Raw genomic sequence first — 288,358 nt, 5'->3', positions numbered from 1 at the left:
TTTCACCGACAGAGTGATTCATCTTCTCATTATATAACCTTTGAAGGAAAACCAAAACCGATCGATGGGCGTGACGTCAGAAGTGTGCTAAAAACCTATTTTCCGCACGGGTAGCGCACACGCACATACGTGCGTGTGTGTGTGTGTGCGTGTGCGTGCGCGTGTGTGTGTGTGTGTGTGTGTGTGTGTGTGTGTGTGTGTGTGAATGCCCCCCTTTAGCACAACAGAACCGTACTCGTGCTGATATCTGGGGCACTCAGCCTTCAGGACACATGGGCAGGAAGTACTGTGCCATGTTGTGGCCTCAGGCCACTGCCTGCAATATGTTGTCAGTGTGTTGCTAGACTGCTACCATACATGTGATCAGTCCTATCAATCACCCTCACCGCCATACTGTCTTGAAGGCACATTAGAGGTGTCATTGGGTTAAAATGGCCGATGTAAACTGAGAGCATAAGGTAAACTAACTATAAACTATTTATTTTAAAGAGATAAATCAATGTGTTTTCATTTTTAATCTATACAAACGTTTGTGTATTTATTTGACCTGTATCTAATTTGATCAACATTACTAAATTTAAACAAACAGAAGCCCTGAGAGGTTTTCCTTTACATAGATTTGTGTATGTGTTTAATGCATTTTCGACATACATTTTGACTAATCATTTATAACAGAGGAGGTATATCACATGCTTGTAATATATATATTTAGTACCCATGACCTGCTATGGGCCTTTTATGGAGTACCTACCCATAAGCAGTACATGTTTTGTTTATATATGGGTATTTTAGCTTGTATACCATAATCTTCTCTGTACCTTTTATGTATGGAATATAGTATGTGCCTTGATATAATACCATTAATGATTGATATACATATATATAAATAATTTGGAGCTGGAAACATAACACAGCATTAAAATCCTTCTAACGAAGCGACTTGGTGTGCAGATCTATATATTTCTTTGATCCAGCACCCATCCTGTTGGTCACTGGCATGCATGTGCGTTTCTTTTTTACCGTTTCTCATTTTGTCCGAAAGAGGCTAAAGTGCACCCCAACCCAATGTTCTAAATGAAACAAAACAGTTTTCCACCTGTCCTTAAGTCATAAAGACAGTGGAGAAAACAACTTATATCACAATTGTTTTCTCAAAGCTAAACAAGTCAGGGCTTAGAAATGAGAAAGTCCACTTCTAAAATCATAATATTTTAACTTCAAAGACTTGCCAAATATTACCTAAGGCCTTTTTCACTTGAATACAACACTTGAATAGAACAGAAGCATAGTTAGCAACACCTGTGCTTTTACTACTTGACGACTCAAAACGTCTGCATATCGCAGAAACTGAAGCTGCTAAATGGAATCCAGCCATTATTCATTTCACTATTTACATATGTGCTTTTCCTGCTGTGACCTGTCAGAATGTCTTCCATGAAAAAAGTAAAAAAATCCCAAAATAAGAACAACACATGGTACAAAAAAACATACAAGCTCTAAGTGATGAACCTAAAGAGAATTATCTCTGATTAAATCTGCTGAGTTAAGTGTCCAGTCCACACCCTTAAGCCATGATCACACTACGAGACCTTCAAGTGTGCAGACTGCTGCACTGTTCACACTACACAGCCTGCTGTCTTGTAATCGGGAGTCTTAACGTTTTCACATATAAAAAAAAAAAAACACACCAGTGAGCCACACTCTTGCACTGGGTGACATGTTTCATCATTACCATGAACACACACACACACTGCAGTGTATCTGCAGTGTATTTGATGAGAATCAGAAACTGTTCATTGCTAGAATCAATACATTTTATCCAAAATATATTGTCCTACTGTATGGGGTCAGATCAGTCTCAATAATTGCAAATGCAAACAGAAAGACTCACAAATGCACACAGAAAGATTCACAAATGCGCACAGAACAATTCACAAATATATTCGATTTACAAATGCACGCAGAACAATTCACAAATACATTCCAATGCACAAATAAATAAATTACGATTTTGTGGATTTGTATGTATTTATTTGTGGATCGCACTGCATTTATTTGTAAATCGCTTCACATTTATTTGTGGATTTATGAGACTCATCTCACGTCGCTGGATTCGCAAATGCGTTTTTTTCAACATAGACCTATCTGTAGCCAATCAGATATCAGCCTCATTTTCAACCAATCACATGAGCGCAGCTCCCCCCTCCCCTCCCCACGAGACTGGCAGCTTTGTTGAATCAGGAAATAAATATTGTAGACGTCTGTGTTCACCCAGAGCTCTACGATAACTCATATCAGTAGAGACCGGACAGCAAATATTTGTAAATCCTTCTGTGTGCATTTGTAAATCGAATATATTTGTGAATTGTTCTGTGCGCATTTGTGAATCTTTCTGTTTGCATTTGCAATTATTGAGACTGATCTGACCCCATACTACTGGTCCAAATACTCACACTAAATGTGAATTAATTTGCTGCTAACAATAGTTCCCAAAAAGTACAGCTGTTTTAACCACAGTCCAAATGAGCTTTCAGAACCTTTCCACACCGGCGAGAATAAATAATAAAAATAAACACTTTTATGAAGTTTCTGATTTAAAGATAACTTAAACTGTCCCCAAATGACGAGAAATAGTAAAAGAAAATAACACCCATAATATTATCTGGCACCTTCTGTCCACAATGAGCACACAACTTTCTATTTAGAGTGTGAAAGCTGCCTTTTGGTCATGCTTTCACTATTGAGGTGTATGGTAAACTACTGTTAGCAGGAGTGCTTGTCTTTTAAGTGTCCAAACACAGAAGTATTCTAGGTGTCAGCTTTACAGTGCTGAATGTGGTTGAATTCAATGTGAGTGGCAACGATCATTATGATTGAAAAATAAGTGAAACTTCTTCCTGTGTTCCATTGTCCTGCTGCGATGTGCCTCTCAACACTGAACCCTTATTTGTGCCAGACTCTTCAGTACCTTACTGCCGGCTGGTGTGTTCCGTAGGAACTGAAGTTTATAAACTTCTTCTGTTTCACAGATTTTAGGACCCCACAACATGTAAACGGAGTGAGAGAGAGAAGAGTGAGACTGACCTGTGGTCTGATCCTCATAATGTCTTCATGGCAGAGATCCACTTCCTGTATTCTCTCACTGTACTCTGATCTGTGTCAACTGTTCTTCTGCTCTGTTGTTACTAATAGATTCTGGGCCAATATAATCATGCCAGTCCAATAGGGGATAATGCTCTCTCTCTCTCTCTCTCTCTCTCTCTCTCTCTCTCTCTCTCTCGCTCTCTCTCTCTGCATGAACAAAAACATGTTGTTGTCAAAGTATTTTAAAGAATATCCCACATATTAACAGAGGTGCCATGTGCATGTTATACTGATACAGTGTATGAGCTTACCTGCACACACACACACTAATGTTTAGAATAAACAGCTGACAGAAATCAGTACATTATACAGCCTAATCCTTCATATGCTCATTAATTATGAAAACAAAATGATGTTGTGAATATCGGATTATCAGGTGTCATTTTAATGTTACAGTAAACTGTGTTGTGTACAGTGAAACTATCAGTGGTGACTGTGTGTTCATGGGTTTGATACCAGCAGCATTCATATTTCACCAATATTCCCGTTGACATGCAGCCGTGCATATTCTGATCAACCCCATGGCAGGAGACACTTGTGCCATTTAGCTTCTTTGTATCAAAATAGTTTTATTTCAAAGTTTTCCACCAGCAGAGGACTTGTTGGACCGTGTGAACACAGCCTCCCTCTTTCACTCCTTTACTGCACCTTCCTGAAAAGGTCAGCGTTGTGATTTTTGCGTAAATCCCAAAACCAGTTGAATTTTCAAAGAATACAACATCAGCCGCCACTTTTCCACCAAGCATGCTAACTATGCTAGCGAACAGTCAACGCAAGAACGGGCGGCTACTGCTCAGAGGTTGGCAGCCAATTTAAAGACTCAGCAAGATATTTTTCTCCGACAAACTGCTATTCAAGAGTCAAGCACCAAGGCAAGTTATTTGCTAGCATACAAATTAGCAAAGGCCAGCAAGCCTTTCTCCGAAGGGGAGTTTTTGAAAGAATGCATGGTAGAGACAGCAGGTCTCTTGTGTCCAGAGAGCAAAAACAAATTTGAAAATCTGAGTTTATCACGCAGGACAGTGACTCGCCGTGTAGAACTAATTGACGAAGACTTAGCCAGCGAGTTAAACAAAAAAGCTGAGTCATTTAAGTTATATTCGATAGCACTGGACGAAAGTAACGACGTAAAAGACACCGCTCAGCTCTTAATTTTTATCAGAGGGATTAATGACAATTTTGAGATAACGGAGGAATTTTTGACCATGGAATCTCTGAAGGGGACAACACGAGGAGAGGACTTGTATGACAAGGTGGCTGGTGTCATTGAGAGGCTGAATGCTTAAGTTTGGGCAAAGTATGTCGACGAGTGTGGGAGTTCAAATGGGAGATTAGCTCATTTTTGGAGTTAATCGGGAAAGCTGACGATTTTCCCGAGCTGAGCGACACAGATTGGCTTTGTGAGTTTGCTTTTGCTGTGGACATATTGACACACATGAATGAGCTGAACGTGAAGCTACAAGGGAAAGATCAATTTGTGCACGAAATGTACACAAATGTGAGAGCCTTCAAAGCCAAGTTGACTTTCTTCTCAAGACAAATTTCAGACAAATCATTCGCTCATTTCTCCAACCTAGCGACACTGAAAGAGGAAAAATTGACAAGTCACTTCAGCTGGTGTCATGTCCCCTGTCACAAGACTATGAAACAGCGCCGCAGGAGTTGCAATTGGAACTGATTGATCTTCAATGTGACTCCGTCTTAAATGAGAAGTTCAACTCCCTTAAACTGGATGAGTTCTATGCTTCACTAAGCGAGGCCAAGTCTCCAAACATCAGGATGATGGCACAGAGGATGCTGGTGTTGTTTGGTTCTACCTACGTGTGTGAGTAGACGTTCAGCGTGATGAACATCAACAAATCACGTCACAGATCCCAGTTAACCGATGAACACCTCGGATCTGTCCTGAGAATTGCCACAACCAAACTGACACCAAACTTTGATACACTGGCAAAAAAGGGTGACCAACAACACTGTTCCCACTGAATTAAAGGTAAGTATTCTTTACTTTTTAGTTAATGGCTTTTACTTGTAATTTATATTAGTTAACACAAACACTCTCCATCCATCTACTACTGGCCTGGCCCGTCTGTTAAATTTTAAAACTCAATGTGGCCCCTGAGCCCAAAAGTTTGCCCACCCCTGGGCTAGCTGGTCTGTGAAACAGGAAAAACAGGAAAGTGTCGTTAAAACCCCTATTGAGACTCATATTATGAATGTGTTGTGTACGTCCAAAGAATGCTCCAAAAGCCCAAATAAAACCGGCATATCCCACGTTTTAATCTGAAAGTTATCCATTGGGAATAAGGCCTAATTCAGAATATGCAAACGCAATATGTTTACATGAGCCGTATCCAATTGGGATATTGTCATATTTGGAATAAAAGTGGAAAATTACCCGACCCCCAGCTGCTAATCTGTGGCCGGAGACACTGGAGGGGAACCAAAGACTGTCTACAACTGTTTGCTCACTTTTACTTTTACTGACGGTGAGTTTGGCTAACTGACGGTGTGTTTTGGTGTTTGGTTAACAGAACTACACTGTGTGATGGAAGATTTCTATGTTAATCGGGAGAAGAGAGTTTTGTTCACAAATCAATAATAGGGTCTTCAAAAGATTCAAAGTTGTCTTTGTCTGTTTATTCACTTGTAAGAGGGAAGGAAAACCAACAGCTACTTGTTCAGTAGTCTGTGGAAAATACTTCAACAAAATACAACATTCAGCATCCTTTTATACCTACAGAGGTTACGCCCCAAAGCCCCAGGAAGTATCCAGTCTGGTCTTATCTGGTTCATGCAGACACGCTCAACTGTGAGTCGGTTGTGGTTTCCATGTTCCTGTTTTAATTAAAACCTCCTGCCTACTAGAGCCCCCTCCTAAGGGGGCTCTCTGTACCGTCTATATTAGACCATTGAACAAATACTCATTACGAAACGAATATAATGATGAAACTTGAAACCACGTGAAACTTCAGAACCTTGGTTAAAATATGAATGCCATTTGTACATACTCCAAACACAACTCACTCACCAACTATTAGAATTACTACAATACCATATTCATATTTCGCCAGGAGTGTGCACACTCGGCACATTTCAGGACCTAGCAATCGAAGCTAGATGCTAACAAAGAAACCGAGATAGCACAAAGCACGCCAACTACACACTGATTACAGACATATCCGTAACATTTCCCTCAGTCAGACTATGACTGAGATATTAGAGAGGTATTTTGAGCGAGGGAGATGGGAGGAATCAACTCCCTGCTGCTGGAGCATATGCATCAAAATTTACGGAGACTTGCTGATTTTTACTGGCCAACAGTGCTGTCCATCATTCTCATGTAGGTAACTCAATTGTATAGAACACCATTAGTAATATACAAGTGAAATATGTAGTTTAGTACATGAGAAAATTCAAATGGCACACATGGTGCCAAAATGTACCCAAATGCACATTTTGGAAATCTCGCCTAAACTCTGTACTAAAACCTCTCTCATGTTGTTGTGCTTCACTTTATCAAAGTCAAACTTTGCATAGAGACTGTTCACATATTGTGCTATGATTTGGGAGTGTTTTTAGGCTTGGACCTGCATCATTTCAAAGAAATATCAATAAAAGTGCTTTTTATTTCAGGCGAACCTGAAACTTTTCAATTTGAGCTGTGTGCCATCTTCATTTACTCTTAACCAGTAACATATATACTGATATTTATAAATCTGAACAAATCTCACAAGTGTTCACTTTAATTATAACATAAAAATTATTCAAATAGACCTTGTGGTTGTAAAGATACACTCTTTTTAGTATGGGTATACAATTTTCGAGCAGAGGCCTAAAAATAGGGCTAGGGTTGAAGAGGTAGACTGCCCTTCTGAGAAACTGTTCCTGTTTCAAACTACCCTTCCGAGAAACAGAGTATTGGAACATGTCTTGATAGTAAAAACCGGTCTTCATGTGCTGACCTCTGTGTCTTGCAGGCCCTGTTTTTACTTCTCTATTATACTGAGATGTCACACTATGTTAATTAAAAACCTTCCGTGATGCTAATACATATTTTTACCATTACATTCCACTCTTTTGAATATAAAATAATCACACAATATTGCAAAAATATTTTACAAGGACATTTCAATAACATCAGAAGTATTACTCCACAATATTGTTTCATGGTGATGTTGTGGTAAAAATAGCCAACCAGTTTGTATGGAATTCACCCGAGCAAATGGTTTGTGTGATCAGTTTTGCTTACGTTGGCACCGTATGGTTTCCACAAAACTGTCAGACACTGTTTTACCACTCTTTTGTTTCTACGTGTGTGTACAGCTATATGTGTATTTTTGAGTTTTTGTCCCTCGATGGTAAAGGACAGTTGCTTGTTGCACCCGCGTTGGTGACCGTTGTCACTTCCTTGATAGGCAGTTGGTAACACATAACGTGTCCGCGTCTGTCTGTTACATGAGTCTCTTTATTTTATGTCTGCGTCAGGGGTGTGTGGGAAACTGGTGTTTCTGCGCGAGCTGGAACCTTTTTTGCAGTGGGTTGCGTGGATCCAAGTTGCTCTTTCAGCCACCTTCACAGCCATGTGGGTGATGAGCAGTATCTGGAATGGACCTTGCCACCGCTTAGCTTTCCAGCTCTTTCTCCTGAAGTCCTTCACCACCACGAAGTCACCAGGCTGCAGTTTGTGAAACGGGCCCGTGGCTTCCTTTGGAAGTGCAGCTGCAACCTGTTTCCTTATGTCAGACAGAGTAGAGTTGTATACAATAACGAGCAGAGTCAGCGGTGCATAACCCACTCTATCCCGAGAAGCTCTATTCTGTGGCTGTCACTGCACGGAGGCACTGCGGTAGGCCTGCAGCGACAGGGTCAAGTTTAGCGGAGAAATATGCTACCAGACGTAATTTGTCACCATGAGATTGTAAAAGAACAGACATCATACAACCTGAACGTTCGTCAACTGTTTGAGTGAAAGGTTTGGTCGGATCTGGTAAACCTAGTGTGGGAGGAGTTTGCGACGCACATTTCATTTTGTCAAATGCCTGAGAGGCCACCGAAGTCCAGTGTAAGTTGTCATGCGCGGTGAGGTTCTTACCGTGAATAATTTCGGACAGAGGTTGTTCAAGTTGAGAGTAATTTGGAATGAACGAGCGACAATAGGAACACATTCCTAAGAATGACATCATTTGTTTTTTAGTGCGTGGTTTTAGGAGTGTCACCATGGAGGATGCGTAATGACCAAGAAAATGTACATTTTGAGTTACAAACTGTAGTTTGGACAGGCTGGCCTTTTGGCCCTCTGCTGCCAAATGTGTTAATAATTTCAATGTATCTTTTTGACATTGGTTTTGTGTTGGAGCTGCAATAAGGAGATCGTCAACATATTGCAAAAGTGCAGACCCTGGAGACAGAGTTAGGCTCTCTAAACTTTCTCTGAGTGAGTCATTATAGATAGTAGGAGATTCAGTGTAGCCTTGGCACAGACGAGTGAAAGTGTATGGCTTACCATTGAAGTTGAAAGCAAACCAAAACTGGCTGTCTTTGTCCACAGGGACACTGAAAAAAGCATTTGAGAGGTCAACCACAGAAGACCATCTAGCAGTAGGAGGAACCTGTCCTAAGATAGTCTAAGGGTTAGGAACTCTGAGGAGACAAAAGGGCCCAAGTCTCTCCACTGAGCCGTTGCAGATTTGGACAGCGAGATGTGTGAATAAGAGTGGTCCACCTGGAACAGGAGTTGCTGGGAAGGAGACGAGACAGAAATGGCAGACTTGTGATATGACCAAAAAAGTGTGGTACATACAATCTGATCACTTAAATCTTGATATAAGTCATCCTCAAATCAGTCATCAGGACCATGTGAAACATGCGCTGTATAGTGCAAATGAGCTAGACGCATGCGCTGTGCTTGTGCCTGCACTCGAGTCTGTCAAACATGTCATTTGTCGTGCTTGATCCATTGGAATTCTCCATTGATATACAAACAGTGGGTTGGTCAGAGTAGCTGTCATCATTAGCTCAATTGTACGTCGTCTAACCTCTTTAAGACCTGTAGGAGTGGAGATCAAACAAATGCCGAAAGAGCACATAAGATCCCTCCCAATCAGATTAATTGGACAGAAAGATGATAATAAAAATTACTCAGTAGAGTCAGTGTGCACACCTGTCATAGGAACAGTACATTTCTCAATTACAGTTAAACCCGATGCCCCTTGAGAATACACATATCTGCCTCTCATATTCTGATTTGGAAAATATTTCTGTTGAATCACAGAATGAGTAGCCCCCGAGTCTACAAGAAAAGATTAATTTTTACCGTTTACACAGACTGTGGTGGTAGGCATTTCTTTAAATGAGTTGTCAGAGAATTCTGCATAAGTATGTGTGTTGCGCTCTGTTGCTGTTCTAAATGAGCGATGATATCAGTGAGTGCTGTCTGTTGCACTTGTGTGGATGTGAATGTTCGTGCGGTTAGTGCGGAAAAGCATTTCTTCATTGTAGACGGCGGTGTGTGTGTTTTTCACTTCCCTTTTCACGATGTTTCACAGGGCGAGTGACTGTCTCCCCCTCACATGCACCGCCTGCTCCATCCCCATCGCGTCAATCAGATTGAGTGTGCAGTCATCGGTCCGGTCTCTAGCTTGGTCTCTTTCCCATCCACCCTCTGTGGGCCCCTTTGTGGACAACTTCTGGAACAGTGTCCTTGTTGACCACAGTGGAAACAAACATCGAATCTGCCACGTTGGTCAGAGCGTGGTTGAAAGTTACTTTGTCCCCGCCCTTGTGGTTGTCCTTGATGCATGGACAGTTGAGTCGTGGTCCCAGTCAACATTTGACATTTTGTGATCGTTGACCAGCAGGTGTTGGATGCGTGACTAGTGAGTGGGACCCATGTGATGCATCAGCAGGCGTCTCCAATGCCTGCACACAGAGCCGTGAAGAAGTTTCTGTAGAGAGAGAAAAAATAAAAGGTTGGGGGGTGTCATCGGAGAGCTGTTGCCGTCTGGCAGGCCGCCCCATGCCCCTTGCAGAGTGGGTGTCTGTGGTTGTTGTTGTTGTTGGGTGAAGGGTTTGTGCTGCCTCGTAGTGGTGTTTGCAGCGGTGCTTGCAACGGCTGTTGCTGTTGTGGGGGAGCCGTCGGTGGCGGTGGTGGGTGGTTCTGTTGTTGAACCAGGACCGCGGCTGGAGCTGCTGCGGTTGCTCGGTATGATGGCGGTGGGCATGTGCTGAGGAGAGAGCCGCCAGCGCCTGGTAGACTCTGATACAAAGAGGAAGAGTGTATATCAGTTTTCTCTGAAACTTCTTTCTTTACACGTCATTTGTTTTTGTAATTGCTTCCTTTTCCTACATTCACATTCCTTTTCCCATTGAACCAAACATTTCTGTTTTTTCTCTATTTTTTCTCTAAGTTTTGCAAGTTGTGTCTTACTAAAAGAGACATTTTCTGGAAAACCAAACTTCTTTGTCCACATGGATAATAATGCAACAGAATCATTTCCATATTTCTGTCTCATAACGTACATTATGTGTCCAGAGGGACCATCGTCTTTACATTTATCATGTGTGCCACCCATCTTTCAGGCGTGGTAAGTACTTATGTTATATAAAATACAGTCGTCACTGTAAGTCTTAGATTTCTTTTACTGGAAAAATCGGCGTTATCCACCAATATTACTGAGGTCAAGGGCGTAAGAAATACGATCTTGAAAGTAAATTTAATTTGAGTTCAAGCGTTAATTTGTATTCTCATTCCTGTCTTCCTTTAGTAAAAACTCATAATAATGTTATAAATAGAAATATGTTTTTACTTTGTAATGACCTTAATCAAAATAAAACCCATAAAAGTAGAAAAAGACAAATTATCATACCGGAAGACCAAATTATTAAACACTGTTTCTTTAGTTTTTCAGTTTGCCGTATTATGTTATGCAATTCTGGAGTTACGTCTGATAAATTTACTCCTAAGAATTCAACTTTTAAATTTCAACTTCTTACCCGATGTGTAGAAATTATTTCTTTGTCTGGATCAATGTGAAGTCAATCAGTTCTCCTTCGGACGCCAGTCCCCTCTCTCTTTGTCTGACGAAGTATGGGGCAGTATCACTTTTTGGTGGATCCATGATGACCAACGCCCCAATTGTTGTAGTGAAGCAGCAGATTGACCTTGCATTGCTGCTGAGGTTGCAGCGCCTATTCTAAATGAATGGCCGAGCAGGAAGTCTCCATTACCTGCCTCTTTTAATTAATCATACATTACTCATAGGATATTGAATAATTTTAACCAAAAGAGGTCAGCAGTGACCTGAGCATTAGCAATGTGATGGATCTGATGCTACTTTGATATACGATGTACATGACGTCACTTATTAGAATACAATATTGTGAGCAATTACAGAAGCAATGAAAATGTAACAAATAGGCTATGACAAAACAAGAATACGAATCTGAACCTCTGTAAAATAGAATGATATGGCGCTATTTACCAGATATAACTATATAACACCCTTACAGATATGGTTGATATGATACCACATATCAGAACACAATTAATATGGCAATTAGTAGAATGATGAGTTTGGAACAATTGCACAATACACCTCAAGTAGTTATTAGCAAAACATGTAAATGGCAAAATAGATGAATATGTAGTAATATAATACCTGAATATGAAGAATTAGCTTAATATGTGAATATTAGTGATGAGGAGAATTATATATTAATCAGATTTTAGGAGTTATTTTTGACTGGATTTAACGGATAAGAGAAACCAGTGAGCAGCAAAATAGCCATGAGCCAACACACCACCACCAGTTATATGCATGTATCGAGAACGTGAGCAGGAATGCTTATGGAATACTTTAGATGCTTAACGATGCAATGACAGCAAAGCAGCCAATAAAATGAAAGTAGTAGCAGTAGTAAAACACCAGTTAAAACATGACTTACGAGGGATTTGAGGCGCACTTAAAGTATGGGCAGAGCCTGAACAATCAATTTTTCTATACTTATTGTATAGAGCAGGTCGAGACAGAACTCTACAGGGACCTACGTGAGATTCCCCCACGATGCTGCAATGAATGCAATTACACTTACCAAATCACCCAATGCTGCTAATGTAACAATTGTGATTTCACTAACGGATGCCCATTGCTGCTGCTGCAACGAATGTGATTCCGCTAACAGATGCTTGATGCTGCAACTTATGTGATCCCGCTACCGGATCCCGATGCTGCAACGTATGTAATTCCGCTGATCATCACGTGCTGCTCCATGAATGTGATACCACATGACAGAATGAAGTTACCAGCCTTTGAGGTCATGAAGACTATGATGCAATGACTGGGGTTATGATAGGTAAAAATGCAATACATGTAAACAACCTTAATTACCCAGGAATCTCATGCTGAGATTAAACCACTTTTGCAGTGGGATCTAGCCAAAGCAGCGACGAACAGCCAATATAGCATATGGCAACTGTATGAGGACACATTAGACCATGATGCAGTGTATGAGGTCGCGTAAGACAGCGATACATTGACCCACTTACCAGTATAGATGGATGAGAGGAATTGGCAGCAAGCTATGCATAGTAGTTATTTAGAAGAACGCTATGAATAACGAATGAATAAGTAGAATACATACATTTGATTTGAGGTAAGACTCAGCCTTGGTGCATGGGGTGCCCTACCATGTGAGCTATCTGGGCGCCCCAGCTTTTATATAATTTAATTTATTTTGTGATCCTCCTATACACCTAAAAAGATTTGTGACTGAATCTTTTGTGAGCCTATGCTGAGACGGATCTGACCACAGACAGACATCCAGACCGATGCAGACAACCACCGGCAAAGTACTAAAGATCGCTTCTGTGCTAGTTCTGCTACCTGATTGTAATGTTGAGGTCAGTTATGACCAGAAAAACCTGTTATCCAAGAGGGCAATGAGCAGCGACGTAGCTGTGAAGCCAACACTCCACCACCAGTTATATGTATAGAATCTAAGCAAAGCAAATTGACAGAGCGAGTACTTTCACTACCATTTGAAAGGTTGCGATGTGGCAGCAAACTGCGGGATGCTATCGCATGAATCGTGAAGAGGAATGCACGCCTTAGGAACAGAGGGTTAAATACGTCCTAACTGCATGTGTCTCCAAGATCCCTGCTTAAAATGAGCCATATAAATACCGTAGTAAAGGTAGGTTAATTGAGGCCCGCCACTATTACCGAATTTACGGTAATAGTTTTTCCGTTGAACAGGGGACGCCACGAAAAATGAAGCATTGTTACGGTTTGGCTTGAAGTGAATGAAATGCGGAGCACATGAAGCTGCAGCCACGAGGAGCCGGCGCTGAGGGACGCCGGTATGAGTTTAGGGATTTTCGGCCCTGTGGCGTGCATGGATCGGTTGCTGGATTTAGCCGGGGAATGCGTGATGCTGAACAGGTTGTTACCGGCACAGGGTGACCTGAGTAACAGGTGAGATTCCCGGCAGGGAAACGAGAGGAGGAAGATGCTTTCTCTGCTGAGAAACTGGACGTCGGTTTGCTCCCAAAAAGCGAGACTGGAAAAGTAATCTTGGACGTTTTCCGAGCTGATGGAGCGCGCGCGTGCGTAACAGCAACCTGAACGTCATGGAGGGTTGCGTAACAGCGGCATGAACGTACTGAAGGTAGGGAGACAATCATATTTAAAGAAAGACAGCAGCAAGATGATAGGCTAACGATGTAATAGTGTCATTGTGCTATTGGATAGAGAGACCAGCTGATCTAGACAGCTGATATCATGATTGACAGCCCTGAACCATAACAGCAAGGAAATAATGTGTGCATGCATGAGGAGTGATTGGCAGATGTATAGAAAATAAACTACGGGCTTAGGCATGCAAGAGTATAGTCTTCCTATCTGATCTTATGCTAGAGCTTCATAGGCGAGCATGTGACGATGTGAAACTAAATTTAAGGAAGCTGGAAAAGCTTAGTCGGAGTAGTAAGAGTTCAAATTGAAAGATATGGAAGAAATTATGAAATTTTTTGCATTTTTCTTGGTGTAGATTTATTTTTTCTTACCTAGCTTTGTTTTTTTAACACTCAATGGCTGAAGGAGGAGGAGAAACGGATTTGTGAGTTGGGATTTAACCATGGGATTAAACTCTTTCTCAACAAAGAAAGGAGGATGGAGTTTGTCTTTAAGTGAACAGCATTTGGTAAGTCAACTGCGTTTATTTTTACATCCGCAGTAGCTTTAATATGCTTGTTTATATATTATTATTTGTATAACTTGTTTTTCTGAAGATGGATTTTTGTTTGGTTTTATATGTGATAGGAACTATTGTTACGTCCAATGTTGCACTGGGGACATATTTAGCCGGTGCCAGTGTTGCCAACTTGGCGACTTTCTCATTAATCTGGCGACTTTCTGAACCCTCTGGTGTTTTGACTCTGACGTGAAAGCACGTACCATTCTACACTGTCGTGAACGAGCAGCGGGAGCTGCCGTGAGCCGCTGCAAAGCACTCACAGGCGGACAGTCTAACAGCAGCCTCGTGCAGCAGTCCCAGCTGCAGTCAGAGCAGAGAGGAGATGCACTCTCGGCGTATTCATATATCTGCACTCTGCAGTTAGTGTATTTATAGGTATTGAGCTTCATTTTTACACAAAACAAATAATAACCGTAGCTGTGTTTCAGCTGCAGGACAGCAGTGAAGGCTCAGGTATGAAATGCATGGCCCGCCACTGCCCTTTTTTCTCCTACGTAATATTTAAAAAATCAGGCACATCCCGTCTCAAAGGGATGCAGAGAAATTAGTTCATGCATTTGTTACCTCTAGACTAGATTACTGCAATTCCTTATTATCAGGCTACTCTAATACGTCTCTTAAATCTCTCCAGCTGATTCAGAATGCTGCAGCATGTGTACTAACAAAAACTAAGAAAATAGATCATATTACTGCTGTATTAGCTTCTCTGCACTGGCTCCCTGTAAAATAGAATTTAAAATCCTTTTACTTACCTACAAAGCCCGAACTGGTCAGGCACCATCATATCTTAAAGAGCTTATAGTACCATATTACCCTACTAGAGAGCTGCGCTCACTAAATTCAGGGCGACTTGTGGTTCCTAGAGTCTTAAAAAGTAGGATGGGAGCCGGAGCCTTCAGTTATCAAGCTCCTCTTTTGTGGAACAAGCTTCCCGTTTCAGTCCGGGGGGCAGACACACTCACCACATTTAAGATTAGGCTTAAGGCTTTCCTTTTTGATAGGGTTTAAAGTTAGGGCTGGCTCAGGTTTGCTGGTATAGGCTTAGAATACCAGGGACTTCCTAGGATACACTGAGCTCCTCTCTCCTTTTCTTCATCTCTTTCTGTATGAATTGATGTCCCATTAATGCTCATTACAACTTTGCTTCTTCCCCGGAGTCTTTGTGCTTTCTTGCCTCACAGATTCTATGGATCGTAGTTTTATCTGGACCCTGGTCCTTCCACACGCCATGGCCCTGCTGACACCTACTACCATTTTTATTATTAACATTATTAACCCTATTACCGATACCATTAATATACATTACTGACTTTGTTTCTACCCCGGAGTCTTTGTGCTTTCTCGCCTCACAGGTTCTATGGATCGTAGTTTTATCTGGACCCTGGTCCTTCCTCCTGCCATGGCCCTGCTGACTCCCACTGCTAATATCACTTTTATTATTACTCACATTACTATTTTATATTACCGATACCATTAATGCACACTACTGACTTTGCTTCTTCACCATAGTCTCTGTGCTTTCTCACCTCGCAGGTTTCCGTGGATCCTGGTTCTACCAGAACCATGGTCTTGCCTCCTGCCGTATACATTGAATGTGTTGTTACTCTGTTATGTTGTTCATTCTGTACACATGACATCTATTGCACTTCTGTCCATCCTGGGAGAGGGATCCCTCCTCTGTTGCTCTCCCATAGGTCTCTCCCTATTTTCTCCCCATTAAAGGTTTTTTGGGGGAGTTTTTCCTGTTTCGATGTGAGGGTTCCGCGACAGAGGATGTCACATGTGTACAGATTGTAAAGCCCTCTGAGGCAAATTTGTAATTTGTGATTTTGGGCTATACAAAATTGAATTGAATTGAATATAAAAGATAAATATTAATATTAATGGTGCAAGAAACTATGATAAAAATAATTCTACATTAATATAACGTATTAATAATGTATTAATGTCTGGAATATTACTAATACGCTTGACTTCACAGCTTCTACCAGAAACCTGCAGGTGTCTCCTCCACCAGCAGATTGTGGCAGACTGCTTACTTTTTACTTTCTGATAAATTATTTCATAAGGATTATTTATTGGTTAAAAGTGCATTAATAAACAGCCTTGAGTTTCTCAATTTCATATAAGCCATCAGTTAAAGCCTGTCATTCAACCAGAATAATCTTTTTTTCTGGCTGGTTTCATTAAAGATTCTGGATCTCTGGAGAAAGAACAATCAGTCCGGTCAGAAGAAAAAACTGCTTTTTTAGAACTTGTTTTTTTAGCAGCGCTTCTGCTCAGACTGGCTTTAGCAGCCCGCATCAACTATTGAGGTAGGGTTTCTCCAGTCGCGGCTATGTTTAACTCTCCCGGCCCTAAGATGGCTCCTCTTCAGCTGGCTGAATCCAGCCCAACCTACCCACTTCAAATGTAGAGGGCCACAGAGGCCACAGGGGCTTCCTCCAAGAGGGCTAAGTCTGGCATGCTGTCTTCTAGAGCAGATCTGCTGACTGCTGAGCTAGCTCAGATGAGGTCGCTTCTCCCGACCCTCCATCCTAGTGCAGGGAAGGCAGATGTATCAAATCCATTGTGGCTGAGCTGGGTCTCAGAGGCAGCGTCAGCCAATCTCTTTACTGAGTACAGTGAAGAGCGGCCCTCCCATGCTACTGAGCATGTCTACTGTTCCTCAGCTCATAGTTCTACAGTCAACAGCTCCATGGGTTTGGATGTAGTTGGATATACAGCAGCCGGAACCTCCACCTGCTAGTGCCTTCTTCAGGCGCAGTCCCACCCCCACCACCTTTACTGTTCCTCCCTCCGATGAATATCTGAGGGAGTTGCATGCATGCTGGAGGGACACCAAAGCTCTCTCCCGTCTTACATCAGATGGCCGAACCCTGGTGGCCATGCAGGATGCGGCAAAATTCGGCCTAGGCTGTATGCCAGCCATTAAGCTGACTATAGCTTCCCTCAGAGTTTCCCCTGAAGAGACTCTGAGGCCTGATGCCAGGTGCCCTTGACCCCAATGTCGGGTCACAGATGACCTGCTTTCCAGGGCTTACGACACAGCCGCACGCATGGGCCGCATCTGGCGTTTGCGCTCATGTTGAGGGAACTTGGGCGTCTGCTGTTCACCCTTGTTCAGACTTGCCGCTAGGTTTGGCTGCCGCAGTCACCCTTGTCGGAGTCATGAAGGAGAACCCCCCATAATGTCCCAGTGTAACCCGGGGAGCTGTTCGGTTCAGCTACTCTACGATCGCTTCAGCAGACTGTTCAAGCTAATCAGACCAGGCAGCAGTTCTCCTGTCTTCACAGGGACATGCCCCCCACCCCACATGCCCCCCCTAGGGGTCCTATGTCGGCCCCCCGAGGCCACTTTCAGCCCCCAGCTCACCCTAGTAGTTGCCATTGGCCTCAGCGCCCCACTGAGAGGCTGATCCGCTACCAACGCGACCCTAACCGCATGCCCTCCAGACAACCTTCTAACTTGGGGAATAACAGTCGCCCCCCTCCCCAAAATTGTCAATATTTGTGTTTTTGAAATATGGAATGCACCCAGTGATATGTGTATATGTATGTGTATATATGCTGATTAAAGATATAAATGTATGACATACAATTTAGCCAGTCCTCAAATAGATTCAGCTTGGGGCCAAATCTGTATTGTCCCGAGCTGCGCATACTCGTCGGGACTAGTCTCTACAGGCGAGCGCCAGCGGGAGCACTACTCCTCCAAGACCCGTTTGAGAGGAGAACTTTGGTGGACAAACTGCAGGTGAATTAGCTGATCCCAGATCAGCCTGACCTCACAATCAGACAGCAGACTAGCGGGAAAGGGAAGCAGTATATGCGAAGCTTCTCTAGTAGCTGGTACACCAGAAAGTTTTGGCTAGCTGGAAGCAGTCAAGCTAATGTCTTATTTAGCTTTTTAAAACAACGGGGACAGATCCAGCACGGACAGTTAGGGAGTGAGGGATGAGTAAGTAAGGAAACACGAGAACACCAGGTCACATATGAGAACTCTGTCAAGATAGCCATATTAGGCAAAGTGAACATCTTCTACATAGTTGTCCTCAGTCTCATTTGCTTAACTTCGTCATTGAGGCATCAACATTTAATTGAGGCATGTAAATTAACAGTGAAAACTCATCATAGCTTAATTTAACAACATTATTCCTAATTACACTTCATGTTTACTTCTCCTGATCTTTACCTCCCTATTGGTTTCCCCAACAAACAATGTCCATAGGGGCATCTCAATAAATAAAATTGTTACGGTCGGTTTGTTTCTGCACCCAAACGCAGACACAGAGACGGCGGAGTAGGTGTGAAAAAAGGGTTTTTATTTGGGTTGTCTTTGGAGCCGATGGAACATGCAGGTGGAGCAGCGAGGCCGGGTGAGCGGCGACGTGGCACGGAAATCGCTGAGGCAGAGGGAAAACACAAGTTAGTTTGCAAAGTCGAAAAAAGGTTAACTTAAGAGATTAAGCTCAAAAGGGGCCGAGGTTGTAGCTACCACTGAGCTGAAGAAACAATCTGGCGATGAGACTGCAGGAAGCCGGGGTATTTGAGCTGACGGTGATGAAGGTCTGATTGTTGGCAGGTGAGGAGATGAGCCCAGGTGCCGGATGATTGCAGCCGCACTCAAGCCACACATACACACACACACACACAGACAGAGAACAGAGGGGAGACGAGCTGAGGTCACAGCGGAGCCGTGACACATGTTCTATTAAGATACTGTAATGGTTAAATATGTATTAAGTATAATAATGGTCAAATATATTTTAGTATCTTGGGATGTTTTGAAAGATGTTGTTCTACTGATGGGAAAGTACAGAGATACAGGAAAAGATCACTGCAGTCCTACAGAGGTATTTAATTAGTTCATGAAACCAATGTCCTATCTTCCAAGGTTGTTCATATGCACACACGAGAAGATGATGAAAGGAAACATTGTTTCTGACCTCTGTATGAAACTGACTCCCAGTTGAACGCACCTGTGAGACTCCAAATAATGAGCAGAACAAATCAACCCGTGTCCAAAAACCTATACTCCCTTTTCCCCCTTCCTTTCATGTAACTAAAGGCGTGATTTCTAGTATGCATAAAATATGATGTGCCTTGTACTTCGTTGACAGTGGTTTGCACAGTTCACTGAGATACGTGTCTGTGTGTCCGCTCTCCTGCTTGCAAGCATTAAATTGACTCTTACTACTTTGAGCATTCATCAGACTCTGTTTATTTAATCAACTCTTATCCCGCATCTACATAGAAATATTCCACAACAACTTGGTGTCAGAAGTGGGATACGCTGACCGTCCGCCAGGCTCCAGGAGACCGTCCGGAGAATGGCCGTTCCGGGATCTAACAAACAGTTGATCTCGTCTCATACCTCTTTAGACCAGAGAGAGAGAACCGGCGCATCCGAGGAGACCTGGTTGACGTCACGCGTATCCAACGAAAAAAGAATTAATTCCTACAAAGATCGGGTAAGACGTTTTTAATTCCAGTACAACAGTAAAAAGTAAATACGTAAGACGTATAATACGGGACAGATGAATGCTCAGGTAGTGTGTCTTATTTGGGGTGTAAAATTGTGTTATTTTATCATACGGTTATTTCTGTATTTCTGAAGCATCGTCTCTCACATTTCGTACGATAGGATTGTGGTAAACACGATGACATATTTTGACTCAAAAGAGACACTTTTGAGATCGTGACACACATCGCTGGACTACTAATAGGTTTGAAGTGAGAATCGTTAATTACATATTTATCCTAATACGTGAGTCTGACACTTGTTTGGACAAGAGCCGTGATAAAGTAATTATACAACGTGAACTTTGAATAAGGTTTTTGCAACGTTTTTCCTTCTGATAATGAAACTACGCCTTACGGTCAGAGATGGGCAAAAATACATCAAAATGTATTTTGATACAAAATACAAAATACCCCCAAATAAATTTATTACAACAAAATACAAAATACAAAATACTGGTGCCAGAAAATGTAACAAAATACATGTATTTTGTATTTAAAATATAGGAGATACTTTTTTCTGGATTTTCTGTTTTCTCACAATTTGGTATAGCAGAGCATTCAGGTTTGGGCTATAATGTACACAAAGCTCTGGTGAACCGCACAAAAAGGAAGAACAGTCACGGAATGTCAGTGTAACTAAGCAAAGCTATTACAAGACAACAACTTGATTGATTATGTATATATATATTTGTATTAATGGGACTTAACAGCCCATAAACTTTGGCGTTGTATCAACAAGAAAATATTCATCACATATGACATACAAGCTCCCAATCTCCCTCTTCTTAAATGATTCTTGCAGTCCCTTCAAAATCATTGCTACTAACAGCCCGTCACTCAATGTCTCACCTGCGTTTCTCAATGCTGTGATGGTGGTCTCTGCGCGTATAACATACTCCGTCACACTCTCACTGCTCGACTTTTGAAGCAAAGTCAGTTCTGTATACACACTAATTACGTGTGGCTTCCCTTTGCCAGCATAATAGTCTCTCAGAATCGTCAGTACTTTCCGCCCATCGTCTGCCGCTTCTCTCATTACTAGCGACAAACTTTTATCATCCAGAAACTGGATTAGCTCTGCGTATGCTTTGTCATTTTTCATCCTCGGTGGGCTCATTTAAAATAGTATCCTTTAGCCCTTGCAACCGAAGATGGCCCAAAAATTTCGTCTCCCACAGTTCATAATTTCGCCTACTCATGGTGCTAGCATAGTATGCGAACTCTCACTGGACACGCGGTACGTTGCGACTTTTCTCTCGGTGGTACTTCGCTGGATAATTTTCTCTGGGTGACCCTGGGTAGCTCTGGATAACTCTGGGCCCATAACCTGTTAGCAGATGTAGATTGTACAGCGATGCTGGCGTGTATACCCAGTGCTAACCCGAATGTAATTACGGAGGAATAAAACAACGTGGGGCATCACTTCTGTTCAGTGGAACTCTTTTTTCAAAGTAAAACTTTATTGACTCATGTCACCTTCAGCACCTCTTATTGGCTGTTCTCTTTGTCCATCACACAGTATCTGAATAAACTCTATAAAGCCTGCATATGACAATACAAATAGATAACATATAATTGAGAACACATTTCTACGTGCAATGCCTACCCTGTGAACATTGGTTCCAGTGGTGGCTGGTCAATAGGGGGCCATGGGGCCTGACCCCACCTTGAGCCCCAAAAAAAAAGAAGAAAAGAAAATCCTGTGCTTTTATTTTGAAGGGGATTTTGTATGCAGCCTGTCTGCTCATCATCTCCGCTTGTGTGCACGGCTCAAAACGCGCAGCTAGTGGGGCTGGCCCCACCGAGGCGGGTCTATGAAGCAGTTTAGCCAATTGCTGATTAAAGATAGAAATGAGTGACATACAATTTACCCAATCAGCGTCCTCAAATAGATTCAGAGTGGGGCCAAAATGATTTGGCCCCAAGCTGCGCGTTCTCGTCAGGAGAAGTCTCCACAGGCGAGCGCGAGCGCTACTCCCCCAAGACCCGTTTGAGAGGAGAAGTTTTAGGAGAAACTACAGGCCAAAGAGCTGACCCCAGATAAGCCTGACCTCACAATCAGACAGCAGACTAGCGGGAAAAGGAAGCAGTACATGAAGCTTCTCTACTAGCTGTACCAGACAGGTTTGGCTAGCTGGATGCAGTCATGCTAATAACTTAAAACAACGGGAACAGATCCAGCACGGACAGTTACGGGAGTGCGGGATGAGGAGGTAAGGAAACATGAAAAAACCAGGTTTGGGAGTGAGGGATGAGGAGGTAAGGAAACATGAGAACACCAGGGCACACATGAGAACTCTGTCAAGCTACATATTAGGCAAAGTGAACATCTTTTCTTCTACATAGTTGTCCTCAGTCTCATCTGCTTAACTTGGTCATGGAGGCATCAATATTTAATTGAGATGGTAAATTAACAGTGAAAACTCATCATAGCGTATATCTATATATGCATTTTATATTAAAATATATATATATATATATATATATATATATATATATATATATATATATATATATATATATATATATATATATATATATATATTGAATTGCCTGTGAGGGTGACAAAAATAAGATGTTATTTACTGCTTTTTTTCGTGTTGGAATAAATGTTAAATATTTAACTGCAAAGTAGTAATGCGTGTTTGATACCTTAATTTGTTTGCATTAAACCATACTGGGATTTTCCACCAGCCAAAACATGTCCAAAACGTTTTTGCCAAATCCATGCAGCATAGCTAAATTGCAGCTAGCTGGCTAACCTTAGCTTGCTTGCTCGCTAACGTTGTAGCTAGAAAAATATGAATTACTTCACAAGCTAAAAAAGTCATAGTTTAGCTTTAGCATGTCGAATAAAGTAATAAATAAGTCACAGTATAGCATATTGAATAAAGTCATAGTAGGCCTATATTATGTCAAAAAAAGTCATAGTAGTAAAATGTAAATTGGGTAATAGAAAGACTATTATTATTGGTCTTAATAACTATTAACCACCAAATACTTCAGTTCAAAACAGTTTTAATGTCTTAAATCCATCAACTGACTAATTCCCAAACTCAGGAGCAGGTGAGATTGGATGTTGCTATAGTTACCATCAAGTACACGGGATGCAATATATTAGCATTTGAATATGAATTTGCAAACATAGACAGCTTAACAATGTTAAAAGGAGAATTTGTTGAGTTACTTGCAACAGCTTAAACTTTTGTTCTGACGTGTGACTCTGCAAAGCAATAGACACATTTTATTTGTAATATACAGTGTTATTTCATTACTGCTAACTGGTCATAATGTGTGGAGTTTTGTGAAAACTGTGCCATGGAAAACATAGTGAACGCTGGACTAGCAAATAGTGAATTCATAAAAGAAGACATTATCTGCCCTTGAGAATAGAATAGAATGCTGGATGGAACACGCACTGTTCTCTGACTCGAATAAATTAGAATGTTGACGTGTCATCTTATGTATGAAGCCAGGTTAATATGCAAATTAAACTCAGTATCTTCCAAAACTTTACAGAGGACAGCCGGACAGCTCTGAGGCTCTGAGGTAGGCCGTGGGAAAACAACTGCTCATAATTTATAGTACAGTTTTATTTTATTTGACTGTGGTCAGACTTCCTGGGGGGGCTCCCTGTTGACGTGAAGGTCTATCATCCGGCTAGTTGGCTGAGGCTTTTCAACCTATTACAGTCGGGTGTTGCCCTTTCATGTAAGCAGATTCATGCTCACTGTGTTGAGCTGTTTGGAGAGTGTCCTGCAGTATATGTTAACAACTACATTCTGGATAGTAGCCCATGGCTTCTCGGAACCAAAGGTGACGGTGAGCGTTCGAACTGTGGGGAAGACTCGGTAGCGCTCTGCCAACTGCAGTTGTAGAAATGTTGTATAGTATGGAAAAAAAACAACTCCACAGAGGACAGCTGGATTCAGACTCAGTCGCGCTCTTGAGTCCTGCCAATGATAGGTCACTGTGTGGCTTACTTCGCTGGGTGGGGCAAGCCGCAGGCTGCCGTCAGCAGAGTGTAAAGATGGTCGGCCAGTTTTCAGTGCTACCTGGGGGCAGGAAGTCTTTGTGCCAGTCTGCCTCAGAGCTCACTTCAAGCTTCCCGTGGGTCTGATGTAGGATGCTGTGGTAAGATACTTGCACCAAACTCCTGTCGTGTAAACCAGTAGCATATCTGACCTGTAACTTTGGATTCAGAATAGACTTTGACTGCTACCACTTTTTGTTATTTGGCTCAGGATGTTTGGTGCCACCAGACTGATTTTAGGATTACCAAATCCCTCCTTGAATATCAAATTGTTCACATTGATTATTAACTTAGTAGAATAAAAAAGAGCTTAGCTTACAGGAGAGAAAGGGAAATGTAGACATCTTTATTTAAAAAATATAGTGAAATTAAATGTATTATAGTCGTCATTATATACATATGAAATTCAAGCTCTGCATTTAACCAATCCCTAGCATATTGGGAGCAGTGGGCTGGGTTTAGTGTCTTGCTCAGGTATACTTCGGCACAGGACATGTAGCAGCCAAGGATGAAACCGCCGCCCTCGCGGTTACCGGACGACCCCCTCTACCCAATGAGCCACGGTATTTATAATCACACAGTTGTAGAAATGTTGTATAGTATGGAAAAAAAACAACTCCACAGAGGACAGCTGGATAGCTCTGAGGTAGGCCGCAGCATATTTTCAGAACTACCCCCAGGTAGTAGCTGGCTTCTCGGAGCCAATGCTGACGGTGAGTGTTTGAACTGGGGGGAAGACTCAGTCGCGCTCTTGAGTCCTGCCAATGATAGGTCACTGTGTGGCTTACTTCGCTGGGTGGGGCAAGCCGCAGGCTGCCGTCAGCAGAGTGTAAAGATGGTCGGCCAGTTTTCAGTGCTACCTGGGGGCAGGAAGTCTTTGTGCCAGTCTGCCTCAGAGCTCACTTCAAGCTTCCCGTGGGTCTGATGTAGGATGCTGTGGTAAGATACTTGCACCAAACACCTGTCGTGTAAACCAGTAGCATAACTGACCTGTAACTTTGGATTCAGAATAGACTTTGACTGCTACCACTTTTTGTTATTTGGCTCAGGATGTTTGGTGCCACCAGACTGATTTTAGGATTACCAAATCCCTCCTTGAATATCAAATTGTTCACATTGATTATTAACTTAGTAGAATAAAAAAGAGCTTAGCTTACAGGAGAGAAAGGGAAATGTAGACATCTTTATTTAAAAAATATAGTGAAATTAAATGTATTATAGTCGTCATTATATACATATGAAATTCAAGCTCTGCATTTAACCAATCCCTAGCATATTGGGAGCAGTGGGCTGGGTTTAGTGTCTTGCTCAGGTATACTTCGGCACAGGACATGTAGCAGCCAAGGATGAAACCGCCGCCCTTGCGGTTACCGGACGACCCCCTCTACCCAATGAGCCACGGTATTTATAATCACACAGTTGTAGAAATGTTGTATAGTATGGAAAAAAAACAACTCCACAGAGGACAGCTGGATAGCTCTGAGGTAGGCCGCAGCATATTTTCAGAACTACCCCCAGGTAGTAGCTGGCTTCTCGGAGCCAATGCTGACGGTGAGTGTTTGAACTGGGGGGGAGACTCAGTCGCGCTCTTGAGTCCTGCCAATGATAGGTCACTGTGTGGCTTACTTCGCTGGGTGGGGCAAGCCGCAGGCTGCCGTCAGCAGAGTGTAAAGATGGTCGGCCAGTTTTCAGTGCTACCTGGGGGCAGGAAGTCTTTGTGCCAGTCTGCCTCAGAGCTCACTTCAAGCTTCCCGTGGGTCTGATGTAGGATGCTGTGGTAAGATACTTGCACCAAACACCTGTCGTGTAAACCAGTAGCATATCTGACCTGTAACTTTGGATTCAGAATAGACTTTGACTGCTACCACTTTTTGTTATTTGGCTCAGGATGTTTGGTGCCACCAGACTGATTTTAGGATTACCAAATCCCTCCTTGAATATCAAATTGTTCACATTGATTATTAACTTAGTAGAATAAAAAAGAGCTTTGCTTACAGGAGAGAAAGGGAAATGTAGACATCTTTATTTAAAAAATATAGTGAAATTAAATGTATTATAGTCGTCATTATATAAATATGAAATTCAAGCTCTGCATTTAACCAATCCCTAGCATATTGGGAGCAGTGGGCTGGGTTTAGTGTCTTGCTCAGGTATACTTCGGCACAGGACATGTAGCAGCCAAGGATGAAACCGCCGCCCTTGCGGTTACCGGACGACCCCCTCTACCCAATGAGCCACGGTATTTATAATCACACAGTTGTAGAAATGTTGTATAGTATGGAAAAAAAACAACTCCACAGAGGACAGCTGGATAGCTCTGAGGTAGGCCGCAGCATATTTTCAGAACTACCCCCAGGTAGTAGCTGGCTTCTCGGAGCCAATGCTGACGGTGAGTGTTTGAACTGGGGGGGAGACTCAGTCGCGCTCTTGAGTCCTGCCAATGATAGGTCACTGTGTGGCTTACTTCGCTGGGTGGGGCAAGCCGCAGGCTGCCGTCAGCAGAGTGTAAAGATGGTCGGCCAGTTTTCAGTGCTACCTGGGGGCAGGAAGTCTTTGTGCCAGTCTGCCTCAGAGCTCACTTCAAGCTTCCCGTGGGTCTGATGTAGGATGCTGTGGTAAGATACTTGCACCAAACTCCTGTCGTGTAAACCAGTAGCATATCTGACCTGTAACTTTGGATTCAGAATAGACTTTGACTGCTACCACTTTTTGTTATTTGGCTCAGGATGTTTGGTGCCACCAGACTGATTTTAGGATTACCAAATCCCTCCTTGAATATCAAATTGTTCACATTGATTATTAACTTAGTAGAATAAAAAAGAGCTTAGCTTACAGGAGAGAAAGGGAAATGTAGACATCTTTATTTAAAAAATATAGTGAAATTAAATGTATTATAGTCGTCATTATATACATATGAAATTCAAGCTCTGCATTTAACCAATCCCTAGCATATTGGGAGCAGTGGGCTGGGTTTAGTGTCTTGCTCAGGTATACTTCGGCACAGGACATGTAGCAGCCAAGGATGAAACCGCCGCCCTCGCGGTTACCGGACGACCCCCTCTACCCAATGAGCCACGGTATTTATAATCACACAGTTGTAGAAATGTTGTATAGTATGGAAAAAAAACAACTCCACAGAGGACAGCTGGATAGCTCTGAGGTAGGCCGCAGCATATTTTCAGAACTACCCCCAGGTAGTAGCTGGCTTCTCGGAGCCAATGCTGACGGTGAGTGTTTGAACTGGGGGGAAGACTCAGTCGCGCTCTTGAGTCCTGCCAATGATAGGTCACTGTGTGGCTTACTTCGCTGGGTGGGGCAAGCCGCAGGCTGCCGTCAGCAGAGTGTAAAGATGGTCGGCCAGTTTTCAGTGCTACCTGGGGGCAGGAAGTCTTTGTGCCAGTCTGCCTCAGAGCTCACTTCAAGCTTCCCGTGGGTCTGATGTAGGATGCTGTGGTAAGATACTTGCACCAAACATCTGTCGTGTAAACCAGTAGCATAACTGACCTGTAACTTTGGATTCAGAATAGACTTTGACTGCTACCACTTTTTGTTATTTGGCTCAGGATGTTTGGTGCCACCAGACTGATTTTAGGATTACCAAATCCCTCCTTGAATATCAAATTGTTCACATTGATTATTAACTTAGTAGAATAAAAAAGAGCTTTGCTTACAGGAGAGAAAGGGAAATGTAGACATCTTTATTTAAAAAATATAGTGAAATTAAATGTATTATAGTCGTCATTATATACATATGAAATTCAAGCTCTGCATTTAACCAATCCCTAGCATATTGGGAGCAGTGGGCTGGGTTTAGTGTCTTGCTCAGGTATACTTCGGCACAGGACATGTAGCAGCCAAGGATGAAACCGCCGCCCTTGCGGTTACCGGACGACCCCCTCTACCCAATGAGCCACGGTATTTATAATCACACAGTTGTAGAAATGTTGTATAGTATGGAAAAAAAACAACTCCACAGAGGACAGCTGGATAGCTCTGAGGTAGGCCGCAGCATATTTTCAGAACTGCCCCCAGGTAGTAGCTGGCTTCTCGGAGCCAATGCTGACGGTGAGTGTTTGAACTGGGGGGAAGACTCAGTCGCGCTCTTGAGTCCTGCCAATGATAGGTCACTGTGTGGCTTACTTCGCTGGGTGGGGCAAGCCGCAGGCTGCCGTCAGCAGAGTGTAAAGATGGTCGGCCAGTTTTCAGTGCTACCTGGGGGCAGGAAGTCTTTGTGCCAGTCTGCCTCAGAGCTCACTTCAAGCTTCCCGTGGGTCTGATGTAGGATGCTGTGGTAAGATACTTGCACCAAACTCCTGTCGTGTAAACCAGTAGCATATCTGACCTGTAACTTTGGATTCAGAATAGACTTTGACTGCTACCACTTTTTGTTATTTGGCTCAGGATGTTTGGTGCCACCAGACTGATTTTAGGATTACCAAATCCCTCCTTGAATATCAAATTGTTCACATTGATTATTAACTTAGTAGAATAAAAAAGAGCTTAGCTTACAGGAGAGAAAGGGAAATGTAGACATCTTTATTTAAAAAATATAGTGAAATTAAATGTATTATAGTCGTCATTATATACATATGAAATTCAAGCTCTGCATTTAACCAATCCCTAGCATATTGGGAGCAGTGGGCTGGGTTTAGTGTCTTGCTCAGGTATACTTCGGCACAGGACATGTAGCAGCCAAGGATGAAACCGCCGCCCTCGCGGTTACCGGACGACCCCCTCTACCCAATGAGCCACGGTATTTATAATCACACAGTTGTAGAAATGTTGTATAGTATGGAAAAAAAACAACTCCACAGAGGACAGCTGGATAGCTCTGAGGTAGGCCGCAGCATATTTTCAGAACTACCCCCAGGTAGTAGCTGGCTTCTCGGAGCCAATGCTGACGGTGAGTGTTTGAACTGGGGGGAAGACTCAGTCGCGCTCTTGAGTCCTGCCAATGATAGGTCACTGTGTGGCTTACTTCGCTGGGTGGGGCAAGCCGCAGGCTGCCGTCAGCAGAGTGTAAAGATGGTCGGCCAGTTTTCAGTGCTACCTGGGGGCAGGAAGTCTTTGTGCCAGTCTGCCTCAGAGCTCACTTCAAGCTTCCCGTGGGTCTGATGTAGGATGCTGTGGTAAGATACTTGCACCAAACACCTGTCGTGTAAACCAGTAGCATAACTGACCTGTAACTTTGGATTCAGAATAGACTTTGACTGCTACCACTTTTTGTTATTTGGCTCAGGATGTTTGGTGCCACCAGACTGATTTTAGGATTACCAAATCCCTCCTTGAATATCAAATTGTTCACATTGATTATTAACTTAGTAGAATAAAAAAGAGCTTTGCTTACAGGAGAGAAAGGGAAATGTAGACATCTTTATTTAAAAAATATAGTGAAATTAAATGTATTATAGTCGTCATTATATACATATGAAATTCAAGCTCTGCATTTAACCAATCCCTAGCATATTGGGAGCAGTGGGCTGGGTTTAGTGTCTTGCTCAGGTATACTTCGGCACAGGACATGTAGCAGCCAAGGATGAAACCGCCGCCCTTGCGGTTACCGGACGACCCCCTCTACCCAATGAGCCACGGTATTTATAATCACACAGTTGTAGAAATGTTGTATAGTATGGAAAAAAAACAACTCCACAGAGGACAGCTGGATAGCTCTGAGGTAGGCCGCAGCATATTTTCAGAACTGCCCCCAGGTAGTAGCTGGCTTCTCGGAGCCAATGCTGACGGTGAGTGTTTGAACTGGGGGGAAGACTCAGTCGCGCTCTTGAGTCCTGCCAATGATAGGTCACTGTGTGGCTTACTTCGCTGGGTGGGGCAAGCCGCAGGCTGCCGTCAGCAGAGCGTAAAGATGGTCGGCCAGTTTTCAGTGCTACCTGGGGGCAGGAAGTCTTTGTGCCAGTCTGCCTCAGAGCTCACTTCAAGCTTCCCGTGGGTCTGATGTAGGATGCTGTGGTAAGATACTTGCACCAAACTCCTGTCGTGTAAACCAGTAGCATATCTGACCTGTAACTTTGGATTCAGAATAGACTTTGACTGCTACCACTTTTTGTTATTTGGCTCAGGATGTTTGGTGCCACCAGACTGATTTTAGGATTACCAAATCCCTCCTTGAATATCAAATTGTTCACATTGATTATTAACTTAGTAGAATAAAAAAGAGCTTAGCTTACAGGAGAGAAAGGGAAATGTAGACATCTTTATTTAAAAAATATAGTGAAATTAAATGTATTATAGTCGTCATTATATACATATGAAATTCAAGCTCTGCATTTAACCAATCCCTAGCATATTGAGAGCAGTGGGCTGGGTTTAGTGTCTTGCTCAGGTATACTTCGGCACAGGACATGTAGCAGCCAAGGATGAAACCGCCGCCCTCGCGGTTACCGGACGACCCCCTCTACCCAATGAGCCACGGTATTTATAATCACACAGTTGTAGAAATGTTGTATAGTATGGAAAAAAAACAACTCCACAGAGGACAGCTGGATAGCTCTGAGGTAGGCCGCAGCATATTTTCAGAACTGCCCCCAGGTAGTAGCTGGCTTCTCGGAGCCAATGCTGACGGTGAGTGTTTGAACTGGGGGGAAGACTCAGTCGCGCTCTTGAGTCCTGCCAATGATAGGTCACTGTGTGGCTTACTTCGCTGGGTGGGGCAAGCCGCAGGCTGCCGTCAGCAGAGTGTAAAGATGGTCGGCCAGTTTTCAGTGCTACCTGGGGGCAGGAAGTCTTTGTGCCAGTCTGCCTCAGAGCTCACTTCAAGCTTCCCGTGGGTCTGATGTAGGATGCTGTGGTAAGATACTTGCACCAAACTCCTGTCGTGTAAACCAGTAGCATATCTGACCTGTAACTTTGGATTCAGAATAGACTTTGACTGCTACCACTTTTTGTTATTTGGCTCAGGATGTTTGGTGCCACCAGACTGATTTTAGGATTACCAAATCCCTCCTTGAATATCAAAATGTTCACATTGATTATTAACTTAGTAGAATAAAAAAGAGCTTAGCTTACAGGAGAGAAAGGGAAATGTAGACATCTTTATTTAAAAAATATAGTGAAATTAAATGTATTATAGTCGTCATTATATACATATGAAATTCAAGCTCTGCATTTAACCAATCCCTAGCATATTCGGTGCAGTGGGCTGGGTTTAGTGTCTTGCTCAGGTATACTTCGGCACAGGACATGTAGCAGCCAAGGATGAAACCGCCGCCCTTGCGGTTACCGGACGACCCCCTCTACCCAATGAGCCACGGTATTTATAATCACACAGTTGTAGAAATGTTGTATAGTATGGAAAAAAAACAACTCCACAGAGGACAGCTGGATAGCTCTGAGGTAGGCCGCAGCATATTTTCAGAACTGCCCCCAGGTAGTAGCTGGCTTCTCGGAGCCAATGCTGACGGTGAGTGTTTGAACTGGGGGGAAGACTCAGTCGCGCTCTTGAGTCCTGCCAATGATAGGTCACTGTGTGGCTTACTTCGCTGGGTGGGGCAAGCCGCAGGCTGCCGTCAGCAGAGTGTAAAGATGGTCGGCCAGTTTTCAGTGCTACCTAGGGGCAGGAAGTCTTTGTGCCAGTCTGCCTCAGAGCTCACTTCAAGCTTCCCGTGGGTCTGATGTAGGATGCTGTGGTAAGATACTTGCACCAAACTCCTGTCGTGTAAACCAGTAGCATATCTGACCTGTAACTTTGGATTCAGAATAGACTTTGACTGCTACCACTTTTTGTTATTTGGCTCAGGATGTTTGGTGCCACCAGACTGATTTTAGGATTACCAAATCCCTCCTTGAATATCAAATTGTTCACATTGATTATTAACTTAGTAGAATAAAAAAGAGCTTAGATTACAGGAGAGAAAGGGAAATGTAGACATCTTTATTTAAAAAATATAGTGAAATTAAATGTATTATAGTCGTCATTATATACATATGAAATTCAAGCTCTGCATTTAACCAATCCCTAGCATATTGAGAGCAGTGGGCTGGGTTTAGTGTCTTGCTCAGGTATACTTCGGCATAGGACATGTAGCAGCCAAGGATGAAACCGCCGCCCTCGCGGTTACCGGACGACCCCCTCTACCCAATGAGCCACGGTATTTATAATCACACAATTGTAGAAATGTTGTATAGTATGGAAAAAAAACAACTCCACAGAGGACAGCTGGATAGCTCTGAGGTAGGCCGCAGCATATTTTCAGAACTGCCCCCAGGTAGTAGCTGGCTTCTCGGAGCCAATGCTGACGGTGAGTGTTTGAACTGGGGGGAAGACTCAGTCGCGCTCTTGAGTCCTGCCAATGATAGGTCACTGTGTGGCTTACTTCGCTGGGTGGGGCAAGCCGCAGGCTGCCGTCAGCAGAGTGTAAAGATGGTCGGCCAGTTTTCAGTGCTACCTGGCGGCAGGAAGTCTTTGTGCCAGTCTGCCTCAGAGCTCACTTCAAGCTTCCCGTGGGTCTGATGTAGGATGCTGTGGTAAGATACTTGCACCAAACTCCTGTCGTGTAAACCAGTAGCATATCTGACCTGTAACTTTGGATTCAGAATAGACTTTGACTGCTACCACTTTTTGTTATTTGGCTCAGGATGTTTGGTGCCACCAGACTGATTTTAGGATTACCAAATCCCTCCTTGAATATCAAATTGTTCACCATCCATCCATCCATCCATTTTCCTCCGCTTATCCGGGGTCGGGTCGCGGTGGCAGCAGGCCAAGCAGGCTGACCCAGACTTCCCTCTCGCCCGCAACATTTTCCAGCTCATACTGGGGGATCCCGAGGCGTTCCCAGGCCAGCTGGGAGATATAATCCCTCCAGCGTGTTCTGGGTCTTCCCCGGGGTCTCCTCCCAGTTGGACGTGCCCGGAAAACCTCCAGTGGGAGGCGTCCAGGAGGCATCCTAATCAGATGCCCGAACCACCTCAGCTGACTCCTTTCGATGCGAAGGAGTAGCGGCTCGACTCCAAGTTCCCTCCTGATGTCCGAGCTCCTTACCCTATCTTTAAGGCTGAGCCCGGCCACCCTACGGAGGAAACTCATTTTGGCCGCTTGTACCCGCGACCTTGTCCTTTCGGTCACGACCCAGAGTTCGTGACCATAGGTGAGGGTAGGAACGTAGACCGACCAGTAAATTGAGAGCTTTGCCTTCCGGCTCAGCTCTCTCTTCACCAAGACGGTCCGGTGCAGCGCCTGTTTTACTGCTGCAGCCGCACCGATCCGCCTGTCGATCTCCCGCTCCATCTTACCCTCACTCGTGAACAAGACCCCGAGATACTTAAACTCCTTCACTTGAGGTAGGCACTCCGTCCCCACCTGGAGGGAGCAATCCACCGGTTTCCGGCAGAGCACCATGGCCTCGGATTTGGAGGTGCTGACTCTCATCCCCGCCGCTTCACACTCAGCTGCAAACCGCCCCAATGAATGCTGGAGGTCACGATCCGAGGAGGCCAACAGGACCACATCGTCTGCATATAGTAGAGAGGTGATCCCGAGACCCCCGAACCTGACGTTCTCCACCGCCCGGCTGCGCCTAGAAATCCTGTCCATGAAAGTCACGAACAGGACCGGTGACAAAGGGCAGCCCTGGCGGAGGCCAACACCCACCGGGAACGTGTCTGACTTATTGCCGAGAATGCGGACACAGCTCCTACTGCAGTCGTACAGAGACCGGATCGCCCGTTGTAACGGGTCCGGCACCCCATACTCCCGCAGCACCCCCCACAAGAACCCCCGAGGGACCCGGTCGAAAGCCTTCTCCAAGTCCACAAAACACATGTAGACTGGTTGGGCAAACTCCCAGAACCCCTCCAGTAGTCTTGCGAGGGTAAAGAGCTGGTCCACTGTTCCACGGCCGGGACGGAATTCGCACTGCTCCTCTTGAATCCGAGGTTCGACAAACGGTCGGAGCCTCCTTTCCAGCACCCTGGCATAAGCTTTCCCCGGGAGGCTGAGTAGTGTGATACCCCGATAATTCGAGCACACTCTCCGGTCCCCCTTTTTGAAAATGGGAACCACCACCCCGGTCTGCCAGTCCATGGGCACTGATCCCGACCCCCATGCGACACTGAAGAGGCGTGTCAGCCAAGACAGCCCAACAGTGTCCAGCGCCTTCAGCATCTCAGGGCGGATCTCATCCACCCCCGGCGCCTTGCCACCAAGGAGCTTTTTGACTACCTTAGCGACCTCTGCCAGGGATATGGGTGAGCCCCCCAGGTCTTCAGGCGCTGCCTCCTCTGCAGAGGACATGTTGGTCGGGTTTAGGAGTTCCTCAAAGTGTTCTTTCCACCGCCCGACAATATCCCCCGTCCGGGTCAACAGTTCCCCCCCCCTGCTGAGAACAGCCTGGGGTAGGCCCTGCTTTCCCTTCCTGAGGCGTCGGATGGTTTGCCAGAACCTCTTTGAGGCCAACCGAAAGTCCTTCTCCATGGCCTCCCCGAACTCCTCCCATGCCCGAGTTTTAGCACCCGCGACCACCGCAGCTGCAGTCCTTCTGGCCTGCCGGTACCTCTCAGCTGCTTCAGGAGACCCCTGAGCCAAACAGGCCCTGAAGGCCTCCTTCTTCAGCTTGACGGCTTCCCTCACCTCCGGTGTCCACCACCGGGTTCTCGGGTTGCCGCCACGACAGGCACCGATGACCTTCCGGCCACAGCTCCTAGCGGCCGCGTCCACAATAGAGGCTTTGAACATGGTCCATTCGGATTCCATGTTCCCAGCCTCCCTCGGGATGTGTGAGAAGTTCTTCCGGAGGTGGGAGTTAAAGACCTCCCGGACAGGGTCCTCTGCCAGACGTTCCCAGTTCACCCTCACTATACGTTTGGGCTTGCCGGGTCTTTCCAACCGGTTCCCCTGCCATCTGATCCAACTCACCACCAGGTGGTGATCAGTTGACAGCTCTGCTCCTCTCTTCACCCGAGTGTCCAAGACATACGGCCGCAGATCAGATGATACGATTACAAAGTCGATCATTGATCTCCGGCCTAAGGTGTTCTGGTACCAGGTACACTTATGAGCCACCTTATGTTCGAACATGGTGTTCGTTATGGCCAAACCGTGGCTAGCACAGAAGTCCAATAACAAGACACCACTCGGGTTCAGATCGGGCAAGCCGTTCCTCCCAATCACCCCACGCCAGGTTTCTCCGTCATTGCCCACGTGAGCGTTGAAGTCCCCCAGGAGAACTATGGAGTCGGCAGGCGGCGCCCTTTCCAGGACCCCTCCCACCGACTCCAAGAAGGCCGGATACTCCGAACTGCTGTTTGGTGCATAAGCACAAACCACAGTCAGAGCCTTGCTCCCCGCAACCCGTAGGCGCATGGAGGCGACCCTCTCGTTCTCCGGGGAGAACTCCAACACAGCGGCGCTCAGCCGGGGGCTCGTGAGTATCCCCACTCCCGCCCGGCACCTCTCACCTTGGGCAACTCCGGAAAAGGACAAAGTCCAACCCCTCTCCAGGAGCTTGGTTCCAGAGCCAGTGCTGTGTGTGGAGGTGAGTCCAACTATATCTAGCTGGTATCGCTCCACCTCCTGCACCAGCTCTGGCTCGCCCAGGCCTCCGGCCTGACCTGCCGCCCGGTCTGCATTGCACCCGACCCCGATGCTTGTCCCTGCGGGTGGTGGGTCCACAGGGTGGCTGCTCCATGTTGTTTCTTCGGGCTGAGCCCGACCGGGCCCCATGGGCGAAGGCCCGGCCACCAGACGCTCGCCGACGAGCTCCCCTCCTGGGTCTGGCTCCGGGAGGGTGCCCCGGTTTCCCTGGTCCGGGCGAGGTGGCTGAAGTCCGTGGGCTGCTTATCATCAGGGTCGTTTTGAACCGCTCTTAGTCTGGGCTCTCCCCTGAGACCTGTTTGCCTTGGGAGACCCTACCAGGGGCTACTGCCCCGGACAACATAGCTCCCAGGATCACTGAGCCACTCAAACTCCTCCACCACGGTAAGGTGGCGATTCACGGAGGAGCAAATTGTTCACATTGATTATTAACTTAGTAGAATAAAAAAGAGCTTAGCTTACAGGAGAGAAAGGGAAATGTAGACATCTTTATTTAAAAAATATAGTGAAATTAAATTTATTATAGTCGTCATTATTATTATTATTATTATTATTATTATATATATATATATTGAATTGCCTGTGAGGGTGACAAAAATAAGATGTTATTTACTGCTTTTTCTCGTGTTGGAATAATGTTAAATATTTAACTGCAAGGTAGTAATGCGTGTTTGATACCTTAATTTGTTTGCATTAAATCATACTGGGAAGTTTGCTGAAATTGATTGGATGGCCCTACCTAGAACAGACGGCGGAGCAGAGCCTTGAGCCTTGACTGCGAAGCCTTGTGCCTTGACGCTGGAGCCTGAGTGTAGACGGCGAAGCCTTGAGCCTAGACGGCGGCCGCTTGAGCCTTGACGCCGGGAGCTTTGCCTTCATGGCTCCGCCGAGCCTGCTCGGCGGAGCAGCTCCACCAATCCGACAGGTGCCGCCGAGCATCAGGCTCGGTGGAGCGGCACCGCCGATCCGACAGTATCCGCGAGCGTCCGACGAGCGGCTCTGCTGATCCGACAGGTTCTGCCGAGCGTTAGCCTCGGCGGAGCAGCACCGCCGATCCGACAGTCTCCTGAGACTGTCGGCTCGGTGGAGCTTGTCGGCATTGGCGGAGCCTGTCGGCATCGGAGGAGCCTGTCGGCATCGGCGGAGTTTGTCGGATTCGGCGGAGTTTGTTGGCATTGGCAGAGGCCTGTCGGTTCAGTGGAGCTTGTGTGCCAGGCGGAGCTTGTGGCTCGGCGGAGCTTGTCGGCATGCCTGTCGGCCTAGACGGCGGAGCGGAGCCCGTCGAGCCTGTCTGCACTTGACGGTGGAGCGGGGCAGGGTGGGGCGGAGCGAGATGGGGCGGGGCGGAGCCCGTCAGCAGTTGACGGCGGAGCGAGCCTTAACTTGACGGCGAATGGTTTACACATTTGCTGTGTTGTGCTTTTTAGAGTGTATATTGCTCTTCTAATTGTGATATGTAGAAGTGCTTGACGTGTTAAAACCTGGCCACAGCTCACAAATATATATATATATATATATGTAGCCAGGCGAAGTGGGGGTAGGAAGGTTTTTGTACTGTCACTTTAAGAACCGTGAAGCGTGAGCTACGCGAGAGGACTGAGTTCACACGACATGTGTAAATAAAGAGCGGGAATCAGAGGCTGCTGAGGACTGAGCTGATTAGAAATACCTGAACTACGGGTCAGCGTAAGTTACGAATAAATGCAGAATCACCTTGAAATTGGGGTTAACTGTTTGTTGTTAACTGGTGTTAAGTTGTACGCATCTGGTGTTGAGTTGTGTACATCTGCCTCGTTTAGAGGGGAGACGGAAGTTGCCGTCAGTTCCATGGGTGTGGATCAGAGCGCACAGGTCGATTGCTGATGAGGGAGTGAGGGAGTGATAAATTGTGTTCCTGTGTAAATGAATGTTATCTGCATATCTTGGAGAGTTGAACAGCATGGCCCAGATGCCGAGGTTCTTTGTTTCTGTTTGGCAGGAGGAAGCCACTACTGTTGTGTTTTATATGTAGCTATATGTATATCGTAACCTTAAATTCAGTAAAAATCAATGGTTTAGGTTTGCTGTAAATTGTAAAGTGCCTTAAAATCTGACTAATTAACGCTGTACTCTGTGAGTGCAGTCGGGGGGAAATAAAAGACCTGTTATGTAAATACACTTAATCAGAGCGTTATTTGCTAATTAGCGGAGTTGCGAGTTACAGGTTATGAAGGGTTTAAAACTCCAGGCAGGGCGCTCTAGCACTCGCCTGAACAAAGGAATGAGAAAACTGTAACTCTGAAGGACACGCTTGGGCAACTATACACTGATATCAAATCTTGGAGTAAACTGCCAGCTGAGAACAGTACATACCACAGCTTGAGATAGCAAAACGTAGACGTCACACTTTGGAGCCTGTTAGGCTAGGCTTTCACAACATACACACACACTGAAGACGCATCGAAGGAGGATCCCGGACGAGAGCCAGTGTGAGCGGATATGCTCAGTGCTCCAACCAGGCCGTCACTCTGCTAAAATCGATCCTGCCTGCAACTTGACTTTGACCAATAGGCTCCTCTAAGGAGAACCTACAAAACTTACCGCGCTGCCGTGTCCAAGCGCCTTTTCACGTTGCTCTCACTCGGAGAGGAACTGTTAGGACCGTGCACGTTTAACTGCTCGGCTAATATCTCTGTGATAAATAAAACTATTGCTTGAATCTAAGTAAACGCCTCGAACTCAATTCGTTAACTTGTCTACACGACAGACCCACATAAAATCTAAATGTATCTGAGTGTTTGGTCTCATCCTTTTAATTAGGCCACATATATACAGAGGGGACGAGTCAGGGTAGCTACAGGACCCTGGTAAATAACATTCTTGTCTACGGAGAAGAGAACAACCTCATCCTCAACACAGACAAAACCAAAGAAATAATAATAGACTTCAGGAAGAATCCTCCCCCTCTACAGCCTCTTATCATCAAGGGGACCGAGGTGGAGAGGACCGACGGCTACAGATTCTTGGGAATGCAGGTTACTTCGGACCTGAGCTGGACTCCTAACACCACAGCCACAGTAAAGAAAGCCCAGAAAAGGCTTTATTTCATCAGGCTGCTCAGGAAAGCTGGTCTGAGCCGTCGCCCTCTCACCCAGGCCTACAGAGGACTGGTAGAGAGCACCCTCACCACAGGCATCACTGTCTGGTATGGCAACACCACACAGGCAGAGAGGAAGGCTCTGCAAAGAGTCATAAGGACAACAACGGCGAGAATCATAGGGACAACACTTCCTTCCATGGACTCAATGTATGGGCAGCGCTGCCGGAAAAGAGCAGAGGGAATCATCAGAGAGATCACTCCACCCAGCTCACTCTCTGCTCAGACACAAACACTGCACCTATAACTTGAGGCACAGCAGAGCGGACAGCATCATCACTCACAGAACACGTTTTTTCAACAGCTTCTTCCCTGCCACAGTCAGAATGATGGCAAAATAAAAAGGCTGAAACATGTGTAAAACAATAATCCACTTTACTTCACCTCACCTAACATGTGCAATATTATTATCTATGAAAAGGTGCAATATTCTTATGTGTGCAATATCCCCACCATAACCTTCTTCCACCTCTCAAAATGTGCAATATTCCCATAAACAGGTACTCATTCTCCATATTATGTTATTTATTATGTATAGTGTTTTTATACTTGTATATCCTTCTTCTATTTATAAAGTGTTTTTATCCTTACTTTTATCTTCACTATCTTCTAATGTTGACCCAGAGAGCTCTGCACAAATAATTCCAATGTACCTGGACTGTTGGTCTATGTGCAAATGGCAAATAAAGAACCTTGAACCTTGAGATATATATATATATATATATATATATATATATATATATATATTAACAAATATGAGATTTTTAAATAAAAACAGAGTCTCTGTTGCTATGGGGTGAATGATAATGGACACGCCTCAGTAAATGTCATGGAAACGACACCACTACGGCGCTATAAAAGGTCAGCGGACCTCAGATTGTCACTTTGCATCTGAACTTGGAGACTCGGCGGAGCGGAGCTTGTCGGCTCTGCATTTCACGTCATAATTTACAATAATGTAAACATTTCAACATTAAAATAGATGAGCATACTTTACTATACACTAAACAATCGACTCCAGATTTGATACATTATAAAGGAAAATGTTGTTTACTGGTGGTGCATTGTAAATGTTATTTAATCTTGATCATTTTAAATGAACCAAACTAAATCCTGAGGAAAACACAAACTGACCCCTTCACCCCTTAATATACTTAATTTATTAGAAGATTATAATAAATTAACATATCTATACATATCCACCCCAATAACAATCAATAACAATCCAATAACAATAATCTCTGAATATCACTTTAAAATTTTAAAGGTGCACTTGACAGCAACTCATATTTGTGGGATGATAATTTTCAAACATTTTTAAATATAGGAATCAAACATGCATTATAATATTTCCATGGATTCAGTGATTCAACTCTGATCTGACCTGGAAAGCATATTTTGGATGCTGTAAAATACATGTGATGTGCTTTGTATTCATATTTGGGGTGATGTAAACTAAAATCTGGGGAAATGTATATATGGGGAAGAATGTGACCCATACAGGATGTAGTCACATTGTTGTTCACGTATTTATTTCATTTTGACATAAAATTAACTTTGTTATTAATGTTAAGAGGATCAGTGTGGGATCCTGTCATGGGCCCCGTTCCTCGTACGTGGCTAACTGAGTTAGCAGGATCATTTTCAGGATGAGATTACATAAATCAGGCTTTTCGGTTCGTCGAAGCAAGTTTGGCAAAATCACCATAGCAACACATCCATATGCTTGAACCTGCTCCAGTGCAGGCTTGAGCTGGATAAGCTGCCACTCCCCCGGAAAAAAGTGTCAGCTCCCTTCCTCAGAGATCCCATCGAAGAGGAAGCGATATTAGTTAGATTAGCGTTTTATAGGGAGAGAGTTCTTCGAGATCGCCAAGATCCGTTATCACATCATGATGACTTCCTGTACGAGCGCTATCGATTCTGCCGACACGGAATCATTTATTTACAAGAGCCATACATTGAACACCACACGCCGCATATGAAGGCAAATCACTGTCAAAATCCGAGAGCGCAAATGAGATCCATGCGCGCGCGAAAATCAAACAGCCGCGAGCGTATTTTACTTTGACGAGCACTTTTATATCACTCCACGAGCAAAAGTCCGTCTCGCGCGAGCAAAATTCCCTCTTGTGCGAGTGAAAGTCGCTCGTGAAGTTTAAACCTGCTCGCGAAGTTTAAACCTGTTCGCTCGCGAAACTTTAATCTGCTTGCTCGCGAGTCTTTTTCTTGCTCGCTCGTGAAATAGTTTTTCTTTTTGACAGTAAGTGGGCGGACCCAGTCTCACTTGTATCTCTACATATAATTGGTTAAATTCCTCGTCTTTGGATAAACCGGATATCACTCTGACGCAGATGCTAGGTCTGATAGAGGTGGTTTTCAATTCAATTTAATAGCGTTATTAAATACAATAATACAAAATGTGTTAAAGTCAAGTTGCTCAGATTGGTTTAAATTCACTCCATCATTCTATGACAGACAATGTGTGTTTGATAGTCAAACCTCTTGTGACAAACAGCTCAAAGACACTTTTTGATCTTAATTGATTAAAACATGATGATCATATTTAATCATACTGTTGTGTTTACAGAAGTTAAGAGATATAATATGAGCAACAATTTGGACCCGCTCAAGGATCTGGAGCCGAGATTAGGGACCACTATTTGTATATTAACTGTTTGCCCAACTTAAATCACTGACAAGTAATTAGTGGATGAAAAAGTATTCAGATCCTCACTGCAGTAAACGTACTAATAACATACTGATGAAACAATAATCCACTACGAGTAATATACCTGCAATCAAAACCTTAGTCAAGTATGTTATTATCAGCAAAATGTATTTTATGTGCAGAAAGTAAAAGTACCCGTGCAGTAAAATGTACATTATTTGCCCCTGATCTGTAGTGCAATCTGAAAATCTGAAAAGTCAGAGTGATATCCGGTTTATCCAAAGACGAGGTTTGTAACCAATTATATGTAGAGATACAAGGGAGACTGGGTCCGCCCACTTACTGTCAAAAAGAAAAACTACTCGCGAGCGAGCAGGAAAAAGACTCACGAGCGAGCAGGTTTAAACTTCGCGAGCGACTTTCGCTCGCTGAGTGATATAAAAGCGCTCGTCAAAGTAACAGCGCGGCTGTTTGATTTTCGCTCGCGCATGGATCTCATTTGCGCTCTCGGATTTTGACAGTGATTTGCCTTCATATTGACTCACCATTCTGAATAATGTTTTAGTGCTTAGTGTTTACTTGCTCCCGTGTCCTCTTGATGGCTGGGTTGCAACTACATGATGGTTGAAAGCACTCATAATTATATGACAGTATTATTAGTACACCATAGCATATCATTATTGTAGAAAATGATTAAGGTGGACTCATGATAAGAATAGAGAGAATCACACATAATTTATTTTCACTGCTTCAATTGATTGAATTACTGATTATGAATAATACATATACTGATACGCCCATACACAGATTCGCACACGCATATTCAAACTCCTAGTTGTATATGGTAAACTACACATACATGTATATACACATATATATAGTACATGATACATAAGCGCATACAGTACGTATATCCTCATAAGTATATATTAATTCGTATCAGTTAGATACTCTTTGGGCTTGTTTTTATCTACTTATTCTGAAAGAGTTGAGATAATTATTTTCGCTATAGATCTCATTGGATGATGCATTCCATTAAGCCTACTGCCAGCAGGCACATTTAAAGAAATATCATCTGATTGATTGGGGTGATGAGGCACTTAAAATTAACCTATACATTTTCCCAACACTTACGCATTTAACTCCCTCATATGCGTTCATGATCATCTCCTGCTCATCAGCGGACAAAAAAGAGGCTCTTTCTTTGAGTTTATTGGCCGTTGTACTGTTCGAAAATCATGGTTTCTGGTTCGAATTTACGAGATTGTTTGAGCGCGGATCAGCCTTTGAGGACCCGAGATAGCCTGACATCAATCGTCGGGTTAATTTAAGCTGGATGATAGGACATTTGATTGACTTAGTTGAACCACGTACGAGGAACGGGGCCCAAGCCAGAAGGGGGCGATAGCGGAGCAGCTGATGTCACCCACTCTGACCTCCAGCTGTTCTGCTTTAGGCAAACATTTCACACTTAAGTCCTTATAAGCCTCACAAATGTGCCTTCTGATACAAAATTGATAACTTAAAACAGATAGTTAGTCCTTTTGCACGTTTAGGAAATACAACTTAGCTCCAAACACTAAGCGAGCCCTAAAGCTCTCTCATTCATTGTAATGTTATTTAGTTATTTCACATCTGAAAGTCTGTGACACATTCCCCTGCACCTCAGACAACAGTATGTTGGTTGATATATCTTCTCCTAAAGACATCTAACCAACATGTTTCATTACAACGGCTTACTGACACTATACTCATCTCTACATTTCAGGTTCTTTGGACTTTAGTTGGTGTTAATGAAAGAGGACACAGACAAGACTGAACTCAAAATACTTAAAATCAAACAAAGTGTTTATTCATAACAGGAGTATTCTGACGCAGCAGATCAATACGAGCTCGGACCTCATCAAAACTATCTGTGACAGCAAAGAAAAAGGCGCTCCCCAAGGGGGAGTCACAATGATTTATATGTTCTTAAGGGCATTTTGTGATTGGTTGACTATTGGTGGAGGCGGCTCTTGGTTTAAACTTTCTGAGGGCCTCATTGGTGCACAGGACGTCCGTCCCCACCGGCACACGGATAGCCAGCCGCTCCAGCGATGAGTCAGATCAGTGTGTGTGTGTGTGTGTGTTTGAGAGTTCATTCTAAAGCCAAGGTCGCTTAACTACTTCTTAGTCGAAACTGTTATTTTGTACCAGGCAGTGGCAAGACCGGGGAGTACCTGGTTCCTGTTTTGTATTAGATAATGAGGGGGCCCTGCACAGGTGGAATACACTGCCTCACTCTGTGACTTTACACTTAGAGACATATTATGATTACTGCACATAGCATATGGTTTAAGCTTCACTAAATGTGTTTACGAATATATAGCAGTGTTTACAAATATATAGCAGTGTGTGTTTACAAATATATAACATATTTATTTAAGCTTATTCTTAATGTTTACATTGGCCAAGACTAATATTTAAAGGCAGTTTAAGATTTTATTGTCATGAACACTTGTATACTAAAAGAAGAAAAGTTCTAAACAAGTTAACAAAAAGAAACATGTTTAATAAAAATAATTTGATGTAGATTAGTTCAGTAGACACATCATATGTTCTACAATAAGAACATTTCATATCATTATGCCTTCAACACAGAAGCAGATCCACTCTGCTCAGTTTCTGGAGATTCTCCACGTGAAGTTGCTTTGCTTAAATAGCTAGCTACTCGACTGATAAGTTAACTTGCTAAACACTGGCTATGCACTAGCCTAGACAGCATGCTAGCGTCATTAGCATGGTAGCATCGATCGCTAGCTTGATATTATAACCATCACCATGTATATACAATAGGCTATGTAGCCAGACCCAGACATACATTATACATCAAGCTAGTTGACATCTGTCACACTCAGATACAATATTTAACTTGACAGACAATCCGTTGAACTTGAAGATCTGAAGACTGAACTCGTGAACTGTTTTTTGTTTCGTGGAGAAAGTATTTTGAGTATTTTAAATACAAAATTACTCCACTCTAAAGTATTTTGTTACAAATTACGTTAGATTTTGAATCGGCCCTATCAAATACAAATTACAAAATACTCAAAAGTAATTGAAATACGTATTTCAATTACAAGTAATAGAAATACTGCCCATCTCTGCTTACGGTGACGACTGTATTGAATTAAACCACGCCTGAAAAATGGGTGGAAATAACAGTAAATGTGAGGAGCCTGAGGGTCCGTTAGTTGAGACGATGAAGCTGAAATATTGCGAAAATAGTGTGGCATGTTTGGGTTACTGGTCAAGGGATTTTGGGTTCCCTGACAACGGGTCATTCAGTCCCGCTAAATTGAAGATGTTACGGAGTGATTTAAAAAAAAAAAAAGAGAAGGAATTGAAAAGTAAAAAGAATATCAAAGTCACAGAATTAGAAAAAATAGAGAAAAACCAGAAATGTCTGGTTCAATGGGAAAAGGAATGTGAATGTGGAATGACATGATATTAGATCTCGAACACGGACTGGACGAGTTTGTTGACACTAGATACCTTCTGGGCCCAAAGACGAACAGGTAAACAGAACCTTTTTAATAAAATCTGTGTAGTTAGTTTATAGGAAAACTTAGTGAAGGTATCGAGTGGTCAGCATCTCTGAAAGCCTGGGAAAGAGGGAGAGACCGCAGCAAACTGGTAACGTAAGGTGTGAATGAATTGTTTGAAGCTGGGAGCTAAAGGCCTGCTCCAGTGCTTACCTTAAATAAATAGATAAAAGAGATTATTAAGAAAATATCGGGTACAGCCCGAACTAGTTTATATTTGGAATAATTGGTGTAAGTTTGAAGACGTCGGATAAATGTTGTGTGAGGAGAGACAATGGTCTGTGCGTGAAAAAGTGTGAGCAGTGTGAAAAAGTGGTTAAAAGAGGAAACACTGTTTGGAATGTAAGGAATGTGGTACCACAGTGATGAATGACTGCAGAGAATAGAAAAACTTGTTTTCCTCAATGTATCTTGTTTCGGTATTACACTTTTAAACATCCGGTGAGATACTGAAATTTGGAAAATTGACTCTGATAAAAAATGGATTTTGTTTATTTTGGGTTTTGTTTTGTTTTATTTTGTTTGTTTGTTTTTTTTAGTCAAATTGGGATTTAAAAGTGCACTGAATTGGGATATAGAATATTTTTGGTAATATTCATAATAATGTTTTGATAATCAGACAAATAATTGGAAGGATGGATCAAATTGGGGTTCCTTGAAAAGGCAGTTTTTGCCTAAGAAAAATGAGATCAACTTGGAGTGTGCTTGGAGCAGAGAAAAAGGTGAAGCAGATAGAAGTACATTGATGTCCAAGAGGGAAAGAAAGAAATGTAAACCGTTAAAGCAGACTGGAAAGCATAGGTGGAGAGAGACGAATGCAGTGGTGAGACACACACACACACACACACACACACACACACACAGAGAGAGAGACACCATGCTCACAGCAGCAGAAAGGGGGTCACAAACACATACACACACACAGAAATCTAAGAATTGGATTGTCATTTTTTAATTTTATCGCAACATTGTAGCCAACTACAGATTAGTGAAGATGTATTCTAACATTTACCGCTGAACTTTGGGGAGTTTTTGTTTTGTTTGTTCTTTAGTCGAGGTACATGGTCGAGTGAATCCGGATCTGGGGATTCCACTTCGCTGCCGTATGCTCCTCACCCACAAACAACATGAAAGACAAACACCACTCAACATGCCGAGGATGAAGAAGATGAACGAGACTCATTCAAGATCTACAGTGTCAGCCCTGACCGAAGACTTTCTGCCATCCATGAGCCTGGAAAACATCATACAAGAGAATTGTGGGACATGGACAGAGAAGTTTCATCAGCACAGATGCAAGGATGCTCAGCTGATAAGGTATCAGGCCATGAGAGGAAGCTGAAAGACGGGGCGGAGACTTTGAGACTTTGACACACACCAACTGAAGACTTTGGGTGCCATAAAAGTGGCAGCTTGAACATCAAAGAAGAGGCTGCTCATCCTCCATGAACAAGGAGTGGGTGAAAGGATCGACAATCAGCAATCAGACTGGGGAGGGGCGGCAGGCAAGCGGAGTGGACCCCTAGTGATGGTGATGCACGCAATACAACACGGGGTGAGTTAACTTTAGATTCTTAAATGACAAACTCGTACATTTAATACACGCATTAGAAACTAGACAAACACCACTCACATCAGATGTATTCAAATGAAATTGAAGGATTAGTAAAGTTAAAACAAGTCACGTTAACTATTAAGGTATAGATGTTAGGAATGTCACATGCAGGCTGATTCACTTCACTGCACAGCACATATGTTATGTGAACTAGAGGAAGGTTAGAAGAAGTATGACTTAGAGAAGTGGAAAGGTTATGTTATAATGGTTATAATGAGTTTATTGGATGAAAAGTACTGCTGTTTGTCTCTGTTTCTCTGTCTCCCACACAATCTGAGTTGTAAAAGGGGAGATTCAACAAGTGTTCTGTTACGAGGCCCAGGAATGCTGTGAAAAGACATGTCAACAAGTCAGACTCAATACACTGACTTCAAAAGCACAGACAATCTTGACAAACAACAGTAATAAAGATGGAGAGATGCATAACAGATTTGTTTCTCTTGAAAAATTCATATCGTACGGGAAATTAATACCGTTGAACCGGTATACCGCTCAGCACTACTACACTCCTCACTGTCTTCCACGCCGTGTCACATGTGCTAATTGGCCAAGCGCAAATTGGCCAATCGCAGGCTGTGTGAGGTTCAATTAAAGTCTGTAAAACTGATATTCAGACAGAAATGAGCCATGTTTTACAGGTTTATATGTGGCCCAGGCTCTCAAAATGATGCCAAACTGCTGTATTAGATAGATTGAACACTATTAGTGATAAAAGAAGTGAAATATATAGTTATATAGTATATAAAAGTACAATAAAACTCAGAATTGACGTTGGCTGACCTCAGCTGACATGTACACAGGCCTTGATTTCTCAGGCATACTTCACTCTATCAAGCCAATTTGTTTTTTACAGACCCCTAACCTATGACTTGTGAGGGTTGATTTGGGTGTATCTGCATCATTTAAAATTGAGAAAATTAATAAAAGTGCATTTATTTCAGGCGAACCTGAACATTTTCAATTTGACCTGTGTGTGATATTCATCCAGCATTTACCAGGAACATATATGTACACTGATATGTACACATATGAACAAATCTCACAAGTGTTAGTGTTATAATGCCATTGAAATTATTCAATTAGACCTTGTAGTTAGAGAGATAATCCCCATTGAGTATGGGTAAGACATTTTTGAGCAGAGGCCTCAAAATAGGATGAATTTGGAGGATAAAAGTGAATTTGGAGGATTTTTCATCTTTAGGAGGAGACGTTAACTGCACTGACAATGATTCTATAGACAGGAAAAGTTTTGTCTTTCTATTTTTTTTCTCTCTCTCTCTTGCAGGATTACAGGAACAACGGGGGACTCTGCACCACCAGAGCTTCCGAAGAGACGGCCCCCACTCTACGTCTCCATTCCCGCCAGCCGCCGGACACCAACGGTCCCCCATCGCTCGACCAACCTCCTTTCTACAACCCTACTCGTTTCTTCGTGATGGGATTGTGGGAAGGTAGAGATAAAGCAGCTCTGTCAGCAGTACACGCTCAATGTCACACAGGACATTACCAGATCTATGAAGGATCTGGAGTGCAATCGTGAAGCTGCAGAGTTTATCAGAATCCACTGGAAATTGAGATCACATTAAAGATCTCAAGTCAAAAAGTCTGCTCTTACAGACCTGCTGGGCACTAAGGCTCAGGGGCGCTGGTCAGGTCACTCTTCCTGAGTGCAGAGCTGATGGACGCACCTTCCAAGTTCTTCTTTGGCCTGGAGAAGAAGAATGGGGAGAGCAGGTTTATTCATGCTACAGGACAGGAACTCAGAGACACCAAAGAGAGAGCTGTGAGTTTCTACTCTGAACTCTACTGTAGTGAGTACACCAATAACAATGAATTGTTTGATTCCTTCTGTGGAGAGCTGCCCAAAGTCCCAGAGGACGTGAACACCGGGTTGGAGGGTCCTCTGGTGATAGAGGAACTGTACACGGCTCTGCAGGGCATAGAGTATTGATGGGATTCCTGTAGAGTTCTTCAAAGAGTTCTGGAGCGAGATGGCTATAGATCTTTTAACTGTTTTTAATGTGATTTTTAAAGACATGTTGCTGCCTCTCAGTTGCAGGAGAGCAGTAATAACCTTATTACCCAAAAAGGAGGTCTACAAGAGATCAAAAACTGGCATCCTGAGTCCCTTCTCTGTTCGGACTATAACATCTTGTCCAAAGTGCTGGCAAACCGACTGAGAGAGGTGATGGACCAGGTGATCTACCAAGACTAGACCTACTGTGTGCCTGGTAGGTCTATCCTGGACAATGTGTCCTTAATTCTGGATATTTTGGACAAGACGAATGTACAGGTCAGTCTATGATGTGTGTGTTCAGTTGCATACATATGAGTAAACTAAATTACAGTATAGGACATGAAAACTGAACTGCCACAGTTCCAGATCGAATGTGTACATGGACACAAGCTGTAATGACAATCCATTAAAACACAGGTAGACAACTTTTTTTTTTCATTTGAAAGTGCCCCCTGATGACATTTCAGTTATAATTCTCTGGTTCAATGGAATACTTTGTCATTAATATTAGTTTTAAGGTCCTATCTTGTAAAAAGTGAGATTTTCATGTATTTATTATAAAGCACATCTAAATGGTATATAAATACTGTGAAAATTAACATAATGCTTAATCCATGGAGATACATTATGGAACTGAAGAAATGTTTGTTTGGGCAAAAGTTTCAGACTACCAAACTAGAGCAGGTCATCAGTCAGCAAACTCCATTTCCTTATTGTGCTCACAGTTACTATTAGAATGTTTTAACTGGTTACAAACTTCCAGCCAAGAGTCAATTGAGAGGCTGGAGCATAATCTTTGGGATATTTTTGCTTGAAAATGAGAATTGATTATGAATATAGCTGCCATTTAATATTTGTGTCAACTGACTGAATGAATTGACTAATCTTGCTGGTCTACACTAGGCAAAATGTTATACAACATCTTGGCTAGCTGGTAGCTTTGGAAAGAAATGTCTTTATGGTCTTTAATAAATCAGACATTAGAAAATAAGTCAAGGTTACATTTATTGCCTGAAGTGAACAGTGAAGGCTTATTTGAGCCCTGGCTTTTTAAGACATGAAAGTATAACCAGTACATATTCAGGTTCATTACTTTATTTGGTTGCTTACTTTAGATATAAAAAACAATAGCCAGGCTACACACAACAACGTGGTGTAAGTAGAAAAAAACTGTCGAAAAACAAAAATGTTTACAAAGTTTGAATGATATGGTAAAATAAGATAACTACAATCCCAGCATGCACTGGGCAAAAGGCAGGGAAACATCCTGGACAGGTCACCAGTCTAAGATGGTCCATCCAAGAACAATCTTTTCCTCAACCTTTGTGACTCTGAGGCTCCAGAGAAGGAGGATGAGGTGACAGTGAGCCAGCAGAGGCATCAGAGCTGCAGCAAGGCAGTTTCAAGGAGTGAATGTGTCCGAGTGAAGCGTCTCGATGTGTCCTTCCTCTCTGCATGGTGAGAGGTGCCAGCACCTCCCTGCCCGACTTCCAGCACTGCCAGATTCCAGAGGTGTGATTGAAAACAGTGAATGCAGAGAAAAGAACTGCATGAGGAGGGCACTCAGCTTAAAAAATAAACAGAACGCTGGTCTGGTGATCTTGTGTTGTAGATGGACTGTGGGTTCTGGAAGGATCAGACGGTCTTCCTGGCAGTCAGGACTCTAACTATAGAGCCGACTCCTCCCACTGCCAGAGCCTGTGGACGGACACACACGTACACACACACACACGGATGGACACACACACACACACGTCAGGTGGAGTGCCTGATCAAAATATTTCTATTTACAAATTAAGCTCTAAGGCAACAACTGACCATAAAGAGAGTTTTGAGGAAATTGCAATATTTTGAATGACTTCATGCATTGGAAACCAGTTCTCCCATGTTACAATTGAAGGAGTGGTATTAATGAGTGGTATTGTAACCAAAAAGAAAATCAGATTTTCAAAACCTTCCTTATGTGACACAATATGCTATTTAGTTCATCTAAATTAGTTTATATTGTATTATTACCAACTACATACCTTTTCGTGCCACTGCAGCAACACAGCGCTGCTGTTGTCATTTGGGTTCTCAAAGCCTCTGTAGATGTATTTCATCAGCAGGTCGACTCCAGTGTGGTCCAGTGAGCCCACAGCCTTCTCTATATCACTGCTCTTAAAACTGCTCAGCACCTTGACCACCAGCAGTTCTGCTCTCTCCTACACACACACACACACACACACACACACACACACACACACACACACACACACACACACACACACACACACACACACACACACACACACACACACACACACACACACACACACACCACACACACACACACACACACACACACACACACACACACACACACACACACGTTGACTTAGCTTTCCCTCTAGCTGACCATAAATGGACCATCATTTACTAAATGAACATCATGCTGTATTGAAGAAGACTTGAAACTAGAGATTGAGACCATAAACTCATGTTTACAATGTTTACTGAGGTAATAAATCAAGAGAGAAGTAGAGTCATTTTCTCATAGACTTCTATACAACCAGAGGAGTCGCCCCCTGGTGGACATTAGAGAGAATGCAGCTTTAAGGCACTTCAACATTGGCTTCACTTTTCAGAACTGAGGTTGCCGTCTGGGTCTGGAGCAGTAACTTCCTTCAAAGCATTTTTTTTTATTATTGTCAATGTGCCACTTTACAATCTTCCATCAATAGACGAGCCACTGCAACAAACGATTAATACATTTACTGAAAGACCCATTTCCCTCCTCACATACTGTTGCTGAGTGTTCTTCCATTACCTTCATCTCATATACAGCCTTTATACATCATGCTGTAATGTCTGCTGATGCATCTTATGTGACTGGATATTTTGCCATAGATGTGACAGACGCATTTCTCCACATCCCCCAAGTTTTTCTTTAATGGCTACGCCCCAAATCTCTAAACACACCCCTGCTTGTGCAATCACTTTCCATAAAATGATTCATAAATCATTTTGGCACATTAGGATACACCCTTTCCAAACAAAAATAATCTATACATGCAGAAAAAAACAAACATCTGATTAATACTTGAAATAAGTTCACTGTCTTGTACCACTGCCATATCAGGTGACACAGGCTGAAGGTGAAGGATGTCTCCACTAAAAGTGTTTCCTTCAACACAATAGCACTTAGCAAAGAAAACTCTACCTTGGCAGTCTGGTTCTTGGTGTTGATTGGAGGATTCTTCAGCACGGCATGGAGAGCTGCATTCATGTTCCCCTTGCAAAACAACAGTGAAGGACTACACAGTTCCACAGGGCCGATACATGAGTATTACGTATTCAACTAACTGGGCGGCCGTAGCTCAGTGGGTGAGGGGGAACTCTGTTGACCACAAGGATGGTGGTTTCATGTTAAGATCCTTCCTATAACTTAATGCAATATATTTGGATGTATTTTCTGATATGTGTAATGATTAATATGATATGATATCTGAAAGTATGTATTGCCGTTTTCTTTATCTACTTTATGGAATTGTTAACAGTTTGTGGATGTTTGATCAAGCTGGTGTTTTGGATGAACCACACCTGCCATGTTAGAGCCTGCTTTCTGATTGGTGTGCATTTTGTAGAATTATGCGTGCGGCTCCCCTTTTTTCTAATATTTTGACCTGACGGAGATCCAAGTAGTGTCGAAACGTCAATAAAGTTGAGGCATGGAGAGGTGAGCAAGTATAAAATATAAAAACACTAAAGTTATCGATCAACTAATTTACTGACCACGCCCTCCTGTGAACCGACACCCGGAAATGCTACTTTGACTGTTCGTCCACAGAAATGCTCCGCCAACTGCACACGTTATGCCAAATATAATCATATATGTCACCCATGTGTAATATACGAACACAAGTGCAATTTAGACAATTGCAATTATATATATTTAGAAAACATCACAATACACTGCGAAAGTGTAGCGTCACCTTAACTCGTTTAGCCCTCGGCCGTTGTAACAGAACAGTTGTGTTGTGAGCCCTGAGTGTAGTTAACGTCCCTGTTGTTTGCGAAGACGTTCATTTGAAGTTAAAGGATATTGTCTGAGCAGAGCGTCTACTTCTGCGTCGTCCGGACCACCCTGGCTCTCTCCTCCGTCTTCCTCGTCCACAAACTTATTCTCGTCGTATTCATCAACGTCTACCTTTCTAAACCGGTCGGAAACTGTATTCTTAGACATCTTGGAAACGATAGTAGAGACTGTTCAACCTCAAAAAGAGCGTTTTTGACAGCAGACACTAGCAGCTGTACTACACAACCACTAGCTTCTTCTTCTTCTTCTTCTTCTTCTTCTTCTTCTTCTACATAAATGGTGGGTTGCAACCGTTGGTGCATCCCGCCACCTACTGTACTGGATGACTAAACTCATAATAAGTAATAATAACGTTCTTCTTCTTCTTCTTTTACGTTTTATGGCGGATGGTATCCAGTGAAAGGTGTATTACCGCCACCTACTGTATTGGAGTGTGGATCAGAGTAACCCCTTCCAAAAACAAAACAAAACAACAAAGGAGTTCTATCATTTCGGTGACTTAAATTATTTTACTCAATCCTGTTGAGTAAAATAATTTAAAAAATGCAAGATTAATGCATTTTTTAGATTTAGTTCCTCAACTCCCAGCTTCCTCTTCAACCTGTCTTGCTCGAGTGTAAATTTCTGGCAAAGACAAATTATATGATCAACAGATTCGGGTATTTGGCAGTGCTCACATAGTCCTGTTGCAATGTCCCTGGTGATGTAAGTCCTCCTCTTTCTATTGCTCTTTTCAATTCTTCTAAAGTAAATGGGGCATCATTTGGACTATTAGTATTGTCTCTTTGTCCAAGAATATCAGGATTTCTTTAATTTGCCATCATCTCTGCCCTCTACCCATCCGACGCTGCTGTTTCCTCCCCCCTCTTCAACACTGGATACTGCTGCACTCTTCTAATTCCTCTCATGCTTCTAATCATCCCCCAAATCTCTCCCACAGATGTTGATCTTCCAATTCTGCTACACTAATTCTGCCAGCTTTCCCTTTTTGCTTTACGAATGATTCTACGAACCGTTGCTTGTGCTTGTTTGTATTACGTTTTGGAAATTATGTGATCTTCTTAATAATTTAAGAGCTTTGTTCCTTTCTTTCACTGCTCTCCCACACTCATCTGTCCACCAGGGGACCACCTTTCTTTTCATCCTTCCTTTACTTTCATTTTCTTCTAGTAACTCTTCTATTACCTCTCTGTTTGCATCTGTTCTTACTCCACCCCATAACGTGCTATGTGCATTAAAATCTTCACATACCAACACCTTGTTGCCATCTATCCCTTCAATTTGTGCCAATCTATTCGCCTCTAATTTTTTACAAGGATTATAAAAATTAATAACTATGAACTCTCCTTCACTTGTCCAGATCTCCACAGTTATTCTAGCTCAGTTCCTAGCTTTACTTCTCTAAATGAAATGTCTTCCTGGCCCCACAATGGTGGAATGAACTCCCCACTGACGTCAGGACAGCAGTGTCGCTGCCCATCTTTCATCAGGCTGAAAACTCACCTCTTCAAGAAGTGCTACCCTGAGCCTTCCACTCAGCACTTATTGTATTCATATTAGTTCGTTGCACTTATTGTATTCGTTTGTTTCTGCACTGTACATTTGCTCGGGTTTATGCTCTTAGATGCTTGTTTAAAAAAGGAGATGCACTTATGACTTCTGGTGACTAGTAGTTCTCTTGAATACCGATGTTGAATACACTTATTGTAAGTCACTGTGGATAAAAGCGTCTGCTAAATGACTGTAATGTAATGTAATGTAATGTAACGAATGTGGCACATCCTCCTAGACCATCCTCCCTCTCACCCCTAACACACGTGTATCCAACTATTCTGAAGTCCAAATTTGGCCTTAACCATGTTTCCTGTATGCATATGACATCTGGTTTACTAGATACATTTTCAACATATTTTTTTAATTCTTGTCCATTAGCCAACAAACTCCTAGCATTCCATTGCAGTCGGTGAAGCATTGTGTATTAAAACTATCCATACTGATATCATTTCTTACTTCCTTCCACGTTAATCCTCTTATATCTAGGTGGTGAACTGCTGCTTTAACAATTATCTGGATTTTCTCTGTTTTGGATTTGACCTGCATTGTAGCATTTACTACCCCTGCTATGAAAGTGACTAGCTTTTTTAAGTCGATCATTATTTTCCCCTCATTTGACTGGTCTAGGACTGCTGAGGGTTGTTTTACTGCCTTACTTCTTCCATCCGTCCCTCCACTCTGGACGATCCGCCACGATTTTCTTCATGTCATTATGTTTGTCAGAATCATCGTCAGGTTCCTCTGACTGTTTTGTTGTGTAGTTTTCACCATCCAACTTCTCCGACCTCTCTACTACAGTTTTTTTCAATTGCTAACAAGCAGTGTTCAATACTGAAACCACATGTTCAAAACTCTTCACACGTTCAGCGACACACAAGTGTCAACGGACCAAACTGTGAATCATTTTTCATTGCTTTCAGACAAAATGCATTCAATCACCACATTTTTCAAAATTCACAAACACTTTTGTCATTCATACTCCACAAACTGCAAAAAACTATGTATTTGCAGGACATTTTTCATATGCTAACACACTGCTTTCAAAACTGATAAAAGCACATTCAAATCAGAATGATGGCAAATTTCAAACATTTCTGCAGTAGTTATTTTGAAATATAGAAAATGAATGAAAATGAAATAATAATCATTCCAAGCTAATTGCAATTTCAGCTCAAAGCCAACCCAGGTGTCTTGTTTTAGTCTAATTACCGGTAGCTTGGAACTGATTTTGTTTGGAAATATGGATCACAGAAGACAGGTTGGTGGGGAAAGAGGAGTGGTACGAGGGAGAGTGCGTGGAGGACAAAGGAGAGGAAGACCAAGAGCGGTGATATCGGATGAAATAAGGGCCACAATTACTGACCATGTTGTAAACCACGGTCTCACTTTGAGAGAGGCCGGTCTAAGGGTGCAACCTAATCTGCCCCGCTCAACAAATTTTCCGGCAAAACAACAGGTGAGATGATACATATTACAGTACAGTACAATAGGAGGAGTTTTCTCTGCATGGAGGTGGAAGGTTTATGACCACCATCCACATGACCAGATGACTTTACTGGAGGTAATGAATGCGGAGTGTGGAGACATTTCTCCTGAAGACTGCCAGGGTTGGGTTAGACATTCCTAAAGATACTTTCCAAGATGCATTGCTAGAGAAGACATCAGATGTGATGTTGATGAGAACATGTGGCCTAATCCAAGAGAGAGGGAGGACTAGAACCATCACAGAACTTCACAACGAGTGATTAGACTACACGTGTTGTTGACTTTTTCTTTTTTTTGCCCTGGAATTTCAGGATTTTTTTTTTCTTTTGTCACCTATTTTACAGTATTTTCACAAATAAAGTACTATATTAAAAATATATATATATTTCTGATTCATTCTTGTTTCATACGTATGCTTTAGTACATTCAATAAATTAAATATCTGTTATTCTATATTGAAATACTGTTTATGTGAAAATTCATTCTAACTAAATAAAAGTTCATGATTTATGTAATGCTCCCTGTTGCTGGTGTTTTTTAGGTCAGTGTGTTCTGAGTGACATGCATGTTTTCTGAATGAGAATTTGTTGCCAGTGATCGGTGGAACGAGCTTATTTTGAGACGTGTATGAAGTGTTTTGTTGGTCTGAGTGAGTTTTGGAGGTTAGATTAACTGTTTGGCCAAAATGAATCTTGGTAATGCAGACTGTATGAAGAGTTTTGAACACGTGGTTTCAGTATTGAACACTGCTTGTTAGCAATTGAAAAAAACTGTAATGAGATATTGTCCCTGGATAATTTTATATAATTAGGTAAAAAAAGTAATACAAAATGATAGTATTAATAGTTAATTATATATAAATATAAAAAACAAAAAACACACACATTATATTCTACGATACATTCCTTTCTCCTTGAAATATTCCACAACTTCTTTCTGCCTTAAAAATGTTTCCGTGCTCTGTTCCGTGTTCTGTTCTGTGTTCTGTGTTCTGTTGTGTGTACTGTTGTGTGTTCTGTGTGTGTTCTCTGTTCCATTCTGTGTTCCATTCTGTGTTCTATTCTGTGTTCGGTGCTCCATGTTCTGTTCCATGTTCTGTGTTCTATGTTTGTTCTGTGTTCTGTGTGTTCCGTGTTCTATGTGTGTTCCGTGTTCTGTTTGTATTCCATGTTTCGTGATGTGTGTTCTGTTCTGTGTTCTGTTCCGTGTTGTGTGTTGTGTGTTCTGTTGTGTGTTGTGTGTTGTGTGTTGTGTGTTGTGTGTTCTGTTGTGTGTTCTGTTCCATGTTCCGTGTTCTGTTGTGTGTTCTGCTGTGTTTTGTTGTGTGTTGTGTGTGTGTTCTGTGTCTGTTCTGTGTTGTGTGTTCCGTTGCGTGTTCCGTTCCTTGTTCCGTTCTGTGTCCCATGTTTCGTTTTCCGTGTGTGTTCTGTGTTATGTTTGTTCTGTGTGTTCCGTGTGTGTTCCGTGTTCTGCTGTGTGTTGTGTATTCTATTTTCTGTTCTGTGTACTTGTACTTGTACTTGTTTTGTTGTGTCTTCTGTTCCGTGTTGCATTCTGTGTTCCGTTGCGTTTTCAGTTCCTTGTTCCATTCCCTGTTCCGTTCCCTGTTCTGGTCCCTGTTCCATGTTTTGTGTTCCGTTCCATGTTCTGTTCCGTGTTCCGTGTTCCTTGTTCTGTGTTCTGTTCTGTTATCTATTCCATGTTCTGTATTCCTTGTTCTGTGTTCTGTTCTGTTTTCTGTTCCGTGTTTTGTTCTGTGTTCCGTGTTCTGTTGTGTGATTTGTGTTGTATGTTTGTTCCTTGTTCTATGTGTGTTCTGTGTGTTCTGTGATCCGTGTTCTGTGCGTGTTCTGTGTTGTATGTTTGTTCCTTGTTCTGTGTGTGTTGTTTTCTGTTCCATGTTCCGTGTTCTGTTGTGTGTTCTGTTCCGTGTTGTGTGTTCTGTGTCTGTTGTGTGTTCTGTTCCGTGTTGCATTCTGTGTTCCGTTCCGTTTTCAGTTCCTTGTTCCATTCTTTGTTCCGTTCCTTGTCCTGTTCCCTGTTCCATGTTTCGTGTTCCATTCCATGTTCTGTTCCGTGTTCCTTGTTCTGTGTTCTGTTCTCTGTTCCGAATTTTGTTCTGTGTTCCGTGTTCTGTTTTCTGTTCCGTGTTCTATTTTGTGTTCTGTTCCATGTTCTGTGTTCTATTTGTATTCTGTGTTCTGTTTGTGTTCCATGCTCCGTGTTCTGTGTTCTGTATTCTGTGTTCTTTTCCGTGTTCCATTCTGTGTTCCGTTACGTTTTATGTTCCTTGTTCCATTCCTTGTTCCGTGTTCCGTGTTCCATGTTTTGTGTTCTGTGTTCTATGTTTGTTCTGTGTGAGTTTTATGTTCTATGTGTGTTCTATGCTCTGTCTGTGTTCTATTCCATGTTCTGTATTCCTTGTTCTGTGTTCTGTTTTCTGTTCCGTGTTCCGTGTTCTGTTTTGTGTTGTTTGTGTTCTTTGATCCGTGTTCTGTGTGAGTTATGTGTTGTATGTTTGTTCTTTGTTCTGTGCGTGTTCTGTGTTCTATTTTCTGTTCCGTGTTCCGTGTTCTGTTGTGTGTTCTGTTTATGTTCCGTGTTCTGTGTTGTGTGTGCATTTTGTGTGTGTTCTGTGTTCTGTGTTGTGTGTGTGTTCAGTGTTCTTTGTGTGTTGTGCGTTCAGTTTTCTGTTCCGTGGATTTTCCGTGTTCTGTTTTGTGTTCTTTTGTGTGTTCTGTTCTGTGTTCTTTTTCGTGTTCCGTGTTCCGTGTTCGGTTTCGTGATCCATGTTTCGTGTTCCATGTGTGTTCTGTGTTCTGCGTCCTACGTTCTTTTTGTTCAGTGTTCTGTGTGTGTTCCGTGTTCTATGTGTATTCTGTGTTCTGTTTGTGTTCCATGCTCCTTGTTCTGTGTTCTGTATTCTGTGTTCTGTTCCATGTTCTGTTGTGTGTCCTTTGTGTGTTCCGTTCCTTGTTCCATTTCTTGTTCAGTTTTCCATGTTCTTTGCTCTGTTCTGTGTTCTGTTCCGTGTTCTGTTGTGTGTTTTGTTGTGTGGTTTGTTGTTTGTTCTGTGTGTGTTCTGCATTTGTTCTTTGTTGTGTTTGTTCTGTGTTCCGTGTGCTCTCTGTTGTGTGTGTGTTCCATTCCATACCGTGTTCAATGTTTCGTGTTCCGTGTGTTCTGTGTGTTCCGTGTTCTGTTTGTGTTCCATGTTGTGTGTTGTTTGTGTGTTTTGTTTGTGTTCTGTTCTGTTTTCTGTGTTCCGTGTTTTGTTATCTGTTCCGTGTGTTGTTGTGTGTTCTGTTGTGTGTTTTGTTCTGTGTTCTGTGTTCCGTCTTCTGTATGTGTTCTGTTTTCTATGTGTTTTCCGTGTTCTGTTCCGTGTTGTGTATTCTGTTCTGTGTTCTGTTCCGTGTTGTGTGTTGTGTTTTCTTTTCTGTGTTTTGTTCCGTGTTCTGTTCCATGTTCCGTATTCTGTTGTGTGTTCTGTTCCGTGTGTTGTTGTGTGTTCTGTGTCTGTTCTGTGTCTGTTCTGTGTTATGTGTTCCGTTCCTCGTTCCGTTCCGTGTTACGTTCCATGTTACGTTCAGTGTTACGTTCCGTGTTCCATGTTTCGTTTTCTGTGTTCCGTGTTCTGTTGTGTGTTCCGTGTACTCTTTCGTGTTCTGTTGTGTGTTCTGTTCTGTGTTCCGTATTCTGTTTCATGATCTGTTCCGTGTTCCGTTCCGTGTTCCATGTTTCGTGTTCCGTGTTTGTGCTATGTTCTGCGTCCTACGTTCTGTTTGTGTTCCGTATTCTGTGTTGTGTGTGCGTTTTGTATGTGTTGTGTGTGTGTTCAGTGTTTTGCGTGTGATGTGCGTTCAGTTTTCCGTTCCATGTTCCATGTTTCGTGTTCCGTGTGTGTTGTGTTCTGCGTCTTATGTTCTTTTTGTTCAGTGTTCTGTGTGTGTTCCGTGTTCTAAGTGTATTCTGTGTTCTGTTTGTGTTCCATGTTCCGTGTTCTGTGTCCTGTATTTTGTGTTCCGTTCCTTGTTCCGTTACTTGTTCAGTTTTTCATGTTCTTTGCTCTGTTCTGTGTTCTGTTGTGTGTTTTGTTGTGTGTTTTGTTGTTTGTTCTGTGTGTGTTCTGCGTGTTCCATGTGTTCTGTGTTCTGTTTGTGTTCCGTGTTGTGTGTTGTTTGTGTGTTTTGTTGGTGTGTTCTGTTCTGTTTTCTGTGTTCCATGTTTTGTTATCTGTTCCGTGTACTGTTCCATGTTCCATGTACCATGTTCCGTGCTCTGTGCTCTGATCTGTGTTCTGTGTTCTGTTGTGTGTTCTGTTCTGTGTTCTGTGTTCCGTCTTCTGTATGTGTTCTGTTTTCTATGTGTGTTCCGTGTTCTGTTTGTATTCCATGTTCCATGTTCCATGTTCTGTTCCGTGTTGTGTGTTCTTTTCTGTGTTCTGTTCCGTGTACTGTTCCATGTTCCGTATTCTGTTGTGTGTTCTGTTCCGTGTTTTGTTGTGTGTTCTGTGTCTGTTCTGTGTCTGTTCTGTGTTGTGTGGTGCGTTGCATGTTCCGTTCCGTGTTCCGTTCCGTGTTCCATGTTTCGTTTTCTGTGTGTGTTCTGTGTTATGTTTGTTCCATATGTGTTCCGAGTTCTGCTGTGTGTTCTGTGTACTGTTTCGTGTTCTGTTGTGTGTTTTGTTGTGTGTTCTGTTCCTTGTTGCATTCTGTGTTCCGTTGCGTTTTCAGTTCCTTGTTCCATTCCCTGTTCCGTTCCTTGTTCTGTTCCCTGTTCCATGTTTTGTGTTCCGTTCCATGTTCTGTTTCGTGTTCCGTGTTCCGTATTCCTTGTTCTGTGTTCTGTTCTCTGTTCCGTGTTTTGTTCTGTGTTCCGTGTTCTGTTGTGTGTTCTGTGTGTTATGTGATCCGTGTTCTGTGTGTGTTCTGTGTTGTATGTTTGTTCCTTGTATTGTGTGTGTTCTGTTCTGTTTTCTGTTCCGTGTTGTATTCCGTGTTCCGTGTTCCGTGTTCTGTTGTGTTTTGTGTTCTGTGTGTTTTTTGTTCTGTGTGTTCTGCGTGTTGTGTGTTCTGCGTGTTCTGTGATCCGTGTTCTGTGTTGTATGTTTGTTCCTTGTTCTGTGTGTTCTGTGTTGTGTGTTTCGTTCCGTGTTCCATGTTTCGTGTTCCGTGTGTGTTCTGTTTGTTCTGTGTGTTCCGTGTTGTGTGTTCTGTTTGTGTTCCATGTTCTGTGTTGTGTGTGCATTATGTGTGTGTAGTGTGTGTGTTCCGTGTTGTGTGTGTTCAGTGTTCTTTTCGTGTTGTGCGTTCAGTTTTCCGTTCCGTGTTCCGTTCCGTGTGTTTTCCGTGTGTTTTCCATGTTATGTCTTATTCTGTTTTGTGTTCTTTTGTGTGTTCTGTTTTGTGTTCTGTTGTGTGTTCCATGTTTCGTGTTCTGTGTGTGTTCTGCGTCCTACGTTCTGTTTGGCTCCGTGTTCTGTGTTCTTTGTGCGTTTTGTGTGTGTTCTGTATTCTGTGTTTTTTCAGTGTTCTGTGTGAGTTGTGCGTTCAGTTTTCCGTCCCGTGTTCTGTTCCGTGTTCAGTTCTATGTTCCGTTCCATGTTCTGTGTGTTATCCGTGTTTTGTTGTGTTTTCATTTGTGTTCTTTTGTGTGTTCTGTTGTGTTCTGTTCCGTGTTCCGTTTCGTGTTCTGTTGCGAGTTCCGTTCCGTGTTCCATGTTTCGTGTTCCGTGTGTGTTCTGTTTTCTGTGTCCTATGTTCTGTTTTTGTTCAGTGTTCTGTGTGTTTCATGTTCTATGTGTATTCTTTGTTCTGTTTGTGTTCCATGCTCCGTGTTCTTTGTTCTGTATTTTGTGTTCTGTGTGTGTTCCGTGTTGTGTGTGTGTTCATTGTTCCGTGTTCTTTTCCATGTTTTGTGTGTTAATTGTTCTCTGTGTGTTCTGTGTTCCGTGTTGTTCAGTGTTCCATGTTCTGTGTTGTGTTCATTGTTGTGTGTTCCGTGTTCCGTTCCGGTATGTGTTCTGTGTGTGTTCCATGTTCTGTTCTGTATTCTGTTCTGTGTAGTGTTCCATGTTCCATCATCTGTTCCATGTGCTCTTGTGTTCTGTTCTCTGTTCCGTGTTTTGTTGTGTGTTCTGTTTGTGTTGTGTGTTCCGTGTGCTGTGTGTGTTCTGTGTTGTGTGTCTGTTCCGTGTTCCGTGCTCTGTTCCGTGTTCTGTGATTCGTGTTCCGTGTTCTGTTGTGTGTTTTGTTGTGTTTTGTTGTTTATTCTGTGTTGTTTGTTCTGTGTTCTGTGTGTGTTGTGTGTATGTTCCATGTTTCATTCCGTTGCGTGTTCAATGTTTCGTGTTCCGTGTGTTCTGTGTTCCATGTTGTGTGTTCTGTTTTTGTTCCGTGTTGTTTGTGTGTTTTGTTTGTGTTCTGTTTTCCGTGTTTTGTTATCTGTTCCATGTACTGTTCCATGTTCCATGTTCCGTGTTCCGTGCTCTGATCTGTGTTCCGTCTTCTGTTCCGTGTTCTGATGTGTGTTCTGTGTTGTATGTGTGTTCCGTGTTGTGTGTTCTGCATTGTGTGTTGTGTGTGTGTTCCGTGTTGTATGTGTGTTCCGTGTTCTGTGTTGTTCCATGTTGTGTGTGTGTTACGTGTTGTGTGTTTTCTGATGGTGCTGTGGTGATGAATTGAAAATCTGAGCCAAGATATTTGAAAGCTGCTCAAGACAGACCAAAACACTGTAATTGTGTTTTAACTCTCCCTTTGTGTCATAGTCTTTGCTTCATTCTATAAATGAAAGTTAAACATACTGGCAGTTCAAGTTGAAGGTCCTCCTCTTGCTTTTAATGAAGTAGAACCTGATAGCGTCCTCCATATACTTCTGCAATCAAACACAACGATAGATCTGTCTCGTCCACATTGTCTGGTTCCTCTTTCACAGAACTGCAAATAGACGCACGCAGATCGGGAAGTGAACATGAACGGAAGGAAGAGTTTTGGTTTGGACGGCATTACTATCTATCTGTTGTGAGGAAGTGAAATTCTCTGACACTCATCATCACAGAGGGGGAAGTAACGGCAAGTAAAGTAAGCTAAATTTAGCCGGATAACACCTTATTGTATATGTTGGGATCTTCTGAAGGGTCCAATTACTCTTCCATGTACTCAGAGATGGGCAGTATTTCTATTACTTGTAATTGAAATACGTATTTCAATTACTTTTGAGTATTTTGTAATTTGTATTTGATAGGGCCGATTCAAAATCTAACGTAATTTTTAACAAAATACTTTAGAGTGGAGTAATTTTGTATTTAAAATACTCAAAATACTTTCTCCACGAAACAAAAAACAGTTCACGAGTTCAGTCTTCAGATCTTCAAGTTCAACGGATTGTCTGTCAAGTTAAATATTGTATCTGAGTGTGACAGATGTCAACTAGCTTGATGTATAATGTATGTCTGGGTCTGGCTACATAGCCTATTGTATATACATGGTGATGGTTATAATATCAAGCTAGCGATCGATGCTAACATGCGAGCGATTGATGCTAATATGCTAATGACGCTAGCATGCTGTCTAGGCTAGTGCATAGCCAGTGTTTAGCAAGTTAACTTATCAGTCGAGTAGCTAGCTATTTAAGCAAAGCAACTTCACGTGGAGAATCTCCAGAAACTGAGCAGAGTGGATCTGCTTCTGTGTTGAAGGCATAATGATATGAAATGTTCTTATTGTAGAACATATGATGTGTCTACTGAACTAATCTACATCAAATTATTTTTATTAAACATGTTTCTTTTTGTTAACTTGTTTAGAACTTTTCTTCTTTTAGTATACAAGTGTTCATGACAATAAAATCTTAAACTGCCTTTAAATATTAGTCTTGGCCAATGTAAACATTAAGAATAAGCTTAAATAAATATGTTATATATTTGTAAACACACACTGCTATATATTTGTAAACACTGCTATATATTCGTAAACACATTTAGTGAAGCTTAAACCATATGCTATGTGCAGTAATCATAATATGTCTCTAAGTGTAAAGTCACAGAGTGAGGCAGTGTATTCCACCTGCGCAGGGCCCCCTCATTATCTAATACAAAACAGGAACCAGGTACTCCCCGGTCTTGCCACTGCCTGGTACAAAATAACAGTTTCGACTAAGAAGTAGTTAAGCGACCTTGGCTTTAGAATGAACTCTCAAACACACACACACACACACACTGATCTGACTCATCGCTGGAGCGGCTGGCTATCCGTGTGCCGGTGGGGACGGACGTCCTGTGCACCAATGAGGCCCTCAGAAAGTTTAAACCAAGAGCCGCCTCCACCAATAGTCAACCAATCACAAAATGCCCTTAAGAACATATAAATCATTGTGACTCCCCCTTGGGGAGCGCCTTTTTCTTTGCTGTCACAGATAGTTTTGATGAGGTCCGAACTCGTATTGATCTGCTGCGTCAGAATACTCCTGTTATGAATAAACACTTTGTTTGATTTTAAGTATTTTGAGTTCAGTCTTGTCTGTGTCCTCTTTCATTAACACCAACTAAAGTCCAAAGAACCTGAAATGTAGAGATGAGTATAGTGTCAGTAAGCCGTTGTAATGAAACATGTTGGTTAGATGTCTTTAGGAGAAGATATATCAACCAACATACTGTTGTCTGAGGTGCAGGGGAATGTGTCACAGACTTTCAGATGTGAAATAACTAAATAACATTACAATGAATGAGAGAGCTTTAGGGCTCTCTTAGTGTTTGGAGCTAAGTTGTATTTCCTAAACGTGCAAAAGGACTAACTATCTGTTTTAAGTTATCAATTTTGTATCAGAAGGCACATTTGTGAGGCTTATAAGGACTTAAGTGTGAAATGTTTGCCTAAAGCAGAACAGCTGGAGGTCAGAGTGGGTGACATCAGCTGCTCCGCTATCGCCCCCTTCTGGCTTGGGCCCCGTTCCTCGTACGTGGTTCAACTAAGTCAATCAAATGTCTCGGGTCCTCAAAGGCTGATCCGCGCTCAAACAATCTCGTAAATTCGAACCAGAAACCATGATTTTCGAACAGTACAACGGCCAATAAACTCAAAGAAAGAGCCTCTTTTTTGTCCGCTGATGAGCAGGAGATGATCATGAACGCATATGAGGGAGTTAAATGCGTAAGTGTTGGGAAAATGTATAGGTTAATTTTAAGTGCCTCATCACCCCAATCAATCAGATGATATTTCTTTAAGTAGGCTTAATGGAATGTATCATCCAATGAGATCTATAGCGAAAATAATTATCTCAACTCTTTCAGAATAAGTAGATAAAAACAAGCCCAAAGAGTATCTAACTGATACGAATTAATATATACTTATGAGGATATACGTACTGTATGCGCTTATGTATCATGTACTATATATATGTGTATATACATGTATGTGTAGTTTACCATATACAACTAGGAGTTTGAATATGCGTGTGCGAATCTGTGTATGGGCGTATCAGTATATGTATTATTCATAATCAGTAATTCAATCAATTGAAGCAGTGAAAATAAATTATGTGTGATTCTCTCTATTCTTATCATGAGTCCACCTTAATCATTTTCTACAATAATGATATGCTATGGTGTACTAATAATACTGTCATATAATTATGAGTGCTTTCAACCATCATGTAGTTGCAACCCAGCTATCAAGAGGACACGGGAGCGAGTAAAAACTAAGCACTAAAACATTATTCAGAATGGTGAGTCAATATGAAGGCAAATCACTGTCAAAATCCGAGAGCGCAAATGAGATCCATGCGCGAGCGAAAATCAAACAGCCGCGCTGTTACTTTGACGAGCGCTTTTATATCACTCAGCGAGCGAAAGTCGCTCGCGAAGTTTAAACCTGCTCGCTCGTGAGTCTTTTTCCTGCTCGCTCGCGAGTAGTTTTTCTTTTTGACAGTAAGTGGGCGGACCCAGTCTCCCTTGTATCTCTACATATAATTGGTTACAAACCTCGTCTTTGGATAAACCGGATATCACTCTGACTTTTCAGATTTTCAGATTGCACTACAGATCAGGGGCAAATAATGTACATTTTACTGCACGGGTACTTTTACTTTCTGCACATAAAATACATTTTGCTGATAATAACATACTTGACTAAGGTTTTGATTGCAGGTATATTACTCGTAGTGGATTATTGTTTCATCAGTATGTTATTAGTACGTTTACTGCAGTGAGGATCTGAATACTTTTTCATCCACTAATTACTTGTCAGTGATTTAAGTTGGGCAAACAGTTAATATACAAATAGTGGTCCCTAATCTCGGCTCCAGATCCTTGAGCGGGTCCAAATTGTTGCTCATATTATATCTCTTAACTTCTGTAAACACAACAGTATGATTAAATATGATCATCATGTTTTAATCAATTAAGATCAAAAAGTGTCTTTGAGCTGTTTGTCACAAGAGGTTTGACTATCAAACACACATTGTCTGTAATAGAATGATGGAGTGAATTTAAACCAATCTGAGCAACTTGACTTTAACACATTTTGTATTATTGTATTTAATAACGCTATTAAATTGAATTGAAAACCACCTCTATCAGACCTAGCATCTGCGTCAGAGTGATATCCGGTTTATCCAAAGACGAGGAATTTAACCAATTATATGTAGAGATACAAGTGAGACTGGGTCCGCCCACTTACTGTCAAAAAGAAAAACTATTTCACGAGCGAGCAAGAAAAAGACTCGCGAGCAAGCAGATTAAAGTTTCGCGAGCGAACAGGTTTAAACTTCGCGAGCAGGTTTAAACTTCACGAGCGACTTTCACTCGCACAAGAGGGAATTTTGCTCGCGCGAGACGGACTTTTGCTCGTGGAGTGATATAAAAGTGCTCGTCAAAGTAAAATACGCTCGCGGCTGTTTGATTTTCGCGCGCGCATGGATCTCATTTGCGCTCTCGGATTTTGACAGTGATTTGCCTTCATATGCGGCGTGTGGTGTTCAATGTATGGCTCTTGTAAATAAATGATTCCGTGTCGGCAGAATCGATAGCGCTCGTACAGGAAGTCATCATGATGTGATAACGGATCTTGGCGATCTCGAAGAACTCTCTCCCTATAAAACGCTAATCTAACTAATATCGCTTCCTCTTCGATGGGATCTCTGAGGAAGGGAGCTGACACTTTTTTCCGGGGGAGTGGCAGCTTATCCAGCTCAAGCCTGCACTGGAGCAGGTTCAAGCATATGGATGTGTTGCTATGGTGATTTTGCCAAACTTGCTTCGACGAACCGAAAAGCCTGATTTATGTAATCTCATCCTGAAAATGATCCTGCTAACTCAGTTAGCCACGTACGAGGAACGGGGCCCATGACAGGATCCCACACTGATCCTCTTAACATTAATAACAAAGTTAATTTTATGTCAAAATGAAATAAATACGTGAACAACAATGTGACTACATCCTGTATGGGTCACATTCTTCCCCATATATACATTTCCCCAGATTTTAGTTTACATCACCCCAAATATGAATACAAAGCACATCACATGTATTTTACAGCATCCAAAATATGCTTTCCAGGTCAGATCAGAGTTGAATCACTGAATCCATGGAAATATTATAATGCATGTTTGATTCCTATATTTAAAAATGTTTGAAAATTATCATCCCACAAATATGAGTTGCTGTCAAGTGCACCTTTAAAATTTTAAAGTGATATTCAGAGATTAGTGTTATTGGATTGTTATTGATTGTTATTGGGGTGGATATGTATAGATATGTTAATTTATTATAATCTTCTAATAAATTAAGTATATTAAGGGGTGAAGGGGTCAGTTTGTGTTTTCCTCAGGATTTAGTTTGGTTCATTTAAAATGATCAAGATTAAATAACATTTACAATGCACCACCAGTAAACAACATTTTCCTTTATAATGTATCAAATCTGGAGTCGGTTGTTTAGTGTATAGTAAAGTATGCTCATCTATTTTAATGTTGAAATGTTTACATTATTGTAAATTATGACGTGAAATGCAGAGCCGACAAGCTCCGCTCCGCCGAGTCTCCAAGTTCAGATGCAAAGTGACAATCTGAGGTCCGCTGACCTTTTATAGCGCCGTAGTGGTGTCGTTTCCATGACATTTACTGAGGCGTGTCCATTATCATTCACCCCATAGCAACAGAGACTCTGTTTTTATTTAAAAATCTCATATTTGTTAATATATATATATATATATATATATATATATATATATATATATATATATCTCAAGGTTCAAGGTTCTTTATTTGCCATTTGCACATAGACCAACAGTCCAGGTACATTGGAATTATTTGTGCAGAGCTCTCTGGGTCAACATTAGAAGATAGTGAAGATAAAAGTAAGGATAAAAACACTTTATAAATAGAAGAAGGATATACAAGTATAAAAACACTATACATAATAAATAACATAATATGGAGAATGAGTACCTGTGTATGGGAATATTGCACATTTTGAGAGGTGGAAGAAGGTTATGGTGGGGATATTGCACACATAAGAATATTGCACCTTTTCATAGATAATAATATTGCACATGTTAGGTGAGGTGAAGTAAAGTGGATTATTGTTTTACACATGTTTCAGCCTTTTTATTTTGCCATCATTCTGACTGTGGCAGGGAAGAAGCTGTTGAAAAAACGTGTTCTGTGAGTGATGATGCTGTCCGCTCTGCTGTGCCTCAAGTTATAGGTGCAGTGTTTGTGTCTGAGCAGAGAGTGAGCTGGGTGGAGTGATCTCTCTGATGATTCCCTCTGCTCTTTTCCGGCAGCGCTGCCCATACATTGAGTCCATGGAAGGAAGTGTTGTCCCTATGATTCTCGCCGTTGTCTTTATGACTCTTTGCAGAGCCTTCCTCTCTGCCTGTGTGGTGTTGCCATACCAGACAGTGATGCCTGTGGTGAGGGTGCTCTCTACCAGTCCTCTGTAGGCCTGGGTGAGAGGGCGACGGCTCAGACCAGCTTTCCTGAGCAGCCTGATGAAATAAAGCCTTTTCTGGGCTTTCTTTACTGTGGCTGTGGTGTTAGGAGTCCAGCTCAGGTCCGAAGTAACCTGCATTCCCAAGAATCTGTAGCCGTCGGTCCTCTCCACCTCGGTCCCCTTGATGATAAGAGGCTGTAGAGGGGGAGGATTCTTCCTGAAGTCTATTATTATTTCTTTGGTTTTGTCTGTGTTGAGGATGAGGTTGTTCTCTTCTCCGTAGACAAGAATGTTATTTACCAGGGTCCTGTAGCTACCCTGACTCGTCCCCTCTGTATATATGTGGCCTAATTAAAAGGATGAGACCAAACACTCAGATACATTTAGATTTTATGTGGGTCTGTCGTGTAGACAAGTTAACGAATTGAGTTCGAGGCGTTTACTTAGATTCAAGCAATAGTTTTATTTATCACAGAGATATTAGCCGAGCAGTTAAACGTGCACGGTCCTAACAGTTCCTCTCCGAGTGAGAGCAACGTGAAAAGGCGCTTGGACACGGCAGCGCGGTAAGTTTTGTAGGTTCTCCTTAGAGGAGCCATTGGTCAAAGTCAAGTTGCAGGCGGGATCGATTTTAGCAGAGCGACGGCCTGGTTGGAGCACTGAGCATATCCGCTCACACTGGCTCTCGTCCGGGATCCTCCTTCGATGCGTCTTCAGTGTGTGTGTATGTTGTGAAAGCCTAGCCTAACAGGCTCCAAAGTGTGACGTCTACGTTTTGCTATCTCAAGCTGTGGTACGTACTGTTCTCAGCTGGCAGTTTACTCCAAGATTTGATATCAGTGTATAGTTGCCCAAGCGTGTCCTTCAGAGTTACAGTTTTCTCATTCCTTTGTTCAGGCGAGTGCTAGAGCGCCCCGCCTGGAGTTTTAAACCCTTCATAACCTGTAACTCGCAACTCCGCTAATTAGCACATAACGCTCTGATTAAGTGTATTTACATAACAGGTCTTTTATTTCCCCCCGACTGCACTCACAGAGTACAGCGTTAATTAGTCAGATTTTAAGGCACTTTACAATTTACAGCAAACCTAAACCATTGATTTTTACTGAATTTAAGGTTACGATATACATATAGCTACATATAAAACACAACAGTAGTGGCTTCCTCCTGCCAAACAGAAACAAAGAACCTCGGCATCTGGGCCATGCTGTTCAACTCTCCAAGATATGCAGATAACATTCATTTACACAGGAACACAATTTATCACTCCCTCACTCCCTCATCAGCAATCGACCTGTGCGCTCTGATCCACACCCATGGAACTGACGGCAACTTCCGTCTCCCCTCTAAACGAGGCAGATGTACACAACTCAACACCAGATGCGTACAACTTAACACCAGTTAACAACAAACAGTTAACCCCAATTTCAAGGTGATTCTGCATTTATTCGTAACTTACGCTGACCCGTAGTTCAGGTATTTCTAATCAGCTCAGTCCTCAGCAGCCTCTGATTCCCGCTCTTTATTTACACATGTCGCGTGAACTCAGTCCTCTCGCGTAGCTCACGCTTCACGGTTCTTAAAGTGACAGTACAAAAACCTTCCTACCCCCACTTCGTCTGGCTACATATATATATATATATATATATATATATATATTTGTGAGCTGTGGCCAGGTTTTAACACATCAAGCACTTCTACATATCACAATTAGAAGAGCAATATACACTCTAAAAAGCACAACACAGCAAATGTGTAAACCATTCGCCGTCAAGTTAAGGCTCGCTCCGCCGTCAACTGCTGACGGGCTCCGCCCCGCCCCATCTCGCTCCGCCCCACCCTGCCCCGCTCCGCCGTCAAGTGCAGACAGGCTCGACGGGCTCCGCTCCGCCGTCTAGGCCGACAGGCATGCCGACAAGCTCCGCCAAGCCACAAGCTCCCCCTGGCACACAAGCTCCACTGAACCGACAGGCCTCTGCCAATGCCAACAAACTCCGCCGAATCCGACAAACTCCGCCGATGCCGACAGGCTCCTCCGATGCCGACAGGCTCCGCCAATGCCGACAAGCTCCACCGAGCCGACAGTCTCAGGAGACTGTCGGATCGGCGGTGCTGCTCCGCCGAGGCTAACGCTCGGCAGAACCTGTCGGATCAGCAGAGCCGCTCGTCGGACGCTCGCGGATACTGTCGGATCGGCGGTGCCGCTCCACCGAGCCTGATGCTCGGCGGAACCTGTCGGATTGGTGGAGCTGCTCCGCCGAGCAGGCTCGGCGGAGCCATGAAGGCAAAGCTCCCGGCGTCAAGACTCAAGCGGCCGCCGTCTAGGCTCAAGGCTTCGCCTTGGAGCCTACACTCAGGCTCCAGCATCAAGGCACAAGGCTTCGCAGTCAAGGCTCAAGGCTCTGCTCCGCCGTCTGTTCTAGGTAGGGCCATCCAATCAATTTCAGCAAACTTCCCAGTATGATTTAATGCAAACAAATTAAGGTATCAAACACGCATTACTACCTTGCAGTTAAATATTTAACATTATTCCAACACGAGAAAAAGCAGTAAATAACATCTTATTTTTGTCACCCTCACAGGCAATTCAATATATATATATATAATAATAATAATAATAATAATAATAATAATGACGACTATAATACATTTAATTTCACTATATCTTTTAAATAAAGATGTCTACATTTCCCTTTCTCTCCTGTAAGCTAAGCTCTTTTTTATTCTACTAAGTTAATAATCAATGTGAACAATTTGATATTCAAGGAGGGATTTGGTAATCCTAAAATCAGTCTGGTGGCACCAAACATCCTGAGCCAAATAACAAAAAGTGGTAGCAGTCAAAGTCTATTCTGAATCCAAAGTTACAGGTCAGATATGCTACTGGTTTACACGACAGGAGTTTGGTGCAAGTATCTTACCACAGCATCCTACATCAGACCCACGGGAAGCTTGAAGTGAGCTCTGAGGCAGACTGGCACAAAGACTTCCTGCCCCCAGGTAGCACTGAAAACTGGCCGACCATCTTTACACTCTGCTGACGGCAGCCTGCGGCTTGCCCCACCCAGCGAAGTAAGCCACACAGTGACCTATCATTGGCAGGACTCAAGAGCGCGACTGAGTCTTCCCCCCAGTTCAAACACTCACCGTCAGCATTGGCTCCGAGAAGCCAGCTACTATCTGGGAGCAGTTCTGAAAATATGCTGCGGCCTACCTCAGAGCTATCCAGCTGTCCTCTGTGGAGTTGTTTTTATTCCATACTATACAACATTTCTACAACTGTGTGATTATAAATACCGTGGATCATTGGGTAGAGGGGGTCGTCCGGTAACCGCAAGGGCGGCGGTTTCATCCTTGGCTGCTACATGTCCTGTGCCGAAGTATACCTGAGCAAGACACTAAACCCAGCCCACTGCTCCCAATATGCTAGGGATTGGTTAAATGCAGAGCTTGAATTTCATATGTATATAATGACGACTATAATACATTTAATTTCACTATATTTTTTAAATAAAGATGTCTACATTTCCCTTTCTCTCCTGTAAGCTAAGCTCTTTTTTATTCTACTAAGTTAATAATCAATGTGAACAATTTGATATTCAAGGAGGGATTTGGTAATCCTAAAATCAGTCTGGTGGCACCAAACATCCTGAGCCAAATAACAAAAAGTGGTAGCAGTCAAAGTCTATTCTGAATCCAAAGTTACAGGTCAGATATGCTACTGGTTTACACGACAGGAGTTTGGTGCAAGTATCTTACCACAGCATCCTACATCAGACCCACGGGAAGCTTGAAGTGAGCTCTGAGGCAGACTGGCACAAAGACTTCCTGCCGCCAGGTAGCACTGAAAACTGGCCGACCATCTTTACACTCTGCTGACGGCAGCCTGCGGCTTGCCCCACCCAGCGAAGTAAGCCACACAGTGACCTATCATTGGCAGGACTCAAGAGCGCGACTGAGTCTTCCCCCCAGTTCAAACACTCACCGTCAGCATTGGCTCCGAGAAGCCAGCTACTACCTGGGGGCAGTTCTGAAAATATGCTGCGGCCTACCTCAGAGCTATCCAGCTGTCCTCTGTGGAGTTGTTTTTTTTCCATACTATACAACATTTCTACAACTGCAGTTGGCAGAGCGCTACCGAGTCTTCCCCACAGTTCGAACGCTCACCGTCACCTTTGGTTCCGAGAAGCCATGGGCTACTATCCAGAATGTAGTTGTTAACATATACTGCAGGACACTCTCCAAACAGCTCAACACAGTGAGCATGAATCTGCTTACATGAAAGGGCAACACCCGACTGTAATAGGTTGAAAAGCCTCAGCCAACTAGCCGGATGATAGACCTTCACGTCAACAGGGAGCCCCCCAGGAAGTCTGACCACAGTCAAATAAAATAAAACTGTACTATAAATTATGAGCAGTTGTTTTCCCACGGCCTACCTCAGAGCCTCAGAGCCTCAGAGCTGTCCGGCTGTCCTCTGTAAAGTTTTGGAAGATACTGAGTTTAATTTGCATATTAACCTGGCTTCATACATAAGATGACACGTCAACATTCTAATTTATTCGAGTCAGAGAACAGTGCGTGTTCCATCCAGCATTCTATTCTATTCTCAAGGGCAGATAATGTCTTCTTTTATGAATTCACTATTTGCTAGTCCAGCGTTCACTATGTTTTCCATGGCACAGTTTTCACAAAACTCCACACATTATGACCAGTTAGCAGTAATGAAATAACACTGTATATTACAAATAAAATGAAATGATGAGCAGACAGGCTGCATACAAAATCCCCTTCAAAATAAAAGCACAGGATTTTCTTTTCTTCTTTTGTTTTGGGGCTCAAGGTGGGGTCAGGCCCCATGGCCCCCTATTGACCAGCCGCCACTGGAACCAATGTTCACAGGGTAGGCATTGCACATAGAAATGTGTTCTCAATTATATGTTATCTATTTGTATTGTCATATGCAGGCTTTATAGAGTTAATTCAGATACTGTGTGATGGACAAAGAGAACAGCCAATAAGAGGTGCTGAAGGTGACATGAGTCAATAAAGTTTTACTTTGAAAAAAGAGTTCCACTGAACAGAAGTGATGCCCCACGTTGTTTTATTCCTCCGTAATTACATTCGGGTTAGCACTGGGTATAAACGCCAGCATCGCTGTACAATCTACATCTGCTAACAGGTTATGGGCCCAGAGTTATCCAGAGCTACCCAGGGTCACCCAGAGAAAATTATCCAGCGAAGTACCACCGAGAGAAAAGTCGCAACGTACCGCGTGTCCAGTGAGAGTTCGCATACTATGCTAGCACCATGAGTAGGCGAAATTATGAACTGTGGGAGATGAAATTTTTGGGCCATCTTCGGTTGCAAGGGCTAAAGGATACTATTTTAAATGAGCCCACCGAGGATGAAAAATGCCAAAGCATACGCAGAGCTAATCCAGTTTCTGGATGATAAAAGTTTGTCGCTAGTAATGAGAGAAGCGGCAGACGATGGGCGGAAAGTACTGACGATTCTGAGAGACTATTATGCTGGCAAAGGGAAGCCACACGTAATTAGTGTGTATACAGAACTGACTTTGCTTCAAAAGTCGAGCAGTGAGAGTGTGACGGAGTATGTTATACGCGCAGAGACCGCCATCACAGCATTGAGAAACGCAGGTGAGACATTGAGTGACGGGCTGTTAGTAGCAATGATTTTGAAGGGACTGCCAGAATCATTTAAGAAGAGGGAGATTGGGAGCTTGTATGTCATATGTGATGAATATTTTCTTGTTGATACAACGCCAAAGTTTATGGGCTGTTAAGTCCCATTAATACAAATATATATATACATAATCAATCAAGTTGTTGTCTTGTAATAGCTTTGCTTAGTTACACTGACATTCCGTGACTGTTCTTCCTTTTTGTGCGGTTCACCAGAGCTTTGTGTACATTATAGCCCAAACCTGAATGCTCTGCTATACCAAATTGTGAGAAAACAGAAAATCCAGAAAAAAGTATTTCCTATATTTTAAATACAAAATACATGTATTTTGTTACATTTTCTGGCACCAGTATTTTGTATTTTGTTGTAATACATTTATTTGGGGGTATTTTGCATTTTGTATCAAAATACATTTTGATGTATTTTTGCCCATCTCTGCATGTACTATTGCATGAGCTGAATGCAAAGCTAAAGGGATCATAAACAAATCCACAGCTGCCATCAGTACTAACCAGTGGCGGGCCGTCAGGGCCTGCAAAGCCTTCTCTGCTGGCCTAAACAGAATCACAAAGTTATAGCTATTTTATAATTTAATATTTTTTCTTAAATACATTTAATTTTTTCTTATATGTATTATAATTTATACAAATATTTTTCCCATTATCTTATTTTCTCATTGCACAGCTACTATGCTCCTCAGTTGCTCTGCTTCCAGTGCAGCTTGTTTTAAGTAGAGATTTTATCCAATCAGATTTCACCTCTGTGTCTCTAGTAAGAAGAGAGGCCCCAGCCTGCAGACTCACCCAGTGCTGGCATATGCAGTTTAAGTTGAATGGGGACGATATTGTTGATTCAACCAATCAGATCTTTAGTTTGGGATTCATGGCCCCACCAGAGCGGTTTGCAGGCCAAGTTACGTCAGCTCAGAGTCCAGATGCCAGCAAGGTGCAGAGTGTGCTGTGATTGGTCAGTGGGCGGGCACGTGACTATGTGCCCGCGAAACATGATTGCTAGCAGAGCTTTGTAGCAGACAGAGTTCAAGTGGAAATATTTGAAAGACATTTTACCTAGCTTTGTTTTTTTAATATGAAATGGCGGAAGGAGGAGAAACGGATTTAGTGGCGGAGTTACTGGGAACGCTTTTCTCAAGAAGGACATTTCTGAACAAACTGGACAGTAAGAAATTACCCCACAGCTAGCAGCCCTGACCAGCCAGGAAAAGGATTTGTATGCAGCGTCAGAAGCGTTGCACGTGTTATGGCTGTGAATGTGTTTCATTTTAACTGAGCGTCGGTACTTTTGGAGAGACTCGAGTGGATCTACAACTCACAACCGCGGCCCGCCCTTCGCCGGTCCACGGCCGAAGACGACCACCGAACGCGGTCGAAGGCGACCACCGAACTGCGGCGGAAAACGGACAAGCGACCGGCAGCGGATCCGGTTGGACTTCTTACTGGAACTGATGTACTGGGATTAAACTCTTTGTCAGCATAGACAGCATTTGGTAAGTGAACTTCGTTTGTTTACCTCTACTGTTCATTTGTCGTTTTTATGAATAATATTTGAATGGCTCGTGCTCGTGTGGTGGAATGCGTGGATCCGCTGCAGGTCTGCTGGATTGATTTGTTGCTTTGTTGTCATATGAATATATGCGACTGCTCTTGTGAGTTTGTCATTGTGTTACATTGATTTGGACTATATTGTCCGTTAATGACGCAGCGTATAATATGTGCTCGTATTCATGTATCTGCACATTTATTTCATTTGTCAAATGTTGCAGTGTTATGTGAATATGCGGCTTTTACACGAAACAAATAATAACCCGTAGCTGTGACGTCATAATGAGGTTATTAGAAGTGTAGAACAGCACTGAAGGCCCAGGTATAAAATCCACGGCCCGCCACTGGTACTAACAGACCTTTATACTGATTTGTCCTGTTAAAATATATGTACCATGTTCGCGACTTATTGGAGTTCAGAAGGAAGGACTTCAAGCTAGTTCACCTAATCAGCAGAACAAAGCCGCTGAGATGGAGCAGCTCTCATGCAAAGTGACATACCTCCACTATCCCAACTATTACCCCTGGTTGTCCTGTCTCAATACATTTACGTGCACACTATATTCCACTATTATTCCGAATATGACAATATTCCAAATAGGATATGGCTCATGTAAACATTATATTATTTATAAAGACATTTGGTTTATGCGGGTGTTATTTAGGAGCATTGTTTGGACATGTATACAGCTCATTCACAAGATGTGTCTCAATAGTTTTTTTTAACGGCACTTTGTGAGTCCCCTGCTGTATTCATGCCTGTCTATATCTTAAAGGTTTCCAAAAACTTTTGTATTATGTTGCTTTCTACATCTGTTATGTTGTCCAGTCTCAACAAAAAGTTAGGAGGAGATGTGTGACAGTCAAAGCAAGGTGTTAATCCATTCGTGATAGTTACATAGTTGGATGCATGGCAAATACATTTCAACTTGAGCCATATAACTGCTTTCAGTTGGATGAATACATAGCTGTGTGGATTGAGCTGAGGCTGAAGCTGATCTCGGAGGATAGAAGACTGAAATAACAGCAGTATATATATATATATATATATATATATATATATATATATATATATATATATATATATATATATATATATATATATAGCTGAGTTGTGTAATAAGTCTCCTTCAGTATGTAGACACTGCCAAAGGCAACACAAACAACACTTAATGACCCCTCCAGAGGACATTGTGTCTTGGAAGTTATCAGTTATGCAGTTGTTTGTTGTGTGTGAAAATGGCATGTGTCGTGAGAGCTTGTGAAATGTGTTTCACGGTCAGTGTGTGAGAGTTTGAATCCCTGAATTAGACTGTCCAAAACTGGGATGGCAAGACATTTTTTAAGGGGTTTTAAGCTCCGGAGCCCCCAAAAAATGTATGTATATATATGTCTAATGTTTCTTCAATAATCTTTAGGTCTGTTCAAAGTTTTATGAACAAACGGTCTTCATTAGCTGTATTTTCATGGAGGGGAAACTGTGAATAATGTGCATATCAGCAAAATTGTTTTTTCTGCAACTGATTTTACACTTTCAGGAACTCAGACATGTGTTAGATGTGCAAAAGAATGCTTTAATTGGCAAAGCAGAATTAATTCAACAAAGCTTTTTAGTATTCTATTGAACTTATATTGTATAAAAGGTCAACATGCTGTAGTTTGACAGTTTATAGTCTATTGTCCCTTAATGGATACACACAATATAAAAAAAAAACATAAATGCAACAATAAAACTGCTTTAAAATAGCATATAAAACATTATGAAATCACATGCATGCATTTGCTTAACAGAATATAACATACAGATAATACTAATGGTAAGTAATGGTTAACAGTCGTAGTAGGTAATTAGCGTTTCCCATTGTCTTGATTGCAGTTGAGGGACAAAAGAGGAGTGAAGGAGAGAGGTTTACCTGGCTTCCCATTACATAAACACTTGAAAATGTAATTAAGAGTAGCCTGAGGAAGCACTGAAATGCTTCCTGTTTAAGTAAAAATCATGAATTTTCTGCCATCAAGGGGTGATACCATCAGCCGTGCTGAGCCTGGGGAGTGGAGAGGCCGCCTACTGTTTCTCCAGATGACGGTGCAGAGTCGGGAAACCAGCAGGACACACGCTAACACCAGCAGTGCAACTGATCGGACACAAAAGAAGTAAGGATATGAAACAGTGTGTGATTGGGTTAGCCAGCAGAACTTAAATGAACCTCCAAGTTTAAAGATGGATATCAGTTTAGAGAGTACAGGAAGGCAGCACAATATGATTTTTTTTGTAAATATAGTCAGATTATATCTGGAAGTAGCTGTCGAGCTGGCCTCCTTGTAAAATAATCTTGTTTTCTGACATTCTTGATAGAATATGACATTGATACAGTGTGTGTGGATGTGGACTTTATTTGTTTGTGCCCGTCTGTTCTGTTCATAAGTTCACAGTTCTGTTCATCCAGTATTCATATAATGTGAATGTCAGATGAAAAGCAGCCACTTATTTAGCTTGTGAGGCTGTGCTATAAAGATGCGAGTGGGGCTGGTGAAGTCACAGTTGGAGTGATCCAGTGTTAAACTCACCCATAAACACAGAGTTTGGAGTGGGATCAGCTGGGTTGAAATGTTTGAAGACGTTTCCAACCAGAGCCACGATCACAACGGGGTACACGGTCAGGATGTTACGCACCCAACGGTCCAGCACCCAGTTCTCAAGGAGGAACCTGCACACAGACAAAGCAATGCTCAGCCAACTGTACAATATATTGGAGTGCAGTGATGGCTTTACAGTGCCCCCATCGACTTTGCTGATACCTTCTGCACTGAAGCTTCCCTTAGCAGCTGGAGTCTTAAGTAACATTTACACACATTTCACACTAAAGATTCCAAAAATGTCAATATTCAGATCTTTCTGACAATCATAAAAAAGAGAGAATGTGATCATACATTCAGCAGCTGCTATTAATTCAATTCATTAAAGTTAATTTGAGAAACTTAACTGGTTCTGAAACAGTCTCAAATGAATACTGATGCCTCAACATGACCTGCAGAAGTAAATGAGACCAGAAGATTGTCTATTTCTATTTAGTTTTTCTTAATGCTTGTCATCGGTGCCACAGCATCCGATTCCTTCATCTCAGACTCAAGCCGGCCTCTGATAGCAACCAGTCTGCTGCAGACAGACCCAAATCCATCTATGCTGCCACTTTGGACCAGCAGTCCGAGCTCTGGCGGAAGGTGGAGAGCTCCGAGCCCGGCAGCAGCGGATGCTCTCTTAAGGGACTCTGGTGCTCGGAAACTCTACAGCACTTTGTCCACAGTGACCACCAAAATCAACAAAAATTCTTGTAGTCATTTTAAGTGACAGACTCACGATTACAGCAGTGTCAGAACTAAAGCTAATACTCTGATAGTATCACATAGATCACTCTTCTACTTGTTAAATACCTCATCCAATCAAAGCTTACCATCCCACTACCTCTGCAAACAGGATGCATAGAGAAGCTGTTGCTGCTGTGCTCCTGGCCACACCCCACAGGTGGAGAACCAATGAAAAGTTGATCAGAGAAGCGATGGAAGTCCATGTGGTATAGACAGCCAAGCCATTCTGGACCTGAACATATGAACATTTACAAGTACAAAAATGACATCATTCACAGGGGACGGTCTTAAAAAGTTAGACTCATCAGCAATACAGTGAATAAAGAGCACATAATCTACCAGCAGTGTCCACACACACACACACACACTCTGCCATACCAGTATTCTTAGACAGTACAGGTCTTTGCGATGGTATGTCTGTAACCAGAGTCCATAGTAATCTGTGGCAGAGCAACAGAAGAACAAAGCAGTGTAGTTGGCAATTGTCATCAGGATTAATACAACCAGAGCCGCTAGCATCGACCTGCAAGACGGAGAGAGAAAAAGAGAGAGAGAGAGAGAGAGAAAGAGAGAAAGAGAGGGTCAGCAGTGGTTTCATTTCAGAGATAGCAAATCAAATGAATTCTGCCTGGAGTGATTGTTAACTTTTTTATCCTAGGCCTTGATATGCTCAGTCAAATCCTACTATTAGATAAATTGCATTTTTATGAATTCTCCAACAACGTATACCATTGGCTATATAATGATGTTCACAATAATGTGGTGATCACCAACAGAACTATTTTATGGATGATTATGTTTCTTCCTTTTTTATCACCCCCAAATGTATTTGGAACATTGATGATTAACTACATAAATATCAAATGAATTATTAGTTTGCAGTGTGTTTGGCTAACAGCTAACCGAATGGACAGTGTGTTTGGCTAACAGCTATCAGCCAACGAAACTACCGATACACAAACACACACTGCTGTACAGTTTAGTTTCTGTACAGAAGTTTAAATGTAAGTTGTAAAATATTGTTTGTCACGAGAAACCAGTGGAAGGGATTGTCAGGGATTAATGATACATTTCCCTTCATTTATTTAACATTGTATTAATTCCCCCAATTTATTTTCCCTTTTATTAATCTATTTCTTATTAAATGTATTTATTTATTTTCAGTCTTTTGCTTTCTTTCCAATGTAGCAAATTGGGACTAAAATCTACATTTCGTTGTGCAACCCGGTCATACAATGATAAATAACAAACATGAAGAAACATCTACGTAAAAGAAAATATTACAGAAATAAAAAAATTATTTGGGGAAATGAATTAAGGGAATAATACAAAGTGAAAATAATACAGAAATATATAAATACATACATTTAACAATAAATAAATTTAAAAAATGTAAAATGAATAAAAAGAAAACGGGAAAAATTAAATAGAAGAGCAAATAAATGGAGGAATTAACACAAAGGTTAAAAGATAAAGAAGCAAACAAACAGAAATATCACTTTATCAAATAATTAATGCCTACATTAATGGCCTTTTAATTAATTAATTGAGTAATTTATGCAAGTTCCGTCCATGAAACTACCCTTTAAGAAAATAAAATAGCATCTATCAATATCAAATAAAAGTCAATTTTCATCATAAACATACGTGTGATTTACTGTTCTCTAGCCCTACTCCTCTCAGAGGGAGTTCATATTCACAGGCTGATGCTTACTCATGGTTCACCTGCGGCTGTCTAATCCTCCTCGTCGTACTCGCCTACATGTCCTCCTCTCACCCAAATCCACATTACATCCCTTTTTTAATCATTGCTGTTGTTGTATTTTAGTTTTTTTGTGCAAAGTAGAAGTAGCAGACATACTCTCTATCCCACAGCAGCAGCCATATTATGTTCATCACCAAGTTGGACAGCCAGCAAAAATAGAAGGTGTATGGCATCAGACACTGAGCCCAGGATCTATTCACAGAAAGAGAGAGATCAGTTTCATCTGCATTTTGCTCTGACTGAGTCCTATCAGACAGGTTCAATCCACAGGAGGAAATATTTAGTAAGACTATTTGAATGTTATCTTACCCTCTGAATACATATGTAGTGATGTAGATCACCATCAGAGAGAGCCAGGTATAGATAACACCCCAGATTGAGAAGGTCCAGCCAGCTGGAGTGATGTCGGTCTCATAGCGGGCTGACACATTACCTGTTGTAGTATGGAAAGGACCTGGAAAACAACAGAGACACTGAATCACAAGACCATTAACCAGGTCCATCAGTGCTCTCAGGCAGTGTTCCAGTGGGATGGGGTTTAGGTCAGTGCTCTGTGCAGGCAAAGCTGTTGTTTCAAGGATGCAGACACTTACTTGTCTAGAAGTTAGTTAGTTCATTAACTGGAGCTAAGAAACACCGCTTTGACGAGGCCTCTCTTAACATATGAACTGTCTCAATTCAGCAAGAGATTTAGAAAGATTTGTTACAGAGAATGTTTTATTTACCAACTGTATGTACACTTATTGTATTTAGGAGTCTTTAATGTGTTTTGCTGTCATGCTAGTTTTTCCTACATACACATTCAAGGTTTAACACCGAGTAAATTTGAAGTGTTTATCTTCGTGTAGATAGTATAGAATTAGTAGTATTGCAGGATATCCACAGCAAGTTGCAAATATAATCAAAACTTGAACAATTGCTTTGAATGCATAGAATATGTCTATCACTGGTGACCAGCCGGTTTTCAGAGGATCGGCCATGACTGGTGACCGGATCAGTTTCATATTTTTGATTATTTGCAGTATGAATGTTGACGTTGACTGTGAATAAACTGGCTGGGTAGGCACTAGAGTGGGTGATTAAATATAGAAAGCCTTTAATAAATGTGGGCTAGGACAAAACTAAAACAAAAGAAATGCCCCAATATGAGGAAGTCCCATCCATTTGAGATCCTAGAGTTGGATGTTTATTCACATTACAAGCGCCACCGATGAAACGGTGTACACTTCCTGTCACCTAAGTGGGCGTGGTCATGGAATTTGGTGGTCATGGAAGACTTGGAAGACTTGTTTTTCGATCACGTATTAATAAGTGCCTTAAATTACACATATGATGTTTGTCAATTTAAAAGATTATTTTGCACGCCAAGAAAGTTGTTGACGTTAAAATCTTTAAGTAATAAGATTGTGAAAAATGTAATTAGAATGTTACATTAGCGCATGTAACATAGCTATGTTACCTGACTAGCTAGCAAGCCAAGGTAACAGGCAGCCATGTTGGCGTTTGTGACATACACTGTGCAAAGATGTAGTTCACCAAGCGGCTTCACACAAGATGGTACTACAATAAATCTACGACAAACTGCCACTTTCTTGATTTGCAAAAATGTCTTTTAAATTGACAAACGCCATATATCTAATTCATGGCACATTTCAAACATGATAAACAAAATCAGTCCAGCTTGCTGGTTCCACCACGCCTTTGATGCTACACTCCCCGACATCGGGACATTTGACTAATAGACTGAATTTTTTATGTTTCCATCTTCAGTCTGACATTGCCACCACGAAAGATGATTTCTAAGGGGAAGTCAATCAGAACAGCAGCATATGTTTCAAGAGTCGAGCAGAGCGACTTTATAAGAGAAAGTAAAAAAAAAACGCATAACTAGACTAAGATGTTGGGCAATACTGAGAAGGCATGTCATACATGTAATATTAATTTGTTAATCAAGGGAGTCATATCAAATTCAAGACTATTATTCAGCAGCCCAAAGTAAAGATTAACCATGTATTGTAAAGAAGTGGAAGTCAGAGCGTGATTTACGGTTACGGACACAAATGAGGAAGAAAGTCAACTCAAACCTGGTGAAGTGAGCAGATTGAAAGGTCTGGACCGAGGCGAACAGTACATCTCGGTAATAGATGAGCCTATTAGCAACATCTCTCTCCACCTCTCCAATAGTTTAGCCTTTTGCATGCAACAGCCGGCTGAGGAGGTTAGCAGAAGGCTATGCTAAACTATTAGCAATATACTTTCTCCATCCTGGCAACGCTTTGCTGATACTGTAGCCTGCTAGAACCTAAAAGTATGCAACATCTATTCTGGAACCCAACAACACAACAAGATGGACTACATGGATTCAGAACCTGCCACTGGTCTCCTAAAAAGGACTGGGCAGTGGCAAAACCTACATGACACAGAAACAGGAAACTGACTGTCAGTGGGCTGTCTCTGGTGTGCCACAACAAGGCCTCAGGAAGAGCTCTGAAGGAAATCTTACACGGGGTACATCCCAAGTCACATATTTGTCATTTCCTCACTCCTCGATCCTCGCTTGAACAGGAAGTTGTTCTGCGCCGCCATATTGACTCTGAGGAGCGAGGAGCGAGAAGAGAGGAGGGATCTCATAAGTGCAAAGGATATGCACTTATGACTTCTGGTGACTAGTAGTTCTCTTGAATACCGATGTTGAATACACTTATTGTAAGTTGCTTTGGATAAAAGCGTCTGCTAAATAACTGTAATGTAATGTAATGTAATAATCTCTGAGGAGACATGTCACTCATTTATATCTTTAATCAGCAATTGGCTAAACTGCTTCATAGACCCGCCTCGGTGGGGCCAGCCCCACCAGCTGCGCGTTCTCAGAACGTGCACACAAGCGGAGATGATGAGCAGACAGGCTGCATAAAAAATCCCCTTAAAAATAAAAGCACATGATTATTTGTTTTTTTTCTTCTTTTTTTGAACTGGCGCTCAAGGTGGGGCCAGGCCCCATGGCCCCACCTTGACCAGCCGCCACTGAATAAGTGTATCCAGTAAAAGTAAAAGTTGTGAAATGTACCAATAGTCAAATACAGTTATTTTCCTTCCTCCGTTCACGTGAATGAGCTCGAGAAGGAGGCTGGACCGAGGGCATGGAGGCGGTGATGAAGAACATGCCCCCCCCACACAACCCTGATTTTATCCTTGGAACTTTTTTTTTGTGCATTGTGCGTCATTGAGCAACCTTCATAGAAATGAATAGGGCGCCTCCTCCACCGCTGTACCCAGTTATATTAATACATCCGTGCGCCACTCCCTACCCATAGATGTCGATTCAATTTAGATACACAGCTCCGTGCACTAGCATTGAGGTGGACGTGAGAAAGGCCTTCTCGTTTGGTTATTGGGTGAACAGACCGTTACCGCGGTACAGAGAGCAGTTGAAACAAAACGCCAACTCTTGAAAAAAAGTTGTTTTGTTCTGTCGTGTTTTTATATATAGCTATTTAATGGCTACGCAGCAACTAGTTTAACATGCTACGTTCATCTTTACGTTACACAAGCACGCAGACATCATTTTTCATAGTTTTGTGTAACTAACAACGACATAACGAGTTGCCAGCAGTCCCGGGAGTCTCCCTCCCACTAACAGTTTCTTAACCAGTGAAAACACAGTTTAATAAGGCGAGGAGAATATGCCATAAGTTATAACAAATAAAACGTAACTACACACAATTTAACATTACTTTGAACGAGCCAGTGTCGGGAGTATTTCAGGACACCTACCCTGAGCTGTAAAAAACATTCCGGTGTCTGAATAACGTTATTGAACTCACCTCTGCCCGCTCCAGCTAAAGCGTTAACAATTAAAACGGCAACAAAAACCACCGCACACAGGATAACAACCACAATACGTGGCAGGCTGTTGTCCTTCATGTTGGTTCAGCTCGTCTGTGTAGTCCGTCTGTCTGCTGGGTAGCTGTCACTGACCGTCAGGGCGGAGGAACACACGCGCACGTTGGCCCGCTGATGCGTTCACGTGTCGAGCTCTGTGTGAACGCCCGAAGCCTGGGAGCAAACGTTTGTAACATACAAACGAAGTGAGGAGTTCACTGGGAATCAGACTTTTGACTGTGTCCATTTGTGATACGGTAACACTATTAACTGCACATTGGGCTTAAAGGGGCCTTTCTTCATTAGCATATGAGGATTGAGGATTTTGATGCGAGTCGCATTTCATTCAAATATCCACGTTGGTTATTAAAAACATACACTCACCGGCCACTTTATTAGGTACACCTGTTCAATTGCTTGTTAACACAAATAGCTAATCTGCCAATCACATGGCAGCAACTCAATGCATTTAGGCATCTAGACGTGGTAAAGGCGACTTGCTGAAGTTCAAAGAGAGCATCAAAATGGGGAAGAAAGGGGATTTAAATGACTTTGAACGTGGCATGGTTGGTTGTTGGTGCCAGACGATCTTGAGGGTCATAACACCATGAGGAACTGGAGGAATACAGCTCAACAGCATGTGTTTTGTGAACTTCATTACCTTTTTTCTGGCCATGTTGTGAGATCACATTCAAATATATTGGCTATGGTCATTTATTGGCTTCACTTTGAGTAGAATAGATTCAAACAAACAGTCGTTACTTTTTGCATACTTTGTTCTAAAACTATAAACAGCAAAGGCGTACATCACCAATTGACACATAACCCTCAGTTTACACATAAGGGCCTGTGAAATGAGTTGCTGCACACCTCCAGTTTGAGGTTGAAGAAGAAACTATCATAATCATCATATGTGTACATGAAATTTGACCTCTGCATTTAACCCATTTTGGGAGGACACTTTGAAATGTGGAGCCGGGTATCGAACCCCCAACCTTGTGATTTAAGGACTCTTTATCATGTGGAGCCGGGGATTGAACCACCAATAAGCTGGGATCACAATACACACAGAGGGAGAGCGACTTAATTCTCTACTCAGGTAGACATTACTACTCCATGTCTTCACATAGATAGTTTGCTTTCATATCAACGCTCTGCATGTCATAAAGAGCAGCTTTAACAGTTAGCTTGTGTTTTTCTGTTGACTTAAATTGGCACTAGTTTTAGTCAAATATGGGCAAGTTTGAAGCTGCTTTAATTGATTTTTTTGTCTGCTGCCTGGTTAGAAGGTAAGATACAGTTTAAGCTGATGACACCTGCCTGACGAAAGCTAAAATAAGCTGATTATATATTATTCGAATTCTTCATTGCTACCAGCGGCCACTTGTTAATAGTAATTTAATCCATTGTTATACTGATGTGAGCAGCATTAAGCATGTCCATTTTGGAAAACATCTTCATAAACCCACACAGTTGGATGAGAAAGCAGTATGAAACGCACACACACACACTACTGTGGTATATCCCGTTACATGCAGCTGCTGACACACCGACAAACCCTCCAGCATCACTATCCCGAGCTCCACTCTACTGACTCTCCTATACTGACAGAGTTCTGAAGACTAGACAGACCAGCAGAAACATCTGCATCCAGGTAAAACTCATTTAGTTAACCTGACCCCTTTGATCCTATGAACTATACAACCTGCTGTATCTGACATCCTCCATCTGCTCCCTTGACTCTTTGTACACATTTGTTTTATTTTAGGAGAAGTGAAGTGGAAACTTTGACTACAATAATTACAGAGAATATACCTTTAAACTTCAATATTAATTAATTGCTTGTTTGAGTCTGCACATGGGATTTGTTGACTATACTTTAATTAATCATGACCAACAGCCCCAAAACATGTCTCAGCTTTTGGCGATAAAATATAAATTTACTTAAAGATTCATTGCAACCAGCCTCTGATGTGTCATTTTTTATGTGGTTGTCTTTATCAAACGGTACATCCACTAAATCCAAAAGTGACACATGTATGTGTATGTTTGTTAAGAGGCCTTTGGTTGGCAGTCCTGAGTCTCGATGCTGCTGTTTTCATAGTCTTTGTGTACGTCCAGTTGTCCATACAGGCTCTCCAACACAGCCAGTACTCTGCTCTGGACACAATCCACCTGCTCTACCGGACAGTATTCATCCAGACTGGACCTGAAAACACACACGGTAACAAACCCATTTAACCTTCCTTCCTTTACTCCTATACCTTTAACAAGATAGGCTTGAATTCAAATTTGAACTATGCGTGGCTGTATTATTTACCTGGACATAGTAACAAGTGTAGGTTTGGGCACAGCCTTCAGAAACAGCTGTACAGCTGAGATTAGTCTGTCGATCTCCTCATCGGTGCTGATGTGGTGAGGCAGCTCAACGGAGTCACAGGTTAGCCCCGCCTGATGGACCTGAGAGAGAGCAGGAGGGTTGAAGGAGGGGAGAGTGACAAAAAAATCAGGAGGGACGGATGGAAAAAGCGATCGAGAGTCAGGATGAGTGGGAAAACATGGAAGAGGAGAGAAGCTAGGAGATCAGATAAAAAGTGTGAATCAATACACCAGTATGGAACTTGATCTATCATTTTATTTGAGTTATCTATGCCTTTACTTTGAAAGGCACTGTACTATCATTATAATTACAAAATAATTTCTGAATGTTTCATTTACATCACATAGAAAGTTAAATGGCCAACTGTCATTTTGAGTGACCCCTTCCCCCCCAATGTTGCAGTCCTTAAGGTCTTCATCAGGCAAACGGAAAGTATTGTAAAAAACACCCATGATCCTAAATTAATCTATGTACATAAAAATACAGGTGAGTGGGTGTCTTTACTGCGATTTGTTGTCATTTACTGTCGTACTGGTTTCTCTCTTTGATCTCTGCGTTTCACAGAGGGCGGAGCTTAGACATGCACAGAGTAGAGAGACGCCATTCAAACACTCACCAGTCCACTACCTTGTTGCTCTAGCTATTAATATGAAGTGACACATTGAGATACACAGTCATTGACAGCTGATTCACAACTGTAATCGGCCACTTGAGGTTCACATTCCTATCAACAATTCCAGTAACAGTTGTTGTAGCAGTGGCACATACAGTTGTAGTACATATACTTTCTTACCATTTCATAATCAGGGCACAGATTTCTCGACTTCAAACTGGAAACCAGTTGGGCTAATTGAGCCATGCTGAAAACACATGGGAGAAAAAAAAGGAAAGTAATAAAATGTCTAGCACATAGGGAGAGTCAGTACAGGTGTTTTCACTTTGTTAGACGTGTTAGACCCGTTCTCAGGACTGTGAGGGAATGTACAGAATGTACTTGATAACATCTCTCTGACATCCACCATCATTACTACAAGCCCTTTTCACAGAAGGTATTTTGCAACCTGCAGTTCTGAAAATAGAAGCTGACACCGAAGAGGTGTGTTACACTTGCATTCTCTCTAGTGTCCATCAGGGGGCGACTCCTCTGGTTGTATAGAAGTCTATGAGAAAATGACTACTTCTCTCTTGATTATTACCTCAGTAAACATTGTAAACATGAGTTTATGGTCTCAATCTCTAGTTTCAAGTCTTCTTCAATACAGCATGATGTTCATTTAGTAAATGATGGTCCATTTAGAGTCAAACAGACCATAAAGCAGGGGATGCTTTAGGGGCGGGGCTACCTGGTGATTGTCAGGTTGCTACCACTACCAGAGCCATATACAGCATCTCCGCAGTCCTAATATGGTCAGTTCTGTTCACTGGTTGCAAAAAGCCAAGACGGCGAACTCAAACGGCAGTCTACAAACCAATCCTATATACAGTCTACGCTATTTTGACATATAGTAGGACAAGCATGTTTTAGTTGCTTTGTCCCCTTCAGAAACAGGAATGGATGGATTAATTTATTCACTACTTGTCCTAAAACCCGGGAATGAGTTTGCATTTTTGTACTTCCTGAGACTGAAGAAGGGCCATTGTTGTCATTTGGTCCATCTTTGCTTTACCTCCTGACAAGTCAAAATGCTGCTGTGAAAAAGTCCACGGGGAGATTTCTGTTGCTCAATTTCATCAGCTTTGCTCATTGTCTGTGATGTAATGAGGAACTGATGGTTTTTTTTCTGACCTGGAGTATAGAAAACTTTTGCAGTGACACACAGTCCTGATTGAAAGTTTGTGCACACAAGCCAGTGAAAAAACAACGGTTTTCACAGGTTAAGTACATTCCCCTATGATAAGTAACTGAATACAAATGTTGTAATATCAGGAAAGTGTCCCTCTGATGGTTACATTAACATCTGTGATCAGGCAGCATGTTGAGGACTTTACCCAGGGTTGCTGGCCCAGCGTGTAACCGTCTCATCCCCATCATCCTCGAGCAGATCAGCAAATGCTGCTTCCAGGTCTTCTAACTGATGTACACGACGATCCACACACTCATCAAGCTCCTCCTGGACACACACACGTTAATTAGTTACAGAACAAAGCACTAAAACTATACTACAAATTCTTCTGTACTGTCATTGTGGTATGACTCCTTAGATATAAATCTATAAAGAATACAACACTACTATGTGCTCCTAAAGGTAGCGGTATAAGTATAGATGGTGTAAGTTAAGTCAGTCAGGTTGCCAAAACGCACCAGTATGCTACCAGTAAGGTTGCTCTCTATATGGTAGCCTGATGGAACCAGACCAGGGTATTTGTGGACATTGCATCATTTTTTATGTTATAGTCTCCTTTTGATGACACAACCGATGTTGAGAGACCAGCAGGCTCACTCCATTAATAGGTTATGTGTTCGGTCGTGTGTGCATGTGTGCGTCCACGCCTGAGTAAGTGTGCGCCTCTGTCTTTGTCCACTTCAACTGCCATCGGTGTGAGAATGCTTAGATAGTCCCGATGACGAGATGGCACTTTGCATGGTATCAGTGTTAATGGCTGTGAATGGGTGAATAACATGTAGTATAAAAGCGCTTTTGAGTGGTTGGAAGACTAGAAAGGCGCTATACAAGTACAAGTCCATTGATGAAGTGTATTATATGACGACTTTGAGCACATTGCTTGTCTAACTTTACATCGTCGCTTGTTTTTTTTTAGTTTGACGTCGCTGGTTGTATTCGTTCAATAACACAATACAGAAGTGGTCATTGCACACACACCTGGTGGAGTTCTGCAATCTACTGAGTGCACCTTTCTTATTTACTCATGTGTTCAGAGTTATGTGTAATAGTCCTACTGTGTGTGTGTGTGTGTTGGGTTTGGACTGAATATCATCTTTGGTTAAAAAACATGTATAAAACAGTCTGACCTCATCAGCATCAGGGCTGGGTCCTCTGAAGTTGTAGAGCTCCTTTAGGATGTCGTACTCTTCCTTGACACAGACAAGACAGACCGACAACATGGAGCAGAGATCAATTCAAGGTTCCATGTATTGCATTTTAACTACAGAGGGATCTGTGTAGCTGGACATAGTTCTATATGTGCATACACATTTGTTGTGCTTCAGTCTATCACTGGTATGTTTTTTTTAATAGGATAAAAGGGTGAAAGACTGGATCTTTACCTGTGTAAAAAATTTGAATTTGGGGCATAATAAGATTATGCTCATCAGCTTGAATTAAATATAATATATTCTCTTGTAGGAAGCGGGGGCACTGAATCACAATGGGTTTATCAGAGATCAGGTTCTTGGCAATTGATTCACATTGCCACCTCAGAAATAAACCTCTTTTCTAGGTAGACATGAAATGAAATTTCATGACTTGGCATTGTCCATATATGTCCTTGAAGAAGAAAAACACATCCCTGTCATGGTTTTCATTTGGGGGGGGGTTAAACTGTTAGTAGCAATCCATGACAAAATGATATGGTTCTTCTACATAAACTACAAATATGAAAAAAAAAACCAATTCAATTAAATAAACAGTTATATTTGTTGTATCTTTGTCATATAAAGATATCAGGGTAATATGTGTGCTTATGTTTCCCAATGTCAGGTATCTATTTGATCATGTGACATGACATTACATTGCTAGTTTTGGCGGTATCTATCAAATTTCTGCTTCGACAGTTCAGGTTCTTTGCTTACAAATTAACAATTATTACACAAATTTAAATTTCCCATTTGTTGAGTGAATTCAATCATTAAAGGGTGAATTCTATATTTTTTTAACCTGCCTAACTAACCAATTAGGACAACAATTTTTGAAATTGGTACAGTATTGAGCCAGAGAGCTGTAGACAGCAGCCGCTCACGGGCTGAAATGTTATCCTTTCGGGGCAAGCTGGCACTGGTTATACTCTCCTCCAATCACGAGCAGTCGTTCGCCCACTGTACATTTGTATTCGCATAGACGGCCAATCAGGACGTGCCTACCCGCATACGTGCGAACCCCACAGTATACAAGTCAACACACCACATCGTTTTTCTCTTAAGTGAACGGCGATTTGCCCGTCTTCCCAACGCCTCAGCAGGGACTTGAATAGAGCGGTGATGAGCAGAGCGCAGAGGGCTCAATAGAGCAGAGATGACATGTCTATGGCAGGGTGCATCTCGACGGAGAGCGCCGTGTTGCAGAGGCCCCACCATGACGTGACGGTGAGATATTTAGCCCCTTCCCTTGGTCTTGTTGTTTTAAAAAATTACATTTTTCAAGAGCTCAATACTCTACTCTCTCCGGCTTCCCATAACGTCTTGTTGAATTCAACTAAACCGAATATACGTTCCGACTGCCCAGTGTCAAAGCACTCAAACACACACCGGCCATTTCCGCCCGGCTTACATTAGTCATTTGGCAGACGCTTTTATCCAAAGCGACTTACAATTCAGATTCTATCACATTTCTACACCGGGAGCAATTGGGGTTAAGTGTCTTGCTCAAGACACATTGACATGCGAACCGCCGATCCTGATCGAAGGGCGGCCCTGCTATCCACTTAGCCACAGTCACCCATGCTTAAACCTGTTGTCCCCAATCAAGACAGACAGAGGGGGTTTATTCGACATACTTCCTGGTTCCAAAAACGACGTGGGAGTTAAGACCTTTTTATTTTTTAAGTGTCTTGCAGGACAACCCTGCTCTACCACGGCCTTGGTGTTCCTGATAGCTCCTGGTCGCTGTTCGGTGCTGTGGTACGCAGAAGTCACTCAGATGATGGTGGTCCAGAGGGACAATAGGCACACTGCCCATTATGGGTCGTCCTCTATAGGCTTGGCTCCTGAGAAGGACAGGCAGAGGGGGGCTGGTCTGACCATAAAGGTTGTGCTGATTATCCAGGCGGCTATAGCTGGATCCACCAAAGCAGTGGATAGAGGGCTGTCTCATGCCACTGTTAAAGTGCATGCAGCAGCAATTTCTTGCTGCCACAAGGGTCATTGCGGCAGACCTTTCGTTGGCTACCCTCTCATGAAAACTCTTGGTGTTGTCCATTGAGACAGCTTTGCTGCTTGCGCTGACCTCAGCTAAGAGAGTATGTGAACTAACCACCCTGTCGGTGCACCCCAGTTGCTTGTTGCTTCGTGGTGACCGTAGTGGAGCTACTCAATACAAATCCCTACATTGTTCACATGAACATAAGAAGTTCTTTCAGGTCGACGCTTATACAGATGGATGCCTTTTGTCTTCCACCCCAGACAGGGGACAGGAAGACAGTTACATCTGCTTTGTCAAGTTCCTGCATTGGCTTGTTATTTTGAACATCTCTTTGTGTGCTGCAAGCCTAAAAAGACCCTTCCACTGTGGTCTGCGCACACAGCAGTGTCAGCAGCTAATTTATGTTCGCTGGGAGAAGGGGCGATGCCTTGCCTGTTCATACGCTTCTATCTCTTGAACATGTCGGCCTTTTTTTAGGGATTGTGCTCCCTGGGACAACACAAAAAGGTTGGGTGTTGTGTGTGGTGTGCAGGGTGTCCACCGCATATCTGTTTGATCCTTCAAGGGTTAGGTGGGTCTACTCAGTTCAGTTAGGTACTACCTGGGTTGGCTGGGCCCCCTACTTTTCCGCCGTGGTGGCCCAGGTCATAAAGAAGTAGGTTGGCTGTAGCAAACTAACCGTTAGTCGGTCAGGATGTGTGGGGTTGTGTCGATGTTATGTCGCTCCTAAACCGCTCCCTAAAACAGATGTAGGATGTTGAGCATTGAGTGTGCTGCCTCATACACTGTGGTGGGTTCGCAAATCTTTAGGTCGGCACATCCTGTACATTTTCGAACTCGTGCTTGTGATTAGAAAAGAATATCAGCCATGTAATCCAGTAGAAGACTCCCATCTGTGCACTAGGGTTGCAATAATGTAACATTTGTTACTTCAAGGAGTAAAAGTGGTAGGACCAGCAGGGTAAAGTGATCACATCCACGGTAAGGAGCCACTACAGAACTAGAGGTGTATAAGTGGGATATACCTGTGTGTATAATTCCTTGAAGGGATTCTTACACGAGAAGAAATCCAAATCAATGTCCAAGATGTATGGTTCTGTCTCACTAAGAACTGCAGAAATTCTTTTAACAACATAACTGGTGGACCCTTCATTGTCATCATCATCACCCAAGCTTGACATGTTGCTGCTCTCTGCTGGTTGCAGTAAGTCAGTACATCTAGAGACGGGCTCAGAGCAGCTGGCCTCCCCAGCTTTATTGCATTCTGTACGGGGTCTCTTGGCAAACCATCCCTCTGTGTCCTCTTCAGTTTGCTTCCCTGAAATGTCCCACAGAAAAGCAGAAAACAGAGTCAAATGGAAATGTTGTTTTGGTGTTTTTCAATGAAAGCTGAAAACAAAGTTAAATGAGTCAGTTGATTTAATTAATGTTCAACTCAACTAGACTGTGTACTTATGATCTGCATATGATATGGTAAATGCAGCCTGAGCAAATAACCCTGTTAAGAGTGTGCACCCCCCACAGGTGGTAGAGAACAAAAACATTTCTGGTTGGATATCTGAGTAATCCAATTACTAATGCCTCTAACTCTACTAGAGTTAGAGGCATTAGATTAGAGACCCCGACCTGTCAACTTTCCACCTGACTTTAGTGGCTCATTCCACACCTGTAAGTGACCAGTGACTTGGTTGAACAGGATTGACTTTGACCACATTCAGCCGGAGAGGTTTAGAGTTCTCCAACTGCTTCTCCGAAAGATACAGACCATCACTGAGGAAGTAGTTGTCTGTACTTGTCACCCTGCACAGAGAGTAGAGGGCAGAAACACAGAAACAAAGTGAAGTTCATGACAAACCAAAGAAGGAGGACAAGAAAAAAACAATCTGTTCTACTTTTAAAAGTCCTGTACTTCTACTTAGGTGTTTACAATTATTCTGGCTGACAGACCTCAAACCTGGGTGGAGCTGTGTTGGAGCATGGCACAGTCTCGGAAGCAATTTAGGGTGAATTGTCTGAATCGTGATCAAACCGCCGACCTTCCGATTGGAATACGACCCACTCCACCTCAGAGCCACAGCCGCCCAGTTTGTAAATTCCTGCTCTACCTGAGCAGGAATGAAGTCGCTCTCCCTCTATGAGTGCTGTAATTCGAGCTTCTCTGTGCTTTGAGTTTATAACCAGGCCGGCCAAGCGTGCCTTTTAGTGCATGTGAGCGTGCCCAACTGGCTAGCTCATGTCCGCCGCTTTGCAAGGTGCTCATACTGCGATTACAGCTGATAATGCCGTCACGCCTGACGTCGTCGCCGCAGATGTGTAGTGCCCACCCTCCGGTTCCCCCCAGCTGAACACTATTAGCTCAGTCAGCACTTTTGTTATGTTTGCGCTGTTAGCACCATTAGCTACTAGCCGCCGAGTCAGTAGTCACCATGTTGAGAGCCATGTGGGGGGGCAATAGATATGCTCTGAATTTCATATAGAGGACCTTTTATAAAGCAACAGAGGATTTCATACCTGCTGGACCAAACTGCCCCGAGGAGGAGAGGCGAGATGGAAGCTACGCTAGCCCAGCTAGGACCTAAGGCTTGTCCACTACCTAGCCCAGGGGTCGGCAACCTTTACTATCCAAAGAGCCATTTTGCCCTATTTTCCACCAAATAAAATTTGTCTGGAGCCGCAAAAGCTATTTGATGTCAAATTTCTCGCCACATATCAAGCATACAGGTAAGCCAGCATCGTTGGCAGTGAAAGCAAATGAATACGTCCACGCAGAATTAAACTCTCCATTTTCCTCCGTGACTTTTCTTCTTTTGGATTTATCCATCGATAGTTTACCGAGGGTGGAGGTCTGCAAATCATGATCAGTCACCTACAAGGAGAAGCTCTTTAAGTCGTAATATGCAAGTGGCGGATCGCGTAGCGCGGCCGTTTTTGAATCTATTACCATTTTGCTCGACAGGGTTCGAATCCAGGTTGATGCGATCTTTCCATAAATATATGTTCTTCAATGTATTTCTTCATACGTGGCTGTGATGTAGTGCTCACTTATACAATCGTAATCCCCGCAATATATATGAGATGTGGCTTTTAGATCTCCAGCAATATGTTTGTGAATGTGTGACGAATCTGACAACAGAGGCAGAAAACAGCTGCTGCTGTTACGCGAACACAACACACGGAAGGAAACCAGTAGGTTTGAAACCTGTAGGACCGGCACCCACTGCATGCCCAGTGTACGTGAATAGTCACGTGATATTCGTTTTAGTTAGTTTTTGTTTGTTAAAACTCGTATTAAACGTATTAGTGTGGATGTAGCATCAGGGAGCCGCAGCAGACGGGCCGAAGAGCCGCATGTGGCTCCGGAGCCGTGGGTTGCCAACCCCTGACCTACTCCAGGCTTTCTGATGTCCGGTCGCAGAAAAACAAGATGGAAGAAGGCACATTCTGATTTTGGAAGCAAAAGATATAGCTGTTTTATTGTACTTTTATATACATTATATAACTATATATTTCACTTCTTTTATCACTAATAGTGTTCAATCTATCTAATACAGCAGTTTGGCATCATTTTGAGAGCCTGGGCTATATAAAAACCTGTAAAACATGGCTCATTTTCGTCTGAATTTCAGTTTTACGGGATGCAATTGAACCTCATTTCTTACAGATCTGAATCCAGAAAAACATCTAAAAAGGTACGAAGCGTTTCAATATTCATGATCATGGGCTGTGTGATGATCTACGGGAGAATAATTGTAACTTTCTAATGGTTCGAAGTAGAAGAATTTGGAAGCTATGGTTCGATTCAGTGTCTTGTCCTAGTGCTCTTGGATATGCAGTGTGCGTGTGAAAGTGCCGTCGGTCGCGCCTGGGATCGGTAACGGTGAACATTGCTCGCCTTCTCCTGGCGAAAAGTGTGTGTGTGTGTGTGTGCGAGGATCGGGGCGGAACTCCATCATGTGCGATACAGAGAGCAGAGGAATTGTAAGCGAGCGACCATGTAGAGACAGACATGACATGCAGTCGTGAAAATAAATTAAACAAAATTAACTCGACCTTCAAGGGGGGGCGGGCTGCCCCCCTAATATAATGGTTGGGGAAACACTGGATCATATTACTCCTGTATTAGCTTCTCTGCACTGGCTCAGGTTTATAGTTAGGGCTGGCTGAGGGGGACTTCCTAGGATACACTGAGCTCCTCTCTCCTCTTCTTCTGTGTGAATTCATGTCTCATTAATGCTCATTACGAACTTTGCTTCTTCACCGGAGTCTTTGCGCTTTCTCGCCTCACAGGTTTCCATGGATCGTGGTTATACCAGGACCATGGTCGTACCTCCTGCCATGGCATCTATTGCACTTCTGTCCATCCTGGGAGAGGGATCACTCCTCTGTTGCTCTCTCTGAGGTCTCTTCCTCTTTTCTCTCCGTTAAAGGTTTTTTTTGGGGGGAGTTTTTCCTGTACTGGGACAGAGGATGTCGTACGTGTACAGATTGTAAAGCCCTCTGAGGCAAATTTGTGATTTTGGGCTATACAAAATAAATTGAATTGAATTGAATGAAACAAGACTTCTGGCTAACCCAGCAGCGGGAGGTCAATGACTGTCGAGTACTGTGATCCCATCTTTACAGAGACCTGGCTCCATCGTTCATCCCAGATCATGCTGCACTTGACGGGTGGAGTGCAGAACTCCAGTGGGATGAGAGGAGGTGGATTTAAACACAGTCAAAGTTGATGGACCATGTTTTCCTGATGTTGAATTTGTTATGTTAAGATATCGGCCATACTAGCTGTCCAGAGTATTGTTTTTGTTGCCACTGTTTACATTAATTATGATGCAAATTCAAAAGATGCACTAAAGGAATGCGCTACGTTTTTTAGTTATGTCATGTTTTTCTTGTGTTGTAAATGTATGGGGTCAGATCAGTCTCAATAATTGCAAATGCCCACTGACAATAAATGATCCTTGAATCTTTGAAGTGACGCTGGGTCGGTTTAGTGTATGTCCTACCTGATGGTGGTGGTGGATGAGTCTCTTCCTACAGCCATCCTGTGCTCGCCCTCGCTAATCTGCTGGGCCCAGTATGGATGCAGCCACACCACACATGACACATGGCCAGCATAAACCATGGGCATTATCCAGTTTTCTATACTCAACTCACTGAAAAAAATAAAAAAATAAAAACATACAGTGATTGGTGAAGTCCAACACAATGTAACATTTTGCCTTTAAGAACAGCCATCCATCCATTACCTACACCCACATTTCCTGTGAAGGGTACTGGTGCAGTCAGTGTATAACATTTTACACAAATCCTACCAGAATAGACTTCTGGTCTACATGGGAAAATAACGTAAACCTCTTTAAATCCTCTACTTCTTGGCCTGCCTTTCGCTTTACGGCTGCTTAATAACCGTTTGAATTTGATATCACCCTTTGATTAACAAATTAATTTTACATACAGCATATTTTCTCAATATCGCTTCACATTGTAGGCAAGTTCTGTTTCCGGCACGAAGTATGGCAACACATCACCTGTTGAGTAAAATAATGTTAGATTCAGGTGCATATGTTAGATGGGTTATTGCTTAGCGAAATATAAATTACCTATTTTTTAATAAACCAAATATCGGTGTGGTCTTTGTTTGTGAAAAAGTGCAAATGTAGTGTTTGAATATGATGACCTCACATATTTTCATACTCCTTTCTATGAGACTAAATATATACAAGGACAACACGAAGAAAGCTTCTAGACATGAACAAATGATTCACTATTCTGTCAATATAGTATGTTTATAAGTGTATAAACATGTATTTTATAAGCACATTTCTGCACATGCAAGCCAAAGAGAAATGTCTTACTATCCTAAGACAACACATTTCACATCATCATGCTGCTGCTGCTGCTGCTTTTAGTCCATTGAGCTGTTAGTTGCCAATCATTGACAGTCACTTGTCTGTCTCCTATCTTTAAGTCATAAAGATTACATTTGTCACTCAGTCATTGAGATTAATTAGACCCTCCGTTTCAGTGGGATTACTGAAACCACCATGAATTCTTATCTGAATTTTGAAACATTACTTTCCCTCTCCCCCCTCTAAAAATATCAGTCAATTTAAGGATATGATAGCACCGAACTACTTTAGTGAACTAACTCTTTAAAGCTTTCAATCACCCAGCCATGGCCAGCAGTGACCTTGGTCAGAAATGTTAGCTCTATGATGTGCAAACAACATTTTCCAACATCACAGAGGTGATAACATGGCCACATCATGGCTGTGATCACTAGGGAGGCACCGATGGTATAATTCTGTGCCGAAGCAAAGATATGGTTGTTAGCTGCTGCCAACGCCGATGTTTTGGTTGTTGTTACTTTGCTTTTGTTATTTATTCCCCTTTTGTGCCAGGGAAACAAAGACATCATTCGGCATATACACTGACATTCATGGGCAGCAAGGTGAAAATCTGTAAATGTTGATACATTGCTGCATCCCAAAACTTGGATTGTAACCGTGATTGTAACCGTTTGAAACAAAATCCTACCTGAAGAGTTTCTCCTTATCAAACACCGTTTCAGCAGACATGTTGACAGGGATGAGCAGATCAGGATGGGAGTCTAAGTGAATCATCTTGATGTTCTTCAGTGGCAGATGTCTCGATGCAATGGCACGATAAATATGACCCACCACCTAGTGAAAATACAGTCAAATAAGCAATTTTCAGATCCTTGACACATTTGTATGCAATGAGTAAACTGGTATAATATCTAAGCTCTTTGAATGCCATTCATAAATGGACTTTCTAGTCTGTGAAAAACTTCACATAACATGTCATTCACTTTTCAATGTATAACAGCAACAGCAAAAAGGCGTGAAACAAATATGTTTATAATATTTGTTGCATTAGAGATATTTGGGGCCCGAGCATGAACGTGTCAGGGTTGAAAGGTCCCCTACTGTTTTTGTAGAAATTATTCATTTTCTGATCCTCTTTGAGAGGCTAGGGATGCTCCAAAAGTTACACAACTGGCACACGCTTCAGAACTGGTGAAAATAGCAATGTTATGCAGTGGATGGGCTTGGGCGTGGCCAGCAGGCTCCATAGCGCCCAATCACACGCCATGATTGGGGGAAGTTCCTTTGATGAACATATTTAATTTATTTTTGGGAAATTTGGCCTAAAGCAAGTCAGCCATGTTAGATTTTGTCCATTCATTTTCATTTGAGGACTTTAGGATGCACTTTGTACCCATGTTCACACAAGTGATTATTTTTCATGTTATAAAGCACTAGGGGTGGGGGGGGGGAAATCGATACAGCATAGTATCGCGATATTTTGCATGGCGATATTGTATCGATACACGGAAGCCAAGTATCGATCTTTTATTCTATAAACTATAAACGTTTGATTTCTGGTGAAGTCAGAAGAGGTCCCGGGTCAGTATGATTGGTAGGAAGTTGGTCAAAACAAAGAGACATCGGAGAGAAAGAAATCAGAAATGCGACTATTTGCGTGAATCGCGCTGGATGCGCCGGAGAGGGGGCGTGGCTTATCGCCCTGAAAGCTATGTTTTCTCAATGGAGCTCGGATCGATCGGTGCTAGGCTATGCTAACATTGTAGCAGCTCCATCAACACTCAACATAACGTCATCTAGACGTAAATACGGCAGCGTCTTTTCATTGTGTGCACCATATGGCTGCATGTGAAGTGTTTCGCTCACCCGCTCAATCTGGCCTCACAACGGGCGTTAAATCTGCCAACAGCAGCCAGGCTCATGGGGAGAGTGCAGCGCATAACTGGCTCTCTGCCCTCGACGTCCACGCATCGCAAGTTATACCAGTTATATAACTCTTATATCGTACTTATAGAAGTTATAGACACGTTTGCATTCAGTTAAGTTTGTCAAGTGCATGCAACATTTATCACAGTGTTGGTCAGTCTGTTTGCTTGACAATCCCATTTTGCTGCAATAAAAATGATTGAAGTGAGATGAACAGACTGAAAACTTTATCTTATTAGATAAAACATGTTGACAGTTTTCCTTTGGGGACATAATTTGCAGTTGAAAAAAGGTAATAAATTGCAATATATGTTATCGTAATACTCAGCATATCGCAGTATCGTGATAATATCGTATTGTATCGCGGGATCTCTGGCGATTCCCACCCCTATAAAACACGTAAGCTCTATATTTCCCCCCGATCACTTTTAGCCTTTGAATACATTTTTGATGCGTTTGGTAAACTTCACTCACATCACAACCTGTGAACATTGTGAGAACATACAGTGATTGGGCTCATGTATGTTTCGGCTTAGTTAGGACAGTTGGTACACGTATTGCTCTCATGATTTTAGACATATTTCATGTCGGCTCTCATTCCCACCCGGAAGTCGGCCGTTATGAATTTTGTGCTGTTTTCACGTGTTTTAAGCAAACTTCAAACTCCTCTAAGGTTTATCAGATTTGTTTCAGATTTGGTTGGTATAACCCTCCGGCTATTGTGATACTAAATTGCAAAGGAATAGTTGACAATGAGGCATAAACACCTTTAAATCAAGCTCTATTTTTCACTTCTCTACCCACTCAAGACGATATTTACTGTCATCCCGGTAATGGAAATCCACCTCCATCAACTTTTTGTGAGTAAATCGTAAATCGGCCCGTCCCTATGAGTGACAAAATGTTTAAGAGACATTTCATTATGTCGTGGCTGATTGTACTACGTTTGTCCTTCTGCATGTTTTAGTCAGCTGACCAGTCTTTCTATCTTTGCTATAGTAACTGCAGAGCTTGCCATATGGTGATTGGCTAAAGGGAGAGTGGAAGGCTAAGGGGTTTGGTGACAACAACGCTGACACAAGTAGCCTCACGAGCAACTAATATTGACAAATGTAGTAAAGTTAAAAGTGCAATATCTCCTTCTGAGATGTAGAGGACGACAAGATGGAAGGTGGTAATACTCTCAAATACGGACTGTGCTAGAACCTCCAGAGTCCTGTGGGAATCACTGGTTTCTTGAGGCATTTTCCTCCAGCACATGGAGCTGGACACTGACAGCTTTAAGTCAATCACACTCACACTGTTAGGTTTTCTGATATTATGTTTAAAGCCACTGAACTACACTATTTCGTAAGACATTTAGACAGTGTGTCTGCTACTTGAAGCATATACTTAATCTCTCCAGTGTTTTGGCTTTCACTTTGAAAAAAAACTAGGTCCAGTTCTAGTTTTGTCCTACAATATCAAACACACCAGCACATACCCTTCTCATGAATTTTGAAGCCCTTTAGTAAAATAAAGCGGTTAGCGGTTGCTAACAAGTGGCTAAAGGAAACTAGGAAAGGTCATCCCGCTGACTAGTCCACCTTCACAGCCTTGTTGTGTAAACTCCCACTCATGCAACCACTGTTTAATTTGTTTAGAGCCTAAGATTAGCTAACTTTTACTTCTTGCATTCAAAAGTCATTTAAGTGGAAGTAATTTGTGAAGATTATCTTGCCCAACAAAACATGATAGTATCACTATTGCCACAGACTTTATTTTCTGCAATAATCTAGAAGGTGTTTTGTCGAGGGAACTGGTGCAGTTCTAACAAAATATGCCATCCCTGCACCAAACTAAAACAGGTGTAATGGCACCCATTTTGACTTGTTATTGGTTAAACAGAGGTTCAATTATTAACCTTATTATGAAGTATGAAGGGCATGCATGAGAAAAGTAATAGCACACATGTCCGAATAAAGTAACATTTATAGCTAGTTTGAATGAAGTTTCTACATTAAAAAAATCTGGAAGGAGTTAGATGAAGAAAAATGAATAATTTTTTGTAGAACATTTCCCACCAATAAGCTCCGTAAATGTCAGTCAAGCTTCCAGCCTTGCTGATAGCAGGCGAACCGAACAACAACCAGAAACAAACCCCTGCGTTTTATACCTTAATTAAAGCTGCAAGCAGCGATGGTTGCTTGTACTGGCGGAGAGCTGGTTGACATGGCCAGGTGTTTCCGTGACCATCACATACTCGCGCATGAGTTTCTGGAAATTACATATTGCAAATGTTTCCACCACTTCCTGTGTACACTTTGTGGCTCTAGAGAACAGGAGTGGAACATGCATTGTGTTGCTGTGCAAGTGTACATGGTAAATGTTGCCAGTAGGTGGCACTATGACTATGAGTCAACACCAGTGGCGGTTGGCCAATAGAGGGCCATGGGGCGTGGCCCCACCTTGAGCACCCCTCCTTGAGCCACAACAAAAATATATATATATATATATATATATATATACAGTGGGGAAAAAAAGTATTTAGTCAGCAACCAATTGTGCAAGTTCTCCCACTGAGAGACCTGTACTTTTCATCATAGGTGTACCTCAACTATGAGAGACAAAATCTGAAAAAAATCCAGAAAATCACATTGTCTGATTTTTAAAGAATTTATTTGCAAATGATGGTGGAAAATAAGTATTTGGTCAATAACAAAAGTTCATCTCAAAACTTTGTTATATACGCTTTGTTGGCAATGACAGAGGTCAAACGTTTTCTGTAAGTCTTCACAAGGTTTTCACACACTGTTGCTGGTATTTTGGCCCATTCCTCCATGCAGATCTCCTCTAGACCAGTGATGTTTTGGGGCTGGCGCTGGGCAACACAGACTTTCAACTTCCTCCAAAGATTTTCTATGGGGTTGAGATGTGGAGACTGGCTAGGCCACTCCAGGACCTTGAAATGCTTCTTACGAAGCCACTCCTTCGTTGCCCGGGCGGTGTGTTTGGGATCATTGTCATTCTGAAAGACCCAGCCACGTTTCATCTTCAATGCCCTTGCTGATGGAAGGAGGTTTTCACTCAAAATCTCACGATACATGGCCCCGTTCATTCTTTCCTTTACACGGATCAGTCGTCCTGGTCCCTTTGCAGAAAAACAGCCCCAAAGCATGATGTTTCCACCCCCATGCTTCACAGTAGGTATGGTGTTCTTTGGATGCAACTCAGCATTCTTTCTCCTCCAAACACGACTAGTTGAGTTTCTACCAAAAAGTTCTATTTTGGTTCCATCTGACCATATGACATTCTCCCAATCCTCTTCTGGATCATCCAAATGCTCTCTAGCAAACTTCAGACGGGCCTGGACCTGTACTGGCTTGAGCAGGGGGACACGTCTGGCACTGCAGGATTTGAGTCCCTGGCGGCGTAGTGTGTTACTGATGGTAGCCTTTGTTACTTTGGTCCCAGCTCTCTGCAGGTCATTCACTAGGTCCCCCCGTGTGGTTCTGGGATTTTTGCTCACCGTTCTTGTGATCATTTTGACCCCACGGGGTGAGATCTTGCGTGGAGCCCCAGATCGAGGGACATTATCAGTGGTCTTCCATTTTCTAATAATTGCTCCCACAGTTGATTTCTTCACACCAAGCTGCTTACCAATTGCAGATGCAGTCTTCCCAGCCTGGTGCAGGTCTACAATTTTGTTTCTGGTGTCCTTTGACAGCTCTTTGGTCTTGGCCATAGTGGAGTTTGGAGTGTGACTGAGGTTGTGGACAGGTGTCTTTTATACTGATAATGAGTTAAAATAGGTGCCATTAATACAGGTAACGAGTGGAGGACAGAGGAGCCTCTTAAAGAAGAAGTTACAGGTCTGTGAAAGCCAGAAATCTTGTTTGTATATAGGTGACCAAATACTTATTTTCCACCATAATTTGCAAATAAATTCTTTAAAAATCAGACAATGGGATTTTCTGGATTTTCTTTTCTCATTTTGTCTCTCATAGTTGAGGTACACCTATGATGAAAATTACAGGCCTCTCTCATCTTTTTAAGTGGGAGAACTTGCACAATTGGTGGCTGACTAAATACTTTTTTTCCCCACTGTGTATATATATATATATATATATATATATATATGCTTTTCCTGCCCATCCTCTCCGCACGTCCTCTCTACTCGTCTCAGCAGCGCTGGGGCCATTGAGAATTGGCCCAAAGGAGGCGGGTCTATGAAGCAGTTTAGCCAATTGCTGATTAAAGATATAAATGAGTGACATACAATTTAGCCAATCAGCGTCCTCAAACAGATTCAGCTTGGGGCCAAATTTGTTTGGCCCCAAGCTGAATCTATTTCAGAGAGAGCATGAGAGCGTTCTCATCAGGACTAGTCTCTACAGGCGAGCACTACTCCTCCAAGACCCGTTTGAGAGGAGAACATTGGCGGAGATTCTGCAGGCCAAAGAGCTGATCCCAGATCAGCCTGACCTCACAATCAGACAGCAGACTAGCGGCAAAGGGAAGCAGTACAGGCAAAGCTTCTCTACTAGCTGCACCAGACAGGTTTGGCTAGCTGGATGCAGTCATGCTAATAACTTATTTAGCTTTTTAAAACAACGGGGACAGATCCAGCACGGACAGTTAGGGAGTGAGGAATGAGGAGGTAAGGAAACATGAGAACACCAGGGCACACATGGAGAACTCTGTCAAGCTACATATTAGGCAAAGTGAACATCTTTTCTTCTACATAGTTGTCCTCAGTCTCATCTGCTTAACTTGGTCATGGAGGCATCAACATTTAATTGAGATGGTAAATTAACAGTGAAAACTCATCATAGCTTCATTTAACATCAGTATTCATAATTACACTTCATGTTTACTTCTCCTGGTCTTTACCTCCTATAACAAGGTCCATAGGGGCATCTCAATAAATACACATGTTCTATTATATATATATATATATATATATATATATATATATATATATATATATATATATATATATATATATACACACACACACACACACACACAGCTTATACTGAATTCCCTGTGAGGGTGACAAAAATGATGTCCTGACGTGTTTATCAAAGTGTTATTTACTGCTTTTTTCGTGTTGGAATAAATGTTAAATACTTAACTGCAAAGTAGTAATGCGTGTTTGATACTTTACATTTTTTGCATTAAATCATACTGGGATGTTTGCTGGAATTGATAGGATGGCCCCACCTAAAAAATGTTCCACCAGCCGCCACTGGTCAACACGTTTCAGAACATGACTCTTATCAAACATGTAAAGCATGGGGCAGGTTTGACCTGTACAGTCAATTTACCACAGCTTATTGGTTAATGACAGATCATGTTGACCAACATGCCAGGGAAAGGCTGTTCTATGAAACCTCAAACTTTAGAAGAGTTTATCACTAAAGTCTTCAGATTGTACTGAACTCATTCTGAAGTAAATCTCATACATTCTCTAGGAGGCTGCATTGAAGTGCAGCTATGACATTACAAATGAATTCCAGGTTAACTGTCGATATAAAAAAAAAAATTCATAATAATGAGCAGGAATGTGGAAGTATGTCGGTACGTGCTCATGTTGTTAGCTGTTACACAGTCGGTAATAAATCGCGGGACGTTAATCAACTAGCAGAATAGCTAGCTAGGTATGTAGCACACAGGAAGGCATTCTGTTGAAAGTCTCCAGAGACAACGCATATGTAATGAGGCCAGGCTTACATCGTGGTGGTCCTCCACTATCCACACCGGCAGCTCCTTATAGCACCTCTTCAGCGGCACACAGCTCATCATTACCAGACAACAACGCGTGTTTACTCCAGGACGTGATTATTACACGTGACTTTAGCTCATTAACGTCACGTCCTCGCGCCTCCCACTCAAGCACATAGTTTAGTCGCGTGTTTGATTGTAGAACAAGCTGGAGCCATTAAAGACCACCGGAAATAACAGCAAGCACTGTTATTCTGTCCGACTAGAAACAGGAGTCAGGATAAAAACATTTGGTTCCTAGTGTTTGGTAATAAATAGAATAAAAAGCGGGGACATAGAATTGTAAACAGTAGGTATATTAAACGTTCCAGCCTGAGAAGCGTTACACATGAGAAATAGTTGGCTTTCTACACGACTGGGTAAAAACACACCATAGGATACAAATTATAGAAAAGCAGATATGCATATATTCATTAAAATTAGATGTTTGATTTTTGTCTTTTTAGAACTGTTTTTTCTGTATCTGAAGTTATACTTGGTACATGACATACAATGACAACATCAAAATGACTCAGTAAGGAACGTGTAGACTTTATTGTATTGTGTGTGGTCCTTAACCCATGGTGAGTCTTTATAATACAGATGGCAGCGACCATGAAACAAGGCTTTTTATCGATAAAGAGCCTTTATTAATATTTGAGTCATATCACTCTTTTAACAATAGATTGTTTTTAGAGGTGAATTGTGCATACCCAGTAGGAGGAATAAGCTCACTGTGGGGTCAGTTCTGAATTGTGGGGCTTTCTCTTTTCTCGCATATGTAATCCTCCTTGATTCCTTTCCTCGCCTCCTTTTGTAGTATACTGTTTTATATTAACAAACAATTCTCAACTGTAGGCTCATGTTTTAATATAAATGTATAACAAGTAGTGATAAACTATTCAAGGAAACGCTCACATTTTACAGAGAAGTGTAAATGGAGATGTAAACACAGGAGCCGTGCTGGGACAGAAGAGGCGACGGGTCAAAAAAACACAGGACTTTGAAACAGGAGGCCGGTTTGTGTCCCAAAGTCACGTTAGTGTTTTCCCTCCTTGTGTTACACTGATTATGTAGTGATTCTCAGTCCAACCATGATGTTTCTCCTAAACCTAAGTGGTTTTGTCGCCATCGACTATTTCTTTTTTATCCAGCTTGACAATTCCTTCCACTCTTCGTATTACAAATTCAGTTTATATGGTCAAGTTTTTAATCATTTTTAACAGTTGATAGAGTAAGTGACAGGAGTCCATGATCCCACCCAGGATGCTATTAAGTCATTTTTTGCAATTTATTAACCAGACAGCGAGAACATAAGCGCTCTGTGTTCCATGTTGAACACAGGTTTAGGTTCATTGTCCAAACAGAAAGATGCAGTATGGAGGTCCCACACACACAGACAGCTAATCAGACAGTCAGGTACCAAGTGAGACAGGTGGGAAGCTGTGGTTCCAGCTGTTTCACACATGCCTATCTGGGCAGTCCAGTTTGTGGAACTTACCGCTTTCTCTTTCCTAAAGCTAGAACTCTGATGCAGTCCTTCAGTTTGTGGCATCCCTCATGGTGAGTCAGCTACATTCACTTTACATCAATCGGCTTGATTAGCACATTAACAGGGAGAGTAATGATAAAAGAATAGTTTATCTTATCATTACTCACTGCTCAGTCTTTTTAACAGACAACTGAGCAAAATGTATCTGCCAATGAAGACCACGAGATGCCGTTAAAAGCTCCACAAAAAGCTAATATGAACCAAGCGTTAAGATGTCAAATATATTCTCACAAATACCGACTGCACTGTCCTGAATGTAATAGAATACTGTGACGTTCTTAAATGGGCTCCATTTCTTTCTTTATTGTAGTGAAAGATGTATCCATGAATAGGACAATAGTGTGCACTGGTTATGCGGTCACTTGACTGAATATTGACTGAAAACCTGCCCCCTCCAGTGGACTCAAGGATCAAGTAAATCAGTTCCATTGGATCTGCCCTGCCAAATATCAAACGTGTGACATCAATAACTAAAAGGACAATGTTTCCAGCTTTTGATGGAACAATAAATCATATTTCTTGTTACAGCAGTGAGAATCAGCCCCTGGTGTCCACAAGTGTAGACGGGCTGTGATGAGGAGTTCTTCTACACCTGGTATGGGCTGCCAAAGCCAAAACTTCAACACACCCAACAATTCATCCAGTGACTCATGATTAGTGCGTCTGCCTCCGAAGGCCGTTAGCAGCAGCCATGATCGTGCACACAAATTACATCAACTGGCACTCTCTTTGCGTAACAGTAAGGAGATTCATACATGCAAACTTTACTTTTCTCTACATGGCAAAAACGCCTCATGTTTTTCCTCGAACACAAATTGGTGCATCCTCTTGTCCACAACCAGTGAGGCCGGTTAAAAGGAGTCACGTTTGAATCATGCATGTTTTCGTGTAATGGTTGTGGTTTGTCCTGCGTACCAAATGAGATGCAGAGCGCAGGAGAGCGACTGTTCTTCTTCAGCACATCCGCTGGTGGGAGAGAGAGAGAGAGAGAGAGCGAGAGCGAGAGGGGGGATCGGGGCGGAACCGCGGGCCGCCCCCCTAATATAATGGTAGGGGAAACACTGCACTTAATCTCCAGGATCCATATCCTTGTAAAACTGACTGCTCGGTTAGCTACACAGAGACTAAAACAGTATTTAACACCCAGTGAAAGAGAAGTCAGAGCGAGTTTCAAATGTTTTAGGACTCATCCTGCACATAGGGGCGTTTACAAAAATCAATCCAATCATAGGAGACTTGTGGATCGTAGTATGGAGAAAGAAAGGAAGAAGTGTGTGCTTGGATGTAAGTGGGCAAAAACGTTTTCATTTCAAGAACTGAATCTGCAAAGTTTCCCTTCCACCTCCACCTGATCTAACAGGTGATGGAGGTGTGTGTGGCGCTAACAGTCCTCTGTAGCTCCGTACAGGGCTGATCTCACTTTAACACACTTAACCAAACCCTCGCCATGTGTCTGAAATAACAAAAACAAAGTAGCATCATGTATTCTGCGATGAATGAATGAATGTATGTCTGAGCTGCATATGAAGACGTCATTCTTTACATCCAAGGAGTGACGGCACCAGAAGGATCCTGTGACTGTCCCCTTTCACCGGTCAGCCAGCGGTGGCCGCGCAGCAGAGAGCAGGTTTGGGGTGATGGCGACATACTTTAATGGTCTAACTGTCCGTGGTGCTGCAAACATATCTTCCCAACCCAACACACTCCTCTCCATGTTACAAAATACATTTATAAAAGAACAAGCCACAGATATTAGAGGAGTTTGTTTCTACAGGCAACAGATCAAGACAACAGCTACGAGCTTCTACAACACAATTCACTTTTTCCTCAATGAGTCGACTTATTCTGCTGTACACATTTCACACGAACAAAGGAAAGAGCAGCTGGATGGTTAGCGTGTGTTCATGCTGGTAGAGTCAGAGTCAAAAGAGCGACCAGAGCTCTAGTCATGTTACAGTGATTCAGTTACAGACAGAAGCCTTCCCTCAAAAAAACATTGCAGCCATTCAAATGTTCACCATTCTCTAGTTTAATTTGAAAGACGTGTTAAACAAACAAAACAAAAAAAGTTACTTACAATATTATCAAAAAACCTAACAAAAAAGAGAAAGAATATTTGCCAGAGGCAAACTTTGTAGCTTCATAGTACTATGTAGATGCAATTGGATATGCTTGCACTGCCCACAGCTGGTCATAACTTGTCAAGTTGCTCAGTATGAAAGAACAGTTTTTTAACATATGGTTCAACAGGTGTTTTCTCAAAAGGCCCTCCACACTAACAGCACGTCACACTGTGCCAGATGGCTCCAATTAAACGGTCTGATATCAGTTTAGAGGGTCGTCTATGGAAGCAAAGACAATGCACTAATCATTTCACAAGCAACTAAAACCTACTTTAAAAAAATGAATTACAAATTATTATTGAATTTAGAACATAAAATATATACCTCGAAAAAACCTGTCTGAATTTGTATGGTCTGAATTCCCCTCTTGAAAATATCAAGTAGCCAATTTCAAAAACATTTTAGGGTTCACAAATTCAGACAGAAGATTCAAATGCCAAATATTCAAAGCAAATAAAGATTCAGAGCCAAGAGTTCAAGTACATTATGTACATCTAATTGCTTGTGAAATATTATTAACTGAAACCTTCACACTACCAGGAATAATCAGCAGAGCCTGGATCTGTGTGACCGACTTCATTCTGTCAGTCATGTGATCCCACGAAAAACAATTATTGTTTTTAAAATAGCAAAACCTGGATTGACTTGAAGAGGGGAATCTAACCCACATAAATTCAGATCGATGGCTCTCAGAGTCAAAATAGTTCAGGGTTACAAATTCAATTAAACCATGAAGTATTGAGTGGTGATTACATCTCATGGTTTGGTTTCCAGTGAGAAATTCTAATTATTATGGGCATCATTCTTTGCTTCCTTACATTTGAAATGAGCGTCTAGAGTCGACACACGTCCATGTGGTATGTCTACGGGCAGCTGCTGCTGGCTAGTGTATCATGCAGTTTTTGGAGATGCAGTTCCATTTTGACAATGTGGTCCTAAATGTCTGATGCTGTAAAAATGAGACTGAACAGACCCTGGTGTTAGAGAGACTCTACAAATGCCCATTATCGCTCCAGTTTACCTGCTGTATGGATCTGCTACCTTCTACGGAGAGAAAAATAGAAAGAGACACGAAGAAAGATACAGAGAATATAAAACAACATTTTTTTTTCTTTTTACAAGAGTCCTTTTGAGGGTTTAACCAACCCTCTCATCTCCTTCTGACACACATTCCTCTCTTCTCGTTTGTGTGTGTGCAGGTGTAGTCAAGTCCATATGTTAACTTCCTACTGGTATAAGAGTGTGTGTGTATGTGTGTGTGTGTGCGTGCGTGCGTGCGTGCTTTCGTGTGTCTACTTGTGTTCTTTAGTAGGTGCAAAGTAGAGCTCCATGGGTTTGTTCACCTTCCAGTACTTCTCGCTGACCAGCTCCAGGGAGAAGGAACCGTTCAGAACCTGTGGACAGAGTTTAGGAACACACATTTGATCAGAACAAAGGGCAAAGTACTGCAGTAGTACAGACCAATCACGTAGGGTACATAAGTGTAGGTTTTGCAGTATAGATCATGCTCCGTGTGTGTACACTCACAGTGAACTGGTTCCCAGCAGTAGGTATGTAGATGGTGTACTGCTTCTCTGAAGCTGCCTCCACATTTACAGGACTAGCCTCTGCGTTTCTTCTCAGCTCCTCCAGAGCCAGTCGCACAGCCAGGTATTTAGACAGGTGGTCCACTGTGGCGTTACCGGACGTCTTGATGTAGCGAGGGACAAACTCCACACTGAAGACACACACATGAATTCACCCGTGTAAATGAGCAGGCTGGCACAGCTGATGAGTACATTGTAACAGTTCAGATCAGATCACAGTTTGGACTTATTGATTGGATCAGCTGGGAAAAAAGGTATTGATTATTATATAGTTATTATTAAAGATAGTATTACTATCCCCCCCCCAAAAAAATGTAAACCGCCTCGATGTCAGTGTGAACAACCTAAATGTTGTCTAGAGTGGTTTTGGTATGAAATGGACTTGGACAGACGACCACTTCCGCTGAACACTACATGTCATCATCCACTCACATTCATACACTACCATGCAAGGTGCTCGCCCACATTCACGATGGCCCCGCCTTCAGGAGCTATTTGGGTTCAGTGTTCAGGACACCTCAACATGCTGGGGATCCAACCGACTCACTCCACCTCTGAGCTCAGTAAAAGATTGTTTTTTCTAATTGATAAAAAAATCTTTAATTATTATTATTAGTAGTAGTTTTAATGATGTATTATGAGCTGCTTAGAGCTCGTCTTAGGAAGTTAAACAGGTCATAATTCCCTCCCTAATATCTAGTTTGTATTACAATGTAAACATCTCCATCAACTGACTGCTCAAAACTACATTTTACAAGATTACATTTGAACACATCATCATAACATTATAATTTAACTTTGCCCAGTAGTTATTTTTGCTGAATAGAGCATAATACAGCTCATTGGAACGTGTACACACTAGTGGTGTAACGGATCACCCCTCGCGGTTCGGATCACTCGTGAACCGCGGATCAATTGAGTATTTTTTCTCTTTTTGTTTTACAGTTTAATCATCATAGTGTGTAATAAAGCTTTACTGCTGCTGTTCCTTTTCAAGTAACAAGTCCCCGAATATCAATGCAGAGTGTCAGTGAACAGATATAAAGCAGTAGTGTGTTCACGTGAACGGAGCAGGTTAGAAGCATTTAACGGTGAAAGTCATGGCGAGCGGAGGAACTTGAGAAGCCCCCGGCGTCATTTAAGTCGCAAGTTTGGGAGCATTTTGTCTTCCCTGTAACTTATAATGACAGATGAGGGTGGTGGACAAAACCGTTAAGGTATGTAGGCTTTATGTAAAGAGAAAGACGTACGATAATGGCAATACATCGGCATGTCCACACATATGAAGAGCCACCATCCCGCCTGTCAGCGACGGGGGACACTCCGGTGTGGAAAACAAAAGATTTCAAAATCTGGTTAAAATGCTTGAGCCACGCTACGAAATCCACTCACGCACCCACTTCAGTATGAAGCTTGTTCCTCTATGAAAAGGAAAAGACTGACCGCTTTCACCACGGCGGAGTGGAGATGCATAGTCCGGTGCTGTAGACACGCCCCCTCTGTGAGAGTCACACAGACACACACCTGGGGCAGGTGCTGACAGAAGTATCAGAGTGAAGCTAGACAGGCCCAATAGTAACATCCCAGTCACCACAGAAAGGTCCACCCTCTCTCCCCAGGCAATGGAGATCTTTAAGTTCTTTAATTAATAAATGGAAAGCAAAGTTATATTTGTCTCCTCCCCTTTTCTTTGTTGATCCGAAAAATGATCCGAACCGTGACTCAAGAACCGTGATCCGAACCGAACCGTGAGGTTTGTGATCCGTTGCACCCCTAGTACACACACAGTCTATCTTTGCTGAGAGCCGTACCATAAAGTCCTTGTCATGAAGGCCACATGATATACCGTACAAAGCCATGTAGACACACATTTGCACTACAAATAAAAGTACAAACTGTATTGGAAACATTTTCTGTGGAACACGTGTTCCTTGTTTACATAACTCATGGCAACAGCAAATATAAATGCCATGTTTTAGCTGCTTTACTTTTCACCGTACACTTTAAAGGTTATCTCAGCTTTCGGTTTCTTCAGAGATGTATTTTATATGTAACACAAACAAAAGCCATAATGCAAGCTGTACGTGTGCGACGCTACCTGTTGTGACCGTCATCCTTGTCCATCAGGGTAGGGTGTGGCCTGAACACCAGTTCTATTTCGCTGGCACCACCTTCAATCACAGAGTCTCCGCCCCCGTTCTCCGCAGCGTTGTCCATGTCCAAACCGCTGTCATCACTGGTCTTGGTGCGCTTAATGCTCGGACCTGCCTCCTTGGAGAAAAGCACAGCATTGTTACGATGACATAACACACCAGGACAAAGTGTCATCCCATATTCATGTGTGCTTATATTCACATATTTCACACCAATACAACCAATATTTTCACTGGGCACAAATTACAACTGATTTCTGAGGTTTGACACAAAATGCATCCATGACATACACGATTGATAATTGAAACATCATACGTAGCAACATACCTGGTTGCTGTGGACAGAAGCGTTGCTACAATGGGAGGAGTCTCCGTTGTCCTCCGCTCCACTACCGTTCTCCACTGTGTGTCGCTTACCACGCTGCAGTCTGACAGAAACAAAAGCAAACGGCATGTATTAGAGGGACAGCTTTACGTTTGTATTTGCAGTGCTGGTGTGTGTTGAGAGTCCTGTTCACCGTGTCATAGCCTGTATCTTCAGCCCCTCCTCTATGCTGTGTGACAGGGCTTGCTGGTTGTTGTGTTTGCTGATGCGAGCCAAGACTCTCTCTTGGTGGGCTTCGTACTCGTCACGGCTCGGATAAATCTTGCCTGAAATGGGATAAATGAATATAAAAATAGGTTCTGCAATACTTTGACAATTTTTCAGTTCATCTAGATGTTTTGTGTCACGATTAAACATTGTTATGAAAGTGAAGTTAATAAATATGAGTTGGTTGGGTTAAAAACTATTTTTTTAAATAATTTAACCTTTTCATCATGTCCCAACAAAGGGTCTGGTGTGTCTCAAATGAGAAATAGCTGTGGAGGCCCCCAAAGTCTCCACATGTTCAAAGTATCCAAAGAAGGTATTCCTGCGAGGGACTTGGTTTAAAAGCTATCCCATGTCCTACACACATATGTACTGATGTCAATAGTCTTTGTTCTAAAGGTCTATAGTGGATGGTGTCCTATCTGGACTCCGGACTAATATTTTCTAAATTCTTGGGAATTATTACATTTTGAAGGAGCTTTTCTATTTTTTTTTACATGAACCACTTTTGTAGCCTTTACAACCTGCAAACCCACAGACCAATTGCATTCATTGGAAATCATCTCATGTAATACTACTCAGCCAATCTAATAAGCATTGCGACTCGAGTGAGTGACACAGAGCTTTTAATCACAGACTTTCAGATGTTCATTCATCTCATGGGCAGTTCAAAACCAGTATATGTCATCCGTCTCCGGCCCCCCCCCCCGGCAGCTAAGGTCCAGAATCCGTCTTTTACCCAGCTTGGCAACAGTCGCTCTCCCGCGAGTGTGTTGGCTTCTAGTGATTTGACATTCTTGTGATTACTTACTAATCAGTGCATCAAAGTTAGGGTCCGGACGCAGCGACCTCTTGGAGACCAGCTTCTTACGGCAGGTAGGACACTCTTTATTACTAGAAACACAGGGAAGACAGTCAGACATTAGGAAACATTAAACAGTTCCAATGCAACAATGTGGACTATTAATAATGCAACACATTTCAAATGCATTATAATTTCTGTCTTTCTGGTTCTTGAGGGCAGCTGCTGTAATCAAACAACAATATGGATCATCAATGATTGGCAATTAGTATAAGCGGCAAAACAAACGCGACGAGGGATGTCTAAAAATAATATCTGCTCTTTCTTTTCTTCTTTTGTGCTGATCCGATCCGAACCGCGAGCGTTATGATCCGTTGCACCTCTACTTGCAAGACTATGACTAACTGATATACATAAACTCTTCTCTAGCATTGAGTCAGCACCCTTTTTGAGAGTTTAGAGAGCCGCTGTCTATTGAGTGAGTGCATGTCTAGGCTCATGTTGACAGTGGAATACCATGTTATTTGCAACCACATAATGGTTGAAGACAGTTGCTACTTATGAGCCAATATGTGTAAAGGTGAGTAGCCCTGCATCGATTATTTTAAGAATACGTTCACATTTCATTTCAATACTCACAGGCCACTATGTATATTAAAAGAGTTATTATTATTATCGTCTCCACCAGGAGGATCATGCGACTGGTTACTTTTGTGCTTGCATCCACGAGAGAGTGAGTGAGTGAAGGAGGTTGCACCTCTGTGTCTGTCCACCGCTAAGTTTGTATTCCGCTGAAGTAGACTGCATAATATTTTAGTTGTGCAGTTATGGCTGCATGCTCAAGGACGTCTCATGGTTGTGGTGACTCACTTTCCCACAACAACTTGTATTGCCCGTTTTATACTGCCATTTACCACCAGCTGACTCCACACTCACTACTCTTAACCGGTGCCTGGCTGCTAGTGATAACACAGCTGAGTGCATCTCTGAGTCGCCAGCTGCTACTCTGTGCCCACAACGGGGAATAAATAGGTTTGTAGTGTGTCTGGCTAACGGAATTGACGCTGTTTTGGCTGATAGCAATCGGAACTACGGTAGACATGATGCTGCATACTTGCAGCTCACTTTTATTGTTTTGAATGGTGTGGCTAATGGTGGCTAACTGGTAACAGAACTGCCAGTGCACACACTGCTGTATCACGCCACAACTCATGCAATCTATGCTAAGCTGAAACATGGACTGTGTCTACCCCCCTAGAAGGTCTAAGGTCAACCCACCACAGTCTTACAAAATCCTGTGGGAAACAGAGTGCTTCTAATGTGCATTTGGATATGTACTGATTTTAGACAGACATGACGGACATATCCATTAAACAACAATGCGTTCTACTGCATGGTAAAACGTACCCAGATCTTAGAGCTGTGATGATACAATCAGCACAGAAGCGGTGCAGACACTCTTTGGTTGTCATCGTGTTCTTCAACATGTCCAGACAGATAGGACACATCAGTTCGCTGTGCAAGGACCTTGGCGACACTGCAATTTCCAGTCCATCTGTTATAGCCTCCTGTGCCAGTATGGAACAGATCAAAATGAAGGTTAGTACACACAAAGATACATCTATGAGGAATGGTACAAGCTCCGTTGATGATTTTAGGTAAAGGTCCTCAAAATCCTATAACCCTAGCAACCGAAGAGTCATCATTTTAGATGTTTTATTTACAGATAAAGTGATTATTGGTGTGAATCTTTTGGTATCTCAACATTTGATTTAGATTCAAAATCGATTCAGTACATAGAAGTCTCCTAATGTGAACATCTACACCGGTCCACTGTGCACCAATAAAGGCAGTGTGGCAAGTTATGGCATGAAAGCAGAGTAAAGTGTGATTAGGATTAAAGAGTTTTAAATAAAATCAACGGATTGAAATGTAAACACACAAAGGCAAAAGGTGACATTTATTCTGCTAAACTTGCAAAAAAACATGTTACTAAAAAGTTTTAGTATTTCTCAATTCTCAGTGACTTCAAGAATAACAAGATCAAGTTATGCAAAAATAAGAATGTTAAAATAATGAAATGAAATTTCTTATTTCATAAATAAATTGTAAACGAAATAACACTGTAAAACTGGTTCTGGTTCTTTTGTCCGTGCTATCTATCAAAATCTGAAATAAAGTTTCATATTGAAATGTAATTTTTTCCCCATTCATACTTGAATTTAGAATATGAATTGCAAGTCCTAGTGTGAAGGATTACTGTTCATCAGTATCTTGGTTCTTTGATAACATTTTTAACAATTTAACAAATTGATTTTTGGAAGATTTGAATCAATTCATAATCTTGGAAGTATCTCTATTAGTACATACATCTGCATACATGAATAAAACATTTGTTTCCCCACAGAAATACCTTCCTTAGCTATTTGTATGCCAGAAACACATTTCAACATGGTGTGATATTGATGAAGGGGATTTTGAAGAGACACTTCTGTGAATGAAGTGAAATCCTATGAATTGTTACCTGTGGGGTTCTCTGGAGCTCATACAGACTCAGCTCCCAGGTCTTACTGAGGGGCTGAACCCCGTTGGTCTGAACTGTCTGAGTCATCACTGCAGCACTGAAACACACAAAAAAGAAATCACACTTTCTAGCAAATCTAAGATGTAATGATTACCTTTTGTGTTGATTGTATGCAGGGATGCAGCTATAAAACTATTTTTCAGACCAAGTCCAGTTACTTACATGTGAGTAATTGCGGATACAGAGTACATAATAATAATGATAATAATTCATAGTCATTGTTTTTATATAGTCGTATGAACAATATAAACTGAACACAGGTCTGTTGTTGTTGGAAATTGGGCAGATGAGCAGATCTAATTAAGAGGTTACAAATGGTCATTTTAAGGGTGAAGTATTCCTTTAATCATATGGACAGGGGAGATCGTTAGTGCTGTCTTTTCCTGGTTTTAAAGGCGGCATTATAAGGGTGCAACAAATCGGTTCATCATAAAAAAGGATTGGGCTACAGTAAATTACGATCATGATGTGTTCTTGGTGAAAAACTTGAATAAAAACAATAGTTTGAGGGAAATGTTTCACAGCAATATAAAATAAATATCACTGAGGGATTTATGCAATGTTTAACTTCCTAACACTAGCTCTAACCAGCTTATAATACATAAGGAAAGCTACTAATGCCCCCCAAAGCAAATATTTAAAGAAAAATAGAATTAATTATTTCATAATCATTAGAATTGTGTGATTTTATGAAAATAACCACTAAAGATGACTATAACAATTACGTGTGGTGCAGCTGGATCATCTGTTCATCTCTTTATTATACTGCTGGATTTTATGATCTTTGTCAGAGGAGCATAACAGTGTTCATGAAACATTATATATATATATATATATATATATATATATATATATATAAAATTCAACTCACAACTCTGCATAATGTGACAAGAATGCTGTGATGTAATATCTCTATCTCCATCTATATATGATATCATATACACAAAAACACACTCCTGTCCATTTACATGACATGAAATACAGCAAAGTAGTGCTGAATGCAAAGTGATGTTCCTATTGATATAATAATTTGACAGCAGCAGCTGTTTGTACGTGTAAACATGCAAACAATATCATGGTGAAAACTTCATTAAGGACTGCAGTTAGGACCGAGCCTTACGAGGCCTAGACAGACGCTATGTGCCCCTCTCACATGAAGGGCCGGACAGTCGATCACGCTTTTGTCCATCATAAATAACTTAGGAATACAAAAAGGTACAACTGCATTTGTAGAGTCCCGCCATGGTTTGAGATTATTCCGCCTATGTGTCACGCTTGTTTTATGTTGCGGTTGCTGACAAGACTTCCGTCAAGGATACGCCACTATTTCCTCACTTTAAACTCCTCCAGAAGCCTCCTCAAGATGCATTTAAGGGATTAGAAGATCCTCCACGGTGGCAGAGGGAGAACAATGTCCAGGTCACAGAAGGAGAGAGGATGCGAGGAAGGATTGAAAAGAAAAATATATATATGCTGCCGTACTCCCTTTTTTCTTTTTTTATACAAAGACATTACGTGTGCATCCTTGGGCTACTCCTTTAATGCTTTTGATTTACCCTTTTATCACACAATGTCTGTTGTGATTTATAATTAATGACTTTCTTCTCTTTAGAGAGCTAAAACCCTGCAGACAGAATAAAAGAAAGAACTAATAAGAACCCTGCCTTTGAAAATAAAACTGCTCTGCATAAATGGAGCCTGCTGACTGCTTCTCCTTATGTTTGAATTAAGACAGGTCCAGTGTATTCCTATCGAAACACAATAAATGCTACATTTTATTAATAGGCTAAAGGAAATTACTGTGAAATAAATAGAACCCCACAGTTCCACCTCGGTTTGCTTAATTTCTCATCAAGGTTTTTATTTTTAACTGTTAACATTTATCTTTCTCTTTTTAGAGCGGGACTACTTTTCTAATACATTTTAATTCACCTAGATATAAGATCTATATAAAATACTAAGTCTATTGGAACTGCCATGCTTTCATAAACAGGCATTTGTTTATAAATTGTGAAGAAAATGTAAAACTTCATCACCAGAGGAAATGTTGTTGCAGCCAAACGTTTATGAGGGGGTTACTCTGTACCTGAACGCATCATAATGTAACTGAACGGAACCTTTGTTCTCCTGTCAATTTAAACACACACTGGTTGTTTACAATGTAACATCAGAGTTCGGAGACTAGAAAAGCAAAAATGATGTCCTGGTCTCATATTTTACTGAAAACGTTATGTCACACTGTGATGGTTAATGTTAAACTGTGTAATTAATTTGGTTCACGTGCGTGCCAATCCATATGGATCACGGATCGACAGTGGTCTGTGACACGACTAATTGGGTTATGGCATTGGATGACATTATACATTTTTTCTATGTCTACCCCCTATATGGTATTTGCGCTGATTTCTAAAAGTAGCCACAGCAACAGTTGAAAGACACCAGAAAGGGAGTTTTCATATTAAAACAGAGTTTACTTCTATCAGTGGCGGGCCGTCAGGGCCTGCAAAGCCTTCTCTGCTGTCCTAAACAGAATCACAAAGTTAAAGCTATTTTATAATTTTTCTTAAATACACTACATGTATCATAATTTATAAAAATATTTTTTCCATTATCTTATTTTCTCATTGCACAGCTACTGTGTTCCTCAGTTGCTCTGCTTCCAGTGCAGCTTGTATTAAGTAGAGCTTTTATCCAATCAGATTTTACCTCTGTGTCTCTAGGTAAGAAGAGAGGCCCGAGGCCTGCAGACTCACCAGTGCCTCCATGTGCAGGTTAAGTGAATGGGGACGATATTGTTGATTGTCATAGTCTTCAACCAATCAGATCTTTAGTTTGAGATTCTTAGACGCACCAGAGCGGCCTGCAGGCCTACAACTACGTCAGCATTACTGCGGCTCACTTTGCAGGAGTGAGGTGCAGTGTGTGCTGTGATTGGTCAGTGGGCGAGCATGTGACTATTGGAAAACAAAAATTGGCACTTAACTTGCCAGCAGAGCTTAGTTGGAGGATTAAGAGTTCGAATTGAAAGAAATTATAACATTTTTAGGGTTTTGGTGTAGTTTATTTATTTTTTTACCTAGCTTTGTTTTTTTAGCACTCAATGGCTGAATAAGGAGGAGAAACGGATTTAGTGGCGGAGTTACTGACAACGTCTTTCTCAAGAAAGACATTTCAGGAAAAGCTGGACATCATAAGAAATGGTCAGTCAACGCCACAGCTGGCAGCCCTGACTCAGCCAGGAAAAGGATTTGTATGAACGGTATTTCTTGCGGACAGCGTTGGAGAAGCGTTGCACATTTTATGGCTGGGTTTGGAGCTATGCTACGCTAACCTGAGGACACCGTAGCATTTGAAAACTTTTGGAGAGACTCGAGTCGATCTACAACTCAACGAACACTTTCACAGGGAAACAGCTCCACAACTGCGGCCCGACGTGCGGTCTGCGCCGGCCGGTGGGCGCCTTGACGTGCGGTCTGTACTTCTGTACTGTTCATTTGTCTATCGTGTCGTTTTTATGAATAGTATTTGAATGGCTCGTGCTCTTGTGTGGTGGAATGCGTGGATCCGCTGCAAGTTTGCTGGATTGATGTATCATAATGAGGTTAATTAGGAGGTAATTCAACTGTAGTAGGATAGCATAGAAGGCCCAGGTATAAAATGCATGGCCCGCCACTGACTTATATTAAGGATATTTATATCAAATTGAATACTTAGATTTTAAACCACGTACTACAGCTTTAAACAACTCTAAGTGAAATCCCTTTCATTAAATATTCCTTATTACCCAGGACAGATCTTCTTGGGTTCCAATCGCCCCAAGGGTCAGGGTTAGAAAAAATAATTCTCCCAAAACAACCATTAGGACTAGCATCTGTCTTGATTCATCTAAATGCTCAATTCACTTCAGTTGGCAATTCAAAGAATAGTGTTAGCCTTTTTGTCAATGCCACCTGAGACCGTTGGATGGTGCATTGCTTGAATTCCTGACCAAAATATATTCTCAAGCCACCAGGGGTAACCCACAATGAGTGTTGGGCCCGATGGGCTATGTGTTACATGCCCACATAACAGCCTTTAGAAAACCTGATTGTCTAATGTCTAAATCTCCCTCAGATTGCTGTAGTTGTGTGGCCGTGCTACCTAATGTGACAGACAAGAGGTGAGAGTGGGGGGAGTCCATATACATGCTGATATGGAGGAAAACGGATCCCGATACATGCTTAAAATGTATTAAAAAACGGAGACGTGAACCGTATGACGTCTTAACTGCAGCGCGTTAATTATCTGTAACGTTACCGTTACCACAATCAGCAATGCATGTAAACAAACCAACAAACCTAAATGTGTTAGAATAATGGACGCAAACTAGATACATGTTCTCAATGATTGTTAGTAGAAACGTCAACGTTAAAAGTTATTAGCCAGCACATGACCAATACGTTAACACTTGATTCAGTCCATCTTATTGATACTAGCTAATCAGTTGCAGTTAATAGACAGACCCTGCGCACAGATTGCATGTGAAATATATGGGGCACGGCTAATGCTAACTAGCTATAATTGAAGCTAGCTATTCTTCGTTACGATGCCGTTAGAGGCACATAAGCCGAAGACAAAGACTGCACAGGCACAGACACAGTTCAATTATGTCCATTTAAATATTACAGGTAATGATACAAAAAGCTTATAGCTAGTTGAAATATTGCGAGGGAATGGTGAATGTAATTTGTGTCTGTGACAGAGGGGAAAACAACAACAGAGAAGGACCCGACGCACCAATCTCCTGAGGTGAGCTATATGCTCGTTTAACCCGATTTCCCACGTTTAAACAGACGCAAACTTGTACGCTTACCGAATTACAGACTTAAAAAAGATATAGTCTTAGCTTGCTTACAATTGTATTGTTTCTGTACTTACATTTTCACTTGAGGGTACGAGTCGATCCAGCCAGCGCGTTTCGGCGAAGGCAATATGGCGGATGTATAAGAAGCAATGCAGTCTGGGAAATTGAGGCGCTATGCCAACGGGGCCCCGGGGGCCTGAATTAAAGACGAAGAATCACGTTCATTACGTAGGTACAAATTTAACCACGAAAACCCACAAAACAGTTTCAAACAGAGCAGACGGTGCTGGTTGTGTATCCTAGCCTAAATTCTGAAGGGCAAATCATTAAAAGAGAAGAGGGAAGCTGGTTGAGTAGGCTAGTCAACTATCTTTTTTACACGAGTCTCCCTGCCTCACTCTTCTATTTTACATCAGCCTGTGAAAGTCATTGATCGGAGACTTCACTTCTTCATTCATTCCTTCATTCAGTGGGCTACTCACACCGGCCATCTACTGGGATGTAGTGGCATTGTAACCACTAGAGAGCGCTAGAGCTCTGGTTTAGTGATCTAGTGTGGGGCATGCAGATATTCATCACTGGTGTAAGTACTCAGTAGGCTATTGATTTGGAGATTTGCAGGTCAAACGATGTCTAAAATACACAGTGTGGAAGCTGTTTGGAAGTCTGCGTGAAAAAGGCGGGTTTTTTTTCTTTTTTTTTAGGAATTTCCTCCCGGCAATATCATGCCATATTACTCCTGCAGTCTGTAACGCAACTTGGAATGTTCAAAATAACCCCAAAACTCTAAATGAAAGGAACAAGTCAAAACGCTCAAAGTCTACACATCAAATCTGTTAAGCATGAAACCAAAGTGGGGGGTGTAGCGTGCGTGCGCGTGCGTTGGTGTGTGAGCGCGAGCAGGACCAGAAGGCGTAGCTCCACCAGAAGGGGTGGAGGAAGGAGGCAGAGAGAGAGTTTGAGGAGGGGTGAGGAGGTTAGAGCCCGGGACATGAATGAACCATGTTCGGTAACGGAGGCTTAGCTCTCACGGTTTTCTCTTTTCTCCTACTACACATCCCGGTTCTCCCGCTAACGAACAACCGGCCCGTTAAGGTAAATAGCTCGAGGAATAGCTGCTTGTTCTCATCTCAAAGCTGTGTCCATTTGCAAAATGCTTCAAAGTTATTTTATCTGGGTAGTTTGCTCCAGCGGAGAGAAGTTACTCACAAGTGTGTCACTTTGCTTCTGTCCTGCTTATCATCTAGCTTTCACCGTAATAACATCACAGGCTCATTTTAAATCCGGCTAAGATATTAACGCAGCAACGACATTGTGTGAGCTGAAGTCCAGTCCCTGGAGTGGTTCGGGTTTCGTGAAAACATTTAACATAAAGTGTGATTGTGTGTGTGAAGGAAGGCAAACCGTTAACACATGCGGGAACGTAACGGATTGTTGAGTTAAAGCTAGTGGTTGTTTGGATGCATGTTGCATGAAGGCTCGTTAAAGGGCGGTCTGAGACGTGTTTACATGAGACGAGACACACACACACACACACACACACACACACACACACACACACACACACACACACACACACACAGTGAGATGACATCAGCTGTGTACATTATGAATGGTGATTCTTCCTCCAGATCAAATGAACATGACCTGTGTGTGGTTTGTCTGAATAAGCAGACCATAATACCTCGTGGGGGGTTCGATGTTGGGTCTGTGTCTCATACTTCTGTTTGTTGGTTGGTTGTGCAGTTAAAGACAGCCGCTTTGTTGACCTTCACTAAAAAACAACCAACATGCTTCACACACAGTGCTTCACTGTTTGGTTTGCTTTTATCAGAGCTGATCCCCCTTCAAGAGCAGCAGCGATCTTTGTTGTATGACTTGTGGGCAAGTGTAAAGTGTAAATGAATGAACTGTGAGGAGATTGCAGGATAGACACCTCTGCCTTCACATCACATGACTGAATGAGCATTTGTCCGCTCTCTTCACTGTGAGCTTCAACCAGCTGACAGACAAACTCACCGATTGATCTTCTGTCTGACCAAAAGGCCGACAGTGATTATAACTGTTCAGCTCAGTACAGACAGACAGCCTCTCTGGGTGTCTTGGGGTCTCGTGGTTGAAACTCTAAACAGATGCACTACCAAAGGCTGTGCAAACAATTGTTAGCAGACTCTTTTTGTGAGCAGCATTCACAGTTCTTCTTCTGAACCATAAACACTTCTTGGTTTCTATGCACGTGAATGGACTGAAAAATTGAGCCCCGGAGAGGAAATGACACATATTTTTCTGTTTAGCACTGTTTTTATCATTCTGGCCAATGAAAGATAAAAACACACATACTGTGATCAAGAGGGCGGGGTTTCTGGATGTGAGGCTGAGCTGTGTGGATGAAGTTGACGACACATCAAATTGATGACAACAGTCACAAAAAAGTTGGGTAGTGCTCTCATCAACTGGCATGACATCTAAAAGCCTTTGTTGGCAAAGACTTATGAAAGACATTGTCTTTGCATATTGTTACACTCAAACACCATGCACCATAGCAAGTGAGGCAATGCTTTCTATTTAAACGCTTGCATTTATTGTGTTGTTTCCATCTCTGAGTTTGAAATTACAGTTTTCAATGCACCAATATTTCAGATGGAAATCTAATGAAAATGTATCAGCTATTATAAAAAAAGTATAGGTGTAAAGTGCTAAATGAGAATTTTCTATATCAGTTGTAGTGGAGTGATGTCTACTGGAGCAGAGAAGGACGCTGTCCCTCTGTTTGTGTTGTAATCTGAGTTTCTCTGTGCTTTCTAAAAGCGGTCTTGCCGTGCATGCATGTTAGTGCACGTGAGTCTCTGTGTTGAGCACCACTGGCTAGCTGATCTCCTCTCTCTGCACGGCGCTGTTACAGTGGTTACCGCTGATAACGTCGTCCAGACCAACAGACCCTCTGGTTGCCCTCAGCTTCACACTTTTACCATTGTTGCCTTTGTTTTTACTGTGTGTGCTATTAGCACCGTTAGCTTCTGGCTGCCAGCTGAAGCCGTCGCCATGTTGAAAGCCGTGTGGAGGCATTCCCTCTATCATGAATGTGCTCAGAATTTGGAATGTAGCACCTTTTAAACACATTCAAATCAATAATATGGTGACATCCATCCATGAATCATTGTGCAATCTTTAGACCAGGATAAAGGAGGCGTGTGTGGAGCCACAGTCCTCACCATAGCACCATATCAATGTGTTAATTACAGAATAATGACATACTGTGCAGGACATTTTACAGTTGAAAATTAAACATGTCAGGACAAAAATGACACTGTTTCTATATGACCATAAACAGCTATACTGCTAATATTTGCTTATTATATCGACCTTGCTAATATCTACTAGTCTGTACTTCCTACTTTCAATAATTTTGTGATTGAGCTTCGCAACATTGTTGATAGTTGATTCATAAACAATGTTATAAATGGCCATTTCTATGTCGATTTGTACAATAGATGTGAACACAGTGTAGGTCAGCACTGTCACTTATCCCAGCATGGGAAGGAATATGGTACATTACAGGTTGTGTTAGAGGAGCTTCCTTCATCCTAACCCTCGAACCACAGCACCTCACAGAGGTGTTACTGTGCTTCTGGGATTGACCTCCAATCCAACAAACACGTAATGGTCACTGAACTATAAAAATGCAATGCAACCCCCTACCAAAACATGGAAGTGTCTTTTAACTTATAGTAAGCAACTATTACTGTCTATTTTTAGCTCTCTAATCATACAAATATCCCCCCACACACAATATAGAGATGTGTGTGTTTATGTGTTGAATTAGCCAGAGGCTAATCTGACAGTCAGGAGCCTGTGTGGACTTGTTTAGGACCCTGTTGAGACAACACAGTAGACTTGGAGCCTTGGTCTTTTGTGTGTGTGTGTGTGTGTGTGTGTGTGTGTGTGTGTGTGTGTGTGTGTGTGTGTGTGTGTGTGTGTGTGTGTGTGTGTGTGTGTGTGTGTGTGTGTGTGTGTGTGTGTGTGTGTGTGTTTTGTCGGGTTGAGGGATTAAAATATACCACGTTACTGAGACTTTAAGCATATCACATCATTCGGATACATTGCAAACCAAATCTCCTCTTCCAGCTTGACGTTGGGCAGATTTTCCTCAATTTTAGAATTTTATATTAGCTAAAATGTCACACACACTACAGTTACTTTGAAGTATACCTGGATATGCATATGTTTTAAGAACCTATACAATTTTAATACAGATTGTAGTGATGAACCTCTCCTTGATGTTCTCATTTGGCAAGAAACAGATGTTTGACTGATGACATGACGAACCAATTTTTTGGTATCCAGCATTTATACTTGTGGTTTTCAATAGCAGCCATCCAAAAAAGTGAATTAATCGGTGCAAGACTAATTAATGAATCCTTTCATAGAGCATCGGGTAGTTTTCCTAAGACTAACAAACCTGCATAGAGTATTTAAGTTAACGCTAACTTTATGTTTCACACGGGACACTAACACCTGGGTGAAAGTCCGAAAGAAATATGTTTCCTTCCAAACATAATTGATAATGCAGTTTTGTTGTATAGGTGACCAGGCTGCAAATACATAGAGCTGTTCTTTTTAAACCCCAAACACAGACTTTCTCTTCTGCATTAATAATGTGCTAGCTAATAGAACAGCAGATACATGTTGTAGTTGGTTAGGTACGGTTACTTTAGACCAGGGGTGTCAAACCCAAGGCCCGCCACGTCATTTTATGTGGCCCGCGAATCCGGCAGCAAAAAAAAATCATTTTTTTAAAATTAGACTTGATAATAAAAATATCCCCATAGTCAAAATTATTAGATAGAAAGTCGAAGTTATGAGATTCTTTAACACAACAGTCATAGAAGCAGCTCTTTGGCTGGTTACTCTACATTTGACATGTAAATGTATTGTGAGTACATTGAAGACGACTTTAAACGTGGCTTTACAACACATGAAATACTTCACGTGGGATTGTGCAAACGCACCCTTGAAAGGATTTTAAGCTTTGAACAAAGTTATTGTAATAACTTGTTTGATATTTGTCTTTGCTATTTTCTTTAAAGGTTTGATAGAGTAATGTGGGTTTCTTAACCCTAAATTAAAGGGATTTGTTATAATAACAGAAATGTGCTTAAATATATTTTTACATTTATATAACTACATGTACAATATTTTTACACTTGAATAAACAATAATCAAATGCAGAGACAGTTATTTACCAATATGTTAGGAGTAGTTACAGTTACACATTTACAACCGGCCCTTTGAGGACGACCGTGATGCTGATGTGGCCCAGAGTGAAGATGAGTTTGAGACCCCTGCTTTAGACAGTGAACTAAAGGGTCAGTTAAACTAAATGCAAGATTTATTTTCACATTTCTGAGATATCTATATCCACATATATGGACAGATATATGATATCAGCACATCCTCCCTTATACATGTGGGTCACAGGGTACAATGATCCATGTTTATGTGTGTGTGTGTGTGTGTGTGTGTGTGTGTGTGTGTGTGTGTGTGTGTGTGTGGTGTGTGTCTGCCAGGACAGAAGTGAAGGGAGGTTGGAGCAGCACAACATCCGTCTACAATCACACAGCTTTGGAGGTCAGAATGTCAGACAGACAAGCAACAAGGTACTGTAATCACACTCATACCCTGGCACACGTTTAATGTTTCCTTGTCTCACCTTTGACATGTAATGTAAATGTAATTTGTGTTTGACTGTAAAATATAGGAGACTCTTCATCTTTGCAGATAGAGCCAGTTTAACCACACTTTGATATGTCATTCCTCTCCCTAGTGGAAACGATACGCCACACCAGTTTGCTTTTAATGGTTGTTGTATATTTTCTCCCAGGAGGTGTTTCAGTGGTGGGGAGAGTGGTCCAGTTGGTCCTCTTGTTCCAGGAGTTGTGGAGGAGGAGTGAGGAGTCAGGAGAGACACTGTCTGATACAGAGGTGTGTGTGTGCATGTAAAGAGGAGAATGAGTTCTATGTTACTCTTCTCTCTGAATGTTTTGGTTTGTACAATGAGGGGTGCAAGTGCATGTGAACGTGACCAACTAATTTAGCCCCCGTGGCAGCTCAAACCAGGCCCATGTTGGAGGCATTATATTGGGGGGGGGGGGGGGCAACATGTTTTCTTTGTTACTATCTGCCTTTGTCTTTTGTTATTTACTGAGGCTATTAAAAAGGTTCAGCTTTTGTGTGCAATGCCACTACCAAACATATTGTCAGATGTGACCGATGTGGAGTTTGGTCTTTTGCTTTAAATAAAAAGGCCGTCCTGAATCCTATGAAAGCTTGTCGGGACAGCTGCTCCACCTGAGGCTGTGATTTACAGCCATGTTACAACAGCTAAGGTTTGTTGTAAGACATGACGTGGAGCAAAAATCACTGTATCTCTCGGGGCTTACTGCTGTTATTAAACAGTTACTACATATATCTGGCAAGATTTTATGAAATAAACACACAGCTACAACATTTTATTGACAACACATTATCATTTTTTCACCAAACAATATAGTTTTAATCATTTAATTTTTCTTCTGTTGGGGCCAAAACTGTTTGCTCTGTGAATTATGCTCTTTTTGTCTCTGTTAAAATATTAATTGTTGAAGGAAAGAAGAAAAATATGAATATATAGATGACTCTAAACTTTTGAACGGTGTATCTACTACCATCAGTAACTGTTATGCTCACTTTCCGCTCACTTTTGCCAGTTATTTCATTTTTGTTACAGTGTAGAACGCTCAGCACTTAAACAAAAATGAAATCGCTAGAAATGAACAAACGTAGCAGGACAAAGGTCTGCCTCCATCTGTTTGTGTGAATTCCTGGAGAAGCATAGTTTATAAGTTGAACTATTCATTTATACCAGGTTCTGATGATGGCTTTGTAATGCCTTAGGTATTTATACTTTACTGTCATATCAGTCTCAGAAAGACGTCTGTACTGAGAGAAACAGGATCTCTCATGACATGCAAGTAAAGACAGGTAAACGTTACCTCCTTGCCTGAGTCCTTATTAAAGCCTCTCAGACTTGAATGTTTCGTTATCCGTCTCTGTGTGCTCATCAAACACTCATACGGAGGACAGAATAAGAGTGCGGCAGGAATGACTCCTAAAACCTACAAATGAGTTCTCATTTTTGCACCTCTGCTCCCATTTGTAGCCCAATGATAGCTTTTTACTTCTGGCGATTGCATTCACGGTTCCAAAGTCATAAAAGTGGTGTTCATTTGTGATGATTATCTTGCTAAAGATGTGTGCAAATCATAAACTTGTGTTTGCCACAGAGCTTATTTGCTGTAATAATCCAAAATCCAATGGAAAAATCCTATTGGCAACCAGTGTGATGCTAAATGTCAGGGTTAGCCATCAAAATCTGTCGTCCCTGCACCACAGCGTAGCCTACTCCTGACCGTTCTGGTCCAGTTGGATGATCAGATCTGAAAACAGTGAGTGGACCACATAGTCTGTTTAATGGACCCAGCTTTGTTCAACTTCTCTCTCATTCATTTAGGCATGTCTCCTTTGTTTTTTAATCTTACTCCTCTATCTGCTCCATCTCTTCCAAAGACTTATCCATGCTCAGACCATTCTCACAATTCATAACAAAATCTGATATTATAACCAGAAGTGCAACTGCTTCGCATTGAGAAGAACAACGCCCCTTCGCTGTAAAATAATCACAACATATCATGGACTGAAGTCAGCTATTGCTTTTATAAAATGGTCATCAAATATTGCCATATAAAAGTTCCATTTTAAATGTATTAATAAATAATCATGTTAAAATAGGCCCTCTTGTGCTGGCTGCCTGCTGTAGAATGGCAGTTACTATGAAACTTACATTAGCTGCTAGCATATATCTTTTTCATCACGGGCTAACATTTAATTGATTTCATAATTTTGCTCTTTATTTACATTAATGGTATGTTCCCATTTATTGTGCAACACCTGAAAACTGTCCTGTGTCAGTAGGATGACTTTGATAACTGCTTGTGCTTGTGGAGGTGTGTTGCTTGGGGTGGCAACGATGTTACCCCACTTCCTGGGGTCCCTGAGTTTCGGTTGTCAATAGCTCTAGAGAGAGGTGTCATCTTGTGTTAGATCCTGACCCAGCCGGTCACCATGTTAGGAAATGTAAATCATTATCAAGTTACGCTGCATGACATCATTAATATGAAACTGGACTCAACGTACGGTCATTATTTTTGTTTTCACACATCTCTGCCAACTACAGCTATGTGTGTTATAAGAGGCGGTCAAAATGGGGGAAATGGAATAGCAATTTTATGTTAACATGAGCCCTAAAATAGCACTTTACCGTCTCTCCTCAATAAACAGGACCTCAGCCGCACCACTCCACCCACCCCGGTGCAAGTGGGTTTGTTTGGAGCCATTTGGCTTTGTGCTGTCAGGAAAATAGAGCCCAACATTTTAAGAATGAAAGATACAATTTTATGTTAAAAAGAATCAACGACTTGGATATTTGATGAGTCATTCATATCTTGTACACACAGTGTACATGTAAAGACATATAGGAAACAACACAGGGTGGAAGAGTGAGTAGAGACGTGGCCATACACAAAGGAAAGTTAGGTAGTGTTGATAGAATGTGTGTGTTTGTAGCCATCTCGTTACCTTTGACCTCCCCCTGTCAGACTTGCGGAAATGTCTGTCAACTGAGATTAACGCCACTCTGCCCTCACTGTTGGCCTTCTTCCCCCTCCTTCCCCCTACTTTTCCTGTCTTTGTTATTCTCCTTCCCATTTTCGCCCCTTTTAACCCCTTTCTCTCCTCTTCACTTCTTTTTTTCCACACTCTTCTCTTCTTCTACTACCCTAACCCATTCACTTCTTCCTCTTTTTGCCTCTCCTGCTTTTTTCCACTCCTCTTCCTCTCCTGCCCCACACTCATCACCTTTTACCAATTAGACATGACACTCTCACACAGTGACCTCTTGCGCACCTCTTCCTGGAGTCTCTCCTACTTTACCGTCTTAACAGTGTAGGAGGATGGGCTGACGAAAGAGAGACACAGATAGATGGTGGAGGTGTGTGTGTGTGTGTGGGGGGGGGGGGGGGGGGGGGTGCAGTTAATATGGTAATGAAAGACAGAGGCATTAACTCCTGTAGGTCCGTCTCCGCACACACACACACGCACACACAGACAGAATTGGCATAATGTTAAACATAAACTACAGCGTTCTTAGACAGATTTGTCTTGGTACATTTGTTGCAAACACATGTTACGTGTTGCGACATTTTGTAAACGTGTAAAGTTCTGAGACCCTTAAGATGTGTTGCCATCAGCTGGTTTAAAGTGAATTAAGAGGTCCTTTCTATTTTACTGTCAAAAAACACATTTGAGTAGTTGTTGATCAGATGTTTCCTCTGAAGACTTGACTGTACAAACCGCATGTAGTCACACAACCACAATAGAACACGTAATGACATTTGTACTCTGTAATCTGACTTTTAAACTGTGTAAAGTTAGCAGTCCCATGGTACCTCAACTACATTATCATGTTACCTTTCATCATTCATTTGTTAATAAAAGTACTCTAGAGTTAGTTATGTTGGAAGTTTTTATCGAAAGCCACTTAAAATAAGTGCATTCAGCCAAGAATCATGCATGTGCATCAACGTCTTATGCTGAACTGCTTCAACTGATACATTTAGAACTAATAAGACATAGAGAAAGAAACGGCCACTCGTAGTGAGGGAGGAGCTAGCTGGTTGGCAGTAGCACAGCGTAGCGAACCGACTGGGATGTATGGTTTGACCATATCTGGAATGTAGGTAAGTATTTAGAAGGATTTAAACAGCAACAGGAAGTCAGTGCACGGTGCAGTGGAGAGGGGTAATATAGGAGAACTTGGGTATGTTGAAGACCAGCCAGGCTGCTGCATTCTAGATGAGCTGCAGAGGTCGGATGGCACATCCAGGTCCACCAGCCACAAGGATGTTGCAGTAGTCCATGCGTGAGATGACAAGAAGTGACTTATCCTTCTGATGTCTTGGAGAATAAATCTACAGCGAGAATGAGTTGTTGGAGAGATGTTGGCAGAGAAGGACAGCTGGTCATCCACTATCATATCCAGGTTCCTTGCAGTCCAAGGGGACACCACAGACACTGACATCTCAGTGGTGATGGAGATGTCACGGGCGGGAAAGAAGAACAGCTTAGTCGTGTCACGGTTCAGCTTCAGGTAACAGAAACAAAGAAAGACAAACTGACAAAAAGCAAACAAAAGACAGAACTATAAATACACAAGAAACTAATCAGACAACAAGACACAGGTGGGCTGACATGAGGGTAGGCTGAAAGCTGATTGGTGGAAGAAACAAAGGGAACACAGTAAGGTTGACGAAACTAATACAACACAGGTGATACACAGAAAAAAGGAGGGAAAACCACAAAGACAGGAAGTCAAACAAACACAAGAAGCAGGGTACTTCAAAATAAAACAGGAAACGTTTGTGGTTGGTTACATTTCTTCCTGTTCTTTTCTTCACCCTACATTTCCGAACACCCACTGTAGGTGACGATCAGCAACTTAAAATTAGTCACAGAGATGCTAAGTAGGGGAGACTAACCTGCGGATGCGTTGGCAGTAAAGGATTCACGGATCCAGTGACTTTTTTGTGGAGTTTTGTGAGTTTATTTGTGGACAACAAACAAACTTTGGTGGTGGATAACATACAGTCATGAGTGTTCAAACTCGCTTTCTCCTTGGTGTACAAAGGGGATCAACAGCGTCAAACAATGACAATAGTAGTGTAAATAGTGTGAATAGCGTGTAAATAGCGGTCAACAAAAAAAAGACCCCCTCTCTCACCCCCTCTCCTTCCATTCATCAAACTAAACTACGGAACAGCATATATCCCCATTGCTATCCCCAACACCACGTGACTCAATTACCGGAAGTGACATAAAAGGGTGTACAAAATGACACAAGCCATACCTGGCTCCTACACCCACTAAGCCTCAACTGGCAGGCCACAGCTGCGGTGCAGGAATGAGTGGGGACATCCAGCTTTGGATGACGTAAAAGTTAAAGTTTAGGTTAAATGCATCAATCTGGTGCACTTTGATTGCTAAATTAAGAGGTTCGATCTTTGAAGAAGTTTGTTCTCTTGTTAACAATTTAATCATAAACACATTGGTTGTATGGATGTGAATGGTGATGAAACAGCATAAAGTCACACCATCAAAGCATGGTAAACAAAATGGGGTCTGCGTTTCAAGATGGGTCGGGTGGGTTGTCGACATCGCTGCAGACCCTGATGCACTGAGGACCGTGTTTAGTTGAGCTGAGATCTGGGGACTGTGAAGGCCATAGCATATGCTTCACAACATTTTCATGCATATTATTCCCTCGCCAGCTTTTCCTTGCAGCCTGGAGGAACAGCCACTGTTACAGCCTGGTCAGTCAGTGCTGCCCTGCTGCTATGAAATGATCAATGAAACATCACAAAAACGAGACTTTTAAACAGTGACGTGACTGAAAATGTTGTAAAAAAGCTGTGAAATAGTTTCTGCGATGGATTCATTTGAGCTGGAAAGCCTTCTGTCAACCTTACTAGACTCACCCGTCTTGTTAGCAAAGACACAACTGGGGAAATTGTTTTTATTCAGTTCTTGACCAGAAAGTACAAAATATGAAGTAGTATCTGACTTACGTATCATTGCTTACTCTTGCTAGACCAAACCAAGGAGACAAAGGCCATTACCCTCTCTCCGATGTGATACTGGGATGATAGTGTATATATATATATACTGCCTTATTTTATATATCTTGTGTGTTGTCTATGTTATACAGTACATTAAACAGCTTGTGGTATTCTGTATCCTCTCTCTGTCTCAGGCTGTCCACAACCCAGAATGTAAACAGTTCATATTGTGTTGGCTCTCCGAAACAGTACCAGCTCTGTCCAAACCAGGTATGATGCTACATTGATGTTGATACCATAAAAAGGAGTACTCCATTGAGTCCTCAACCATAGAATACAGAGGTAAATGGAAGAAATTAGTAAGAAAAACTAACAAAGTCTTTAAAGGGTGACTTCTGTATTTTTCAACACTCAGCTAAACTTTCTGTAGTCTAAAGCAACAAACTCTGCTTTGCCGGCACTCACGTTTCCACTGTTGTCCTCCAGCAAGCGTCACCTTGCGAGATTTCAGAACATGACTTTTCCTTGAGCAAGACTCTCTCCATAATGTTGTCAGACACTTATAATAATCTCAGCCTCTCAGTGACCAAAATACACATTTTTAATGGACGTAAATGATGGAGCCAGTTTACCCCGATAAGGTTTAATCTGGAGCCTACAGAGCCTTCGCTCAATACTGGACCAATTACAACAATTGTTTGTTTCCTTTTAGTCAGCTGGACACAAAGACATGGGGAAATAGGGTCCAGGTTGAAATATATTAGCCTCCTGCGCACAACGCCCCCAAATTTGGGGGCTCTCTGGCTCAGAGGGGCTAGCATATACTGTCGAAAAAATGTACATATCGAGAGCTAAAAAAATGCATGTATACATGTTATATACCAGATTAAACAGCAACATCTGGGCAACACTATCATGTAAGTCACTTCTTACACACTCCAAACACAACTATACACGACTAATACAAGCAACTAGAAGATGTACCACAATATCACGTATTTGTCGCCACAAGTCTGCGAGCTATGCACTCCACTTCAATTTTCCATCACAAAGCCAACGGCTACACGGCCGAGCAATACATCGCAGAGCTTGAGAATTCGACACAGAATCTAGAGATATCTTCAGAATTTCTCTCCGTGAAACCAGTACAACGCTGTGAGCAAACAAACGCCAGAACAACAAACCACTTATCCAAAAAAAAATCCAAGCAGGACCTTACCTTTACGAAGAATCACGAAAAGACCGGCATAATTATCCGTTTGCCAGCTAAACACTGCTCCTACGTATGTCCTGTGTCTCTCTCCTCTGTTTCCTGGTGAAAGGGGGGTCAACCTAACTTGTGGGACCCAGGGGGAAGGGGTCAGACTTTTGGCGACTTTTGCCAAACTGCTGTATTAGGTTAGATTGAACACTATTAGTGATACAACAAGTGAAATATATAGTTATATAGTATATACAATTAGAATAGAACAGCTGCAACAGCTGGTTCCAAAATGAGAATTTGGCTTGACCTCGCGTGACCCTTCGTACTGAAACCTCTACATCTTTGGCTTGCTTCAATTTATCAAAGACAAATCTTTTTTGTGAGACTACTGACATGTTGAGCTATGATTTGGGAGAGGTTTTAGGCTTTCAGCTGCATTATTTCAAATAAATAATATCAATAAAAATGCTTTTATTTACAGGCGAACCTGAACATTTTCAATTTGAGCTGTGTGCCATCTTCATTTTGTATTAACCAGTAACATATACACTGATATTTACACATATGATCAAATCTCACAAGTGTTTCTGTCATTATAACATCACAATTATTCAAATAGACCTTGTAGTTAGAGATTTACACTCTTTCGTATGGGTATGAAATTTTCGAGCAGAGGCCTACAAATAGGGCTAGAGTTTATTAAGCTGCAGGTATCTTTTTCTGTATGTGTTTGTGTGTTCTGTTGTGTTGTGTTTTTTCAGCCCTGTCCCAGCCCCACTGTGAGCTTCAAACAGCACCAGTGTTCCCAATTCAATTCTAAAGCCTTTGGAAGAAGCTACTACCAGTGGATACCGCTTTACCCTGGTATGATATCAATCTATGGTCTTAGTCTTTCTTCCAGCCTGTCAGGTATCAATCTTGAACACAGTCGAGGCCTCCCTCCATACTCTTCTAGCTATCTCTGCTGGACATTAACATTCACACCGTCTTGAATAAATGAAAGTCAATTGTAAAAAAATCTTCTGATAATCGTTGAGTTTATATGATATTTCAGTCTTACTAAGCCCAGCAGGTGGTCGATGAGTTAAAGCTGCACAAGGCAACATTACATTTGGCCAATCCCAAATGATAACCACATGTAACTCAATTAATATTGTAGACTTCATTGCACAGAAATCCTTTATTATGATGTCACTGAATTAAATATCTTTTGAAATATGTAATTCCCTGTGTAGCTGATTACATCAGCATCTCCAATAAGCCATGTGACCTGCAGTGCACAACCATCAGTGGTGAGAGACAGCTGCTAGTTCCCGCCCACGATGGTACATTCTGCCACGATGCCAAATACCATGGAGTCTGTATAGAGGGAATATGTCAGGTAACCCGACAAGAAAATGACATGTTATTTTTCTGTAATAAATCATTCATGATTTTACTCTCATTCATAGCGAATGTTTCTTGTTGATGAGAAACACTGTCTGTAAGAGTGATCCTCTAAATGTCTCCAGCCTGTAGGTTGTGATGGGGAGCTGTACGGCAGTAAGACGGTAGACAGATGTGGAGTATGTGGAGGCAACGGGACGTCTTGCCAGCGCATCTCTGGATCATACAGGAAGGCACTCACACAGTTAGGTAACACACACACACCAGTAGACAGATGTGAATAGAAGTATTCATTATGAAGCATTATCATTAATGTCTGGTGTTGAATTTGGTTACACTGGCACAACAACACTAAATTCTCTGAATTCACATTCTAATTTCTGTTTCACTGAAAGTCAGCTGCTGTTTTAACTGGGCCCTCAGAAACCTCTCATCAAGTTTTACTGTAATTATTAATTACAGAATATCTTGACATACTGGCGGGATGACAATGTTATAGCTTCATACAGAATTTGACTTTTATATACTGATAACTGGAGTCCATCTTAAAGCATCAGTTAGTTGAAATAGCTTTCATTTTGTCAACGATTTTAGATCTAGTCTCAGTCTTTATTTATTTCATTTTTAGTCTACAAAAACGTGTTAGACATTTAAGTCTTGCCTTAATCAAAGAAAACTATGAACATTTCAGTCTAGTTTTAGTCAAGACCAAGAATGAGTCTTTTAAACTTCAGAAAAACTGGTTTAAATGATTTATTATCCATTTGATTTTAGGCAAAAAGAACTGGATCTAAAAATGATCCACAAAATGACATGTGTGTTTAAGAATGCAGATTGGGGGTCTGCTCTGATGTTATTCCTGAAGCAACATTTGTTTTTGGCCTTCATGTTGTATTAGACTGTGTTCTATTCACAAGTGTTTATAATTATTTGTACTACACAGTCAGAATATGGCCTGGAGCCAATCCAAATTTATGTATCAATTATACTGAGCATGATTTATTATAGACAGCATGTTTAACACTCCAAATTAAAGAAATGTGTCGTTAAACAAGATGTTGATGTACCCAGTTCAGCTTTTAAGTTCAGCCCCTCATATGCAAGCAAGTTGTTATGAAATGCTAGTAAAACATCACATTACACCACCGACATTTGTACTGAAGTTGGTGTAAGTTAAAAAGCAACATTATTAATTCTTATTACCTCCATTTCAGTGTAGTGTGTCATGTTGGTAGTAATCTTCCCAGCAGTATTGTAGCTGCATGGCTTCTCTCTTAACAATACGGTTATTACACACTTCTTCTCAACAAGGCGTTACATTTGAAGAGGGTAGAAAAGGCACAGGAAGAGAAATGTGCAGCCATCCAATGGCAAGGAGATTTGGATTACATGATTGTTTGACAAAAAAACACTTTATGTAATTGATTTAGTCTTGTTTCTCCTCCATAAAAAAGAGATTTTATGATGGTTTGACTTTTAAATTCTGTTTTTGTCACCTCTTTGTGCATCAACATAATTCTATGGACATTTAGTCACAGGTATTACCTTTTTTCTGCCAAAGAGGTTATGTATTCTGTTTCTTTTGTTGATTTGTTTGTCTGTTTGTCAGCAAGATTACGAAAAACCTACTGGCACGATTTCCATGAAACTTGGAGGAAGAAACCTAACCCTAACCCTATTTATTTGCACCCGATTGAGTTGAATATGCATCTAAAAATCTGGATGTTCAATCAGTGCTGATGTGGTCCACTGAAGAAGTAAATCCCCAATGCGTGTTTTATTGACCAATAATGCTGATCTGTCATACTGCAGAGCCATGCCGGCTGTGCCTGTGTGTTCCAGAATGCATTGCGCTGGATTGACGATTTTGTTACTTCTGATAAATAAACAAAACAATATTCTTACACCCAAACAGAACAAATACAACTGTACACCTTCTGTAATTGAGTTTCTCTTTTTCACCAATCTAAGGCTGGCTTAACTGCCTTCAAAAAACACACTTCATTCAAACTGGATAGAAACTAAACTCACCAAAACCATTAATCTGTTAGTCTTTCCACTATTCCAACAATCAGCAACAATCAGTTTGGTCAAAATAAATCTTTAATTTACAGGCTAAGATATGAAAATATGCCGTCTCTACACGCTGTATTTTCCTGCTGTATCTCTCTTCTGCCTGTGGAGCAGCTGCCCTGCTTCAGAGACAGACCAATAAATTAGAAAAATACAAAGACCGCCCCAAAATCATCCTGTCAGTCTCGGTTGTCTTCTCCAGTTTATCCTTCTGAAGATTGTCTCCAGCACACTCAAAAGACCAGGTTTTAAATCCTGTGAGAAGCCTGTTTTCACACTGAACCTTTCTGTTTTATTTCTAAATTATTATTATTTCAGTTTATAGTTGCCAATTGGTTAGGTTAGACAACAAAAATACTTTGTTAGGTTTAGGCAATACAAATACTTGGTTAGACTTAACAAAAATATCCAAAGCCACATATATGTGAGCCCAGGTCTGGTGCATGTTTGGCTACCGACTCCTGGGTGCTCATAGTAAATGTCTCGTCTTCGTCATGGAAAGAAGGTTGTTGGATAATATATTCACAATTGTATTAAATTATAATTATTATATTATAACATAATAATAAAATTGTCACAATATACAAAAAACATATTTTTTTCAGTCTACTGTTGTGGTATCTATCCATATAGATCGTTTTGGTTTTGTCTGTTTTTGACTCCCGGGTCAATACAATTGAGAATACAATCAATGATTATCAAAGCATCTAAAAAAGACAAGTTATATCTTGCTTTAGGAAACACTTTTAATGAAACTTCAAATCTGTGGATTATCGTCACTAACAGGTGATTGTTTTTTTCATGCTTTGACCACCAAAAAACATTTTCCGTCATTGTATTGGGGCCCCAGCCTGAACACACAGTATAAAAGCTAAATTATGGTGAGATACCACGATTAAGTGGAAATGTTGGAAAATACGTTTTTTGTGATTTAGGTGAACTGACCCTGCAGAAGCTGAGGTGGAATTGAGGTTATGCATACTGTTGATCTAAGCTTCCTGGTTGTGTCCCACCAGAAACACGTTTGAGACATTTAAGTCTGTCTTTTGTTTACTTTAGTACACACATTTGTTACACTGTTCCCTGATTATTCTTTCACTACTGACAATGCCTGTGCCTGTGTGTAAAGTAGGTGTTTTTGTCATCAGGCTATGTGTTAATCACCAACATCCCAGCTGGAGCTTCAGACATTCAGATCATAGAAAGACATAAGACTGAGAACATCCTGGGTGAGAACCTACAGCTTCTTTTAGGTCAATAACCTGAGTATGAAATCAACAGATGTAAAGCAAAAAAAGTATCGCTGTAACAGTGGTTCTAGAAAGTTTTTATTATATATATATATATATATATATATATAGGCCTATAGGCTAAACATGGTCTGGACTTATATTTGTACTGACTGCATAGAGATCATTTGGATCTTGTTTGTCTAACGAAACAACAACCAGTAACTATATTGTTAGTACCACTATTTTGAAATTGACTAATCTCTTTAAGGTTATTTTGGGGGTTTTGACCCAGTTTTGAATATTGCTGTCTTAGTCCCTCCCCCTGATGTCTCCTCTCCTATCTAGCCCTGTCAGATGAAGCTGGTCATTTCTTCTTCAACGGAAACACTGTGTTTGACAATCCACAAAACTTCCATGTGGCAGGAACAGTGATTAAATACCGACGCCCAAGCAATGTATTCTCTGATGGGCTGGAGTATATCATTGCCCAGGGACCAACACTTCAGGGCCTGAATGCTATGGTAGTAAACACACACGGGACAAGTATATGTGTGTCTCATTTTGCTACAATAAAATAATGGGTTCAGTTCCAGTATGAAATATTGAACCTGTGATTTTCTCTTTGGACATGAAGTACTACAACCTGAATGGGAAGCTCCCCCACATCACCTACGAATACACGATCCATCGCACATCTCATGACATCACTGCTGCTGAAGACATCACAGCAGGCCCCTCCCATCTTAACCTCACCTATAACGAGGTAAATGAGGATGTCGGAGGGGATCAACTTAGAGCGACCAATGGGACATCTGTCCATCACTACAACAGCCAGCTGGGAGCTGATGACCAATCAGATGTCCAGCTGCAGGAAGAAAAGGAGGAGGAAATCATTTGGGCCATCAGGACACCCAGCCCCCCGCCGCCGGCAGCCATGTTGGTCTACAGGCCGGCGGATGTCACCAGTCATGTATTCAGTCATAACGATGTCGAGCGAGGACCTCCAGTACCGGCTGGCTACCGTGAGTCACAGATTGATCTGTCTTCTACTAATTGACTTTTTTGACTTTAGACTTTAGACTTTTTTGAAAATGATAACACATTTGTACAGAGAAGCTGCCAATAGACAGGGTTTCAGTGGTGATTCTTCTATTAATTAGTCAGCTTTGAAAGCTATGACCATTTTAACTCCATGATTGGAGTTAAAATGGTCATAGCTTTCAAAAGCAATGATGAGATTGTTCTTGTTTCATATATTCAAATGATTGATGATCATATGAAACAGGCTTCTTTGTTTGTTGGAAGCAGAACTGAAGTCCGTCCAACACTTCCAGAGCAAGATATCTTGACTACTGGCTACTACCACAGTTTTGTTGCACCTAGTTTTATACCAATGTACTCGACACAACATAGCAACGGCTGAGCTGGTGGTTAGCAGTTAGCGGTGCTAAAAGTACAAATGGTGCAAACAATGGCAATAGTGCTGACAGAGCAAACAGTGTTAATAGGGGGAGGAGATCGCCATGACGATGCTGTGTGGGGCTCAACAGAGAGACTCACATGCACGGAAATGCACGAGCAGCCGGCCCAGCTATGTACACAAAGCTCAGGGAAGCTCGGGTAACCACACAGAGGGAGACAGACTTCATTCTCTGCTCAGGTAGACATTAGTGCACTATATGATAAGCTATTATTACCAGTATATCATCCTGGCTAATTCATTGGTCCAGCTCTACTACCAATGACAGGAAAGCTGGTGTAACTCGCCATTTGTTGGATTTAGAGAGTTATAAAATGTGCCCCCTCTCATGCTTTCAGAAACAAATCTCTTTTAGTCCAGGCTGTGTCGGTCTGTCGGTGATGTGTGTATCTAGCTATTTGTTTAATTTGTTTTTCTGTTCATTAAGGAAGTTCCTCTAACTCCATTGACGAGCCATCCACTGCTGATGACAACACTCTCCTTGGTAGGAGAGACAAATTAAGCCTCAGACCTCTTTGTGTTGAGTGTTTGAATATCTTGAGCAAAATAAAACATCAAAACATTTCTTTTTTTATGCTATGCTACACAGGGAAATGTCATGACAATGGATATGATATTTCTTTCCAATAATATTTGTAGATATTAAAATAATTATTAGCTGGTGTGAGATGGGCCTCTATATGGCTAATCCTCCACACAAAGGGATTGAATAGGACATAGCCCGACTATCTCTATGATGTTCAGTACCTGTTTCTTGACTTCTGGCCCCTGTGTAAAGACAAGAGGCCATAAAAATCCCATTCAAACAGAGAAAAAATAAGATATCATAGTCTTAACTATATTGCAATAATATCACCAGTACATAACTGTTAATGTCCAAAATATCAGGATGTTTTAAAACCCCTACATTCATTTGTTTCTATCCATTCACAGGTGGTCAGAGTGCCCTGCCAGAAGATGCCCCCTATCTGCTACTGGAGGACCTGCATTACAACCACACACACTCCCTCACAAACACACACTCTGTGGAAAGCACACTCCCTGATCCACATTCACCAGCAGAAACACACATGCAAACGTTGTCTGACACAGACACAGAAACACAGTTGGAAATGCTCACAGTTACTGACACACACTCTGTTACACACACAGACACAGAGACTGGCACACACTCAGACACACACACTGCCATCTTGGTACAGCTGCAACAGGTGCCTGCAGTCCAGGCAGCCAACACAGAGAGGTATGAGGCAACAGCTGTGGAATACAGTACATGCATGAAGGGAACTGTCATGCTATAAGATGGCATTCAGTACACACTTATGCCACATAATAATTTACGGCTTGTTACACTTTCATAATCATGATCATCATTCATTCTCTCTTTGCTTACAGCTTATAATTTACAAGACTTTATATGAATTGAATGGCATTAATGATTCTAAATCTCTCCTGCAGGCCGTGTTGTTTCCCCTCATTTTTAACATTACTGTCTTAACTTTCCTTTTCTCCTGACAGTATCCTAATGATTACCTTACTGGGTTTTTATAAAATGAACCAGAAAACAATCAGGATTAAAAAGAATGTGCCTACCTTTGTCTGTTTCTGTCTCTCTCCAGTAATGACTTTGACGTGGGTCTGGACCCAGACATTAGTCTGGCAGACATGTATCGCTGGAAGGTTTCTGCTTATGCTCCCTGCAGCTCGACGTGTACAACAGGTAAACACATTCACAACATGCACACAACGACACCAATATGATAATTAGTTATCTTTTTTTCTTTTTTGACGACACAGCTTTTGAAAGCTGTTGGCTATAGAAAATATGAGCGTGGCTGGTACTGTGAGGCTCACATTGCATATCAGGACTCCTCAGACAGAGTACCAGACCACAGTTTAATTAAACATTGCTCTAAATCAGTGTGCAGGTAATCACAGCGACACTTCATTTAAGTCTCATTGGTGAAACTGATTACAAGGTTGTTTTTTGTTTGTTTGCTTGTATGTTCCTGTACAATGTCAATGTATCAACATTGACGACATTATACAGGAACATTCTGTATTCTGCATATAGGAACATGCAGGAACAAAATATGATGCATTATTATTGATTGAACTATCCAGCATTATTTTAGAGTTGAAAGCTCCACCTTGAACAGAAAGACTTGTTATGTTGCAGATCCAGATTTTACTCACAGATACAACAAATACAATATGATGCATTATTGTTCATTAAATTATTATAGCATCATTGTTTAATGGAATGTCAGGCTAAAACTCACTTTTATGTAAAACTTACAGTGTAAGAGGTAAAAGGCAGTGTCGGGCCGTCAGGGCCTGCAAAGCCTTCTCTGCTGCCCTAAACAGAATCACAAATACACTACATGTATCATAATTTATAAAAATATTTTTCCCATTATCTTATTTTCTGATTGCACAGCTACTGTGTTCCTCAGTTGCTCTGCTTCCAGTGCAGCTTGTATTAAGTAGAGCTTTTATCCAATCAGATTTCACCTCTGTGTCTCTAGGTAAGAAGCGAGGCCCCAGGCCTGCAGACTCACAAGTGCCTCCATGTTCAGTTTAAGTGAATGGGGACGATATTGTTGATTGGCATAGTCTTCAACCAATCAGATCTTTAGTTTAACATTCTTTGACGGCCAGAGCGGCCTGCAGGCCTACAGCTACGTCAGCATTAGCAGCAGCGCTGCAGTGAGATTCTGATTGGTCAGTGGGCGAGCACGTGACTATTTTGAAACGAAATTTACAGCAGAGGCTTAATCGGAGTAGTAAGACGAGTTCAAATTGAAAGATACATGAAATTATGATATTTTTTGCATTTAGTTTGGTGTAGATTTAAATTTTTTTTACCTAGCTTTGTTTTTTAACACTCAATGGCTGAAACTGAAAGATAAACGGATTTGTGAGTTGGGATTTAACCGCGGGGATTAAACTCTTTGTCAACAAAGAAAGGAGGATGTGATCAGCATTTGGTAAGTCAACTGGTTCGTTTTTTTACATCTAATATCTGAATGGCCCTTGAGTGTGTAGCAGAATGCGTGTTACTGCTGTTGTTTTTCCGTTAAGCTAGTTAGCCTAGCCTCCCGGAACACTTGCGGGGCATCAGCTGTTTTTGTTCCGGTTCAGAGGTCACACAGACCGCTGTCTCCTAGTGAGCGCAGAAAACATTATATTTCCTCAAATTTAAGCTTCTGTATTTTCCAAATGCACTAGTATTATTCAAAAGTATTGTTCGGTTTGTAAGCCTCGTACCAAACGGTTTAATACAAATACGTAACGTTATATAGTTACAGCCCAAGAAACGAATAATAACCCTAGCTGTGGCGCCATCATGTGGTTATAAGGTGGTGTTTCAGCAGTGAAGGCCCAGGTATAAAATGCATGGCTTGCCACTGGTAAAAGGCATTGAACATCACGATCATATGTGTGTAGCACTACAAACATTTGTTTCTTTACTATGTCTAATATAAAAATCAAACAGCTGAGAAAACAAGCGTGTTGGAGGAAATGTGGCCATACAGATTAAAATGATGCACAAATATTTTGGAGTTTCCCCAAAACAGAACCATACTGGGATAGAGTGAATACAGCATTGAATGAGCTAGGACGTAATGTCAACAGATTTTATACCTGGGCAATATAACTAAAGAGCGCTGAAGGAAAATAATGACTTGGTCAAAATCATACTCACAACTGGCAGGATTAAAAGGAAGATGGTTAGATATAGTACAGAAAACATTTGTTATGGAAAAAAATTTAAGTGAAAGAAGATGATTTTAACAATCAAGAAAAAAAAATAATTAGGTTTATAAATGACGACATAGGCACTGTATAATCTCATACGTAAACAAACACTACAGGCAATATCGAGGTCAGCAGAAATGTTTGGGGTGATGACCATAAATGGACGATAAGTCGACATAGTGATTATTGTGACAGGTCTAGCCCGACATCAGCTGCAACATACATGTACATTGTTGATCTTTCTCTGTGCTCTGTGCGCTCTCTGTTAACATTGTGTGTGTGTGTGTGTGTGTGTGTGTGTGTTGCCAGGTATCACCACTAGCTACGCCCTTTGTGTTCGATATGACGGCACTGAAGTCGATGACAGTTACTGTGACTCTCTGACCAGACCTGAGCCCACACATGAGTTCTGCACTGGGAAGGAATGTCCTCCAAGGTACTGCCCTTACTCACTCACTGACTGACTGGTCTGCTGAGCTAAAACCCTGAAGTGGAAGTCTTCAGACTTTGGCACAGTTTCTTTTGCAAATGGCAAAGAAGAAAGAATGAATGTAACAAGAATGTCATACTGGTTAGAAATTCAAAAAGCATTAACAGAAGTAGGAATGACATCTTTTAATGTGACTGAAATGGTTTTAAACACCAACTGTATCTGAAAATGTTATTAAATGTCTGACCATCTTGCTTCCTCCTCAGATGGGAGACCAGTGGTTGGAGTGAGTGCTCTCGAACCTGTGCAGAGGGTGTTCAGTATCGTACTGTGCGCTGCTGGAAGATGCTGTCGCCCGGCCTCGACTCATCTGTCTACGATTCACTTTGTCTGTCACATGATCTTCACAAACCAGCCAATAGAAAGGTCTGCCTTGGCCATAGCTGCGGACCCCAGTGGGAGGTGTCTGAGTGGTCCGAGGTAACACACCAAGCCACGTTGCAATGTTTCTGGAGTGGGTGTGCAATGTTACTGTCAATGTTGATGGCTAGTAGTTTCATTGTACCATCTTGAAGTCTTGAAATCTGCTATTGTTGTTGTCAAAGTGGCAAAAACACAATACCAAGAACTGCCAGCATGCATTCTGTATTGGAATTGAACCCTTAAGACCTACAACTGAAAAAACACAAACAATATCATAGTCATATCCCTGGCACCCATCCATTCATTTTTGAGTCGTTAAGAGAGCTGAATGCAGCCCAAATGTCTCCAGAGACTCTCCTGCTGCTCCTCAAGGATCTAAGGGCTCTTGGCCCAACTAGGACGTTTAATCCTGGTTTTTGCAAGCGGCAACCTGCTGAGAGATGAAGCCAGTGACAAAACAGTTCCTCAAATGGCAAATTGATGCTGGCTCTGAAAGCGAGTCACTCACCATTGACCTCCATAAAGTTAGGCTGTCTCGTCACTGCCAAGATGGCGACTCACTCTGAGCTTCACTTCGCTCACACCTGATTTTTGAGGTGTTAACTAAATGAGGTACCGTGATAAAACACACCAATGCTTGTGTTCATTTTGACATTCCTCACCAAATTGATGAAAATGTCATGGCATGAAAATGATTCAACACTGCATCTACTGTTTTGAATCAGTCTTGCTAGGCCAATGCTGGCATAGAATCAACCGATTGAGACTTATCGACGTCATGAAATTGATATAAAAAATAATGATACCATCATCTAATCAGAAGCCAGCGAATGTCACTGAGCAACTCTTGCTCCACACGGCAACCTGTAACGTGTACTAAAAATCTTGAATTCAAATTGTACAGTTTTTATGCCGTTTTCTGCATTATTGATCTTCTTTGTGTGTACATAATGTATGTGTGTGTGTGTGTGTGTGTGTGTGTGTGTGTGTGTGTGTGTGTGTGTGTGTGTGTGTGTGTGTGTGTGTGTGTGTGTGTGTGTGTGTCAATGTTAGTGCTCGGCCCGTTGTGGCTCTCGGGGTGTCTGCACTCGGGAGGTCCGTTGTTCCATGGAAATGAGACTATGTAACAAGTCTTCTCAGCCAATAGAAAGTCAGGAATGTGAAGGCCCGCCCTGTGACAGAAGATGGACAGTTTCTGACTGGGGACCTGTGAGTTAACGACACTCACTCAGCTTCAGCATGGTGTACATACACGCACGTCAATGAAAGGGTTGCATTTCCAATAAAAAATGTCTGTGCATGTGCCAGTGCTCCGGTGTGTGTGGAGAGGGAAGGATGGTCCGTGCAGTAACCTGTCGATCATCAGGAGGGGTAGTGATGTCAGAAGAACAATGTGACCAGTCGCTGCGCCCGCTGGCCATCTATCCCTGTGGGGACAGAGATTGCGCCCCCCACTGGGTGGAACAGGAATGGCAGCAGGTAAACATTTAAAGAAGCAGTCGTCGGAGCTCTTTGTTAGAGCATATTTTTGGCTGGTGGGGGAAATAGTATTTCTTCGAGACCAGCAAAATCAACGTTCCTTGTTTGTTTGTGTGTTCCAGTGTAATGCTACATGCGGGCGCGGGGTGCGTCACCGTCATGTGGTGTGTGTTGGGCTGGAAGGTGGTGTGTTCAAAGAGTTTCCAGACAGCAGTTGTGACCACACTAACAAACCAGAGACCAGCTCCTCCTGCTTTCAGAGACCCTGCTCCAAATGGTTCACCACATCCTGGTCTCAGGTAACTTTCTGTCTGTCCGTCCGTCTGTCTGTCCGTCTGTATGCCTACTCACTGATGTACAGTACATAACCACAAGGATCTCAATTGTATACATTACTGCACCTTCATAAATATTCTGTGTGTGTACGATGTCAATTAATGAAATCTTGTTTTGAAGGTCCAGCTGTATTTGGACTGAGTGTCTGTAGGTCTGATCATCAATAATATGTAGAGAAAAATGTCCCCTCATGCCCCCTCAGTGCAGTAAGACCTGTGGGAGTGGCGTCCAGGTTCGTGAAGTGAAGTGTTACCAGGGGGAGGAGCTGGTAACCAGGGGCCACAGCTGCAACTCTGCCCTCAGGCCAGAAGCCCGACAGAGCTGTGAAATCCAGAGCTGTCCGACGGAAGCACCAGGTACAAAAACAAACATTTACTGTAGCTGATGCAACGTTTCAGCAAGCTCCATCAGCGGAGGGTAGATAAAACATCAACGTGAGAAAGTGTTCTTTTTTATATTTTCAACATATTTCATACTTTTTTGTGCTTTTTGTGTGTTTATGCAGCAGCAGCCCCAGCAGCGTCAGTAGTAGTGGTAGAAGACTTGTGCCAAGACAAACCAACAGCTAACTGTGCCCTGGTCCTAAAGGTGAAACTGTGTTCCCACTGGTACTACAGAAAGGCCTGCTGCCAGTCCTGTAAGGCACCCAGACCCTGAAGTCATTACTGTAACCTCTCACCTCAACCACTGGTACCAAAGGTCACATTACATTCGTATTGGTGCTACACAAAAGCCTGCTGCTAGCAATGTAAGGCCTTACTACATTCATTTTAACCTTGTAACTCTTCCTCCACTGATGTCAAAGGTCAAGCTGTGGTCACTGGCTTTACCTTCTACCTGTCAATGTTATACCTTTAATCTTGTTCCCTCGCACAGAGATTTTCTTCTGAAAGTAAATCTGTTTTTGTATGTTGTAGTAGTACTATCTCTACCAACGATAACCAATCACGAGGACAGTTCCTGGGGTAAAAACCCACCCACCTCTGTGTCCATCACTGCATGTAACTCCAATTCCATTTTCAAAGTGATGCAACCTAAAGGGAATGTCTGTAGTCTATCCATTCCCTCACTTCTTAAAGGCACAGTATGGATATTTTCAAGTGGGTTCGTATCAGGTACTTTTCCATAGTCAGTGTATTGACTGTAGTACCAGCACGAAGCAAAGCAATGTACTTCTGTGGACGGGGGCAGCAGCAAATGATGTATTTTAGCCACCTAGAAAAATCCATGTCGGTTTAAGTGTATGCTATATTTAGAATATTTCCGCTGGTTTACCTTGCCTTGAGACAACTAAAGAATACATGTTTACAACGGGGACCTGAAGCTGTTAACTTTGCGCTTGCCAAAGCCACCAGACTATTGAAAACTGGAATTACCGCCTTGCAGTCTTATGGCATTTTGCAGTTTACATCCATGTCTATCCAAAATGTCATCACATGAACCTATTTTTATCCCGGGTTTGTGTGAAATTGTCTTAATTTAGCATATGAATTCTTGGGTTATGGCCATAAATGTGTTTTGTGAGGTCGGAGTGACCTTTGGGCTTCAAATTCTAATCAGTGAGTCCTTGAGTCCAGGTGGACGTTTGTGCCAAATTTGAAGAAATTCCCTCCAGGGACAGAAGGACAGACAACCCAAAAACATAAGTCCAAAAGAATCTGAACTATCCCATTAATGTTCCACTGAAGCGAGTTCATCAAAAAGCACATGAAAGCCCGTGGTAGCTTTGATATTACTGTGGCAACGGACTGGACCAGGGACAAAAATGCAGCTGAGCCACTTCAGACCTGGTCCAGAAACAGAGTTACTCCCAACTTCACTGTTGCTCCTTTTTCAACACCGTACCAACAAAGCTTTCTGCTTCTTCATTGTGACCACCTGATCCCTGTCATGGCTCTATTTTGCCTACACCTCCTCACAGAGCTTCCTTTAGGAGCCACACAAATCCTCATGCAACTTCACATCACATCACATATGCAGATGTACTACCTAACATTCTTCAATGTGGAAAAAAGAGCAAAAAATGATACAAATTTCCGATGCTGCTGTAGACAGCTCAACAAGAAACTCAATGAAAGTTCATCACTGGAGATGCTGTCCTTTACATTACATTCATTTAGCAGACGCTTTTATCCAAAGCGACTTACAATTCAGATTTTATCACACCATAGGCACAGCTACAGGAGCAATTTTGGAGTTAAGCGTCTTGCTCAAGGACACATCGACATGCAACTAGTGTAGCCGGGGATCATACCGCCGATCCTCTGGTTGAAGGTCGGCCCTGCTATCCACTTACCCACAGTCGCCTGTCCTGGGAACAGAAGGAAAATACAAACACGACACAACCCACAAAGGAGTGTGGCCAAACTCTCATCTTTCAAGATACGCTGCATACACTTAACTGTTGTTTACCTGTTGTTACTGTAGTCACAGAGCTGCTGTTGTTGTTCTTCTTGCTTACTGTATCTCACATAAAGAATAAAAGATCCACTGTTTTTGACAAGCATCTGTATCTGACTTGTGATTGCTGCTCGTCTTGGTGACAAACACTGGAAACCAAACAAGCTACAGAGGGACGCTTCAGCTGATAATTTAAAGAACATAGAGGGAGACTTTTCAACGACAAAGACCTGAAAACCAAGCAACTCACTGTTGGGGAAAAGCTTAAATTTCAATGGTTGCCAGCTTAACCATGGTAATTCCAGCTGAGGTTGTATGGGAACCAAATAGAGGAGATATAAGGTTCTAAACTCTGAATGAAGGAGCATTAACAGAGGGGAACTGTGGGTAATAATTAAGCTATCATCTGAAACATGACCTGCTTGAATGTGTACATGAGAGTGTCATAATCCACCGCTGAGTTGTCTCGAATACTCTCCTTAACATGCACATTTAACATTGTCATGGTAACAAGAGATGGGATCACAGATAACATCTCTTAGTGCAACCAAATGAGACACATGGCTACACACCAGTTACTCACCTGAACTGGTCTCAACGAGCCACTTTGGATCTCTGGCTTACAGACAGAGATCCAAGAAGACCTGCAGGGGATTTCATCTTGCCGAGATTCAGAGACCATTAAGCCGTCACTATATTGTAGCTGTAAAGGATCTCTGACAAACTTCTTTGTGTCTGCAGGAAAAAAACAGCAACTCCACAGACAAGGTGAGTACCTGGACCAACACTTCACCTGATGTTCAAACGTTCACAGAGAAGGTGATCCAGGTTCTATGTAAGAGACACTGGGCTTATTAAGGGTTAGTGGATCAATGTTTCTACAGATGTTTCTAACAGTTGATAAATGGCAGCTTGCTTTTACCATACGTGTCAACATTTCAATGATGATGAGAATTCACACAAGAGCGTGGTGTTAACTGTACCCACGTTTTTGATAAATGGCAAAGAGGAAAGAAGTTTATTATATAAATTTGAAATAATAATAATGCTATCTGTCAAATTCTCTTTTACCTTTGTTTATTGTGCGTTTAGTCCATGAATTTAGCTCAGGACTGTAGGGAGAGAGAGTGTAACCAAAGCTGTATTTATAAAATGATGTAAGAGATGCTGGATTATTTACACAATATTAGCAATATTATATTTTTAAATATCACCTCTATCAATACCACTTTAGATACAGTTTAATGCGCGCAGTGATACGTGTATTCAGATCAGAATCTCTTCCACTAGTTCTCACATGGAATACATTTATTGCATGTATTGTTGAAAGAAGCGACTGAATTGATATCATTGTAAGTTTTGTATGTTATTAGTAGGCTCAATACATTCTACATGCTATTGGATCATATTCACATTTTGTGTAGTCAAATGTTATTGCACTCAAGTTCATACCAATCAAACCAACACTATCAAAAAAGAAGAAGTCAGATGCTTAACTTTAGTAAAAGTACCTGCACAACATTACAAGTGAAAGTCTTACATTCAAAGTCGTATTGAAGTAAATGTACAGAATTATTAAAGTTACCTGTTCTGAGATCTCATCTTATTATATGTTTAAGGCATCAGTGTGTGTACGTAGCATTTTACTGTTAGCTGCTCAAGGTGGACTCTAGTTTAAACTATTTATATATAATTAGGTAGTTTTGTCCAGTGGTTTCCAACCTAGGGATCGGGCCCCTCCAAAGGGTCACCAGATAAATCTGAGGTTATTGAGATTATTAATGAGAGAAAAAAGAAAATTAAACTTCTGATTCACAAATCGGTTTTCATTTTTGGACTTATCTATAATATTTGCTCTTTTGTGAAATAAAACAAGTTGATATTTGATCTCTCCGGGCCTCACACAGCTATTTAAATGAAATATCTGAGAAGGACCCAGGAAAATGTCTTTTTGGTGGAACTAACAACTCGGACATCTGAAACATGAAACGTCTTTGAACGTTGCATGATAAGAAAAGTTACATGGTTTATTAACAAGTATAACAGGGGAAGGGTGGTGGATGGGTCAAACAAACAGGACTGTAACCCAGGAGACCGCTGTTCATGTCGTGTGAGAAACCAAAAGTTGACACTGACTTTACACTTGTTACATAATGTCGTTTGTTACGTAACACTATTTAATAAAGTCTGCTCAGGGCAGTTGTTAATTTAATGTAGTTATGTTATTATGGTTGTTATCTTACAAATGTATTATTTTAACACAATGGTTTGCAGAAACAGCCAACATTTGTTCTGGCTACTGGGTTGGAAAGGGCTCGAACTGAACCTTTCGGTAATGGATTATCCTCTTTCGTAAGGATCTTCATGGCATGGAAAACCATCTGTATATAAAGAATATATGTAATATACCACTTATTCTAGTTTAGTTTGATAGTTAGAAATATATGTTACTATATCAATGCTTTTTAATTTATTTTATATCTTGAGTCTTGTTAATCAATCTCGTTACTTAAATGAAATATTTCACTTTATCTGTTCGATTTATTTGTTGGAAGTTTGTGCAGCACTTTGACTTATACTGCTATTGTTTATTTCCGAATTTCCGAGTGAAAAGGATATCTTGACACACACAAATGTGATTTGATGAAGCCACTGCTCATTCTGCCTCATACTGTATGTCCCTCATTTCCTTACTGGGACTATTTGCCCGAAGAAGACCTGGTTCATTGAAACATCGGCAACACAATTAACGGGAGCTGTGTGGAATGTGCTCCTTGTGTTGGAATTGTTCTTATTTTTTTTATATCCAGCACCTACAGCACTAGAGTTTGTGGATGTGCATAGACTCTCTGCATATGCTGTAACATTTTGTTAAGGATCACATGGTAAACGGTAGGAAACCGCTGGTTTTGTTAAGGCCGTAGCCACCACTGAGACAAGGACTCAAAAGCACGACTCAAGACCAGGACAGCTCCAGACTGTTACAGAGGTTCAGTACACAGGTAGGCAGTCAGCACAGGCACACAAATCAAAAACAGGTGAGGCACAAGGCAGTCAAGGAAAAGCAGAGACAAATACCAGGTAACCGAGACCACAGGGAAGAAATGCTGGAACATTAGACACGGCCGTACTCAGGCGAACTGGCACAGACAAAGAGGAGCACACAGACTAAATACTCTAGGGAGGAGGCGGAGGAAGAGGAGGGGTAATTGGGAACAGGTGAAGATGATCAGGGCGGGGAAAGGTAATCACACTGGCAGAAAAATGAATGTAACATGAATGTGAAAACAAGGAAAACTTAACTGAGGGAGCTTGTGGAGGAGTTACAGGTTTAGTCTACAACAATGTGGTACTTAAGTCTATGTTATATCATGTAAATATTTCCCTCTGAAATGTACTTGAGTAGTATTGTGAAGTAACATAAAATGGAGATATACTGAAGTACAAGTATCTAACAAGTGTTATATGTTACTTCGTTATCATGAACACACAACATGTAGTTCATTTCAAGTCAATCCCACAGACACAAACACTCAGTACAGCATCAAATATATTCATCTGTGGCTGGTTGTTGAGGCTTAATTTTTGAAGATTTACATCTCCAGTATAGAATGAATTGGACACAGACTTCAGGAAATCAGATAGTATTATTGGATAGGAAATTGTTGGTTTTGGTCTTTCATCGGATTCGCTGACAATATGAAGAATGTAGAATAACGGCAGATTTTCTCTTTAAATATTTCCAAGAGTTACATTCTTACATTTTCATTTTCCGTAAAGCCCTCCATTGAGGCGTCCTCTAGAGTTTCACTTTATCATTTTGTTTCTCATTCATTTTCCTGGTGTCACGTGCAGAACCTCTTGTTCCTCCAAAGTCAGTATTCATTGGCACATTTGTCAAAGACCTTCACCATCTGTTTCTTTTTTTTATAAAAAAAAAAGCTTGGTTGATGTCACATGCATATCAGAAATTGGACTTGCTGGGACATTTATGCTGCCCATGAAGCAAACACATGTTCTCCACCATGTTAAATAAACAGTGCTGTTTCCGATCTGTTTCAGATGCCTCTTCAGGCCACGGCGTTGCTCCTAGCAGCGGTGTGTGTGTGCCGCGTGCAGGAGGGCGTGGCTTTCCCAAACGGATCGGTGGCGTTCTCCTGCGGCAGCATGATGCCCGTACACCCGCCCTACACTCCCTCCTCCAGCAGCCCGCCGGTCACACTGTCTACATCCAGCGCCTCCTACAGGCCTGGTGGAGTCATTACAGGTACACCTTTGCAGCAACGTCGCACTCTAAATTACCAGGAAGTCCATAACAATATCGCAGTGGCGGGCCGTGGATTTTATACCTGGGCCTTCAGTGCTGTTCTACACTTCTAATAACCTCATTATGATGTCACAGCTACGGGTTATTATTTGTTTCGTGTAAAAGCCGCATATTCACATAACACTGCAACATTTGACAAATGAAATAAAATGTTACATGAAGCTCAACACCAACAAAACACGAAATGCAGAGTGCAGATACATGAATACGAGCATGACGGGACGCTGCGTCATTACCGGACAATAGAGTCCAAATCAATGTAACACAATGACAAACTCACAAGAGCAGTCGCATATATTTATATGACAACAAAGCAACAAATCAATCCAGCAGACCTGCAGCGGATCCACGCATTCCACCACACGAGCACGAGCCATTCAAATATTATTCATAAAAACGCCACGATAGACAAATGAACAGGAGGAACAGTAGAGGTAAACAAACTAACTTCACTTACCAAATGTTGTCTATCCTCCTTTCTTTGCTGACAAAGAGTTTAATCCCAGTACATCAGTTCCAGTAAGAAGTCCTTCTCCATTCATCGACGCCAGTGATGACAGTCGAGCCTCCCCAGTTGTATTTCGCCGGTCGTCGTCGGTCTTCCGCCGCCGGTCTTTCGCCGCCGGTGGTCATCTTCGCCGCGCCGTTGTGTTTCCCTGCTAACGTGGTCGTTGAGTTGTAGATCCACTCGAGTCTCTCCAAAAGTACCGACGCTCAGTTAAAATGAAACACATTCACAGCCATAACATGTGCAACGCTTCTCCGACGCTGCATACAAATCCTTTTCCTGGCTGGGTCAGGGCTGCTAGCTGTGGGGTCGTTTCTTACTATGTCCAGTTTGTTCAGAAATGTCCTTCTTGAGAAAAGCGTTCCCAGTAACTCCGCCACTAAATCCATTTCTCCTCCTTCCGCCATTTCATATTAAAAAAACAAAGCTAGGTAAAATGTCTTTCAAATATTTCCACTTGAACTCTGTCTGCTACAACCAAAGCTCTGCTAGCAAGCATTATGTTTCGCATGCACATAGTCACGTGCCCGCCCACTGACCAATCACAGCACACTCTGCACCCTTGCGGCAGAGAGGCATCTGGACTCTGAGCTGCAGTAATGCTGACGTAGTTGTAGGCCTGCAAACCGCTCTGGTGCGTCCATGAATCTCAAACTAAAGATCTGATTGGTTGAAGACTATGTCAATCAACAATATCGTCCCCATTCAACTCAACCTGCACATGGAAGCACTGGGTGAGTCTGCAGGCCTGGGGCCTCTCTTCTTACCTAGAGACACAGAGGTGAAATCTGATTGGATAAAAGCTCTACTTAAAACAAGCTGCACTGGAAGCAGAGCAACTGAGGAGCACAGTAGCTGTGCAATGAGAAAATAAGATAATGGGAAAAATATTTTTATAAATTATAATACATATAAGAAAAAATTAAATGTATTTAAGAAAAAATATTAAATTATAAAATAGCTATAACTTTGTGATTCTGTTTAGGCCAGCAGAGAAGGCTTTGCGGGCCCTGACGGCCCGCCACTGCAATATCGTAATGAATAACTTGCTGTATGTGAAGCCATGTTTTACTCAACATCTTGTGTTTGTTCGTCCTTTCTCTGAACAGTATGTTCTCCTCATGTAGTAGAAGTACAGATTCTAAATGGTTCATAAGTGTGAATGTGTGAGTACTGAAGGCCACGTGCTCCCATTAATGCCCTCATTAAGATACAACTAATGGAAAGAATCTTACTTTACATTTTTATTTCCATGTGGCAATAATTACAATAATAGAAAAAGTCTAATAAAATGCTAACTTTTTGAAGAAATAAATAGACAGGTTTTTTTGTGCTTCTTGAGGATTTTGTGGTATAGGGGCCAGTAACAGTCTGTGGCCTTGCACCATAAAATGTTTTAGTATAAATCTATTATTAGTACAACAGGAAGAAAAAAACATTTTCTGTTTAAAACCATGGAATTAGTTAGTATTACCAGTACTAGTAGTATTTCCACATATTTAGTCTAGATATTTACATATGTACAGTACTTTGAAAACATCTCAGAAATGGGGAAAATTATACTGATATAATTTTTTCACCTAATATATATTGTAATAACATTAATATGCGATAATAACAGCGGTTAATGTTGATATATATTTATTTCTTTTATAAAAATTGTAAATGTGTTATGCATCACTACCTTCACTCAAGAACTCATCAAAGGGTTAAGAGGTCATTGCGGTTGTACAAGTTAAGAAACCATTAGGGGTGTAATGGTTCACAAAATTCCCGGTTCGGTTCAATAAGATACAGTGGTGCCACGGTTCGGTTCGGCACAATGATGGATTCATTTGTGTACAGGAAGCTGCAGCAACTCGTGTTTTGTCTTTAACACATGGGCTGCTGTTGTGCTTCTGTGAAAGAAGGTCACAATCTCTGATCTTTGGAGGAGGCCAGAGATCTGCTGCACTGCCGTTGCTTTCTGAGTGTTACAGTGTTACAGGTCCCAGCATGAATGAGCCTGATAACAGATTCATGCCTGAGAAAAACAGAAAATAATAAGACAGGCAAACATGTGGCTTCTTCATTCAGCATCTTCTCAAGCTATTTTATTTCACACTTCTTCAAGTGAAATCAATCTCCTGTATATGTTTTTCCATTTCTACATTACAAAACACAGGAAAAATACATTAAATTGTCCTAAACAAAATAATCAAAGTTTACACTACTATCATTACATTAACAAGTTACATTACTATGTTTAATCAACATATCTGTTGATAAAACATAGTAATAGCCACTGTGGCGTACGTGGGGAAGACACCATTCCAAATGGCGGCGCTGCTTCACCAGTACAGCGAACAGCTAACAAATGCTAACAAACATTCACAACACTTATATACATATTACAGTCACATTAATTAACATATTTAGTATGAATTGACCTACCAGAACATAAAGAGTTGATTCATTTCATTATAAAGAAAAAGTACAATGTGTAGGAGCCAGATAAAATCAAGGGATGTGATACAGGGCTAATATCAGCTTAGCTAGCACTCGACAGTCAGTCTTAACTCACGTAGCTACCAAACAACTACATTAAAAACACAAAATACATCAAATGTTTAGTACACATTGGTCCCCAATTCATATGTCATCTTTGGTGCACTTTACATGTTACTAACCTGAGAAAAACAGGAAACGCGCACATAGAAGTCTCGGGTCGCGAGGCGGAACCACAGAGCTGCACTGCCACCTACTGGGCATAGATAGAAATACACTTCTAAAGGAAGTTTTATTATGAAATCACATAATCACAGAGATTCGTTCAAATATCATGAATCAAATATTCATCAAATAACAAAAATGTGACTATACATTTTGTGTGCGTCACACTAGATTAATGACATCGGCCTATTTGTATCGTTACAATCAGGTAGCTTTGTGTCTGAAGAACATGGCTCTTCATGTCCATTCAGTAGTGAGGTAATGTGTCGTTACAGTCAGGTAGCTTTATGTAGTCCGTGATGTTCGGCCGTCTGTTGTCAGATGAACAGTGGGGGCTTTGGACATTTGATTCTCTGTTTGGGCTTTTTTTCGGCTGTAAATATAACAATCGCCGTGGTGATTGCTTTAGCCCTGTTTGAATCAGTAGGGAGTAGCTATACGCTACGGGGACAGTTTGTAGCGTGTGTGCTGCTGTTGGTTTTTCTGCTAAGCCAGTTTAGCATAGCGTGCCTCCCAGAACAAACGTGGCTCACCAGAGTAGAATGTTGTTCTTGCGTGGTGGGCGTGTCAGACAGCACGTTGTCTGTGACGTCGGGTGGTTTGCCTTGTTGAGCGCATTATATTTCCCACAATTTAAGCTTCTGCATTTTCAAAATGCAATAGTATTATTCAAATGTATTTCGGTTCGTAATGCGTACCGAACCGTGAGCCTCGTACCGAACAGTTCAATACGAATATGTGTATTTATTGTTACACCCCTAGAAACCATCTTTTTAGGATCATCAAAGTAGAACGAACTCTATATGTTCATTTACAGGACTGTCTCAGAAAATTAGAATATTGTGATAAAGTTCTTTATTTTGTGTAATGCAATTAAAAAAACAAAAATGTCATGCATTCTGGATTCATTACAAATCAACTGAAATATTGCAAGCCTTTTATTCTTTTAATATTGCTGATTATGGCTTACAGCTTAAGAAAACTCAAATGTCCTATCTCTAAATATTAGAATATCATGAAAAAGTATACTAGTAGGGTATTCAACTAATCACTTGAATTGTCTAATTAACTCGAAACACCTGCAAGGGTTTCCTGAGCCTTGAAAAACACTCAGCTTGGTTCAGTAAACTAAATCACACGTATGGGGATTATCACAATATTCTAATTTTCTGAGACAGTCCTGTATGTCTTTTTCTCTGAATTACCTCACTTCTCTTCACTCCTCCTCACCCTCTTGCTTCCCTGAATGTTCCCCCTGTACTCCCCTCTAAATCTCCCTGACCCCACCTTCCATCCCAGAGGTGGTATTGCGTAACAGTTCAGAGGTCAATGGTCATATTTAGTGGACCTTACTTTGACCTCACTCTCACTCTCAGACTCCTCGACCCCTTTCTTCTCTCCTCCATCATCAGATGTCACTGAACATACTTCTGTGCATTTTTATTTTTTAAATTTGAATTAAAAATGTCCCTCTCCGTCTGTCTGCTTGCCAATAACACATGCCTCTCTCATTTACCCATGTTCCCCCTCTCTGCCTCCTGCTGCTCCTCCACTCAATCTGTCTCATATTAAAATGAATCCTCCCTGATTCTCTCCTTGCAGTGACGGTGGAGGTGGTGAAGAACAGCTCCACAGAGTTCCAGGGTTTCCTGTTACAGGCCAGAAGCAGGAAGGGACTCGGTAAAAAAAGAGCTAAAAAAAGTCATTTAGAAGGAAATATGTACTGTCAACACTCAAATGAGCAGTGATGTGATGTTAGCATGTGGATACTGTCAACACTACATACATGGTTGCCATGGTTACCAGGTTAAGGCGTCATGTACCTGTTGGTGTCATTCCTGGAGGAGTTAGTTATTGTGTCCTGGATGCCCCAAGAAAACACTTGTGGCTCATGTTAAAGAGATGAGCAGGAAAAGTCAAAGCTTTGAGAATGTGCCCCTTTAACCCCTTCACTTGCTTATTTTCAGTTTTGACAACCAAAAGCTGATGCCTGGTTGCCAGCCTGGTTGCTAGCCTGGTGACGGCTTTTAAAAGTTAGTGTTAAGCCCTGTAATGTATGACCTAATGTCTTCACTTCCATTCATTGAGCCGCCCCTGAAACTGTTTGGAGGAAAGATCGCCTCCCCCTTTGAAAACCTCGGCTTTGGTTTATAATATTCATCACAACATTGCTCTTGAATGTTTGTAACAGGAAACGATTATTTAGTTGGCTCCTGTCGTCAAGAAATTAGTTTCATTTTCACAAATAGAGTGTTTTTGTAGAGTTACAACAACTGCAAATAGTTTGCATTGTGGAATAAAGGCTCAGACACATCACCAGGGGAACAGCACCAGTGTGGAATGATCTCTTTGTTTCCTTCTTCCAGCTCTGCTCTGGCCTGTGGGGAAGTTCACTAACATCAGCACCACCCTGTTTACTGCATTGCACTGTAACAACATGGAGGTATGTGTGAATATTTATTATTATCTACCAAAAACATTTCTTCACAACTATCTTTCCTTTCTTTTGAATAGCTTACTAAGTTGTTTGGTATCAATGGAGAAGAACATTGGATAATAGTAAATAGGTGGGCTTGTATTTTTATCTTTGTGAGGACCAATATATGTGTGTGTGTTTGTGTGTGTGTGTGTATTCTTTATGCAGAACTCAACTGTCAGTCAAGCGTCAGGAGTCAAGAAGAAGAAAGTACAGCTGACGTGGGAGGCGTCTATCAACAGTAACTATGGAGACATCTACTTCAGGTGGACAACGTTGCACTCATACACATGCCTCCTTGCTGACTGCACTATTTTCTTAACCCAAAGGCCAAACTTCTGAAAGCAAGCGTCTGAAACCTTCATGAAGCTACCATGCAGCTAACAGTGACTCTGGCCGTCTGGTGGTCATTAGTGGTACTGCACCTGAAGCTCTTGCATTGACAAACAGCTTCACATCCGTCACAGCAGAAATGATCCAAATCACCGGACCATGTCTGACTTTGAAACACTTGTTGACCTCCAATACTATTCATTCATTAACCTAATGTTGTATTTGACATGGCAGTGCCACTCTGGTCCAGGACTACACAACATTCTGGGTCCAGCTGAACAGCAGCACTCTGAGACTGGACAGCAGTGTGAACTCTGCAGCTGGAGTGAGTATGACTGACAGTAGTATTTATTTACCCATGTGCTGTGCTGACTGGTTGTGTGCAGAAGCAGCTGACTGACTGACTTTGTCTCTGCTTCATGTCAAACTCTGCTGATGGAACTACACTGCGATGCTGACATGTCTCTCTCTCTCTCTCTGTCTGTCTCTCTCTGTCTGTCTCTCTCTCTCTCTCTCTCTCTCTCTCTCTGTCTCTCTGTCTCTCTCTCCCTCTCTCTCTCTCTCTCTCTGTCTCTCTCTCTCTCTCTAGGTATTTTCCTCCTCAGCTCTGCTCTTCATCAATCTGCTGAGTCTGTCTGCCTACTGCTGACACACACACACACACACACACACACACACACACACACACACACACACACACACACACACACATCAAATAGTGATTGTACAATCAATATGAATAGAAGTGATTGTTATGAAAGTGCAATGCGTGATTCCTGGCCAGCTGCTCTAAAGAATTAGGGATCAAATCTAAATTCAGTCATCAGTTCAAAAGTCGCAATAAAGCTGCTATTATAATTATATAATCTTCATAATAATCAAATAATCCAGGGGTCTCAAACTCATTTTCACTCTGGGCCAAATCAGCATCATGGTCGCCCTCAAAGGGCCGGTTGTAAATATAAGACTGTGTAAATGTAACTACTCCTGACATATTGGTAAAGAACTGCAGTGTTTCCCCTAGGTTTACAGCTTGTGTGTGTGTGTGTGTGTGTGTGTGTGGGGGGGGGGGGGGATCAGCTCGCATCTCCACCACATCCGCTGGTGGGAGTGTGCGCGCGCGCGGATCGGGGCGGAACTTCTCCGTGCGCGATACAGAGAGTAGAGGGTAATTGTAAATTGTATCAAGTCTATCGTTTAACTTTTTTTTTTTTTTTTACTTTTTTGTTGTTGTTCTGCTGGCGGATTCGCGGGCCACATACAATGACGTGGCGGGCCGATTTGGCCCGCGGGCCTTGAGTTTGAGACCCCTGAAATAATCTGTGCTGCGCAATTGAGGGGGGCTGTGTGATCCGTGCACGTTTGTTTATTGGATCCAAAGTAGCAGAAATGAGAAAACGACCCGCAGCTTCATACCGTCCTCAGGAGACCATCCGGCCGGGAGGAGAGCAACTCCAATTCAGATAGCACCGGCGACGGAGAGGACGAGGCGATGGTCTGAGAGGTGTTTATTTAATCCACCATGTTTGTTTATTGGATTAAATTGTACCTCTCAGACTGGACGCTACAGTGACTCACTATCGCCTCTACAGGTACAAGTGATTATACAAGACAGGACGGATGATTAGCATGCTCATTTCAGTAGATGTCTCTGCAACACAAAACATGGACATCTTCATAACGTCACCATTGTAACCTCTTCGCATTCTGTTGATAGTGTTTATGTTTTTGTAACATTCTGGCCAGATCTTACACATTGCATCTTCAAACATTGGACAAGGAGCAGCAACAGACACACAAATGAAAGCTCCACCTACAGTTAGATCACATGACACTAAATAAAAATAAAGCTAGAGTTGCCTTGAAGCCTCAGGTTTTATACTAATATTATTAACTGTGACCAACATATCACTATGATTGTCTTGCTTACTATCTTTTGTTTTGCTGGCAAAATTCCAAATTTGTCTTATGATATAGCTAAAAATAAATCCATTGGCAAAATGAATCCAACTTGATGAAACAAATAGTATTTTTTTAGAAATAAAATGTGTGTGATTGTTAAATACAGTTCAGTTGGCGTAGTTCTTGTCTTCTTGTCTGGTTTTACAGCTTTTCTTGTCTTTTCACCAAAACTAAACAGTCATTTTGTTCTGACCTGTTCACGGGCTAGCACAGAGGAGTTACTTCAGTTTCCTGAGTGCATTTGAACTATTCAGAGTAAAGTTGGTGTGGTCACTGTGCAGACTTTAAACATCTTGAACCAATTAAATAATCCCCACTGCTTTGTGTTCTGACAGTGTGTTTTATGTTGGATTTAAAGCTCAGTTTTAAAGGGTGTATTATAGTGTGAACCTTTCTTAGTCCGGACTTATTATGGTAAGCCCTTTTAACATTTAATCAGTAGAGGTAATAGCAGTGGCGGCTGGTGGAAAATGTTCTAGGTGGGGCCATCCAATCAATTTCAGCAAACACCCCAGTATGATTTAATGTAAACAAATTAAGGTATCAAACACGCATTACTACTTTGCAGTTAAATATTCAACATTTATTCCAACACAAGAAAAAGCAGTAAATAACACTTTGATAAACACGTCAGGACATCTTATTTTAGTCACCCTCACAGGGAATTCAGTATTATATATATCATATAATAATATTCAGTATACTATAAAACACACGCTTATAGATATAAGCTATGATGAGTTTTCACTGTTAATTTACCATCTCAATTAAATGTTGATGCCTCCATGACCAAGTTGTCATGAAACTATGTAGAAGAAAAGATGTTCACTTTGCTTAATATGTAGCTTGACAGAGTTCTCATGTGTGCCCTGGTGTTCTCATGTTTCCTTACCTCCTCATCCCTCACTCCCTAACTGTCCGTGCTGGATCTGTCCCCGGTGTTTTAAAGAGCTAAATAGGTTATTAGCATGACTGCATCCAGCTAGCCAAACCTGTCTGGTGCAGCTAGTAGAGAAGCTTCATGTACTGCTTCCCTTTCCCGCTAGTCTGCTGTCTGATTGTGAGGTCAGGCTGATCTGGGATCAGCTCTTTCACTGTACTTTCTCCTCAAAATCCTCCTCTCAGACGGATCTTGGAGGAGTAGTGCTCGCGCTGGCGCTCACGCTCGCCTGTAGAGACTTCTCCTGACGAGAACGCGCAGCTAGTGTCCTCAAGCGTCCTCAAATAGATTCAGAGTGGGGCCAAATCGTTTTGGCCCCACTCTGAATCTATTTGAGGACGCTGATTGGCTAAATTGTATGTCACTCATTTATATCTTTAATCAGCGATTGGCTAAACTGCTTCATAGACCCGCCTCGGTGGGGCCAGCCCCACCAGCTGCGCGTTCTCAGAACGTGCACACAAGCGGAGATGATGAGCAGACAGGCTGCATAAAAAATCCCCTTCAAAATAAAAGCACATGATTATTTGTTTTTTTTTCTTCTTTTTTTGAAATGGCGCTCAAGGTGGGGCCAGGCCCCATGGCCCCACCTTGACCAGCCGCCACTGGGTAATAGCTTTGTAGATATCAACAATTGCCTTTTGACTAGTATCCATAATGTGATTTTGACTTGTAGCAATTGTAATTCCATATCTCACCAGTGAAAATGTTCATTGTTGATATCAACATTAATTTGTTACTGGTGGAACTGTTACTTGTAAATATGTGTAACTGCATTACAACCTTTACTATTGACTTTTATTCAAATTAAATTACAGTATTACTTACTAAGATATAGATTTAGCCCAATTTGGTGTTACAGAGGAAAATCCTACAAACTTTATGAATCATATCTTATCTTGTGTCATTCTATTTCATCCTAACCAATATTACCATAGTTACCAGCAAGTTAAGATGTTTCTGTATTACAGTCCCAGATTTCTCTAATTCAGTTTTGACATAATGTCAACAGTTCAATCATTACAAGTGGCAATGTTCATTGTAGAAATCTACAGTTGTTCTTATATTACAGATATAAATGGAGTAGTGAACGACGATGGAAAGATGACAAAAACAAAAATGTGATAATGACAACAAGGACAAAATCTTAACTAATAAACTTCTTCCAAAAACTGCTCTCAGGACCCCGAGGTCACCAAGTGCCTGGATAGACTCACAGTAGATAAGACACGTACTGGTTTAAACCTGAGCCTACAGGTCTTTTATGTTCTACGAGCACCTGCATTCCTTAGGAGCACAGAGACACAGAGGTTTGATGCAGAATAACATGTACCTTCATTGATTTCTTATTCTGAGTTAACATATGTTTAATAATAGGAAGAGTGATTCCTTGAATTAAAATCCACATCTGTGATTAAGTTACTCTTCTATTTTAGTCAATTTAAATTGATATAACTTAAATACTCACGAGAGGAGGAAACAGCTTAGTCATGAAACAGTTTATTCAGCATTGCTTTGTTATAGCAACTGTACCACTAAGCAAACAGAGAAGACAACATTACAGAGCACAGACATGTCACAGAGGAAGGGTGTGTACATCCTTTATCCAGTAGATCCTTTAATACGGTTTAATAAAACTAACATACAGTTTCAATTCACAGTGCTTTGTGCTGCTCTACATGCATGGACGGTATTATTGGAGAGACGTGATATCGCTTTGTTAAAATAGTTATCGGACTACTCCCATGAAATTAGCCATCAGACACATGTTGGTTCTCCATTGGCACTGCTGGCCAACAACAAAAGTAAAACCCTAATTGATAACAGGCAACTGCTCTTTATTGTAATACCGTTTTATGAATGCTATCTCTTGGTTTTAGACCAGTGATTTTACATTTCAACAGACATGTTAGTAAAAGCTTCAGAGTCTTGGCAAAGTGGCCGCACAATCCTTCAGTGAATTTGCCCAGAGTGAGGATTCCAGGTGTTATGAGTCCATTCAGGCTCGAGAGTAGATGCTATGTTGTTCTAAAACACAAGGGTTAAAGCAGTGACACTGGACAAACATATCCAAGAGTTAAAATACACACAGTGACCTTTCTTAGCACATTTTAAAACTACTTGCACAGGAATAGTTAGCTCACATTGTGTTTTTGCTCACTATATTTCTCGTTTTTGAGAGAAATGCTGATGACATTACATTACAGTCATTTAGCCGACGCTTTTATCCAAAGCAACTTACAATTCAGATGCTGTCATACTGTACAGCTACGGGAGCAATTTTGGGGTTAAGTATCTTGCTCAAGGACACATCGACATGCAACCAGTGGCGCCGGAGCCGGAGTTTGAACCTCCAACTCTCTGATTGTAAGACGGCCCTGCTTTCCACTCAGCCACAGTCGCCCTGTCATGTAACATCCACAGCTTTAAGACATCTACAGCATGCTTATACAGGAAACTGCTTTAGAAACAAAGACAATGCACAAAGTTGCTGTTTCAACATTAATACACACTTGAATTATATATTATTTAACAACATCATAAGGCCTGAAGGGAAAATGTGGTCAAATAGGTAACAGCTGGAAGACCGTGTGTAGGGTATTTATTCTATGTGTATAAAGGCACCAGGTGGAGGCTTCAGGATGCTTTAGAGTGGGATCCTCCTCTGTTGCTCTCTTTAAGGTCTCTCCCTCTTTTCTCTCCATTAAAAGGTTTTTGGGGGAGTTTTTCCTGTTCTGATGTGAGGGTTCTGGGACAGAGGATGTCGCATGTGTACAGATTGTAAAACCCTCTGAGGCAAATTTGTAATTTGTGATTTTGGGCTATACAAAAATAAATTGAATTGAATTGAATTTATGGAACAGAGCATTCAAACAGCTGACAGAATTGGTACACAGCTTGTCACTGTATAATGAAACAAGTTCCATGGGGACAGGTTGGGCTGTACGAGTCACACAGTGACATGTTTTAAAGGACATGTTTTCATGCTAATTTAAGCACCTGCCATTTTGGGTTAGACTACTGGCCAAGGGTCAAACTGCTTCAGTGTATCATGAGTGACATCATCACATGTGGCAGCATGGTCAGTGGCTCTATGCTTCAAACTACACAACCCAGGACAGGAAACTACTTGGTAAGGTTTAGGCAACAGAACTACTTGAGTGGGTTTGGGTTTAAATAAGTATTTTTGTTATATAGTGAAGTAGGCTACGTTACAATGTGACGTATTTGTAAAATAAAATAATACGTCAACAGTGGTCTCCTGAGTGAATGTCCTGTGTTTACACTGCATTACTTAGTTTCCTCCTCGACTCCCGCCATAACTACGGACACAGAGCGTCACAGTTTGAAGTGTAGGGCCACTGACCAAGTTGCTGTATTTGACAACAAGCTGGATATTCAGGACTAATCACCACAAATGTCTGGGGTCAGTAATTTCATTCATTTGTTCTTGTTGTTTCAAAGTTTCAATATGACAATCATCACATGCTGAAAGGTTTGAAAAACATCTCCCAATTTCCACTTCATGGACAGACGGATTGTTTGTTTGGAGCTTTCGGTGCGTTTGATTAAATATAAGTTTATAATTACTTATAACACACCAGTGGTGGGCCGGCTAGGGCCAGCTAAGCCTTCTCTGCTGGCCTAAACAGAATCACAAAGTTATAGCTATATTATAATTTTTCACAAATACACTACATGTATTATAATTTTTCCCATTAGCTTATTTTCTCATTGCACAGCTCCTGTATTCCTCTGTTGCTCTGCTTCCAGCCTGCAGTGCTGTTTCCAGCACAGCTTGTTTTAAGGAGAGCTGTTATCCAATCAGATTCAGCCCCTATGTCTCTATGTAAGGAGAGAGGCCCGATGCCCTCTAGGTAGACTTTGCAGATTAAAGTATATGGGGACAATATTGTTGATCGTCATAGTCTTCAACCAATCAGATCTTTAGTTTAACATGTTGGGCGTATTCTTTGACGTGACACTGCTACCCAGGTAGCCTGCTAAGTACGTCTGCATTAACGTGCGCCGTGATTGGTCAGGGGGCCAGTCTGACTTTTGTCAAACAGAAAGCTAGCTAGCAGATGTTAGTGTGTAGTAAGAGTTCCGGTTGAAACATATGTAAGGGAAGTTAAGACATTTTTTGCATTTTGCTTGGTGTAGATTCTTTTTTTTTTTTTACCTAGCTGTGTTTTTTAACACTCAATGGCTGATGGAGGAGGAGAAACGGATTTCTCAAGACCAAGAAAAACTGGACATTGTATGAAAGGGTCGGTCAACCCCACAGCTAGCATGGAAAAGGATTTGTACTAACGGTATTTCTGGTTGACAGCTACGGAGAAGCGTTGCACATTTTATGGCTAAGAATGAAGCTTTTGCTGAGACCCGAGTGGATTTACAACTCAACAGACACGTTCGCAAGAGGACCTCTGACTGGAACTGAACTGATGTTCTGAACAACCACGGTATTAAACTCTTTGTTATCAAAGAAAGGAGGATGGACTTTGTCTTTAAGTGAACAGCAGCTGTGGTAAGTGAAGTGCTTTTGTGTTTTTACATCTGCAGTAACGTTACTACTGTTAGATTTTCTATGGTGTTGTTTTTATGATATGGTGAATATTGTTCCCTCTGATGTGAATAACAGTTGAATGGCCCGTGCTCTTCAGTGTGCGGCGGAATACGCGTGTTAGCGCTGCAGAGTTGCTGGATTGATTTGTCATGCTTTGTCGTCACATAAATATATGTGACTAGTTCATGTGAGTTTGTTCTTGTTCTTGTGTTAATTACATTGATTCTGACTTGTCCGTTAATGACGAAGCATCCCGTCATCGCGGGGTTTGCCGTGGTTGTTTTCCCGTTAAGCTAGTTTAGCGTAGCCTCAGCTGTTTTTTGTTTAGATTTCTTTTGTTTCGGGTTCAGAGGTCACAAAGCCCGTCGTCTCCTACGTGAGTGAAGTCCACCGAAAACATTATATTTCCTACAATTTAAGCTTCTGCATTTTTCAAATGCACTAGTATTATTCAAACGTATTGTTCGGTTTGTAAACCTCGTACCGAACGGTTTAATACTAATACGTGTATTATTACACCCCTAGAAACAAATAATAACCGTAGCTGTGGTTATTCAACTGTAGTTGCTGTAACAGATTTTGAACTGAAGGAGTTTTCAGCTCATCTGACCGGCGACAGAATACAGAAGACAAACTGTCCCGTCGTACAAAGATGGACATCCTCAGAAGAACACTATCACCATATCAGCTCAGGAGTTGCTACTAGTTTTAAATGATGGCTCAGCCTGGAAGTATGCTGCATGTATGTCATCATGGAAAGAGTAAAGATGAGATTTCTATATGAGCTAAAACAGGTCATCAGTCCAGGGGATTAAAGGTCAAATTAAATTTGCTTTAAGGGTGCTGAATTCCAAATTCAGAGCATATCTATGATTGAGGGTTTGCCTCCACGCAGCTCTCAACATAGCGAAGCGTAGTTTATGGTTGCCGTAGTGAAGCGGAGCGAGGCGTGTGCGCCAGAAGATGACGTAATAACGGCCTGCACATCAAGTGGTGGTGGCTATTGCTCGTGCATCTCTGAATGTTCGTAACTTGGCGGGCACGATTAGAGACGTGACTCACAAATCATTCCCAGATAAAAGCACTATTCACAAGTCTAAGGATAACACAGAAAAGGCCAGTTTGTTTTAGATGCAATAGAAACAGCAGGTCCGGAAGGTGAGAGCAGAGAATCTCAGGTTACAACACACACTTCATTCTCTGCTCAGGTAGACATCACTCCTCCATATCTTTACATCGTTAATAGCTGTTTGCTGATCTGAATTTGGAATTTAGCACCGTGAACCTGCATAAATTCCCAAATGTGGAGACCTGGTGGTTCACAGACTAAGGGTACAAACACACAGGGAGCGGTGAGCTGGGCAGAGCTGTGAGCTCCTGTTTATTTTCAATGAGGATAGTTCGAAGCCGGCAGTGCACAGGGCAACATTCAAATGAATGCACTGTGAGCCGGAGGGAGGACAACTGTGGTGCAGTGATCGCACCTCCGATTCTGTCAAATATCTATTGTAAATACGTGTAGTTTGAAGCCTGTGAATCACTATCAACCAAAACAGTGAACTGCATTTGAGCATTGACAGCTCAGTGGGACGTGTGTGTGTGGTTCTGTGTGTTTCTACTCAAAGCTAGCTATGTGTTTAAAGTGACCTTCTTCAGTGAAACTGCAGCCAAAGAATTCTGCTTCAGGGAGTAAGACTGCATCACATCAGGGGGGGTCTAGAGGTCATAGAGGATCTCCAGCACCGTGGCCAGAGACCAGGCCTGGGTCTCACAGCTGAACGAGCAGTACTGGCCGTTCTCATTGGTCAGCTCTGGCAGACCCTTCCATGGAGACCTAAGAAGGCACAACACACCAACGGTGAAAAAGCATTTTTCCATTTGTTGATGTTCTCACGTGAAACAAAGCAACGCAGAAACAGTCCTACCTCTCCAGGTGGGTATAATGTCGTGACAGGACATTTTTCACCAGGGTGGCTGTTTTAGCGTAGGTTTCTTCTCCCAGCTTCTTGGCAAAGTAGAGTTTAGCACGCAGAAAGTAGCCTACCGGCCACAGCCACTCCTACACACACAACAGTACATTATGAGCAGTGGGAAGATTTTACATATTATAATGGTGCTGCACCAACATTAAAAGGAAACATCCTGTCAACACCATTTCAGTCACAACTTGATTTACATGTAAGGAAACACTTAAGTTTAAAGGGTAACTTTTGGGGACAACCATTTTTTAAATTGGTCCAGTATTGAGAGAGAACACTGCAGATTACAATGTAATGTTTGAGTGCAGCCAATGTACGTCATCTAAAAGTGCTATTAAGAAAGGTAAAGAAAGACATTTGTTAATAATAATCTGAGCCTTTAAGTGACAAAAACAAACCCTTTTACAGCGATTACATTGCAGCCCTTTAGCAGCTGCCGGTTACATGGTTATCCCTCAATACTGGACCAATTTTAAGAATTCCCTATTAGTCACTTGGACACAACTAGGATTACTGCCTCGCTGTGTATGCCTCCATCAACCAGTCATGTTGCAGTTTACATCCATGTCTGTCCAAAATGTCAGATCCAGTGTCCAGCAGGACGGGTGCTGAATCAAAGAAATATGAAACGGCATCAAAACAAATAGCTCTGCACACCAAATGGCTCCCGTTTATGGATTTATCTGCTGTAACATTTCGAGCAGCAGGCTCGTCCTCCTGTCCAAAATGTCATCACTTGATTGTTTCATCTCATAAAACATCTTTGTAAAATTATCATAACTAGCATATAAATTCTTGAGTTATGGTTATGAGGTCACATTGACCTCCAAAATCAAATCAGTTCATCCCTGAGTCGAGATCAGCGGTCCCCAAACTTTTTTCCGCCACGGACCGGTTTCATGTAAGACAATATTTTCACGGACTGGCATTCAAGGTGTGGCGGATAAACACAACGAAATAAAATGATATGACCGGCATGAAAACATAAATTAAATGCATAAAAAATACAACTCACAATAATGCTGAATCAGTGGGAGCCCTGAGCTTGTTTCTTTGCAACGAGACGGTCCCAACTGGGTTAATGGGAGACAATGACACCCAAAGTGTGTTCCTTATGTCCAGTCTACTTGGTAATTTTGCTTTGATTGCTGTCACTGCAGAACATCCTGCTTCACAAAGATAGGATGTGTGAAATGGAAGCAGGGTTTTCAGTGCTTTAGTGGTGATCTCAGGATATTCAGCCTGGATTTTAATCCAAAACACCAGCAGAGTTGTTGTCTCAAACATACTTTAAGGCCACCGTCATTTACAATGTCCAGCAGCTGATCTTCATCTGTCGCCTCATATTCTGCAGAGCGGGTTTGGCGCGTGAGAATTACTCCTGATATTTAATTAGACTCCTGATATTGTCTGTTAAATGAAGCTTTAATTTTCTTGGAAGTTGTCGGCTCTTCTTCTGTCTCCTTAGTGGCCTTTCCCTCTTTGCAAAGAAGCTCTCCAAAAGTTTTTTCCTCATTTTCGCTAGCTTGTGGGCTTAATTTAAGGTAACGTATCACGTGACCGAGACAAGCGTCTTGACATGTGTCAAGAGCCACAGGCGGATGAAATTGGGAGAGAATTCGGTAATTTTTCAAAATAAAACATCTTTCAGACTCTGATAATCAAAAAAACAGAAATAATATAAGTTATTTATTCTTTCTGTGCGGCCCGGTACCAAATGACCCATGGACCGGTACCGGTCCGCAGCCTGGTGGTTGGGGACCGATTGTACCCACATTTGTTCCTGAGATATTGCGTTCATGAGAATGGGTCAGACGTGAGGTCACAGTGACCTTTGAACTCCAAAATCTAATCAGTTCATCCGTGAGTCCAGATGGACGTTTGTACCGGTTTGTAGAAAATACCTCCAGGCGTTCCTGAGACATCGCATTCACGAGAATGGAGCTGGTGGACGGACCACCCAACCGCATACAGTGTTTTATTAATACATTTGTAGCACGACATCTTTGAACAGCTAACTAGAAACTATAGTTCAAGTTGAAGATGTATGGCTATTTGTGAAACAGAGTTGACTTCAGCTACCTGATCCCGTTCGTCTATAACAAAGACAAACCCTTCCAGAAGCCATGTGACTTTTTATTCTTATATTTGTATTCAGGGTGTGTCACACTCACTGGTCCTTGGTGATAGTTGAAGCCTTTTGCCAGGTTGTAGTTGTCGTCGTCCTGAGCGTTGTCATAGACACCACAGTACACCATGTCACTAGGACAACACAAACACAATATCAGTATGAGACGGGATATATAAGCAGAAAAACTACTAATCCTCCCACTAAACTTGTCATTAACCATTCTTTTAAGCTGTTTTTACATTTACAAGCAGGAATGAATGCAGTAGTTCTACCACGTCTTTCAAAAGAATTCTTGAGAGTGTATGAAGATATTTATATTACTCAGGGTCAAGTGTCTTCATTCCCAGTGGTCCCAGTAGTTTCTTCTCAGCCACCTCGAGAGCCTCCCAGGCTCTTTCCACTGTAAACAGCTCTGGAGACTTTAAACACAGAGATCGTGTGAATCGTCACTATATGATCTTGTCACTCAACAGACCTATTAGCCAACTAGAAAAGTGCCTTCAGTAGAGGTCCTTGAGAATACAGTCATAAATGTGCACAAAAAATATTAGGCTGAAGGTTCTGAATAGTGTGCGAGATTACAGTAAGCGACACACACATTCAAGATTAAACAATCCCTTATTAGTCCCGCAGTGGGGAAATTAGTTCTCTGCATTTAACCCATCCCTAGTATATAGGGAGCAGTGGGCTGCCCCTGAGAAGTGCCTGGGGAGCAGTTAGACCCTCTCTACCCAGTGAGCCACGGTCGCCACATGCAACCACACGCATGATCTCCCCACTGATGCCGATAAATAAAGTTACAGATTATTCAGGTGTCAGCATGTCTCCTTACCACCACCATGGCAATAGTGAAGTTGGGTCTCAGCTGGTAGTCACACCAGGGGCTGGAGGCTCCATAGCTGTCCTTATAGATGCCTTTTTTGTGCACCAGATCAGGATGTTTTTCATTGGGATCATGTGGGTTGCCAGACACCCAGTAACCTGGCTCAAAGGACTTTTGGAGCTGCTGGTTCCACTGGGAGTAAGAGATTAACACTTCTTTACCTGGAACACAATGGAAAGTGTTCATTACACATCGGTGCTGTAATTCTGAATGAGTGAAGGAGACGTTTCTGTATCTGAAAATACAGGTAAATGGTAAAAATGACTGTACTTGTATAGTGCTTTACTAGTCTTTCCGACCACTCAAAGCTCTATCAACAGCATGTCATCCGTCACCCATTCATACACACACACTTTCTTACACTGATGGCACAGCCTTCAGGAGTAATTTGGGATTCAGTATCTTGCCCAAGCAGCAATGCCCGGGGCTGAGAAATGAAGCAAACACAGAAGTGCCTAAAGCTGCAGTTCTTCAAATGGCCACTTGATGCTGGCTACAAAAGCGAGTAACTCCCCATAGACATCCATGTTGAAAAGCTCAACTTTACAGCAGAAATAAACATGTTTACAACCTGGTAAACAAATGTTTCTCGATTTCCCTGCTTGTGAAAACTGTAAGGTTTGAAATTTGTATTCAACTAGCGCTATTGCGTCACCCAGGACCGCCACAGCTCCACCGAATATCCACCTCTTTGCCCATTTTTAAGGTTAGGCAGTGTCGTCGCTGCAAAGATGGAGACAGCTGGAGCCGCCCACTTTGAGCTTCACAAGGCTCTTAACAAACGAGACTACGTTCGTATTTCATACAGTCTGTGATCTTGCCAAAGAACACACTACATGCAGACTGGAGAAGCTGCTCTACCTCCTGAGCCACAGCTGCCAATTGAGTCAGTGTGTGTGTGTGTGTGTGTGTGTGTGTGTGTGTGTGTGTGTGTGTGTGTGTGTGTGTGTGTGTGTGTGTGTATATGTGTGTCATACCGTCTCTGTGTACTTTCGCTCCATCGTAAGGGAACAGTCCTTTGGCATGTAGCTCCACAACCCAGCGAACAGCTGACTTACTGAGACCAACTATTTCCACTGCTGCTCCATCTCTGGACAGAAAAGGTGACACAGACAACAAATGAAATTCAATTATTTTCAACATTAAAAAAACATCATAAAATAGTGAAAAACAAACGTACTCGATGATGTAAAACTGAGGAAAACAGCACATTCTAACAGCAAATGGCTGTGTGTGATCAGGTTGTGTGTTACCTTGGAGTAGCAGGCATGCCTTTGTTCTTCGCTTTGTCACTCTCTCCCATTTTGTCCATCCATGTGCCACAGTTAAAGCGGTTTCCTCCAGTCACAAAACCTGTGGCTGGATCCACCTTAGCAAACACGTTGAACCCTGGAAAGAAAGGCAGGAGCTCCGGAAAACTGTGGTTGGTATTGAAGGACAGTTTGGAAAGCTGCTGGTGTTAAGTCTCCCCTGTGGCATTGGGCTCTCGGGTTACGGTGCATTATCGCTTCCAACTGGAATAGAGTGTGGATTGGAAAAGTGCATTCATGGGATACTAGACTGATGCTGAGCCTAAATTGTAGTAAGAATGGAAGCGCAAAAGTGTTTGTTCAAATGTAATAAGTCTGCAGATTCAAGCTCAAGTGGAACACGGAGGGTCTGTCCATGGCTTAAATTTTAACATACACACTGTCCTACCTTCATCTCTCATGTGCATGTCTATTTTGGGTCCAGCATTTCTCTCTCTGTAGGAAATTCCCTCTAGGTGGCGCTGCAGAGCCTCCTGAATCACATCATACAGAGGCTGCTCCTGCAACACACACACACGAATATATACCGTGTATCTATGTGTGTGTGTGTGTGTGTGTGAGAGAGTGTGTTAATGTTCTACATACCACCTCTCCAGGTGTCATAGGTTCACAGTCATCAGTAGGGTACATGCGTGTGACAGGACAGTGAAGGATTTCATGCCCTTGAGGAACGTGGGTAGCATAGTCCTGAAAAAAAGCAAATAGTAAGAATAACTAAGCAATAAAGTAAAACATGATATTAGCTCATACATCTATGCAAAAATGCATAACTTTCCATAACCGTTAATTTGAATTATTAGGTTAATGAACACACAGCCACTCCTCTAACTTATTTTATGGTAGAAAAGACAGCTCGAGTTCGGTTAAATGTTTTGACGCTCCTCTCAATTTATTTTTACATGACTTTCTAAATTACAGTGTCCTCATACCTGGACACACTGCAGCCACCACCACACAGCATCGCGACAGTTGTATCTTGCACAGCGACCCTCACCCAGCAGGTTGGGGATCAAACCGTGGCGCAACGTTCCAGCAAAGGCCAGGATGATGTTACTATGGAGACCAGAAGACAGAATGGTTCATGGTAGTGTTTAGTTACAAAAGGGCAGGCCGCCAAAGCAGCTTTTAAATAAGACACAAACGTAAATGTAGTGTCTCCCAGAGAGTACACACACATGCATACTGTACGTACCGAGCCTCAGTGTGTCTTCCAGTGAGCAGCATCAGTCCTCTGAGAGCGATGAACGTGTCTCTGCCCCAGCAACGGAAAATCCCAGAAGAGAAATGAGGAAGACCTAAAGAACATCAGTTATTGCATCAGTAAATTCAGCCAAGGACTGTCCACCTACTATATCAAATATTATAAATATTTGATGAGTAACTGCCCTGTAAACAAAATCTGGTGAATCAGTGTTAAGGACTCCTAAGCTGTGAAGAGTGTGTAGATAAGTTGTTTCATTTTTCCCATTTTGCAACTCGCTACTTAGCTAGGTAACGTTAGCTTGCTAATTCCAACATGTTGACAATTCTGTCTGATATCAGGCAACTGATAACAGGAAATCCATCACATTCAGCGCCCCATGCCATATCGCTATTTTCCAAGCTACAGGAGCTGTCATATTTGTTGATGCTGCACTAAGACTGTCATAAATTGGAGTGATTAAATCTCTCACTCCATGCCCACTTTTTTGCATTTGTCCAAAGTCTGCAGTGGTAAGAATTAGCACGGACCTGAGGATGAAGGTACACTTTAATTCATCTTCATCTCACACTGCTGATTAAAAAATATGAAATGATAAATTAATTCTTAAAGTTTAAATTTCCCTTATGTAAAAGATTCTTTCAGTTCATGTAGTCTTAATTTCATCCACAGAGCCACCATTAAGCATCTGTTGCTAGGCTACCTGCAGCCAATGAGACACAGCACTGTTCCTTCTGGCCTGTGATTGGACTGATGCGATAGGGAACGTCCTCGATTTGTGTGGAAAGGGGAGGGAGGGCAGGTAACTGTCCGACACCACACATTTGAACTGAACCCAGCGCCAGGTAACGAACAAAGCTGGAGCCGTTCTGGATGAAACTGTTTGGAAAAGAAGATGGAAAATCAGCAGCTCCAGCAAGACAGGAAGTGTGCTTGTTCACAATTTGACTTAATGCAGCAAATGAGTCAGTAAAATTCATAGTTTTAGATTTGAATTTCAGATCTGAAGAAAGCTATTTCCTACCTGGACATGAGTTTGTAAGTTGCGTCCAGGGCTGTAGTGTAGGTTGAAACCAGGATGGCATCAAAGTAACAGGGGATGAGGTAGCGTGGGATGTGTTTCAAGTAGTTAAACATAGCTCCCAACCACTGACCCACCTGCAGACACACAGTGATACAATGGATTATCTGTTTCAGAGTCAGCTTCAGGACTGTGAACACTCATCATAACTAAGAAGCCAACACCCACTGCCTCGCTACGTTAACTAATTCAGTGCTGATCATTTGGTAGCATTAGTCCAACAACCCCTTCACCCATGATATGCTAGAGAAATGTAATTAAGTACAAATCAAATTCTTACAGATATGGGACTCAAAGAATATTGACATCCTTCTTCTTATTCATACTGTCCCACCCTGCTTACATATTACCCTCTATGACGATGGTGCAGCAGGAAGAGGTCTGTGGCTTTAAAGGCTCAGCTCACACAACTCTCAGATGATTCTCAATTACTCCGGGTGCTGTCTGGCCATGCAAGTTTCAATATTTTGAGAGATTGATGCTTAGAGCTTGTTCACTGTTCAACAACAATGTTTTGGCCAAGATGAGATAACAATAGAAGTATGAGAACAGATGCAGATGGGTAACTTAAAAAAACTAGAATATTATATCCCAAATATTACTATATATTTATACAAACAAACACACACATAAACAGTAACTATGAGAGAAATAAAGTGAGGATGTTTTAATGAAAAACAACATTGTACTTGAACACAAATTGCACTTGAGGGAATGGAATTGGTAAGTGGATAAAGTGGCTTGTGTCTGCATATGGCAGCAGCACCCTTGATTCTTGAGGGGTTTTGTTTTCCTTTGAGCACCAGAATACTCCCTTCACCTTCATTGTACTGGAATCTCAGCAGAAATATCATGTAAAACCAAATCTATCTGAATGATTAGATACCAGTAGAAACAAATAAAAAATGTATTTTTGTAATTTGGGTGAAGTGGCTGTGTAAGGCTGTAAAAGCCTGACCTGTGCCAGAGGTCCCTCTTTGTGGATCAGTCGGCTGGAGACAAAGTCTATCAGCCAGTCCCCTTGTCTGAGGTTAGCACACACAGGATGGCCAAGGTCATTGTTGGGACGGATATCAGCCAGCACTGACATCAGACCTGCAGAGACACAACAGCAACTACAGTAACACTCCTGTCATATTGGGCCAGTTATGTGAGAAAATACCAACGTCAAATATCAGTGTGAAAACAAAACAAAGCATGCAAAGAGGTTTGGTCATCCATCAATTGCCTTAAAGTGAAAATGCTCTATTTCTAATTCAGAAAAAAACAAAAACAAACAGTGTGTGCAGTTATGTTGCTTTTGAATATGTAAAGAAACTCCCTGGGGGCCGTCAGGGCCTGCAAAGCCTTCTCTGCTGGCCTAAACAGAATCACAAAGTTATAGCTATTTTATCATTTTTCTTAAATACACTACATGTATTATAATTTATAAAAATATTTTTCCCATTATCTTATTTTCTCATTGCACAGCTACTGTGTTCCTCAGTTGCTCTGCTTCCAGTGCAGCTTGTTTTAAGTAGAGCTTTTATCCAATCAGATTTCACCTCTGTGTCTCTAGGGAAGAAGAGAGGCCCCAGGCCTGCAGACTCACCAGTGAATCCATGTGCAGTTTAAGTGAATGGGGACGATATTGTTGATTGTCATAGTCTTCAACCAATCAGATCTTTAGTTTGACATGTATTTTTTGACGTGCCAGAGCTGCTAGCTGGCCTACAAGTACATGATTGGTCAGTGGGCTAGCGTGACATGTCAATATCTGCTGCCTCTGTCAAGTGGACATTTTCGGCCCTCAAACGCATTAAAACTAATTCAGGAACTACAACTGGGGAGGCTCGACTGTCTTCACTGGCGTGAATCGAGAAGGACTTCTTACTGGAACTAAAACACACGGATGTACTGAACAACCGTGGGATAAAACTCTTTGTTAACAAAGAAAAGAGGATGGGCTTTGTCTTTATATAGTGAACAGCAGCTTTGGTAATTGAACTGCAGTAGCTTTAACCGCCATAAATATTATTTATGTAATTATTTAATATGCTTGTTTATATTATATATTATTATTTGTACAACTTGTTTTTATGAATATGGATTTTCGTTTGGTTTTATATGTGATAGGAAATATTGTTATGTCCTATGTTACACTGGGGACATATTTAGCCGGTGCACAGCAACAAGAAGACGCGTGAAGCGGCAGCGGTCTATATACTCCGCGCAAAGTGTTAAAGTTAAGTTTAAGTTTTTAAGTGATCTACTTTGAAGATTCATGTGTTTTCAAGTGGACTCTTTTTCCCTCTCGGTGTTGACAGACGAATAAATCCGTCAATAACAAGAACTATGGAGTCGTGTATTTCCTGGAGGGAGCGATAGAGTTACTACTCTGTTAATTTGTCTATGGTGTCGTTTTCATGATTTGGGTAATATTTTTCCCTCTGATATGAATAATATTTGAATGGCCCGTGCTCTTGAGTGTGTGGCGGAATGCGTGTTTTAGCTGAATTGATTTTGATTATATGCATTGTTTATTAATGCCGCTGCATCCCATCATGCGGTTATTCATGTATCTGCACTCATAGTGTATTTGTAGGTGTTGAGCTTCATTTTTACGAGTGCAGGCCCTGGTATAAAATGCATGGCCTGCCACTTATATATATATATATATATATATATATATATATATATATATATATATATATATATATATATATATATATATATAGGCCATACCACCCAGCCCTTGTTGGAGGCAGCTAGCTGAATGAAGCCTTTGTTCTCTGACCGATCTTAACACAAATACAAAGCTACAAATAATGTTGTGATGTTCTGTCTTTAGCACACAGTTTTTGAGTATAGTGTAGCTTGTTTCAGTACACAGTGAACTAGAAACTATGTATAACTACCTTGTAGTCCAGCATATTTGAGGCTGTCCCATCCTGGGATACTGTAACAGCCTCCACCATCTTCTTGTTCTTCTGAGTCACAGCGAAACAGCAGGACATTTAGATCTGCTAGCGTCAGCTTGGACATTAGCCTATGGATCACACACAGCTTTCAAATAAACAGTTCATATGTCATGTTTTACCAAATGAGATAATGTACATAGGTGCTGTTTTTTTCATATCAACATCTATCATCTTGGGGTGGCTGGCCCGTGGTGTAGTGGTTACAACGGTTTACCTCACAGCAAGAGGTCGGTGTGGGGTTTGCATGTTCTCCCTGTGTTAGTGTGGGTGTACCCTGCCTGCGCCTTGTGTCCACTGGGATCGGCTTAATAAGCGGGATCATTTTATTGGTCAACACTACACTAGTCAATCTATTGGTTGGGAATCGTTGGGACCGTTCTGGTGACTGACGCTTCGTATAGCCAATGAAATTTCGAAAATATTGATATGCAGCTTCAGGGGGTACATTTAGAGGCAGAACGTGGAAGTCACCTGCGAAACCGCGAGTCAGGTCGCTGTGTCCGTGCGATAAATGCAAAGTGTGGTTTTCAAGAGTTTTTGAGAATTTAGGAAAGTGAATAATGTTTGAATTATGAATACACATTTCTACACAGCCTAGGTATGTTACTATGGTTACCATGTGTCCCCAAATGTCCTTTTTTGGAAAGCACTTAGACATACCCTTAGTAAAACATGTATAAATTATTAATTTTTTGTGGTATTGTTATCAAATTTGAACTTGGACTAGGTAAGTCTTCATGCTGCGGTCCCATTGTGCTTTCCAGCTAATAAGTCCCAGCTATAGTCATCTGCAGGCATCTGTTTGCAAAAAAATGTTCAGGCGGAAATAAAAACCTTCTACTTCAGTGTGTTTCAACTTCTATTACTGAAGTAGCACTTACAGTGATTCTGACTGTTGGGGAAAAAACGTCAGTGTTACCTTTCAAAAGAGACCAAAACCATGCATGTACTCCAAATGGTTCAAGAATAGCATTCAATTTACTTTGGGTATGCCTTGGAGAGGCGTTTTAGGCTAATTTTACTGGAGTGGTAACAGGTTAACAAGAAATATTTGAGTGTGCATCAGAAATATATTTGTGAATCAATGTTATATGTGGATATTGTTTACATTTATATATAATGATAAATATGTTTTAAATATTTTGGTGGAGAGAGTCAATTACATATAACAAAATACATTTGTGAATCCTTCTATGTGGATTCATTAATATTGATATTAATCTGACGCCATGTGTGTGAGTATGTATACTCACTGTGCCAGGGGTTTCTGCAGTGCTTCTGGTGAGTTTTCATCTGCTACACTGCCTCTCCTGTATTTTGGGCTGAACTGCGACAGATAATACCTCAGCACCCCCACCAACTTTTGGGCCTTGGGGTCCAAACTAACCCTGTGAGGAAGAGAGAGTCACAGAAAACGTATGACTAACAACTGATCCAAATGCAGAATGCTAATAAATTAGCTTTTGATCAACCATGAAAATAATGATAAATGTGTCTTGCGATGTGTCTTCAATGATGATGTGAATACTGTACTGATTACACTTTGTGCCGGTGTGTGTGGTTTACCTAAAGGCGATGATGCTGCCAGGTGTCAACTTCTGAAAGGTGATTTCCTGCACGAACTCTGATGGACCTTTAGATGTCACTTCAGCTTGTTTTACCACTGTACTCTCCTGTAACTATATACAAATATATTACATGTTATTGATACGCTCAATCATTGCAAAAATGACCGTGATACTTAAAGTGATCATAGCGATATTTACCGATATATGCTCCTTTATTTCCACGGTGTATTCTGGCATGCCGTTGATGTAGTTGTCATCCTTCTTGTAACTCCCTGAAGGCCTTTCCACCGTCCTTGCCTCCAGCACCACTTCCTCAATCTTCCCTTGAGAGAGAGACGGAGAGAGATACTCTCAGCACTGGTAAAATTTGTTGTAAACTAACTCTTTGACAAAATCATGAACGAGTTGAGGAACAGATGTTGTGTAAAAAAGTGCAAGACACACACATACTACAAAGATAATGCAACAACAATACCTACAAAGACATGTTTGATTTCTGATATAAAAGGTGATGATGTTATCGTCATACCAGGTATGAACATGGGTGGGACATTGGTGTCGTACTGGTGGGTTTTAGGGTTCTGGAAGGCTGTCCTGCACACTGCCACCACCGACTGGTGAGTGCTGGGACAGTGTCGAGTAACTGCAACAATATCTGCATCAACCTGGTCTACAAACACCTGGAGAGGACAATGATTAGAGATTAAACTTGGACACGTCGTTCACCGATAAGGGATTTCTAATGGCGGAGACACTGAATTCATTGATGTATGTAAAGTTGACAGATGTTATTCATTCTCTAGGGTACTTTCTAGAGAACCTTTTCTGACCTCAGAAAAGGTGTGCATTGGACGGAATATTCAGAGCTAGACTGGGTGACAGACTTCAGCTGTTCTGCTTTACACAAAAATGTACTCATATGACTCAAAGTAAAAGCCCTATTGATTAACTCTATCCTCCTAAGCTCAGGATGAGACTTGTTTTCCACCCAAATACTTCTTTCTGTCCAAGTACGACTTACAGTTTTGAGGATTTAAGCTTGCAGCTTTTCAAGTATATCAGCTCTTAGGTTCTTCAGGTAATGCAGTTCAGCTTTCAACTCTAACAGCTTTACAATCCAGTTTTAGAAGTGCAGTGACATGCATGTGTGCTTTAAGATTTCAGTATTTTCGACACTGCTTTGTAACTCATTTCAGTTGTCAGCATTCACACGCATATTGTGAAGAAAATGCCTTTTCTACTTTAGTGTACTGTTCAGCTATGAAATTAGAAAGTTCATCACTTGGCCGTCAAGCTTTAATCGAGCACAGCCCACCAGCTTGGTTCTGCTATGTCTTTCCGTTTATTTGCTGGATTTGGGGTTTCTCAACCATAAGAAAAGGTAGTGCAAAAACACAAGAAATGCAGCATTCAACACCAAAGAGCTCAATATATGTCAAAACTTCTTTCCTCTTTTTTAAACACCTAAATCAGATTGCAAATTGAGCTGTTGTTTCATTATATTAAGACACATGGAAACTACATTATTAGTCCAGTAATGTAACTTGAACGTTTGCAAAACAAAATTGCAAAAGCTATTTTACTTGTATTGCACCCCTAAAGGTATCCCTTTTTGACATACAAAACGTGTAAATGAATAAACCAAAGGGAAAATTCTGAAACCTGGGAAATTCTAAATGGCCCCCATCCACCGTTGTGACAATAATTATTTCATATTTGAAGGGGTTACAATCAGAGATGTGCAGTATTTCTGTTCTGTTGCATTTGAAAAAAATACTTTTGATTGATGGTTAGAATAAGATCAAATCTGGGTAGAACAAAACTAAATCTGGGGTGAATAGGACAGGATCTGGGAAGAACAGGTCGTGATCTGGGTAGAATCAGATCAGATCTGGGATGATTAGGACCAGATCTAGGTAGATTAAGACCAGATGTGGGTAGAATACGATCTATTTGCATCAAGTAAAAAATACGGCACGGTCAAATCTAACAAGCACAACAATGTTGTTATGAGTAATGCTTGCGCGGTCACTGAAACATTCCTTAAAAGACGTTTTTGGTAGAGTCACATTCAGCCGATTTTCAAAACTTTACCTTCATATAATTCTGAAGGACTTTTGTCTCTCTTCCAGGACATATTGAGGACACAAAATCCATTGAGTTTGTTTTTGTTGCAATTTGTGTGAGGTCGACCCACGTATTTAGGTAAAATGTCTGGACTACTTGGTACCTGCATGAATCCCTGAGAAGCCAGTTCCTGGTGCAGCTTGTTGAGTGCCAGTTTCCCAGCTATGATGCCAGTCTGGAATCCAACCTCACCAGTGGAGGTGGGGAGCGCTGAGGGGCTCCACTTGGGGTAGAAACGCTCCTCCTTTACCACGGAGATCTACACACACACACACACACACACACACACACACACACACACACACACACACACAAGATTGTCTGATACTCTACTACTGATTCATTATTTGTTCCAGTTTTAGCAAGTTGAGCAGGTGAGTGTATTGTTTGTAGAGGATACCCCCTATACATAACCTTTTTAGAAAATAATTGCTTTCAAATGTTCAGTGAGTGAAAGGAAACTCACAGAATGAGGGTAAAATGATGGAGGGAAAATCCAAACATTAAGCAACCTGGCAAACACTATTTTCCCACATTGTGTAGTTTACTGTGTTATACGGCTGCTGTTTGTGAGAACGTGTAAACGCCTGCAAGAGGAAATAATTGTGTGTATGGAGGAAACTGTTGGTGCTGTGTTTTTATGAGAGTTGGATAGCTTGCGAACTTCTGATTGGATCTGAGCTCATCGCTCTCCCAGGTTGTCACAAGAAAGAATAGTAGGAGAGAAGTCCTAGCTTGCATATTTTCAGTTAGACTGGTCAACAGAACCCCCATGCCCCCAAAAATATATTTGATCTACACGATTGACATGGATCCTGCTTTCAAGTAGGAAGATAAGTAAATTTGGATTAGAATGGAAAAAGCACATCCTCGATCGATAGGACATTAACCATATTTTTTTAATAATTGCAATAAATAAGCCAATATTGGGGAATTTGTTTCATAAACACCCAAAACAAGCCATAAATATGGTTAAAAGCTATGAAATACTGTTGAGCCAAAATTATGTTAATCACATGCAAGTCATATCTTTTGTGTGTGTGTGTTTGTAAATGACCTGATGTGGCATTAATTCATCATATCCTCTGGTGGAACCAGTAGCACAGCAGGCCATGGACACCATAGCAGAGCTGGGGAGGGAGTCCAGAGCTGAACGCAGCTGTATCACAAAGAGAGGCATACACAGCAATTACTGTACAGACCTGACATCTGGATAGATGCTGGAAGATTAGGGCTGCACGCTTATGGCCAAAATGATAGTCATGATTATTTAAATCAATATTTAGATCACAATTATGTATCCCGATCATTCATTGATGTTAGGGACAAACTATTTTCCTGTCGCTTCCACATTTTATACAAAACAGAGCACTGCTTTCACTCTCATGTCACGATCTCTGCATTAAATAAGGGGTTTCTTTCCCTGAAGCGCATTTGCATTATTCTAGTAATATACAGTATATAACTGTTATATTTCCATAACGGTTTAGCCATAAAGTCATTACATCAGTTAAAAATAGAGAAAGTAACAACAGAAGAAAGACTACTATTCAACTAGAATTACACATATTGCAGGAATTATGGGAAGTTAATCAGGTAAGGGAACAACAATTAAGGGAAACATTCAAAATGTTCATATAAAAAAAGAGAATGCAAATTAAAGCAAATGGCTATCAACATCTTCAATCAACCCTATCCTAACGTGACCCTGACAGAGACTCACCTGTATGGGACACTCGTTGTCATGGGTTACATCAAGAAACATGGCATGTGCGATGGCGGGCATCAGTGGGCGGAGACTGGGCTGAACAAAAGCTCCGACTGGCTCACCCCCATAACGATGGACCAGCCGGCCCTCTTCATGGCTGTCACCAGCTGACATGGCCTCTAAAAAAAAAAAGATAATGGTTCTTTCTCATTTACCGATTTTCTGTGCCTCCTTGATTCCTTTCCTCGCCTCCTCACCTCGCGTATCGAGGTGGCAAAAAAAAAAAATCGGGAAATGAGAAAGACCCACGGAGACATTGGAGGACAGTTATCAAAAAAGCAACCGATTCACACATTCAAGACCACCGAGGAGTAATTCTGGGCCTTATTACAATCTGGCAATGCAGGTGTTTTGCCTTTGAGAGGCGATGGACAACACAAGCTTATGTTTAGGTAGGATGAATGTTCAACAATGTACAGAGTGAGCTCACAGACAGTTCCAGAATATTCCCTATTTTCTAAATTGTTTTAAAATGTTAAATTCGATTACATGTCTTGCATTATATCTGCCATAACATCTATTAATGGAATATTGATTGATATTTTCACTTTTGGGAATTGTGTTAAATATGCAGACAGGTGACAAGAAAGAAAAAACTGAACAAATGAGAAGGGAAACATAACACAGGGAACTTTGGCTGATTGAATGGATTGATGAGTATGGGAATGATGTGAATCATATGATACAACCCTCACAGTTTTAAAAGAATGCTGTTCATCTCTCCAGAAGAGAACAACAGATAATCTATTACAAGAGACACTGAAGTTGTTCTGAAAGCTAATAATGGAACAACAGTAACTGTCTTTTTTTCTTTGCTTTGTCACCAATCTGTATGAATAATATTACAAGCAACACAAATACCTACCTTAATATCCCAAACTGTCTAATTTGTCAATGTTAATGATGAATAATGTATGTAGTGTGTGTGCATTTTGATCATATAAATTACTGTACCTCGTATGAGCGACGTGATCCCTAGCTTGGTTACGAAGACATTATCCAGTTCCTCACTGCCGGTGAACAGTTCAGCCACCACATACAGGTTAGGACACACTGTTCTGGCCACGTCCAGCATGTACTGGTCAAACACAGCAAGGCAACACAGCAAAACCAGTGCAGGCAGTGCAAGAGAGGAGGTTGGAGAAAAGACAAGGAAGGACCGACAGAGGAGGAAGAGGAGAGCAATGTGAAAGGAATGCAGCCAGTTAGTGATAACAGGCCAAGCGACCACAACATGCAGTCATACAGTGCATGAACACAGATTAGAGTAAAGAGATGAAAAGAGATAGGGTATGTTTGGGTAGGAAGAGGAAGAACGCAGAACAATGCAGTGAAAAGAGAAGAAGAAAGAGACAAAAACACGTTAGTTCATGCTGAGGCGTTGTACCTCGTATAAGACTGCTGATTCCCAGCCGGTTAACAAACACATTGTCAAGGAGCTCGCTGCCTGTAAACAGTTCAGCTATCACATACAGATTGGGTCTGACCGCTCTGGCTGCATCTAACATGGCCTAGACAAGACAATACACCAGCATTACAAACAGGGAGAAGAGAAGGGTCTGCTGTTAACACTGATGTACAGTACGCATCTACCTTTAAACACAGCAAGGCTTAGCTTTACTGAAACACTCCGCAAAACCAGTCCGCAATTAAATTACATTTTCCACTTTTACAATTTCTTCATAACCTTTTTCTATTAAAAGCTACAATATGCTTAAGGACATCTACTTAACTGCATGATAATATGAGAATAGATGACAATACCTCAGCTGCATGTAATGGTGTAGAGTGGCAGTTGTCCAGTCTGACTCCATGGAAATATTTGGCTGTGTTTTCCGTGTACTTCTGCATGTGGGCCCACAGGTACGGGCAGTCCTCGGGCCCATTGCCGTAGCGGAGTTTGACACTGTCACCCCAACATACCAGCTCCCGACGCACATACACATTCGAGCCTATGTAGCACAGACACAGAGGAATCACAATGTCATCAGTGCAGACTGTTCAACCTACAACCTGAAAATTGCTGACAGTATTTTACATTGAAATTCTCAGGTCCCTAATAATTATCTGATATAAAAAGTGATGTAACAGGACACAGCATCATGGTCAGTGGGAGGAATGAGGATCCTCTCTTCAACCTTGTCACAGTATGTGTTTATTTATTCCTCTGTTCTTGTAGTTATCTCTATATTTTTCTCTATTTTCTAAGAAGTTTAATATATCAACCTGGTTCAGCAAAGTTGCGCAGTGGATCGTCTCCCATCACCCAACCGTTGTGAGCCAGGAAGTGACACATCTTGTCTGGCTGGTCCAGCAGCTGCATCTCCTGCTCCAGCGTCATGTCCTGATATGGGAAGGTGAAGTACCTGAGACAGACAGATGAAAACACTGAGATTCACCAAGCCTCAGCCTCCCATCACTCCTGGTATTATCATGAACCTCATGTCCCATTATCTGTACAGGATGTAGCTGCGTTGCATCTATCCTTTGTCTCTCTCCTGAAACCCATCTCTTTAAATTCATTACCTGGTAACTAGAGGGGTTTTCCTGCTAACAGGACCAAGTTTGGGGCCGTGGTCTGCCAGACGCTCATACACTACGTTTCCCACAATACAGTTGGCAGCCTTGAGGAAGAGAAGGAACACAAAGAACACTGACTGATGCACAGGATGCATTCATTATTTTGGAAAACCCTCACCGTGTCTCCAATTCCACACTTTATGGAAATACTCCGCTCTAATACTGACACTGCAGTATTTAGGTTGCCAGTGTACAAGTAATACATATGAATGACATGAGGCATCTCCTCCTTGACTCCTCTGAGAGCCATACTAACAGGTGTCAGATTTGGCTCCAGCCGGCTCCAATGTGGAATCACATGTCTGACCTTCCTTTAGTGCTTGGTCATATTGTGCATACTAATTATTATTTCTATATTCTAATTCTTATTTATATAGCAGTAACCCTGTCTGGTGGTACATTACACACTGCCTTACCTGCTCCTGATGCTGGTGCATGATGTTGTGCTGTTCTTCGTTCAGCTCCTTCAATTTCTGTCTCAGCCAACCACAGCACTCCTCGATGTGCGGTGGGGAGGAGCTATAGAGAGAGTGCGGTAACATTAAACAAAAAATACCACTACACTTTAAAAAATGTCAAAGTGCTTCATACATATACGTATGCATAGTGCACATGTACTATGTGCACTATGCACTAATAGTATAAAAAGGGCCTTCCAGGATTACGTTTTTGACTTTGTTACACGACCTTTGTGCACTACATATATATTCTTGATGTTAGCAAATGATTTATTCAAGCAGTAATATTCCACATCTCTAATTTAATGTGAACAAAAGCTCATGGAGTTACTCTCAGTTTACTCTGAAAGGTTTTGAGCCCTGGCTGGTGAGTCATTTTCTTGTCTTACCAAAGTTAACCTTTCAGCAGTTGTCGAATCAGCTACTCAAAGAACTGCTAAAACTAACATAAGTTTGAACAATAACGGCCGTAGCTTGAAGTTTTGGGTCAGACCTGTGAGGTACAAAGGTCTCCAGAGCAGAGTCCATGTCCACTGTGTTGCCATAACGATGGCAATTTGGTTCCTGAATGATCCTCAGGCCCTTCTTCCCCCCGGTCTTACTCTGGTCCGGCTTGGTGCCTAAAAACACAAACATGCAAAGGTCATTTAAACAGTATCTAAATCAAATTAGCACATGAGCAGCTTTCTAACTGAGTTCAGCCACAATGATCTCACTGAACAGAAAATGTTTCGGTCTATGTGTCTGTGTTTTCAATTCCTTTGTCACAATAGAAGGAAAACATGCAGAAATGTATCTGTCATGATAACTAAGGTTAGTTGACCCAGAAATAACTAGGAAAAATTATATTTAAATTTTAAGACCATTGTATGCCACTGATAAAATGATAATATAATAGCATAATAATGCAGGTACACCCTTTTAGGGAGCCGTGCACTTTTTACTGTTAAGAATATTCAGACATTGGAATGTGAAAAAATAAAATAAATATATATATATATATAAATAAATAGATTCTCAGGCTCTGTTAGCTCTGTTAGCTTAAAACTGATTGAGGTTGTGTCCATCTATGTATATGGATAAGCCATATACGATAAGACGATAACATAAAAATTAGCAATAATGTAAAAATGATCAAAGTCATGTCCAAATATCACACGGTAAGTCTCTAACATAAAAATGATCAAGGTCATGTCCATATATCGTACATTAAGCCGATAATAATACAATACAATACAATACATTGGATATTCCTCATCAATAAACCCAGATGACTGTGGACACATCTCAATTGATATCCATGTAGAACATTGGTGGAATACGGTGCAGCTGAGCATTTCAGAAAAACAAAAGTTCCTTATTGTGGTAAAGTTTTGTCTACACAACACTTTCAGCCACGTTTTTCAGTCGTCTGTCTCATGCGCGTCTGGCAGATCCGATATGCTTCAATTTAAATCAATACTGTTTTTTTTACAGAGGAGCATATTTTTATGATTCAGGTCTATTTTTTCTGTATGCATGTCATTTCAGCAATTGAATATTGGGCTCTGAGCATTGCCAAACACAGGAGACGTACACAACAGTTGTCTGTCTGAACATGTGTATGCACTGAGGCTGCTTCATGCTCTGCTGCGCTCACACTTTTTTGAAGTTTTGCAACCATTACAAAGTTTACATAGTTTTTCAAATCTTCACTGATTGACAGTACAGACCATTGTGTAGTAGGGTTCTGAACTGCTCCACAGCACTGTCCACTTTGAGCTGGTAGAACTCCCACAGCTTGAGCTGAGGATACACGTCCTGCCACAACACACTACGGATGGCCTGATACACAACATACAGAGAGAGAGAAAGGGAGGGGGAGGGGGGAGAAACACAGAGAGAGAGACACAGAGAGAGAGAGAGAGAGAGAGAGAGAGAGAGAGAGAGAGGCGCAAACACACAGATGATCTCTATTATTAAATGAGCCTCTTACTATAGCTTTCATGGGCTGCAAAATGCTGTTGAATAAAATGCACATTTAACATTAGCAAGGGCTTTCACAGTTCCAATCATACAGTAAATAATGTAAGTAAACAGCTATAGCAGCTGTGTTAGTGATTCAACCATTTCATTCCCATGTTTAATGCACCTACATCAGTATCAGGTAGTCTGGAATCTGACTGAGAGCTTACAGTACTAGGTGCGTTCACACCGAACGCACCTTAACAGTCAGTAACAAGAGTTGAATTGAATTTGTGAGGTTTCTCTGTGTTACTTCTTTGAGGATGTGGGGAGTCACACTTGGTCCCTGTTCAGACTTGGCACTGACATGCGTGATCCGATCACAAGTGTACAGCTCAAAGTACAGGTGTGAATGCACCCAAGACGCATTGAGATCTGATCACTCAGACCACATTTGGGGATAGTTACATTCTTTTAGCTGTGTCTACGCGTATGTGTCCTGGGCCATATTGAGGGACAGCTTACTTATCTGATTGGTGTGTGTGTATGTGTGATTCATATATGCATCTTTTAAGTGCTTGAAGATCCACTAAAGCGTATGAGAGTAAAAAAAAAAACCAAATGGAGCGGTTGTCATATTGACATTTAAGGTGTGCTGATTGATTCAAGACAACTCATGCCTTGAATAACATGCAAGAAAACCTTCCACCTTAAAAGTTGCCAGTAGTTGCCAGCAGACTTTGACAGGAACGGTGCATTAAATTAATCTTTCTCAGTCTATAGCGAGTTAATTGCTTCATTTGCCAGTAAGTAAATTTAATAATTCAAAACACAAACTGCTTAAAAACAACAACGTATTTGCTCGTTGCAAACGGAAAAGACGAACGGGTTTATTTGCAAGTATTTATTTAGGGAAGTGAGATCTGATCACAAGTGGTCACATGAGACTCGTGTGGAGACACATTGTAATGCCATATGTGAATTGACTTAGTCAGAGCTTCACCCAAGACTCAAATTAATGGAGGTGTAAACAGGGATTTCTATGGCAGCTATCTAGTGTTCAAACAGCACAGACAAAAAACATTCTACATGTTAAAGGTCTACACGTTGTGCCACACTTAAGCAGTAAATAAATAACATTTTTTAACTCCACGATACATTTTGTCAAAAGCTGAACTGCTAAATGGAGTGTTTTTTGTTCTTTGTTACATCTCAATGGCAAGACATGATGTTAAGATGTGCTATCTTGTGTTTCATACATCATGTCACATGTGTATCCTCGCTACAACACAGCCATAACATACCAGCCATGTCCACTCTTCTCATAGTGTGCACAGCTGAACTGGGTTTACTCACATTCAGATGGCTCTCATTGGTAATATCAGCAGGAAGCCCCTTAGCCTTGTAGCGTCCCTCTGCTACTCTGGTGGTTAAATGCCAGATAGCTCTATCTAAGACCCAGGCTGGCCGCAGGTGAGGAGAGTTCACCAGGTTGTACCCACACTCTGGATGTTCTTTGATCCACACACTGTTAGCAGCTGCAAAGAAAGAGCGAAACAAACTGAATCACAATCACCAACATTTAGTCCTTATTCAAATAAAGATGAAGAATGCTGGACCGCATGCTTGAAAATCGTTGGCAACACCGGTGAGGATGAGCTACAAAGGAATCATGCAGAGTAAATGCATTGTTCGCTAGATTGAGCGGCCTGTAGTTATAATAACTTTAATGAAAAAGACAACGTTCATACCCTTTACTAAAAACTAAATAAGACTTACATTTTCATGTTGCATCTGCATTAAACATACATTATTAAGATTACACCATTTATGTGACGTTTATGACAGCAAATTTGACAGCAAATTTGAAAAAATGCTGTTTTTTTGCAAACTTTACAAAAAATAAAATAAAAAAGGAAAACAGATTTATTAAGATTATTAACTTAATCATAATACCTAATGATACAACACTATATGTTCAACAGCTGATCATGAACCAGTCTTTGTAGGGATCTACAGGACTGGAACTTAGTCAGAAAGTAAATCAAGTCAGTGTTTAACCTTTAACCTTTTAGTCAGGCTCACTTTACTGTTGACCTTTACTGGGAAAGGGAGGAAGAGGAGGTGAACAAGGAGAGCACATACTCCCCTATTTTAGAGCTGCAGTGTCCTTTCACTTTGCTTCATGTTAGTGTGTTCCCTTTTGTGTGATTCCATGAGATTTGTGCTATTCACACTGAAAAAAATCTCATCTGAGTCGCATGCACAAAAGAAATTCTGATTTGGCCCGCGTTCACTTGCAGTGTGAACAAAGCCTAAATGAGTAGGGAAATTCACTGCCCACTACAGATAACAATGGCGACAGATTTTCTCATCTATTCTTGTTCATACGTGAATCCTTATTGGTCAAAGGGACTTCTGAATGTAATCTAATGTCTTACTGCTGTGGGTTTGACACTGTAGTTATTCTAACTAAAATGCACCTAGATGGAGAAAATGTTCCATCTCTGCCATCACGGGTAAACGTCTCTTTTCAGACGTTTTTATTATATATTGCCGCATTTAAGAAAGAACATTTTAGTTAAAATGAAAATCTAATCTCTTATTTTAAGTGTCATATTTTTATTATATTTTCCTGTTCAATTTGTCAAAATATGTCAAAAGACTGGCATGAGCTTAGTGAGTACCTAACGTACCCTTTAAGCCCATCCAAAAAAACTCACTTCGGAATTTGTATATATATATTGTTGATTATACAGTATGTATGTATGTATGTATGTATGTATGTATGTATGTATGTATGTATGTATGTATGTGTATATATATATATATATATATATATACACACACACACACTACTCAAATCTGTAATGTCTTAGCTCTCGATATCTATTTTCATTTTGTCTACAATCCTATCATATGGCCTGTAAATGGCATTTGAAACAGCCGTGAACAACCTTTTGGCTGTGTTGTCAATGCAAAAGAAAACGTTATTAGCTTTTTTTATTAGCTTTTTACAAACAAAATCAAAACTATGGTAGAAAATGCTCTTCAATACCTCATATTTCATATATGTTGTCTGCAAATAAAAATGAAGGGCTGCTTACGTAACTATACAATTAAAATAGTCCCTAACTGGCTTTAGGTAAAGTCCTTACATGTCTTAACTCGGCATTGAAGTTATTTTTAGGATAAGGATGGAACAGCGACGTGACTTCAGACAGCCTGTGTAGGGCTGATAACGTCGCTGGACACGCTGCCTAAATAAAAAATGTTTTAATAGTTTGTCAACTGAAATGTGCGTCACATCCTATTATGTCGCTGTCAAGCGCTTTTCCCTACAGGTGGCTAATTATGATTTGCAGACCTCCGCCCTCGCTAAACTATTGTAAGCTATTATGTTGAGCACGTTTAGAGCTCTCTTCTAGGAAGCAGTGTTCCTGTGTACGTGTGGGAGAAGTAAATTACGGAGTAAGATTACGGAGCCCCGTGTTTATTATTTTATTATTATCTTAAAGTATTGGCGCAACATTAACCCTCAGCTACACTATCAATGGATACATTTAAAAAAAAAAGAATAGCCTAGTCAGGGAGGAAAATAGAGAGTTTAATTCTGCATGGGCGTATTCATTTGCTTTCACTGCCAACGATGCTGGCTTACCGGTTTGCTTGATAGGCTATGTGCAAACAAATGTAATGTTGAATGTCACTTCCAGAACAAGCACACAGCATTTGCTGAAAAGTATCAAGCTGGAGATGAGCGACAAAGAGCGATTTCTCAACTGCTGCAGCAAACTGAGCAAGTTTCTTTTTCCTCTTCATAAAAGTTTGATATTGTTATAACAGGTAAAATAGCAATACAATGTCAAGAATTGTCTTTATTCTTGCGCTATAATTTCACAAATACAATAAACCAATTTTTTTGTATATATAATATAACTATATACAAAACTTTATAAGCTGTGACATCAAATAGCTTTTGCGGCTCCAGACACATTTTATTTGGTGAAAAATATAGGGCAAAATGGCTCTTTGGCTAGTAAAGGTTGCCGACCCCTGCACTATGGGAATGTTTGAGTTTTTGTCTTGTATGTCCACAGATTTTCAACACACAGCAAATATCTGTATATGATTAGATTAAGGTGAGTGACAGACAAAAAACAAATATTGATCTTATTTGTATGTGGTTTTAAAATAATCTGTTTTGAATTTTGATTTAAAAAAAGGTTCCAATCATGCTTTGGGTGCCACCAGTGAAAAAAGCATGTTGCACTGATTCCAAAGGTTTGTTTTAGTTTGGCTTAGAGAAGGGAAACATTTTTGGAGGTAGTTCAAAGGGTCAAACAGATACCATATGACAAAATGACCTTACATTCTATAGAATACTGAGTAGAGTATTATATATTTATACTCAGTTTATGATATATTATATACATAGATATACTATGATGATGATATTGTATTGGCATGTAGCAAGTAACGAAATATCACGATTATATAAGAAATATATTTTAAACTAGCCCCACATTCTTAGTCTGTTCTTGTTAGTTATTTTTACCAACTCCACCACTCAGTCGACAACCATTTGCCTCCAAAGTTTAACAGTTCACTGCGGTCAGTCTAGAGAGCTTCAGTAGGTGTTAAAGAGTTTGGGTTCTTATTTGATTGAAATTCTTTCCCTGCCAGATAAACTAATGCAAACACACTGTTCATTTTAGTCATCTTTGTTATTGCCACCCAGCCTATGCTGGGTTTTAGAGATTGATGGAAATCTAAGAGGATTTCCATAATTATGCAGAAGCACTTTGATGCAAACCTAATGTTCTTCTAATATCTTGTATTTCAGTTTGGTCTCCACTCTGGTTGGGCTGTAAACCAATTTGAACACAGATTACACACATAAGTATCAGCACACAGTTACTCACCAGTATGATTATACACCACATCTGTAATACACAGCATGTTCCATTCTTTCTTTAACTTCTCCACTAGAGCCCCCACATCTGCCCAGCTGTAGCTCTGACCGTCAGGGCTGAAATCAGGGTTAAAGTTGAGCTGGTCTGCCAAGGAGTAACAGGACCTGGACTCTCCTAGAGTCTGCAGAGGCGTGAAGTGGATCATGTTGTATCCTTTGAGAGAAACCCACATACACACTGTTATTAAGCAACTGCACCATACTACTATTAATGATAATGTTTATCCTGTATGCTATGAAGTAGGGCAATATGGCTGATAATATCTCTATATCGCTATGCTGCGATACATGATATATACTGTATATCTTGATATTTTCATATTTCCTAAAAAAAACTGTTTCATTTAACCCGTTGATGGGAATGATCATAACAGTGTGATTATTACACACATTATTTCACATTATCTGAAAACACTAACGTTACGGTACGCTTATTTTAAAGTCAGATTGGTCTATAGAAATGTATTCCTATGTATTTTGACTAATTATTCACACAATTGAAATAAAATTTTTCTCTGAAAACAGTTTGCAGGCAGTAGGTTTTCTAACTCTGCCTTTCATTCATTTGACTTATAATTCAAAATGTATTCATTTAGTCATTTATTTATTCATTTCTCCTTAAATCTGAATGGCCCACCCCTACTTTGAAGGTTCCGCCCCTGTGACTCTGAACAGGACAGCCTACTGCCTTCACACACCGTCTCTCTAGTACATTCCCTGTAGCCAAAAACACCACTATGGTAATGACTCATCTGAGTTCAGCCACTTGGGTTAAAGGTGAGGACTAAACTAACATTCTGTAAACAAAGACTCGCTGTCAATACGTTCCTGTGACCTCTCAGGTTCAGATGGAGGGTCACAAGCATTTTTGCAAATGTTGTTTCTCCCGAGGTCGCTAACCACTCCAGGGCTTTCACAAAAAGAAATGCAATAAAATATACACACCTGACTCCTTGGCTACTCTCAGTCTATCTGGCCAGTCATCGAGGGGTCCCAGACATTTGGACAGGTAGGTCTGGATGGTGATGCAATCTAATGGGAGGATGCGATTGTCTGCTCCAACATGAAGGACTGGGTCGACTACGATGTATCCTCCTCCTGACCTCTCTGTGCCTCTGTGGGTAAAATATAAAAAATACTAGACAAAGTGGACCTGAAGAAACGCCTCTCATTACCAGTTCACAACTGTATGAACTTCTATCATACAAACAAAAAACTCAAATATCCAAACCATAAGGCATCACAGATGGCATTCATTAATACAATAGGACATTGTCAAAATGTGCTAAACATTGAATGCTGGAGGGCAAAATGGTAAAATGGGTGCAGCTAGAAATGAATATGACAGCACCATTTAAACCATTGCAGGTCTCAAAAATGTGACACATATTCAGGTGTGCAGGACTTCAACCCTATTTTCGACAACTCCAGTAAAGTATGGCATATGGCACACAAAATGAAGACGGTATCTCCCTATGCCGAGGTATCCGTCTGTATGGAATACTCCTGACATTTGTGGGGGAAAGAAGTGTATTGATTGGGAAAAGTGGGGGAGATCTCCAGAAGGATTAATTATCTCTCCCATTTGATGAGATGTGTGCTCAGGATCATTTGAGTTGTAAGGATGTTTGGAGATACATGCAACACAAAATCTGTTTCAACGTCTCAATAGTTTTTCAGGGACTTTCAACCATATCACATGGTCTTGATTTTAGTTAGTGCACCTTGTGTTATGGCTGTCCTGTCAAAATTACAACATTTCCAAAGTCAAGAAGACTGTGATACGGTTGAAAGCTCTGGAAAAAACTAGCAACTGGATCTTGAATTGGACATTTTTTGTAAAACTACTATTTCAAAAGGTCAAGAATGACCATTCATGCTTAGCTAGTATCATGTTATGTTATGAGTAGGGTCTTACCCATATCCAAAGTAGTACTGATAGGACCCAGCAATCTTGAGGTCCAGAGAGCAGAACTTATCAGAGTCATCCTCCCTTCCTGTTGGGTAGCTCCACCCCAAAGTACGGAAGTTGTTTCGTTTAAATTGTTGTCCTTCAAGCGGATAGTTGGTGTGAACCACAACCCTCCTCCCCTGGAGGTTCGGACCCAAGTGAAACTGTAGTTCAAAACCTGTGGAGGCAGAAATGTTGTCATTAATTGCTTTATTTCAACACATGGCAATCATGAAAGATAAACTGCTATGATTAAATAATTATGGCCATGCCACCAATGTTTATTAGGGGTGTGCCAAATGATCCAAAATGTATATCACTGGCGTTGTGATGGAGCGTGTGAAGTGTTTTTTTACTCTTTCAGGATAGTCTATTACAGGCTGCTGGTGCAGGGTGCTCGCACAGCAGCATGAAAGCTCCCCAAAAGGCAAAACACGATGTTCTTCCCCTGGTGGCTGGCTGTTAGTTTAGGATGCGCTCGATTTGATATGCAGCAGAGTTTTCTATGACTGGAGCACGCATTTCATTCGGTTTTGGGAGGCCAAAATTATGTACGCAATTAATATCCAATTAACTGTGCATCCCTTGAGTCTAGTTATTTGCTTCCTTCTATACGCTCAACATCAGTACTGTAACATAAGAGACTGCTCTGCCGTTCTCAAATGAACAAACAGAATAATACACAAATATGTCACTCATAGCCAAAGAAATTGCCAAAATAATATCAGACCTCCTGGTCCTTCAGAGTGGACCATAAAAGGATGTCTATATATAGTCCAGTGGAATAGCCAGCCCTCAAAATCCCTATCAGGTTCAGAGTGCTGCAAATGTCAAACTTCTACCTCCAAAATAACCCCCCCCCACACACACACACACACACACACTCCATTACTACTACTGTATGTCTATTTTCTATTTGAACTTATGTTAATTTGACTTAAAGCAGGGCTTCTTAATTAATGTCATTACACCCAAATTGGCCCACATTAGAGCACTGACACCCTATTTAACCACTTTTGTTGTTAGTTTAGAATAGTCCAGGTTTGAGCCCTCTGGTTTGATGCTGGTGTCCTTTGGAAGGAAGCTACTTGTTCCAAGCTGGGGCTCTTCCTCAGACAACACATGTATTGACTCCATGTGTATAAGCCATTTTCTCTAATTCAGTTATGGTGCTGTGGTTACTGAAAGTTGGTACTAACTTCCACATTTATGTTACTAGGTGAATGTGCCACATTAAATCCTACTTTGATGACAAAGTCTAACAAAAAGTCCCTGATTATCCTTCGTAAACTTCAAGTATTTGAACAAAAAGCATTTTATTTATGGTAAATGGACTGCATTTATAAAGCACCATTCTACCTTACCGGACATTTACTCATTCACACACACATTGACACAGCGATGGTGACGGAGCACTGGCCCTGGCCTGCCAATCGGGAGCAACTTGGGATTTAGTGTCTTGCTCAAGGGCACTTCAACACACAGACAGGAGGCGCCTGGGATCGAACCTCCAACCTTGAAATTAAACCTGAGCCAATATATATATCTCTTACTCTTCTCTTCATTCCCCTAAAAACTTTAAATATTTTGATGGCTCATCCTGATCTCAGGTCAGATATATAATTCATCAAAAGTGATACGGCACACGTGTTTAGATATGAATTGGCAAAAAATGCTTTTACATTTCCAAAGAGCGTGATTTTGTCCTAGAGTATTCATTTCTCCATGAGCCCCACCTCAGGATGTATGGATGGAGGCTGATAGTCCTCTACAGCTCCATACCGCTCTGTACTCTCCACAGACTTGTGCTCATGAAGCCACGCCCTCTTTTAAATGATCAAATCAAATCTCTGAACAATCTCATCTGTCCTTCTCATAATTAGATCCCACCCACTTGGAAACATGTTCTATCAAAGAGGTTAAAAAATGCTCTAACTGCTGTTTCACTGGGATTAAGCTTTATGTTTGACCTTTGATCCTGTACATTTCCCCACTGCGGGACTAATAAAGGATTATCTTATTTTATCTCATCTTGAATACCCAAGGAAGCATTCATTTAAATCCCCCCCAATACAGAATTTTTTCAATCCGCAAAAAAATTACTTCCTGAAAACAATCCATCACCGATTCCCAGCGGACTTGGCAGCAAAAGGACTTCAAGACACTAACACTGCATACCCTAAATTCACCTTAAAATATGTCAGTTGGTTTTGTGCACCGCCAATATGTGTTAATGTATATAAAGCAGAATACAATAAACATAGAACCTAGTTAATAATGTGAACGGTCTGAGCAGCCTCGCTAATACATTCAGGCATTAAGTAAAGAGGAACACCTAAAGTGCAGTTGTTTAAAAGAAGCATTACCTTGTTCAAGTCTGAACAGGGTCCTCTCTAAATTCTCCTTGTCGTTAAGCATCAGGACTCGGATTTGCTTCAGGTGTTGAGGCAACATACTGGGAAGATCTTCAAATTTAAATGATCCCTGGCCTTCTGAAAAGAAGAAAATAAAGGTTACTAAATTGTTATAACCATTTACTTAACACAGAACACCACATTTTTAAACCACGTTTCTTTTGTTTCTGAACTGTATGAAATAGTCACCAAACTGTACCACGTCCCCATTGTACTCCAATGGAAAAAAAAGTTCCAAAAGTTTGTTGCACACTACAATGTCTTAGTGACGGGTTTCATGATCAATGTCTTTGGGGGAAAAGAGTGCATGAATCCAGGGTCGAAAATCCAGATTTTTCAAATGTTATCATTTTGGGTATATTTCCCAATCAATTAACCTAGCATCCATTTCAATAAGTAAATATCTGCTGCCATTCAGTTTACAGTCAGATTGTGGCTGTAGTCATGCAGAGGTTATATATTATTCAGTATATGGAGCAAAGACCATTGAGTTGAACCAATTAGTAAGACAACCACAAACTGTAAAGACACAAATGGGTTAGACCACGCAATAACTGTAAAGGACTCAGAGGAAAAAAGACTCTGAAGTAACAAGCAGAGTTACAAAACAGGGACAGCAATGTGTCATACTGCACTATCTACTTTTTCTGCTATCAGAGGTCTGGCAATTACAAATTTGATCAATATGCAAGTTTTTTATACCACTTGAGCTCCAAAGGGGCCAACACATCTGTGACCAAACTACAAATACACCAGTCAAAAAACTGCTAATTTAACAAGTCAAGGGGGGAGGTTTGTGAAATCATGACAACATCTCAAACAAAAAAATGCACTGACCACATTGACCAGCATTCACAATGTGAAACGAATCAACAAGCACGTGACTGACATGAATAGCTCATAGAAGTTTGCCAAATATTGCTAACTGGCAAGAAGACGAGAGAGATTAAATGTTGAATAAGGATCTTCCGACAATGAGTTGATTGAGACATGCGTTGTGCAAACTGTTGTAACACAGCCCAAGTTAGCTAGTCCTAATGCTTTACATACCATGAAGTATGGACATTAGCTCAGACAATAGCTGCGGCTAGAAACTTTCCTCAGTCAGTCAGTTGGTGATCGAGCCTCATAGGCTGGAGCATTTTTACTTTTAAATGTCCATTTTACTAAACACAATTAAACAGTAAATATTAAACTTGCAACTGATTACAATTGATGGTCTGTTAAACATCTGGCATGACATCCTTTAATGATCAACTGTATGTGATATGTCTGATCCTACACAACTGAAATCAATGTGCCATGATGACAAGTGAAAAATGTAAAGAAATCAGCAACAACCATTTTCAGCGATGGGAAGGAACTACATATATTCACTCAAGCGCTGTATTTATTAAGTACAATTTTGAGATACTTGTGAATGGGTCTCATATGTTAATGAAGTATTTAAATTGCTGGTGGCAGCTGCGCAGCCACTGGCCACTATCACATTCACAGCCCAATTCCACCAATAAAGATAGTTTATTAAACGTCCTATCTGAGCCAAAATGATTGACGGGCCAGACCGAACCATCGGCCTCTACTGTAGACTATCCAGTAGGACATATGAAGCCCTCAAAAGTGGCTCTTCAATAAACAACTACAAAATTAAATTGGCTGCACATACACATTGATGCATCAGTGATAACAAATGGCATATTTTAAACAACAAAATTACATCCTGATGAGGGCCATTATGCACAATAGCACTTACTTTTGAAACTATTGGTAAATACTTGTTATGAATTGTTTCTATTGTTTGCTATTACTATTACAATGTATATTTCAGCAAAGGATATGAATAGATCGTTCATCCCTGACTATTTAGCTTCTTGGACTCTGGGATTATATTTCCTTACAGTGTGCAATCTGATTTTCAAGGATGAACGTTACAGTACTAGAAGTAACTACTAAAATAGACTGGTATGTCTTCATACCACAGGCGCTACAATTACTGGAATCAGACACCACAGACATAGGCTGCTGTTTGAGAAGAGTTTATTCAAGCAACACCACATGGGAAAGGCACATTTAAGAAAATGTATGTGTGTAGACTTCCTGGAACGTCCTCGTCAACACGTAGAGGCCCAGCATAGTACTGGAGCTAATACACATGGGTAGATATACAACAGCCGAGACTACACACAGGAACAGAACATGCTGCTTGGATTCTGGTCTGTACATCGGAGCAGGTTATTGCATCCAGAGTCACTGAACCCTCCGTCTGAGTCTGCGCAGTGCTTCGGTCCGATAAGAACAAGGTCAGCAATGCAACCGTTAATGTCACACTGCCTATTTATAAAACTCTTCCGACCACTGTTCAGCTTGTCTGGAGCACCGGGTCCAATACAGAGTGACAACAGATATAGACAATGTCGAGATGACGGTGGCTAAGTATTCGCCACGGTGATACAGAAACCTGCAAAGCTGATATCCCGTGTGTGGTGGGACTCCGAATTCCATTCAAAAGAGTGGCCATTTAATGTTTACTCGCTTACTAGCACACCGTTATTCAACATAAAATATAATACAAAACGTTAATTTAATTGTTAGTAACAATTTAACAATTCGGCATACGTACACGTTACCACAGGCACTTTATTTGAATAACGCCCCACAATTTACTAGTGGTTCATTTGGTACTTCATGTCTTCGGGTGCAACAGAATGTACTGTAGTGGGCGGTGCCGTTAAATTGAAATGTAATTGGGGAAAGTAATGTAAACTTGAGAATGGCTATTCAATGTTTCGTAAGGTAAAATGATGTACCTTCGTCGCAAGGAAACGCTAAAAATGTTGATTATTGGACAAAATGCTAAATGGTTATGAGCATTCGTCATCTATAAACCAACGAACGGTGTGTTTTCCCATATTAGGGTGTAGCTAATGTTGAATTACGAAACGCAACGTGCAAAGCGTTAAAGCAAGGTTATTATTATAATTAAAGTTATAACAGTAAGCTAAACGTATGTCAGCTAACGTTAGCTAACGGGTGTTAGCTAACGTTAGTGATGCACCATTCGACCTGCTCGCCTATAGCTGGGGATACAACTCGAACAAGCTTAATAACATGACAATATGACACGATAATCCAAACAGCTGTTTGAATATCCATTCCCACGTACCTGTCCGTTTTCTCCGTTAGGACACAGCAACAGGAGGACAGCTTCGTGTGTGACAGCTATGTTTTTCTTGTATGGACAGTGGGTGAACTACGGGGGCGTGGTCTACAGGCCTGGTGCCTTTACCGTAATAACCCCAGTAAAACGGAATTATTGAATGTTTTAATACATTTTCAAACCTGTATTTATTTAACCAAGAAATGTGTTCGCTGCTCATTTAGTGTAAGTATGAATTTCATACATGCCCAGTAGCTTCAGTCAGTCTTGTAACCTATTTGGGAATTTAGTGCCTTGCTCATGTGAACTTCAGAGGTGGTTGCTGAAGCACTACAACAAACCCTTAACCCCAGTCACTCAGCTTCTGTATTGACTGAAGAAAAATGTCAAGCGCTTACTTAGACAACATAGCCTGCTCTGCAGCAATAACTAATTGATTGAAATAGGATATTGCTGCCAAAATGCTCATTCTATTGCATAATTTCGGCTGCGCAATTTCTAAGTTTACCACACACCTACGTGCAGTGTGCACGTAGGCACGTAAACAGACAAGCGAGTTACATAAGATGGCACTGCAGTGCAGCTGTTGGGCAGACAAGAGCAGCCCACCAAGTCTGTACCACAAGAGCACTGGCTAGTAACATAATGCCAATATTATGTCATACATTGACATAATGTATGACATAAATACATTATAAATTAAAATGTAATCTGAAATCATGGAAGAATTGCTACTTTCATTAGAATTTATTTTGATCAAATTGTTCTTCAAGATGACTCACCAGGCCTGGTCATTAGAAATACTGGGACACAATTAATTTACAAAGAATAATGTGATATGAACAAATCTCTTGAGCATGCAGACTCCTCAATGTACATCATGAAATGAGTGTCCCTCTCATACCACCAGAGGAAAATCTTGTCCACACACATCAACAATGGACAAATGTAGATTAAAATCCCAAACTATGAGAAACTGAGTCACATTTTTCTGGTTGAACAAAATATGTATAGCCTTTCATACTTGCACACTAATTATATTTCATAAGTATGTAGTGTAGAGCATTCCCACTGGGAAAATAAGAACATGAAGGAAATAAATATGCAGCTACTCAAAGCTGTTAAAACCTGTAATGCTCCAGGGACATTGCACAAAACGAAATAATAAGATATTGAAATCACTGAAAGAACTTGTTCATGCTTGCTACTGCTCAATTTTAAATATAGAATTGACATTATTGATTTTATCGACTCAAATTTGAAGTCATCTGTTGGCGCCCTGTATCATTTCCTGTGCAAAACATGATATTACATGACTATCTACCAAAATAGTATGTAGTCAATGCAGTTATATTTTATGGTTTAGGGATTGGGACAACAACAGTGCATACTATATATTTATATTAACATTTTAATATGTTTGTTCCTATTTGGTCAGAGGTGAAAACCCACTGGAGCAATTGTGATTCATATGGAGTCGGCGTGGCTGGTATACATCTCAAGGTAACTGTTGATGTGTCTGTCTTCTGACTGTGCACTTGACACAGAATGTTCTCCTTCAAAAACAGCTTTTCTTTAATTAAGTTGGTAAGAGAAAAAAGAAACAGGAAAGAAAACCTTTTTTTAAATGCAGCATTCTGCAGTGCTCTGAATCCTTGTCTAACAGATCATATCAGCACATGGACAGAATATATGTGCTTGTATTTTATACACTGCCTGCTGAGTGTGTTTCATCACAACGTGAAACTAGTTTCACGTTGTGATGATTTTACCATAGTTTTGTTACGCAACTTTCATACTTTGCTAATGACATTTATGTAACAGACATAATTCCATTTTTGGAAGCAAAAACTGACATCCAAAACTGACTCTAGAGGGGTACGTAGAGCGTCATTGTTTGAAACATAGGGTGTCGGTATTTGAGTTGGGTGTCTATATGTGTTGCACTTGCCAACAAGTCACAGTAAAAATTGTATAACAAATACAGTAGCATAAAAATATGTACCTTGATAGGAAACTAATACATATACTGATGTACTGTTACACTACAAAAGACAAACAAGTTATTAAAGAATGACCGTTAGTTAGCTTGTTTTCTATGCATTAGTTCCAGTGGTTACACTTCGTAGCAGCATAGAATTCATAAAGAGGACATACTGATGTGAATTTGTGCAGCATGCTCAGCTAAACCATTGGAATATCTCTCACAATGTTTTGTTGTTGTCCATCTTATCAGAAACACCTGTGTTTGATTTGCTGTGTTGATCCACAGCAATGAACCCTTTATGTCTAAATAGTACAGGGTTTGTCCTCTGGAGAGCATCAATATGCGTATTGGAATTTGATGAATATTATTTGTAAGTGGAAATTTGAATTACCGAACGTTTTTTTCTTAAAGCTCTATATGCAACCTTGTCTCACTCTCAATTAGTCAAATACCGACAGTTGGTCAGTGCCTCCTTGGACTCTGATACAGACGCACAGAGGCACACGACTTGTTTGTCTCTCGCTAGTCATGTGAGTCGTTAATTAACGTAAATAATTTTGTTTCATGACTATGTGACTATATTTAAAGGTCTGTATTTACTCTATGACAGAATATGTCACAATACCTGTGTATGTGTACTACTACTTTTCCAGTGTGAGTGTAGTTGCCCACTACATTGTATTTTGGGTGAAGCTGCCTGGACCAGTCATCTATCAGCATGGTGTTACTCCCCACCCGTCTCAGTCAGACACACCTCCTCCAGTACAACCTACTACCACACCCACCATCCTGCCTGGGCCTGTGAGTGTAAAAACTTTAATGTGAACCGATTGAAACAAATTAAGACTAATAACTCCATGTCACTATCTTACACTTTTAGTTTACTTCTGATGGATGTGGCCAATCAAAATCCTGCCTGCTGGATCCTTCAGGCTGTGATCCAAAAGAAGAGCCCCACTACTTCTTCCTGTCCATGACTACCGAGGGACCAGACAAAACGGTTTGACTTTGAACAGTTTCATTTACTGGTACAATGAGTGCAATTACAGGTGCTACATGAAGTATTAGTGGATTCCAGTGGCGGGCTGTGCATTTTATACCTGGGCCTTCACTGCTGTCCTGCAGTTGAACCACCTAACCTCATTATGACGCCACAGCTACGGTTATTATTTGTTTCGTGTAAAAATGAAGCTCAACACCTATAAATACTGCAGAGTGCAGATAACGTTACATGAATACGCACACGGGATGCTGCGTCATTAACGTACAATGCATTAAAAAAACTGCGGAGCTAAAACAAGCATTCCACCGCACACTGAAGAGCACGGGCCATTCAAATATTATTCACATCAGAGGGAACAATATTATCCATATCATAAAAACGACACCATAGACAAATGAACACAGTAGTAACGCTACGATCACTCCCTCCAGGAAATACACGAAACCGTAGTTGTCGTTAGTGACGGATTTATTCGTCTGTCAACACCGAAAAATGAGAAAATGAGTCTACTTGAAAACACATGAATCTTCAAAGATGATCACTTAAACACTTTAACTTAACTTCAACACACAAAAGCAGTTCACTTACCAAAGCTGCTGTTCACATAAAGACAAAGTCCATCCTCCTTTCTTTGTTAATAAAGAGTTTAATCTCACGGTTGTTCAGTACATCCGTGCGTTTTAGTTCCAGTAAGAAGTCCTTCTCGATTCATGGACGCCAGTGAAGACAGTCGAGCCTACCCAGTTATATTTCTTGAATAGGTTTTAATGCGTTTGAGGGCTGAAAATGTCCGCTCGACAGAGGCAGCAGATGTTGGGATTGTCACCGCCCAACATGTCCCGCTAGCCCACTGACCAACCACGTACTTGTAGGCCAGCTAGCAGCTCTGGCACGTCAAAGAATACGCCCAACATGTCAAACTAAAGATCTGATTGGTTGAAGAATATGACAATCAACAATATCGTCCCCATTCACTTAAACTGCACAGGGATTCACTTGTGAGTCTGCAGGCCTGGGGCCTCTCTTCTTACCTAGAGACACAGAGGCGAAATCTGATTGGATAAAAGCTCTACTTAAAACAAGCTGCACTGGAAGCAGAGCAACTGAGGAAGACAGTAGCTGTGCAATGAGAAAATAAGATAATGGGGAAAAAAATTACAATACATGTAGTGTATTTATGAAAAATTATAAAATAGCTATAACTTTGTGATTCTTTCTAGGCCAGCAGAGAAGGCCTTGCTGGCCCTGATGGCCCACCACTGGTGGAATCTCACCACATTCAAACTGAGCAACACATTCTCACTCCCAACTCGTCAAATACCGACGCTTGGTCAGTGGCCCTACGCTACAAACTATGACGCTTTATCTAACCCTCTAGGATCAGTTTTGGACATGCCTGCTGTCTGTCAACAACAAATACAGTCACTCACCAGGGCAATACAACATTGGACCACTCTGTTAACAACGCTATTACCCAACTAACAATCATCACGACCAAAAATAAATCAATGAAAGTGGCTATCCTTCACCTTCAAGCAGGCAGCATGAGAGACAAGCAAATCTTCTCTGGCATTTTTGAAAAAAAACTGACGACCCAGAAAAAATATAGGATTTCATGGTCACCATGCTCAAAATACCACACGACACCATCAAGAACATCACCTTTCACCATATACATCGTCTGGGAGGAAAACACAAACGTCCACGGCCCATCATTTGAACAATACAGAAAGAAAGAACTTGTTCAGCTTTAGGAAAAGCGACTTAATGGACCAGACTATGGTCTCAATGATCAATACCGGGAGATATGGGAGATACAGACGAAGGCTAAATCCCATCAAAAGGCAGCTACTCAAGGAAGGGAAAAAAACATGGATTGGGGGAGATGGGACCCTCTATCGCCACCCGTTATTTAACACACTGACAACACCCAAATGCTGATATGACATTATTTAAGCGACCAACATGTTTCATGAACTGAAAACATACTGTGAAAGGGTTAAAGTTGTAAGATGAAAACACAGACAGGTCCCTGACAGGACAACGCTATAGTGACCGATCAATCGCAAGGTAGCCACATCATACATATATATGTCCTGGGACACATGGATGGTAAGCTAGTCCCTCAGTGTATTGCAACATTCTTCAGCAAATACAGACCAGTTTGATCTTCAGTATAATCAGAAGAATATCTGCAGCTTTGATCAAGAATCACTCCTTTGTGTACAGCATGATTTCTGAGAAGAACAACTTTCTGTTATCCCACATTTACCAAAAATGTTGCACCTATATTAACCTGGATATGTAAGTGTATACTGGATCTGGATGTATTTGTGTTTATGCTTGTGTTTATGTGTGTGTGTGTGTGTGTGTGTGTGTGTGTGTGTGTGTGTGTGTGTGTGTGTGTGTGTGTGTGTGTGTGTGTGTGTGTGCGCATGTAGGGCAATGACGACGTGCATATGTGTGTTAAAGATGGGGATAGAGTATCAGTGAGTGCTGCCTTCGTCAGTGGAAGAACCCACCCTGAGGACCGGTCACAGGTGACAAATGATTCTGCATGCTAAGCTAGGCTAACCACACCATCCGTACCTGAGGCACAGACAGGCGATTGACATCCATCTTCTCACAAAGAAAGCAAATAAAAGTATTTCCCCAAATCTTCTTCCCTGAAATTGTATTGGATCTTAGGCCAAAATGGTTGTTGTCCTTCTTTCCGTGTGTGTGTTTGCAGTTTGGTCTGTCCTCGGTGTCCTGGCGGCTGGCAGATGGAGCGATTCAGTGCAAGTTGAGCAGACCAGTCAAACTGGTCAACCAGGAACCAGCCCGCTATGATCTGGACCATGACTACTTTCTGTTTCTCACCAGCGGACATGCTCAGTATGGTAAAAGAGTCTGCACACACCTATGCAGGAAACAGAACTCATTGACCCTGGCAGTCATCCTGTGTCTTGGAGGCCAATCAAAGTTCTTATCAAGGTTTATAACGTCACACGGATGGAAGTTTGATCAGCATCAACAGGATGTCATTATCAATGATGAGCACATAAAGTACAGCTTTATTCTCCGTTGGCTTTTTCTTACACTCTGGTTAATGGTTAATTGGCCTTTCAAGACTGAAGTGATTTATGGATGCATGACACAAATAAATTCTCGTTTTTTACTAACTTGCAGTTTTTAGCTTTAATCCAAAGAGAAATGTTGTGAAAATGCTGCTGTCTGAGTTTAAGCATAAGTAGCACTTGTGTGTCTCATATTTTGACACATTTGATGGAACAATTTTCATTGTTTGTTCAAAGCTTAATCTGACTTCAAAAGATTTGGGATTCCTAGAATGATCGTTAAACAGTTACACTGAAAGACTGTATGTGTAGTGCAGATTTTGTGCTGACATACAGTAATTACATTTTATTGGATCTCTCCTCTAGGTAAAGTATGGAAACATAGTCACCAGCCATTAATCTCAACCCACAGGAAACACATCACTGGACCCCGTGAGGTCCTACGAGGCTCCCGCGGACCCATCATTATGAAAATGCATGGTTTGTTGAGTACTTCATTTTTATATTCATGTCACTGAGAGTTTCTAGTGGAGTCATACTAGCCAAAGGATGTGTTATCTAGACTCTATGAGTTACCTACGACATATGTGGAATATGTAAAATCATCATCAGTATTGTTTATACACAAACAATGATGAAAGCACAAGATGATTGAATAAGGATGTCAGTCTACCAGCTGATTTTGGTCAGAAGGAGGAAATGCAATAGTTTATGATGATGTTGCAGGGTAGTATTAAACTATCTTTAGTGTAACATTTAGTGTTAGGTTTGGGAAGAGCATTTAGCTGAATTAGCTTCACTCCTCTAGGAGCACTGATGCTGTTAGCCTGGATGCTAACAGGAAGTGTTGGTACCGTCATCGCCAGCTTCTACAAACCTGATTGGCCAAATCAAACTCTGCTCGGCCAGAAAGTCTGGTTCCAGGTAGATATTATGCGCACACACACGCACGCACACACACACACGCACGTACAAAATCTAAGCAAAAAATGAAGTGAAATAAATGGAAATACCATGATGTTGAATACTACTATGCTGTGTGTGTGTGTGTGTGTGTGTGTGTGTGTATGTGTGTGTGTGTGTGTGTAGGTACATCGAGGCCTAATGATGCTAACTGTGACTCTGACCATTGTAGCCTTTTGCCTCCCATTTTTCTACAGAAAAGGTTGAAGCAAGGTACAGTACAAACACACACTGCAAAATATATTGTTTTACATTTTGACTGTACTGCTGTAATATTCATACACCACCAGCAGAGAGGGGTGTTGCATCAGTTATCAATTAATGTACAACTCTTGTGTGTGTGTGTGTGTTTGTGTGTCTGTGTGTGTTTGTGTGTGTGATTGTGCAGCATGCTGGTGTCCATCCATACCTGGGCTGCTGTGTTCTAACATTATCTTTGATTCAACCAACAATGGCTGCAATCAGACCATCACCTGACTCACACAGGTAATGAAATACCTCCGTTTACATTCAGAACAGGGTGCAATGTTTCCTCAGTGTCCTGTCTGCCTCTTAACACCACACCCGTCTGATGCCCACAGAATTTCAACATTTATTTAACTATTGATACTGTCTAGTAGTACCTATTCCTGACTGAATTCCTGCCATCCCTGACCATATATGGCAACATACCATACTGTATATTTATTTATGATTTTAGGGTTACGGTTAAGGGTTAGCTATATACTGTAAAGCAGGGGTCTTCAACGTTTTTCAGGCCAAGGACCCCTGAACTGATAGAGAGATGGAGCAGGGACCCCCGACTATATATATTGTATAACATTGTGTGTTATATTAAACTGGGTCTAGTGCCATGTATAAACATACCTCTATTTTTGAATGAAGGTCTGCCCTGCTATCCACTTAGCCACGTTGTGTCTCGTGCTTCAAGTCACTGTGGACTTTTTCTATAAGACTAAGACCTTGAGCGTTACCTAACCTTGACCAAGTGCTACCATGGCCGAAACATAACCATGAAAAGTTAAATGCTGTGGTCACGACAAACTGATATTGTATACAATATTCTAACTGGATATTTTAGTAGAAAACAAATGAAAAACGTTGTTACTGGACATTTTATTGTTATAGTACAAACATTTTTGCTAACTGACATTGAATTGCAATTTTCTGTATGCCTCAGCAGCATATCAGTTCACTTGTCCTAAGTTCTCCTTTGCGACCATGGCTCGTGGGGTAGAGAGGGTTGTCTGGTGTCCGCAAGGTTGGCAGTTCGATCCTTGGTTACTCCATGTTCTGTGCCGCAGTATTCCTGAGCAAGATACTAAACCCTGCTCCCCACTGCTCCTTCATAGGGATGGGTCAAATACAGAGAAATACTCTGCATTGGCCTCTGCAACTGTAGCATAAGAGAGGGTTGCCCAGTAACTGCAAGGTTGGCGGTTCGATCCTCAGTTACTCCATGTGCTGTACCGAAGTGTCCCTGAGTAAGACACTGAACCTCTAACTGCTCCCCGGGTGCTTCTCAGGGGCAGCCCACTGCTCCCTATGTTCTAGGGATGGGTCAAATGCAGAGGACAAATTTCCCCACTGCCGGACTAATAAAGGATTGTTTAATCTTTAATCAGAAAGCAAAAAGCTCATTTGTATTTTTAAATCTTGATTTCATGATAGCGCCCCCTAGATTTAAATGAATTCAGTGGAATACTGTTCCGGTATATGTCGACATAAATGGAGACCTTATTTGGATACAGACAATCAAATCTATCACAAAGCAGTAACGTCAGTGTTCTCTCACAGCCAGACAGCAGCTACACAACACAAGAGACACAGACTCAACAACTTAAGTCTCCTTCTTATGTAACTTACAAACATGAACACACATATTGTCCAGCTCGCTTAGCAAAATAAATGCAAATGTCAGTTCTTCAATACCACAAACAACACAAACAATGATGATTCCATTTATTTTATTTAACGACATGTATGATAATTCATTTAATGATGCTACGACATGTATGATCATTTATTTGTTTGTTTCTTGTATTATGATGTGACTAGTATCCAGAGGCTTGTGTTGTCCAGTATGCTGTTCTGAATAAAAATGCTACACTGGCATGACATCACATTATACTGTACAGCAGTGTATTACATAACATTCGTAACCCAAGATAACATGTAAATCAGTGTGACATCACAAATCACAGCTTCTCCACGCCTTCAATGGAACACAAGGACCGTTACGCTGCAAAGACATCACACGCACAATATCTCAATGATGCAATGACGATCGCAGGAAGAAAGCAAGCGTGTAGGAGGTTATCAAGTTGAGTTTCTGAGTAAAAAAAAGCAACAACAGCACACTAATCCTCTGAAAGGTTGGATAAGATGGTCGCAGATGACAGATGTGCTTCCCTTATGTGTGTGTGAGAGAGAATATTGTGCCTGCGTGCATCCGTCCTGTAATAAGTGTGTCAGTGTGAGAGTGTGAGGCTGAGTGTTTGTGTGTCGCAAATGTCGCTAAAGCTGCTGTTTTCTGATTGGCTGCTGCCCACACACACTCAATATGCACCCCGCTGGCACTGAGATGTGAGAGGGAGAGAGAGAGAGGGAGAGAGAGGGTGATGTAAAGGGGAAAGACAGGAATAATATAAGAGAGAAGAACAACAGTGGTATAAGAACAGAAACAGAGCCCAGTGTTAGCAGTTGACATCGCATCACTTCAACCGCTGGAACAGCAGGTAAGACACAACAACTCTCCTTATGTTTTCAGTGCTTTCACTCGGCTTGAAAGTTCTTCTGAGGCCTCTGAAACACATTGACAAGAACGGGAATAAATAAGTGATCCAGAAGATTGTTATGGTCTTCTGTGTGCTTCATACATTTGAGAATAAGTGTTCTGTGGTGCAGCGTTAGAGTTATGATACCTGGATAGATCCAACCTGTAGGGTAAACAACAACACGGTCTGGTGTGTATTTGATGAAAATGATGAAGATGTGTGATCTGTTCAGTCTGTATTTTTATTTTTTATTTTGTATGACTATTTTCCTAACCTAAGCTCAAGCCAAATCTAACAAATCAAGCACATCCCTTTCTCAAACTTTGGCCCCACCTATGAAATGACCTTATTTACCATCAGTTGTAAAAGTCAAGTTTGACTGTCAGTCCGTCCAAATCAAGAAAAAGCTTCTCTCTAGATTCCTTGTTGCACATGTGTTCAACAATCCTCATCAAAGATGTACAAAATGATGTTCCCATACAACTAAACTGCATCATCATATATATATATATATATATCTATATATATAGATATATATATATATCTATATATATATTTGTAGCCCAAAATCTGATCAAAGGTATCACTGTTCAGTCTCAATTGGTTGCCAAAAGGCATTCTGGGAAATGTAGGCGTGGAGAAAAATGTGTGCTTAAATGTGCGATTAATCATGAAATATCTTCTAGAATACACTGAGGGATTGAAGATCAGAGAGGGGAGATTATGTTGATGAGTTTAGCAAGCCTCGATAAGTTAATTGATTACTCTCATATTTATTTATGCATGACATCCTAATATTATGTACAACTCCAACTTTCACAAGGAAATCTCCACAAGCCTTGGAGAAACAACTTGAGCCATGTGTCATTATGATAACGTGACAACATGTGAAACAAAGCTGGATGTCTTTTATCTCTTAGCCCGAGGGGTAAACGCATGTATTATGTTGGCCCGTGTGTGGATTGATCTGTGGGTGTGGAATACAGGAAACACTGTTGATGTTCCTGCAGAGTTAAAGAGCGTGTGTGTGTGTGTGTGTGTCTGTGTTTGGCATAGAGCTGGCAGCACAGTGTCACCTACCCGTGACCTTGTATTTCATCTACTAGTCAAGAGAAAAGCATGTAATGATTTACACTGTAGGAAAAATCCAATAGAGCCATTTTGATACATTACATAAAAGTAGGATTACAACCACATATGCTTGATTAAAAAGGGAATCCCATCCCGTCAGTGACCTCTGATATGACATGATACGTGACAAATGAAAGTAAAAACCACGGAGTGTATAACTCTATGGGAGAAATGAGCAACGTTCTTCTAAAGGACATTCCCTGTTTTGATAATGGTGATGAAGGGACGCTCCAATCGGTGCCCATTGGTGTTGGGATGGGTCATAGCATAGGATTCACATCATTATGTTTCTCCACTCATTTATTTATTGACCTCATGACATTTTCCATTGAGGTCTAGGGAGAGTGGTTAAGAAAAGACATTAAGACGTAAAAAATGTAAAGAAGATCGAACTCACAACACTAAATAAAACCCTGTCGAAACTGTACAAGATTATCAACATTGATCTGAAAATATTTCATCCTACTACCTGATGGAAAAAAAGATGTATCCATATCACTATTCTTCCTTTAACTATTTTCTTATCTGTCTTTCAGTAGAATATACGGTTATATAGCAACTATCAACAATAAAACTTGCATTGTCCCTTGTGTCACCTGTTTCTATCGTCTCACAGAATAAATCAAAAGAATTCAGTGAAACATTGAGCCGGTGAAGGATATACTAGGTGCTGATCCTGGCACAGCTTTGTCTTTCAGACTTGTTTTTACAACGTACCTCAGGGACATCCATAAGAACTCCCCCACATAAAGACACCATGCACTATAATCTGTAGCACAACTGTCATATAAAAGAATAAAATCTAATCATTTGTAATCTAAAGCTGCCAATACACTACACGTCTATTATTTACTATAAAGGGTTAAGAGCAGATTGTCACCAGATTAAAGCCCAAGTCATTAAATCAACCGTCTAGTTTGGTAGCAGCTCAATGATGATTTTCTATCTGAAGGTCAAATCTGGTTTGCTTCCCCGAGTGATGTCTCCCTCTCTTCCTGTTCACTTATCTGTCTGTCTGTATCACTCTCTCTAATCTGTAGTCCTTATCCAGGGTGGCGGGGACTCAGTGTGTGTGTGTGTGTGTGTGGTGCCAGATGTGATCTGGTGTACAGTCACTGGAACCTTACCTCAGGTCACCGAGCTCACAAACTCTCTCTCTCTCTCTCTCTCTCGCTCTCTCTCTCGCTCTCTCTCTCACACACACACACACACAGATGACATAACAGTCGGTCGATGTTAAAGGTCATGAATCAAACTCCAGAAGGTTCATCTAATTTCATCCGTCCCTTTTCATTTGAATGCAACAATGGTGAGAATGTTATGATATATTTGTGTAATCAGCATGGTGGGACAGGTGTTTCTGATGGAACGAATGACTTACAGGCGAAGTATCATGTCTGAGTTATGACTCTGAGATGGAGCAGGAATTCAGACATAAGTTGTGGCAATCAGGAGCTAAGCGTTTTAAAGTACCTCCATGAGCTGCTCTGTTGAAACTACAATAACCGACTTCCTGTAATCTTTAGAACCCCAGCATGCACATGTCTCTTTCACCTCAACTAGCATCTTTGTCTCACGTCTCTCCCTTCGTACCATGGGGAGGCTCGCCTCATTCTTTGAAAACCTCTAATGTAAAGTAATGAAATTAAATGGAATCAAAAACTTAATCAAATGTAATAACTAAGCCAGGTGAGTCCAAGCCACTGACAGTGAGTCTGATGGGATGCTATAGCTATGTTTAGAGGCTCTGGCGCAGCTACTATTCTTTCCTCAGGTCTCTTCTTTCTTAGGATTAGTAAAGCAGTTCAACATGATCTCAAGAAATACATGAAATGACCACGACATCTTAACAGCACATTACATGGTGATGGTACGTAATGTGTTTAAACTACGTGCCACCACGCAGAGACAATTTTGGTTTCGGCAACAAAACTACTTAGTTAGGTTTTGGAAGGAAAAGATCATAGTTTGGGTTAAGATCAGCACCTTTGGTAAGTCACATGACAAAACCCAGTAATTTAAAATAAGTCAGAGTTAACTTTTCCTTACTTGACCTCTCCTTTGATTAAAACGTATTTCTTTTGATCCTGAGAACTTGTGTGTGCACCACAACAAGGATCTTAACTGACTTTCCATTGATGTATTCTATGTTATGGAACAAAACGTTCAAATCTAAACTTCAGCTAAAGACCTTATTTTAGACATCCAACCATTGACTTCAAGACGAGGGAACCGGAAGTGAAACAAATGCATACTCATCTTCGTGTTTTAGGACTAATAAGAGGCAAACTGCCTCCCCTTCTGATTGGCCACCATGTGATCGTTTTTCAGAACCAGTATGTACGGTGGTCAGTGAGAGACAAATTATTATTTGATCCTGTTTGAATTGTGCCATGAATTTCACACAATGTTAGTCAATTTAGAAGATCATTTTACAAAACAAGAAAGTTGCATAATTTTGTAAAATTGTTGTATAAGACAATAAGAAAATATGTCATTAGAAAGACTACACAAATCCAAAAGTGGCTAAAGTGACGCCTCTTGTTGAAGCTCCTTCTTTCACTTCCCGGCTAATAAAAGGAGTCGTTGGATCAAACACTTCGGGTAAGATAGTGTTACATTTGGGCATGGATATAACTAACAAGCCATGGTGACAGCCATGTTGGTGACCCACATTGTGCAACAAGTAGTTCACTAATTGGTTTCACACAACAAAATGATACTACGACAAATGTATAACAATTTGCGAATTTCTTGACTTGCAAATTCATCTTTTATATTGATATGCGTCATTTTTTGAAAATAAGGTCCCACCGCCTCTCTATTACTGCAATACTCGTGAATTTAGTGAACGTTACATCTCAATAGGCCTACTTGTGAAGATGACTATCTTTTACAGTGTTGTAAAAGATAGTGTTGGGGGGGAGGGCAGCCGGATGCAGCAGGCGGTAGAGGGTTGATAAATATGTAGAGAGAGGCAGAGATAGGAATACAGTAGAGAGAGAGAGGGAGAGAGAGAGAGAGAGAGAGAGAGATGAACAATAGTATGCCAATACTGATTTATCTCTTCTGCTCTAATTCACCGGCCCAGGTCGATACATCCTTCCTCTCTATCTGCTCCTCTCTCCTCACTCTCTACCTCTCTCCAACACACACACACACACACACGCGCGCGCGCGCGGCAGCTGTTTGTTATATGCGTCCCTCCTCGCGCCGCCGGGTGGCTGCCTGGCTGCTCGCGCTGCCGTTGGGGAGAGGTAGAGAGGAATGCGCGCGCCGTGGCCGCCTGGAGATGATCTCGTTTTGGCTGCTGTGCTGGAAGCTGTTGGTAGGTAAATGACCGAATCAGAGACACGCGTCCACAACATCTTTTTAAAACCAACAACAACACTTGTCCCGGGGTGTGTGTTCTTCTCGTCGCGCGGTGCAGATTCAGGGAGCATTTTGGCACCACGTAGCAGAGGTGTGTGCACGAGGCTGTGGTTTAACTCGAGCTACGATCAAATCCCAGTTTTCTTGGCGTCTGCGTGGCTTATCTGTCACGATTTTGGTGCTTTGCCCGGTTTTTGGATGCTGCCTTATATAACACTCTTGGCTCAGCGCTCCTCTGACAGACTAGAATATTGTAGAACAGAATATTATGGTGAGAATGAAACCTCACAGAACAAAATGAAACATGTGACTGAATAGAACACCAGAGTAGAAGATTTGTGAAATGTTGAATGCTTCCTGACGAGGCTACTTTAATTATGCCTCATCTTCGACACATGATGTGTAAAGCTGTTCTGTAATCCTCCCATCATACACGCACACACGCACACACACACACACACACACACACACACCTACACGCACACACACACACACACACACACACACACACACACACACACACACACACACACACACACACACACACACACAAACGAAGAGGTGTCTGATTGAATGGTGCTGATGAGGCCGTCTCCAGCTGTTGATGGGGGGGGGGGGGGCAAACAAGAGGTTTGAGGCTGGAAGTTGATTCACAGGCAATGTAATTCTGTGTATGAACGGCTTCCATATATATTTAATATCTGGAGTTGAAAGAAAAGTTGTGCTAGGTGACAGAGGTCATAGGTCCAAGGTGGAGTCCAGGCAGGCAGTGATGGGAAGCTTAGAGCTGAGAGCTGCTGCACAACTAATAACTCTCCAATCTGTCCCCATATGTTGTGACTTCTCTTAAGAATTGAAGATTTGTCTATATTTAGAATTGACAGAATGAAGACAGAAGCATCTATGACATTACATCTTATAAATCCTCTCAATGTCTGCTCTCCAGCAGTATATTTGAGCCTATGTCTTTGTTTTACTTTGATTTTAAATAACACTCAAAATCCGGTTTTAGCATTAAACTGTGCTGTGGTGCCTGAAAATGCAGATGATCATTATTATTGTCAACAGGACAGCAGTGCATGTTGTTATCAATGAGAATGATAATCACAACCAATTTCAGGGGCAGATGGCGGTTATATGAGAGGGAGACATATTGAGTGTCTTTGACAGTATTTATGGTAAAGCTAGTGATTTAGGATGCAACAGAAGTGTTCAATATATAGGCATCATTCTCAGTTTGTGGAATGCTGTTGTGGTTTCTTTTTAATCCCAACCATAATCTTTTCCGAGCCACAACAAATTGTCTGACAATAACCAAACCATGGCCATTTCTGAGGGAGATCAGCACTCATCGCATCTTCAAAAACACTGACAAACATCATCCTCGCCATTTGCAGATCATGATTCTGCTCTCTGATGTCTTTTTCTTCTCAGATTAAAAATGCAAATGTAACAGCAATCAGTTGAAGAAGCCATTGCTGTAGGGTGAATTTATGGAGGAAATGCCTATTGAGCATAATTCATGGAGTCTCAGTGCTCACTGATGCAGAGGCATAACTAATCTTTTCATAAAGGGTTAAATGTGGTCTCCTGAGCCTGGGCTGCATCCTGCAGTTATTTTAAGTCTTGTGTTTGTTCATATTTTTAGGTTAGCAAGCATGGATAGCGATATTAGAATGATCTTATTTTAGTTGTTGAACTTCTGAACATCTATCTCCTCACCTCTGTCACGATATCATGCAGCTCAAGTAGGCCATGTAAGATATTCAGATGACTGAGGATTGTTGCTGAGTAATGGAATCGTATCGTGATCATATATCGACATAATGTCATACACAATTATTTCATCTAAATGGATGATAACAAGCACATTCTACTTCAAATTTGTCAGAAAGTCTGATCAAACTATTATATTAATTTCCTCAATGTGATTACTATTTTTTTGTGTGCACGGATGTAAACATAGTCGGTGAATAGCTGGACATTTCTTTATTTTTCTCTCTATATGTGTTCATTTTACAGAAAATGTGAAAATATTTAGTAAAAATCGAATTAAATATAGTATAAGTATTTAATCACACAGGAGTATCCAAACAGAGGCATTACTGTGTGATTATTTACAGATTCTTTATTTATTGACCGAGCAGAAAACATGCTACGTTGTGATATATTGTTATCGAGATATGAAATGACATTTATCTTGAGAGAAGATTTTGTGACATGTGTTAAGTGAAAGAGAACTGACTTTAGCAGCTTGCCTGCCTCTGCAGCTATACTTAGTGTTACCATAGCAGCACCTCTCGCCTGTCACCAGCACATGCCTGGAACGACAGACCATAATAATCTGCTAGCCCACTCACAGCCAACGCATTGCCACCATGGTAACAATAAGAAGGCTTGAGTTTCAAACATTAACAGGGCCTATACTGCTGCAATCTCCTCCACTGTGAGTTTATTATATGTGACTTGATATATATGTATATGTTATAACTGTCATCGCTATTTACTTTTACTTTTTTATATATTCCAAACAAGCTGCATTTTTCACTTACATAAAGCAATATAGCATTTTTGTTTAAAGTTCACCAGTAATGCTTTTAAAATGATGAGAGCTGAGCAAAACAAAACTGAGAATGTCTATCTTAAAGGTCAGTCCACCAGTGAGCCTGAGCAGAAGGTGTTGCTAACTTCAAAGCTAACCCCTTCACTTCAATCAGAAGGTGGAAAGCAGGACACAGGAACTTGGCCTGGGTCTTCAGCATATGTAGCATTTATTCACCGACAAATAGCCTGAGCTGTACTGCACTGTACTCACAGCTATGAAGTTGCTTAGTTCATATCTCTCTCTCTCTCTCTCTCTCTCTCTCTCTCTCTCTCTCTCTCTCTGTCTCTCTCTCTCTCTCTCTCTCTCTCTCTCTCTCTCTCTCTGTCTCTCTCTCTGTCTCTGTCTCTCTCTCTCTCTCTCTCTCTCTCTCTCTCTCTCTCTGTCTCTGTCTCTCTCTCTCTCTCTCTCTGTCTCTCTCTGTCTCTCTCTCTCTCTCTCTCTCTCTCTGTCTCTCTCTCTGTCTCTGTCTCTGTCTCTGTCTCTGTCTCTCTCTCTATATATATATTATATAATTCAAAGTGGAAATTATGATTTTTAAAGTCACAATAATGAGATAGTTAAATTAATAGTAATAAAATAGGGGCACTCTAATACATTATTAAAGGTACTAATGCCAAGATGTCTTTCGATCAAAGCAAGTATTTAAATAAAAATACGATCCTTTATTTCTATTTATTTGAATTGCGTGTTTTCAGTAATTAACCACTATAGGTGACAATAACAAAATAAAAAGATTACGTTGTTGGTTTACATTGACTTTTGGTCGGTGGAAATGATGCCATGCAGTTGGCGTACCAGTGTATATTGGAAAAATGAATATACAGTGATATATACCATTACCGTCCGTGCCTCAAAATCATACCGTGATATAAATGTTAGGGCATAGCGCCCAGCCCCAATAATACTTAAAAAGTCACAATTGAATCATTTTGTTATAAAACGTTTGTCTTAATACTAATACTAGCGTTTTATCACTTTCACTTGTCTCCCCAACATGTGAGTTGGTATCTCATGAATTTATCTCACCATGACTATTTTTTATTTGGTCATTCCTAAAAAAATATTTTCTGCCGGAATGGACTTCCATACTATATTTTATGAATAACCATAACACATTAAGAATGTATTAGTATTCAGGCTACAATCAATTTACCAGGTTATAATGAAGTATATGTGTCCACAGAGAGCGACAGCTGGGCTAAGGAGGACAACAGCTGAGCTAACGGATGGTAACCCAGACAACGGTAGCTCCAGCAACAATAACCCTGTCAACGACTCTCCCAGTCCTATACAGCCAACAGATCCAGTTACCATGGAGATCAGCTCATCCCCACCGCTAACAGACACGGAGAGTGAAAACTTGGTTATCTGGGGCAGCCAGGAAGTAGAGGAGCTCCATTACCCAGAGGTCCATGGGCTGAAGCAGCCAATCGGGGACGAGAAGGAGGAAGAAGAGGCTGCAGAAAAAGAAAATGTAATAAGAGATGCAGATGAGTGCGACTATCTTGTTTTTGCAATAGGAGAGCGAAAGGGAGATGACGAAGGAGGTGAAAGTGAAGGAGGACAAGACGTAGAGAGAGGAGGAGAGGAGGTAGAAGATGGAGGAAGAGGGGAAACAGAAGGAAAGGAAGAAGGGGGTGGAGATACAGGGAGGGAAGAAGGAGGAAGAGGGGAAACAGAAGGAAAGGAGGAAGCGAATGGAGATACAGAGAGGGAATATAGAGGAAGAGGAGACAAAAAAGAAGAGGATGAATGCAGAGGAGAGACAGTGGGAGAGATGAGAGATGATGCTCTGTCAGAGCTCTTCTTCATCTCTTGCAGCCCGGTGTGTCCATCATCATCAGAGCCCCTGATTGTCACCTCAGATCCTTCAGAGCAGCCTATAGACGCCATTTTGCATGAGGCCTGGGGTCACGACCGTGGTAACAGAGATGACCTTAGTGACAGTCACCTCAGCGACTGCCTCCAAGCTGAGCTGGCTATCGTGTACTCGGACAGCGACGCAGGTGATGACCAATGGGCTAGCTTCGCGCGCTGTGATGTCACCAACAAGGAAGATGCAGGAGGAGGAATTCACAATAGCGTCTGTGATGGAGAGAGCAAGGAAGAGGAGAGAGGACGCAATAAGGAGAGAGGGGAAGAAGAGGATGAGGCAGAAGTAGAGAGTGAAAAAGAGAAGCAAGGAGAGGAGAAGGAGAGGAGGGGAGGCAGGGATGGTGATGATGAAGAGCAGATGATGTCGAGGAGAGATCTATTCCTGCGCTCACCTTCTGTCAGCTCCACAGCCAGCTCCACAGACCCTGGCAGAAAGGTAGGACTTTACCTCTTTTTATGTAACTTTGAGCCCAAAAAGTTAATTTCCTGTTCATCTTGGCTCAGTGGTAGAGCAGGGTCGTCCTTCCATCAGATGATCGGCAGTTCGATCTCCGGCTCAGCCAGTCCATGTACCTTGCATGGTAGCCCCTGTCATCAGAGTGTGAATGGGTGTGAATGGGTGAATGATGACGTGTAGTGTTAAAACGCTGTGATTGGCCGAGAGACTAGAAAAGCGCTTTACAAGTACAGACAGAAGACTATCTTATCTTTTATGCCCTAGGAATTATGTTCACATTGAATGATTACACAGCGCTGAGTCCCGCCCCTCATACTCAGACTGGCCGATCATATCGTAGCATGCGCTGCCTCTGAACAGGGTCCGCCAACTATCTGGTTGTGTTTTCTTCATTTCCAGGCATGGTTTTGAGGATTTCGAGCTAGTCACGTATAAAGAGCAACATATACATTACATTTCTACGTATTACATTAGCAGAGTACGTTAAAACATCTTTAACTAGCATTAACACATCTATGCTACGCTAGCTACTGAAGGTATATGGAATGTTTACACATGCTTTAGCTTTTTAATGATTGCAACAGTGAATAAAGACTGACATGGTTGTAATGGGGGCAGTCAAAATGTGATTATATTTCTTGAAGTAGCTCCGACAACGTGACAGAGTAGCAGCAGGGGGCGGGGCTTAGCAAAGTGTCTACTATGTTCAGTGCAAGTCCAGTAAAGAAACGGTAGAGTAGTGTGACCTGTATGTTGGGCTCGGCGATAAGTGGATATGAAAATGTGTCAGTTTTACAATTTTACAATCAGTGTATAGCTGAACTATTTTTTCTCTCTATAATTTAGCTCTAAAACTGTTCATTTTGCACTTAAGTTCTTAATTAAATTAGAAAGTATATTTAAGTTTTTAAGTTTTTAAGTTACACAGGAGTATACAACAAGAGGCTTGAGGAATTTAGCTTAGCACCAAGACCGGCAGCAGGGGAAATAGCTAGTCTGGGTCAGTTCAAAGGTACAGTAAGTAAAGCTCGCTTATTAACATGTGGTATGTTGTGTCTGCTTAATCCGTAGATATAGAGGTAAATGAAAAAGATGACAATTTGTGGCTTTGGTGGTTATCAAACCGCAGCTGGATGCAGTGACACCAACCTGTGTCATAGCCGGAGATGGGTGGATGAAAGATTTTTGTTAAACAGCTTGTAACCAATCCCTTATGGAGATAGCAAATCCTGATAAGTCGAATGACTTGTGTTTGACTTGTGTTGAGAGTTGTTGCCCCCTGTGGGCCACTCTAGGTAATTCATGGCAAAATTCTGATAATGGACCACATGATGTTACTATACAGACATCAGAATATGTGAATCCTCCAATACTTGAGTTATATTTTCATATTCTCCCTTTTCCTCTGACGTTCTATATATTGTAGCACTTCTGTTAAATAGTTCAGTCTCTCTTTATTAGTAATAAAATGTTTTTCTGTGATGGGTCCCTCCAAATGTCTGTTCTGAGACTGAAAACAATCACCAATCATCTCCACGTGTTTAATAATCTGATTCTGATCCTGGTCTTTTCTATCAGGCTCCTGTAGATTTCTGTGTCCAAGAAGAGACCCACAGTGAACATGTCTCCACTGAGCATGTGGACTTTATGTTAGCCCGCCAGCAGTGGAGGAAGATGGAGGAGGAGGTCAAAGGTCAGCCAATCCCCAAACCAGGGCTCAGAGCTCAGGGGAGCTTCCAGGGCACCCACACTTCACTGTACCCCCCCACTCGCAGCCCCCGACTCAAACACAGGTAGGAAAAATGGGAGTTACTAACAGTTCATTTGTCCTGGATGGAGCTTTATCAGACAGTATTTTTCCTTTGACACCAGTTGAAGAATTCAATTTATAAAAAAAAGCTTAGTATATAGTACAAATTGTGTATTTATACTGTATATCTTTTAATTGAGACTAATCACTTTCTTTGTCTTAGCAATGGATTTCATTTCAATTGATTTATTGTAAGTCATTTTTCAAGCAAAACTAGGAAGTTCTCTGGTTCCAGCTTCTTAAATGTGAGGATGGGCTGCTTTTCTTAACCTTGTGTGATAGTAAACTGAATATCTTTGGGTTGTCGACTATTGCTCAGAAAAAACAATAACTTTTGAGGATATCTGATTGGGCTTGAAGAAATTATGATGTGCATTGTTCACTAGTGTCTGAGATTTTTATTGGCCAAAAGAATATTGATTCCTTAAAACAGTCCCCAGGCCATCGGGAGTCATTCTTACAGGTCTCCCAGCCCCCAAAATCGAGATTGTCCCATTGAGTGACAGGGTCTTGTAACACTGAGTACACATTCTGTATTTTGTCATCTTCTACTTACTGTAGAGCCCAAACAGCACTTATTATGTTTTACTTTATCTTATCTATACCTCATTTAATAGATGAAATAAGCACACAGCGTAAAAGTGTCCAGCTTACCTGTTGACACTGTAAACAGAGGAAAGACAGTCAAAAACATATTTTGAATACTTGGGGTATCCCTGACTAAGAATTGGTAGAATCTGTTTGTAAAAGTCTTGTCTATCTGAATAGAATCAAATTGATTTTGCTTACTGACTCTGTATTTCTGTTCTTTTGAAAAATAGGAAAAACAACCAAATTATTATATCGCTTAGCTGTCGTTTCTGATTAATGGAAGCGTTTTTTTGTGTGTCGTGAGTGTGTGTGTGTGTGTGCTCCTCTGTCCAGACTGAAACGGAGCAGGGATTGACAGAGAGATGTGGTTTCTTCTCAAATAGAACTTTTGTTCCTAATTCCATTGCATTGTTCAATTTATTGAGATTCACGAGTCTTAAAATGCGCTTGAACAGGAGGGAGAGATGTGAAAGTGTTTCCTTCATGTATATTCAGCTGCCTTGATAACTAGCCCACTATATTATGTGTTATGTGAATGGAGCAATGCTACATTTTGTTACTAGAATATACAAACATACATGTTACACCGTTCATACAGTATAAAGTAAAACAACTATTCAATTTACAGCCAAAGACAAATAAATACAGCCAAAAACTATAAATTGAATTAAGTTGAATTAAATTAAACTAAAGATGTTGAGATGTTTTCCCCTACATCTTGAGAAGCGAAATAGCTCTCTTATCTGCAAAAGTCAAGCATCATGTTGGCTTCATTTTGGCGGACAGTCACATATCTGTAATCACATTTCGTTCAGGCCACATACACTATGATCTGATACATGTTTTCATTTGGAATCTGTAGTTGGGGTGAATTTACTGTGGTGCTCCTTCAGCACCCACAAACCTGCCCATGGTGTTGGTATTTAGTTTGACTATTTTATCATATAGCCTGATATCACTGAAGGGCTGGAATATGTTCATACACAATATAAATGACATGCTGTCAGGCCACGTGGAGAAATGTTTTTTTAAATTTAACTTCAAAGTCAACAACAACTTGAATGGCTGTGTTTACAGGGGAATTTAGAATTTTCAATGGAAACACAACTCTTTGGCTTTAGTTCATCTTAACTTAAGCTGGGTTTCCTCCTGTCCTCTCAAAGGGAGATCCATCCACCAGTGCCCAGGGAGCCCACCCTGTCCTGCACCCTGTCCCCCAGTTCAGAGGACTCAGGCCTGGATGACTTGTCCTACCGCAGCCCGCTGGAGGAGCCAGAGAGTGCAGTGGAGAGAGAGATCCGACTGACTCTAGAGAGGGAGGAGCGGCACCGCAGAGAGAGGGGGGTGATTACACAGGGCCTCACTATACCCAGGTAACAGAACATTATTATTATTATTAACAGGGAAAATAAAGTGCTGTTTTTCTTTTTGCTACACTTTAATAATGTGCCAGTATTATAGAGTGGGTTAGTATCAGGGAGAAGGGGGTGGGGGCTACAACTGAATGTACCTGTGTTGCAGAATGACAATAAATGATCCTTGAATCCTTGACTGTGAGGTTGCAACAGGTTGAGAGGAGGAGAGGGTTGGAGTGGTTTTCTGCAAAATGTGCCACCATCGCTGAATTTCCACTGCACGGTACGGCTCGGCTCAGTTTTAGTACCTTTGGACGGTGCCTTCTCAATGTAGGTGAGATTGTTAACTGATTGTCATGGCGACCCTGCGTGAAACTGCTGTGATATCAATGTGACAAAAACACAGTGTGTTCTCTTGCTGGATACTTTCATCAGTAACCGAACAGACGACAAGCTTTTTGTTTGTCATTTGACCACGGCCTGCCATTTTAAAGATCTAGGCCGAGTGTAACTCGGTCACTATTGATATAGTAGCTTGGCTATTTTGAAAATAACGTTTGTGAGTATTACCTCTGACCAATCACTGTTGCTGTGTTTTAACTCCACCTTCTAGTACCGGCTCAGCTCGTTTGGAATGTGGTGGAAAATAATCTTTTTAACCTCCCGGTGAGAAATAATCGAGATGAGAAAACTCTTAAAATATAAAAACATATTTATTGAACAGACACTAATAATAATTCAGCTGAATGGATAGAGCTCTTTCCCCACGGATGGTTCTGAGGTCTAACAACAATGAATAGACAAAACAGAGTATATCTGCACATTATCTCGTCTCCTCTCCCTTCACCCCCCCCCCCTTTTGCAGATGTCGTCCTCCTCTATCTGCCGCTGCACACACCAAGGCCGGGTTCCAGCCTTTTCGTGGGAAGAGGGTTAGGTGGTGAAATCAGGATGACACACAGCAAGCCAGAAATGCTAAAGTACCTTCGATATGAGATCATTCATTATTAGCTTTTAAATGAGTCTGGTTGGCCTCATTTGCATATATGCAGGTTTAAGCGAAACAAGTTATACCTAAAAGAACGATATGATAAATTTCCAGAACATGGAACAAGTACCCAAAAATGCACCTGGTACCATTTACTGGTCGAGCCGTACCAAGCAGTGGAAATGTGGCATTTGTTCACCAGCTTGTCATCAAATGTGTCTGTCTGCTGTGTGCTGGGAAGGTTATTTACTGAGGGTTCATTAGAGCTTTTTTTCTGTCAACAGCTGACTGTTGAAACCAGTTTGAGTGTGTAGGCAGGAAAACCCAAACAATGAGCGAAGAAAGGCTTCACTGCCCCGCAGAGCTGAGAACTGCTGAGTTGGTGATAATTCTCTGTTTTGGCACTTTAGGCAAAACCTAATCATCATTTATCACGTTAACGTAAAAAGATTTAAAAATATGGAGATGCAATATTGCATTAAAAGTCCAACAACATTTTTGAGCAGAATCACATATATTCCAAGCCAAAATAGCCAAAATGAACTTGTTTCAGACTGATTGTTCTGTTTCTCTTGTTTTGTGTGCAGACCCTCCACCTCTCAGACAGGACGATCTCCACCCAGACCTCCAGCCTGCCGCACCCCCACCGTGTCCATCTCCCCATCCCCTTCTTGCTCCTCTTCCCTTCCCCGTTCTGTCTACCATGAAATGACGGCCAATAATGTCATTATCTTGGAGCCCGACTACTCCAGCTCCGCCTCCAGGAACCGCTTACTATCTACTGCAATCGGGAGCCTCTCCAATTGGCCGATTAGCCAGGATGCTGTGACTTCCACCAACGTCATCGTCGTGGAAACCTCCAACCTCATCATTCGCAGCGCTTCCGAATTCTGTCTAAGCTCCGCCCCCGTGTCCACGGAAATGCAGGAGAGCACCTTCTCGTCCAATCCGTTCTTTAAGCTACGCTCCCTCAGCAGCCAATCGCTGGTGGAGCAAGAGATCCGCATGGTGAGGCAGAGGGAGGAGGAGTGGAGGAGGCAGCGGGAGGAGATGTGGAGGAGGGGGAGGGAGGAGGAGTGGAGGAGAGGGAGAGAGAGGTACGACACAGTGCTGGTGTCTCCGGGCCTGAGCGATAACATCAGTTTCAATGGTACGTATAGTCATAGAATCATGGCCACTTATCCAAGTATCAGGAATCTGTTTAGTTGTGGTGCAGAGAGGTCAAACAGTTCGACTGAGCACCAATCAAACCGAACCAACTGAACATCATTTATTGATTGCCTTAATTAAAGAAATTGGGGGGATTTAGTTGGGGATTCAAAATAGTGTCAGGATTAATTCAAAGGTTTGCAGACGATAGTGTGTTTTCACCGTTCTTAGTCCATTGCTGAACAGAACACTTGTCAATACTCTGTACTGAATGTGTAGGATGAAAAATACATTCATAAAACCTGCTTTCAGCCTGTAATGGTAATGTTATGTAATTATAATATAATAAGATTAATAAGATTTTTTCCGGTGAGATTGAATTGTCTTTTTGTTTCCTTTGTTTTTATTCCAGTGCCAGAGGTTCTAGACAGATGTGTGTCCTCTCCTTCGTCCCCCTCCAGGACCCGCAAAATGGAACGATCCAGCATGTCTTGTGACCACAAGGTTTGCTTACACACACACACACACACACACACACAAACACACACACCAACACACACACACACACACACACACACACACACACACACACACACACCCTGTACGATCTTTGTGTGGACCCTCATTGGAATAATAATACATTCCCCAGCCCCTTACCCTAACCTTAACCATCACAACTAAATGCCTGACCCCAACCCTAACCCAACCTAGACCTAATTCTAACCTGAACCTTAACACCAAGTCTTAAACCTTGAACAGGTCTTCGAAGAGGTGAGAAGCAGCCAACATTATATATAACACACACACACACACACACACACACACACACACACACAAACTATGCACAGTATCTGTCTATCTATCTGGAGACAAAGATTCCTGCTACAGCCGCTATATTGAAGTGATTAGGAAGTCTGATACTCTATATGTAAATCCATATCCAGTCAACTGAACAAAGTGTAGATTCTTCTAGGTTTAGAAATACTTGGTTATCTTCTCATCAGTAGTATGTGACATACTACTGATGACATACTACTGTGATATCAGAGGTCACCTCTGATATCACAGAAAAAGGCATGATGTATTCATCAGTCAAGATTTACTGGACAACATTCCAAACAATTGACCTTTAGTTAGGTCCCGCCCCAAGAATGCAGACTGGCCAATCATAGCGTAGCATCGGCTAGCTCCGACCAGGGTCCGACAACTGTACGGCTCTGCTCCCAACACTCTCATGCATTAGTTTCAGATTTTCCTCACTTCCTCACACATTTTGTAGATTTCCTATTTAAACCCAGCTCGGCTTTTCTAAGGAGGCCAATACTTATGGGGTCAGATCAGTCTCAATAATTGCAAATGCAAACAGAAAGACTCACAAATGCGCACAGAACAATTCACAAATACATTCCAATGCACTAATAAATAAATTACAATTTATATAATTGTAAAAAAAAATCACAAATATATTTCTGCATTTGTATGTATTTGTTTGTGGATTTGTATGTATTTATTTGTGGATTTGTATGTATTTCTTTGTGGATTGCTACACATTTGTTTGTGGGTATTTTGAGACTGCTCTGCTGCCGCTGGATTTGCAAATGCGTTTTTTTCAACGTGAACCTATCTGTAGCCAATCAGATGTCAGCCTCATTTTCAACCAATCACATGAGCGCAGCTCCCCCCTCCCCTCCCCACGAGACTGGCAGCTTTGTTGAATCAGGAAATAAATACCATACATACAAATCCACAAACAAATACATACAAATGCAGAAATATATTTGTGTTTTTTTTTTACATTTATATAAATCGTAATTTATTTATGTGTGCATTGGAATGTATTTGTGAATTGTTCTGCGTGCATTTGTGAATCTTTCTGTTTGCATTTGCAATTATTGAGACTGATCTGACCCCATAAATACATATTAGACACACAGCATTGCAGGCTAGCTAGAGATAGTCCAGCCTGGTCTCCTAAAAATATGTTCCCATGCAACAAAACTGCGTTGTCAATTACATTTCAAGGTAAACATAATTTCTCCCAGATTTCATTTGTTTTTGACAAATAGATTTCAAATTATAGTCTGCAGAAGTCCACATCAGGAGGACATTGAGGTGGCTCAAACAAACACTGGACTTGACCCATCGTGTCAATGCTACAATGACTTCTATCGCATGCCGCTCAGCTTTTACATTTTATAGAAGCCGGTAAAATGTGAGGAAGGTGTATAGGCATGAAGAAATAGATACTGCCCCCAAACCCACTAACGAGTTTGTTGAACACCCTGAAAGCTGCATGAAATGACATCTTGTGTCCGCGTGGGGGCAGCACAATAAGCTGACAACACAACATTGACATTTAAATCTGAAGCAGTTGGCTAGTTACAGATCCAGTAGCAGCAGAGACACAATAGCATTCATTTGGAGTTGTTTCGGCTCTCTCTCCTCCTGAAAACACATCTGGTTCTTTAGCTGCTAGAATGCTCAGTATTGATCTATTGATTTTATAGAAGTATTGGTGATGGAAATGATTTATACAGTACACAGTACATACACAGTACTTTATAGGACATATACAGCTCACCAATGAGCAAACATTTGACTTAACATAAGATTTTATTCCATGACAGTAATATTTACTCAAACATGTCATGTCCTCCCTGATGCACTGTTTGTAATGTTTACTCTCACACAGCAGCTGAGCGTAGTTCACTGTGTTGGATTGCTTCATGTACATGGCATGAAAATCATATTTTAATTTTCAAATTTGTTCTTTTGCAATTTCTATTTTGGGTAATTTATTTATTCCTTTACTCATTCATTCATTTGTGTTGTTTATTAATTGTGAACTTTCTGATTTATTTAATCAATTGGACTGATTAATTATTATTAGTTCACAATTTAGCAAATATATTCATTATTCGCCATCACTCTTGCATTCATGCTATAATTCCTCCAACCACCCTGTCCTTTGTTTATTTTTCTTTTGCCCCATCCATCCATCCCATAATCCATCCAACCATTTCCATCCATCCACCCATCTTGGCTCCAGTGGTTCAGCTGAATGTCCCCCTCCCTCCAGTTCCCCTCATCCCTCTCTTCGATGCCAAGACGACAGAACGCCATGGCGCAGCGATGGGAGGCCTCCCTATTAGCCAATCAGAAGAAGGAGTGACCAACAACAAAGCTCAGCTGTCAGCCATTTAAAAGCCAAAATGAAATCTTACGCCTCTGTTACTTCCTACTTCTGTCCAGAAAAGTCACACAGTGTACTGCTATGTTTGACAAAACTTTGGGTTTGAACCAATGGGTCACAAATGTGTTGTCTGTGGGATGCCCTGTGAGAGGAGCACTGTTTCTAGATGTTTATGAATTATGGTACACGTACAAATGTAGATATTTTTTGATTTTTATGACTATGACTGACTGTAATGCAGTGATTTTAAACTTTTTCTGGGCAGTCGCTTTTTAATTTTAAATATTGATTTAGTCTCTATATTTTCACGTGACTAACAGCATACAGCGTTTATTTTAAGATATTGTAGCTATGCAGAGACTTGACAAGTTACATGCAAAGATTATTTAGCATGTTGTGATCTTTTGAAATGACAAGTCATAGTATTATAAAGGTGCCAACTCAGACTTTAAAAATCTCTGCCTTAAGCCGAGGCCACACTGCCTGTATGTGCAGCGCAGAACCGCTGTGTGTGTTTGTTTCAGAAGTTAAGAAGCGGTGTTCATTTTCAATAATAATAACAATCCATAATTAAGAGCCGTCACTCTATTCATTTATGGAGTCATGCATCATTTCTGGTATAAAAAGATCATTTTTACAGCCTACCTTTGCTGTGAACTGCGTGGCAGGCAGTGAAATGAGGCAAAGTAATTTGGGATGTTAAATTTGTGTTAGATTTAACAAAGATTTCCCTGTACATTTAAAGTTACACTGTAAACACAAATTCTCCCTTAAAAACATCTTACAAATCCTGGTCACTAACCTATACAGTGCATCAACCAATCTGATTAAATCCTAAACTAACTTAAGGTGCCTTGAGACTATAGCTCAGTACAACAAATCAGTGCATCAATCTAGTGCAGGCTATCAATGCATAAATAACTAGTGGTAACATCAAATAAAACAAACAATACCACACAGTTCACTCTGAAATTAAGAACATGAAACATTTGGTCCACTTAATAAAGAGAAATGATGCAGTATATCTCAATATACATTTTATCTTTGTGCTAGCTCAAATGCACATATGGCGGCCACGCACACCAATCCCATACAGCACAAGCGCTGCTCACACAGGCAGTGTGTTTGCTCGGACCTGTTAATACGGGCGCCCAAATAAAAAGAAAGGGAGTGTGCCCCGGGCGTCAGTGAAATGTTATAAAGAGCCATCGATCAAAAGAGTTTGGATGTTCCAGGTTTCCATGTCAGCCATTTGTCACTGTCGCACAGACTGTAGCTTCTGCCTCTTCTTTGGAGGAGGTTGGTTGGAACCCACAACGGGGCGCATACATACAGTCTTTTTTCAGGATATTGTACCCTCAAAGTTGCAAGCCATGCTAGTTTTCTTTACTCCTACATCAGCATGGCATATGGAACATGACATGGACATGTTTGATGTTCAATAGTAGCTTACAAGTTGAACCTGAACTCATTTTTTAAATAATGAAACCTTTTATTAGATAGCTACCTATTGTAATATTAGTTTTGCTTAGCTCTGTTTGCCCATTTGCTTTTGAAGAACCATATGAATACAGGTTCTGATGTTCCAGCAGAAATAACACAAGTCAACTGGTGACAGGAAGGCTAAAGTACCCGGGTTTCCATTCAATTGTCCAGCGAATTAGGTGGGTTTCGATCAATTGGTTTGGAGCGAAGGAACTCAGATTCAGCGTAGTGTGGTCAGAAGTTGGCGCTATAGACTTGCATGGCTGCAATCTGCCAGTAAACAGAGTAGAAGAGGGGGAGGTTGTGAACCCTTGATAGGGAAATGGGGAGAGGTCTTCAGGAATTTGTTTCTGTTGGCCAACTTTTAATTGTTCTTTCATGTCAGCTACTATTGGCCATGTTTTATGCAGTTTGGAAACGAAGACCATTCAATTTATTTTGTATAGCCCAAAATCCCCACATTTTTTTTACAATCTGTACACATACAACATCCTCTGTCCCAGGACCCTCACATCGGTACAGGAAAAACAATCCAAAAAAAACCTTTAAGGGGGAGAAAAAAAGGAAGAAACCTTAGTGAGATCAACAGAGGAGGATCCATCAGGATGGACAGAGGTGTGATAGATGTCATGATGACAAGCATTCGCATGTTAAGGGAATATCCGAGAAGATGCCGAAAGCAGAAATAGATGACCAGTCATGCGAGTTAAATGTTCGCTAAGTCAGAATTTACTGCTTTCTTAATCCATTTAGCACATCAACTCTTTTTGGACAAAGGCAAAAACCTTTTTTTATCTAAATATGCCGTTTCAATACAGCTTTACTAATGCCACACTTCTAAATGGACACAAAATATGTGAATGGAAACATTAAAAAAAGGTTTAAAAAGAAACCTGCCCTACTTTGCCTCTGATTGGCTGGTCATCGTTGCCTTCTTTGGATGGTTGGTTGGTTCGGTTGAAGCATTAGCAGTGAGATTGCACCATCCTAGGAAAAATGATATCGCCACAAGGACATGGGCGGTGCATTCATTGCTAGCTAGCTTACAGCTAATGTCTGTATAGTGTTTACATTAGCTGTTTTGGGTAAATAAATAATATATTGATAATGTATATCAAAATTATACGATGAACTCAAATATTCACATCCAGTCTGAACATGCCTTTAAAATGAGCTGTCATCACCACATTTGCAGCCCAAATGTGTGGCAATTATGTGTGGCAGTGAGCAGGTTTCTTTGTTTTATTGCTACGACCTGTCCCAACTCTGCTGTAAGGAAAATAACTTGTGCACTTCTGAAAGAAGCAGATATTCTAATCTAGTCTAGTGAAGAGTTTTACATATTTTTATGTCCTGTCTTGATTCCTAAAAAGAGATTTCTTGTATTGTATTTTTGCTGCATATATTTATGAATTGAGCAATGCTTATGAATCCTTAAAGCTTTTATTTGTAAAAGGTTTCTAATATATTGTGTCAGAATGAATTGGAAGTCTGCAATGTTTTTTGAGAGATGACTCTTTTCTGTGTGTAATCCATTATTATAGAAGTCCATCCTCCATACATCCCACATATATAGAAATCCATCCTCCATATTTCAGCTAGTCGGAGCTTACTTTAGTTTGACTTCTATGGCTCCAGAACAAGCTCAGTCACTGGGTTCCCTGATAAACTCAACTCCACTCGGCTGTCTGGTAAAGGTGCATTCAAATCAACTCAGAAATTAGAGAGACAGGGTAAAATAATACCAGGCGAGTGGGTGCTCGTCACTTTATCATGACTATATTTTAATTGTGTTATGAGCATTAGTGTGATGTCACAACTGTCTTAAAGTATGGCATACACTACAACTGATCTGAACCTGAAGCTGGGTCTAAACATATGATGTAGCTTGTATCTTTATTTTCTGCAATCAATTTGAAGAGGCCAGGTTTGAATTTCTTCAAATCTATCTTAGTACAAAACTGTATTTAATGTGAAAGAGATGTTGGTTACAATTTCTCCCTCTTCATACTGGCTGTAAAAGTACAATAAGCTGACAATGTAAGAGACGAGGCACAAAATAGTCCTCACTCTGTGAAAGTTTAGCTGAAGTTAATGAGGCTTCAGCAGTCAAGATGCTATCTTTGTCTGTGACCGGGAGTGTTAGGCCCGTTGATTTCTGTTCCCCCATCTTACTATGCTAGTCTCAATGTACATGTGAGATGTACAAGCAGGTAGTTTTAACCAAAGAAAAAACCAAACAGTTGTGTTTCTTCATGAATATGAGATTGACAGCGAGGCAATAGCATGAGTTTGCCATTGTTTCTCAAACTTACTGGTCCACATCTTATATAGTGATTTATCCTATGAAACAAACCCAGTTTGATGGACTGTAACTTTGGAAGATATACAGTCAGGGCCATAAGTATTTGGACTGTGTCACAATTTTTCTATTTGTGTCTCTTTACACGACTCCAATGAATTTGAAAGGAAGCAGTCATGTAAAATATTACATGAACCGTTATGGAATTACAGCCATTTTTACACAGTCCCCCACATTTTCAGAGGCTCAAAAGTAATTGGACAATTGTCTGACAAATGGTTTCATGGCCAGGTGTGGTCGGTTCTGTCACTATTTTATGACAAATGATGCAGATAATAGCATTCAAAATGTTATATTTGCAGTTGGTAGCTGGTCCATGGAACTCTTAGCATGTGGACCTAAAAGATGTTAATGCAAGAGAAGGAGGCCATTGTTAGGCTGAAAACACTTAACAAACCATCAGTCAGATAGCATACACATTAGGATTGACCAAATCAACAATTTAGTACGTTCTTAAAAAGAAGGACTTCACTGGCAAGCTCACCAACACCAAAAGGTCCAGAAGACCACGGAAGACATCTAAAGTGGATGATCGCAGAATTCTTTCCTTGGTGAACAAAAACCCTTCATAACATCTGAACACTGAACATCCAAGAACACTGGAGGAGGTAGGCGTGTCATTGTAAAAGTCTACAATCAAGAGACGCCTTCATGAATCTAAATGCAGAGGGTTTACATCAAGGTGCAAACCACTAGTAACACTGAAGAACAGGAAGGCCGACTAGACTTTAACAGAAAACATCTGAAAAAGCCTGACCAGTTTGGGAACAAGATTCTTTGGACAGATGAAACCAAGATGAACTTGTACCAGAATGATGGGAAGAGAGAAGTGTGGAGAAGGAAAGGAACGGCTCATGATCTGAAACAAACCACATCATCTGTCTCATGGTGGAGACAGTGCTTTGGATGGGCATGTATGGCTGCCAATGGAACTGGGTCACTGTGTTCAGTGGTGATGTCACAGCTGATAGAAGCAGCAGGATGAGTTCTGAGGTGTTTAGGTCTAAACTATCTGTTCAGATTCAGCCTAATGCTGCAAAACTGATTGGACGGCGCCTCACAGTGCAGATGGATAATGAACTAAAACATAATGTGAAAACAACCCAAGAGCTTCTTATGGCAAAGGAATGGAATATTCTTCAATGGCCAAGTCAGTCACCTGATCTCAAGCCAAGTGAGCAGCTTTTTACTTACTGAAGATAAAACTGAAGGCAGAAAGACCCACAAACAAGCAGCAGCTGAAGGAGGCTGCAGTAAATGGTCTGGCAAAGCATCTCAAGGGAGGAAACTCAGCGTTTAGGGATGTCTAACGGAGCCAGATTTCAGGCAACCATTGACTGCAAATTAAATATTACAAATAATGATTATATTCACAATTATGTTAGTTTGTCCAATTACTTTTGAGCCTCTGAAAATGTGGGTGGCTGTGTAAAAATGGCTGTAATTAAATTAACCTAAACGGTTATTGTGATATTTTTGTTTTATCCATTGAATTAAAGCTGAAAGTCTACACTTCAACCACATGTTGACTGATTAGTTTCAAATCCATTGGAGTCATGGAAAGAGGCAAAATTAGAAAGATTGTGTCACAGTCCAAATACTTATGTGTCCTCATATTAGCTTTGACAAGTAGTGTGAAAGCGCTTTGAGTGCTCGGAAAGACTAGAAAAGCGCTATACAAGTACAGTCCATTTACAGTACCATTTACCATCTCTTCTATTGCAGCACAGTATGTTTGTATGTTTCTGCAAAACCATGGATGCATTGAATACGGACATTTTTGCAGTGACGTAGTAGAGAAGCAGAGAAGATGACGTAGTATATTGAGTGATATAACGTTACTGACTGTTACGTGGTACAATAACAGGTATAACAAGAAATAACGTTTTCTAAGGAGGGCAGGAGGGGTTGGGTATCACACAAACACAGGACCTTCACCCAGGAGACTGCTGTCTGTGTCCCGTGTGGAACTAAAAGTAAACAATGAGTTTGCATCGTACCGTTGTTACGCTTCTTACCAAATGTTACATTAAAAAGCCAGCTGAGGGACAATATTATTTATTTACTCTAGGTACGTCGGATACGGTTGTTACGTTGTTGTGCTCTTACATTGTTTTGTTGTTACTTTGTTAAATTGTTACGCTACTATTTTAACACAAACCATGATATTGTTATTCGAGGCTGATATGAAACACATTTATGAAAAGTATCTTTGCATCAGAAACGACGACATTTGATGTTTCACATTCACAAAAACGTACAATGCCAACATTGTTTGTGGCGACTTGTCGATTGTTCTCACTGTAGGAAGAGATCCTGTCAGGGCCAGCGTGAAGAGGAACAATAACTGTTTCAATGTACCTACAGCATGGGAGTATTATTTTAAGGTAGACTTGAACAAATCGGAGCATATCCTTTAAGAATAAAAATCTAGAAGCTGTGATGTCATATGGGATTCTGAGATGAATTGAATGCATAATAATAATAAGTGCTATGTCCAAAGCCGGGCAGATTAAAGGTTGAGCATGTCATGGTGTTACTGTGTAGATGCACTGTGTGAACGCACATAATACACACCCTGGGAATCCACGTCCATGCCTGGTCTGGACCCTGTTTCAGCTTAACTATCTAAGATACTTTATTACTCCATAACATTACTTATAGTGTTTAAAAAGGACGTGCATTTAGGCACGAGGTTACATTCCTGTGGTCATTTCACCTTTTAATGAACACAGTGAGCTGACACTGTGACAGAATATTCTGTACGGGCTCATACAAACAGCTGTCCAGACTATTACAGCTTTTCCTCACCAGCCTAGCATCATTTATTCTGGTTCTGTTTATTTCTTCGTTTATTTGCCTTGAGCTTCAGTCATTTATTATTGCCAAATGGAAGTTCAGGTGATGACATCTTCAATAAAGCGTGTGACTCCTGAAACCTGCTGTGTGGTCACGGTCTCTTTATCTTCAGCAACCATGTTGATGGTCAGACACAAACACCTTTTTTATTATTTTTTATATATTTTACAGAAAGTAAGTAATCCTGACTCCAGTTTGCAGAGATAACTTCCTGAATGAAATAGGTTTTACACAAGTCACCATATAAATATCATTAATATATAAATATTGACTAAATAGGGTCACTCTCCAGCATCTCTGTAAATATGGCAAATAATTCAAATACAGATACAGGTATGAGCAATAGCTTATGGTGGCAAATGTGATCAAATCTTTACATAAACTGGGTGGATATTGCTGTTTAACTGATAATACTGAGTGATTCTTCTCTTCTTGTGCTACTACAACACCATGTTTTAGCAGTGACCCTCATATCCTAATTGTCACTTGTGACCACAGTTGTTGCTGTCGTTGTCTAACTTTAACAGTAAATTTAAAATACATTTTATTTTTGAACCCGAACAATATACAAAGCTCAGCCCTGTGTAAAGTCTGTGGGATCTTTCTCTCAGGTTTGTATGAGCCCATCAGGCTCCAGTATGGTTGCCTGTTGGTAGCTAAGAGGCAAATTGCTCCTCTCTCTGCCCAGTTTTCTCCAGTGAGATGCAAAATGTGTGACTGAAGAAAATCTGCACGCAAACAATTCTGCATGACAACTATGCACACCGGGTCCGGTGTGAACTATCCATGCAGCCGTGTTCAATTATTGTTTCAAAATAATTAAATACCCTTTATTTTGTAAGTTGCCCATGTTCGTCCACACCTAAAAACCTATCCAGACAGAGAACGTCTCAGGCTACATTACCATCTTCATCGCATCCCAGTGCTGGGCAATCACAAGCCATATATTGAGGTCGGTGTCGCTGTGTTTCTCAGACGGGTATTTAGTGCTGAGAACCCAAATTCATAAGACATTCCCCCCAATCAATCCCCTCAGCAAGCACCCTGGAGCTATACCTGAAGGTATGACATCACTGGGAACAAAGGATTTCATTGGTCAAACATATATTTCCACAGGCGGAGGTTCGCTGAAATAGAGGTCTGTTCGTATATATTTTCCTCCACACAAAGGTTCCTCAGTGCAGTCCAAGCATTCATAAGAACACATGAAATCTTTTTTAAGTATTTCCGACAAAAATACGTGCTTGAAATGAAACGATCAAACTGAAACTGTAAATGTAAATGCACAAACACTTTCCTCACTAGAAATGACTCCCTTGGTTTAGTTTCCTGAAAAAAAAAGATACTCTGACACAGAAAGTCTTTATTGTCAGATTAATGAATGCACACCATAACAAACAGATAGAAGGAGAAGAGAACTCACTGATGCAAGTGAATCCATCAGATTTCTCCAAACCTCAACTGGTAAGGCATCACTTGTAACATGCAGTGAAGAGGCCTGTGAGCCTCTTCTCAGTGATGGTGCCGTATGTTAATGGTGATTAGTCTCAGAGAGTCAGTTTGTATATGCAGTTAAGTTTGCTTCGTTTTTTCCATCTTGTATTTTTGACCTGTGGACTGCTGACTAAACAAAAGATGTCTGAGCTAAACTCCTAAATAAGAACATCTCCACAGCTTCTTGGCTCTAGTCTTTAGACCACATGCTGGACCAACCCTGGACAGACAAAATGACATTCCCACACTTAACTGCTAAAAGAGTATTAGATGAAGGTTGAACAGAAGAAAGCATCAACATTAGAAGTAGAGGAAGATGCAACATGCTCATCGCTGACAGTGGATGAAGCAGGAGCAGTGGAGGATGATCGGCAGGCTGGTGATGACCCGAACACCTAAGAAACAGCTGAGAGTTCCAGCAGAGAGGGATGGACCCTCCTCCTTCACCCCTCTGTACCTGCACAGCACACAACACACACACCGTCACCAGTGTAGCGTCACACTGTGCAGCTCCACTTTCACACTCACTGATGATGTGTTTGGCTCAAAGGCAAACAAGGTGAAAACAGAAATGATTGAATGGAGTCCCAATGAAGATGCAACAAGGCACAGAGGCTTCAGGTGGGATTCTTCACTTTTGAGTGACATGACAGACACAAACAAGTGGGCGATTGATTACCAGGGTGACAGACAGTGTAAACGTGACTTCAGAGAGAAGAATCTGACGTTGTGCATTACATTAACACATCTCTATACCTCCCAACTTGCACATATTCTATGTACTTGATACTTATTCTGTCAGAATGTTGCACATTCCCGTACAACCCTTCCACTTTCAAGACAGATATATTTTTATATATTCCTGCTATATTTTTGTATATTTTCTGTCGTAAATGTTTCTATTTAATATAATGTATGTCTCTTGACCTTTTCACTGTATTTATTGTTCTGCATCAAACACCATAAGAAATTCCTTGTGTGTGGAAGCTTGCTTGGCAGTAACAGTTTCTGATAAACAGCAAAAGAGCTACAAAACATTCATATTCAGAGTAAGAAGCCTACGAAAAGGTTTTCAAATGAAAAGGCATTCATATTCATCAGAATGAAACACAACAACACACTCTGATTTTCATCGAGGAAGAAACCTGGTCCTACCTGATGCACAAATATATTTGCTTATCTGAATAGAATAACTTATTCAGCATTTAAGATATCAAATGATAAGGATACAAGGATTCAGATCAGCTCTTCTTCATTCTTAACTTAAAACAGAGGTCGACATTACAAAATCAGCATCACTTTATTTCCCCTTCTGGAGCTTTCATCAGCACAAGTTTGTTGAGCTTTTGAAAGCTCCAGAACAAGTAAGTGTAAAATGAGTTGAGATTGCTTTGTCAGCCACACAAAGATAGTGCTTCTCTGTTGACGTCTGGAGGTGTTGAGACGTGAGGACTGATCGTGTCCTGCAGCCAGAGACACTGCTACCATTGTATGTAATGACAAATGAATGTCGTCTGTCACTGCCAATGATACACGTACTGTCATCACTGTCATGTACACACACACACACACACACACACAGAGTGGTATATTGAGATGGCATCAGTGTCAATATGAAGAAACACAGACATCAGTCCAGCATGACTTTGTGGGGGACATCTGAGCTGATTCACATCCAACAGGATTAATGTCTCTCTCACACACACACACACACACACACACACACACACTGTGATGATTGTTAGACATGCAGACACAGAGCAATCCGTAACAAAAGGTTTATTAGCATCATCACCTAACAGTGTAGACACACTTCTACAGTTCAAACTTTTGACGTTAGTATAAAACAGTGACAATCATCGGCAGTTAAAAAACACTATTGCTAGTCAAAAGAAATCTCCCTCAGACCACATGCAATGAAGATCTCAGTTTGATGTTGGGTTAACATCTAAAGGTAAGAGTTGGTTGAAATAGCGTTGACCTAGCATTTATTTTCTGGCTACCACTAGGTGTCTTTGGAACAGCACCTTACAAAAGCACATATTTAAAAACACATTGTTGAAATAGAAATGACAGAGTTTTCGCTGAAATATATGTATTATCTTCAGGTCCACTCTGAGCTATAAATAGCTGCTCATCAGTATGATCCAGCTTACCTAAGCTGGTTTATACCAGCAGAGGGAGCCGTGCACACGCTTCACAGCTTTATATGATGTATATGTACACACATCCTCCTTATCAGCACTTTAAAGGTCTTCAATACTCTGTTTGTAGTTCATCATTTCCATATCGCACTGTACATATTCCTTACAATATGTGTTATTTGATAATACATATTCATTTATATAGCAGAGAAGTAGGTGGTTTGACAATGTATTTCTGTGCACCATTAACATTCAGTGAAACTTACTGTATTCAAACTGACCAAAGCAAATGAAAGTAGAACGTTCTGGTCTCCAGGGGTGGATGCATGATGCTGAATGATTTGGGTAGAGTATTGTTTCTGAGCTGCATTTACTGATTTTCTGGCCACCTGGTGGCAGAACATCTCCATGACAGGCTGCCAGACACGACATATAATCACAACTATGTATTTCCACATCCAGCAGTTATAGATCAACATGTTATCATTTATTTGTTGTGGTGTTTGTGTCCACCTGATGATTGTAAGTCCAATATTCACTCTATTAGCTCTGTATTTCAACTCTTGACAAAAACAGGTGTCTTTAGCTGTTACATGCTCCACTATGCTCACCAGCTAGTCTCTAACTGTGCTGTGTGCTGCTGAGCAGACAGTGTGAAGTGGTCAGGGCTGAGAAATGAAGCCAACGTGGATGTAAAACTGCAGGTCCTCCAATGACCAATTGAGGCTGGCTCCAAAAGAGTCCATTCAAACAAAAAATGGATTTGGTCTCTACAGCTAATATTCATGACCCAAGTTTTTATTCAAATAACTCCTCTGTTTGAAATATATTCAAGCTTAGCAAACCTAGCCGCAGACTTAGCATCTGTTTTGCTAACGGTTTGTTATGCTAACCATACCTGCCCCCCAGTGGCCTCGCTCTTCCCCGGCTCCACCCTCCCATCCATATATGGTCAATTTTGGTTCCAAAATACCAAAATGACAAACTCAAGGCTTCGAAACAGCAGTCCACAAACCAAGGGGTGATGTCAAGTGCACTCATGGATATTCAGTCTACGGCTTATCAGAGTGGTGAAACTGAACCATACAGTTAAGCTGAAGGAGAATTTGAAGTTCAAATGTTACATGAAACCAAAACAAATAGCTCAAAGAGGCTAAAGCCCAGAAGAGCATTACATTTTTAAGGGGGCATACATCATCTGACGCAACATGAATCAAGCTTAAGATCTATCAGACCACTTCCTAGTTCTAGTAGCTCAAAATCTCAGCAAACTAATCAAGCAAAGTAATTATTCATGTGTGGAATGATGCTCTGGTTTTCAGAGTGCTCGAGCATTGCCGTCCATTTCAAGCCCCAGTTTATAAAATACATGTTTGCAGTTAGTCATTAGGTTAGCAGACTGACACAGCTGGTTATTGAGTAGACATGCATTAGTTAGTCCCGTTAGCACACAGTACAGCAGGGTTTGTGTTTTTTCTGGATCTTTCTGATACCTGGTCTCATCCGTGTCTCCGTCCAGTCTTCAACTCCCTCCACACGTCCCACATGTCCATTGGCTGAACTTCCTGTTGGATAGCCATCGTGGCGCTTCTTCTCCTTCATACTGTGGTCGTCGATGTCCTCGATGATCACCAGCTCTGCCTTCAGGGAGCCCTCAAACTCCTGACCCCGCCCACTGTCATCCTGCGCCTTCTGGAAGCCCATGAAGATGGCTGTGATTGGCTCAGTGGTTTCCATGGTGTGGAGGATGGCGTAAGGGATGTCGTCTCCGTAAAGGGGGGAGGGCACTCTGTCAGAATGGGCGGGGCCACTGTACAGGGCAGCGGGTGGTCTGCCATCGTGGCTGGGATTGGATGGTGGACTGTAGCAATAAAGTTCTTCTTCGTCCACGCTGATGTAATCCCTAAGAGGAATATAGTTGGCTGGAGTGTAGCAGAGCTCCGCCTGGCAGGCAGAATCTGTTTCCTGGTCATGTGATCTGCGAGGAGGATAATCATTGGCTCTGCCTCCATTTACCACACTATTGCTTCGGATGATGCTGCTGGTGTGGTGGTAAGCAGGCCGATCTTCCTGAACACTGTGACAGTTTCTCACCTGGTACGAACTATAGTGACGGTCTTTCTGGTTGCCAAAGGGATGTCCCACCCTCTTGTGGTTTCCAAGGCGATGACCTTCCCTCAGGTTGCTTTGGTTATTTCTCTCTTCGTGCCGTCTGTAACTACATTCCTGGTGACCATAGCCATACTCTAGCCCAGGTTTTCTCTGCCTGTTAAAGTCTTTCTCCGGTACGGTGTTTGTGAGGAGATGGCTCCCATAATGTCCTCGCTGGTTTCTGAGGTGAGACCCCTCCGCTCCGTCGCTCTCACCTTGGTGGTTGTAAAAGCAAAGCTCTTCCCTTCTGGTGCGATTAGGGTGGTAGTTGTGGTGGTTTACTTGGCGATGCATTGTGGCGCTTCTCAGCAACTGTTCCACCTCGTTGGCTGAGAGCTCAGAGACACAGCTCTGATCATGTGACCCCTAAACATAGAAATATATGCGTCATCATTAGGAGAACACAATGAGAGGTTAATGGCAGAAGTGGAGAAGGCAGACAATCTTCAGGAAAATAAAATAGGGAGGGGAAAACAATAAGGGCAGTTCATAGTATCAGACAGTTTAGAGTTTCCCTTTTTACGTCATCTAGTTATTTTTATTGCTTTACCGATGATGCACAACTTTATATGACCCTAAAGTCCTATTAGAAGGATAGACTGACATCAAGCATTGGAAATCTAAAACTTCCTCCAACTCAATGAAGAAAAATAATCAAATTATCTTGTGAGGGTCATTAAACACATCAGAATTCAGTGATACATTTGATAACCTCTGTGAACCCTAGTGCCAGTAAATTATCTTCTGTCTATCTTACTCTAATATAACTTGTGATTTTAATGTTAATACGGTAGTTCACACTTAATCATCAGCTTGTTATTGTTCCCAAAATCAGATCATTTTATAATTCTCTGACTAGTAGAGAGTTACTCATGCTGAATGAATGGTTCCTGTAGCTCTCTCTTTAACTTCCTCCCATGCGTTAAGTTAGACAGAATGTTGCAGCCAAACTGGTAACTGGAACAAAAAATAGATCACATAACCTCCATCTAGCATCATTGAATTAGCTTCCATTTGATTTTAGAATTCATTTAAAGGTTTAACTCCTTACATTTGAAGCACTCCATGGTCTGGCTTCATTGTACCTGCACTGAGCACTCATCCATCTGTCTATGGACCAAGGCTGTAATGTAACCCTATTGGGACGGGCTGGCATCGTCATTTACGTCCACCTTAAGTGTTACGTGTTCTGATTGATATTATAAGTGTCTGACTATAACCATGGAAAGAGTCTTGCTGTGAAAACACTGCGAGTGCTGATGTTTCAGAGTTTGTTGTGTAGAGAAATTGCACATGGCTAAATACTGAGATGATTTGGACAAAGTGTAAGAGGTCTTTGAACTCAATGACCAGAGTATGTAGAGAAGCAACAGACAGAGGAGGATGAAGCAGCTGCTAAGAGGTTGTGATGCTGAGGAGACTGGTGGTGTTCCTGTGGCCGCTGTGACTCTATGCTACCAGCTCCACAAAGAACGTCTCCTAGAACGGGGCTTGGACACAATAACAAACAGTAAAAGGTAAAGACAAACGTTTTATTTCTCTCTAGGGTCCTTTTCTTAATCGTGTCAGACACTTATAATAACAATCTAAGCCTGTCAGTGGAAAAAAGTGTGGAGATGCCTTCCTACTTTCTTTCCCTACATTCCCTGTCTTTCCCCACTAAGTCTCACTATCTCATAAAGGAATACATTTATATCATGCCCAGAAGTAACCCTACAAAAAATTCTTAAAACATATTTTCAATAACTTTAAAGACCATGAAAAGAACATGAATTTGTCTTTAGGTGCCCTGTAACTGTTTTTGTACCACAATCATTACCACTATATGAATGTTTGGGGTTTTGTTTGTTTGTTACGAAGCACGTTGTCAGTGTAAGTTTAAAAAAAGGCTGTATAAATAAAGGTTATCAATGAATACCTCTTGTGAATTCAAGGCATACACACACTTCCTGCCATCGTCGTAAACCTTGAGGCCGGCGTGTTGGTTTAACTCCTCAGGAGGAACTGTTGCAGTAGAAAGTACTGTGCTCTGCCCAGTCAACAGGTTTTTACTCACATTGATCTCCATCGCGAACAGAGCTGGGACACACAAGGAAGATGTTAATATCAGGTCATGTTGGCTAAATCTCATATCCGTATACATGATTACATCAGTCCAGGTTGCTTCAATGACAAGCAATGACAACTGCTCCCTTGTAAAGGTTAAAAACAGTTGACTCTTCAGTGAGAGTAGAAATCATGTGTCATGCATGTTTACCTCTTCCACACAGCCTACTGCAGCCTCTCTCAGATGTCCTGTCTCAATCAGCACCAGGTAATGAGCTTGTTTACATGTGCACTAGTTTTACTGGGAAGGTTCAGGTTTTGTGATGGAGCATGTAAACACCATATTCTGGTAGCAGAAATCTGGATAAACCCTAATCCTGGTTTTGAGAAAGCCAAATATGCAAGCTGCTTTACTGGGAAGGAAACCAGGAGAGTAAACACCTTATCCAGGGTTCTGATCACTGTCAGCCATGTTTTCAGATGTCAGTAAAACTAAATATAGAGTGTGAAACTATTAAACTAAATAATTAAAGTCTGACAAGAGTAATGAGGACGATGCTCTGGTCTTTAATTACTGTTAGTCAGATGGAAAAGCTGAACCCTCCACAGTTGTAGCTGGAGCAGTATAGTGAGTTTATCATCAACTGTTAAGGAAACTCAGAAACAACAGTGTGGCAGGATGCAAAGACACAAGGATACTATAGAAGGACATGAATAACCACGTCATGCAAACTATAAAGGCAACTCAAAGTTGGTTATCATCCCTTGGCCGAAGGTACAGAACTGGTATTCAAACAGGGTTGTAATCAAATCAGGATCGTAAATCTGACAGCGGGGCCATGTTAGCGTGTTTAGCTTACTTTTGACGAGCGACAAGTGGCAAAGGTAAACTTGGTCTCTACTGGAATCCAAGCCGACTACATCTGCTGTCCTCCACAAGCGAGTGAGCTACAAGCTTTTCAGACACGTTTGAGGTGAATGTTTGATACTAAAACGCAGCTTTTCAGTGGACTATTCCTTTAGGGTTATTTGTCATCAAACTACAGGACTATATCATCATTCCTAACCTGCAAAGTACAATATGCTTTGAAAGATTTTACAGGTATATGTAAAAATGATCTCACTCTTTCTTGGTGCGTTTGCTTCAGAGTGTTTGTTGGCTGGTGGAGAGAGGGATTCCGGGACATCAGGGATCCCTTTGGTGACCAGTAATGGCTCTGTGGGACAGAAAACAGAACCGCTAACACATATTCATCATGTGTGCTAGTTAAAGCATCCGAATGATCTCATGACTTACCAGGAACAAAGCTGTTCCGGGCCTCCTAGAGGACAGACACAAATCAACATGTAAATACAACATGACGAAAGCACCATAACACTATACAGCTGTGTCACCAGGAGAATATCTTGGCATTGTGCATTCACATGACTTTCACTGTTTGTTTGCCGTGTGAAACCAAAAGGAAACGTTGGCTTTGTCCTCGTAAGTAACGTTGTTACGTATGTAAGAGAGTCTGCTAAGAGCTGTTGTTGTTTAGTAAAGCTAGTTAAGTTGCTAAAGTTGTTAAGTTACATTATTTTAATCTTTTCTCTAACCTTAACCGAGCTGTTTGGTTCCCTAAACATAACAAATTGTTTCAAAACGTCAACCATGTTGCATTGTGCGTCTCTGTAAGTGAGACACAAGGCTCAATATATTCATGAAATGTATTTTGGGTTCAGAAATGTCGTGATTCAGTGTATCCTGTGGTTTGTAGAAATGTACAATGCCAAAAAAAGTTCTAGCGACTGGATTGTCTGTGTGTGACTACCTTGATAATGTCCCTTGGACTTTTCTCCACAGCCTTCAGTCTGCTGAGGATGAAAGTCTCGTTGGTAGAAATCATAAACTCCTCTCTCTCCAAAGACTCCACCTCCATTTCTATCCTAATGGGTCAGAGGAGACAGTGTAGGTTCAATAGGTCATATTGGTTTGTGTGTGAGTGTGAGTGTGTGTTTTGTACCTGTGGATGTTGCGCTGCAGTGCTCTGGTCTGCTGCTGGTCAGACAGAAGGCTCTGTTGCTGCGGAGAGTCTGTTGCATTGTGGGAAGCTGAGTCCTGTAGCAGCCACTGCTCTCTCAGGGCTTTTTTCTGATGATTTCAGAGGGTTTAATAACGGGGATTAAGATCTATTTAAATGTAATCAGGTTTACATCTACAGCTGCCAACAGGTGTCATTTCCCCTGATCAATGTTCTTCTCATTCTGATTTCACTAAATGAGTTCACATGACAGCAGCTGATCAGTGTAGTCAAAGAAGTAATAGTGACCACAGTGTCTTTCATATGAACATTTGTGGACAAACAGATGGACAGAGTTATTCATGCTAATAAGAGATAATACCCATCTATCCAAACGGTTTACCACACACCTCATCTGGTGTTGGCGCTGCCCATTTGTAGATTTACTGAGACAAAGTATAAGAGTGTAACGTGAACCTTTAGATGCTGAAGTTTGAGTTTTTCTCGATCCAGCTCCAGTTTCCTCTGTCTAATGTCTTCCTGGATGCGATGTTTCTCCTGTTACATTACAGACAAAAGATTACAATAAATAGAAGGTTACAGGCAGATATACATACATACGTTTTTTAATGAATGTTTGGGTTAGTAAACTGTGTAAATGTTGTAGGTCTGGTAAACAAAAAGCATTACAGTGATGGCCTGCAGCCTCTCTTTCAGCAGGTCAGACTCCTCCATGCTGCAGGAGGGAGAAAAAGAGAGCAAGGAGACAGTGGACAAGAAACAGGAGATACTTGTTGGACACCTTTTTTTCCACAGTTCAACATTGAAATAAAGGCAAACTGCACTGATTTACACGATTATCCGATCAGAGCCCAGCCAGACGACTGTAACAATGATGACAATGATGACAGCTTTACCAACACACAGCGGTAATGGATTTGAGTTGATAGCAGGTTTATGGGATCAATAAGAACAGTCTTATTGATCTTACTCTACTGTAATGTATCACAGTACTTCATCTGTATCTATTATTAAGTAAAACAAGCATTGCAAGCATATTTCAATGTGTGTGTGTAGTTTCCTTTTCTGCCACATACTGTACAGTAGAGATGCACTGATTGCTATTTTCTTGGCCGGCTCAGATTTTCGGTCTAAGTACTAGGATTGACAGTGAGGCTCCAGACTTTTTTCACCACCGTCCTGAAAAATAATTTCAACCGTGCTGAAGTCAGTGTAAGTTACACTGTTACTTACACTGTAAGCCGTCAACAATTCTTAATGTTATACTTATTGTCATCTATAGTTATTTATACTACATTTTACTACTACATTTTATAAACTTCATTGGAAGCATCATATACATACATAAAATTGAAAATGTAAAACGGATCGGCAACCGATCGATTGGGGCATCTCTACTGTACAGTCTCACATTTCTATAGAGTCAGAGCAATAAAGTCTCGGTCACACCAGAGGGGAAAACAATCCATCACTCTAAATCGACTTTGTATTGTGTGAAGGTGCTAGCTAACAACAGAAAATGCCTTAAAGCTGTTGTGTAGTGGGATGCACCACCAACAGGGTAAAGAAGCCAGAACAATGTTTTTATGAACTACCGAATTAAAAAACTGACGATTAGGACAATAAGACATGAGGCTTCAGCAGGACGAATAGGAAAACAGTGGAATTATGACACTCAGTTTGCCTAATGTTACATGTGCAGCATGCATTCTGTCCTAATGTCAGTTTTAGGATAACTATATTCAGAGATGGGCAGTATTTCTATTACTTGTATTTGAAATACGTATTTCAATTACTTTTGAGTATTTTGTAATTTGTATTTGATAGGGCCGATTAAAAATCTAATGTAATTTGTAACAAAATACTTTAGAGTTGAGTAATTTTGTATTTAAAATACTCAAAATACTTCCTCCACGAATCAAAAAACAGTTCACGAGTTCAGTCTTCAGATCTTCAAGTTCAACGGATTGTCTGTCAAGTTAAATATTGTATCTGAGTGTGACAGATATCAACTAGCTTGATGTATAACTTATGTCTGGGTCTGGCTACATAGCCTATTGTATATACATGGTGATGGTTATAATATCAAGCTAGCGATCGATGCCAACATGCTAATGACGCTAGCATGCTGTCTAGGCTAGTGCATAGCCAGTGTTTAGCAAGTTAACTTATCAGTCGAGTAGCTAGCTATAGGAAGAGGGAGATTGGGAGCTTGTATGTCATATGTGATGAATATTTTCTTGTTGATACAAAGCCAAAGTTTATGGGCTGTTAAGTCCCATTAATAAATATATATATATACATAATCAATCAAGTTGTTGTCTTTCAATAGCTTTGCTTAGTTACACTGACATTCTGTGACTGTTCTTCCTTTTTGTGGGGTTCACCAGAGCTTTGTGTACATTATATAAACCTGAATGCTCTGCTATACCAAATTGTGAGAAAACGGAAAATCCAGAAAAAAGTATTTCCTATATTTTAAATACAAAATACATGTATTTTGTTACATTTTCTGGCACCAGTATTTTGTATTTTGTTGTAATACATTTATTTGGGGGTATTTTGTATTTTGTATCAAAATACATTTTGATGTATTTTTGCCCATCTCTGACTATATTTATATTTTAATGCAAGTTGTGTTATAGTGGAATGTGGATGTTATTGTGGCAGTTTGTTTTCCCTTTCTAGTGCATGTGTTTTTCTCTATCTGTATTATGTTTTATGTACACAGTCTACGTATATTAAGTATACTGTCAATCATTGTGACCACATTTGTATGTTTAACTATAAAACTGTAACTGCTGCTGTATCAGGAGTAGATTTGTGACATCCTATTCAGAAGCACAGCACTCTGGCTTTTTATATATTTTGCGAGGTCAAATCTTGTATTTACATCTAGTGGGTCAGTGGGGTGTCCATGTTCTTTGAACTCGTCAATAAAATTTGGAAAATAACGACGCTGTTTATATTCATGTAATAAATATATAAATGTCAATTAGATAATAATCTGCATGAGAAGTAAAGAGAAAGAAAAAGAAAAAAGTTTGATTATAAAAACAATCATTGTATTTGTTTAACTGTTCAACACCCCCACTTAGATCTTTCTAACAGCTATTTGATAAAACGTGAAGGATCCTTGTTACAAAACACCTCTGTTTATCCCAGGAGTCCTGGGGCTGATGATTTATTTATTTCAAAATGAAATAAGTGGGGTTTATATCCCACCCTGCAGAGTCTGCTGTGTGAATATAGGCATGAGGCGGTGTGTTTAATATAGATCAGGGTCAGGAGAGTTTATAGCGGGGGTTCAAACATGTTGACATGTACAAGGGGGTCAGGGGGTAGTGGGTATTCTTAGACAGAAACATGCTCATTTACTGCTTCTATTTCCAGGTCACCATTTGGCAAACCGAGTGAAGTTCCAGGTGGCTGGTGTGAAGCTCATATACTGCTCTACTGGTATTGAACCAACTAAGGCCTGCAGTATACCCGATAGCTAAACAAATATAATATAGATATGCTAACATGTTATTGACCCACTGCCTCAGGTCAGCCAGGAGAAAAGGGTCTCGGATTAGTACCTTTAACAAATCAGTCAGAGAGGGACTACATATTGTTCTGCCCTCACAAGGCATCTGTCCTGTCAGCCTGAGGCTCAATCTGACCCTCTGTCAGTCACATAGGCTGTCAAACTGTTCTATATTCATCCACTCAGTCCTCACATCAGCTCGTAAAAAAGGGAAAACACATTTGCCAACCAGTCAGTCATTAATCAATAAGGATGACTGTTTCATCACTCCTAAAAAATAAAAGCAGAGTAGATTTTATATCCTGTCAGTCAGTCAGGTAACGAGTCAGTAAAGCAGTGTGCAAACTGAGCTTATCTGCTCATGAGGCTGGTAATCTGTGTAAACCATCTGCTTGGCAGCAACAATACAGACAGAAGGACAGATTGACGACCATGTGCTCAGTACCTCACTATCTACAAACTATCTCCCAACTGTTCCTGTGCATTTACTTTATGTCACTGATGACACAGTATCACAGTACGGGGCTCTACTCTTTCAGCTGTCTCTAAATAGAACGGAACACACATGTCTTTTCAAAGAAATCACGAATGCATCTCCAAAACATTAAACATACATCTTTCTTCATTTGGCCTATACTTTCACACAGTGTACCAACTATCAATGTAAAGTACTAAAAGAGTACTACACAACAGAAGTATCTGCAGTATGTAATGCAGTAATTACAGAGCACAAGATGAGTTTGTGTTGAGTGAATTTATAAACGTCTCAAATTAATAATTTAGGTGTGTGTACGAACAGAGTTAAAGGTTTTGATACCACTATGTATAGCTCACAAAACTCAGCTCAAACTACGGGACAAGCAGCAGCAAGGAGAAACTGAAGCTTAGACAGAATTAAGGAATTATCTCTCTCTCTCTCTCTCTGTGTCTCTCTCTCTCTCTCTCTCTCTCTCTGTCTCTCTCTCTCTCTCACACAGACTATGCACTTCACCACAATGAGCCTATACATTTTCATTCTGTCAACATAAATACCTCTGAAGCTGTCATTTGTTGCTGAAGTTACTTGTAGTTATTAAGTGAATGTTGGGTAACTTGAGTCATTAATGACAAAGTCACTTTAATAGCTGGTGGCACATCATATTACTTATGTACACAACAAGGAAACATGTCATACTTCCCACCCATTAATACTATAAAAGAAAGACGTGCAGAAAATCGTGTTCAGTTAGCTTACCTCGCAGTAGCCCGCTAGCTCTCTCGTGCTGGACGGTTGTGCCTCTGTCTGTCCCGCGGGAAGCGCGAGACCTCAAGGCTGCAGGTGTAGGTGGGCGGGGCTCTGCGGTTGCGTGTGTGCTACAGCTGATTTTCAGTTGGCTGTCCCCCTGTCAGCCAATGGCAGTGATCCAAATTATTGCCAGAAAAATGTCCACTAACGAAAAGCAATTAATCAACTCATAACTGACTGGTTTGTAACTGTGAATGATGTAACAGTTGTGAATGAAACCCTTCACTTGCATGTGAAGTTAGACCTTATAATTATTCATATTATTATCTTCATGGGTTTCAAAGTGTAATTTTTTTAGTGTGAAAGAGGCATAGTGGAGAAAATACATATTCTTTTTTTTATGTCAGACATTGGCTGCCTTATTCCAAAATATATCAGAAAAGCATTGGCCCTCATTAACCCATAAAGACTTAACCCAAGTGCTGCAGTAAGAATCAACAATGTGCTCTGCAGTTGTATCCTGAAAGGTTGTCATTGAATAAGTATATCACTAACTGTAGCCAAGACAATTACAGCTAAAACAAAGGCTTACAAACATTTAGACCAACAGTCATTGACTGAACAACTGTTGTTTTCTGTTTGATTTGATTTTGCAGCAATGAAAATACATCTTGGATTGTTGGATCAGTTTAAGGGTAAATTAAAGGGAAATACTGACAAACTGTTTTGAGGGGACGGCTGTGGCTCAGAGCGGGTCGTCTTCCAATCAGAAGATAGGCGGTTCGATCCCTGGCTCCTCCAGTCCATGTCCACGTGTCCCCAAAATTGTCTTTGTAAATGTAGGTGTATGCGTGGATGTGGATGCTTAGTTAGTCCTGATGGACAGGTGGCACCTTGCATGGTAGCCCCTACCATCGGTGAATGAATGAATGTGAATGGGTGAATGGTGACATGTAGTGTTAAAGCTCTGGTCAGACAACTAGAAAGACGCTGTACAAATTCTGGCAACTGGAGACAGACTTGAACCCAAAAGCACGACAACACACAAACTCAGGTTCAGGTAGAAGTAGTTTACTTCAAAGTTAAAAATCCAAAGACAAGCAAAGGGTCAAACCAGGTAATCAGTCCGTGTAGCAAACAAATCCAAAATCCCAAAGACAGTCAAAAGGTCAGGAATGGGCAACAACAACAGGAGTGAATAGGCAAAAAAACACAAGACAAATTGAGAGAATAAACTGTCTTGAACTAACCGATATAAACACAGAAGGACTAAAGAGGGAATGGGCTGCAGGTGAGTAGGGGTGGGGAAACTCAGGTGAAGGGAATAAGGTAATCAGAGGATCTAAGATGACAGGAGAATTAAAGGCAGGGTCAAAACAAGGCATGACAGACTAAGTTGTGACACATACAAGTCCATTTACCATTCTATACTCCCTTGGTTTGATTGTGAATGTAAAGTCAATTGTTGTTCCTAAAGATGTGTACATTTATAGAAACATCTGATGTTCCGAAAGAAAAACTGATGCTTATTGCTTATAATAGGTTGAAAAGTGTATCTATGAATAAACTAGATTATTTTGAATAAACTCATTATTGGAATGCCCCAAACACATCTTTTAGTTTTCAATAAATAATGTATTTAGAAAATATGTTTTTTAAATTAATTTTAAGTAAAGGGACTGCTGAATGTTTTCCTTCGTATTAATTTGTTTTGATGATAATGTGATACCATTTTTTATATTGGGTCATGCCTGATTGTAAACCTTTATTATCATTATTATTCTAATTATGCAAGTGTTTGCTGGGGGAGTTCTGGTACTGTCCGACCCTCAAGAACCACTTTCTGGGAGAGCAGAGCAGCTCTGAGTGAGCTGAGGTGAAGTCGCTGCCTCCCCACTAACCTGTCTGACATGTTACTGACACTTGCTTCACGATCAGAGCACAGAAACTCAAACATGACCAACAGAAAATCCACAGAAGAAGTCACCATACCACTGCACTAACTAAGTTATCTCAGTAAATTAATGGAACACCATGTATCTATTCATGTATTATTATCACATGTAAATCAAATATTCAGAATGAATGTGAGGCAGGAATCCGTCATGACAGGTACAGGGCAACTTGAGTCAAGGTCCTACATCATTGTGATACAGTATCTATATTTACACCTGTACACATAACACCACTGCTCATACAGTAGAGTCAAATAGATGTTCATATTTACAGTACATAAGGCTACTGCATTCTTTTTTTTACAGAATGCACATCATACCAGCTGATGAAACCAGGTTGTATCATCATTTTGATCAATAGCATCTGAGATGACAATTTTTAAAGTTAAAGTTCTGCCTGTTTACATACACTACTGTGTTCCTCAGTTGCTCTGCTTCCAGTGCAGCTTATTTTAAGTAGAGATTTTATCCAATCAGATTTCACCTCTGTGTCTCTAGGGAAGAAGAGAGGCCCCAGGCCTGCAGACTCACCAGTGCCTCCATGTGCAGGTTAAGTGAATGGGGACGATATTGTTGATTGACGTAGTCTTCAACCAATCAGATCTTTAGTTTGAGATTCTTAGACGCGCCAGAGCGGCCTGCAGGCCTACAACTACGTCAGCATTACTGCAGCTCAGAATCCAGGTGCAGCTCTGCCACAAGGTGCATAGTGTGCTGTGATTGGTCAGTGGGCGAGCACGTGACTAAAGTGAAACTTATGCTTGCTAGCAGAACTTAGGTTGTAGCAGTCAAGTGGAACGATATGGAAGAAATTATGGCAAATTATGTTTTTTTTACCTCGCTTTGTTTTTTTAACATCAAATGGTGGAAGGAGGAGGAGAAACGGATTTAGTGGCAGAGTTACTGGGAACGCTTTTCTCAAGAAGGACATTTCCGAACAAACTGGACATAGTAAGAAATGACCCCACAGCTAGCAGCCCTGACCAGCCAGGAAAAGGATTTGTATGCAGCGTCGGAGAAGCGTTGCACATGTTATGGCTGTGAATGTGTTTCATTTTAACTGAGCGTCGGTACTTTTGGAGAGACTTGAGTGGATCTACAACTCAACGACCACGTTAGCAGGGAAACAGCTCCACAACCGCGGCCCACCCTTCGCCGGTCCACGGCCGAAGACGGACAACCGGCCAGCGGCGGAAGACCGACGACGACCGGCGAAATACAACTGGGGAGGCTCGACTGTCATCACTGGCGTCGATGAATGGAGAAGGACTTCTTACTGGAACTGATGTACTGGGATTAAACTCTTTGTCAGCAAAGAAAGGAGGATAGACAACATTTGGTAAGTGAAGTTAGTTTGTTTACCTCTACTGTTACTCCTGTTCATTTGTCTATCGTGGCGTTTTTATGAATAATATTTGAATGGCTCGTGCTCGTGTGGTGGAATGCGTGGATCCGCTGCAGGTCTGCTGGATTGATTTGTTGCTTTGTTGTCATATAAATATATGCGACTGCTCTTGTGAGTTTGTCATTGTGTTACATTGATTTGGACTCTATTGTCCGGTAATGACGCAGCGTCCCGTCATGCTCGTATTCATGTATCTGCACTCTGCATTTCGTGTTTTGTTGGTGTTGAGCTTCATGTAACATTTTATTTCATTTGTCAAATGTTGCAGTGTTATGTGAATATGCGGCTTTTACACGAAACAAATAATAACCCGTAGCTGTGACATCATAATGAGGTTATTAGAAGTGTAGAACAGCACTGAAGGCCCAGGTATAAAATCCACGGCCCGCCACTGCTTTTCACAATAGAACAAACTAAACGAAAGAACTTAGACATGCAAAAAATGACAGAACAAAGCTATATATAACCAACAGCATTATAACGTAAGCAATACAACAACCATCTTGAGATGATTGTGCAGAAGCTGGACGTGTTCAGCTGTTGGAACATAGACTGCCTACAAGCACTCTGCTGCCAGCTGGAGGGAAACTATGACCACTAACCACATATACAGTATATAACACACATGCAAGTAAATTATTCTTCACAGTTTCTCTTTAAACATATTAAAACTTATGGATAACTACTATATATAATAGGAACTCATGGTCCACAGTTTTTACAAAATGCCATATTATGTAGTGACAACTGGTTTACGTCAATTACGTCAACTGATTAAGGCCTTTGCACACCAAGTCTATATTTTGCTGTCCAAAACAGCAGAAAATGTTTTGTTAATTTTTCTGAATTTTTTGGCCTCCATCAAAAGCAGAGAGATTTGTTTGACCACTTAGAGCCACCATAAAAACAACTCTCTAAAGTGGGATCTGATACGCTAATACACTTCATCTCCCAGCACAAAACACTTTATGACAAACAAAATAATATAGAATACACAGAAAATGTAAGGATCGACGGTGGCAGGGGATTTCAGAACAGGGGATGATGTGAACTGATCGCAAAACAAAGGATGTACGAAAGATCAGACGGTCGTGATACTCTAGGCAGCTAATCAATGCGTCTTGCTAATGCCAGTCATTCATTAGCCCTGTTTTGGACTAGCGCTATCCATTTAACCAATACATTTTCGCAACAAATAGATTTAAATACACATCAACCTCATTGTGCAATGTTTCTCTGCATAAGAATTCATATTTCATGACGGACTAAAATAACGCAAAAGACTTTGTGTGCAAAGGCCTTAGATTAAGGTGGTAATGATTGATTCATTTACAAACGCTGCAAGAAACTGCTGGGGGTCATAGTCATGTGACTTCTGTGCAGGATTCTGGGTTCTATAGGAGCAGAAAAGAAGAACATTTAAAAAAAAAATATTATTGGAATTTGTACATTCCTGCAGAATATTGAGATCTTCTGTATTTGAGTCGTCCCGAATACAACAGAATCGCCCAATTGTCAAGAAACTGTGACGAGTGACACTCTCTTTGCTGATGGTGTTGTTGCTTTTGGTATCTGTACTTTCAATTTAGGTCATGTCAGAAAAACAAATATGGATGTATCGTTATTATATTTACAGACTGGTACATTGTGAACTAAAAACCCAAACCGACTGTACATGTGTAAACGTGTAGTGCGTAAGCTACCTGTGTGACCATGTATTTGTCACTGGTTTCCATGACGTGGTTCATATGTGGTTCATCAGTGTCAGCTGTGCCGGCATCTGAGGGACTCTGAGAAATCACAGGTTTCTTTTTAAAATACTGAACCACAAACACCACCTAGAAAGAGAGAAAGAACAAGAGACATCGAGTCATTTCAACCCTTTCAAATGATTTTTTGCAGACAAATCAAACAAACAAAAGAATACATCTGTATATGACAAGGAAAATATGTAGCCAAACGCAGTCATAGGACAAAAGACTAAGCCTAACACAAAGAATGAAATAGGTGGGCGTATACTTTTGAGCTATTGAAACAGAGCTCCCTCATTTTTTATATATTGCTTTTGTGACCCAGTTTTTTGTCCCCGCCAACACTGCCGTGTATGACTTGTTACACAAAAGAGGATTTCAAGTTCATTCAAGCAACACCAACTTGTGTGCAGTGTGTTTGTGTGTCCTGCAGCAATTTAGTCCATTAGACCAGTTTTCCATGAAGGAAATAGGCTAAATATATTTTGCTCAGTAACATAATGGTGCACAGAAACAGAGCAGTGGTCTTACCCTCTGAAAGGAGGCTCTAGGATCCTCTGGTTAGTATGAAAAACGATCTTAAAATGTAATGTATGTGAGGGAAAGTAATTCATTTGAAATCAATACTGTTATCAGAGTTCAAAGAAGTTACAGGATGTAAGGAACAGGGTACTTACTGTCTGTCTGCTGGCAAATGCAAGGGCTACAGAAAGACTTGGTGTTGATGACTTTTTATTCATTTGACTGATTCATCAATTTTATTTATAGACTTATTATCTCTGCTAGGCATTAGATCAATTCGGATGTGTGTAAATGTGTGCGTGCTGTCTGTGCTGTCCACGGATAACCTTGCATAGTATTGGACCCTTCAGCCTAACATTTCTTTGTGCTCATTTGTTGATTATGACCTCTTTTGGTTTGCAATGATTCACAATTCTTGAAAAACATATTTTATTGACTGCTTTATACCGTCATTGCCTGCTGACTCCCCACTCCTTGTGGCTTCAGTAGCAAAAGGCACATGTTGGCCTTTGCCATGGCTCAAAACTTGACAACCATAGAAAACTTTGGTCTCATTTTGAATGTGATTAATTCTTTACCCAATATGCTATGAGTTCAATACGAGCTGAATAAATCCCTGTTGTTGTTTTATTTGCCGCCATCTTGACGATAAGTGAATGAATAATTAAATAAGTAAATCTAAACTAATATGCAAAGTTCCTGGTTCCAGTCGTATATTTACAAATGTTTTATATCCTGAAGGAGAGTCTTTGTTTGTTCTTTTACATGAATGAATGCCTGAGAGGTTTGTATTTAACAGTATATGGTTTGCATCTTGCAATAAATATTGATATGTTCTTGATCACTTTGTGTTGTGTCTATTTGCCTTTTCTGTTGAAAAATTATGGGTTTTGAGGCACTGATGGCCTTTCAATGTCATTTATAAATGCTTTGTAAGGCATAAATAGTCCTCACTTTAGATGAGGTCACACAAAACACTTTACTAACGAGTAGTAACTACCTTAATTAATCATGAATTAACCATGAATTGCAGTAATAATATGCGTTTATAAAGAATATATTAACATAGTCCTTAACCATAAATCATTATATCTATATATATATATATATAAATGGATGAATAATGTACATCTAAATAACTTCTTAATCATTTACTTACACTTTATAAATGATCGTATTAATCATCTACAACTCCTTAATAATTGGTTTGTAATATATATAATACTTCATTTACAAATGGGGAATCTATCATTTATAAAGTATGGAAACACAATCATGAAACACACAATAGATGAGCTTATAATCAAGAATAAAATATTTATAACTGTTGTTATGAATTGCATACTAATGAGTGTTAATGTAGGAACAATGCTTTATAAATGATGAATTAAGTGTTTACTCATACTTAACTAATGCTTCATAGTGTGTAGTTATTATAAAGTGTTACCCTTCTCACATATCTTTCAACTTGAACTCTTACTACTACTAACTTCTGCTAGCTAGCTTCAGCTTCACAACAGTCATGCTAGCCCACAGAAACGTGCAATGACAGTTGTTTTTCTTGGCCATTGGGTTGTCTCGTTACAGAGACATCTATATCACTGTGTGGCCTTAGGGAAAAAAGTTGCAAACAACAAACAAACAAACAAATCAACAGTAAGATTGATCATGAAGGTGACTTCAATGGTCTAACTATCTTTTAATAATGATATGCATAATGAAGCTCTGAAAAGTCTTAGTGTTATTAGATTAATGCACATGTGCTACCACGGATCATAAGAGGCATAATAACTCACCAGAAAGACAGCGATAGCTCCCCCGATGGCTTGTCCAGCAATGACATCACTCCAGTGGTTTCGATACTCGGCCACTCTGTTGATGGCTGTTAGCAAAGCAAGGCTGACCAATGAGAGGCTGAGGAGGGGGCCAGTGAGACGACCTCCTCTGGAACCGATGCAGGACATGATGTACATCTGGAGAGGACAGTCATTTTATTTCTGCGACACTATTCAGAAGCAGCTGTATGGTGAGTTCAGGCTTATACTCTCTTTAGCCGTGGTGAAGATAACTGGCATTTATTGATCATTTATGCTAGTCTATGCACATTTCCAGCACCTGTTACATTAAACAGAGCCACTTACTGCCAGGTAAACAGCTGTATACAGACTCAGTGCAGCCTCTTTGGAGGGGAAGGTCTTCCTGGCTCTCATGATGTCATCAGGGTCACCAGTGCAAGCGTCTGATTGGCTGACAAAGTGCTGTGTGTCCAGGCAGCCGAGGGCAGTGTAATTGGGCTGGCAAACAGACAGGAAGTGAGGGGCCAGACATCCTGTGACCAGCTGACCTGCGTTGACAAAGATGTCTGTTGTGAACAGACCGAAGACATACACACCTACAAAGAAGCATACACAGATGACAAGATGATACAGTGTTAGCTTGTCACTTTCTATTGCACACAAATGTGTGTATAAATGAAATGATTTTTTTCAAACACTTGTCATTATAACGAGAAAAGAATCATGGGGACTTTTTTCTGCTAACAACCGCACATTTCAAATGCAAAAATGCAGTCGTACGCTTCCTCTCAGTGATGACGCAACATGAAAAAAATGTAGTAGTGTCTGAAATCGCAATTTACTCAATTTATTAGTTAATTGCTGAGTGTTTGTTAAGTAAGGAAGCATTTTTTGTGTGGCTTTTTTATAGTAGACATTTTGACCTGTTAGCAGGACAAGGTGTATCTTATGATTATCTCATTTACACATGTATAATTACAAATAACGTAATTGTGACAAGATGATGCACCTCGTTCTTATAACTGCTCGTTTATTGCATCATTTTATAACAAGTAGATATGTAGTTATAATGACAAAGCATCTCATAAAATGGTCCTTTATAACAAAGAATGTATCTTGTCAGAATGTGTTATAAATCAAAGAACACCTGGGAAATGATGAATTTGATGTTTTGGACTGTATGACAGCATTCGCTTTTCTACCAATAAATGAAAAACCTGTACTGCTTACGCCAGAGAAAGCTGGCCAAAACCAGAGGATGACTACAATCACCACTGAATGACACTGACTGATTAAAAATGATTCTCAGTATGAAGCACGTTTTATTGAAGCTACAATGTGTTGGATGGGACCACATGCTCCAAACAAATAAGGGGCAGAATTTCACCTCTACTACCTTCCATCTGTGTGTTTACTGTGTCACTAACCAGGGGCTCTATGGCCTGTCTACGTTTTGGTTATTGTATTAAATCCAAAGTGGCAGAAACCAGAAAACAAGTGGGATTATGTTATGTTTTGGCAGGGGCTAGCTGGTTAGCATGCTTATTTTAGTAGATATTTCTGCAACACAATACATAGCGTCAACACTATAACCTCTTTACAGGCAATTGATAATGTTAATTTTTTAATTAAACAAAAATTCTGTCCAGATCTTTGCACCTTTAAACCACCAAGCATACAACATTCTGATTAATATATAACTAAATGTCAGTGTAGGTTTAAGTTATTTTAGCATAATATTTGTGATGACATTACCAAGGAAACGGAAAGTCCTGCGCACCATAGGGTTCACGTAGCAACAGTCCCCCATGACAACAACCTTCTCCGGGTCGTATAGGTTGTTTGAGTTGTAGTGAAGGAGGAAGATAACAAGCTCGACACCTGAAATCTGAGAAACACAATGAACAAAGATTACTTTTGGATTCAAATACTTAGATTGTTGAATTGTTGGAATAAAGTTACCAGTGCTGCTGTAAACACGCAAGCTCATTTTCATACCCCCTGATTTTCAGTTTGTCCCCCATTATATCTTACCAGTGTCAAATGTCCAGAACAGAAATAGAATCCTTCCCCTAAAAATCACAACCTATGCTCAGGAAATCTATAGGTTTTACAGGAGTGTTTGCCATTCAGATGTGCAGTCAAAGCAGACACACAGTATGTCTACCAAGAAACAGAGATCAATGAGAATTCTAATACAGGAGTCAGCTATTAAATACCATTATATATTATAAGATTAATAATTATAATTGATAATAATATGTTCATTTCATTAGTTTAATATTAATCATGTAACTATCTGTAGTCTCTTCTAGCCCGAAATCGATTTTAGCGTGTCGTCCAATGCACTTATCAGGAACGAATATAATGAATGTTATACACGTTATATACACAATTAAAGAAAGAAGTCTGGGCTACAAGATCATGCAAGCCATTTTTTCAAGCTCCAAACACAATTCTACATAACTAAAACAAACAACTAAAAGAATTATCATAATATCAGTCAGATTTCGCCATGAGTGAGCCGACTCCGCACTCCCAACAGAAAGCTACAAGCTAACATGGAAAACCGAGAAAGCAAGCCAATTCTACACAGATTCCGGAAATATCTTCAATATGTCTCTTCGTGAAACCATTACAGAGATATGAGACAACAAACACCAGAACCACAAACCGCTTTATCGATTATTATCAGAAACGCAGCTCACCTTTCGCTGTTTTCGTGAAGACAAAGGATAAAATCCCGTTTTCTTTTTTACAAATATCTGTTCTACGGATGTTCTCTTTGTCATAAATCTGTTTCCGTGGGTGTTATCTAAACCAGGGAACCAGGGGTGGGGGTTTGACTTTCAGCGTATCGGATTTTACGCTTCACAAGGGACGGCGCGTTTTTGATTCTGACTGGCTAACAGTGCTTTCAGTCTTTTCCACGGCTCAATCTTCTAGACTCTGACGCGTCGAAAGAGGTGTCAATCACTTCATTCGACCAATGGGCTGCTGACTTACAGGTCCGCGAATACACAGAGGAACTGGAGTCAGCCAAACTCCATGATGACAGAGACACACAGAGAGGATTCTGGCTCTCAAAATGAAGCCAAACTGCTGTCTTTGCATGTATTGAACACCATTAGTGATAAAACAAGTGAAATATATACTTATATAGTATAGAAAATTAAAATGGAACAGATGGTTCCAAAATGACCATTTCTTTGACCTTGCCTGACCTCTCTGTACTAAAACCTCTCTAATTTTGTTCTGCTTCACTTTATCAAAGTCAAACTTTCCAGAGAGACTGTTCACATATTCAGCTATGATTTCGGAGAGGTTTAAACTCTCAGCTGGATCATTCAAAAGAGATAATCATGCTTTCAGTGCTTTTCTTTTCAGGCGAACCTGAAACCTTTCAATTTGAGCTGTGTGCCATCTTCATTTACTCTTAACCAGCAACATATACACTGATGTTTACATATCTGAACAAATCTCACAAGTATTACCTTTATTATAACATCAAAAGTATTAAAATAATCCTTGTAGTTGCAGAAATACACTCTTTCTAGTATGGGTATGCAATTTTCAAGCAGAGGCCTAAAAATAGGGCTAGGGCTCAACAGCAAACTATTATTTGTTTGGCCACTTTGGGGCAGCACAATACCTATAAACACAACATTGACATATTATCATAGTTATGATAATTACATGCCATTCTCCAACAGATGCTTTCTGACTTCCCCACCTGTCAGTCACCTGACTCCCACATGCAGCCACTCCCTTCTGCCATGCAGTAACCCTTTCACCACCATCACCTGACCTTCTCCGCCAACCTGCTCCCTTTCCCTCAATAGTCCCTTTTCCCCAGTTAGTTGCCACATTGACAATCTTGCTTTGCACCTTTGCTTTGAGGCCTTGGTTACCTGCACCCTGAGACCTGTAACCTGTACCGGTGTCTCTGCCTGCCTGCACCTTTTCCCTGTCCCTATCAGCGACTTCTGATTGGACTTTCTACCCATGCCAGTAAGCGTTTGTACCTACACTGTTTTTCTGTAAAACAGCTGCCTGCTGCTGGACCCCTCAAGTGGCAATACACATGTTTTTTGCTTTAACATATAATTTTGAAGTAAATGTGGATTTCATATTGTAATGGCTATGGAATAATGACATTATCAGCGTTTAGATTGCTTCCCTGTAAGCCTCTCTTTCACTTTGCAATTCTGTCTGCCCCCGGGTACGATCTCCTGGGAAAATGAAGTCTCTATTTTAGCACTGACATCGAGGTTTGGACTTCAAATTGGGATTCTTTCTGTTGTTTCTTACCAGGCTGCTAACAGTAGCCATGTTGCTAACGCTACCACTGGCAGCCAGAAAATGAACCAGGAGCATAGAAGCAAAGATGAGCAAGACACAAACATACATCTCTCTCTCTCCTTTTGTTGAAAGGTTGTCCGTTGCCACTTTAACTACAACAGTAAAGTTGCAGGCCTTAAAGCCAAAACAATGAGATGAGAGAGGCTAAAAGGCTCCGTAGAGCTGGAGACAATTGGTTGTCACAGAGTGCAACAGACACATCAGGAAAATTCATAGTAGCGTATTTCAATTCATAATGAAAGAGACCAGGCAGGAATGTGAAAACCTGAAATATAAAAACATGGAAGTAATGTTAAAATAAGATTAACATGTTTGACTGGGAGCCTATCTGTATTCCTCTCTCTTGCTCCCTTGACAGGAGCATCCCTGTCTTCATCACAGTAAAAAACAAACAAACCCTGGATTGTGTTTAAATCTAGACTTACCAGTACAACAGGCAGTCCACCCACCACAGAGTACAGTATTACTGGCTGTAGGCGGCTGTCCTGTTCAGGTCCAGGATCTGGTTTAGTTAAAGTCGGGTCTCTGCAGATGAAGCCCTGCTGTGCCGGACTGAAAGTGTCCGTGAACTCACAGTAGTAAACCAGCATCACTGTAGCTGCTAGAATCACCACCTGAAAGTAAAGCATGGTGAACTCAATCTCCGGCAATCTGATTTCACAAGGTACTGGATACTGTTACCACGACGATGAAGAATCCAATTTATAACTTCCAAATTTGCCAATATCCTGTTTGTGTCGCAATAATCCAGTCTTACTCATTCCATCTTAATACCACCATGATAATAATGCTCATATTCCATTTTGTAACAAATCTGATGTACAATCCAGGATGCTCCAGTGCAAATATCAAAAACACAGATGTTGGTGTCCCTACTGAAGATGATGATGCTTTGCCCCTCAAAGACAGAAAGTTGTTCTTCTTTTCCTTTTCTGTGAGTGAGAGGGAAACCTTGTTCTTCCGCTCCTGTGAATTCCCTGAATCATCTGACGGCAGTGAACCAGGAATGTCATTCTATTTCACTGAACACTCTCTAAAGAGCAGCTTGCAGTATACTGAACACAAGCTCCCATCAGTAGTCAGGAGAATTAGACACAGTGGAGGACAGACAGTGTGAGATTAAAGACTGGTTTCACAGGTTTGATCAGAGTTTTTTTAAAACGGTCATTTAAAAAAAGAAAGCTGCGTTAAAAGGCGGGTCCATTATTATTATTTTTTTAGGTTTGTGGTGTTCCTTATGTATTCCGAACATTCACATTTTGGTCGAACTACATATTTTTTAGCATCTAAATGTTATTTCCTCAAGCGTGTCTAAAATCGTCATCCCACATGACCTGATGAAGGTTTCTGCATGATGACACTGTATACGGTATATATACTGTACATCCTTATAGTCAATATATTGCATACAGTAACTTAGATGGAGGTCGGGACGCTCCCAGCAATGTACTGCTGTGGACACAATAACACAAACCACCCAACCAACCCTGTGTTCTGAGGTAAAATGATTGACCTGTTTTTATGCGCATTATCAACTTGTGTTTAAAGAAACCTGAGTGGAAACGCCGAAATTTGGAAATGAAAATGCTGGTGTGTCGATAAAAGCAAAATGCGACAAAGTGCAATGGAAATCCATTGAAGAGATGGAAAAACGCTCCACGCAAATCTGATGTAATCTTCCTAACATTAACATATTTTCACCTTTTGAGGTTCGACTGGCGCGTTTTTTCTTACATTGCGCCCTTTTCTTCTGCAATGGTGTTATGGTTTCTCCTAATAATTGCATAACACTGGTGTATGGAAACAAGCATTCATTCGTTTTCTTTTGAAGACTTTCTCAAAATTCGGTTAAAATTTGCGATTTATTTTGATGGAAACAGCTACTGACTGCTTCATTTTTCTTCTGTTCCTATATGAGATTTGATACTGCTGCTTCCACATATTATTTGTTTTGTTATCTAAGAGTTCTTGGCTCTAGATCCTAATAGGGATGCACCAATCAAACACTGATATCAAATATTGGGCCAACTCTAACATCGTGGATCATGTATCATTGACAATGGTACCGATCTGTTCAATTTAATTATATATTTACGCCTGATTTCACTACGCCATTTGTCAAAAGCGTGCCGGCAGGCTGCTTAGCCGAGGGAGATAATAGCAAACATGTCAGCTGCTAGATGGAGGTATTTTACGCTTGCTACGATAACAAGTTCTATGGCTATTTATGTCTAAAATGAAAAATCTACATACATTAAGTCTTACAATGTTGTAAAAGCAATGTTAAAGTCAAGTCTGATGATCCCAGTGTCTTCCACGCTGTGAGGCATCCGGCTTATTAATTAAACTGGTATAAGATCGGTACTCGCTATCGGCCGATTCACCAAGCCTCGGTGTCATCATCAGTATGAAAAAGGACAGGACTGAAAAAGTTAGATTGGTGCATTCCTAGATCTTAATGGTTATTTACTTAATTGTTTTTTGGAACCAAATACAGTTAAGTTTAGTTCAGTGTTTCTCACCAAATTGGGGTGAGGCCTAGATAATTTGTTGACTTAATTTCCATCTTTTAGAAAATATTTACAAAGCTGACCTGTTAATATTTGCTCATGACACATTTCGCTTGGTACCAAAAAGTATTGATGGTTTGATACCCAGCCAGAGCTACATAGTGGGCCTTTGAAACACGGTCACTTCCTGGGAAACAGTTCATCTTTAATGATGACCTCATCCTGCACGAGTAGGTAAACATAATGCTGCGTTCCAGACATCTCACTGTTTGGAATTTTCTCAGTTGAAATTTCTAAATTCCGACCTCCAAGCATTCCAGTTGCACAACACCTAATTTAAACAAAAAAACATGGCTGACTATGATAAACTGGTGTTTGTCTAGCAAATGGTCACACAATTGAATTCTCAGCAGTGCAGCCTCCACATTTTAGTAATTAACTTTTGTGCAGAGAAGATAACTTTCAGAGATTGTTTACTGTAACCAGCTACCTAATAACTGTAGCAACATATTTTGACATAAATTTAAATGCATATTTGCTATCACTATATGACATCCAAAAGTCTGTTGACCATATGCGCCGGGCCTCCGTCAATGAGTCGGGCGGGAGGTGGGGGTCTGGCCGGAGGGCACAGGGCACTGGTGGACACCGGTTTGATCAGTGACATGTGGAACGTCGGGTGGATCCTCATGGACGAGGGGAGTTTCAGACAAACCGCGGAAAGATTGATAATGGCCTGGATCTCAAAAGGACCGATGAACCAGGGGGACATCTTCCGGGATTCGGTCCTTAATGGGATATCCTTGGCGGAGAGCCACACCTTATGACCGACTTGGTAATGTGGAGCGGGATGCGGCAGTGATCCGCCAAGCGTTTATTTTGTTCTGCCGTTCGGAGGAGAGCGGCCCGGGTCTCCCTCCACACCTTCCTACAGCGACAGAGGTGGAGCTGAACTGAGGGAACGGCTATCTCCACCTCCTGGGCGGGGAACAGAGGTGGCTGGTACCCCAGGGAGGCCTCGAATGGAGTGTGACCAGTCGGCGATGATGTATGAGAGTTGTGGGCATATTCCACCCAGGGCAGGAGAGTACTCCAGTTGGAGGGGTTAGATGTTGCCACGCAGCGGAGGGAGGCCTCGAGCTCCTGATTCAGTCTCGCTGTCTGCCCGTTGGACTGGGGGTGGAACCCAGAGGACAGGCTGATGGTCGCGCAGAGGACCCGGACGAAGGCTCTCCGGACCTGGGATACGAACTGCGGGCCTCAGTCTGAAACAATGTCCACAGGGATCCCATGCAGACGGAACACCTGGCTGACCATAACGTCAGCCGTCTCCTGAGCTGAGGAAAGCTTGGGCAGAGCGAGGAAGTGAGCCGCCTTGGAGAAGCGGTCAACCACCGTAACAATGACCGTGTTCCCCTGCGAGGGTGGCAGACCTGTGACGAAGTCCAGGGCGATATGGGACCAGGGACGATGTGGCACCGGAAGGCGTTGCAGCAAGCCGGCAGGAGGTTGGTGTGACGTCTTGTTGCGGGCACAGGTTGAGCAGCCGAGGACAAAAGCTCTAGTGTCTGCCTCCAGCAACATCCACCAAAAGGTTCATCAAAGCATGTCAATGGTGCGTCTGATGCCAGGTGACAGGAGAACCGGGAGGTATGCGCCCATTGGAGCACTTCGGAGCGTGCAGGCGGGGGAACAAAGAGGCGGCCGGGCAATGTTGATAAACACACAGACTCACAGACACACGCGCACATACACTTCTGTCCCTCTATCTCTCTGTGTGCGTGTCTCTCATTCAGCTCATTCAGTCATTCAGGTCTTGGATACTTTTAGAGGACCCCCCCCCCCCCCCCACACACACACACACTTATTCTAATGCTACTAATACTTCTACTACTTATAATACTTCTACTACAACTACAGCATGAAATGCATTTTCTAGTTAAGCTTTTTGCACATTTTTTTTAATGGGTTTCTATGGAGAATATTTTCAAATCCTCTTAAACCTTTTCAACTTTCAAATCCTTCTACTTCCTCGTACTTTCCATTTCTCAAAATGTTGAGCAGCAGGGTTAGTCGGTCATTTGTTGTGAGAAAAATTCACTCAAGACCGATTGAAAATCATTAATCTGTTAACATTTATTCTTTGCAAAGAAGGAGACAGGGTCGAACACATACATCAACGTGCCAAGACTGCTCAGAGATCTGCTCTGAGACACTGGTACATATAGCATTCTGTCACAGGAGGTGACACCTACACAATACACATACATATGCCCTCAAAAGAACAAAGGGTCTGCAACTTCACTAGAGCATTTTGTCTTCAATGAAGGTCCACAGTTCCTTGCTATCCCCCTACTTCAGAACATCCTGCCGAGAGGTCCCTCTCAGCAGGCCTTATCACCTAAGAAGAATAGACCGTGGTCGTCTCTGAGTGAGAAAAGGACCCAGCTAAGTCTAGCAGGACGCCATATCAAGGGTCACTCATTAGATAAACTCCGTCTGCAACTTTATTTCCATTACAATCAGTGCTGAGTGTTCTTTCGGCTAGACTAAAGAACTGTGGCGCTAAATGTCAGAGGAAGCTCAGACACCAAGCTCCTTAAGCACACCTTATCATCAGTCATTTAGATTTTCCCCAACATTTGTAATGAGCGAGTGAGACAGGCAGACAGTTAAATGTACTGAGTGAGTGAGTGAAATATAACTGTCACATATATGATGAGTGAGACAGGCACACAGACAGTCATTTGTACTGAGTGAGTGAAATATAACTGTCACATATGTGATGAGTGAGACAGGCAGACAGACAGTGTTATGTACTGAGTGAGTGAGACAGAGAGATAGACACAGAGACAGTCATACAGTTTGGTGGAGTGAGTGAGGCAGGCAGGCAGACAGACAGTTATATGTACTGAGTGAGTGAGTGAGTGTAATGGTAAAAAATATATATCAGTATCATGAAATGGTTTAGAAACATTAGAAGAACAGAGTTAGACATTTAGCTCTGTCCAAATATGGGGTAAGAACAGATAGCTCTGTGTAAACATGATTTATGATCAGATCAGGAACTGAGAGTTACTGTTTACTTTAGAGGACTGTAAAGACAGACACAGGAAGATGATCAAAGGGTCACACTGGGGGTTTGTTCCTGTCCTGGGGATGTTTGGGTTAATGTAAATGAGAATGACAATGAGATCAATGGAAAATGGGAGATCAGATCAACCAGCGTAAGACACCTTTGACCTGTCTAGAGGAGGAGACTGTTCCTGCTTTAGTATATAGTGTGTGAAGGTTTGAACTGATGTTGAAGAATGCTCCCAGCAGTCTCTGTGTGAAGAGCTGTGTTGGGAGATTCTCCCTCTTGCAAGAGAATAAATGGAAAAGGACAACTTTGAATGATTTGGAGACTTGGATTATTTTGATTTGCGAATATCACTCTCTTCTCCCGATTAACATAAAAATATTCTACGACATGAGACAGGTAGACAGTTATATGTACTGAGTGAGTGGGTGAAATATAACTGTCAAATATGTGATGAGTGAGACAGACAGACAGCCATTTGTACTGAGTGAGTGAGTAAGACAGGTAGACAGTTAGATGGAGTGAGTGAGTGAGACAGGCAAACAGTTATATGTACTGAGTGAGTGAAATATAACTGTCACATATGTGATGAGTGAGACAGGCAGACAGACAGTCATTTGTACTGAGTGAGTGAGTGAAATATAACTGTCGCATATGTGATGAGTGAGACAGGCAGACAGACAGTCATTTGTACTGAGTGAGTGAGTGAAATATAACTGTCGCATATGTGATGAGTGAGACAGGCACACGGACAGTCATTTTTACTGAGTGAGTGAGTGAGACAGGCATACAGACAGTTTTATGTACTGAGTGAGTGAGACAGAGAGATAGAATCAGAGACAGACAGACAGCCTGTCTCACTCACTCAGTACAAATGACCGTCTGTCTGCCTGTCTCACTCACTCACTCCACCTAACTGTCTGCCTGTATCGGTGTCTATCTCTCTGTCTCACTCACTCAGTACATAAAACTTATGTCTGCCTGTCTCACTCACTCACCCCATCTAACTGTCTGCCTGTCTCACTCACTCACTCTATCTAACTGTCTGCCTGTCTCACTCACTACCTCACTCCTCTAACTGTCTGCCTGTCTCACTCATCACATAAGTGACAGTTATATTTCACTCACTCACTCAGTACATATAACTGTCTGCCTGCCTGCCTCACTCACTCCATCTAACTGTCTCTCTGCCTGTCTCACTCACTCACTCCATCTAACTGTCTCTATTCTATAGGATATTCTATAGGATTCGGAGTTACAGTCACTGACAATGGGGCGGCCGACCGGAACAACAGAGGGGACCGTCCAGGTCCCAGGAGGCTTATGGATCTTGGGGAGAAGGTAGAAGAGGCGAGGCCTGGGTTCATCTGGACCGTCCAGGTATTGCTTTTGTTTTGCGGTTATATGTTTGTCATGGTGTAGACTATGTGTAATGTTCCTTACAAGTTGTTGTGTTTCTAGTTGTATAGAATGTGTAAGTGGTTTATAGAATGTGTTGTCATTTAACTGTCTTTCGGCTTCTAAAATGTAGTTATGTGTGTCCTGTAAAACTATTTGTCCCCCTTTGTCTGCTGGTTTAATGACTGTGTTTGTTGTTACTTAGTGTTTTGATGATGTGTTGATGTTCCTGGCTAATGTTGGATTGCGTGTGTGTAGGTGGACGCCATTGTGTGAGTGTTTGTAAGTTAGTGTGAATTAATTGTGTGATGACTGGTGAGATGGTGTTCGAGCGTGGTTCCCAGGTGGACGGTCCAGTGAAGGGCACAGGCTCCCGCCTCTGTGCTCCCCAGAAGTGGTCGATCAGTTTAAGCCTCCTGTGAAAGGTGTGGAGATCCCCCCTGAGCTCCGGTCGGGTGGGGGGTCCTGGAGTGGGAATGAAAGTGAGCCCTTTTTCCAGTATATCCAGCTGTGCGGCCGTGAGGGAGAAGGTGGAACAGAGGTTGGTGATGTTGGAGGTGTGGGGAGATGTATGATTACATTCCTCCCCAGTTACATGTTTAAATGCTGTTTCCAGTACCTGAGCAACACTCCGGCCGTGTCTGCTGTCCAGTGAATGCCGTCCCTTGAGTTGACGTGAAACAGAAGTGGGTTGATTTCTGGAATGAAGTTGTATTTGTTGCTGATGACGGTGTTCAATTGAGTGAGAAGTGCTTGTTTTCTAGGTGCCAGTGTGTCCGAAAAGTTGATGATTGGGATGTAGATGGTGGCGTTGGGAAAAGTGAGTTCGCTGGTGCGCCACAGGTGTCCGAGTTGTTTTTGCATGGTGAGGAGATGGTTCTCTGCCAAGCAGTTGTTGAGGCCTATTGAAAGAATGACGTATACTGGGTCTAGCTGAGGAGGGAGTTTCTTAAGGATAGCTGTGAGATGATAAAGGGTGGCTCCGGGGTAACTGTCTATCTGTATGTGTGGATGTCTGAATGTCGGAATGCGGGCGAGGTTCGAGTCCCCCACAATCAAGGTCGTCTTCTGCACGTCCAGCGACCAGTCTAGTAATTTTCTGTGGGTGTGGGGGTGTTTGTGGGGTTCTAGCCGTCCTGGGGAGCCAGGTGGCACCGTCGAGCCACTGTTGTGGTTTAAGTTGGACAACTCAGATGTTGGGGATGAAGTCAGCTTTTCGCTTTTTATGGTTCCCTTCATCATCATGGGTTTGTTGTCCACCTCAGTGCTTGCCTTTGTATTAGCAGGGCCGACGGCACACAGCTCTGGCTCCCTCTGCTGTTGGGGTGTTATTTCTGTAGATGGAGAGGATGAGATGGTGTTACTGCATAGTAGAGCAACATTACTGAGTAAGTGCGTGTGTGAGGAAGAAGGGGGGAGGAGGAGGGGGGTCCGGGTGGGTCGACAGAACGGACAGCCCGTGCACCCAGTAGACGTTGGACTTGTCTCTGCGGGAGGGGATGGATTTGTACTTTGACCTCTCGTCCGGGGTTGCGTCTGGGTTGCAGGACCGCCGCCACATCAGGCCCACCCGTAGCCCCTCCAGGGGTACAGAGGTCTCGGGGAGTGGAAGTGGGATTGGATTGAGGGAGAGGAGGTGAGGGAGTAGGAGGTGGGTGGGGGGAGGAGGGGGCAGTAGGTATAGTAGTGGAGGAGGGAGTGCAAGGTAAGGGGGTGGGGGGAGAAGAGGGGGGAGAAGGTTGAAGAAGGTGGGGTTGCTGGAAGGGTGGGTTGGCTGGTGTTGGAAGTGGAGGAAAGCCCTGGGGGGAGGTCGGACCAGGGGAATCGGCCTCCTCCGTGTGCGGGACCTTGGATGTGATGTCCCGCAGTGTGTTGATGGAGGAGGGGGTAGGGTCAGGGTTAGGATCAGGGTAAGGATTAGGGTTATTGTCAGGTTTATGGTTAGAAAAAGAGGATATTTTGAAAGTTTGTGCTAGACTCCTGAAATGTTGCGTGTGTAGTCCTGGCTATCCATAGCAGCTTTGTGTCAACTTTGGTCGCTCTAGCTTGTTCTTTTGTTATTGCTGTCATAGACTCCCATTGCCTGGGGCTGGGGGCGTGGCCTCGCTGGGGGCATGGCTAACCCTAACCCTAACCTGTATGCAAACATCTACCTGGCCCATTGGGAGAGAACGGAATTCCACAAACTGCAACACAAACCTCTCCTCTACTTCCGGTACCTGGACGACATTTTAAGAGTCTACTCCCGTTGCCCGGCTTGCGTCTGCTCTGATGTTCTGTTTTTAAACCTTTTTTTTAATAATTTACTTTTTATTTTTTATTTTTTTATTGCTTTAGATTGTTTATCATGGGGGGACTTTTAGCCAAATCTATGCTCTAAATGAAAGAACACTGAGATCTACTAGATAAATGTTCCCCTTGTGCCCGTGCCCCCCGTGACCTTCACCAGGAGGTCACGTCCTCACCTCAACCTAACCCTAACCCTAACCCAAACTATGTTTACTTTGACAAGATCTACTTTTGGCCTTTTCCCAGCCTGAAACATCTTTTAGCATAAACAGTGAAAATCCATCTTTAGGCAGTAAAGTGCTGAAAACAGCAGATATTCATGAAAATGACATGAAACTGTTAAATAAACTGTCCTGAGGCACTTTTTTGAAGAACATCTTTGAAACTATGCTTACATTCACAAAATCAACTTTTGGCCTCCTCTCGGCCTGAAACGTGTTTTAAGAGCATAAAATGCTGAGCATGTAACTCAGTCCTCATACTACTGTCCTCCCCACACTACTGTCCTCCACACACTACTGTCCTCCACACACTACTGTCCTCCACACACTACTGTCCTCTCCACACTACTGTCCTCCACACACTACTGTCCTCCCCACACTACTGTCCTCCACACACTACTGTCCTCCACACACTACTGTCCTCCACACACTACTGTCCTCCACATACTACTGTCTTCCCCACACTACTGTCCTCCACACACTACTGTCCTCCACACACTACTGTCCTCCACACACTACCGTCCTCCAAATACTACTGTCCTCCCCACACTACTGTCCTCCAAATACTACTGTCCTCCCCACACTACTGTCCTCCACACACTACTGTCCTCCACACACTACTGTCCTCCAAATACTACTGTCCTCCCCACACTACTGTCCTCCACACACTACCGTCCTCCAAATACTACTGTCCTCCCCACACTACTGTCCTCCAAATACTACTGTCCTCCACACACTACCGTCCTCCAAATACTACTGTCCTCCCCACACTACTGTCCTCCAAATACTACTGTCCTCCACACACTACTGTCCTCCAAATACTACTGTCCTCCCCACACTACTGTCCTCCCCACACTACTGTCCTCCAAATACTACTGTCCTCCCCACACTACTGTCCTCCAAATACTACTGTCCTCCCCACACTACTGTCCTCCAAATACTACTGTCCTCCCCACACTACTGTCCTCCACACACTACTGTCCTCCACATACTACTGTCCTCCCCACACTACTGTCCTCCACACACTACTGTCCTCCACACACTACTGTCCTCTCCACACTACTGTCCTCCACACACTACTGTCCTCCACACACTACCGTCCTCCAAATACTACTGTCCTCCCCACACTACTGTCCTCCAAATACTACTGTCCTCCACACACTACTGTCCTCCACACACTACTGTCCTCCACATACTACTGTCCTCCCCACACTACTGTCCTCCACACACTACTGTCCTCCACACACTACTGTCCTCTCCACACTACTGTCCTCCACACACTACTGTCCTCCACATACTACTGTCCTCCCCACACTACCGTCCTCCCTACACTACTGTCCTCCACACACTACTGTCCTCCACATACTACTGTCCTCCCCACACTACTGTCCTCCCCACACTACTGTCCTCCCCACACTACTGTCCTCCACACACTACTGTCCTCCCCACACTACTGTCCTCCCCACACTACTGTCCTCCACACACTACTGTCCTCCACACACTACTGTCCTCTCCACACTACTGTCCTCCACACACTACTGTCCTCCACACACTACTGTCCTCCACATACTACTGTCCTCCCCACACTACCGTCCTCCCTACACTACTGTCCTCCACACACTACTGTCCTCCCCACACTACTGTCCTCCACACACTACTGTCCTCCACATACTACTGTCCTCCCCACACTACCGTCCTCCCTACACTACTGTCCTCCACACACTACTGTCCTCCCCACACTACTGTCCTCCACATACTACTGTCCTCCCCACACTACTGTCCTCCCCACACTACTGTCCTCCACACACTACTGTCCTCCCCACACTACTGTCCTCCCCACACTACTGTCCTCCACACACTACTGTCCTCCACACACTACTGTCCTCCCCACACTACTGTCCTCCACACACTACTGTCCTCCACACACTACTGTCCTCCACATACTACTGTCCTCCCCACACTACCGTCCTCCCTACACTACTGTCCTCCACACACTACTGTCCTCCACATACTACCGTCCTCCCTACACTACTGTCCTCCACACACTACTGTCCTCCACATACTACTGTCTTCCACACACTACTGTCCTCCACATACTACTGTCCTCCCCACACTACTGTCCTCCCCACACTACTGTCCTCCACACACTACTGTCCTCCCCACACTACTGTCCTCCCCACACTACTGTCCTCCACACACTACTGTCCTCCACACACTACTGTCCTCTCCACACTACTGTCCTCCACACACTACTGTCCTCCACACACTACTGTCCTCCACATACTACTGTCCTCCCCACACTACCGTCCTCCCTACACTACTGTCCTCCACACACTACTGTCCTCCACATACTACCGTCCTCCCTACACTACTGTCCTCCACACACTACTGTCCTCCACATACTACTGTCTTCCACACACTACTGTCCTCCACATACTACTGTCCTCCCCACACTACTGTCCTCCACATACTACTGTCCTCCCCACACTACCGTCCTCCCTACACTACTGTCCTCCACACACTACTGTCCTCCACACACTACTGTCCTCCACACACTACTGTCCTCCACATACTACTGTCCTCCACACACTACTGTCCTCCACACACTACTGTCCTCTGTGGTGTCTTATTAATTTCCCTGTGAGAAATAAACGGAATGAGAAAACTCTCAAAGGACTAAGTATTTTATTGAACAGACACAGAATATTTTGGCTGAATGGTCAGAGCTCTTACCCCACCGATGGTTCGGAGGTCTAACAACAAGTCAAAGTTTTTCAAAGCTTTTCAAAGCAGAGTATATTTGCTACACACAAACTCAACTGCTTGTTCTAGCTGCACATTATCTTGCTTCCCCCCTCAACCCCCCTCGCAGGCGTACTCCCTTTTTGGATGGAGCTATGATGTCAAGGCCGGGTCCCAGGCCTCGGCATGTGTCCCTTTTTCTGCTTTTATGAGAAAGGCAGAGGTTATGAGCTCTCACAACCATCAGGTTGAGATTACAGCAAGACAGGCCATCTTAGTATTTACAATTTATCGAAAAATCAACACATATTGCGTTGTTAGCTGCGCAAACAATACATTTTCTATAAAATTCTTGGACAAAAACTTTGAACCCTTTTGTGTATCATGCTGATTTAATAAAATTACATACTCACATGATCTCGACCGTGAGCTAATTTAGCACAACAGTGGAAGAGAGCATGTAACAAACAGGGCCTATTGTCTGGGCCCATCCATACATAATGTTTGTAAATTGCACCAGATGAGGCCCAACACTTGCCCTCTACAGGGGTAGCCAATGTCTGCAATACTTTAACGTCATAAGTTAGAGATATTTATTAAGGCACACTTAGCATAAGTGTTGAAAAGATTAACTGATGGCAATTTACTGCTGCACAGAGTGTCATATGATGAGACTACAGCAAACCCAACCAACCCTTCTCCCGTGTCCGGCGAGCGGGATGCCGAACCGTCCACAACCAGTTCTAAATCAACATTTGGCAGGCCGGTCTCTGTGAGTATCGGTGTGCAGATCTGTTTAAAGGAAGCAACACAGTGATGCAGCTCTCCATCGGCTGGAGTAGGAAAGAGAGTGGCAGGATTAAGGGTAGTACATGGATTCACAGTAATGTTAGGCAAATCCAATAAGGATGTATGATAGTGCAGCCAGCACACAATGTCACATGATGCCACTCCTGCTTTCTCTGCAGCAGCACGCAGACACAAGGGAAGGCCAGCTGCTGCAGGGTCTAGTCTAGCATAGAAATATGCAACAGGTCTTTGTTTTCTCCCATGTTCCTGAGTCAAAACTGATGTCATGTCTCTTTGGTCAATGTGTTGTGTGAACGGTGTGTCAAGTTTAGGTATAGTTCAAGTGTCGGGGCTAACAGTAATGCGCTCTTTATATTCTTAAATATAAAGAGCGCAAACAGTCCAGGTCAGTTTGTCATGAATCATGGAAGAGAGGGGTGCCTCACTTTAGTAGTTTGGAAACCACTGTCTATAAAATGACATTACTCCTAAGAAGCGCATCATTTGTGTCTTTAATTTGTGGTTGAATTGCCTGTATTCTTTTGGGAGGGAGGGTTTTGCCCTCTGCCATGATCACATGTCCCAGATATGAAACTTTAGGAAGAGCGAATTTCAATTCGGACAAGCTAGCCAAAAATGTAAGTAGGACAACTGTATCGAATTTGCATGCTTCTTCTGTGGGACTGCAAATCATGATACCATCAACATATTGAAACAAGGCACAGCCATTTGGTAAGTGTAAATCAGCCAGATTGTCTCTCAAGGCACTGTTAAATAGACCAGGGCTTTCTGAATATCCCTGGAGACACTGAGTCCAGGTAGAGGTTGAATGACATTATGATTGACACAATGCAAACATGGTCCAAGTGAAACACAAAATGAACTTAAGCTTTTTGAGAGCAAGATTGCTGCTGTTTGATCACTTCGCCACATCTCTCTGTGCTGCCGAGTCTCTGCACAGCCGCGTTATAAGACTTTGGCAACTTGAAATATTGCCCTGCCATTAACAGGCAATCCAAATGTTAGAAGCCCGAAATGTAAGACTAATGATTGATAGCACTCTACGTTACGCCACTCCTCTAATCCAACCTGTTGGTGCTTCCAAACTAAAAGGAAGCTGTCATGGCCAACCTGAGGAGAACTAAAAGGAGGTTTCTGAGGAACCCAGAGACCGCTACAGACTACAGCGAGGCAATTAAATTGGAGAAAATCCCTCTAATCCTTAAGACTGTATATAAGAGGTGAACGTAGTCACAGTGATGTCACCCATTGGTTTGCAGACTGCACTTTTGAAGCTTTGAGTCGTTAACGTAAATCTGGTCAAGGTCATGTCCATATATCGTACAATAAGTCAATAACATGAAACTGGTCGAGGTCATGTCCATTTTTTCCGAACGATAAGTCGTTAACGAAAAACTGGTCACGGTCATATCCATAAATCGTACAATAAGTCGATAACGTAAACTGGTGGAAGTCATGTCCATGTATCGTAAGATAAGTCGATAACGTAAAACTGGTCACGGTCATGTCCATTTATCGTACGGTAAGTCGATATATATCAAGGTAATGTTTACATCTTGACGTCTGTTACGTAAAAAAATATCTTATCTTATCTTAATCATCTCATTTCAAGCAGATGCTGTAGAAAACTGATACGTTTTGGGATAAAATAGATTGTTTCAAATTCTCACTAAAGACAACCTCCATGTAAGAATTGTATCCTTACAATACGTATATAGTCGGTCTACACAATCAATTAAATAAAAATAAACTCAAAATACCAGTAAAGTTAGACCAGTTGGCCACATGCATTCTGTTGTTTTTTTCTGTCAGTGTGTTTGTGTCAGTCTTCCAATAGGAGCCTAAAGTACAGTTTGGCCAGGGGCCAACTCTAGAAAAGTCTCCATCTTTACTTTCAGCCGTTCTGTTGTATATTCCATGGGTGTGGACTTGTTTCACTATTTATGTATAACATTTTGAACACTTTACATATAGTGTTTGATTTGTTATCTTTCGTGAGATAGTTATATCTCGAGCAACTTATTTAAAATTACCGGATTAGACTGACTGTTCAGGACCAAATGCCCTAGATTCACTGCATCCATTTTTTAAAAATAATGTGGTTAATTGCAAATGGGAAATGTGTTACACATGTTGTACTGAAGGAATAGAGGTACTGGTGGTCCCTGGCATTTATATAAGCTATTACCACCTAGCCTCATTTAATATCAGTCAAAACCGTTATACTCCTCAGTTTGCTTTTGTCCTCTTTGTTTTTGTCGTCTGTCTTTGTCTTACTTTATAAAATTCCTTTAGTTGTTTATATATATTCAAGTACTTGTCTGCACTTGTTTTGTACTCACTTTTCTACACAATAAAAAGAATGAAGCTGTCATGAATCGTCTGTACTTGATGGAAACTTGGAGGCAACAATGTATAAAATGCATTATGGTGGGGAGATGGATGTTTGCCATGAGGCCCCAAATGGTTCCATCTGGCCATGAAATTACTCCTGGAAAATAAGATAAAAATGATATTTACTCACCAGATTCATACAATATCATAGTTCAATCCCAGTGAATGTCACTATATACAAAATAAATACACTGAGAAACCTTGTAGTTCTAAGAGTTCTTGCTGCCCTCCAGTGGTAAAACTGAAAGTGTCAATAAACAGCCTCAACTCAGTAGCATCTTATGACATCATAATCTTTCAGTCAAAGCTTAGGCACACATCTGACAGGACTACAATTAGTCTTATGTATTAGATCACATTTTGGATGTATGTCTAAAAAAATAAAAGCATGTGTGGCACAGAACTGGGTGCTAAGGCTGTTTTTCTATCAACATACCAAACCCAGTATAAAGTGACAGTAAACCAATAACCTGTGGGAAAAAAAAGAACCACTGGTTCCAACTAGACCCAGTGACATCCCTGCTGCCCTGTGGACACATTCAACACATACACGAAGCCCAGCAGCACACTTCAAACCTTTAGATATGAAGAACAAAAGAACATTTGTATCACCTATGTGATGCTGACTACATCAGTATCCATGATTGATCTTTTTATAATGTTCCCGAAACATGGATTAAAAATGTCGATATTACAGTAATTAAATGTGAACCAGTTAGAACATAATCACTGCCTTCAACGACACTCAACTCAATGGAAAAACACTCAGTGGCCACTTTATTAGGTACACCTGTACAATCAAAAGCAGTTTCAAAAACCAATTCAACAGCCCTGCTGTAATGCCCATCTTTACGGAGCTCATCAGTTCTTCTTGACATGGCCAGAGATGTCTTCAACTTCGTTTATTACTGAGGTAATAGTTCCAAGGTGGTGTTGGAAGACATTATAGTGAGAGGAGTTTAAATACATGACAGGGACAGAATATAAGAAACACATCTGTATATAAGGCAGTCCAGTACAGTGCCAAGACTTACTAAAACAAATTACTTTAATGAACTATGACTGACAGTGTCAACAAAAACTGACAAAAAAACTAGACTTTATGGCAAAGACGTTTGTATTGGATTCAAGATTGAATCTAAATCTGGTCTTGTATTTGATGACCTCTCATCAAACACCCAGACTGTAGCTGTGACTTAAGGTTTCTTCTGAGAAAAAACAGGTTAAACCTGATGATGCAATAATGTTGCAGTGACGTCCACTTAGATTTCATTTTAAGGGAACATCTCTCTACTATGATGCTGTCATTTGGTCTATAGAGCCTCTGAACACACAACAGCATACCCATGAGTGTGAGCCACAGGAGCACAACTATCCTGTTTAGCTCTATTTATTGCTAATAGCTCATACTTTGTAATTATAATTATATAATGAATACGTAAGCAAAGCAAAGCATCTCCTGATGTCTTATTGTGAATGCATGTTGGCACAGTGTAGAAATGATGGATCCAATACTCTATTGGTCACTGCGGTGCAGTGTGGGTTACTCTTAGTGATACAGGCCCCAGCGCTCACAAATAAAGCCAACAATCTGCACTACTATCAAGTCCGCCATGACAGGAGCGAGTCACCATGTTTGCAGGGTCAGGGTTATGGTTACTGCTTCATGTGAACAGATCCAGACAGTCATCCAGCTCTGGCACAAGGCTGGACCTGTCGCCATGGCAACAGTCAGCCCGACAGTGTTCCCTCCTCCGCCTCCGTTTGTACACACTTGTTTTCTTTTTCTCCTCCTTTTGTTCTTCTTCCCCTTCTTCCCCCCTCTCTGTCTCCAGTCTAGTGTCTTGTGGTTCCTGAGAGATGGGAGACTTTGGGATTTGTAGTTTTTGTAGTTTCTCTGTAGTCAGGGCTGACTGGAGATTCTGGTAGAACCTAGAGATGACCAAACATCAATAAATAAAAAAGTCAGAGCTGCCTGCAGCATGTTTGAATTCTGATGTATAGAATTAGTGAGAACTAGTCTGAGTAGGAGAGAGCCATTAGCAGACCGACCTCTGGATCCGTCTAAGGTTCTCCTCCATCTTCTGATTGGCTATCCGAGTTAGGAAATGGATGTACTCGTGTTCAACCAGGAGCTTTCCTTCGTGGCTGAGAGGAACCTCCAGGCCGTGGGTGCTTCGGACAGCCTAGAGGGACAAAAAACATTCACACTTTTTACACAGTATAATGTAAGCAACACATGCAGCAAAGCAAGAGGGATGTTCTACTGCATGGATTGTCCAAAGTTCAACTGCATATTAAATGAAAACTAATGGTACTGATAGTGATGGCATCCTGGAAATGTCATTGATGTCACAGAGCTTACCGTGATGATTTTTCCTGTCTTGCTGACAGTGAGACCAGAGTTCCTGAAGCCAGAGTTGATGGCCACTGAGTGCTAGAGAGGCAATACATGTTAATGACAGAGTGGTCCATTTATTTCATTAAAATACATTTACGTTGAACCCTCCCTGACAAGTCCATGTTCATTAAATCAACACTGTGATCGTTCAACAATACACACAGACACACAAACCTCACTCACCATCAGCTGAGCGTCATCCAGCCGCCGACACTGGACATGGAGCACAAAGGGCTCAAACTTAAACACTGCATCTCCACTGGACCTGGCCAGACCACACATCTGAGGAACAAACACAATTTGCTCTTGTTAATACAAATCCACATTATTAGATGAAAAATCAGTAGTGCAGAAGTCCATCATATATCACCAGGTCCTCAGAGCTGCATTTCTGGTGTGAGACAAACAGCCAAACGCAATTCTGTTTGAGGACATGACTGCTCTCTGGAGCCTAGAAGAGAGGACACGAGACAGGGATGTAAAAAACAGACTTAGACAAAGTGCTGTGGTAATAGACAATGTCATCTGTACCCGGCTAGAGCTACGTGAAACCCTGCCTCTAACAAAAGTCAGTCCATAACTAGTTCCCCGAGGTGCAGTTGATAGCTTGTCAGCCTGAGTAACGCCTCCCTCACCCCGTCGATGAGGACGACTCTGCCGGAGCAGGAGCTGGTGGTGAAGTACTCCTCACAGCTGTTGAGCAGAGACACTACCTGTGCAATATCCTCATCCACGATGCCCTTCCTACTCTGGTCCAGCTTGTTCAGACACTGATTCTTCCACTGACTGAACGTTTTCTCCATAGCTAACGTTAGTCATTTAGGCGTTACAGCGTCACTGTGTGTTTTTCCACAGTGTGAGCGGACGGGGCAACAATGTGTTTCAAAGCTCGGGACTTTAATGACAAAAGCAAAACAAACTTTAAATTGCATCTATTACATGCTATGCTTTGTAAACATTAGCTAGCCCTGCTATCCCACGGTGTTGTTGCTCCTTCTTCTGCAAAAACGGCGGCCAAGATATCAGCCAATGGTGTACAGCGCCACCTGCTGTACTGGAGGCGATGTTCAGCGTATCAATCAGTTACTGCTGTCATATTTTATCCAGAAGCGTTGAATTCTAACTTTTCAGTGAGCACTTACTAATAAGCCAGACTGTCGTTTACGTACACACTAGCTAGCCTAGCTTGTGCAGCTAACGTCAGCTAACAGCTAACTTCATTCATTCAGCAACATTCATGCAAATATGCTAAACTGGTTGAAATCGGGGAAACTGTCAGGTGGGACATCTGAAGCTATCAGTCATAAAAGAGGAGAGGGACAGAGAGAGAGGGAGGAATCGGAGGCGAGAGAAACGGAGAGGTGCGTTGTGGAGAGACGGAGGAGACCGAAAAGGAGGAAGGGATAGCACAGACAAATCGGGAGCACATCGGCCCATCGCGGAGTCAAGGTGAAAAAAGAGGAAACGAGAGTGAGCATCAGACTGGGGAAAAAAAGAGGAAACATGATGAAAATGATCTGGTCTGGGCTTCACTTGGATTGGCAATGATTGCCCAAAGCCACAGTGCGTGGTGTCCAGTGAGGTTCTGGCTAACAGCGGTCTGAAGCCCTCTTATTTACATCGCCACCTGAACACCAAGCATGCCAGTGCAAGTCAAAAGCCCCTTACACTTTTTTATATCGAAATTGGAGCAGTTACAAAACAGCCAAAAACAACTGCAGTCTCATTCATGTGTTGGGTCTACAAAGAACGCACTACGGGATTCATATCTGCTCAGTTACAGAATAGAAGAAAGGGGCTACCTCACACAATCACTGACGGTGTGCTGGCCAGCTGCCAATGTAGCCGCTATGTTTGGTTAATTGTAAATTAAATGTGATGCAATCTGCCTCTGAGCCTGTGCGCGTGTTCTCGCCATCCTTACTGCTCTTTAAAGTGACGCCTTGTGTAGCTGAACTGTATTGAAACTTTGTTGCAGTGTTTCAGGGCGTTTTCACACCTGTAGTTCGTTTGCTTTGTTCCGATTCAGGGATTAATATGATTCAATGTTGCAGTTGCCCCTTTGTTCGGTTTGTGTTCACTCTGCAACATTTAACAGCGGACTACATCTTGTAAACAACGCGCGAGCAAACTGTTCTCTCAATGGTCCGATTTTAATGCGGCTATAAATAGGCTCTGTTGCTTTTTTTTAAGGTGTGGGGGATTGGGGGTGCGTGACCCGGTCGGGATGTAGAAGGTTGTGCGTGGCCTAAAAAGTTTGGGAACCGCTGCTATAAATGATGATTGGAAAAAACAAATGTGATGGATGATAAATTATTTGAATTGTAATATGTTTTGTTGATGCATTTTTTGTGTATTTAAAATAAATTAATTTTATCCAATAAAATGTAGGTATTCATTTAAAATGGAAGTATTCTGTAGAAATATTTTACAAAATTATACAATCGACAGAAAGCTTATGATTTATACCTTTAAATGAAAACAATTGACAAATAAATACAACAAATCAAATAAAGAGTCCTCCCCAAATTCAATCAATAAGTAAAGTAAGTGAAGTGAAATAAACTACTATCTATTCATATTGTCCATTCAAAATACAATTTCAGTTCTTGCAGTAACTATAATTGTTTTCATGATTAATTTCTGATCAGAATATGCATGGCTGCATGTCAACAGGAATATTGGTGGAATATTAATTTACATTAGCCATGTAAAGAGCTTACTAGGATTATTATCTGATTCGGAATAAGGGCAAAAAACTGAATTTTTGGTGCATGTAAACATAGTCTTACTGCAGGATATCTATATGTCTACAGGCTGCTGGTATCAAACCCATGAACACACAGTCACCACTGATAGTTTCATTGTACACAACACAGTTTACTGTAACATTAAAATGACACCTGATAATCGATATTCACAACACCATTTTTGTATGTACCGTTTTCATAATTAATGAGCATGTGAAGTATTAGGCTGTATAATGTACTGATTTCTGTCAGCTGTTTATTCTAATCATTAGTGTGTGTGTGTGCAGGTAAACTGTCTCACGCACGTGTGTAGATAATTACTATCAGACTGGAAGCTTTATTACAGTTTACAAAGAGTACATCTACATTCAAATACATTTTACACAGCGAGATTTACGCCAGACTACATAAAAAACAAATGTAAATTTAAAGCTGTCTTGCTGATTGACTAAAAGTGGGAAACATATTGTCGCTTTTTCTATAAAGAATATATTTCTGTGGTTGTTTCAGTCTCTGCTGCTCATCGTGTTAATGTTCAGAGCATGAAGACATAAAAGGGACACATTTATGTTTGGTGTAAAATACAACAAGACCGAGATCCTCCTTGTGGCACTGGCAACTCTGTGGCAAGCGTCAGTCAGGCGTCAGTCAGGTGTCAGGAGTGTGCAAGTCACTGACTATAGTCAGTGACTAGCGTCAGTCAGGTGTCACAATAGTGGCAAGCGAGCAGCACTCGTTCAGCACCCGTCAAGAAGCTGCCGAGCTGAGCGGGCGGAGCCACATTTCCCGAGAACACCCATTGTTGTTACGATTGATCAGCTGCCGTAAATCAGATTTATCATCATAGTATGGATTTTAGTTGAGTCACCTGAGCCACCTGTTCTCTGTATACATCCTTAGAGTAACTGCGTTGTACTTTTTTCTTTCAAATTTTTTTATTTAAATATGATTTTGTTGGTTTTGAAACAAAAGGGAACATAATACACTCTTTCCAAATTATTAATTATTTTAGTCATTTACAACAATCGGCTAAAATAATGAAGATAAATAATCTGTTTTATTATCATTCAGTCAGAGGAGTGCCACCACTAGTCAGAGGAGTGCCACCAGTAGTTAAAGGAGTGCCACCACTAGTCAGAGGAGTGCTACCAGTAGTTAAAGGAGTGCCATCCATTAGTCAGAGAAGTGCCATCCACTAGTCAGAGAAGTGCCATCCAATAGTCAGAGAAGTGCCATCCAATAGTCAGTGCCATCCACTAGTCAGAGAAGTGCCATCCATTAGTCAGAGAAGTGTCATCCACTAGTCAGAGAAGTGCCATCCATTAGTCAGAGAAGTGCCATCCACTAGTCAGAGAAGTGCCATCCATTAGTCAGAGAAGTGCCATCCAATAGTCAGAGAAGTGCCATCCATTAGTCAGAGAAGTGCCATCCAATAGTCAGAGAAGTGCCATCCACTAGTCAGAGAAGTGCCATCCATTAGTCAGAGAAGTGCCATCCATTAGTCAGAGAAGTGCCATCCACTAGTCAGAGAAGTGCCATCCATTAGTCAGAGAAGTGCCATCCAATAGTCAGAGAAGTGCCATCCATTAGTCAGAGAAGTGTCATCCATTAGTCAGAGAAGTGCCATCCAATAGTCAGAGTGCCATCCACTAGTCAGAGTGCCATCCATTAGTGAGAGGAGTGCCGCCACTAGTCGGAGGAGTGCCATCCATTAGTCAAAGGAGTGCCACCAGTAGTCGGAGGAGTGCCATCCATTAGTCAGAGGAGTGCCACCAGTAGTCAGAGGAGTGCCATCCATTAGTCAGAGGAGTGCCACCAGTAGTCAGAGGAGTGCCATCCATTAGTCAGAGAAGTGCCACCAGCAGTCAGAGGAGTGCCACCACTAGTCAGAGGAGTGCCACCAGTAGTTAAAGGAGTGCCATCCATTAGTCAGAGGAGTGCCACCAGTAGTCGGAGAAGTGCCACCAGCAGTCAGAGGAGTGCCATCCATTAGTCAGAGGAGTGCCATCCATTAGTCAGAGGAGTGCCATCCATTAGTCGGAGAAGTGCCACCAGCAGTCAGAGGAGTGCCACCACTAGTCAGGGGAGTGTGCCCCCCTGGTCCGTGTACATTTTGATAGTCTGTTTTATGGGTTATTTGTTTTTTCTTTTGAAGAGCGACGCAAAGCAAGACAGGTAGTCCGGAAGTAAAAAAATGTCAAAATAAAAGCAAGACAATAGAATGACCGTATGCAAGAACATTGTTAGTCTATGTTGCAAGCACATGCCAGGGTAACATTAGAAGAAAAATAAATAAATAAACGTGGGCCGATGGGAGTATGTTAGCAACAATAGTTGACTAGATGCGATTTAATATTCATGTATCCATGTACACAGCAATAATCAAGTTTTCGATTAATCTGTGGATTGTTTGATGCAATAAAGTCTGTAATATAGTTTAATCAAAATCCTATAGTAACACGAATGGGTGTTCTCAGGAAATGTGGCTCCGCCCGCTCAGCTCGGCAGCTTCTTGACGGGTGCCGAACGAGTGCAGCTCGCTTGCCACTGTTGTTACACCTGACTGACGCTAGTCAGTGACTAGTCAGTGACGTGCCACAGTCCTGACGCCTGACTAACGCTTGCCATAGACTAGAGCTGCTAGCTGGCCTACAAGTACGTGATTGGTCAGTGGGCTAGCGGGACATGTTGGGCGGTGACAATCCCAATATCTGCTGCCTCTGTCGAGCGGACATTTTCAGCCCTCAAACGCATTAAGACGTATTTAAGAAATACAACTGGGGAGGCTCGACTGTCTTCACTGTCGTGAATCGAGAAGGACTTCTTACTGGAACTAAAACGGATGTACTGAACAACCGTGAGATTAAACTCTTTATTAACAAAGAAAGGAGGATGGACTTTGTCTTTATGTGAACAGCAGCTTTGGTAAGTGAACAGCTTTTGTTTTTACATCTGCAGTAGCTTTAATATGCTTGTTTATATATTATTAATTGTACAACTTGTTTTTATGAATATGGATTTTTGTTTGGTTTTATATGTGATAGGAAATTTTGTTTCGTTCAATGTTGCTCTGGGGACACATTTAGTCGGTGCACAGCAACAATAAGACATGTGAAGCAGCAGAAGTCTATGTACTCCACGCAAAGTGATAAAGTTAAAGTGTTAAAGTTAAGTTTAAGTGTAAGTGTTTAAGTGATCATCTTTGAAGATTCATGTGTTTTCAAGTAGACTCATTTTCCCTCTCGGTGTTGACAGACGAATAAATCCGTCACTAACAACAACTACGGTTTTGTGTATCAAGCCCAGTAACGCTATGAGTGATCATAGCATTACTACTGTGTTAATGTGTCTATGGTGTATATTGTTAAATCTGATGTGAATAATATTTGAATGGCCCGTGCTCTTCAGTGTGCGGTGGAATGCTTGTTTTAGCTCCGCAGTTTTTTTAATGCATTGTACGTTAATGACGCAGCATCCCGTGTGCATATTCATGTAACGTTATCTGCACTCTGCAGTTAGTGTATTTATAGGTGTTGAGCTTCATTTTTACACGAAACAAATAATAACCGTAGCTGTGGCGTCATAATGAGGTTAGGTGGTTCAACTGCAGGACAGCAGTGAAGGCCCAGGTATAAAATGCACAGCCCGCCACTGCAAAAACATCACAAGTCTGTAGGAAACGTGTGAATGGTGAACACATTGAAATAATACAGATTAAATATATTGTCATGCGTGCATCACTTATGATCCTTATCACCTAGAAGTTGTATAAATATATAGAAACAATATTTTATTAACATTTCTCAGTTTATGCTAAACAACATTGGTTTAGAAAGTGTATATATCTCACTTCTTTGCTGCAAAAAGTTCTCAAAACTTTGACGCTAGGTCACAAGTAGAAGAATCGCAGTTTGAAGAATTCTTTTCAGGGATTTTGTCAAGTGAAAGTAGAGATTTCTTCTTATCTGACTGATCGAACGTTTGGTTCTGTACAGACGTGAATATCCATATCGACATGAGCTACAATAATAAAGCTAGATTTAGACTCACAGTCTCCTGTCATCTTTGAGAGTCATGTGACCT

The 288,358-nt window shown here is 41.5% G+C and overlaps 11 protein-coding genes across 14 annotated transcripts; 3 read left to right on the top strand and 8 right to left on the bottom strand.

The window, feature by feature from the left end:
• Positions 1–49,517: 49,517 nt before the first annotated feature.
• On the bottom strand, positions 49,518–52,866 carry LOC306706626 (actin-related protein 2/3 complex subunit 5-like). The gene is made up of 4 exons (XM_079173770.1): positions 52,617–52,866; positions 51,733–51,806; positions 50,558–50,734; positions 49,518–50,228 (listed from the first exon to the last, which is right to left on the bottom strand). The coding sequence occupies exons 1-4, from the start codon at positions 52,753–52,755 to the stop codon at positions 50,166–50,168; spliced, it is 453 nt and encodes a 150-aa protein (XP_079029896.1). The 5' UTR covers positions 52,756–52,866; the 3' UTR covers positions 49,518–50,165.
• Positions 52,867–77,397: 24,531 nt separating this feature from the next.
• Positions 77,398–84,994, bottom strand: LOC306706623 (uncharacterized protein). The gene is made up of 7 exons (XM_079173767.1): positions 84,800–84,994; positions 81,285–81,429; positions 81,072–81,167; positions 79,589–79,733; positions 79,297–79,442; positions 78,413–78,552; positions 77,398–77,979 (listed from the first exon to the last, which is right to left on the bottom strand). The coding sequence occupies exons 1-7, from the start codon at positions 84,897–84,899 to the stop codon at positions 77,831–77,833; spliced, it is 921 nt and encodes a 306-aa protein (XP_079029893.1). The 5' UTR covers positions 84,900–84,994; the 3' UTR covers positions 77,398–77,830.
• A 625-nt stretch (positions 84,995–85,619) lies between these two features.
• On the bottom strand, positions 85,620–105,971 carry cUnh5orf22 (chromosome Un C5orf22 homolog). The gene is made up of 10 exons (XM_079173763.1): positions 105,764–105,971; positions 98,811–98,956; positions 97,277–97,426; positions 93,940–94,073; positions 93,299–93,591; positions 90,209–90,271; positions 89,227–89,348; positions 88,031–88,097; positions 87,178–87,317; positions 85,620–87,066 (listed from the first exon to the last, which is right to left on the bottom strand). The coding sequence occupies exons 1-10, from the start codon at positions 105,833–105,835 to the stop codon at positions 86,910–86,912; spliced, it is 1,344 nt and encodes a 447-aa protein (XP_079029889.1). The 5' UTR covers positions 105,836–105,971; the 3' UTR covers positions 85,620–86,909.
• A 3,385-nt stretch (positions 105,972–109,356) lies between these two features.
• rnf2 (ring finger protein 2) lies at positions 109,357–122,147 on the bottom strand. 2 transcript variants are annotated; one of them, XM_079173766.1, is made up of 9 exons: positions 122,103–122,147; positions 117,126–117,222; positions 116,009–116,169; positions 114,611–114,693; positions 113,726–113,858; positions 113,536–113,635; positions 113,153–113,325; positions 110,996–111,185; positions 109,357–110,862 (listed from the first exon to the last, which is right to left on the bottom strand). In XM_079173766.1, exons 2-9 carry the CDS (start codon positions 117,210–117,212, stop codon positions 110,761–110,763), a joined length of 1,029 nt encoding a protein of 342 aa, XP_079029892.1. In that variant the 5' UTR covers positions 117,213–117,222; positions 122,103–122,147; the 3' UTR covers positions 109,357–110,760. The 2 variants fall into 2 exon arrangements, with proteins under 2 accessions (XP_079029892.1, XP_079029891.1); XM_079173765.1 differs by having other exon boundaries at positions 116,009–116,176; positions 117,127–117,222.
• Positions 122,148–123,030: 883 nt separating this feature from the next.
• LOC306706617 (ADAMTS-like protein 2) lies at positions 123,031–148,403 on the top strand (the record flags this gene model as incomplete). Its single annotated transcript, XM_079173760.1, has 20 exons — positions 123,031–123,123; positions 127,596–127,685; positions 127,910–128,010; positions 133,931–134,006; positions 135,702–135,804; positions 136,176–136,321; positions 136,452–136,575; positions 139,548–139,628; positions 139,977–140,152; positions 140,266–140,653; positions 141,539–141,595; positions 142,000–142,354; positions 142,731–142,831; positions 145,183–145,309; positions 145,570–145,783; positions 146,780–146,935; positions 147,035–147,205; positions 147,328–147,504; positions 147,744–147,897; positions 148,047–148,403. 20 exons carry the CDS (start codon positions 123,031–123,033, stop codon positions 148,196–148,198), a joined length of 3,042 nt encoding a protein of 1,013 aa, XP_079029886.1. The 3' UTR covers positions 148,199–148,403.
• A 5,600-nt stretch (positions 148,404–154,003) lies between these two features.
• Positions 154,004–160,946, top strand: LOC306706128 (putative ferric-chelate reductase 1; the record flags this gene model as incomplete). Its single annotated transcript, XM_079173038.1, has 6 exons — positions 154,004–154,208; positions 159,091–159,168; positions 159,855–159,931; positions 160,133–160,230; positions 160,532–160,622; positions 160,887–160,946. The coding sequence occupies 6 exons, from the start codon at positions 154,004–154,006 to the stop codon at positions 160,944–160,946; spliced, it is 609 nt and encodes a 202-aa protein (XP_079029164.1).
• A 3,737-nt stretch (positions 160,947–164,683) lies between these two features.
• agla (amylo-alpha-1, 6-glucosidase, 4-alpha-glucanotransferase a) lies at positions 164,684–202,329 on the bottom strand. Of its 3 annotated transcripts, none has more exons than XM_079173752.1 (35): positions 202,263–202,329; positions 199,052–199,177; positions 196,653–196,863; positions 195,680–195,849; positions 194,685–194,888; positions 191,116–191,297; positions 189,528–189,639; positions 188,309–188,435; positions 187,774–187,876; positions 187,304–187,401; positions 187,004–187,143; positions 186,542–186,729; positions 186,165–186,288; positions 184,733–184,896; positions 184,067–184,168; positions 183,113–183,268; positions 181,412–181,562; positions 181,081–181,205; positions 180,881–180,993; positions 180,568–180,702; positions 179,252–179,382; positions 177,313–177,449; positions 176,298–176,431; positions 175,977–176,152; positions 175,265–175,367; positions 175,002–175,125; positions 174,658–174,759; positions 174,461–174,572; positions 174,016–174,151; positions 173,740–173,852; positions 172,712–172,923; positions 172,201–172,298; positions 171,923–172,010; positions 169,695–169,828; positions 164,684–169,603 (listed from the first exon to the last, which is right to left on the bottom strand). In XM_079173752.1, exons 2-35 carry the CDS (start codon positions 199,137–199,139, stop codon positions 169,486–169,488), a joined length of 4,611 nt encoding a protein of 1,536 aa, XP_079029878.1. In that variant the 5' UTR covers positions 199,140–199,177; positions 202,263–202,329; the 3' UTR covers positions 164,684–169,485. The 3 variants fall into 3 exon arrangements, with proteins under 3 accessions (XP_079029878.1, XP_079029880.1, XP_079029879.1); XM_079173754.1 differs by lacking the exon at positions 186,165–186,288 and adding an exon at positions 185,732–185,855; XM_079173753.1 differs by having other exon boundaries at positions 199,052–199,174.
• frrs1a (ferric-chelate reductase 1a) lies at positions 201,519–209,758 on the top strand (the record flags this gene model as incomplete). Its single annotated transcript, XM_079173037.1, is given in 11 exon segments — positions 201,519–201,544; positions 204,897–205,044; positions 205,124–205,243; positions 207,317–207,358; positions 207,688–207,786; positions 207,978–208,128; positions 208,672–208,785; positions 209,114–209,229; positions 209,395–209,472; positions 209,476–209,481; positions 209,657–209,758. Coding segments are annotated over 11 exon segments (1,002 nt in total).
• A 29,046-nt stretch (positions 209,759–238,804) lies between these two features.
• Positions 238,805–251,930, bottom strand: LOC306706619 (palmdelphin-like). The gene is made up of 10 exons (XM_079173762.1): positions 251,897–251,930; positions 247,803–247,848; positions 247,590–247,670; positions 247,116–247,243; positions 246,924–247,038; positions 246,410–246,434; positions 246,237–246,329; positions 244,985–245,145; positions 242,409–243,432; positions 238,805–239,228 (listed from the first exon to the last, which is right to left on the bottom strand). The coding sequence occupies exons 2-10, from the start codon at positions 247,845–247,847 to the stop codon at positions 239,215–239,217; spliced, it is 1,686 nt and encodes a 561-aa protein (XP_079029888.1). The 5' UTR covers position 247,848; positions 251,897–251,930; the 3' UTR covers positions 238,805–239,214.
• A 4,681-nt stretch (positions 251,931–256,611) lies between these two features.
• Positions 256,612–264,307, bottom strand: LOC306706126 (phospholipid phosphatase-related protein type 5-like; the record flags this gene model as incomplete). Its single annotated transcript, XM_079173036.1, has 6 exons — positions 256,612–256,641; positions 256,951–257,085; positions 259,317–259,493; positions 259,662–259,912; positions 261,072–261,204; positions 264,104–264,307. The coding sequence occupies 6 exons, from the start codon at positions 264,305–264,307 to the stop codon at positions 256,612–256,614; spliced, it is 930 nt and encodes a 309-aa protein (XP_079029162.1).
• Positions 264,308–279,880: 15,573 nt separating this feature from the next.
• Positions 279,881–282,506, bottom strand: tyw3 (tRNA-yW synthesizing protein 3 homolog). The gene is made up of 6 exons (XM_079173768.1): positions 282,161–282,506; positions 281,896–281,976; positions 281,709–281,807; positions 281,490–281,561; positions 281,177–281,310; positions 279,881–281,056 (listed from the first exon to the last, which is right to left on the bottom strand). Exons 1-6 carry the CDS (start codon positions 282,326–282,328, stop codon positions 280,789–280,791), a joined length of 822 nt encoding a protein of 273 aa, XP_079029894.1. The 5' UTR covers positions 282,329–282,506; the 3' UTR covers positions 279,881–280,788.
• Between the last annotated feature and the right edge of the window lie 5,852 nt (positions 282,507–288,358).

The sequence above is a fragment of the Pholis gunnellus genome, assembly GCF_910591455.1.
Source record: "Pholis gunnellus genome assembly, chromosome: 14".
Taxonomy (NCBI): Eukaryota; Metazoa; Chordata; class Actinopteri; order Perciformes; family Pholidae; genus Pholis; species Pholis gunnellus.
This window is presented reverse-complemented; position numbering and strand designations above follow the sequence as displayed.

Excerpts from the sequence above, each read along its gene's own strand:
- LOC306706619 (XM_079173762.1), bottom strand. The coding sequence starts at position 247,847 with ATGGAGGAGTCTGACCTGCTGAAAGAGAGGCTGCAGGCCATCACT. Across the intron at positions 246,330-246,409 it reads CCGGAACAGCTTTGTTCCTG|AGCCATTACTGGTCACCAAA; the intron begins GTAAGTCATGAG and ends TCTGTCCCACAG. Across the intron at positions 245,146-246,236 it reads AGCAAACGCACCAAGAAAGA|CTCTGTTCGCGATGGAGATC; the intron begins GTGAGATCATTT and ends TGTGTGTCCCAG.
- LOC306706626 (XM_079173770.1), bottom strand. The coding sequence starts at position 52,755 with ATGTCTAAGAATACAGTTTCCGACCGGTTTAGAAAGGTAGACGTTGAT. Across the intron at positions 51,807-52,616 it reads AGTAGACGCTCTGCTCAGAC|AGGGGAACATGAATGCAGCT; the intron begins AATATCCTTTAA and ends TGTTGTTTTGCA. Across the intron at positions 50,229-50,557 it reads TGCTGCAGTGGCACGAAAAG|GCTCTGGCAGTGGGAGGAGT; the intron begins GTATGTAGTTGG and ends GTCCGTCCACAG.
- cUnh5orf22 (XM_079173763.1), bottom strand. The coding sequence starts at position 105,835 with ATGATGAGCTGTGTGCCGCTGAAGAGGTGCTATAAGGAGCTGCCGGTG. Across the intron at positions 98,957-105,763 it reads TAGTGGAGGACCACCACGAT|GTGGTGGGTCATATTTATCG; the intron begins GTAAGCCTGGCC and ends TATTTTCACTAG. Across the intron at positions 94,074-97,276 it reads TCATCCACCACCACCATCAG|GGTGACAAGTACAGACAACT; the intron begins GTAGGACATACA and ends CTCTCTGTGCAG.
- tyw3 (XM_079173768.1), bottom strand. The coding sequence starts at position 282,328 with ATGGAGAAAACGTTCAGTCAGTGGAAGAATCAGTGTCTGAACAAGCTG. Across the intron at positions 281,977-282,160 it reads GAGTCGTCCTCATCGACGGG|GCTCCAGAGAGCAGTCATGT; the intron begins GTGAGGGAGGCG and ends CCTCTCTTCTAG. Across the intron at positions 281,311-281,489 it reads AGACAGGAAAAATCATCACG|GCTGTCCGAAGCACCCACGG; the intron begins GTAAGCTCTGTG and ends TTGTCCCTCTAG.
- agla (XM_079173752.1), bottom strand. The coding sequence starts at position 199,139 with ATGTTGCCTCAACACCTGAAGCAAATCCGAGTCCTGATGCTTAACGAC. Across the intron at positions 180,994-181,080 it reads AAATAAAGGAGCATATATCG|TTACAGGAGAGTACAGTGGT; the intron begins GTAAATATCGCT and ends ATTTGTATATAG. Across the intron at positions 180,703-180,880 it reads GGCAGCATCATCGCCTTTAG|GGTTAGTTTGGACCCCAAGG; the intron begins GTAAACCACACA and ends TCTTCCTCACAG.
- rnf2 (XM_079173765.1), bottom strand. The coding sequence starts at position 117,212 with ATGACTCAGACAGTTCAGACCAACGGGGTTCAGCCCCTCAGTAAGACC. Across the intron at positions 116,177-117,126 it reads GAGCTCCAGAGAACCCCACA|GGCACAGGAGGCTATAACAG; the intron begins GGTAACAATTCA and ends CTGTTCCATACT. Across the intron at positions 111,186-113,152 it reads AAGGATGACGGTCACAACAG|TGTGGAGTTTGTCCCTCGCT; the intron begins GTAGCGTCGCAC and ends GTGTGTCTTCAG.
- LOC306706623 (XM_079173767.1), bottom strand. The coding sequence starts at position 84,899 with ATGAAGGACAACAGCCTGCCACGTATTGTGGTTGTTATCCTGTGTGCG. Across the intron at positions 81,430-84,799 it reads TTTAGCTGGAGCGGGCAGAG|GTCCTTTCCATACTACAACA; the intron begins GTGAGTTCAATA and ends GTTGTTTTCCAG. Across the intron at positions 77,980-78,412 it reads TCCAAACTCTGTGTTTATGG|TTGCACTGCTGGTGTTAGCG; the intron begins GTGAGTTTAACA and ends GTGTCCGATCAG.